At 42.7% G+C, this 288358-nt stretch overlaps 2 protein-coding genes across 2 annotated transcripts; one reads left to right on the top strand and one right to left on the bottom strand.

Moving 5' to 3' along the window:
• Window positions 1–10605: 10605 nt before the first annotated feature.
• On the top strand, window positions 10606–78945 carry abcc2 (ATP-binding cassette, sub-family C (CFTR/MRP), member 2). Its single transcript, XM_024424359.2, has 32 exons — window positions 10606–11301; window positions 14034–14207; window positions 16373–16519; window positions 16732–16872; window positions 18237–18359; window positions 18547–18602; window positions 18785–19040; window positions 19673–19863; window positions 34364–34541; window positions 35181–35435; window positions 35865–35930; window positions 36162–36299; window positions 36378–36524; window positions 36817–36901; window positions 37092–37158; window positions 37459–37585; window positions 39937–40113; window positions 40577–40744; window positions 40988–41162; window positions 41266–41401; window positions 46302–46410; window positions 47787–48006; window positions 48210–48364; window positions 48609–48764; window positions 53702–53901; window positions 56777–56903; window positions 58148–58249; window positions 62508–62651; window positions 72374–72532; window positions 72672–72838; window positions 77878–78072; window positions 78538–78945. The coding sequence occupies exons 1-32, from the start codon at window positions 11257–11259 to the stop codon at window positions 78695–78697; spliced, it is 4746 nt and encodes a 1581-aa protein (XP_024280127.2). The 5' UTR covers window positions 10606–11256; the 3' UTR covers window positions 78698–78945.
• Window positions 78946–97823: 18878 nt separating this feature from the next.
• LOC112252777 (Kv channel-interacting protein 2-like) lies at window positions 97824–207777 on the bottom strand. The gene is made up of 8 exons (XM_024424358.2): window positions 207479–207777; window positions 108620–108744; window positions 101800–101869; window positions 101318–101388; window positions 100658–100765; window positions 98710–98814; window positions 98512–98574; window positions 97824–98062 (listed from the first exon to the last, which is right to left on the bottom strand). Exons 1-8 carry the CDS (start codon window positions 207564–207566, stop codon window positions 98015–98017), a joined length of 678 nt encoding a protein of 225 aa, XP_024280126.2. The 5' UTR covers window positions 207567–207777; the 3' UTR covers window positions 97824–98014.
• Between the last annotated feature and the right edge of the window lie 80581 nt (window positions 207778–288358).

Genomic DNA, 288358 nt, shown 5'->3' with positions numbered 1-288358 from the left:
CTTTCAGAGCCTTGACAACCGCCAATAACTCCCGGTCCCGCACATCATAGTTTCGCTCCGCCGGGCTGAGCCTCTTCGAAAATAATGCACAGGGGCGGAGCTTTAGTGGCATACCCGAGCGCTGAGACAGCACAGCCCGTATCCCTGCCTCGGATGCGTCCACCTCAACTATGAATGCTAAGGAGGGATCAGGATGAGCCAGCACAGGAGCCGAGGTAAATAGAGCCTTCAGGTGACCAAAAGCCCTGTCCGCCCCAGCTGACCACTGCAGTCGCACCGGTCCCCCCTTCAGCAGTGAGGTAATGGGAGCCGCTACCTGACCAAAACCTTGGATAAACCTCCGGTAGTAGTTGGCAAACCCTAAAAACCGCTGCACCTCCTTTATTGTGATTGGAGTCGGCCAATTACGCACGGCTGAAATGCGGTCATTCTCCGCGGAAAAGCGGTACCCTAGGAAGGAGACGGACTGTTGGAAGAACAGACATTTTTCAGCCTTGACGTACAGGTCATGTTCCAACAGTCGACCAAGCACCCTGCGTATCAGGGACACATGCTCAGCGCGTGTATGGGAGTATATTAGAATGTCATCTACAGTATATACACCACTACATCCTGCCCATGCAGGTCCCTGAAAATCTCATCTACAAAGGATTGGAAGACTGATGGAGCATTCATTAACCCGTATGGCATGACGAGGTACTCATAATGCCCAGAAGTGGTGCTAAATGCTGTCTTCCACTCATCTCCCTCCGGGATACGCACCAGGTTGTAAGCGCTCCTGAGGTCCAATTTTGTGAAGAAGCGCTCTCCGTGTAATGACTCGGTCATACTGGCTATGAGCAGGTAACTGTATTTTACCATGATCTTATTTAAACTTCGATAATCAATACATGGGCGCAAACCTCCATCCTTCTTCACAAAAAAGAAACTTGAGGAGACAGGTGAGATGGAAGGCTGAATGTATCCCTGTCCCAGAGATTCGGTGACATGTCTCCATAGCCGTCGTCTCCTCCTGTGACAGAGGATACACGTGACTCCTGGGAAGTGTAGCTTCTACCAAAAGATCTATCGCACAATCCCCCTGTCGATGGGGTGGTAATTGAGTCGCCTTCTTTTTACAGAAGGCGAGTGACAAATCGCATATTCGGGGGGAATGTGCATGGTGGAGACCTGGTTTGGACTTTCCACCATAGTGGCACCTAAGGAAACACATACACACCTCCCTGAGCACTGACGGGACCATCCCTTGAGAGCCCTCTGTTGCCACGAAATAGTGGGATCATGCGAAGCCAACCAGGGAATCCCAACACAACAGGGAACGCAGGAGAGTCGATGAGGAAGAGACTAATTCGCTCCCTATGATTCGCCTGCGTTATTATAGTGAGCGGAGCTGTGACCTCCCTAATTAGCCCTGACCCCAAAGGATGACTGTCTAAGGTATGTATAGGGAAGGGAACATCAACAGACACAATAGGGATCCCTAATCTCATAGCCAAGGAACGGTAGATAAAGTTCGATAAAGGGAAAACACAGGAAATTCAATTGACAACCACATGTGTGCAACAGGGAGCTCTGGGTGAGTGGTGTGCCTACTCACCTGGGATGACCCAGCAGCACTCCGCCTGCTATCTCTACCTCCTGGGGAATCCCCCCAGCACTGACCAGCAGTGTGCCCTCTGCGGCCACAGTTGGTGCAGGGAATGATCCCCCCTCCTGTCCCCCTCATTGCAGCGCCTCCCAACTCCATAGGCGTTTGATCAGGAGCGCTGCAGGATGGAACTGACGGACCCCGATCAGGACGTCTGCGGGAGGCCAACAGGTTGTCTAACCGGATCGATAAGTCCACCAGCTGGTCCAGTGTAAGGGTGGTGTTCCTGCAGGCTTGCTCCCGACGAACATCCTCTCGTAAGCTACACCTGTAGTGATCGATCAGGGCCCGCTCATTCCATCCCGCGCCGGCGTTCTAAAGTCCAGCGCAAAATCTTGAGCGCTCCTCATCCCCTGACGTAGATGAAATAGGCGTTCCCCCGCCGCTCTCCCCTCCGGGGGATGATCGAATACCGCCCGGAAACGGTGGGCGAACTCCTCATAGTCCTCCAACGTCTGACCTGACCTGCCCCAGATGGTGTTGGCCCATTCCAGGGCTTTACCGGTCAGACAGGAGATAAGGGCGCTCACTCTCTCGCGTCCCGATGGAGCTGGCCGGACAGATGCCAGGTAGAGCTCCAGCTGGAGTAGGAACCCCTGAACACCCGGCAGCTGTCCCATCATACGCCCTCGGGAGCGAGAGCTGAATCCCACCGGATCCTGATGATGGAGGGGCGGACATCACGGTAGGTATTGGTGGAACCTGAGGAGACTGCACAGGGTTCACAGGAAAAATTCCTCTCTCCCATCCGTCCATGGTTTGCAGCATGCGATCCATGGCTGTACCCAGACTCTGCAGCATGGTCGGGTGCTGCTGAATGCGCTCCTCCAGTCAGAGTCTATCTAGAGGATAGCGAAGGAGTCAGGCGCAGGACACAGGTAAGAGTAAAACCACTGTATTTACTCCATCCGAGATCGGAACAAAAAATCCCGTTATAAAACAAATACAAAACAGGATACGAACTCCAACACACGAAAGACAATCACGCACAAAACAGAACGGGAAACCAGAGGGTTAAATAAGAAACATAATCATGAGATGGGAACCAGGTGTGTAAAACAGACAAAACAAAAGGAAAAATGAAACATGGATCGGTGGCAGCTAGAAACCCGTTGACGTAGACCGCCAAACACCGAACAAGGAGAGGGACCAACTTCGGTAGAAGTCGTGACAGATAACACATTTAGATGATAACTAAACCAAAAATCTGACATTGTTTTCCAATGGAATTTGTTGGGCTTTTAGATGGTTACAACCAGTGATAACACATCGGAAATTCAACAAACTTCTGGCTGTCTTTTTGAGTGGGTGAAGAAAGGTTGAAATCTCATTGATCAACGTCTCAACCAAATATTATCCACATTTCCACTTTGAAAGGACATGGTGTGCCCAGTTGGACAGTATGGTTATTATTTACAAGGATTCACCCCATCGTACTTCTGAAAAAGTAAGGACTTTTCGAGTGAGGTCTTTGTCATGTGTTCAGCCTTCAGTGGATTGCTGAGTCACCTCTCCTATGAGTCGTCTGTCAGAGGCTATGGATCTGACAGCGAGTAAGTAATGCGCGTAAAAGTTCCATAGCTTATTGCAGATCTTTTACTATCAGAATCCTCCTCTGATTTTCCTCCTCCAATCTGATGTGATAGTTTTTGTGTTTTCTAACTAGTTGTGTCTTCTTAATTGTACATCTTTTCAGTTACACAACTGCTAAATTTAGTGTGAGTGAGCGAGCATGAGTGTGTGTGTGTGTGTGAGCGAGCGAGAGATAGAGATAGAGAGAGCGAGATATATCCTGTCTTATACAAAGAGAAACAGAGAGAGTTTGTGTGTGTGTGTGTGGTGTGTGCGAGCGTGTGTGTGTGGGGGTGGGTGCGGTGTGTCCCTTGTACCCAGTTAGAGTGAGGTGGGTGGAGGGGAGTGGGTGGATGGGAGTATCTTATCCAAGAGAAGATGTCACTGATTTGTCTCTTCACTCCTAGCCACTCCCTCTGCCAGTCAGATAGGCCCAATTTTGTGGTGTGTGCATGCATACAAAATGTGTGTGTACTTGTGTATGTGTGACTGACTTACTGAGTCAGTGTGACTAGGGGTAATGTGATGTTGTTAAACACACTCTAATCATTAACCATTATGCACTGCTTCTGGGGAGAGGGTCATGTATGGGTAGATTGTCAGTCAGTCTCTATGAGTATGACTTCCAGTTGAAGTCGGAAGTTTACATACACCTTAGCCAAATACTTTTAAACTCAGTTTTTCACAATTCCTGGCATTTAATCCTAGTAAAAATTCCCTGTCTTAGGTCAGTTAGGATCACCACTTTATTTTAAGAATGTGAAATGTCAGAATAATAGTAGAGAATGATTTATTTCAGCTTTTATTTCTTTCATCACATTCCCAGTGAGTCAGAAGTTTACATCCACTCAATTAGTATTTGGTAGCATTGCCTTTAAATCGTTTAACTTGGGTCAAACATTTCTTATAGCCTTCCACAAACATCCCACAATAAGTTGAGTGAATTTTGGCCCATTCCTCCTGACAGAGCTGGTGTAACTGAGTCGCCCTCCTGTCCGGAGCTGCCAGAGTCGCCCTCCTGTCCGGAGCTGCCAGAGTCGCCCTCCTGTCCGGTGCTGCCAGAGTCGCCCTCCTGTCCGGTGCTGCCAGAGTTGCCCTCCTGTCCGGGGCCGCTGCCAGAGTCGCTCTCCTGTCCGGGGCCCGCTGCCAGAGTCGCTCTCCTGTCCGGGGCCCGCTGCCAGAGTCGCCCCCCTGTCCGGGGCCCGCTGCGAGGGTCCCCAGTCTGGGGTCGGCGGCGAGGGTCCCCGCTCCAGAGGCGCCACCTAAGTGGGCCAAGCCTGAGGGGGAGTGGAGTCCACGTCCCCGCACCAGAGCCGCCACCGCGGATAGACCCTCCCCTATAGGTTTTGCGGCCAGAGTCCGCACCTTTGGGGGGGGCAGCTGTCTATCGTTGTCTCTGATTGAGAACCATACTTAGGTAGCCTTTTCCCACCTGTGTCTTGGGGGTAGTTTTCTGTTTTGGGTCTTTCTGCACATGACAGAACTGTTTTGGTTTTCGTTCGTTCTCTTTGTTATTTCAGTGTTCAGTTCAAATAAAAGTATGAACACGTACGACGCTGCACCTTGGTCCTCTCCTTCCAACAGCCGTTACAGTAAGACCCAGGTGCAGACCGTGTCGAAGTAACAATGTTTATTACAGCAACAGAGGCAAAGGTACAGGACAGCAGGCAGGCTCAGGGTCAGGTCAGGCAGAGGTCGGAAATCCAGATAGGGGCAAAGGTACAAGATGGCAGGCAGGCCCAGGGTCAGGGGCAGGCAGAGTGGTCAGGCAGGTGGGTACAAGGTCAGGACAGGCAAGGGTCAAAAACCATAGGGTGAGAAAAAGAGAGGCTGGGAAAAGACAGCTCCTTGTACAGGAGCTGACAGGACAAACACTGGTAAGCTTGACAAACAGGCAACAGGCAAACAGAAAACACAGGTAGTACACAGGGGATAATGGGGAAGATGGGTGACACCTGGAGGGGGTGGAGACAAGCACAAAGACAGGTGAAACAGATCAGGGTGTGACAATTTTTGAAAATAATGTTCTTAATTCTAAGATAGTGAAACCCTTGTCTTAAACTCAGGGCAGTGAGAGAAAAAGCTCATGAAAGCAATTGAACATGTTTTATTCACTCACAAAGTTAATCTGAAAGTTTCTGTTTCGATTATTGTAAACCCAGGACATGTTTTAGAACCGTAATCTCAGTAAGAAATATACTAAAATCATTGCCATTGCTAGCTAGATAGCGAGCTAAAACGATTGCCTGGCAATAAACATCTTAAGAAGATATTTGAGAAGTTCGGAAGAAAATCATTCAATGTTAAGATATTGCTGAGGAATTGCACTTCCGAACTATCTTATGAACTTATTTTTTTGCGTAAGAAGTGTTTTGTGAATCTGGGCCCCGATGACAGAAGGCAATGGCACATAGTTTACTTTGTTTTCATGCTCATCAAACCATAGCGTGACCTCTTGTGTCCTGTGGATGGGGCATTATCATCCCATGGGGGCATAGCCATGGTAGCCAAAATATTGGCCTGCCCAGCATTTTTATACATGACTCAAAGAATGATGGGACGTTAATTGCTAAATTAACTCAGGAACCACACCTGTGTGGATGCAGCTGCTTTCACTATACTGTGTATCTCTTAGTGGTCTGTTTGTGTGTGTGTGTGTGTGTGTGTGTGTGTGGTGGTGGTGGTGGTGGTGGCCATTGTGTTTACTCTGTGCTGAAGGCCATGTAAGCATCGGGGGTTAGGCTGCACAGGGGTTGTCCCTGTGCAGCCTAAGAGAGTCAGATCAGATTTAATATGAACAGTTAGAGACATACTGTAGCAACTATACTAGACCTGGCTTAAATACATACTCAAATACTCTAATATACTTGAACATTTATCAGATGCTCTTGAATTAAGACTTTTCCATTGGTTCCATTGAACCGAATATAGTAAATGAAGCACAGCTCAAGTATTTGAAAATAATTGACATATTTAAACCAGGTCTGACACACACCTACTCTTACCTTACACACACATTTAAACACACACAGCCATGTTTACTATCCATCAAAGCTCACTGCTCACCAAATAAACCCTCACTGTTGACTATCCATCCATGTCAGATCAATGATTATTCACGAAGGAAGAAAGGAAAGGAAGGAAGGATTTTAGAATATTTGAACAGGCCACAGTGTAATATCATATGAGTGGAGTCCAACCCAGGAGAAGGCGGTCAGAATGGAAAACAGATGTAGCCTGTGCATGTCTGTGCATGTATTCATGTTTCAAATCAATTCAAATCAAATGTTATTGGTCACATACACATGGTTAGCAGATGTTAATGAGGGTGTCGTGAAATGCTTGTGTTTCTAGTTCTGATTGTGCAGTAATATCTAACAAGTAATCTAACAATTTCCGAACAACTACCTAATTAATACACACAAATCTAAAGGGGTGAATGAGAATATGTACATATAAATATATGGATGAGCGATGGCCGAGCGGCATAGGCAAGGTGCAATAGATGGTATAAAATAGAGTATATACATACAGTGGGGCAAAAAAAGTATTTAGTCAGCCACCAATTGTCCACTTAAAAAGATGAGAGAGGCCTGTAAATTTCATCATAGGTACACTTCAACTATGACAGACAAAATTATTTAAAAAAATCTAGAAAATCACATTGTAGGATTTTTTATGAATTTATTTGCAAATTCTGGTATACGCCGCTTGATGTCCAGAGGGGACGAAGGAACCTCCCTCACCTCAGACTGCTGGAGCGGACCAGCCACCACCGGCCTGAGGAGAGACACATGGAATGAGGGGTTAATACGATAATCAGGGGGAAGCTGTAACCTATAACATACCTGGTTCAGTCTACTCAGGACTTTAAATGGCCCCATAAACCGCGGACCCAGCTCCCGGCAGGGCAGGCGAAGGGGCAGGTTTCGGGTTGAGAGCCAGACTCGTTCTCCCGGTGCATACACCGGTGGCACTCGGTTCTCGCCTTCTGTCGCCTGATGGCCCGTTGCAGGCGCACATGGGCAGCGTCCCAGGTCTCCTCCGAGCGCCCGAAACCATTCATCCACCGCAGGTGCCTCGTTCTGGCTCTGATGCCACGGTGCCAGAACCGGCTGATAACCTAGTACACACTAAAATGGAGACAGGTTAGTGGAGGAGTGGCGGAGGGAGTTTTGGGCCATCTCTGCCCATGGGATGAAAGCCGACCACTCCCCCTGCCGGTCCTGGCAATAAGACCGCAGAAACCTACCCACATCTTGGTTAACTCTCTCCACCTGACCATTACTTTCGGGATGAAACCCTGAGTTCAGACTGACCGAGACCCCCAGACATTCCATGAACGCCCTCCAGACCCTTGACGTGAACTGGGGACCCCGATCAGACACTACATCCTCAGGCACCATGTAGTGCCGGAAGACGTGTGTAAACAGGGCCTCCGCAGTCTGTAGGGCCGTAGGGAGACCGGGCAAAGGAATGAAACGGCAGGACTTAGAAAATTGATCCACAACGACCAGAATCGTGGTGTTTCCTTGTAACGGAGGAAGATCTGTCACGGAATCCACTGAGAGGTGTGACCACGGCCGTTGTGGAACGGGTAGGGGTTGTAATTTCCCTCTGGGCAGGTGTCTAGGTGCCTTGCACTGGGCGCACACCGAGCAGGAGGAAACATACACCCTCACTTCCTTAGCTAAAGTGGGCCACCAGTACTTCCCACTAAGACAGCACACTGTCCGACCGATGCCAGGATGACCAGAGGAGGGTGATGTGTGAGCCCAACAGATCAATCGATAACGAACATCAGACGGAACGTACTTACGTCCAACTGGACACTGGGTGGGAGTGGGCTCCGCACGTAACGCCCGCTCTATGTCCGCGTCAACCTCCCATACCACCGGTGCCACCAGGCATTAAGCCGGAAGTATGGGAGTGGGATCCGTGGACCGCTCCTCTGTGTCATACATCCGTGACAGTGCGTCTGCCTTAGTGTTGTGGGAACCTGGTTAGTAGGATAGAGTGAGCACAAAATGGGTGAAAAATATGGCCCACCTTGCCTGGCGAGGATTTATTCTCCTCCAGATTGCGGTGGTCAGTTCAAATGAGAAAAGGGTGTTTAGCTCCCGCAAGCCAATGCCTCCACGTTTTTAGAGCCCCGACAACAGCCAACAGCTCCCGGTCCCCCACATCATAGTTTCGCTCCAACGGGCTGAGCTTCTTCGAAAAGAACGCACAGGGGCAGAGCTTTGGTGGCGTATCAGAGCGCTGAGACAGCACAGCTCCTATCCCAGCCTCGGATGCGTCCACCTCTACTATGAACGCTAAAGAGGGATCAGGATGAGCCAACACAGGAGCTGAGGTAAACAGAGCCTTCAGGTGACCAAAAGCCCTGTCTGCCCCAGCTGACCACTGCAGTCGCACCGGTCCCCCCTTCAGCAAAGAGGTAATGGGAGCCGCTACCTGACCAAAGCCCTGGATAAACCTCCGGTAGTAGTTGGAAAACCCTATGCACCTCCTTTACCTCCTTTACCGTGGTTGGAGTCGGCCAATTACGCACGGCTGAAATGCGGTCATTCTCCATCTCCACCCCTGACTCGGACAGGCGGTACCCTAGGAAGGAGATGGACTGTTGGAAGAACAGACATTTCTCAGCCTTAATGTGCAGGTCATGCTCCAACAGTCGACCAAGCACCTTGAGCAACAGAGACACATGCTTGGTGCGTGTAGCGGAGTATATTAGAATGTCATCTACATACAACACTACACCCTGCCCATGCAGGTCCCTGAAAATGTAATCTACAAAGGATTGGAAGACGCATGACGAGGAACTCATAGTGCCCAGAGGTGGTACCTAATGCCATCTTCCACTCATCCCCCTCCCGGATACGCACCAGGTTGTAAGCACTCCTGAGATCCAATTTGGTGAAGAAGCGTGCCCCATGCAATGACTCGGTCACACTCGCTTCACCATGATCTGATTTAAACCTCTATAGTCAATGCATGGGCGTACACCTCCATCCTTCTTCTTCACAAAAAAAGAAACTCGAGGAGGCAGGTGAAGTGGAAGGCCGAATGTATCCCTGTCCCAGAGATTCGGTGACATATGTTTCCATAGCCGCCGTCTCCTCCTGTGACAGAGGATACACTTGACTCCTGGGAAGTACTGCATCTACCAGGAGATTTATCGCACAATCCCCCCGTCGATGGTGTGGTAGTTGAGTTGCCTTCAAAAGAAGGCGAGAGCCAAATCGTCATATTCAGGGGGGATGTGCATGGTGGATAACTGGTTTGGACTCTCCACCGTAGTTGCACCTATGGAAACACCTATACACCTCCCTGAACACTGGCGGTACCATCCCTTAAGAGCCTTCTGTTGCCACGAAATAGTGGGGTCATGATAGGCCAACCAGGGAAGCCCCAACACCACAGGAAACGCAGGAGAATCGATCAGGAAGAGACTAATTCCCTCTTCATGACCCTCCTGCGTTATCATACATTGTGGAGCTGTGACCTCCCTAATCAGGCCCGACCCTAAAGGACGACTATCTAAGGAATGTACAGAGAAGGGCACATCAACAGGAACAATAGGATGTAATGTTGGCAAGTTGACGTCTCTCTAATATCCAATAGTTCTTCCTGGCTGTATGTAATAAGACTTAAGATTTCTTGGGGTAACAATGTAAGAAATAATACATAAAAAAAAGTTTCCTAAGGACTTGAAGCAGGGCGACCATCTCTGTCGGCGCCATCTTGTGTGTTCGTATGTGTGTATGTGTGTTCGTATGGGTGTATGTGTGTGTGATAGTATGCGTGTGTATGTTGTGTTTATGGGTGTGTGTCTCACTGGGTTTGACTGGGCACAATGGTACCCAGTTGGACAACACTCAAGCTCTTCACAGTTCTCCCCATCCCTCCCTCTCTTTGGCTTTCGTTCAGCCACAGACTATCAAAGCAAATTGTGTCTGACACATGTTTTTCAGGCTACACTCAGTTAGCTCCCCTCCCATCTAATGATGCAAATCACTTATCCTGTGACGTTTATCGGACATTACATAAACACGGAGGAATAGGTCTGAGCAGAAGGAAAGTAAGTAAAACAGGGGAGAAAAGAAGAGAGCGAGGGGCCATGTTTGGCAGAGGAGAAAAGAAGAGACTTAAAGAGGCCCATCCTCTCCTCTTACCCTCCCTCCCCACTTCCTCTTCTGAGGGAACATTTCTGGTGTATACAAAACTCAGCCCCAAACACTCACAATGGAATGAGAGAGGAAGGGTGGGAGGTCTTTATACAAGCTTGGGTCTTCTCTCTCTCTCTCTCCCTTTCTCTCTCTCTCTCTCTCTCTCCCTCTCTCTGTCTTTTACTCACAAACTCAAACTCTGGACTTTAGTCAGGCCTGTTATGAGTGAAGAGAAGCGGCAGCGGGCCTCGTAGCGGGCTGGATCTTCACAGGAATTTGGATTGGTTGTGTTTCGGACTGGGGTGCGCTCACACACCCCTCAGGAGACATTTGTTTATGTGTGCGTGTGTTCTGTGTGTGAATGTTCAGACACGTTGCCAATGACTTTATTACATTTGCAGTAGAGGGAGAAGCCCTAAAAAGGGAATTATCTCTTCAGTCAGGGTCGGAGTTAAGCATTAACCTCTCTTTACACTACCAATACAACCCTGGCCTGTGCCTGTGTGTGTGTGTGTGTGTGTGAGGAGACCGTAAGATCTCTTGTCCATTAAAGAGCTTCAAAGCTCAAAGGCCTGCTGAGTCACGTCCTGCGATTGTCTCGGTGTATGTGAGCAAATTGTATCTGCGGAGTGTGTTTGTGTGTTCTGCTGTTGACGGAGTGGAGCAATTCAGAAGACTCAACCAATAGTGTCCCATCTTCTGATTGGAGGGGAACCTCTGGAGCGTGTGCTTGTTTTCTACTGTTGTTGGAGCAGAAAGGCCAGAGAGACTAGCCTTGATCGGAGCTGAGCCTGTGGAGTGTGAGGAGTGTGTGTGTAATTGTCCTGTCGTGTCTTCCTGACCAGAGCTGACTCCGGGGACACAATGACGGCTGAAGCTCTGGAGAAGTACTGTGGATCCATCTTCTGGGTGAGTAGAACTACCAGAGAAAAATGCTCTCATAACCTTGCTTTCAAGCTAGTAGTGGTGCCAACCGAAGATGAAAAGACTCTTGGTAGCGCAGCGAAAGTTTGCTTCAAAAAAATCAATTTTCCTAAAAATATTGAATTATCTTTAAATCTTAAATAACTTCCAGTTAACCTTCAGAGAACCTACGGGGATGATTGTTTTGTCTGTATCAGGAGGACATTGGCCTCTGTTTGTTTAGTACTGTAGGTTACTAAAACATTTTCAAAGCCATTTGGTGGGTTACTGCATTTTTTTTGTTTTACCTAACCAAACATTTATGTAAAGACCACATTTAAAGTTATTCCAAGATGAATCTCAAGATGAATCGCAGAGTATTTTCAATACATTGATAAGTTCAATCGAGGCTTCTTGTATTTTTTCACTCTAAAAGCATGATCTATTTTTGATTATAAAGGATTCTAATGTGAGGTTAGCTGTTTAATGTGCTCTTTAGTGTATCCTTTAGTAATTGTGGCTTTTGTCGTCACATTTTTCTTTATTTAGATCACGCTAATGTTCTTATCTCACCATGGACATGGTCAGGGCAGGGAGAGAGCTCATTGAGTGAAAACGTGACTGGGTTGTTATGACACTGTTAAGTCATCTTGACTCAGCTTTTTAGACTTGGTGCATGCTATTGCTAATAAGTCAGAGTGCAGTCTCTTTCTCTCACCATAAATCATTTAGCGATGAATAGCGATGAATTATTTGAAGTAGTACCAGAAAGTACCCATTGATACCACACTTAAAAGTACTACCACTGAACACAAATATAAACACAACACGCAGCAATTTCAAAGGTTTTACTGAGTTACAGTTCATATAAGGCCATCAGTCAATTGAAATAAATAAATAAATATGCCCTAATCTATGGATTTCACATGACTGGGGATACAGATATGCATCTGTTGGTCACAGGTAAATAAAAAAAAGGGCGTGGATCAGAAAACCAGTCCGTATCTGGTTTCACCACCATTTGCCTCATGCGGCGCGACACACCTCCTTTGCATAGAGTTGATCAGGCTGTTGATTGTGGCCTATGGAATGTTGTCCCACTCTTCAATGGTTGTGCGAAGTTTCTGGACATTGGCGGGAACTGGAACACGCTGTCGTACACGTCGAATCAGAGCATCCCAAACATGCTCAATGGGTGACATGTCTGGTGAGTACGCAGGCCATGGAAGAACTGAGACATTTTCAGCTTCCAGCTATTGTGTACAGATCCTTGCGACATGGGGCCGTGCATTATCATGCTGAAACATGAGGTGATGGAGGTGGATGAATGTCACGACAATGGGCCTCAGGATCTCGTCACAGTATCTCTGTACATTCAAATTGGCATCAATAAAATCAAAATGTGTTCGTTATCCGTAGCTTATGCCTGCCCTTACCGTAACCCTACCGCTCTGTTCACAACGTTGACATCAGGAAACTGCTAGCCCAAACGATGCCATATACGCTGTCTTCCATCTGCCCGGTACAGTTGAAACCGGGATGAAGAGCACACTTCTCCAGCGTGCCAGTGGCCATCGAAGGTGAGCATTTGCCCACTGAAGTCGGTTATGACGCCGAACTGCAGTCAGGTCAAGACCTAGGTGAGGACGACGAGCACGCGGATGAGCTTTCCTGCAACTGTATCTGACAGTTTGTGGGGAAATTATTTGGTTGTGCAAACCCACAGTATCATCAGCTGTCTGGGTGGCTGGTTCCAGATGATCCCGCAGGTGTAGAAGCCAGATGTGAAAGTCCTGGGCTGGTGTGGTTACACGTGGTCTGCGTTTCTGAGGCCGGTTGGACGTACTGCCAAATTCTACAATTTACAATTACATTGTTTACAAACAGTGGGGTAAAATAAGCTTATATTTTGGGTTCTGATGGGGTTAGACAGTTGAACTAAGCTCATGAGGCCTTTATAAGTTACATTCTTTAAGAATCAATGGCTATATATAATTAATTTGAAAGTTAAAAAAATGTAATCAGTTTGTGTGTGTCAAGCTGTCTGACACTATGACCTGCTCTGGACCATATCCGGAGTTATTAAACCAGAGAGGCTTGTGGGAATCTCATAGCTCATCTTATCACGCGCGCTCGTTCTGCTTTTCCTCTTCCTCCGCCCTCCTCTGTTCCTCTGCCTTCATCTTCGACAGCATGAAGTCAGTGGCACTCAGATCCCAGTTCTGTAAAGTGGCAACCACAGCCTCTTCAGAAGCCACCTGGAACATGTCCACAAACACATAAGCCCAAACATGGCTTGTAAAAACACAATTACACAGCCACCCTCTGTTTCTGTCTCTCTCATTCACACACACACACACACACACACACACACACACACACACACACACACACACACACACACACACACACACACACACACACACACACACACACACACACACACACACACACACACACACACACACACACACACATACACACACACACACATTCCCTCCAGGTGGGGTTCATGCCTCTTTGGCCTTCATATTTAATGACCTATGAGTCATATTTGATTAAATTGATCATCAGGGAGTTGGAGGGAAGGCTTAGTGCTTCTGGGTCAGTACATAGGTGAGTTTGGACCTGTGTGTGTGTGTGTTTAAGTGTGTGCGTATTTGTGCGTGTGTGTGTCTGCATGCATACAAGCGTGTGTGTGTGAGACACTATGAAAAATTTGTGTTTCTCTCTGTTAGAACTCGTCGTTCCTGCAGCGTGAGGACCCAGACCTGCCAGTGTGTGTGGAGCAGACCGTGTTGGTATGGGCTCCGCTGGGCTTCCTGTGGCTCTGTGCCCCCTGGCACATAGCAGTGCTCTGCAGGAAAGCCACCCCCACTAAACACCTGTCCAAACTATACCTTTGTAAACAGGTAAACAAAGCCCCTGTCCACGATATGCCCCGGTGGGCAACATTTGGCACATTGTTATTTTCTGTTTGTAATCTCTACTTTTCTGGCCGTAAAGACATACAGTGGAGCAAAAAAGTATTTAGTCAGCCACCAATTATGCAAGTTCTCCCACTTAAAAAGATGAGAGAGGCCTGTAATTTTCATCATAGGTACACTTCAACTATGACAGAGAAAATGAGAAGAAAAAAATCCAGAAAATCACATTGTAGGATTTTTAATGAATTGATTTGCAAATTATGGTGGGAAATAAGTATTTGGTCAATAACAAAAGTTTATCTCAATACTTTGTTATATACCCTTTTTTGGCAATGACAGAGGTCAAATGTTTTCTGTAAGTCTTCACAAGGTTTTCACACACTGTTGCTGGTATTTTGGCCCATTCCTCCATGCAGATCTCCTCTAGAGCAGTGATGTTTTGGGGCTGTTGCTGGGCAACACGGACTTTCAACTCCCTCCAAAGATTTTCTATGGGGTTGAGATCTGGAGACTGGCTAGGCCACTCCAGGACCTTGAAATGCTTCTTACGAAGCCACTCCTTCGTTGCCCGGGCGGTGTGTTTGGGATCATTGTCATGCTGAAAAACCCAGCCACGTTTCATCTTCAATGCCCTTGCTGATGGAAGGAGGGTTTCACTCAAAATCTCACGATACATGGCCCCATTCATTCTTTCCTTTACACGGATCAGTCGTCCTGGTCCCTTTGCAGAAAAACAGCCCCAAAGCATGATGTTTCCACCCCCATGCTTCACAGTAGGTATTGTGTTCTTTGGATGCAACTCAGCATTCTTTGTCCTCCAAACACGACGAGTTGAGTTTTTACCAAAAAGTTATATTTTGGTTTCATCTGACCATATGACATTCTCCCAATCTTCTTCTGGATCATCCAAATGCTCTCTAGCAAACTTCAGACGGGCATGGACATGTACTGGCTTAAGCAGGGGGACACGTCTGGCACTGCAGGATTTGAGTCCCTGGCGGCGTAGTGTGTTACTGATGGTAGGCTTTGTTACTTTGGTCCCAGCTCTCTGCAGGTCATTCACTTGGTCCCCCTTGTGGTTCTGGGATTTTTGCTCACCGTTCTTGTGATCATTTTGACCCCACGGGGTGAGATCTTGCGTGGAGCCCCAGATCGAGGGAGATTATCAGTGGTCTTGTACGTCTTCCATTTCCTAATAATTGCTCCCACAGTTGATTTCTTCAAACCAAGCTGCTTAGCTATTGCAGATTCAGTCTTCCCAGCCTGGTGCAGGTCTACAATTTTGTTTCTGGTGTCCTTTGACAGCTCTTTGGTCTTGGCCATAGTGGAGTTTGGAGTGTGACTGTTTGAGGTTGTGGACATGTGTCTTTTATACCCATAACAAGTTCAAACAGGTGCCATTAATATAGGTAACGAGTGGAGGACAGAGGAGCCTCTTATAGAAGAAGTTACAGGTCTGTGAGAGCCAGAAATCTTGCTTGTTTGTAGGTGACCACATACTTATTTTCCACCACAATTTGCAAATAAATTCATTCAAAATCCTACAATGTGATTTTCTGGATTTTTTCCCTCATTTTGTCAGGCATAGTTGAAGTGTACCTATGATGAAAATTACAGGCCTCTCTCATCTTTTTAAGTGAGAGAACTTGCACAATTGGTGGCTGACTAAATACTTTTTTGCCCCACTGTACAACCAGAGTGCAACAAACTGGTTTCTGATTACAAACCGGTAAAGGCATACAGACATTGTAAATATTTCATATTTGGGTAGTTTTTTGGTCAGATACATAGATTACAACCTGACAAAGACATACTTTTTGGGTTGCTAAAAATATGTGAAGAAAACGTCCTTACTCAACCAGTATAAAACCTGACCATGATGTAATAAAAGTTGTAATGATGTCATTGCCATGACTTCATTACGACATTGCCCCCTCAGACCTCTGTAAACAGGTTAACTCTATTCACCGTTTACAAACTCAAATTAAGCCTACTCTGGGACTTATCAGCACTTTCAAGTGAGGTATTTTTTTTTTTTATCTCTGTGACATTGACCCTGAATCTTTCTTCAAGCATGTAACAGAGATTATTTCTGCATCGCTGTCACTGTCACTATCTCGCTCTCCTTCCCACCTCTCCCTCCTCCCCAGATTGTGGTTGGCCTGTTGTTCCTGACCGCCATAGCAGGTCTAGCTGTGACGTTAGGAGAGGACTATGGTCCAACCAGAGACGCCACTGCGACAGAGAAAAACCCTTGGGTTTTCTATGCCAACCCCATTCTGTTCGCTGTCTCATGGGTAAACCTTTTCATTGATCTATTTATGTATTAACTGAAGTTGAAAAAAATTGGGACAGATACAAACGTTTTGTGTTGTTCGTACCACAGTGTATAGATGTGACAGTGTATCTAGTTTCTATTCGGTTGTGATTCGTTGTGGTTTTCCTTGTGTCTTTTTTCCCCACTGTGGCTGTTTGCTAAATAAAATACTATTATTTTATTCCCCTTTAGATCCTGCTGGTACTCTGTCAGGAGGGAGTGAGGAGGAGAGAGGGAGCGGTGGACTCTACTACTCTGTTCCTCTTCTGGCTGATCCTGGTGGTCTGTGATGTCTTCCCCTTCCAGACCCTGCTACGAGAGGCCCTCAGAATGGTACAGAGGGAGGGCTGAAGGGAAGGAGGGAAAGGGGAAGCAATGACAGATGATTACATTTACATTTGAGTCATTTAGCAGACACTCTTATCCAGAGTGACTTACAGCATTCACCTTAAGACAGTCAGGTCAGACAACCACATATCATAGTCATATAGTCACATTTTTCATCAATAAATCAGCAAAGTCAGTGCTAGTCGGAAAAGACAAGTGGGAGTGTTTAAAATAAAATAAAAGATTATACTTATGTTTACTTTAGGTGGTACATACAGTCAGGATGATTCATGTTCTCTTTCGCTCTATTTGACTCCTTCTATATCAACCCTCTGAGCAAATTATAAACAAATGACTAACTTGTGTTCACTTAATATGATACAGAAAAAGATCACTTAAGTACCGCCAGGGTGTTTAATGCTCATGTTCTTTCTCTCTGGCAGTGGTCCAATCGCGTAATTTTTACCCCCTCAACCCTCGCGCTAGCCACTTTCCATCGGAGGAATCCACATCGAAACCAAATGCAGTTTGATTCCCATCTTAAGTGGTGGTCCAATTCACAAAAGTTACCCCCTCGGTCCTCGATTTAGCTTCAGGGAGCAATTGAACAACTTTGATCACTTATTGGGGTTGTTATGGCCCACAAGTCAATGAAACTGTAGTCACATGTCAAACTCCGGCGGCCGCGAAGTGTCAAATTGAATCAACCTGACTTCATTAGTCGGCATGTGAGAGAACATTATTACGCTTGCATGCTAGCTAGCAAATAAATATGTATAGATTACATTAATTTTAGTGGTGGCAAATGGGAATATGATGTTCAAAGTGGCTCAGACTCATAGCAAGGAGCCTATAAAACGTAGCTAGCTATCTACCTAAACATATTTTTGGAAATTGTAAAATGTATTGGAATAAATAACCAAATGATAAACCTGACAAGAGTGCTGCATTAGCTTGCTAGGTGCATACATTGCTTGAGGTTGGTTCTTATTAGGCACAACTTCCAAGCTTTCAACTAAGTACGTTGACTATCAGATCATCATTCTCCCTCACTTGGGCAAGGACATTTGAAGGTTCACTCAGATGTGAGGATGTAAAACATCATTCAAGGGCTGAGGGTTGAGGGCCGAGGGCTGTCTACTTCAAATAAAATGTTATTGGTCACATATACATTTTTTTAGCAGATGTTATTGTGGGTGTAGTGAAATGCTTGTGTTCCTAGCTCCAACAGTGCAGTAGTATCTAACAATTCAAAACAAAATTACAGCAAAGTTGCTCGGGAGCTAGAAGCAGAGCTGCCATGCCTGTCGGCGCGTTTGGACATCAGCCTCTGACTCCTTCTCTATATGCATCCCCCCCTCTCTCTCCAGGGAGAGATCCCAGACCTCCCTCATTTCTGTCTCTTCTACATCTCCTTCGGACTGGAGTTGATCGCCCTCATCCTGTCTGCCTTCGCAGATGTCCCCCGGGAAGCAGAGGATCTAGTCAAAAAGGTACCTACCTACATGCTGAATAGTTGCCAGATATTATTGTCAATTGTTTTACATTGTTCACCTATACTGACTAATCAGGTCGATATACTGGAAAAGAGCATCTCAACAACGTATATGAATAAAGTTATTCTAAAGATATTGTTTTGCCTAAGAATTGGCTCACTCTGTCTTGTTGTGTGTGTTTTAGAACCCAGAGGTTGGAGCCGCATTTCTCAGCAGAATCACTTTCAATTGGTTCAACAGGTATAGAATCGCGGATTTTCCTCACTGTCTTCAAAACATGTCTTTCAGTCTGTAAGTCTGGCTCACAAGAGATTGGGTCTGGATGTAGATCTGGATCTCAAGGGTTCTGGTCTTGGTCTGGGTCTTTAAGGATCTGGTTTTTACTCTCTTTTTCACTCTCTCTCCCTTCCTACCTCCTTCAGCATGGTGCTAAATGGTTTCAAGCGCCCTCTGGTCCAGAAGGACCTGTGGGAGCTAAGTGAGGCAGAGAGTACTCTCCAGATCAGTCAGCGTTTCCAGCAGAACATGCAGACAGAGCTGAAAGCAGCCAGAACCAGGCTTCAGACCAAAATGAGGAAGAGAGGGGAGGAGAAGGCAAGCAAAGGCCAGGGAGAGGGCCTCCAAAACGGGCATCAGAATAGGCTGGGGAAGGGGGTCAGCCAGGATGTGCTGATGATGGTGAGAGCAACCCACACTCGTAAAAATATTCAAACATGCACGTGCGCACACACACAAACATACACAAAATAAATAACACACAAAAAAACATGTTAAAAAACACACACAGAAAAGGGGATTTATTTAGTTTGGTCTCTCACACAGTCAATCACTTTCTATTTGACTCATATCGTGCAAGGTGAACAGTATCAGTACAAAACAAATGTTTTCCCCCCAAACACTCCTGACAAACACTCCAGCTTTGTGAACAATGATCAGCTTTTATACTTACTAAAAGGAGAACATTTCTAATGGCTCTATGGACTCAAGCTACCAAGGTAGAAAGATATTTATACAGAGATCTTACCTTAGACCTATTTCATTACATAAGATGGTGTGTATATGTTAATTTCAATAAATGTTCTTATATTAATATTTTATACCACAAACATTTATTTATTTTCACTACTTTCCAGCTCTGAATAGGGTTGGTACGTGCATTGTATAATCATGTAACTGACAATTATGGACAATGGCCGTGATTTTAATTTTATTTTTTAAAAAGTCTGCCATAACCGTTTAAATAGGCTGAGTTACCTGAATACCTCAACTTTCTCTGAAACAGTACTGATTGATCTATTTCACTGTACTAGGAGGAAAAGGGGGATAAAAAGGAGAAGAAGAAGGAGGAGAAGAAGAAGAAGAAGAAAGAAGAGAAGGAGGACTACCCCAAGTCGTGGCTCATCCCCACCATCGCTACCACATTTAAAGGGGTCCTGTGGGAATCAGCTATCTTCAAGCTCATAACGGACCTGCTATCCTTTGCCAGTCCACAGATCCTCAAGTGAGTCAACCAGTTCTAGGCCTATGGACTTTGGCCGTGTCTGAAAACCCGTACTTGTGTTCTAAATAGTAGGTATTTTGGGTGTGCGAAAATAGAATGTTTTATAGTAAATTTAGAAAATGTAGTATTAAAATAGAACACCACCAACTGGTAGTGGTCTCGAAAGAGGTGCCAGTATAGATATAGGTACAACTGTCCTGGCGCCTCAGTTATAAGGCTTGGTAATGACCAGTAGGTATACAGATATACAGAACACACATTTATTGCCACACTCAAGACAGGCACACACAGCAAACAGGAAGTAGGAGGGAACCCAGTGGAAGTGGTTTCCTGTCATAGGACAGAAAAAGAGAGTGTGTATTATTACACACATGAACCCCAACAAAGTCCATTTACATGGTAATTCATGCACTAACACACAGTTAGGAAGTCCAGAGCGGAGGACTGTCCACCTGGTGTGTTGGTGGGGAGCCCATGAGTTTAAAGAGCTGGGGTCAGCCTGGAGCTGTGGTCAGCCTGGTAGTTCTCTTACCCCAGGTGGGCCTCTGATTGGCTGACAAGGTCAGGTGAAAAAAAGCAGAAATATTGATAAAATGAATCACCAACCTTTGATGATCTTCATAGGACTTCAAGTCATAGGACTTCATGTTACACAATACATGTATGTTTTGTTCGATAAAGTACATATTTATATCCAAAAATATCAGTTTACATTGGCGCGTTATGTTCAGTAATGTTTTGCTTCCAAAACATCTGGTGATTTTGCAGAGAGCCACATCAATTTACAGAAATACTCATCATAAATGTTGATGAAAATACAAGTGTTATGCATGGAATTAAAGATATTCTTCTCCTTAATGCAACCACTATGTCAGATTTCAAAAAAGCTTTACGGAAAAAGCACACCATGCAATAATCTGAGTACAGCGCTCAGGCACCAAAACAAGCCATACAGATACCCACCATGTTGTGGAGTCAACAGAAGTCAGAAATAGCATTATAAATATTCACTTACCTTTGATGATCTTCATCGGACTGCACTTCCAGGAATCCCAGTTCCACAATAAATGTTTGTTTTGTTCGATAAAGTCCATAATTTACGTTCAAATACCTCATTTTTGTTCGCGTGTTTAGTTCACAAATCCAAATTCATGAGGCGCAGGCACAATTAGACCAGACGAAAAGTCAAAAAAGTTATATTACAGTTCGTAGAAACATGTCAAACGATGTAGAGAATCAATCTTTAGGATGTTTTTATCATAAATCTTCAATAATGTATCAACCGGACAATTCCTTTGTCTTTAGAAATGAAAAGGAACGCAGCTAGCTCTCACGGCTGCGCGCATGATTTAGCTCATGGCATTCTGCCAGACCCCTGACTCAAACAGCTCTTATTCGCTCCCCCTTTACAGTAGAAGCCTGAAACAAGGTTATAAAGACTGCTGACATCTAGTGTAAGCCCTAGGAAGTGCAATCGCACTAAATTTACACTGTACCTTGGATAGGCAAAGACTTGAAAACCTACAAACCTCAGATTTCCTACTTCCTGGTTGGATTTTGTCTCAGGTTTTTGCCTGCCAAATGAGTTCTGTTATACTCACAGACATCATTCAAACAGTTTTAGAAACTTCAGAGTGTTTTCTATACAAATCTACTAATTATATGCATATTCTAGCTTTTGGGCCTGAATAGCAGGCAGTTTACTCTGGGCACCTTTTTATCCAAGCTACTCAATACTGCCTCACAGTCCCAAAGAAGTTAACTCCTTAGTAACTTGGGGCACCACGGGAAAACTTATTTAACGAGTTACTATCTTCCGAATGAATCTCTTATAAGATATGTACATATCTATAGATAACAGTCAGTTATTCATTTATTATTACCTCATCAGTCTCATTCTGAACGTCGGTGACGTCATAAATCTTCACAAACCCTAAGCTAAGTGATGATTCAGCGATACACAAATTGGCTTACCTTTTTATTTACTAACTAACTAAATAATCACACAGAAATACATAAACACACACACAATATAGATTATTGATTACTATCATAATGCAATGAAATATAGTCCCTAGTGGACTAACCCAGTATGACGGCTTGTTACACAACGGAAAAGGGGGTAGGGACAGAAAGAGCGGGAAAGACAAAGAGAGTGGGCTTATCCTAACAACATTTAGAAACTATGCTCACCGTAAATATGAATATTTAGCACCCTAACAACCGCTCATTCGGATTTAGAAATGCAACATATATTTATGCTTGTCTTTCTCTCTCGTCTCTCTGTTGAAACCACTCGTCCGTCTATGGCGAGTAGTTCAAGGGATGCAAGACACAATGTCCTTTGTAGTTGTAGGCTTATTTTGTTTTGGAGTGTTCGTTAGAATGGATACATCAGATGTACCACACGGTGGTGAGAGGGAAATGTTCTTTCCCTCTCGTCTTCGGTCAAGTTTCCTAGACTACAGCACTTAAACAGCTGCAGACTGTGAATGTTCCGGTGTAGTCTTCATCTTCTTCACTCGTCGAGAGTTTCAGAGGGTCTTACCATTTTCTGGTCTTGTAGTTTTAAACCATTTGTCATGTATTCAGCTCGCGCTGCACGTAGACTGGTCTCAATGGTTGATTATTCAGTGTACAGCTAGGACCACTTTACACACGCAACAGCTTTAAAAACATTTTTTGAGAGGAATGGGAGTTTCAATATAGGCTGATCGTTTTTTACATTTCCCGGGTCAAGGTTTGGCTTTTTCAGGAGAGGGTTTATTACTGCCTCTCTTAGTGAGTTTGGTACACATCCGGTGGATAAGGAGCCATTTATTATGTTCAACATAGGAGGGCCAAGCACAGGAAGTAACTCTTTCAGTAGTTTAGTTGAAATAGGCTCCAGTATGCGTCTTGACGGTTTAGAAGCCATGCCTCTTTTCATGAATGTGTCAAGAGATACAGGATTTAAAAACTTGAGTGTCTCCAATGATCCTAGGTCCTGGAGCATCATTTCCATTCCAATTTTCTGGATGCTTGCTTCAGGGCTCTGGTATTTTCTGTATACCAGTGATAACATTTCTTGTGACTAATGTTTTTTATTTTTAGGGGTGTGACTGCATCTAGGGTATTATGCAAGGTTACATTTCGATCCTCAACTTAGGTGGTTAACGATTTAGATCCACAATATTTATTAGACGGGCAAAACTAGATCCACATTATGACTGTGGCTCTCATGCCCTGATCTGATTCACCTGTCTTGGTAACTGTCTCTACCCATCTCCAGGTGTCTCCTGTTTTCCCCATTAGTCCCCAGTGTATTTACACCTGTGTTTCCTGTCTCTCTGTGCCAGTTCGTCGTGTTTTGCCAAGTCAACCAGCGTTTCTCCTAGCTCCTATTCTTCCCAGTCTCTGTTTTTTTCTTAGTCCTCCTGGTTTTGACCCTTGCCTGTCCTGACGCCGAATCCACCCGACTGACCACTCTTCCTGTCCTGAGCTCGAGCCTGCCTGTCCCCTTGTCCTGTTTGGACTCTGACCTGGTTTATGAACTCCCGCCTGTCCCTGACCAGCCTTTTGCCTATCCTGTTGGTGTAATCGATATCGGAGCTCAACCATCTGCCTCCTGTGTCTGCATTTGGGTCTCGCCTTGTGCACTTATAGTGGCAACGAGTAGGTCCGGAGACATGTTAGACAAAACCTACTAAGTCGATGATGGCTCCGAAAGCCTTTTGGAGTGGGTCTGTGGACTTTTCCATGTGAATATTAAAGTCACCAAAAATGTTAATATTATCTGCGATGAATACAACGTCCAATAGCAATTCCGGGAACTCAGTGAGGAACACTGTATACAGCCCAGGAGGCCTGTAAACAGTAGCTATAAAAAGGGATTGAGTAGGCTGCATAGATTTCATGACTAGAAAATCAAAAGATGCATTCATTTTTTTTGTAAATTGAAATTTGCTGTCATAAATGTTAGCAACAACTGCGCCTTTGTGGGATGCGTGGGGGATATGGTCACTAGTGTAACCCGGAGGAGATGGCCTTATTTAACACAGTAAATTCATCAGGCTTGAGCCATGTTTCAGTCAGGCCAATCACATCAAGATTATGATCAGTGATTATGACTGCCTTGGAAGTGAGGGATCTAACATAAAATAACCCTATTTTTCAATAATGACAGGAATGGAGGAGGTCTTTATAACAGTGAGATTGCTAAGGCGAACACCGCCATGTTTTGTTTTGCTCAACCTAGATTGAGGCACAGACACGGTCTCAATGGGGATATCTGAGCTGACTACATTGACTGTGGCAGACTCCACTAAGCTGTCAGGCTGGCTAACATGTATTATGAAATATGTTGTCAAATGTATTTTAATGTTTAAAAACAGTGTTATAATGTATATTACTGCCTTAATTTTTGCTGAATCTCAGGAAGAGTAATGGGGATGCATAATAAATACAAATACAAATACCTTGCCTAAACTAGGCCAGTACAGGATGTCTGTAAATAGGGATCCTTTTTGCAAAACAGTTAACGCTCATTAAATTGCAAGTGTTTGCCAAATTAACACTTCTCTGTTGCAATTAAGCCAGGCGAACGATACACGTTTTAGCCCGATCTACCGGCTCCCAATAACCTTCCCATCGCATTTTTCCAAATCAGAGGAAATCAGAGCAAACCCTGAGTAAAACGTAATGCCGCAGACCGTAAAGTGTAAGCACATAGGTATTTACAGAGAGTCCCGATCGTTTTCAAACCTGTTGGATATATTCTGGTTCAAATCAGCCATTATTGACCAAATGTGAACAGTGCTCAGAGCAGATGCGAGGCATGTCCCACCGTCAGCCAAAACTATAGTTTGTTAATAAGACATTTGTGGAGTGGTTGAAAAAAGTTTTAATGACTCCAACCTAAGTGTATGTAAACTTTTGACTTCAATTGTATATATATACACAGTACATATACATACATAAACATTCATACATATACACATATATACATACATACACATACAGTGGGGCAAAAAAGTATTTAGTCAGCCACCAATTGTGCAAGTTCTCCCACTTAAAAAAATGAGAGAGGCCTGTAATTTTCATCATAGGTACACTTCAACTATGACAGACAAAATTAGGGAAAAAAATCCAGAAAATCACATTGTAGGATTTTTTATGAATTTATTTGCAAATTATGGTGGAAAATAAGTATCTGGTCACCTACAAACAAGCAAGATTTCTGGCTCACACAGACCTGTAACTTCTTCTTTAAGAGGCTCCTCTGTCCTCCACATGTTACCTGTATTAACGGCACCAGTTTGAACTTGTTATCAGTATAAAAGACACCTTTCCACAACCTCAAACAGTCACACTCCAAACTCCACTATGGCCAAGACCAAAGAGCTGTCAAAGGACACCAGAAACAAAATTGTAGACCTGCACCAGGCTGGGAAGACTGAATCTGCAATAGCTAAGCAGCTTGGTTTGAAGAAATCAACTGTGGGAGCAATTATTAGGAAATGAAGACATACAAGACCACTGATAATCTCTCTCGATCTGGGGCTCCACGCACGACCTGTGGGGTCAAAATGATCACAAGAACGGTGAGCAAAAATCCCAGAACCACACGGGGGGACCTAGTGAATGACCTGCAGAGAGCTGGAACCAAAGTAACAAAGCCTACCATCAGTAACACACTACGCCACCAGGGACTCAAATCCTGCAGTGCCAGACGTGTCCCCCTGCTTAAGCCAGTACATGTCCAGGCCTGTCTGAAGTTTGCTAGAGAGCATTTGGATGATCCAGAAGAAGATTGGGAGAATGTCATATGGTCAGATGAAACCAAAATATAACTTTTTGGTAAAAACTCAACTCGTCGTGTTTGGAGGACAAAGAATGCTGAGTTGCATCCAAAGAACACCATACCTACTGGGAAGCATGGGGGTGGAAACATAATGTTTTGGGGCTGTTTTTCTGCAAAGGGACCAGGACGACTGATCCGTGTAAAGGAAAGAATGAATGGGGCCATGTATCGTGAGATTTTGAGTGAAAACCTCCTTCCATCAGCAAGGGCATTGAAGATGAAACGTGGCTGGGTCTTTCAGCATGACAATGATCCCAAACACACCGCCCGGGCAACGAAGGAGTGGCTTCGTAAGAAGCATTTCAAGGTCCTGGAGTGGCCTAGCCAGTCTCCAGATCTCAACCCCATAGAAAATCTTTGGAGGGAGTTGAAAGTCTGTGTTGCCCAGCAACAGCCCCAAAACATCACTGCTCCAGAGGAGATCTGCATGGAGGAATGGGCCAAAATACCAGCAACAGTGTGTGAAAACCTTGTGAAGACTTACAGAAAACGTTTGACCTCTGTCATTGCCAACAAAAGGTATTTAACAAAGTATTGAGATAAACTTTTGTTATTGACCAAATACTTATTTTCCACCATAATTTGCAAATAAATTCATTAAAAATCCTACAAAGTGATTTTCTGGAGAAAAAAAGTCAAATTTTGTCTGTCATAGTTGAAGTGTACCTATGATGAAAATTACAGTCCTCTCTCATCTTTTTAAGTGGGAGAACTTGAACAATTGGTGGCTGACTAAATACTTTTTTGCCCCACTTTACATATACACATACATATACACATTTATTTTAGAATATACCTTTATTATTCCCTGCAAACCCTACCACACTTCCCCCAAATGGAGTAAACTAATAAACAGAAACACTTTAGCTTCTACCTTCAGTTTATACATATTATACACATTTTAGGGACACAATCTATTTTACAATAGTTATTTTTTGTTTGTTTTTAGTCCTTCCTCTATTTCTGATGTCCATCCAGTTTGATTTCCATTTGTAACTGTGCTATTACACAACATTTCTGAACCTATATACATTTTACAGACCCCGTATGTTTTACAATTGCTATCTTGTTGTTATTAGTCCCACCCTTCGGCTCCATTCAACCCCTCCCATCTATCTCTTAACATCATCCATTTTGGATTTCTATTGGCCATATATTTTTCAACTGTGCTGTGATGCTTCACAAAAGTACTCAACCCTTCTATTCTCATAGCTTCTACAGATTGTAAATTAAAGATAAACATTTTTGCTAAAATAATTATTATATTATTGATTGATTGACTATGGCTTTTCAAATCACCCAGTATTGCTACCTGCAGCGTTACTTCTAGGTAAATGTTGCAATTCTTCAGCCATTCCTGGACGTGTGACCAAAAACGAGCTACATATGGACAGTACCAAAATAAATGATCTAATGACTCTATCTCCTCAAAGCAAAATCTGCAGAGCTGGGAAGATTGTATCCCCCATATATATAACAGTGTTTTGGTTGCAAGAATTTTGTATAATCATTTAAATTGAACATTTTTAAGTTTTGAATCTGGCGTTGTTTTGCATGTCAATTCATAATCTATGTGCCATGGAATCGGTACATCGAAATCCCTTCCCAACTATTTAGCAATTTATATGGCACAGCTGTCAATTCTTTGGTCCTTAAATGAAATTGGTATATGTTTTTATTTATCACAATTTTCTTTAACCATCTTTAATGCAGGGCCGACATACAAGTTCCTTACTTTCTTTTCTCCCCTTCTTACTTGCCTCTTCCATTTTTGTGGTAATGCTGCAATTAGTTGCTTGTAATTTTGGGTAGAGCAGACATTTCCATATGATATATTATTATATATTTATGATATAATTTACAAAAATTAAACATGTTTTAAATTTTATAAAAAAATGTGTTTTTTAATCAATTCGTATGTTTGAGTTTAACCACAATATTTGTTGTATTACTTGTTCTGTCTTTTCAGGTGGATTAAATTGAAATTGCAACCAACTTTCTTAGGCTTGTTTAAATAATAACGATATTTTGGGGATTATTTTGTTTTCAAATAACCGAAAGTGAGCAGTTGTAATCTGAATAAAGGGAAAAATACCATTCTTGAACATGGGGTGAGACATTCTTACTAATTTGCTGGAGAGCCATTTCGGATTTAATAATCATTTTTGTATGACTGATGCCTTTAGTGAGAGGTCTAATGCCTCGCAAGGCTGCAGGCCCAGACGGCATCCCCAGCCGCGCCCTCAGAGCATGCGCAGACCAGCTGGCCGGTGTGTTTACGGACATATTCAATCAATCCCTATACCAGTCTGCTGTTCCCACATGCTTCAAGAGGGCCACCATTGTTCCTGTTCCCAAGAAAGCTAAGGTAACTGAGCTAAAGGACTACCGCCCCGTAGCACTCACTTCCGTCATCATGAAGTGCTTTGAGAGACTAGTCAAGGACCATATCACCTCCACCCTACCTGACACCCTAGACCCACTCCAATTTGCTTACCGCCCAAATAGGTCCACAGACGATGCAATCACAACCACACTGCACACTGCCCTAACCCATCTGGACAAGAGGAATACCTATGTGAGAATGCTGTTCATCGACTACAGCTCGGCATTCAACACCATAGTACCCTCCAAGCTCGTCATCAAGCTCGAGACCCTGGGTCTCGACCCCGCCCTGTGCAACTGGGTACTGGACTTCCTGACGGGCCGCCCCCAGGTGGTGAGGGTAGGCAACAACATCTCCTCCCCGCTGATCCTCAACACTGGGGCCCCACAAGGGTGCGTTCTGAGCCCTCTCCTGTACTCCCTGTTCACCCACGACTGCGTGGCCACGCACGCCTCCAACTCAATCATCAAGTTTGCGGACGACACAACAGTGGTAGGCTTGATTACCAACAACGACGAGACGGCCTACAGGGAGGAGGTGAGGGCCCTCGGAGTGTGGTGTCAGGAAAATAACCTCACACTCAACGTCAACAAAACTAAGGAGATGATTGTGGACTTCAGGAAACAGCAGAGGGAACACCCCCCATCCACATCGATGGAACAGTAGTGGAGAGGGTAGCAAGTTTTAAGTTCCTCGGCATACACATCACAGACAAACTGAATTGGTCCACTCACACAGACAGCATCGTGAGGAAGGCGCAGCAGCGCCTCTTCAACCTCAGGAGGCTGAAGAAATTTGGCTTGTCACCAAAAGCACTCACAAACTTCTACAGATGCACAATCGAGAGCATCCTGGCGGGCTGTATCACCGCCTGGTATGGCAACTGCACCGCCCTCAACCGTAAGGCTCTCCAGAGGGTAGTGAGGTCTGCACAACGCATCACCGGGGGCAAACTACCTGCCCTCCAGGACACCTACACCACCCGATGCTACAGGGAGGCCATAAAGATCATCAAGGACATCAACCACCCGAGCCACTGCCTGTTCACCCCGCTGTCATCCAGAAGGCGAGGTCAGTACAGGTGCATCAAAGCTGGGACCGAGAGACTGAAAAACAGCTTCTATCTCAAGGCCATCAGACTGTTAAACAGCCACCACTAACATTGAGTGGCTACTGCCAACACACTGTCAATGACACTGACTCTACTCCAGCCACTTTAATAATGGGAATTGATGGGAAATGATGTAAATATATCACTAGCCACTTTAAACAATGCTACCTTATATAATGTTACTTACCCTACATTATTCATCTCATATGCATACGTAGATACTGTACTCTATATCATCGACTGCATCCTTATGTAATACATGTATCACTAGCCACTTTAACTATGCCACTTGGTTTACATACTCATCTCATATGTATATACTGTACTCGATATCATCTACTGTATCTTGCCTATGCTGCTCTGTACCATCACTCATTCATATATCCTTATGTACATATTCTTTATCCCCTTACACTGTGTATAAGACAGTAGTTTTGGAATTGTTAGTTAGATTACTTGTTCGTTATTACTGCATTGTCGGAACTAGAAGCACAAGCATTTCGCTACACTCGTATTAACATCTGCTAACCATGTGTATGTGACAAATAAAATTTGATTTGATTTGATTTAATATTTCATAATTTCTGCCCTCCGAATTCATATTCGGTATATATATAGGCCCTTTTAATTTTGTATGACTTGCCATTCCAAATAATATTTTATATTTTTTGTTCATATAATTTAAAAAGCAGGTCACTAGGTGTAGGCAAAACCAAAAGCAAATAGGTCAAATGTGATATGACTAAAGAGTTAACCAGGGGTGATTTTTCCACAAATAGACAGGTATTTTCCTTTCCATGGTAGCAAGATCTTATCTATATGTTTGCTAACTTTCTATAAAAATGTATTGGAGTGAGATAATTTCTTTCTTTCGGGATTTGTATACCGAGTATGTCTTTAAAATATATATATATTTCACCTTTATTTAACCAGGTAAACTAGTTGAGAAGAAGTTCTCATTTACAACTGCGACCTGGCCAAGATAAAGCAAAGCAGTGCGACAGAAACAACAACACAGAGTTACACATGGAATAAACAAGCATACAGTCAATAACACAATAGAAAAAAAAGTATATATACAGTATGTGCAAATGGCATGAGGAGGTAAAGCAATACATAGGCCATAGTAGCAAAGTAATTGCAATTTAGCAGATTAACACTCGAGTGATAGATGAGCAGATGATGATGAGCAGATGATGGTGTGTAAGTAGTGATACTGGTGTGCAAAAGAGCAGCAAAGTAAATAAAAACAATATGGGGATGAGGTAGGTAGATTGGGTGGGCTATTTAAAGATGGACTATGTACAGCTGCAGCGATCGGTTAGCTGCTCAGACAGCTGATGTTTAAAGTTAGTGAGGGAAATGTAAGTCTCCAGCTTCAGCGATTTTTGCAATTCGTCCCAGTCACTGGCAGCAAAGAACTGGAAGGAAAGGTGGCCAAAGGGGGTGTTGGCTTTGGGGATGACCAGTGAGATATACCTGCAGGAGCGCGTGCTAGGATGGGTGTTGTTATCGTGACCAGTGAGCTGAGATAAGGCGGAGCTTTACCTAGCATAGACTTATAGATGACCTAGAGCCAGTGGGTCTGGCGACGAATATGTAGCGAGGGCCAGCCGACTAGAGCATACAGGTCACAGTGGTGGGTGGTATAAGGCGCTTTGGTAACAAAACGGATGGCACTGTGATAGACTACATCCAGTTTGCTGAGTAGAGTATTGGAAGCCATTTTGTAGATGACATCGTCGAAGTCGAGGATCGGTAGGATAGTCAGTTTTACTAGGGCAAGTTTGGCGGCGTGAGTGAAGGAGGCTTTGTTGCGAAATAGAAAGCCGATTCTAGATTTGATTTTGGATTGGAGATGTTTGATATGAGTCTGGAAGGAGAGTTTACAGTCTAGCCAGACACCTAGATATTTGTAGTTGTCCACGTATTTTAGGTCAGAAGAGTAGTGATGCTAGTCGGGCGGGCAGGTGCGGGCAGCGAATGGTTGAAAAGCATGCATTTGGTTTTGCTAGCATTTAAAAGCAGTTGGAGGCCACGGAAGGAGTTTTGTATGGCATTGAAGCTCGTTTGGAGGTTAGTTTACACAGTGTCCAAAGAAGGGCTAGATGTATACAGAATGGTGTCGTCTGCGTAGAGGTTGATCAGGGAATCACCCGCAGCAAGAGCGACATCGTTGATATTTACAGAGAAAAGAGTCGGCCCGAGAATTGAACCCTGTGGTACCCCCATAGAGACTGCCAGAGGTCTGGACAACAGGCTCTCCGATTTGACACACTGAACTCTGTCTGCGAATTAGTTGGTGAACCAGGCGAGGCAGTCATTTGAGAAACCAAGGCTATTTAATCTGCCAAAAAGAATACGATGATTGACAGAGTCGAAAGCCTTGGCCAGGTCGATGAAGATGGCTGCACAGTACTGTCTTTTATCGATGGCGGTTATAATAGCCCACAAAGATCTCCGGGCACGGCACAACCCAGGGGGGGGAGGGTAAACTGTAAGCTGTTTTCTAATATTATAATATATAATATATTTAGTACCTTGAGCGTGGCTGAGGTGCACCCATGACCAGCTCGGAAACCGGATTGCACAGCATAGAAGGTACTGTGGGATTCAAAATGGTTTATCAACTTGGCTTTCAAAGACTTTAGAAATGCAGGGCAGGATGGATATAGGTCTATAACAGTTTTGGTCTAGAGTGTCACCCCCTTTGAAGAGGGGGATGACTGCAGCAGCTTTCCAATCTTTAGGGTCTACATCCCCATCAGGCCATTTTATTGGTAAACTACATGGTAATGTAAAAGTAGCATTTTTTTGTGATCCAATACGTAATATAGTACACTAATCATCATTTGGTTTTAATCCAGAGAGGTTAGCTAAAGTTTCTAGATCCTCTATGAGGCTGTGGAGGAATTCTAATTGTGGTTTTATAAGAAAACATAAATCATCAGTTTACAATGATTGTTGGATCTAATTGTTTGATCTAATTTTAACAGCTAACATTTTGATGGAAATAATAAAAAGATATGCCATTAGTGGACAACCTTGTTTTACTCCTCTTGACAGTTTAAAACTTTAATTATTTACTATTTTACACTTGGGTTACTATACCCATACCCATTTTAAAAGAGATTCTCCAAAATTAAAATCAGCTCTGAAAACCAGGCCTGGTTTCCCCGATACTTCATAGTATTCTATTGTTTCCAGTACTTGTCTTGTATTTCTTCGACTTGTCTTGTATCTCCAATGTATCGTCCATGTAAAAACCTGTCTGATTAGGATGAATAATATCTGACAATACCTTTTTAATTCTATGCACCAAGCATTTAGCTAGAATTTTTGCATCACAACACTGAAGTGCCTCCAATTGTTGAAATGGACTGGATCTTTATATATAGCACTTTGATCCTGTTTCGGTAATAATAAAATCAGACCTTCTTGTTGCGTGTCCGATAATCTACCATTTATATAGGAGTGGTTAAAACATGCTTATAATAGTCCTCTGAGTATTTCAAAAAAAGTTTGGTATACTTCCACTGGTATGCCATCCAGCCCTGGAGTTTTCCCAGCCTTAAAGGCTTTAATTGCATCAAGAACTTCCTCCTTTGTAATTTGGCCTTCACATGTCTTTCTGTACAGATGTTCATTTTACATTATTAATTCGAAAAAATCCATAAAATTAGCTTCTGTTATTGGGTGGAGGAGACTGAAACTAAAAAATATTCTTAAAGTACTTTAATGCCTATTTCAAAATATAATTTGGTGAATAATGCGTGACTCCATCATTTGTAACAAGTTTCACCCAAAAATATTTGGTAGCATTTCTATATTGAAGATTGAAAAATTATTTTGTGCATTTTTCTCCATATTCCATCCAGTTCGCTTTATTTTTTATAATATATTTACACGGGATCTTTCTTGAATAAATTCCTCCATTTATTTTTGTTTTCCCTCTAACTTATTCTGTGCCTCTATTGCACAGTTTTTATGGCTCTCTAACTGTACTGTTAGTCCTTCAATTTCCTTTGTTAATATGGACTCTTTTGATCTAAATTGCTTTTGTTTTATAGATGTGTACTGAATTGCATGGCCTCTAAAGGCACATTTAAAAGTGTCCCATACAATAAGGGGATCTGCTGTACCTATGTCGGAAAACGTCAGTTATAAATGATTCTGTCCTAGTTATAAACAAGTTATCATCCAGTAGGCTTTGATAAAATGTCCAATATCCAATAAAATGTCCAATATCCACAAAGATCTCCGGGCACGGCACAACCCAGGGGGGGGAGGGTAAACTGTAAGCTGTTTTCTTGTTCTCTGGATTAGGATCAAATTAGGATCAAATACTAAAGTAGGTTGATACGTTTATGGAATTTCTAAGGTGGGGTTGTTTATGCGTGGTTAATTCCTTTTTTAATTAGACAACGTGAAAACGGACAGTGTGGTTATACATTGAGTGTATAAGACATTAATAACACCTGATCTTTCCATGTCAAAGACTGAACAGGTGAAATCTATGATTCATTATTGAAGTCACTTGTTAAATCCACCTCAATCAGTGTAGATGAAGGGGAGGAGAGGTTAAAGGGTGATTTTTAAGCTTTAAGACAATTGAGACATGGATTATGTCTACAGTATGTGCCATTCATAGGTTGTATGGGCAAGACAAAATATTGAAGTGCCTTTGAACAGGGTATTTCAGTAAAGAAAACATTTTTTTATAGAATAATATAAAATTACGTTTGACAACCCTGTTGGTAAGCTTTTAATTGATATCAAACTCAGTCGTTTACCTTTTCCGGTGATGAAGACATGGACGTCTCATGGTATGGTGGGGTATGTAAAATGGGTCAACATGTAGCCCCAATATCTCCTGAATGTCTTGGCATTCAGGTCGAAAAAGTCTCTTTCTGACCCCTTCTCCCATGGACAAACATGTATGGAAAGTTTTGCCTAAATCAATAGGGATGCTGTCAAAAAGGGATTGAATCAAATGTATTTACCTTAACTGTTCTTAACTGTCCAAATACTACATTGCAAGTTCAAAACTTTGTTGTACATTTGTAGTTAAAATAATGCTATGTTTTGTGCATATACCAGTATGCATAGTTTTTTCGCCCCAAAATGTAGTGGTTTAACTTGTGGTTTTGGTATATCCCAGGTTGATGATATCCTTCACTATGGACAAATCCATCTACACGTGGACAGGGTACATGTATGCAGTGCTGCTTATCCTGGTGGCCATCTTTCAGTCTCTGTTCCTGCAGCAGTACTTCCAACGCTGCTTCGTTCTGGGGATGAAAGTCAAAACAGCCATCATGGCTGCTGTGTACAAGAAGGTACATGTTACTGTCTTGCACTTGTGTTCCTTGAGGATCGGGGTTCAACCCCCCCTGGCTTCCTTGATCTAACAGTGACGGAGATTTGACAGAGATTTTGTATTTGTATTCATTACGGATCTCCATTAGCTGCTGCCAAGGCAAGTAGTAATGCAGTCAATCTCTTCTCTACTTTGAGAAGTATTGATGTTGGTTCTTATTGTTATTGATGTTAGCTCCCCGTGTATATTTAAGGGACAGAGATTGGAAAGATACAGAACAGAGATACAACTATTTTGTACCATCTCATATAGGAGCTTAACAATCTGCTGTTATCTATGCATTCCAATATACTGGCTTTCTCTCTAAAACAATCAATGAGTTGATGAGTGCTTATGGGTGCTTATGGGATAGGACGGGAGGGAGTGTGGGATTATGTGTGTGATCTAGCCTGCTCAAAGAAGTGTTATTACTCTTTAGTAACCTTTCGTTCAACTCTCCCCCTCCATCCTGCTCTCTATCCTCTTCCATTTCTATCTCCTTCCCCCCTCTCTCCTCTTTCGCTCTCTCCTCCCTCTCCTCCACTCTAACTTATTTCCCCTCATCCCTCTCTCTCCCCTCTTTCCACATCTTCCTTCCCTCCTCCCCTCTCTCCCCCAGGCTCTGGTCGTATCGAACGACGCCCGCAAGGAGTCGACGGTCGGGGAGACGGTGAACCTGATGTCAGCCGACGCTCATCGATTCAACGATGTCGTTAACTTCATCCACCTGCTGTGGTCGTGCCCACTGCAGATAGCGCTCGCTATCGCCTTCCTATGGATAGAGCTTGGTCCTGCTGTACTGGCTGGATTGGCTGTCATGGTCCTCATGGTGCCCATCAATGGTCTGCTGGCCAACATGTCCAAGAACGTTCAGGTTAGGAAGGGGGAGAGGGGGAAGAGAGGGTGGAAAAAGGGGAGGGAGAAGGTAGGGAAAAGGGAGGTAGATCCTCATAGTTCATAGTTCTCGTGCATGGTGGCCATCAATGTTCTGGAGGAGGAATAACAAGAGTGAGGGGAGGATGGGGGAGGGAGAGGCTGATGTGTTGGACTGGAAGTCTCAGGAGTCTCTGGAGTTTGAGTTCGGGACAGGCCAGCCCCTGGAATTTGCTACAATATTATCATACTTGAATTGCTCTCCACTGTGCTACATCTAAATGGCGAAGCTTCAAGAACATGTATTCTGCATCAACTTATCTGTTTCTGGGGTTATGGGTTGTATGCGTTAATGAACTATCATCAACAGCAGTTAGTGCAAAACCTTCTTCCCTCACGTTCCCATTTCTGTCTGTGTCTCTATTTTCAGATTGAGAACATGAGGTACAAAGACAAACGGATGAAAATCGTGAATGAGATGCTGAATGGCATCAAGGTATTAGCTTGAATAATAATAAGGTTCAATATACCTAATTAAAAGTATGCTAGCGCAATGGTGTGTGCTTGTCCTACTTCATATCTACAGTTTCCATCGTCCCAGCGCTAAACAGTGCATTTGACTATATATCTTAGAGATATTCTGTCAACAGTACATTATTAAGAGTACTTGAGGTAGAGGCCAATCTAAAGGTAGAGGCCAATCTAAATCTCCCCTCCCACTCTCCAGATCCTGAAGCTATATGCATGGGAACCATCATTCCAGAACCAGGTGATGGGGATCAGAGAACAAGAGCTGGTGGTCATGAGGAAGTTTGCCTACCTCTCCTCCGTCTCCACCTTCGTCTTCTCCTGCGCCCCCGCCCTGGTGAGTACTGAGATAAAGGGAGAGAGAGAGAGAGACATACACACACACACACTCTAACTAACCCGTGTATGTCTCCAGGTCTCCTTGGCAACCTTTGCAGTGTTTGTAGCAGTGGACTCAGAGAACGTTCTGGATGCAGGGAAAGCCTTCACCTCCATCTCTCTTTTCAACATCCTGCGCTTCCCTCTGGCCTTCCTGCCCATGCTTATAGCTGCAATGGTGCAGGTAGAACAGCACACACACACGCACGCACACACACACACACACACACACACACACACACATGCACACAAATCTTACATTTTTATTCAAGTCTAAATGGCTTGTTTTTAGTTAATTTTGCTTACCCCAAAAATGCATTTACTTCAAGATAAATTGTATTGTATGAAGATATTCTGACTTGTATCAAAACATTTTTTGGTTCAAATAAGCAAAATGATATACCAGTGCAGGAATATATATTAGCTTGGTAAAACACACACACTCCCTAAATACACCTGTGTGTTTGTCCCTCCAGACCAGTGTTTCTAAGAAGCGTCTGGAAAAGTTCCTGGGAGGAGACGACCTGGACACCAACATCGTGCGTCACGACCCCAGCTTCAGTAGGTCAAGGGTCAAATGTCACACACTTTGAGCGAATGGAATGGCATCAGACACATGGAAACCATGTTTGTTGACGTATTTGATCCCATCCCACCGACACCGCTCCAGCCGTTAACATGAGCCCGTCCTCCCCAATTAAGATACCACCAACCTCCTGTGCCTCAAACGTGTGTCTATGTCTGTTCCCAGACACAGCCGTGAGTGTCTGTAATGGAACCTTCGCTTGGGAGAAACACGCTGAACCTGTTCTCAAAAAGTGAGTTTGTCTCCTCTATGGGTGCGTGTCTGTTTTAACAGAGAAGTCATATCAAATCAAAGTTTATTGTCATATGCACTGGATACAGCGTAGTGTACACAGTACAATGAATTGCTCACTTTCAGTTGAACCTCTCCTGTCAGTAAAGCAGCAATTAAAAGTATAAAAAAAGCATCAAATAAATACTCAGATATGCATTGAGAGGTGTGGCTTTTGCAATCATCACCTCTGCTTTGTTAAACGTGTTGTGTGTGTCCGTGTTTGTGCGTGTGTGTTTGTGTGTGTGTGTGTGTGTGTCAGTGTGTCATTGGAAATTAAGCCCGGCAAGCTGGTAGCAGTGGTGGGAGTGGTGGGTTCTGGGAAATCGTCTCTGATATCAGCAATGCTGGGAGAGATGCACAGCTCAAAGGGCTTCATCAATGTACAGGTAACACACACACGCACGTTATGCAGGTAATAATAATCATAGTATTTACTGCTTTTATACTCACATTAAATACTCAAATTTCTCAGTATGACCTATTTTAGTATGACCTATGACCTATATCAATAATTATTGATATGACAATAAATGACCAGTGAAATGTATTGTTTTTAACATGGTCAGCCATAGTAGTATGGCTTCCCTGGTTCAAATTAGGGTTAAGCTCCTTGCTCAAGGGCAACAACGACAGATTTGTCACCTTGTCGGCTCAGTCATTTCAAACCCGCGACCCTTCGGTTACCGACTCATTGCTCTAACTGCTAGGCTACCTGCCTTTGGTTAGACACAGTGCTTGACGAAACTCACAACTCTGGTCCAAGTTGAAGATCTGCAGCCTCACAGTTAACCTTTCCAATGTAAGAACGCTGGAATAAAGCATGATTGCGCACGCTGCAGGTCGATGGAACCGTTTGCCAGTGATGTGAATTGAATTGGCTGCACCTCCTTGTTTGGATAGTGAAGCTTACATTTTAAACGTGTCTCTATACTCCAGCCCTTTGGAATTGAGATCAAAATGTTTTATATGAGTCCACAGTACAGAATGTCAACTTTTATTTAAGGGCACGTTCATACATATCTGTTGAACCATTTAGAAATGAAAGCTCTCTATGTATCTACTCCGCCATTGGAAGAAGTCATAAGTATTTGGACAAATTCACTTATAGTGTATTAAAGTAATCAAACGTTTATTATTTGGTCCCAAATTCCGGACACGCAATGACTATATCAGGCTTGTGACTCTGCAAAGTTGTTGGATGCATTTGTAGTTGGATTTAGTTGTTTGGGGTTAAGTTCTGCCCAATAGGAACTGAATGGTGAATGACGACTGCAGTCCTTTTCTTTCTAAGTGATTAGATGTTTCTGAATAATTCTAATGTTTATAATAATAATAATAATAATAATAATAATAATAATGTTTCTGAATAATAATAATGATTCCGATATGCCACGATTAAGAAAAATGCAAATGAATAACAGTGAGTGAGAAAGTTACAGAGGCTACAAAAACAAAACATGCTAACATCTCACCATTCCTAATAACAGGGGAGGTTAGCATTTTTGGGGGCATTCACACTGATATAGGTCTACTGTATAAGGCTTTATGTCTGAGCTATGGACGTGCCAAACATTGTCAATAAGCAAGATTAAATTCACTATTGATTAGACCTAAAAAAGTAATTAATTTCAATCAAATTCTAATAAAAAGAAACAACATTTTGTTTTAAATAGGCTATGTCTAATTACAGTTACAGGCACCATAATTGTTTCCCATGGGCATAGGACATTCAAATCACATTTATTAGGCCTAAGACAACGGTGACTGTGGAACTTTTCACAGTAGCTGGGAAACGATCCAATATAAAGAGAAAGGGGGAATGTCCACTCCCTGTTACGGCTCCCAAATATTGATATGGCCAGTAGTGAGCTTTGCCACGTGAAAAGTAAACAAACAGGCAAATATAGCCGACAAATAGATTCAGAACCACAGACAGTGATTGGAATACCCTCGATTTGACAGTTAGGTCCAACAGAGGGAAGTGGAAGATGTGTTGTTTGACAAAAGTAGTCTTTTTAAATAACTGGTTGTTCCTAAACAGGCTTCCTACAGTCACTGACACCTTTCATGCAATGGGCATTGCACATAATGAGTCCAAACACTTCACAGAAGCTGGACAAAAATGATGTCCAATTTAAATTAAAAAGGGGTATGTCTGACAGTTTTGCTCCTTGTGATATTTTAATAAAACATTGGTGATGTACGTATGGCTACTTACTGTGTGCGCCCCGCTGGCGAAGTCAATGCTATAACCAATTGTGTCACAGCTAACACCAGCTTGTGGTCAGTCTTAAATATCCCTAGTTGTGCTCACCGAATTTGGCCTATTGGTACACGTTTTTAAGGAAACACCTCAAATATTTCCACCCCTTAAATTAAATTGCAAAACTGATCTGCATTTGACATTCCGCCTCCTTACCGCCAGGCGAAAATAGAGCCCTATAAGTGAATTTGTCCAAAGACTTTACTGTTATATATTCTGTACTGTTGCCTGACATTTTATTTCAAATTCAAAATGCTGGAGTATAGAGCCAAATTGAAAAATGCAGCTTTACTGTCAAAATACATATGGAGGAGAAAGTAAATGTCATTGCTAAAACTCTCTCTCCTCTTGCATTCTCTACCCTCCCTCTCTTCCCACCCACTCTCTTTCTCTCCTCCTTCTGCACTCACTCCCCTCCCTCTTTTCCTACCCACTCCCTCTCTCTGTCTCCCCTTCCGTCTCTGCTCTCTCCAGGGGTCGGTAGCCTTCGTGCCCCAACAGGCCTGGATCCAGAATGCCACTCTCAGGGACAACATCCTGTTTGGCTACCCACTGGAGGACTCTCGTTTCCAGGCTACGCTGGAGGCCTGCGCCCTGGGGCCCGACCTGGAGCTGCTGCCTGGGGGAGACCAGACTGAGATCGGGGAGAAGGTGAGAGATGACTGGATGGTCTGGAGGTAGTTAGGGGAGAGGGGCTGGTGCTAAGGAGAATGCACTGAGATTGAGTCTGCATCCCAAATGAATAATAGTCCGTCAGTAGGTACACTAAAAACAACAAATCCACGTGCCAGTGATGATGGACCATGTTTTTGATGGACCCTGTTTTTCCATCAACACAGCTCATTTAAATGCAAAAACGATGTTCTATCTCTATCGATAACAGCGTCTCTCATGTCCAGCTAATGACCATGGTGGGATAAAACTCAAGAAGTAAAATGTACAGCTAATTTAAATGCCAATGCCATAGAGATTCAACTATGTTTTCTCGCTATATATTTCTCTCTCTAATGCCGTCTCTCGTGTCCAGGTAATGACCTACGTATGTCCCCGTTTCCCTTCCCTCTCCTCCGCTCTCTTCTCCTCCCTTCCCTTCCCCTCTCCTTTCCTCCCCCAGGGTATAAACCTGTCCGGGGGTCAGAAGCAGCGTGTGAGCCTGGCCAGGGCGGCCTACAGCCAGGCTGACGTTTACCTGCTGGATGACCCTCTCTCAGCTGTAGACTCTCATGTGGGCAAACATCTGTTTGAGGAGGTGGTGGGACCTAAAGGCATACTCAAAGATAAGGTGAGTAGAATGGCTAACCAAATAAATTGGCTAAATTAGATCAATAGACAGACAGATGAATGAATGGATGGACGGACAGATGTCCTACCTTTCTGATCCCTCCGTGGCTTGTGACCCATGGAGTACAGTTTTTCTCCTCTCCTCCCATTTCTCCTGCCCAACATCCTCTCATCTCTTCCCTCTTCTCCTCCTCCTCCTTCTCTTCCTTATCCTCCTCCTCTCTTACTCTTTCTCCCTCTGTAGACCCGTATCTTGGTGACCCATGGAGTGAGTTTCCTGCCCTACGTGGACGAGATCATTGTACTGAAAGAGGGATGTGTTTCTGAGGTCGGGTCATACCAAAGTCTCAAGGACAGCAAGGGGGCTTTCTCTGAGTTCCTGGACACCTATGCTAAAGACGAGGGCAAGAAACACACTGGTGAGTGTGTGTGTATAACTGGCTTTGTGTTTGTGTTTGTGTAACGGCAGTGTGTGTGTGTGTGTTTGTGTATAACTGGTTGTGTGTGTGTGTTTATCAACAGACCCAACCTCTGATGGTGAGGAGGTGGGGCTAGTCCCTGATTTACAGGATCCTCAGGCCGACACCCCTCCTGAAGACATCGTCTCAATGACCCTGAGGAGAGAGAGCAGCATCCGACGCAGCCAACGCAATGGAAGGTATGAGAGAGAGAGCGAAATAGAAAGAGGGAGAAAGCTTCTGAAATGACTCTTTAGTTCAGAGCCAGATCCCTGGGTGGTTAAAGGGTGGACAAAAAAGCAGCACTTCACAGCCATTTTTAATAAACGGGCTCTGGAGAGGCGAAGGTCAAGTCATGCGTCCTCCGAAACATGACACCCCAAAACTTGCTTCTTAACACCCATCCGCACCAACGTGTTGGAGGAAACGCAGTTCAACTGACAACCGAAGTCAGACTGCAGGTTCCCAGCCAGCCACAAGGAGTCGCTAGAGCACGATGAGACAAGTAAAGCTTCCCCAGCCAAGCTCTTCCCTAGCCCAGACGATTCTGGGCCAATTGTGCACCGCCCAATGGGACACCGCCTGGGATCGATCCCGGGTCTGTAGCGACGCCTAAAGCACTGCGATGCAGTGCCTTAGACCACTGTGCTACTCGGGCGGCCTGTTGGTTATTTTTTTAAAGAAAAAACATATGCCTCTCTGCATCTACCGTATGTAAAAATCTGGGTAAAAGATGGAAAGGAATATATGTCTTATTCAGTACATGTAGTAATTGCTTGCTTTCTAATGTCAAACAATTTAAAAGATGGTTAGACAAGTTACTATAACTTAATTGATAGCCTGAAATGGATTCAAGCAAGTTATTGCTATAGTTTTTTGTATGAATATTAGCATGTACAATACATACAACACAATCAAACTAACCAAACAACAAAACACACCTCATGCAAACATGACACATTGTTCTCTCTCATCCTGGTCCAAGTAATTTGACTCATAAAGGTACATTTCTATACTTTCCTTTATTTTCTTTGCATATAACGAGTTGGACACAAAGGATTTACTTCAGAGATATAGGTGTCAGAGATATAGGTGTCGTAGGTCGGGATTCCTTGTAAGAATCCGACGGCGGGTGGGTAACCTGCCTCTACCATCAGTCCTGTTTGCCAACGTGCAATCATTGGATAATAAACTGGATGAGCTCCGATCAAGACTATACTACCAACGGGACATTAAAAACTGTAATATCTTATGTTTCACCGAGTCGTGGCTGAACGACGACATGGATAACAAACAGCTGGCTGGATTTTCAGAGCATCTTCAAGATAGAATAGTTGCCTCCGGTAAGACAAGGGGTGGTGGTCTGTGTATATTTGTCAATAACAGCTGGTGCACAAAATGTAATATTAATGAAGTCTCAAGGTTTTTCTCGCCCGAGGTACAAGCAAAAACTAAAGCAGGAAGTACCAGTGACTCGCTCAATATGGAAATGGTCAGATAACACAGACACTAAGCTACAGGACTGTTTTGCTAGCACAGACTGGAATATGTTCTGGGATTCTTCCGATGGCATTGTGGAGTACACCACATCAGTCATTGGCTTCATCAATAAGTGCATCGATGACGTCGTCCCCACAGTGACCGTACGTACCCCAACCAGAAACCATGGATAACAAGGCAGCATCTGCACTAAGCTAAAGGGTAGAGCTGCCGCTTTCAAGGAGCGGGACTCTAACCCGGACGTTTATAAGAAATCAAGCTCTGCCCTCTGACGAACCATCAAACAGGCAGAGTGTCAATACAGGACTAATATTGAATCCTACTACACCGTCTCCGAAGCTTGTCGGATGTGGCAGGGCATGCAAACTATTACGGACCACAAAGGGAAGCACAACAGTGAGCCCAGTGACATGAGCCTATCAGATGAACTAAATTACTTCTATGTTGGCTTCGAGGCAAGCACCACTGAAGCATGCATGAGAGCACCAGCTGTTCTGGATGACTGTGTGATCACACTCTCCATAGCCGATGTGAGTAAGACCTTAAAACAGGTCAACATTCACAAGGCCGCAGGGCCAGATGGATTACCAGGACTTGTACTCCGAGCATGACCGAGTCTGTAATACTGACATGTTTCAAGCAGACCACCATAGTCCCTGTGCCCAAGAACACCAAGGTAACCTGCCTAAATTACTCCCGACCTGTAGCACTCATGTCTGTAGTCAAGTGATATGAAAGGCTGGTCATCGCTCACATCAACACCATTGTCCCAGAAACCCTAGACACACTCCAATTGGCATAACGCCCCAACAGATCCACAGACGATGCAATCTCTATTCCACAGTGTCCTTTCCCACCTTGACTAAAGGAACACCGTCGTGAGAATTTTATTAATTGACTACTGCTCAGCGTTCAACACCATAGTGCCCTCAGAGCTCATCACTAAGCTAAGGACCCTGGAACTAAACACCTCCCTCTGCATCTGGATCCTGGACTTCCTGACGGGCCGCCCCCAGGTGGTAAGGGTAGGTAACAATACATCTGCCACGCTGATCCTCAACACAGGGGCCCCTCAGGTGTGTGTGCTTAGTTCCCTCCTGTACTCCCTCCCTAATAATTTAGAAAGTATCTTAAAATCAACATTTAGTAAAGCGATTGGTCTATGGTTAAAGCATTGAGACAGGTATTTCCCCGCTTTATCAATGCGTGCTATAGTATGCCAAAAATAATTGTACACTCTAAGCAGTACTGGTGAAAGAAAGTATAGTTGCAAACTGCTTATGAAATTTTATATAAACATCACTTCCCGGGGCCTCTAATTTTGGTAGCTCTAAAATGGCATCTGGGATTTCTTGTATTGAAATTGGTTCATCCAATTGCGGCTTAAACTCATCATGCAACTTTGGTAACTTAATGCAATCCAAAAAATTCTAAAGATCTTTCTCACTACAATAGGTAGTAGGGAAAATACCTACAGGAAAAATACCTACAATAATAAGATATAAAAGTAACAAATAATTAAAGAGCAGCAGTAATATAACAATAGCGAGACTATATACAAATCAAATCAAATCAAATTTATTTATATAGCCCTTCGTACATCAGCTGATATCTCAAAGTGCTGTACAGAAACCCAGCCTAAAACCCCAAACAGCAAGCAATGCAGGTGTAGAAGCATATACAAATCAAATTTCAGATCAAATGTATTTATATAGCCCTTCTTACATCAGCTGATATATCAAAGTGCTGTACAGAAACCCAGCCAAAAAAAAACAAACAGCAGCAACAAACAGACTAAACCTAAACTCCGCAGAAAGGGCAAAACCTAGGAAGAAACCTAGAGAGGAACCAGGCTATGAGGGGTGGCCAGTCCTCTTCTGGCTGTGCCAGGTGGTACCGTTACAGAGTCAGTGTGCGGGTGCACCGGTTAGTCAAGGTAATTGAGGTAATATGTACATGTAGGTAGAGTTATTAAAGTGACTATGCATAGATAATAAACGGAGTAGCAGCAGCGTAAAATGTAAAGGGGGGGGGGATGAAAATTGTGTTGGCAGCCATTTGATTAGATGTTCAGGAGTCTTATGGCTTGGAGTTAGAAGCTGTTTAGAAGCCTCTTGGACCTAGACTTGGCGCTCTGGTACCACTTGTTGTGCGGTAGCAGAGAGAACAGTCTATGACTATGGTGGCTGGAGTCTTTGACAATTTTTAGGGCCTTCCTCTGATACCGCCATGTATAGAGGTCCTGGATGGCAGGAAGCTTAGCCCAGACCAGAGACTCTTGTTTCTCATGGTCTGAGAGTCTTTAGGTGCCTTTTGGCAAACTGCAAGCGGGCTGTCATTTGCCTTTTACTGAGGAGTGGTTTAAGTCTGGCCACTCTACCATAAAGGCCTGACTGGTGGAGTGCTGCAGAGATGGTTGTCCTTCTGGAAGGTTCTCCCATCTCCACAGAGGAACTCTAGGGCTCTGTCAGAGTGACCATCGGGTTCTTGGTCACCTACCTGACCAAGGCCCTTCTCCACCGATTGCTCAGTTTAGCCAGGCAGCCAGCTCTAGGAAGGGTTTTGTGGTTCCAAACTTCTTCCATTGTTCTTGGGGACCTTCAATGCTGCAGACATTTTTAGGTACCCTTCCCCAGATCTCTTCCTTGAAACAATCCTGTTTCGGAGCTCTATGGACAATTCCTTCGACATCATGGCTTGGTTTTTGCTCTGACATGCACTGTCAACTGTGGGACCTTATATAGACAGGTATGTGCATTTCCAAATCATGTCCAATCAGTTGAATTTACCACAAGTGGACTCCAATCAAGTTGTGATGGATGATCAATGGAAACAGGATGCACCTGAGCTCAATTTCGAGTCTCATAACAAAGAGTCTGAATACTTACTTAAATAATGTATTTCAGTTTTTATTTTTTTAATGTGCAAACATTTATTAAATCCTGTTTTTGCGTTGTCATTACGGGTTATTGTGTGTAGATTGATGAGGGACAAATTTTTTTCATCCATTTTAGAATAAGGCTGTAACGTAACAAAATGTGGAAAAAGTGAAGGGCCTGAATTCTCTCCGAATGCACTGTAATTACCTAATTCTAGCACTTTAATTTTCCTTTCCAACTCAGTTTCTTGTTCAAGTCGTTTCTTCTTTTTCCAGCCAGAATAACCTTGGATTGTAACCCTTGAAAACGACATCATAAAATTGCTAGGTGTTTCGTAGAATTACAGAGAAACAACAACAAAAATGGTTTATTTTTAACAACAGAATAAAGCTGAGGGCATGACCCCTCTGCAAACAGAGAGTGAAGGCTGGAGAGAGAGAGAGAGAGAGCGGGAGACAGAGACCTTATATAGGCCTAATGCCATTGTCACTTTATTGCATCATTTGTGAATGACTCCATCTTCTCTCTTTCCCATCCTTCCATCTTCTACAGTGAGAATCAATGTTAGTTCATTCCACCTTCATAACATTTTCTCCTCCAATGCCACTGACATTTAAGTGTTTGTGTTTATTATCAAATATACACTCACACTTTCCTCACATTTTCTCCATCAACACACCTCTTCTCACAATCTGTGTGTGTGTGTGTGTGTGTTTCCCAGTGTTAGGTTGAGAAAGAACAGTTCCCTAAAGAAACCGAAGCCACCTGCTGATGACGAGACCAAGAAAGGCCAGAGGCTGATCGAGAAGGAAACCATGGAGACGGGACAGGTATATTGTGGGCTGTGTATTATGGCCTGTATTGACTTAGAGCCTTGGTATGGAGGTGGGAAAAGTAAGACCACTTACTGTTTGTAGAACCCTGCAATAACCCAAAATCAAATGCACTAATCTACAAACTCAGTGGCAACTGGTCATTCAAGGAATGAGAAATCATATGCACTCCAAAGAGTCCTTCTAGTGGAAATAATAGTAGTAATAACCCCAATACATTCTGTTGAAATTATAATTTGTTTAATATTAAAAGATAAAAAGCATTCAGAGAAAAAAACCCATCTAACAGTAAATATTCTCTCTTTGAAGTGTATAATACAGTACCAGTCAATAGTTTGGACACACCTACTCATTCAAGGGTTTTTCTTTTTCTTTTATACTATTTTTTTTATTATTTTCTACATTGTAGAATAATAGGGAAGACATCTAAACTGTAATGTGTGCGCTAGGAGTCGGGAAGCAAGTACAGGGAGTGATTTAAAAAATAAATAAATAAACATGGAACAAAACAAGAACCACGAGCAGCGTACAAATATGAAACAGTCAATGAAGCCTGGGGAAAGAACCAAAGGGATTGACAGATATAGGGGAGGTAATCAGGAAGGTGATGGAGTCCAGTTGAGTCTCATTAGGTGCATATGCGCGTAACAATGATGGCAGGTCTGCGTAATAATGAATAAACTGGCAACGTCGAGTGCAGGAGAGGAGGAGTGGTAGTAGACGTGACACAAAACTATGAGATAACACATATGGAATCATGTAATAACCAAAAAAGTGTGAAACAAATCAAAATATATTTTATATTTGAGATTCTTCAAAGTAGCCTCGATGACAGGTTTGCCACTCTTGGCATTCTCTCAACCAGCTTTATGAGGTAGTCACCTGGGTTGTAATTTCAATTAACAGATGTGCCTTGTTAATTTGTGGATTTTCTTTCCTTCTTAACGCGTTTGAGCCAATCAGGTGTGTTGTGACAAGGTAGGGGTGGTATACAGAAGATGGCCCTATTTGGTAAAAGACCAAGTCCATATTATGGCAAGAACAGCTCAAATAAGCAAAGAGAAACGACAGTCCATCATTACTACAAGACATGAAGGTCAGTCAATTCGGAAAATGTCAAGGACAGTCGCAAAAATCATCAAGCGCTATGATGAAACTGGCTCTCATGAGGCCCGCCACAGGAAATCAATGGTGCCAGGGTTCTTCCAGATGTGACGCTTGGTGTCCAAACTTTTGACTGGTACTGTAGTTAAAATACATCCATCATTCTCTCTTTGTTGTCTCTCCCTCAATTCATTTAAATTCAAGGTGCTTTATTGGCATGAAATATTATATCTTTCTCCCTCTCTCTCTGTCTCTTTTTCTCTCTCCAGGTGAAGTTCTCGGTGTATCTCCAGTACCTACGTGCAATGGGCTGGGGCTACTCCACCATGTTCTTCCTAGTGTACTTCATCCAGAACGTTGCTTTCATTGGTCAGAACCTCTGGCTGAGTGACTGGACCAATGACGCGGAGGATTACTACAATAAGACCTACCCCAACTGGAAGAGGGACACTCGGATTGGTGTATTCGGTGCGCTAGGCGTGGTTCAAGGTAAGAGGAGAAGAAGCGAAAGAGCAAAGTTGCTTCATTGACCATGTTAAAGACACCTTATGAAGTAGGTGAGAGTGAGAGAAGAATAATACTGTGTTGTCCATTTGTAGAAATGGAAATGTGCTTTTTGGTAGATTTTTTTGCAACCGCCCCCAAGACACACACACCTGCTTTATTAAAATGGTCTCCTCTTCTCACAACAGGTGTATTTGTATTCATGGGCACCCTGCTCCTGGCTAACGGCTCCATCAATGCGTCTCGTATCCTCCACTCTCGGCTGCTCAACAACATTCTACGTGTTCCCATGATGTTCTTTGACACTACGCCATCCGGCAGGGTTGTCAACCGCTTTGCCAAGGTATAGGGGACAAACCTGCTCATTAGGCACCAAATGAGCAAAAAAACTGACTGAAACACAAAGTGACTATCTGGACTTCGGTCACAAATGTTTTCTTTTGCAAAATGTTTTCAAACGCTTTCTGTTGCTTGCCCTAATGAACGTAGCCCTGGCATATTTGAATATTACATTACCCCTGCATTTGCTTTATCCTGGTTGGGGATGCCAATTATCGTTTGATGTCGCATCCTGTTCCCTGTTGTAGGACATATTCACAGTGGACGAGGCCATCCCCCAATCGTTTCGTTCGTGGATCATGTGTTTCCTGGGTGTGCTTGGAACACTGTTTGTCATCTGCCTGGCCACACCCATTTTCACTGCCATCATCATCCCTCTGGCTGTGGTCTACTACTTCGTTCAGGTAGAAAGAGAGAAAGGAGTGTGTGGATGGGTGGGGTAGGAGGAGAGAGGGAGGGAAAGAGACTGAGCAATGATGTATATAAACCCTAGATGACAACAAGGGGGGCGCTGTTTTGAAGCCACTGCGCAGCCATTTTTGTACTGCTCCACCATCGTAAAACATTTGGGAAGCAAAATAAATGCATTTATTAATGGTAACATACATTTTTGCCAAGTATATAGGTATGTATATTCTAGTACAGACACCTTAATGCATACTTTTAAAAATGCCGCCTCACTCCTTGAGTTGTGTTTTCATTTTGAACTTAAACAAGGGGGTTGAGCCCTTTGCCGCCTTGTGCTGGCCTTCTGGGTAAGGTGTGTCTTTGTGCTAAATCCTACCCACTCTAACAACTCTGCTATCATGGCCCTGGAGCTGGAGAGGAAGTGAAAGTCACTTGCAAACTACAGCCACCAGAAACAAACACAGAGCAGATGATGCCAACAAGCTAACTTGTTTGCAGATAAACATTTTCAGAACATTTCGACAGAAATAGGCATAATTCTCAGTTCTTGGATCTGAATCAAGACCAATCCAGAAACCAGATGAACATTGCAATACATTTCGAAAGATGGACTGGTAGGTAAGTTCTGGGTTGTGTTTTTAGAATGCTAGCAAGCTAGGTATGTTAGCTGCTAACCTTAGTGTGTTCAATGTTCAAACTAGCTAACATGGTTACTCTGTATTAGGACTGTTTTGTACTCAAAGGAATCTAATGATAGATACATCTTGTCACTATACTTCATGAACCCCACAAGATACCCAATGCCTTTATTTAAACTAGCTAATGTTAGCTAGCTAGCTAAAGCTAGATATGCAGATTGTTGACTTAAAGTGTGTTTGGTTTGTAGATGATAATGTCATGCAGATGAGCCATTGTTTACTTGACTGGCCATGTTCAATATTCTTTCAGTCCTTTTTAAGCTGGGAGGTTCAAAGTAGGAATCAATGCCATGCGACATAGGCAATGTGCTGAACAGGCAAGCTTCATGTAGTTAACTATTTTGGTAAATTACCAACAAAACAATTATTGAATCACAAAGCATAACCTCTTTTGGTGTTGATTTTTCCACACCCACAACTTCTACAACCTCAGGTTCCCTTGAAGTCAGACTGTCTCCAGCAGTATCTCCCTGAAAAATACATGTTTGTTTGATATTACTGTACCGAAAGTTAAAAGAGAGAATTTTTTTGGCGGTGGTTCTGGGCCGGAAATGCTGTAGACCATCTAGCTAACTAGCATTATCATCTACAAACCAAACACACTCATGTCAACAATCTGCAAATCTAGGTCTAGCTAGCTAACGTTAACTATTTGAAATGAAGGCATTGGGCATCTTGTGGGGTTCATGCAGTGTAGCTACATGATGTGGCTATCGTTAGATTATTTTGAGTACAAAACAGTTTGAATACAGAAGATGTTAGCTAGCTAGCTAAATAGCTGTGTTAGCTAGCTTTAACACTGAACACACTAAGGTTAGCAGCTAACGTAGCTAGCTAGCTAGGATGCTAAAAACACAACCCATCACTTACCAACCAGTCCATGAGAACGGTGGCCATTTCGGTATCACTCTTCCATTTTTTCAAAATAAAATTTCATCCAGTTTCTGGATTGGTCATGATGAGCAGTCTTCTTGTTTCTTTTTCTATTTCAAGAACCGAGAATGATGCTTATTTGTATCGACATTTTCAGAAAACGTTGTCCCTGCTACCATGACAGTTTATCTGCAAACAAGCTAGCTAGCTAGTTTGTTGACTTTGGCTGCACGGTGTATGTTTCTGGAGACTGTAGCTTGTAAGTGACCTTCACTTCCTCCTCTGCTCCGGGTACCATGGCAGCAGGACCATTTGAGTATGCGGGATTTGGCGCAAAGACAAACACACCTTGCCCAGAAAGTCTTCCCAGAAGAGTGGAGGCTGTTTTTACATGCAAAGGGGGGACCAACTCCATATTAATGCCCATGCTTTTGGAATGAGATGTTCGATGAGCAGGTGTCCACATACTTTTGGTCATGTAGTGTAGCATCAGCAATCTAGGGTTTATATACAGTACATCATTTCGACACAGAGGAATGGGGGAGGGAGGGGATGGAAAAGAGAGGGGGGGCAGAAAAAGATGCACACGGTATTCCGGAAGGTTAGTCTTATTCAGTGTAAGATGTTTATATGCACCTTTGATATCCTGTTTACGAGTATCCCTATATCCACAAATAAACAGAATATTCCCAATTTGCCCAGGGACAGCGTAATGACTCTTTTGACATGGGTTTTTTAAGTCTCATTTAGATATAGTATTTGTCTGCTTATAATAGGCTATATGTTAGTCAACCTGTCTATAATTAGATACATGGAGCTTCTCTTCTGTCATTACTTGATGCTCTAGAATACTAATTATACAACGGGTGGTTTGGAATTCCCATTGTTAAAGCCTCACCTGCCCATTATACAGTATGAGACAACATGCACATGGCCACGTTCATATAAAGTGGCATAGTTTACGTCGTTAGCTAGCAATGCACTACCACTCATACTTCTACAGCTGCGAGCATTAGTACCTGTAACTCGTCGTGGATGATTTTAAAGTGAACTTACTTTTGACCTGTTTTATCCACTAACGTTTGAATAATGGTGCCAACAAGAAGAGGCTATGGAAAAAATAAAACAAGATGAACAGCAGGTGAACCAGCAACCTGAGCCTAGTGATACCGTTAGACATGCAGAAATCACGAATGTTAGCGCTGCTATAAACGACACATTATGTACCTACATAAAGACAAATCAACTGGTCAGTGTCGTGACATTGTATTAGTTAATGTGACGACTGTTGCTCATCGAATGATTAAAGGGTTCTAATTGCGTGATTAACTGAATCAAAGCAATTATTAATTCATTAACCTGGGGCACCATGGGAAAATTCGTTTTTATTGCGTTTCTATTTCCCAAATTAACTCAAAGAATATCAGAATATCGATTTTACAATAGCCGCTAATTAATCAGTTACCTCACACTCGTTCTGAACGTCGCATAATCCGGGAATCTGCACAGACCCGGGTCTCACCAATGAGTTCGTACCACACCAATCTTAGTTGAGTATTTATTTACTAGAAAGCTAAAATGATGATAAAAGATACACATACACAAAGCATATTCTAGGCTATTGATTAGAACTTAGTATAATGAGCCAACACACTGTTGAGCGTGTTACCCAAAATGGGGATTTAAAAGAGAGAGAAAAAGAGAAAGTACATGAGAGAAATATACATTTGGGTGAATGTGTTATTCTAACCCTAGCCTTGCCCCAAAATGCCGCTCTTATGAGTCAGAATATAATGATGTAATTACGTGGGGAAGGTCTCCGTGGATTCTCCGCGTGGACCGTTCAGGCTGCTCAATTACGCACTTCTCTGGCAAAACTCTTCGGTTGTCCTCACGATGTCAGTGTCCTTTTGGCTTAGGAGTCTGTTCCCTCGCCCTTGCTCTGGAAGGGCTCTTCTGAGGACAGACAGCTCTGTAGCTCAGAGCTCACAGCCTAGGAACGAAACAGTGTAGATACCACGATTCGATGGGGATTGGAGGCTAGGTGGTTCGACTTGAATTCACCCGCTTAGACACAGCTACTCATCCGTAGCTTGGGTAGAAAAAGATTTCTTTGTCTTCAAACTTGTGTTGAGTTTTGGGTTCGTTGACTTTTTAGACCTCGGCTGCAGCTTGGGTCACTTAGTCTGATCTGTTCATTCTTCACTCACAGGTTTTATACCCTTGGGTCAGAAGTGGGCGTAGCCGCCTTTAGGGCAATTCTCTGGGCGTACCAAGTTAAGGGCAAGGTCTAGATTTGACTCAAATCCAATTTTAGACAACTAACTTCACATTTCATCTTTACCAAAACATTCTCTTTGATTTGGACATTTTCCATACAACATACAATGTATAAACATCAAACATATACTAGGTAAACTGTTGACGTTACAATGTTTTCTTAATAACGTCATCTATTAACCTTTAATAACAAAACAAAAATGACATACATCTTATTGCTTAAATAAAGCCTTGCTCTAAAGAATGTCATGAATGATAGAATGAATGCATCATCAACAATCTAGTTAACATCGGTAAACCAGGGAGATTTCTGTGTATAATTTCGAAATTACATCAGTTTGTTGACCGGTTTTAAGGAAATGAAAAGCTTTGAAAACGATACAACATGTTTCTGATAGTATTTCAGTTCGTCTTGGATGCATTTTTATGTGGTTGAAAGTTAAATACGGTCCATTTTTATGTTGCTGAATTTTTGAGAACTTTTAGTCTACATAAGACGGAACCTACATGTGCATTCACTCACATTTTCTCAAGATGAAAGAAATTATATTCCTCCACTCCTGTTCCCGAGACAAAACTAACATTCGGTCTATAATTTTACTCCAAGAAACACTTAACTCTGTAGGAGTTAATACTGTAATAGGCTACATGTGAGGCCTACAGTCAGTGTTCAGACTTCAGTTACTATTCCAACTATGACTGTTCCCATCCGAACTTCAAAGATGATACTATGCAAAACTGAGCCTGCGCAAACCGCAAAAACTATGTTAAGCGGGATAAGATGTTCACATGCCACAGTGTCAGTCTAAGATCAGCATATCCCAGGCATCTTATTTGGGTTTCTCAAAACAGGGATAGGAGCTTATTTGGGTTTCTCAAAACAGGGATAGGAGCTTATTTGAGTTTTTGTAAACGGCATATGATGTTTCTATGCGTCAACACAAAAACGGAATACTTGAGTATCCCAAATAATAACGGGATATTGGTGTGCATCTAAACGTGGCCAGTGACACTTCAGTATATGATTTGTGAATCATTTATTCTCTCTCTCCTTCACTCCTCTATCCACTCTCTCCCCTCAGCGTTTCTACGTGGCAAGCTCACGTCAGCTGCGTCGTCTGGACTCTGTGTCTCGGTCTCCCATCTATTCTCACTTTGGAGAGACAGTGTCTGGTCTGTCGGTCATCCGGGCCTATGGACACCAGGACCGCTTCCTCAAACACAACGAGAAAATAATTGATGAAAACCTCAAGTCGGTCTACCTGTGGATAATCTCGAACAGGTCAGGAACACACTCAGTTTTGTTCATGTCAAAACAGCACGGGATAATGAGTTCCATTCTGTCTGAAATGTTACGGTGAATCTGTGATGTCTGATGTTTGACTAAATGTCTGTCTGTCTTGTCAGTCTTGTCTCTCTGTCTCACAGGATGTTGCTGAGGGGAAGACGGCTCATAATAATGGCTGGAATGGAGTGAATGGAATGGTATCAACCACATGGAAATCATTTGTTTGACGCGTTCAATACCATTCCATTTATTCTGTTCCAGCTATTACTATTTGTATTTGTATTAATTATGGATCCCCAGTAGCCACTGCCAAGGCAGTTATATATTTTTTATTTTATTTTTTTATTTCACCTTTATTTAACCAGGTAGGCCAGTTGAGAACAAGTTCTCATTTGCAACTGCGACCTGGCCAAGATAAAGCATAGCAGTGTGAGCAGACAACACAGAGTTACACATGGAATAAACAATTAACAAGTCAATAACACAGTAGAAAACAAAGGGGGAGTCTATATACAATGTGTGCAAAAGGCATGAGGAGGTAGGCGAATAATTACAATTTTGCAGATTAACACTGGAATGATAAATGATCAGATGGTCATGTACAGGTAGAGATATTGGTGTGCAAAAGAGCAAGTAAATAAATAAAAACAGTATGGGGATGAGGTAGGTGAAAATGGGTGGGCTATTTACCAATAGATATGTACAGCAGCAGCGATCGGTTAGCTGCTCAGATAGCTGATGTTTGAAGTTGGTGAGGGAGATAAAAGTCTCCAACTTCAGCGATTTTTGCAATTCCCAGTCACAGGCAGCAGAGTACTGGAACGAAAGGCGGCCAAATGAGGTGTTGGCTTTAGGATGATCAGTGAGATACACCTGCTGGAGCGCGTGCTACGGGTGGGTGTTGCCATCGTGACCAGTGAACTGAGATAAGGCGGAGCTTTACCTAGCATGGACTTGTAGATGACCTGGAGCCAGTGGGTCTGGCGACGAATATGTAACGAGGGCCAGCCGACCAGAGCATACAGGTCGCAGTGGTGGGTGGTATAAGGTGCTTTAGTGACAAAACGGATGGCACTGTGATAGACTGCATCCAGTTTGCTGAGTAGAGTGTTGGAAGCCATTTTGTAGATGACATCGCCGAAGTCGAGGATCGGAAGGATAGTCAGTTTTACTAGGGTAAGCTTGGCGGCGTCAATCTCCTCCAGTGAAGGAGGCTTTGTTGCGGAATAGAAAGCCGACTCTTGATTTGATTTTCGATTGGAGATGTTTGATATGAGTCTGGAAGGAGAGTTTGCAGTCTAGCCAGACACCTAGGTACTTATAGATGTCCACATATTCAAGGTCGGAACCATCCAGGGTGGTGATGCTAGTCGGGCATGCGGGTGCAGGCAGCGATCGGTTGAAAAGCATGCATTTGGTTTTACTAGCGTTTAAGAGCAGTTGGAGGCCACGGAAGGAGTGTTGTATGGCATTGAAGCTTGTTTGGAGGTTAGATAGCACATATTAAGGCAGTTATAGAATTTTAAAAACATTACAATACATTCACAACAGATTTCTCAACACATTAAGTGTGTGCCCTCGGGGCCTTACTCTACTACCACATATCTACCACACAAAAGCCATGTGTACATGTGTGTATAGTGCTTGCGTTATCGTGTGTTTGTATACGTGTCTGTGCCTATGTTTGTGTTGCTTCACAGTCCCCGCTGTTCCAAAAGGTGTATTTTTATCTGTTTTTTTTCCATCAAATTTCATCAAAGTTGTGGAATAGAGTCCCATGTAATCATGGCTCTTCTGTAGTATTGTGCGCCTCCCATAGTCTGTTCTGGACTTGGGGACTGTGAAGAGATCTCTGGTGGCATGTCTTGTGGGGTATGCATGGGTGTCTGAGCTGTGTGCCAGTAGTTCAAACAGACAGCTCAGTGAATTCAACATGTCAATACCTCTCACAAATACAATTAGTGATGATGTCAATCTCTCCTCCACTTTGAGCCAGGAGAGATTGACATGCATATTATTAATGTTAGCTCTGTACATCTAAGGGCCAGCCGTGCTGTCCTGTTCTGAGCCAATTGCAATTTTCCTAAGTCCTTCTGTGGCACCTGACCACATGACTGAACAGTAGTCCAGGTGCGACAAAACTAGGGTCTGTAGGACCTGCCTTGTTGTTAGTGCTGTTAAGAAGGAAGAGCAACACTTTATTATGGACAGACTTCTCCCAATGTTATTGACCATGACAGTTTACAATCCAGGGTTACTCCAACCAGTTTAGTCACCCCAACTTGCTCAAATTCCACATTATTCATTACATGATTTAGTTGAGATTTAGGGTTAGTGAATGATTTGTACCAAACACAATGCTTTTAGTTTTTGAAATATTTAGGACTAACTTATTCCTTTCCACCAATTCTGAAACTAACTGCAGCTCTTTGTTAAGTGTTGCAGTCATTTCAGTCGCTGTAGTAGCTGATGTGTATATTGTTGAGTCATCCGCATACATAGACACTCAAAGCCAGTGACATGTCGTTAGTAAAGATTGAGCCCATCCTCCCCAATTAAGGTGCCAGCAGCTGCCTGTGGTCTGTCTGTCTTGTTTGTCTGTCTGTCTGTCTGTCTGTCTGTCTGTCTGTCTGTCTGTCTGTCTGTCTGTCTGTCTGTCTGTCTGTCTGTCTGTCTGTCTGTAATGCCTGTCTGTATGTAATGCCTGCCTGTCTGTCTGTCTGTCTGTCTGTCTGTCTGTCTGTCTGTCTGTCTGTCTGTCTGTCTGTCTGTCTGTCTGTCTGTCTGTCTGTCTGTCTGTCTGTCTGTCTGTCTGTCTGTCCTGTCTGTCTGTCTGTCTGTATGTAATGCCTGTCTTTCTGTCCTGCAGGTGGCTGGCCATCCGTCTAGAGTTCCTTGGTAACCTGGTAGTGTTTTTCTCAGCTCTGCTTGCTGTCATTGCCCGGGACTCTCTGGACAGTGGCCTGGTCGGCCTCTCCATCTCCTATGCCCTCAACGTGAGTACATCACACGCGCGCGTGCACACACACACACACACACACAAACAAACAGTGTTCTTCTGTGTTGTGCCTACTGAATATGACCTTGGGGAACCGATTATTTATCTCCTAATTCACTGTACTATACCAGAGAGAGGAGTGCTTTGTTGAGGATGGTTGAGCTGTGCTTTCAATGGTCAAATCTCAGTAAAATGAAGGACTGTATGAGGTGTTTCAAAGGACTAACTGGTTTAGGGTTTGAGCTGCCACCATGGTATCGGTCAGAATGAGGAGATGGAGATAAGTAATCCAGGTTTAGAGTTGAACACGAACACAGAGGCACATGGGGGAGGGTTTTGGAATGGAGGTTTGGTAGGGCCGGTAGTGTGGTAGGTAGGTAGGTAGGTAGGTAGGTAGGTAGGTAGGTAGGTAGGTAGGTAGGTAGGTAGGTAGGTAGGGAGGTAGGTAGGTAGGTGGGTAGGGAGGTTGGATGAGATACAAAATGGAAACATTAAAAACAGAAACATAAACGGTGCATTCATGGCAATGTACTGCCAGGGGCTATGGGGGAAATATGGGCTTAACATGTACTGTATATTCTGAGAGGGGTGACAGCAGAGAAGAGGTGACTAGGGAATAGAAAACAGGTGTGGAGGCAAGGGGCGTGGCCTGGGGTAATTGGGAGCAATTAGGTGTCCTGTTACAGTGCTATGACACTTCACAACACTGTATTGTGGAGCTACGGGACATTCTTTATCTTTATTTAAAAGAAATATTGTGGAAAATATCTGAATTGGGCTGCCTGTGTAAACGCATCCAATGTAACTTGTGCATCTAGACCTGTCTTTTATATGCAATCATCATATTCTGACAGCAGAAGTCACATACAGTATACTGTAAATATCAAGAGTAGATGCTCTCAAATGTAAGTGCCATTGTGTTACCATCTAACCAATCTGAACTCTGATTCAGTTCTGTTAAACTGAAGGCCCCAGTGGTACTTTAATGGTCATACATACTGAATATATTATTATTATTATTATTACTTTATTTTGTTTGCACTTTGAGATGATCTTGTGATGAAAAATACTAATGTATTATTATTATGTAAGGAGATGAATCAGGGTTAAGTCCTGGGTTACTGTTGAGTACTCCCTGACACATGTGTATTTGCAAAAAGCACTTAATGGATTTTATGGATGATGGAATGATAATGAAGTGATGATGACTTGATGGTAATGACCCTAACCCCTGACATGTAGGTGACCCAGACACTGAACTGGCTGGTGAGGATGACATCAGAACTGGAGACCAACATCGTAGCTGTGGAGAGAGTCAGCGAGTACACGGAGATTGAGAATGAGGTCTGTGTGTGTTCAATGAGAATGACAGATACAGTTGAAGTCAGAAGTTTACACACACTTAGGTTGGAGTCATTCAAAATAATTTTTGTTAACAGAATGTCTTGTTAACAAACTATAGTTTTGGCAAGTCGGTTAGGACATCTACTTTGTGTATGACACAAGTCATTTTTCTAACAATTCTTTACAGACAGATTATTTCACTTATAATTCACTGTATCACACTTCCAGTGGGTCAGAAGTTTGCATACACTAAGTTGACTGTGCCTTTAAACAGCTTGGAAAATTCCTGAAAATTATGTAATGGCTTTAGAAGCTTCTGATAGGCTAATTTACATAATTTAAGTCAATTGGAGGTGTACCTGTGGATGTATTTCAAGTCCTACCTTCAAACTCAGTGCCTCTTTGCTTGACATCATGGGAAAATCAAAAGAAATCAGCCAAGACCTCAGGAAAAACCTGACCTCTCCAAGTCTGGTTCGTCCTTGGGAGCAATTTCCAAACACCTGAAGGTACCACGTTTATCTGTACAAACAATAGTACGCAAGTATAAACACCATGGGACCACGCAGCCGTCATACTGCTCAGGAAGGAGACGCGTTCTGTCTCCTAGAGATTAACGCACTTTAGTGCGAAAAGTGCAAATTATTCGCAGAACAACAGCAAAGGACCTTGTGAAGATGCTGGAGCAAACAGGTACAAAAGTATCTATATCTACAGTAAAATTAGTCCTATATCGACATAACCTGAAAGGCCGCTCAGCAAGGAAGAAGCCACTGCTCCAAAACCGCCATAAAAAAGCCAGACTACGGTTTGCAACTGCACATGGGGACAAAGATTGTACTTTTTGGAGAAATGTCCTCTGGTCTGATGAAACAAAAATAGAACTGTTTGGCCATAATAACCATCGTTACATTTGGAGGAAAAAGGGGGAGGCTTGCAAGCTGAAGGACACCATCCCAACCGTGAAGCACGGGAATGGCAGGATCATGTTGTGGGGGTGCTTTGCTGCTGGAGGGACTGGTGAACTTCACAAAATAGATGACATCATGAGGTAGGAAAATTATGTGGATATATTGAAGCAACATCTCAAGACATCAGTCAGGAAGTTAAAGCTTGGTCGCAAATGGGTCTTCCAAATGGACAATGACCGCAAGCATACTTCCAAAGTTGTGGCAAAATGTCTTAAGGATAACAAAGTCAAGGTATTGGAGTGGCCATCACAAAGCCCTGACCTCCATCCTATAGAAAATGTGTGGGCAGAACTGAAAAAGTGTGTATGAGCCAGGAGGCCTACAAACCTGACTCAGTTACACCAGCTCTGTCAGGAGGAATGATGGCGCAGTCACAGGGCCGATGTGGATTAAGCGAGGTGGCACTGGCCTGCTGAAAATCTCCCGGAGGTCCTGGTACTCCGTGGGAATGGCAGAGAGGTCCGGGGCTTTTCCCAAGCCCACAGGAAGACGTCCTGGGGCAGGCAGCACCGACTTCCGGCAATGTGCATGGATAGAACCAGTAACCCAGTCGATCAGCGGATTATGCCTCTGGAGCCAGGAAAACCCCAAAACCACATGTGCACGAGGGGATCCGATGGGTAGGAACTGCATAGACTCGCTGTGATTACCCGACACTCTCAGGTTAATGGGACACGTAGTTTGGGTAACTCTGCCAATAGAGCACCCATCCAATGCTCTGACATCCATGGGAATGTAGAGGGGTTGTGTAGGGATTCCTAGCTCCGACAACAGGGTAGCGTCCATAAGGCTCTCGTCGGCCCCAGAGTCTATGAGCACCCGATGAGATTTTGACCGGTCACCCAACAACAGGGTAGCATGGAGAGGGGTGCGAGAAATGGAAGATGGGAAACTTCCCGTACTGCTCATCAGCGCACTAGTACCTAATAGATAAAGAATGTCCCGTAGCTCCACAATACAGACAGCTCTGGATGTTAAGTCTGCGTAAGCGCTCAGCAGGAGACCATCTAGCCCTGCCCAGACAGCCCTCGTGACCTCTGAGAGAACTCGGTGACATCAGATCCACTCGGAAATGTGGGCTTCTGGGATTTCTCGGAGGCAAGGTGTAAATTGAGGACAAGCGTCATCGAAAGAGAACAGACTCCCTCTTACGTTGCCGTTACCGCCCATCAATCCGGATGGTCAAGGCTATGAGGGAGTCAAGGTCCAGCGGCAGCTCACGGGTTACGAACTCGTCCGATAATCTGTGAAGGAATGCGTTAAACAGTGCTTCCGGGTTCCAGGCACTCTCAGCCGCCAACATGCGAAAATCTACCCCGCACTCTGCCACACTACAGGAACCCTTACGTAGTTGGAGAAGCTTACGAGCTGCCTCCCTCCTGGACAACGGAGAATCGAACACTTTACGTACCTCCGCCACAAACTCCTCCAGTCTGAGGCAAACGGTGGATTGTTTCTCCCACACCACCGTACCCCAGACAAGAGCCCTCCCGGACTTCAGCGTTATCACGTACGCTATCCTCCAGCGATCAGAGGGAAATGAAGAGGGTTGCAGCTCAAAGATGAGGGTACACTGGTAGAGAAATGCCCGGCAGGATCCGGGATCTCCAGCGTAGCTCTCCGGAGGAGGTAAGTGGGGTTCTTGGGACGCCGGGGTAGAAATACCGCTGGTAGCGGGGTATTTGACAGTCTAGGGGTGTTACTGTATTGGCGGGCTGCCTCACAGACAAACCGTGGAATTGCTTCAGCAACATGTTGAAAGCACGGTCCTGGCGTTCCGCCAAGGTCTGGAGTCCTCCCAGAAGACCTTGAAGTACCTTGTGTCTTCCAATGGTGGCTCCCTGGGAGGAGACGGCGTTGTGGAGCTGGTTCGAGTCTGCTGGGTCAGTCATGGCCAGTTCGTACTATCACAACTCAGGATATGACCCAGATGCAGACACAGGAGGCGGATAGTACAGTACTCAGATCATTTATAAACACGAGGCAGGCAAAGGGCAGGTAGAGGACAAGCAGAGGTTCGTGAGTCAGGCTGGTACAGGACGGTAGGCAGGCATGGGGTCAGGGCAGGCTGAATGGTCAGAACCGGGAAAAACTAGGAAACGAAACTTGAGGAACAGGAAGATGTGAAAGCTCGCTGGTAAGACAAGACAAGACGGAACTGGCAACAGAGAACACAGGTATAATGTGGCAGATGGGCGACACCTGGAGGGGGGTGGAGACAAGCATAAAGACAGGGGAAACAGATCAGGGTGTGACAGTGATAGACATTTGGGTGACAACTAAACCAAAAAGCAGACATAGATTCCATTGGAATTTGGTTGTGCTTTTAGATGGTTGAAGCATAGGTATAACACATTGAAAATTCAACTATCTTTTTGAGTTGAGACACTCATTGACCAGTATCTCAACCAAATATTACCCAGTTATCCATGTTGAAATTACATAGTGTTCCCAGTGGGAAGCATTTCCTGACAAGGCTTTGCAGGTGTAGAATGAGACCTTGTTTGAGCTGAGTGTAGAATATGTTGAATTTGAAAACGTACTGCTTGTGAACAGTCTGATGTTAAATAGACAGTGAAAACATGTCTGTTCTGTGACTTACAGTATAGAAACACTGTGTCATCAACTTGGACCATCAACTGTGTTTTAGGGATGGGAAGTTTGGCTCTTTTTACTGACTCTGATCTTTTTTAACTTGTTCAGTCAATAGAATGGCTAATTTCGTTCATTTAATTCAGTAATGCCCAGGGCACGTAGGATCACCTACCAGCGAACGATGGATTAAAAATCTGGGGAGAAAAAAAATCAGGATTCTACAAGCCTATTGTTCATCATAGGGGTCTTGTTATTCAAGCTGTCATTTGTGACTGAGACTTATAAAAGTGTGCTTCAAACAATGTACATTGCAAATTCACATTTTAGTCATTTAGCAGATGCTCTTATCCAGAGTGATTGACAGTAGTGAGTTCACACATTTTTATTTGTACTGGTCCCCGTGGGAATCGAACCCCAACCCTTGCATTGTAAGTATCATGCTCTATCAACTGAGCCACACAGGACCCCTGCTTACTGATGCCTTTGAAGCGAGGTCGAGTTACGAACTGCACATCACTTCTGGCGTTTGCCCAATGCTTCAGACACACTGTTTTAGAACACGCGTGTGCCGACGCATTTCCGTGTGACAGTTTTCTTAAGCTAGTTTTGGTAAACGTGTGTGTGTGTGTGCTACGTGTATGTGTATTTGTTAGGTGGAGTTGTATATGAAACGTGTATGTGTGTTTGAACAGGCGGACTGGGTGTCAGAGATACGACCGCCAGAGAAGTGGCCTGAGGCTGGGAGGCTGAGGTTCGAAAACTTCAAGGTCCGCTACCGACCTGAACTGGACTTGGTGCTGCACGGGATCACCTGCGACATCGACAGCACAGAGAAGGTGGGTGAGAGAGACAGAGAGACCAGCGTCAGACAATACACATACCGTGGGGTCCGAAATGATTTACACCCTTGATAAAGTTGAGCAATAATGACTGTATAAAATGAATCATTCAAATACAGAGCTATGCACATTTTCTGTAAATTATTATACTATTTTTATACTAATACAGAGAAAGAGATTTTGTTTAACAAATAATATTAATTTTCCTCAAAAAGGTAGGGTTCAAACAGTCATTATTGCTAATCTTTATCAAGGTTGTCAATCATTTTGACCCCACTGTCTGGTATCATATTTCACATACCATGTCGACAAAGAAACAATGTATATACTGTAACAGTCTACGTGCAAAGAAAACTAATGGGACCTATAATAAGTATTCACCCCCCAAGACTTTTTCACATTTTTGTTGTGTTACAAAGTGGTATTGAAATGGATTTAAATGTTGTTTTTGTCATTGATCTAAAAAAACAAATCTATAATATCAAAGTGAAAATAATAACGTTATAAATGTTTACAAATTAATACAAAATAAACAACTAAAATATATTATTCACCCCTTTGTTATGGCAAGCCTAAATTAGTTCAGGAGTAAAAAATTGGCTTTAAAAAATGACATGTTAAATTGTCTCACTCTGTATGACATCACGTCTCATAAAGAAGGGCAGCAATTGGTGTATTGGCCATACAGTATACCACAAACCTCTGAGGTGCTTTATTGCGATTATAAACTCGTTACCAAACTCGTTATAAACTCGTTCTAAACTTGTACTAACTAAACATATTAACATGTAACCAAATAATTGATTAAAACTGTTTTGCAATGAAGGTCTACAGTAGCCTCAATAGCACTCTTTAGGGTAGCACCATGGTGTAGCCGGAGGATAGTTAGTTTCTGTCCTCCTCTGGGTACATTGACTTCAATACAAAACCTAGGAGGCTCGTGATTCTCACCCCCTTCCATAGACTTGCACAGTAATTATGACAATTTCCAAACTATCAGAGCTCTTGCCATGCTGTCCACCCAATCAAAGGATCAGAGAATGAATCTAGTACTGAAAGCATAAGCTCCAGCTAGCTTGCATTGCAGTGCATAAAATGTGGTGAGTAGTTGACTCAAAGAGCGAGGAAGACAACAGTTGAACAGTTTGAACTAATTTTTTATGTTTTATTAAAAAGCAAGAGAGTGAGCTAGCTATATTTCGGAATTTTTCACTTGCTTATTTAGCGAATGCAGCTAACTAGTTTAGACTACTCAAACAGAGAGGGATGCTATGTTAGCTAGCTGGCTATGGCTATCCAACACTGGAACTCTTCCAAGTCAAGATACGCTTTTCGTTTTATTAATTTATTGCCACAGGGGCACGTGGGTGTAACTGCTAAACTCCTTGCTGACTGTACACTGTACTACATGATTGTAGCAGGTTTACTAACTTGTTAGTTTTAGTAGCCATGTTGAATATGATGTTATAATAGGGTGACAATAATGTAAACTGTGTGTAGCAGTTAGCGTTTATGATATGAAGTTTCGGCTTGGAAAGTTTTTTTTTACCTGGTCACAGACAGCTGATGTTTTGTGCACTGAAGTCCACAAAGGAGGGAAAAGGTGTGAGGAAGAGAAAGCGTAGATGCGAGAAGAAATTATACAACGATCAAAGGTCTAATGCCGTATGTATGCGGCTGCTATGAAAGTGAATCCTGTTTGCGTGTGAGGGGGTGTATTCCTTCCACCGATTCTGTTGAAAAACATTTTGTAAACAGAAGTAAATGTAACGAAACGAGGATAAACATACCTGTCCAATATAAACTATTGTTTGCAATTGTTGGAATAATGATCACTGTAACGGTTTTCTAGTGGTGATGAAGGAGAGTCGGACCAAACTGCAGCGTGTCGATTTCGATCCATGTTTATTTAAACAAACGTAAACACGACTAAACACGAACACTACAAACAATAAACGAAACGAAAACCGAAAACAGCCTATACTTGTGTCAACTAACATCAAACAAGGACATCAAGACACTCAGGACAATCACCCACGACAAACTCAAAGAATATGGCTGCCTAAATATGGTTCCCAATCAGAGACAACGATAAGCACCTGCCTCTGATTGAGAACCACTCCAGACAGCCATAGACCTTGCTAGACAACCCACTAAGCTACAATCCCAATACCACCACCAAAACCCCAAGACAAACACACCACAATTACAAAAACCCCATGCCACACCCTGGCCTGACCAAATACATAAAGATAAACACAAAATACTTTGACCAGGGCGTGACAGAACCCCCCTAAGGTGCGGACTCCCGAACGCACCTCAAAGCAATAGGGAGGGTCCGGGTGGGCGTCTGTCCATGGTGGCGGCTCCGGCGCGGGACGTGGACCCCACTCCTTTAATGTCTTAGTCCCCTCTCCCTTCGTCCCTGGATAGTCCACCCTCGCCGCCGACCATGGCCTAGTAGTCCCCACCCAGAACCCCACTGGACTGAGGAGCAGATCGGGACTGAAGGACAGCTCGGGACCGAGGCAGCTCGGGACTGAGGGGAAGCTCGGGAGTGAGAGAAAGCTCGGGAGTGAGAGAAAGCTCAGGAGTGAGAGAAAGCTCAGGAGTGAGAGAAAGCTCAGGAGTGAGAGGAAGCTCAGGAGTGAGAGGAAGCTCAGGAGTGAGAGGAAGCTCAGGAGTGAGAGGAAGCTCAGGAGTGAGAGGAAGCTCAGGAGTGAGAGGAAGCTCAGGAGTGAGAGGAAGCTCAGGAGTGAGAGGAAGCTCAGGAAGCTCAGGAGTGAGAGGAAGCTCAGGCAGGTAGATAGATCTACCAGCTCCTGGCTGGCTGGTGGTTTCAGCAGATCCTGGCTGACTGGCAGATCCTGGCTGACTGGCAGATCCTGGCTGACTGGCAGATCTGGAAGAGTCTGGTTGACTGGCAGATCTGGAAGAGTCTGGTTGACTGGCAGATCTGGAAGAGTCTGGTTGACTGGCAGATCTGGAAGAGTCTGGTTGACTGGCAGATCTGGAAGAGTCTGGCTGACTGGCAGATCTGGAAGAGTCTGGCTGACTGGCAGATCTGGAAGAGTCTGGCTGACTGGCAGATCTGGAAGAGTCTGGCTGACTGGCAGATCTGGAAGAGTCTGGCTGACTGGCAGATCTGGCGGCGCTGGGCAGACTGGCGGCGCTGGGCAGACTGGCGGCGCTGGGCAGACTGGCGGCGCTGGGCAGACTGGCGATGCTGGGCAGACTGGCGGTGCTGGGCAGACCGGCGGTGCTGGGCAGACTGGCGATGCTGGGCAGACTGGCGATGCTGGGCAGACTGACGGCGCTGGGCAGACTGGCGACGCTGGGCAGACTGGGGGCACTGGCGGCGCTGGGCAGACTGGCGGCACTAGCTGCTCCATATAGGCTGACAGCTCTGGCGGCTTCTTACAGACTGACCGCTCTGGCGGCTCCGTGCTGACTGGCAGCTCCTTGCAGACTGGCAGCTCCTTACAGACTGACAGCTCCGTGCAGACTGACAGCTCCGTGCAGACTGGCAGCTCCTTGCAGACTGGCAGCTCCATGCAGACTGGCAGCTCCATGCAGACTGGCTGCTCTATGCAGACTGACAGCTCTGGCTGCTTCATGCAGACTGACAGCTCTGGCTGCTCCATGTAGACTGGCTGCTTCATGCAGACTGGCAGCTCGGGCTGCTTCATGTAGACTGACAGCTCTGGCTGCTCCATGCGGACTGACAGCTCTGGCTGCTCCATGTAGACTGACTGCTTCATGCAGACTGGCAGCTCGGGCTGCTTCTTGTAGACTGACAGCTCTGGCTGCTCCATGCGGACTGACAGCTCTGGCTGCTCCATGCAGACTGACAGCTCTGGCTGCTCCATGCGGACTGACAGCTCTGGCTGCTCCATGTAGACTGGCTGCTTCATGCAGACTGGCAGCTCGGGCTGCTTCATGTAGACTGACAGCTCTGGCTGCTCCATGCAGACTGACAGCTCTGACTGCTCCATGCAGACTGACAGCTCTGGCTGCTTCATGCAGACTGGCAGCTCTGGCTGCGCTGAACAGGCGGGAGACTCCTGCAGCGCTGTGTCGGAGGAAGGCTCTGGCTGCGCTAAACAGGCGGGAGACTCCGGCAGCGCTGGAGATGAGGAAAGCTCTAACAGCGCTAGATAGGCGGGAGACTCCGGCAGTGCAGGAGAGGAGAAAGGCTCTGGCTGCGCTAAACAGGCGGGAGGCTCCGGCAGCGCTGTAGAGGAGGAAGGCTCTGGCTGCGCTGAACAGGCGGGAGGCTCCGGCAGCGCTGTAGAGGAGAAAGGCTCTGGCTGCGCTAAACAGGCGGGAGACTCCAGCAGCGCAGGAGAGGAGAAAAGCGCTGGCTGCGCTGAACAGGCGAGGCACACTGAAGGCCTGGGGCGTGGTGCTGGAATTGGTGGTACTGGATCGAGGACACGCACAGGCCTTGTGCGGGGAGCTGCTACCGGAGGGCTGGGGTGTGGAGGTGGTACTGGATAGACCGGACCGTGCAGGCGCACTGGAGCTCTTGAGCACTGAGCCTGCCCAACCTTACCTGGCTCGATGCCCACTCTAGCCCGGCCGATACGAGGAGCTGGAATATACCGAACCGGGCTGTGCACCCGCACTGGAGACACCGTGCGCTCCACAGCATAACACGGTGCCTGCCCGGTCTCTCCAGCCCCCGGTAAGCACAGGGAGTTTGCGCAGGTCTCCTACCTGGCATAGCCATACTCCCTGTGAGCCCCCAAGAAATTTTTGGGGCTGACTCTCGGGCTTCCATCCGCTCTGCCGTGCTAGCTCCTCATAATGCCGCCTCTCTGCTTTTGCTGCCTCCAGCTCGGCTTTGGGGCGACAATAATCTCAGGCTCATTCCAGGGTCCTTTACCGTCCAATTCCTCCTCCCATGTCCATATCTCCAGGTGGTGCAACCTCTCCCACTGTAGCTGCTGCTGCCTCTGTTGCCTCTTCTCCTGTTGTTCCTTTGGGCGGCTACACTCCCCTGGTTTAGCCCAGGGTCCTCTCCCGTCGAAGATCTCCTCCCATGACCAGAAATCCTTGTTGAGCATCTCCTTTTTCGGCTGCTCCTGCCTGTTGACACGCCGCTTGGTCCGTTGGTGGTGGGTGATTCTGTAACGGTTTTCTAGTGGTGATGAAGGAGAGTCGGACCAAACTGCAGCGTGTCGATTTCGATCCATGTTTATTTAAACAAACGTAAACACGACTAAACACGAACACTACAAACAATAAACGAAACGAAAACCGAAAACAGCCTATACTTGTGTCAACTAACATCAAACAAGGACATCAAGACACTCAGGACAATCACCCACGACAAACTCAAAGAATATGGCTGCCTAAATATGGTTCCCAATCAGAGACAACGATAAGCACCTGCCTCTGATTGAGAACCACTCCAGACAGCCATAGACCTTGCTAGACAACCCACTAAGCTACAATCCCAATACCACCACCAAAACCCCAAGACAAACACACCACAATTACAAAAACCCCATGCCACACCCTGGCCTGACCAAATACATAAAGATAAACACAAAATACTTTGACCAGGGCGTGACAATCACACCCTAGATCAGCTACATGCCGGCAAGAGTGTGCAAGGTGGTATTGAATGTGTCCGTCTGTCACATTGATTACTCAAATTCCTCTCCACTTGCGCACCTAGCGTACGTTGTAAACTTTCATTCATAACCTAGGTTGTAGCATCCTCATGATGGGTATAGGGAGAATTTGAGTATCATGTAGTAGCCTAAACCTATCGATGTTACATTGAGCTGGGTGAATGGAATATGAATGACAGTCATCCAAAATGCTTTAATGAAGAATAAGGCTAAAAACAATCGGGGACGTCGGTCAAGGTGCCTTGCAAGGATTCGACGGTGAGTGAGTAATCCTGCTTTACCATCAGTGCTATTAGCCAATGTGCAATCATTGGATAATAACATGACTGAGCTCCGATCAAGACTAACCTACCAACGGGACATTAAAAACTGTAATATATTTTGTTTCGTCGAGTTGTTTCACACAATCTAATATTAAGGAAGTCTCTAGGTTTTGCTCACCTGAGGTAGAACATCTGCACTGAGCTAAAGGGTAGAGCTGCCGCTTACAAGGAGCGGGACTCTAACCCAGACGCTTATATGAAATCCTGCTATGCCCTCTATGACGATCCATCAAACGTGCAAAGCGTCAAAACAGGACTAAGATTGAATTGTACTACACCAGCTCCAACGCTAATCAGATGTGGCATTGCTTGCAAACTTTTACGGACTACAGAGGGAAGCTACCCAATGACACGAGCCTAGCAGACAAACTAAATAACCAGCTTTGAAGCAAGCAACTCTGAAGCATGCATGAGAGCATCAGCTGTTCCGGACATCTGTGTGATCACGCTTTCCGTAACCGATGTGAGTAAAGACCTTTAAACAGGTCAACATTCACAAGGCCGCAGGGCAAGATGGATTACCTGCCTAAATGTACTACTGACCCATAGCACTCACATCTGTAGCCATGAGGTGCTTTGAAAGGCTGGTCATGGCTCAAATCAACACAATTATACCAGAAACCCTAGACCCACTCCAATTTGCATACCGCCCCAACAGATCCACAGATGATGCAATCTCTATTGCACTCCACACTGCCCTCTCCCACATGGACAAAAGGAACACCTACGTGAGAATGCTATTCTTTGACTACAGCTCTGCGTTCAACACCATAGTGCCCTCAAAGCTCATCACTAAGCTAAGGACCCTGGAACTAAACACCTCCCTCTGCATCTGGATCCGGGACTTCCTGACGGGCCGCCCCCAGGTGGTAAGGGTAGGTAACAACACATCTGTCACGCTGATCCTCAATACAGGGAGGATCTGAGACTGAAAAGATTTGACATGGGTCCTTAGATCCTCAAAAAGTTTTACAGCTGCACTATCGAGAGCATCCTGACTAGTTGCATCAACGCCTGGTTTTGCAATTGCTCGGCCTCCGACCTCAAGGCACTACAGATGATAGTGCATACGGCCCAGTACGTCACTGGGGCCAAGCTTCCTGCCATCCAGGTCCTCTATACCAGGCGGTGTCAGAGGAAGGCCCTAAAAACTGTCAACGACTCCAGCCACCCTAGTCATAGACTGTTCTCTCTGCTACTGCATGGCAAGCGGTATAGGAGGGCCAAGTCTAGGTCCAAAAGATTTCTTAACAGCTTCTACCCCAAAGCCATAAGACTCCTGAACAGCTAATCAAATGGCTACCCAGACTACTTGCATTGCCCCCCCCCCAACCCACATTTTAATTCTGCTTCTACACTCTGTTTATTATCTATGCATAGTCACTTTACCTCTACCTACATGTACATATTACCTCGACTAATCTGTGCCCCCGCACATTGGCTCTGTACCGGTACCCCCTGTGTACAGGGGGTACCGGTTCAGGGCTTGTAAGTAAGCATTTCACTGTTAGTCTACACCTGTTGTTTATGAAGCATGTGAGAGATAACATTTAATTTGATTTGGACTACACTGTTCTTCCCTGCAACTTGCTTTTAAATTGCGTCTCGAGGCAAAAGTCGTCTACTCTTTATTAGATTATTAAAATAAACCATAGTCTTATAGGCACATGGGATTCCGTTCCTTGTTGTGCTTGACTACAGAAAGCAATATCGAATTGATGTGGGTGTGTTTGCTGCTTATGTTGAAGACACCTGATCTTGCATGATTGATGTTATCTTGTTTATTGTCCGGCTATTTTAAATAACAAGGTGTAGCCTAGGCCTAGTTATTTCTCTGTGGTTCTGACTTGTCTGCTTGTTGCACTTTGCCTTGTCAATCTGTGCGCTCGATAATCTGGGTACAAGGTAATGATTGACAACCATTAATGCATTCATGAAACCAGCTACTTTTTGAAGTTTATTAGCCCTAACTGTAAAATTCCAAATAATATGAGGGGCCCCCTCAAATGGTTTTTGCACCACCCAACCCGTAGCAAAACCCTAGCTCTGTTTTGACATAAGCATGAATATTTCCATTAAATACAATGTAGTGACATAAGCTTCAATTGGTTTACACTCCGCTTTTCCCAATGACTGAAATGCAGTGACATAAGTGTCAACTGGTTGACACTCATCTTTTCCCATTGACTGAAAATGTACTGATATAAGCGTGAATTGGTTGACACTCATCTTTTCCCATTGAATGCAATGTATTGACATAAGCATCACTTCATTGATGTTCATCTTTTCGCATTGACTGCAATGTATTGATATAAGCATCATTTGGTTGACACTCATCTATTCCCATTCGCACAGCAAAGCCTGCAGTTGACTTAAGCACCAATTGGTTGATCCATAGATGACATTTTGAGGCTGATAATGGGTTGTAAATAATAATGGACTGCAGAGCAAGCGACACTGCTGTCCTCATAACTGGATAATTATTAAATGATTTGAATGTTTGCCTCATCCTCCTTTCTTATTAGGTCTAGGCTACTACGGCCTAGAATAATCATATTTTCCATCTTGGTATTGTTAGCTCAATTTCAATATCTTGTGGCCTGAAATATTTGTCATTCAAATTTAAACTGTGATTGAGAAACCATAGACTTTTTTTTCTCACAATTATTCAAATTTGAAAGCTGCAATATGATATTACACACTTAATTACAACATTTGGCAAATATTCTTTATAAATAACTTTTCTTAATGCTTTTATGATATTTCAATTAGAACTAGCCAAGGTTTTTGGCCGTTTGGGTCACAATGGCAAGGAGGGATTTCTCTCCATTTCTTAAAATAGCCTAAGTTTTGCTCAATTGTAAGGCTTGTTCAAACTCCTAATTCTATGTTTTCTATTTTCCTATTGTTTGTTCTCTTGTTCTTCTCTTGTTCTCTAAGCCATTATTACCTTAGGCCTACTATGTTTTCAGATGATCTCAAAAACAAAACTTAAAACTTTGTGAGATGGCTTAGAACTTTGTTAGATTAATTCATTTTTTAATAATGACATAGTGGGGCGGGAGAAATTCAGCATGCATAAAACGAATAGAGTAGCTTCATAGGTCAAGTTATATTCATATCAAATGGAGATTCAAATTAAAATTAAAATAGGCATTAATAATAATTAGACATTGGACAGTCCGGTATAAAAATAGGCCCAGATCATTGGAGAGAGAAAACAAAAACAGATTTTCTGACGGGACATTTTGCATTGTTGTACATTCTGTTTTTAGTTTATAACATATTTATGGAAATTGGCCATAGCAAAGGTATATGCCACTTGGCATCGGCACCCAGGGAGCAGTTGTTGTTGGTTAACTGCCTTGTTGTTGTTGTTGGTTAACTGTTAACTGCGCAGAAGGGCAAATATTACCACCTTGCCTGACTCGGCAATTCAAACCAGTGAACTTTCTGTTACTGGCCCAACCCTCTTATCTGCTAGGCTACTTGCCACCCTACACAGGGACACGATCAGTCACTGCTACAGAGTTGGACAGAGGGCACACTGGGTCCAAAGCCTGTTTTATCATGGCCAGCGCCATTAAGAACTGCCACTAATTTTTAAGCAAACATTACATAACTGCAGGTGGCAGTAAACCACCAACATTGGCTTAATACTTGTTCTTTAGTACATCTCTATGGTCATGACCCATCTGCAACAAGAATTAAAGCAATACTCAAAGTCTTACCGAACGTCCTCCATCTTGTCCAGATCGGTATAGTGGGTCGAACAGGTGCTGGGAAGTCCAGTCTGACCAACTGCCTGTTTAGAATCATCGAGGCAGCAGAGGGACGGATCTTGATCGATGGGACAGACATCGCTACTCTAGGCCTACATGACCTCAGGACCAGACTGACTATTATACCACAGGTAACGCACACACAGAAATGCATGTATGCACGCTTACACACACATGTACGCACCCACAGACACACACCCTTATAAATGGCACAAACTCTATAATATTTTGACATGATGACATTTGTTTCTCCATTCGGTGTGTGTGTAGGACCCAGTGCTGTTCTCAGGGACGCTGCGTATGAACCTAGACCCGTTTGAGACCTTCAGTGATGAGGAGATCTGGCGCGTCCTCGAGCTGTCCCATTTGAAGGAGTACGTGGGGGGGTTACAGGAAGGACTGACCCACGAGGTGTCAGAGGGGGGAGAGAACCTCAGGTGGGTTACACTCACATACCCGCACACTTCAGATACAAGGGCATCGTTGAAACTGAAACGCTGTCACCTTCGATTTGAAGAATCGATTTGAAGAAACTTTTATGTACTAGAAATATCTTGTTAGCTAGCTGCCCATTGCTAGTTGGTTGGATGGGCAGCCAGGCAGGTTGGAACTGCATAGCTAGCTAGTATTATTTAAGTGATAATGCCCTCGATGCCAGTGTTTAGAGGATATATTTGCACTGGTGTTGTTAGGCCCGTGTTGTTAGTGCCAATATATCCTCCAAACACCGACTTCGAGGGCATTATAACTTTTATACAACGTGTTACTCAAATAATGTGTAATATTCAAATAATTATTGACATATTTTCATTAAACCTTTTTTTTTTGATTAAGTTATTCATACTATTTCATCCTTTCACAAGATATAGTCCCGACACAAATCTAGGGTTGCTACCCAAGCCGGCTGGTCGTTCTATTGGTTCGGTTGCCAGAGACGGGACCCAGTCGTTCAGTCTTTCTGTTCTGTATCTATGGACGCGACCCTGTTGTTCAGTCTTTTTGTTCTCTATCTATGGACGCGACCCTTTCGTTCATTCTAAATGTTCCATTGCCATACTGCTTGCTAGCTAACCAACTACAGCTAAGTTACAGTCACGTCAAAAAGTGCAGCGAGAATAACAGCAAAGTAGACACATTTACATTGGTTTAAGCTGTTTTCTAGTGACATTTATTTGGATAACAATGAGCTAATGAGGCACAATTTGGCCTGGCATTGACAATGTGCTCACTCGTCAGGACACTGTTGTTCAGAGGAGCTAGCCAACGACACCGCTAACACAATCACTTCAAACTGAAGCTGGAAAACTAGCTGCACTTAGATTAATTTGACGTTTTTTTCAATTGACAATTCTTTGTATATATCCATAAAAATAATGCCAGCTCATTCATGATTTAGACTGGTTGAGAAACGCTGCCTGCCTGCCTGTCTGTCTGTCTCCTCCCGACACATTCATTACTATGGGGAAGCTGGCGATTGAATTTGAATATTGAAACAATGTTGCAAATGTCGGAGAGACAGACAGGTTTATGCAAATTTCTGCTGTTAAAAACTAAATGTTAGTCAAAATAAATGTGAGATAATGTCTAGATGCTTTTTATAGTGGAGATCAAGTTTATGAAGTGCCTGGCTAGGCTGATGAGACAGTGGATTGTGCAGTCAGATGGAAGAGCGTAAATTTGAACTTTAATTGAAAAATTTTTAAGTAATTTTAACATCATAGATTTAGAAGGTGGTACCTTGTGGAATAGACACTGGCTGGAATGCGGTTTAAACCAATCAGCATTCAGGATTAGAACCACCCATTGTATGAAGATCAACAAACAAGGCAATACCTGCTCTATTTTATCACCAATAAACCCATTCGTTTTAAAATGTGTTTAGAATGTCAATCTAGGAAGTCAGGCAAAAAAAATGTTTTGGTTTGTTGTTAGCTTGTTAGCTGGGTAGCCAGATCAAATGATGACCAGATATACAGTATCTGACAACATTTTGACTGTAGCCAACCTTTATTCATTATAATTTGAAAATGAACTCATTATGATAATCATTTTCAAGGTTTAATGGCAACCTAAAAAGAGCTAACTTACTGTTGTGAATCTGAGGAAATAAAAGCAGAGCATTCTGTCGGAGAAATCAAAAACTTCTTGATGCTGTCACTGTCAGGTTACCATGACAGCGACTAAAACAACAGGGTCAAAGTTGAAAAATGCTAACGTTTCTGCGACAAGGAAAATGACAGCCGCATCGACAATCTACAGACAGTCGGTCTGAGTAGAAATGTAATGTTATTTTGGCCAACGACACTTGTTGTATTCTAATGGTCTACTGACATATAAGACTATATAGCAGCCTTTTAGGTATTACTCAACTCTGCACAAAAGACATCCGCACAGGGATCGTATTATCATTCAGATGATAGCATATGGAGGGGGAAATCAGTGGTCCCCCCGCAAGGTCTGAGAAAAGGTCCCCTCCCCCCCAAGCTAACTTCCTACAATTATACACGTTTTGCCATGGGGCAAAGAGGGGAAAAAGTCAGTTCCAGGGTTAAATCTCATGCTATTTTACACATTTTGTCATGAGGCTGAGAGAATTTTGCATTTTTAAAGCTATTTTCCTACAATTCTACACATATTGGCCATGGGACAGAGAGAAGAAAATGCTGTTTTATAGCTAATCTAATGCTATTCTACACATTTTGCAAAGAGGCTGAGAGAATTTAGCATTTCTAAAGCTAGTTTCCTGCTATTCTAAACATTTTTGCCAAAGCTTATGACCTGTCCATATGCTAACTGTGGAGGGGCCGACCTGGGTTAGAGGCCCCCAGAGTCCGTGGGCGTATGGTACGCCAATGGGTGAGATGCATTCTGATAAGCGCACACATATGAAGGTTGCGCCACATTTCAAAATGCAATTGAGGGAATAACACAGCTTTTAACGTAATTACTGTTGCTATTGTGAAAGATGAGGGTCAGCTTTGTCTGAGTATAAAACATATTTCTCAACTCTCAATATTGAGCAAATGGCACCACTTTACAAATCAAATCCAATTTGATTTGTCACATACACATGGTTAGCAGATGTTAATGCGAGTGTAGCGAAATGCAGTGTGGGTTTCAGATGGTGCGCCCGCGGAGCAGAGTGCACCATTTGCTGTGAATACTGGAGGTGTACCGAGTACTTGGACAAAACTAGTATTGTAACAGATATAGAGAATTATTTTTTGCGATTATCCGTCATCCAAAAAAAGTTATTTTCAGCTGCCAGCATACGTCACTCTTTGACTCAAACAGTGTGAAGCGCTGTGTGCTGTAAACAACCATTGGCTAGTTCTTTTACCCTTGAAGAAAATGGCCGGGGTATCGGTTGAGCCTGCTGCAAAGATTGGATGAGAACAAGCCGCTCTGCTCTCATTGCTGTTCAATCAAGTTATTTCTTGTCATATGGTTGTTTACTGTTTGTCTACTTGGCACTGTTTAGTAGGACTACTTTGTCTGTCCGTATAATTATCCCATTGCTGACGTCTCTCATTATGTCATGATCCAAGCCCATGCTTGCTTGCTATTTATTTTTGCCCAGGCATGTTTACCGTGCGACAGATCATTCGGAAATAAAATGACAAAATGTGGCGTACGTTTTGTTGATAACTGAATAGGACCAAGTAAGTTAATCATATGCATTTTCATCTTTCGGGGGTCTTTTAGCAATGTGTGTGTGAATGAGTGAAGGAACGTTATGATGCACTCTGAGTGATAGAGCAGTGATGCGCACTTGAGGTACAGGCTTTACCGACATTTAAATCCGATTAGAGTATCAAGTGTGATAAAACCGATACGATTACAAATACGAGTATGACAAGATCGGGACACCCCTAGTACAACAAGTAGCCTAGCCCTACCTGTCACGCCCTGACCTTAGTTATCTTTGTTTTCTTTATTATTTTGGTTAGGTCAGGGTGTGACAAGGGGTGGTTTGTTGTGTTTTTTTGTCCTGTCTAGGGGTTTTTTATGTTTATGGGGTTGTTTACTCGTCTAGGTGTTTTGTATGTCTATGGTTGCCTAGATTGGTTCTCAATTAGGGGCAGCTGTTTATCGTCTCTGATTGGGAATCATATTTAGGGAGCCATATTCCTTGGGTAATTCGTGGGTGATTGTCTATGTATTAGTTGCCTGTGTCTGCACTTATTCTATATAGCGGCAAGTTTATTGAAGTGTTCTTCGTTTCATTAAAATAGAAGATGTATTCACATCACGCTGCGCCGTGGTCTCATCCATACAACGAACGTGACACTACCGCTGGAAAGTTTTTGTAGGACATTAAATATAATGTTAGATCAATCAATAACATGGCTATCTAGCATGTTGCTGACAGTTTTATAAAATCGAACACACAGCCATAGAAAAACATTGGCAGTAGAATGGCCTGTGTTGAAGAGCTCAGTGACTTTCAAAGTGGCACTGTCAGATTTCTGCCCTGCTAGACCTACCCGGGTCAACAATAAAAGCTGTTATTGTGAAGTGGAAATGTCTAGGAGCAATAACTGCTCAGCCGCAAAGTGGTAGGCCACACAAGCTCACAGAACGGCACCACTGAGTGCTTAAGCGCGTAGCGTGTAAAAATCCTCTGTCCTCAGTTGCAACACTCACTACCGAGTTCCAAACTGCCTCTGGAAGCAACATCAGCACAACTGTTCGTCGGGAGCTTCATGAAATGTGTTTCTATGGCTGAGCAGCCACGCAGAAGCCTAAGATCACCATGCCAATGCCAAGCGTCAGCTGGAGTAGTGTATAGCCCGCCGCCATTGGACTGTGGAGCAGTGGAAACGTGTTCTCTTGAGTGATGTGTCACGTTTCACCATCTGGCAATCAGATGCACGAATCTGCGTTTGGTGGATGCCAGGAGAAGGCTACCTGCCCAAATGCATAGTGCCAACTGTAGTTTGGTGGAGGAGGAATAATGGTCTTGGGCCATTTTTCATGGTGCGGGCTAGGCCCCTTAGTTCCAGTGAAGGAAAATATTAAAGCTACAGCATACAATGACATTTTAGATGATTCTGTGCTTCCAACTTTGTGGCAAAAGTTTGGGGAAGTCCCTTTCCTGTTTCAGCATGACAATGCGACCATGCACAAAGTGAGGTCTATACAGAAATGGTTTGTCAAGGTCGGTGTGGAAAAACTTGACTCCTGCATAGAGCCCCGACCTCAACCCCATCCAGCACCGTTTGGGATGAATTGGAATCCCGACTGCAAGCCAGGCCTAATCGCCCAACATCAGTTCCTGGCCTCACTAGTGCTCTTGTGGCTGAATGGAAGCAAGTCCCTGCAGCAATGTTCTAACATCTCACTAGATGAGTGGAGGCTTTTATAGCAGCAAAGGGGGGACCAACTCCATATTATTGCCATGACTTTGGAATGAGATATTTGACGTGCAGGTGTCCACATATATTTTGACAGGTTGTACATGTTTCCATTACAGTATTGGTCAGAGACAGTTGTTGTGTCTGGCCCGTGCCCTGCTGAGGAAGTCTCGTATTCTGATTCTGGACGAGGCTACAGCTGCTGTGGACCTAGAGACAGACAGCCTGATCCAGAAAACCATACGACGAGAGTTCTCCTATTGCACTGTACTCACCATCGCACACAGACTCCACAGCATCCTGGACAGTAGCAGGTAACACACATGCATATACACAGTATAGTCACTCCTATGGTGTCAAATGTAACACTATGTTGGGGTTTATATGGTCCCATCCCCATTTTGTGTTAAAACTACTCTGGTCATGGTGCTGATATTTTTGGAGTTAAAATGACACTAAATGGCTTTAAAAGGAATCTGTCTCAATCAACTCCAGTTATCAACACTAACTCCAGGGAGCGTATCACTCTCTTGAGGGCTAAGATAACTTCCAGTAGAGTCAATTTAACCTTCATTCTTTTAACCCTGTGATTTCAACTATCCTTGATTTACTGTGTACTTAGACACACACACACACACACATACACACAAACTTTATGACAAGAGTTTTCTCACAGATCTTGTTGCATGGCAACTGAAACTCTGAAACAGTTGACTCTCACTCATCCTTTCCTCCCTCGTCTCCCGCTCCCTTTATCCCTCTCTCTCTAACACGTTCAGGGTGATGGTGCTGGATGCTGGGAAGATCGTGGAGTTTGACTCTCCCAGCACTCTCTTCAACAAACAGGGTCACTTCTATTCCATGGCAAGGGATGCTGGTATCACTACAGTGGACAACACTGCTCTGGACAGCACTGCATTGGATAGCACTGCTCTCTGAGACTTGGGACTTGTTCTACAGTTGGTCTCAGAGAGGGCAGAATCATGCCTTAACTGCAGAAGGGATGCTAGCCCCTGGTGTTGATTGTAAAATAGAGAATGTGTTCTCAATAACTTACCGGAGGGGTATATTACAAAGCAGTATCAACAAGTTATCCGGGTAACTTTATGAGGCTTAAGTTGAATATGGGCTATTATACCATTTCAAAAAGACTACTTCTTTGTGATAAAGATGCATGCCAAATGTTATTTTTCTCATGTGTTTATTTCTGACTGATTTTATACACATTTTTGCAGCCTGTTATTGATATAAAGACTGTTTGATCTGTGAGGTGTATTTCAATGAAGGTTGGTTTGATTAAGAACGTTATATAAGCAGTGAAGGTGTCAAACTTGACCTAGCCTGTTAAGGAGGCTGCGAATTTTCGCAGCTTTTTGTTAAAAATCTCGCAACATTTCAGCGTCCTGCTACTCATGCCAGGAATATAGTATATGCATATGATAAGTGTGTGTGTATAGAAAACACTCTGAAGTCTCTAAAACTGGTTAAATCGTGTCTGTGGCTATAACATAACGTGTTTAGGAGTAAAAATCCTTCGAAAAACTGTTCACCAAAAACACAAAAATAATATTCATCCGCCAGTCAATGTATTGTCTAAGGCTAAAGAAAATACATGAGGATCCCCTGTAAACGCCTACAGCTTCCACACGATGTCACCAGTACTGGCATTTGTTGGCTGCTTTATACTTGGTTTGATGACGTATAGGCACTTCCTTTCTTGGGGCTCACCGCAGGATGTTATGAAAGTGAAAACATGGAGTATGATTTCAAGACTTGCTGCTATCGAATACAGATCGCCCGTGATCAATTTGATAGATTATTAACGTTTATTAATACCTAAAGTTGGTTTAGAAAAGTAGTTTGAAGTGATTTGTAAAAGTTTATAGGCAACTTTTGTAATTTTAAAAAGTGACGTTGCATCTTTTAAAGGGGCATTTTTCTGGATCAGACCGGTCTTCAGCAAATCACATTTTGGGTATACAATGACGGATTTAATCGGGAAAAAGACCCAATTGTGATGTTTATGTGACATATAGGAGTGCCAAGAAAGAAGCTCGTCAAAGGTAATGAATGTTTTATATTTTATTTCTGCGTTTTGGGTAGCGCTGGCTACCGCAAAATCTGTTGTTTTGTTGACGGTCTGGTATTCTGGGGGGTGCATGCTATCAGATAATAGCTTCTCATGCTTTCGCCGAAAACATTTTACAAATCTGACTTGGTGGCTAGATTCACAACGAGTGTAGCTTTAATTCAGTACCTTGCATGTGTGTTTTAATGAAAGTTTGAGTTTTATCGAAAACTATAGGTGGCGCTCTAAAATTTCCGCTGATTTGATCCCGCCACAGGGACCAAGTCCCAAACAAGTTTTAAGAAAAAAAAGATTGATTTACAAAAAGGATAATATAGTATGGATTTAGTTTTGAAGATCAATCAAAATAAATATCATACCTTAAGGAATTCACTCTTACATTGTAAAACGAGTTGTCCCCAAAACAATGGAACTACTCTTTAGTATAGAGATAGTTCAAAAAACAATTTATTGCTAAAACCATTTAACTTCACAATGTGACCGTATGAATCAAACCAACCTTCAAAAAAACAATTACTGAAAAAAAGATCAGAATGGGGCTGCTGTGTAAATGCAGCCATGTAAAACTGTGAGAAGTCCGAAAAAAGATTGGATATAGAAAAAAATCTGAATTGGTTTCTTAGGGTGGCTGTGTGAACAGCCATAAGGTCATGAAAAGGTGGGAAAAGGTGGGACATATGCTGGCCATTATTAACACTAACATGATCAACATGTAAAATGTCCTCATGGTTTTTGAAGGACACAGCTTAGAAATGTCTGAAACATTTTTGTGATGCTTTCTAACCTTATCATAATCTCAAAACTGCTGTCAATATTCTTTTATTGTGTATTTTAATATGCATCTGGAAATGCATGTGAAATGTATTCATATATTAGAAAAATATTTGATCTGCCCAATTTGAAATATTTCACATCCTGAAAATAAATCAAATTTGCCATACATTTAAATGTAACATCTGATTTCATATCTGCAATGAAAAAGGAAATGGTGAATCAACTGTGAAAGTGATGTAGATTGTGTGAGAGTTTATTGAGCATGTTCTAAGCTGACATATGGAATTTTTTTCAGGTCACACCATGGATCGTTTAGTTTTTTATTTTATTTAGAATTTTAGGACTTATTTAGTGATAAATTGTTTTTATTTTTTGGGGATGAAATATTGAATTTGGCCTTGACTACTATAGCCCTTAGGGATGCATTGAAAAACAGGAATAGTAAAACAGGAATAGGGGCCAGATGTGCGCAATGAAAGTTCCAGAGGGATCCGTGACACTGATAGTCAGCAGCAGCAGGTCACAGTGAAATACGGTAACAGTCAAAAGTTTGGACACACCTACTCAGGGTTTTTGTTTATTTTTTACTATTTTCTACATTGTAGAATAATAGTGAATACATCCAAACGATGAAATAACACATATGGAATCATGTAGTAACCAAACAAGTTTTAAACAAATTCTTCAAAGTAGCCACCCTGCGGTCCAACTCATCCCAAACCATCTCAATTGGGTTGAGGTCGGGTGATTGTGGAAGGCCAGGTCATCTGATGCAGCACTCCATCACTCTCCTTCTTGGTCAAATAGCCCTTACACAGCCTGGATGTGTGTTGGGTCATTGTCCTGTTGAAAAACAAATGATAGTCCCATAAGTGCAAACCAGATGGGATGACGTATCGCTGCAGAATTCCTTGAATTCTAAATAAATCACTTAGTGTCACCAGCAAAGCATCCCCACACCATCACACCTCCTCCTCCATGCTTCACGGTTTGAACCACACATGGGGACATCATCCATACACCTACTCTGCGTCTCACAAAGTCATGGCGGTTGGAACCAAAAATCTCAAATTTGGACTCAGACAAAAGGACAGATTTCCAGCGGTCTGCCCATTGTTCACGTTTCTTGTCCCAAACAAGTCTCTTCTTATTATTGGTGTCCTTAAGTAGTGGTCTCTTTACAGCAATTCGACCATGAAGGCCTGATTAATGCAGTCTCTTCTGAGCAGTTTATGTTGAGATGTGTCTGTTACTTGAACTCTGTGAAGCAATTTTTTGTGCTGGAATCTGAGGTGCAGTTAACTCTAATGAACTCATCCTAGGCAGCAGAGTCTTCCTTTCCTGTGGCGGTCCTCATGAGAGCCAGTTTCATCGTAGCGCTTATGGTTTCTGCGACTGCACTTGTTCTGGGTAAGTAATGATGGACTGTAATTTTTCTTTGCTTATTTGCTCTTTTACCAGATAGGGCTATCTTCTGTATACCAACCCTACCTTGTCACAACACAACTGATTGGCTCAAATGTATTAAGAAGGCAAGAAATTCCACAAATTAACTTTTAACAAGGCACACCTGTTAATTGAAATGCATTCCAGGTAACTACCTCATGAAGCTGGTTGCGAGAATGCGAAGAGTGTGCAAAGCTGTCATCAAGGCAAAGGATCTCAAATATAAAATATATTTGGATTTGTTTAACACTTTTTTGGTAACTACATGATTCCATATGTGTTATTTAATAGGTTTGATGTCTTCACAGTTATTCTACAATATAAAAGATTTCAATAAAGAACAACCCTTGAATGAGTAGGTGTGTCCAAACTTTTGACTGGTATTGTATATATATATATTTTTAAATGCCATGATGGCCGCGATGCAATTGAGAAATAGCACAAAAACCCACAACCCATGACCAATACATTTTCACCAGCAACATCGTTTTCAAAAGTAGCCCATTTTTTTGCCGGAAAACTGTGGACATGGCAACTCTGCTTCCAGAAGCTGTATTGTTTCAGAATGTGGGGGGACATGACCCCTCTCCCCATCCCCAGTGGAAGTTGCGCCCCTGTACATAGTCACCGTAGAGCACCACTGCAGTGTTAAAAAAGTCGTATTACACAACCTTGAGTGCACAATTACTTTTCTACAAGAGGATACGAATGAAAACAATGAGTGACACATTGTCATAAAAAATGTAATTTTGATAAATGTATTCATACTATTTCATCCCTCCATGAGAATATAGTACCAACACAAATCTAGGATTGCCAGCCAAGCCGACTGTTTGTCCGTTCGATTGGCAGGTTGCTATGCAGCGCAGGCGCTGCTGATGCTGATGGTGATAGCACTATCCACGGTGCTGACTGCCATTTAGCTGGAACTGGTGGGTGGTTCTCGGTAGCATTCTCAGTTCCAGGCGCAACCTGACAGGGCCCGATGGGATCTGTGTTTTAAAAATTGATTCGGACTGGGTTCGGACTAAAAAGTTATGTCACCAAAATCCCTCATTTAATGAGACCAGTGGCGATTTTAGTATGTAAATCTTGGTGGGGCAAACTAAAAAAATTTTTGGTGATGCATGCCAGCAGGTCACTACACAAAACAAAACAACACAACACTAAACAATACATTAATTGCACTATAACGGTGACAAACGGTGCCCACAAACTGTTAGGGCCAACATAAAGCTGTCCCAACAGCAGAGTCCCAACAGCAGTCCCAACACCTTACCACTGCTACTCCTGGCTATCAGTGGAGCCTTGCCTGGCAACGAAACAGTTCATTCAGTCTTATTTACTGACGTATTTACTGAAAAAACATACCTGATATGGCTGACTTGCTGAAACAAATGTGGTTTCTGCTGTCAATTGAGATGTACAAACTATGGCATAAGGGGACGACAAGCAGATTAGAGGCAATCCGTAATTTAGATTAAGACATTAACGAGCGAGCTAGGACGGACGTAGTCAATATAACTATTTGTTCAGCACTTTTCAAATGCACAGCGACACAATTCTTCTTCCCTATACACCAAGTCAGAATGGTAGGATAAATAAAGGGAGCGTATAAGCAGACAATGAAAGCTCTTACAATATTCGATGGTTACATTTCTCTAAAACAGGTTATAGGCTACATGTGCACCACCAAGTCAAAACCTAGCAAACAACTAAATAATACAAGCCCAGCCAGGCTGCCTGTTTTTACCCAGATTCAAAAGATTTGCAGCCGCCTTGATGCTGTATTGAACCTCCTCCGCAGTCTCTCGTTCCACTCCCTACGGAATTTGCTCGTAAGTTCCCTCTCAAATGTCAGTTGAATCAGCAGCCCTTTCCTCCTGTGCAACATGCTCCGTCTGTGCTCACGGAATACATTTTTCAATGTTGAAAAATAGTTATCGCAAATTGCTGTGGATGCTCCAAATGTTAATCCCAGCTCCAATGCCATCATCAAAGTAGGCATAGCTGTTAGAGGACTGGAGTATCTGTACAAAATGCTCTACATGACGTTAGTCCATTTTTCTTCTCCAGATCGGGCGACAGTAAACTCCATTTCCACGAAGTCTGGCAGTGGTTTCACCTTGTCCACATCCATAAAGGTTTCATTCTCTGGGTGCAAGGCACACAGGGCCTCAACAAGTTGGCTGTTTCGTTCGTTAAATCTTTCTGACATTTCTCCTAGTCCAGCATCCAGAGTGCTGAAAAAAGGTATTTCGCACTCCCTCTCATTATCATTATTTTATTTCATGCCGCCATTTTAGTTAACCATGGATTGAAATCCATGATTGGTTGTGTATAAAATCTCCAGAATTACCTATGTTTACCTTTGAAGATGTTAAATGACATTATGCTTATCCTTGTAATTCCCATCATAACGATTTTATTAACATTATTATTTTCTTGGCCAAATAGTATATGTACAAATGTAAATAGGGTGGGAAAATGTAATATTGTTTTGTTATTTTCATTGAACTGTTACAATTTTATAAATCCCTCAAACTTCTGAAACTTAAAAAGTTGGAAAAATTATTATAAGTCATGTCTCTGAATGTCTGTTAATGTCTCATTACCTTGTCAAATATTAATGATGTCCTGAATTATTATACATACACAACAAATCGGTGTGGCATGACGGAGTGGGCAGATTGTGGGACAGAATAGGGATACAAAACTGAGGGGCACAATATTCCAACTAAGGGGGCAATGCCCCCTTCTGCACCCTCGTTGCTACTAACAGTTTACTGCACAACATACACTTAGCATTACTTTCTTAGCTACAGTATACATATCTCCCTGGCATATTACATCAGTTGTGCACGAGTGTACAATACATTTTTGTACTCACCTTGTTTTGCTGTGCTCACTTGAACAGGAAGGTGGCATGGCAATCCTTCATGGGCAACTTTTGTCATCAAAGTCTGGCATGCTCTGGATTTATGGGTCTTTCAAGACAACTGGGAACTCGGGAGAAAACAAGGTTGAATCATGATGACGTCAGTGATCTTCAGGTCGTAGCTCTAGAAAGAGTTCCCGATTTACAATTCCGAGTTGGATTACCGTTCAAAACATATTTTTTCAGTCGGAGCTCATTTTTCCCAAGTTCCCAGTTGTCTTGAACTCACAGAAGTCAGATTTCCCAGTTAACAGTTGCTTTGAGCGCAACATAAATCATGCTGGATTGACAGCCTGACCAATGTTGAATGTTTATCATTTTAAGGCTTGAAAATAAACCCTTAAACCCAGAATTGGGACCACACACACACTGAATAGCAGGCTAGTGATTGATTTGCAATGCTTGCAGTTAGCCACTGATTCCTTCCAAACCACTCATTGTTGAATTTGCGATTTCTAACTAGTTGTGTAATGTTTATGTCCAATGGCCGATGAGCACGATAATCAAATCAAATCAAATTGTATTGGTCACATACACATGGTTAGCAGATGTTATTCCATGTGCCTCTAATTCCGACAGTGCAGCAATATCTAACATGTAATCTAACAGTTCCACAACAACTACCTAATACACACAAATCTAAGTAAAGGAATAAGAATATATACATATAAATATATTGATGTGCAATGAAAAAGCAGCATAGGCAAGATGCAATAGATGGTATAAAATACATATGAGATGAGTAATGCAAGATATGTAAACATTATTAAAGAGGCATTATTAAAGTGGCTAGTGATCCATTTATTAATGTGGCCAATGATTTCAAGTCGGGATGTAGGCAGCAGCCTCTCTGTGTTAGTGATGGCTGCTTAACAGTCTGATGGCCTTGAGATAGAACCTGTTTTTCAGTCTCTCAGTTCCAGCTTTGATGCACCTGTACTGACCTCACCTTCCTGATGGTAGCGGGGTTGAACAGGCAGTGGCTCGGGTGGTTGTTGTCCTTGACAAGGATTAAAAAGGACTTTCATGATCATTCATGATCATGACTGCTAGCTAAGAATTTGAAAGTATGATGTTTTTGTTTTTTGTTTTTTAGCTAAAAATGTGGGGCTAAAAAAAGGTGGGGCTCTGAATGATGGGTCGCCACTGGTTGAGACTGCAAAAAAGCTTTTTTCATGTGACACATGCATACACCTGTGACTGACCAATAGGGTAGGGTCTGAACGTACGATAGCCAATCATATATCACAGCAATACATTTGTTACAACAACTCCATTATACCATTATCACAGATGTGACAGCAAAATGGATGCGGAGGATATTAAAAAGAAACTTGCCTCATGGGAAAGTATACTGGGTGGTCGGGAAGAAAAGTCAGATGTGTGGAAGATATTTGACTTGGTTGTTGATACAACTAGAGAATCAACTGGCCACGTCAAGTGTAGAGGAAGCATGGCAGGCTGAACCATCGACCAGAGGAGAACAATGCTGAAACCCTCCACTGTGGATCCTGTTTCTATGCGATAATATGTAGAAGATCCTACTTTATGCAAGTAGACAATTCATTTGAAGTAAACTTAAACGCAGAGGTCTACATGTCCTAGTAGCCTACTTCTTCTGACAATTGTTACATTTTCAGTAAGTTGGTTAATGTAGTTTTAATATTCAATTATTTATATCAGTTATTCAATTTCAATTTGATTTCAGCTTGCTAGCGGCAAGAGATGACCACCAGGACTTCTCCTAAAATACAGTATGTGTTCTTCTGTTGTGTTTTGATGTATTAAAAAAAAGCTAATAATATCCAGAAGATTTATTTATTATTGAATTATTCAAGACTATTTATTTATGCGTTCTTCTACAGTGTTCTATTCGGTTGCCTTAATGCTTAGGCTATAGTAGCCTAATAATATCCAGAGCATGTATTTATTTATTCAAGACTTCGTCTGTTGTTTTATAGAGACGTGTTCTTCTGTTGTGTTCTCTTCTGTTGTTTTAATACTTAGGCCATGGCCTAATTAGCCAGAAAATTTCATTTGTTATTTTATTTTCAAAGTAAAAAGATTGATTGTATTTTAAGGCATGACTGGCAGTCTCTTACTTACATAGGCTACTATAGTACTTAGTAATAATAATAATAATATAGGAAGAACATTTTTTTATCTAACACCTGTTTGGCAGTGGCACACACGGCGAGACACCGGGATCATTGATTGCTTTTGAAATCTGTAGCCTATCTCTGCTGCACAGTATCAGCACAATGGACAGCAATGACGTTTAGATGGGCAATTACTCTATTAAATGCAGCCCTTACCAAATGAATGCAAAAAAACTGAAAGAAGTAGTCTACTATTGTGTCATACCTGGCTCCAGGATAAAGTGACTAAGGGGGCAGTTGAAATTGCTGATGGGGCTACATTTTTCAAATGTACTCAGATTATTATAATTTTTTAATGCATTTATTTCCCTGAAATTTCAGAAACATTTTATTTTTTACTTTGCATATATTTCAAATCAATACATAAATCTCACTTATAGTAGGGCAGATTTTTTTTCTAATTGATAAGATAATACTTGCCATCTCATTTGGAGATTAGATTGAGATGGTGTAGACTATTGCAGGTTTATCATTTCAGAAAAACAAGTTTTGAAAACGCACAGAAACCTACTGTATCTAAGTTTGAATGTTTATATTCAAACACTATAGTTGAGGCTGCCAAATAAGATTATGGAATCACATTATATTTATAAAACATGGTTTGGATATTGTTGTAATCAATGACTGTTTATGGTTGTAATCCACTATTATTTTGGTCTGAGTCCTCCAAGGATTTCAGTTGGGAATTATTTATGCCTGCTGCCATCTGCAGGCGGAGAGGGAGCACAGCGCTTTGTGTCTCCCCTCCCCTCAACAACACCCGAAGAAGACGCATGTGACAACTGTCTCTTTTTTCTTTGTTTTCTTAAACATGTATGTGGTGTACACAAGCACATGATCTATAGAAAAGGTTAGTCTAAATGGTTATCTGAGTCATACTTACCTTTTACAATGCATTTGGAAAGTATTCAGACCCCTTCCCTTTTCCCAATTTCTTTTTAACATTACAGCCTTTTCTAAAAATGTATTTAAAAAAGTATTGTCCTCATCAATCTACACACAATACCCCATAATGACAAAGCGAAAAACTGGTTTTTAGAAGGTTTTTTAAATGTATTAAAAATAAAATACAAAAATACCATATTTACATACGTTTTCAGACCCTTTGCAATGAGACTCAAATTGATCTCAGGCGCATCCTGTTCCCATTGATCATCCTTGAGATGTTTCAATAGCTTGATTGGAGTCCACCTGTGGTAAATTCAATTTATTTGACATGATTTGGAAAGGCACATTCCTGTCTATATAAGGTCCCACAGTTGACAGTGCATGTCAGAGCAAAAACCAAGCAATGAGGTCGAAGGAATTATCTGTAGAGCTCCGAGACAGGATTGTGTGGAGGCACAGATCTGGGGAAGGGTACCAAAACATTTCTGCAGCATTGAATGTCCCCAAGAACACAGTGGCCTCCATCATTCTTAAATGGAAGAAGTTTGGAACCACCAAGACTCTTCCTAGAGCTGGCCGCCCAGCCAAACTGAGCAATCGGGGGAGAAGGGCCTTGGTCAGGGAGGTGAACAAGAACCCAATGGTCACTCTGACAGAGCTCCAGAGTTCCTCTGTGGATATGGGAGAACCTTCCAGAAAGACAACCATCTCTGCAGCACTCCACCAATCAGGCCTTTATGGTAGAGCGGCCAGACGGAAGCCACTCCTCAGTAAAAGGCACATGACAGTCTGCTTGGAGTTTGCCAAAACGCACCTACAGGACTATCAAACCATGAAAAACAAGACTATCTGGTCTGATGAAACAAAGATTTAAGTCTTGGCCTGAATGCCAAGCGTCACGTCTGGAGGAAACCTGGCACCATCCCTACGGTGAAGCATGATGGCGGAAGCATCATGCTGTGGGGATGTTTTTCAGCGGCAGAGAGTGGAAAACTAGTCAGGATCGAGGGAAAGATAAACGGTGCAAAGTAAAGGGAGATCCTTGATGAAAACCTGCTCCAGAGCGCTCAGGACCTCAGACTGGGATGAAGGTTTACCTTCCAGCAGGACAACGACTCTAAGCACACAGCCAAAACAACGCAGGAATGCCTTCGGGACAAGTCTCTAAATGTCCTTGAGTGGCCCAGTCAGAGCTTCGACGTGAACATCTCTGGAGAGACTTGAAAATAGCTGTGCAGCGATGCTCCCCATCCAACCTGACAGAGTTTGCATAGAAGAATTGGAGAAACTCCCCAAATACAGGTGTGCCAAGCTTGTAGCGTGATATCAAAGAAGAATTGATGCTGTAATCGCTGCCAAAGCCGCTTCAACAAAGATTGAGTAATGGGTCTGAATACTTACAGTACAAGTCAAAGGTTTGGACACGCCTACTCATTCCAGGGTTTTTCTTTATTTTTACTATTTTCTACATTGTTGAATAATAGTGGACATCCAAACTATGAAAAAACACAAATCATTTAGTAACAAAAACAGTTCAACAAATCAAAAAATATCTTTAAAGTAGCCACCCTTTGCCTTTGATGACAGCTTTGCACACTCTTGGCATTCTCTTAACCAGCTTCATGAGGAATGCTTTTCCAACAGTCTTGGAGTTCAAATGAACAGAACAAATGATTTTTTTTACAATGACGGTGAGCAAAGTGTTGGGTACTGACTGTGCACTAGAGGGCTGCATTCCCGTTGGATGACTGCGCAACCTACAGGTCCTTAACGAGATCGTTGCTGCACGGTCTGTGGCACTGTCTGCTGGCGGGAGCGTGCTGTCAGACAGACGACTTTGGGATGAATATATTGTATTTTTGTTGTCCGACAGATTATTTGGAAATGGTCCGCTTTCTGCATTGTATTAGCCTACCTGTTGTATTAAAAACACATTTTTTTCCACATTATACACACATTCAGAATTCACTGCTTCTACTTCAGTAGCCTACCTCTTTTAGTTGGTCGTGAGAGTTCAAGTGTGCCTGTTACATTTGGTCTCTTTGAAATAGAGTAGGCTTCCTACATAGGCGGAGAATCATGTGGAAGTTAATTTAAATATTAAATTAACTTAATTATGATTAGACTGTAGTTTTCAATGTGAGTCGAAGTACAATCACAAAATGTAATCATCAATGAAAAGGAAAAGGCACAATGCGCAGATACAGTAAATTGCCCTTCGTGTACAAATACCACGTGGTGCCGTGATAACTAATGTCCATTGCTCGTGTGTCTTGGCCCATGCAAGTCTGTTCTTCTTATTGGTGTCCTTTAGTAGTGGTTTCTGTGCAGCAATTCAACCATGAAGCCTGGCACAAACACATTAAGAAGGAAATAAATACCAAAACACTTTTAACATGGCACACCTGTTAATTGAAATGCATAACAGGTGACTACCTCATGAAGCTGGTTGAGAGAATCCCAAGAGTGTGCATAGCTGTCATCAATGCAAAGGGTGGCTACTTTGATGAATCTAAAATCTAAAATACATGTTGATTTGTTTAACACTTTCTTGGTTACTACATGGTTCCATATGTGTTATTTCATCGTTTTGATGTCTTCACTATTATTCTACAATGTAGAAAATAGTACAAATAAAGAAAACCCTTGAATGAGTAGGTGTCCAAACTTTTGACTGGTGCGTACAAGTCAACATATATATGTGTGTATATATATGTGTGTATATACAGTTGAAGTTGGAAGTTTACATACACCTTAGACAAATACATTTAAACTCAGTTTAAATTTTATTCTTGACATTTAATCCGAGTAAACATTCCCTGTTTTAGGTCAGTTAGGATCACCACCTTATTTCAGGAATGTGAAATAATAGGAGAGAGAATGAGTTATTTCAGCTTTTGCTTCTTCCATCACATTCCCAGTGTGACAGACGTTCACATACACTCAATTAGTATTTGGTAGCATTGCCTTTGAATTGTTTAGCTTGGGTCAACATTTTTGGGTAGCCTTCCACAAGCTTCCCACAATAAGTTCGGTGAATTTTGTCCCATTCCTCTGACAGAGCTGGTGTAACTGAGACAGGTTTGTAGGCCTCCTTGCTCGGACACGCTTTTTCAGTTCTGCCCACACATTTTCTATAGGATTGTGATGGCCACTCCAATACCTTGACTTTGTTGTCATTAAGCCTTTTTGTCACAACTTTGGAAGTATGCTCATTGTCCATTTGGAAGACCCATTTGCGACCAAGCTTGAACTTCCTGACGGATGTTTTGAGATGTTGCTTCAATATATCCACATAATTTTCCTTTCCAGCCCCTCCTGCAGCAAAGCACCCCACAACATGATGCTGCCACCCCCCTGCTTCACAGTTGGGATGGTGTTCTTCGGGTTGCAAGCATCCCCCCTTTTCCTCCAAACATAACGATGGTCATTATGGCCAAACAGTTCTATTTTTGTTTCATCAGACCAGAGGACATTTCTCCAAAAAGTACGATCTTTGTCCCCATGTGCAGTTGCAAACCGTAGTCTGGATTTTTATGGCGGTTATGGAGCAGTGGCTTCTTCCTTGCTGAGACGCCTTTCAGGTTATGTCGATATACAGTAGGACTCGTTTTACTGTGGATATAGATAATTTTGTACCTGTTTCCTCCAGCATCTTCAAGGTCATTTGTTGCTGTTGTTCTGGGATTGATTTGCACTTTTCGCACCAAAGTACGTTCATCTCTAGGAGACAGAACGCGTCTCCTTCCTGAGTGGTATGATGGCTGCGTGGTCCCATGGTGTTTACACTTGCATACTATTGTTTGTACAGATGAACGTGGTACCTTCAGGCATTTGGAAATTACTCCCAAGGATTACATATTTTTTTCTGAGGTCTTGGTTGATTTCTTTTGATTTTCCCATGATGTCAAGCAAAGTGGCACTGAGTTTGAAAGTTGGCCTTGAAATACATCCACAGGTACACCTCCAATTGACTCAAATGATGTCAATTAGCCTATCAGAAGATTCTAAAGCCATGACATACTTTTCTGGAATTTTCCAAGCTGTTTAAAGGCACAGTCAACTTAGTTTATGTTAACTTCTGACCTACTGGAATTGTGAAGGCCAGTTTTATTGCTTCTTTAACTTTAACTTAAACTTATATGTAAGTTTACATACAGGTGAAGTCGGAAGTTTACATATATGCAGTTGAAGTCGGAAGTGTACATATACTTAGGTTGGAGTCATTAAAACTTGTTTAATGAACTTGATTAAAGAAGCAATAAAACTGGCCTTCTTTAGACTAGTTGAGTATCTGGAGCATCATCATTTGTGGGTTCGATTACAGGCTCAAAATGGCCAGGAACAAAGACCTTTCTTCTGAAACTCGTCAGCCTATTCTTGTTCTGAGAAATGAAGGCTATTCCATGTGATAAATTACCAAGAAACTGAAGATCTCATACAACGCTGTGTACTACTCCCTTTACAGAACAGCGCCGTTCATTTTTCACTTGATCCTGACTAGTTTCCCAGTCCCTGCCACTGAAAAACATCCCCACAGCATGATGCTGTTATGTTTCACTGTAGGGACAGTGCCAGGGTTCCTCCAGACGTGATGAGGCATTCAGACCAAAGAATTCAATCTTGTTTTCATCAGACCAGAGAATCTTGTTTCTCATGGTCTGGGAGTCCTTTAGGTACCTCTTGGCAAACTCCAAGCAGGCGGTCGTGTGCATTTTACTGAGGAGTGGCTTCTGTCTTGCCACTCTACCATAAAGGCCTGAGTGGTGCAATGCTGCAGGTGGTTCTTCTGGAAGGCTCTCCCATCTCCACAAAGGAACTCTGGAGCTCTGAAATAGTGACCTTTGGGTTCTTGGTCACCTCCCTCCATTGCCCAGTTTGGCCGGGCAGCCAGCTCTAGGATGGTGGTTCCAAACTTCTTCCATTTAAGAATGATGGAGGCCACTGTGTTCTTGGGGACCTTCAATGTTGCAGAATTGTTTTGGAACCCTTCCCCAGATCTGTGCCTCGACACAATCCTCTCTCGGAGCTCCTTCAACCTCATGGCTTGGTTTTTGCTCTGACATGCACTGTCAGCTATGGGACCTTATATATACAGGTGTGTGCCTTTCCAAACCATGACCAATCAATTTAATTTACCACAGGTGGACTCCAATGAAGTTGTAGAAACATCTCAAGGATGATCAATGGAAACAGGATGCGCTTGAGCTCAATTTCGAGTCTCATATCAAAGGGTTTGAATACTTATGTAAATATGGTATTTCTGTTTTTGCTTTTTAATACATTTGCAAAAATGTATAAAATCCTTTTTTGCTTTGTCATTATGGGGTATTGTGAAATTTTAATTTAGAAGTTTAGAAATTGTTTTATTTTATTTAGAATAAGGCTGTAACGTAACAAAATATGGAAAAAGTCAAGTGGTCTGAATACTTTCCGAAGGCACTGTATCTGACTCAGTGGTTGGAGGCAATTTATACCTATACAATTTGCAGAGTTGAGACTGGAGGGCAATCTTTGTACACTTAAAGGGATACTTCGGGATTCTGTCAATGAAGCTCTTTTTGTTTCCCCAGAGTCAGAAGAACTCATGCATACCATTCGTACGTCTCTGCATCTAGTTAGCCAACGCTAACTAGAATTTGCACAATGTCTGGAAGTCTATGGTATCTACTAGGATGCTAGCTGTTACCATAGACTTCCAGTCATTATGCTAATGCTAGTTAGCAATTGCGCTAACACTAGTTAGGAACTTCCTTCAAACTGCACGCAGAGACACAACATTCTTATCCACTCTTTTATCTGACTCTGGGGAACTAGATTGCCAAAAGTAATATTATATTTTGTATATTGCTTTGGACACTACTGTTGGTGTGTGTGTGTGTGTGTGTGTGTTACCAGATATGTACATAGCCCTCTCTTATTTTATATAGTGAATATATATTGAATATTGAACCATCTCAGTATTTTCAGCACTTCATAACCCACCACATGATTAGCTGTTTCATTCTCAATGGACAGTTTAGGAATAGGCTGTAGTCACATAGTTTGCCTGGCTTTCACTGTGAATTAAGCAAAATGATCACTAAAAACACTTCACACACAAAGATGCATAGCAATGTGATTTGTATTGTCTCTGTACAAAATATACACATTTTACATATGCAATGCAACCAGTTGAGGCTAGCTAACTAACTACACACAGTCAGTAACAACGGGTTAGTAGATATCATTGTTCTATGACACAGTACATGGAGTATAGATGGGTTTCAATGGTGCTCAGTGCATGAAATCACCTACGGCACCTGCAAGCAGACAATCAGAGCCAGACCCCCCCCAAAAAAAAGAGATTGTAAAAACACATTCAAGTGGATTAAATGTTATTACAGGTGTTAACCGATTAATAATACACTCCAGGTAGAAGTTGGCCCAGGGATAGTTTACCCAAATTACAAAATTACATATGAGTTTTCTTACCCTGTAAGCAGTCTATGGACAAGTTGTGGCAGCAATCCATGGTTTGGCTTTGTTTCCCTGGAACTGTTTTCAAATTCTAGCATTTTAGCATTTGTGGCACAAACCCAATGCAAGTCACTGGCACCTCTATTAGCATTTTTGCGATTCATGTCCAACTCATCTATAAGTGACTTAAGCCTTGTTTACACCTTGCGCTAACATGTGAGTTTTATGACCTGATCTATATGATCCAATCACGATGTGACCAAGGTTTGTCACATCTACACATTGTTTTAAAATATGTCTCTTATCTGTCCAATGTGTCTGCATTGTCACAATATTAGCTGCTGCCTCCCTCTATGCAAATGATTTGACAGATATTCTTTCAAAATATTATGATTTTGTTTATTTTAAGACATTTGATGATGTCATATGTTAACGGTGCAACCTGTCAAGGACTTTAGAGGCTGGTCAAATTATGATTTAAATTATTTGACCATCTGGGTCTGTTTACTCTTGATTTTTTTATTTTATTTTATTTCACCTTTATTTAACCAGGTAGGCCAGTTGAGAACAAGTTCTCATTTGCAACTGCGACCTGGCCAAGATAAAGCATAGCAGTGTGAGCAGACAACACAGAGTTACACATGGAATAAACAATTAACAAGTCAATAACACAGTAGAAAACAAAGGGGGGAGTCTATATACAATGTGTGCAAAAGGCATGAGGAGGTAGGCGAATAATTACAATTTTGCAGATTAACACTGGAGTGATAAATGATCAGATGGTCATGTACAGGTAGAGATATTGGTGTGCAAAAGAGCAAGTAAATAAATAAAAACAGTATGGGGATGAGGTAGGTGAAAATGGGTGGGCTATTTACCAATAGACTATGTACAGCAGCAGCGATCGGTTAGCTGCTCAGATTGATATCCAGACACGTCTGCCTGACTACCTCCGGAGGTGTTCGGGAAAATCTGATCACAATCCGATCATAATGTGTCTTTAAATCATCTACACCTGGCAAAAAATGTGGGCACAATCAGAATGTGGGCAGGATCAGGACAAAGATAGCATGTTAGCACCATATATAAGTAGGGCTTTAGTTGAGCTACAATATGAGTTACTTCAGGTTGATTTGGATTTGCTAATATAAGTACCATTGACTTGCATTGGATTTGTGCCACAAATGCTACAACGTCAGAAAAAATAGTTCAATGCCAGGTAAACATACCTTGACATACCTTGTCATACCTTGACCATAGACTGCTTACAGGGTAAGGAAATCCAAATTAAATGTTGTAATTTAACCAGAGTCTGAGGATCAGTTATCCTACTCAATCCTAACCTTAATGAGTATGCGACTGTAGGAATATCTGACCCTTGACCAGTTGGTTATCTACTCCCAGGAACAGGTAAAAGGGTGTAGAATATGGACGTTATTGCTTATGCCACTGTTGTAGGGCTGAAAGTGATGACGTAATTTAATGAGACACATAAGAAGTAGTTGATGGAGACAGGTAATGTTTACAAAAGATCAACATTCTCTTCAGAACCACAAAGGCATTTCAAACAGCCTTTTTTTAATCCCCAGTTCGAAACATGAAGTTGGCAAAGACTTGGGAAACTGTACTATTCAGTTGACAAATCACTCTCTTACGCAGTGACACACACACAACCCAACACCCCTACACACAAAAGCATTCACATTCTATCCCTTTCCACTCTAATCTCTCTTTATCTCGTTCTCCACTTCCTCCTCTCCTCCCACATTTCACACATGTGCCTATTTAAAGCCTGATATAACTGCAGGTGGCTTTAAATACTTCTTCAGTTTGTGTGTCTGACTCTTTGGTAGAAACATTACTGGTGTCCTCACACCCACCCACCCACCTACCCACCTGCCCACCTCACGCACACACAAACACGCACACACACACGACAATACCCACGCCTGACTTTGTGTACGTAGACATGAAACAAGAAGCCTAACTTGGATACTGTATCAGGTAGAATTGTCCTCGACATGTTGCTGCTCTTTCATGGTTGATCTAAACAGAAATGCTTCCCGTTTCAGTTGCATGATCAGTATAATGAAAGATAGGCATAATATGACGCATTACAGTATTTGATAAGCCAGACATTTCCGTTTCAACTCCTATTCCCATGCTTCAATGCATCAGCTAGTCACCTGTAAATACGGTAAGGAGTCTACTGAAGCCTGGAGGGTCGAAGTAGCATGTTCATCAATTCAGCCCCACATTAGACTCTCTAGTAGTTCTTGACCGCAGGGTAATTGGAAGAGGTACAACAGTCAGCATACGTTAGTGTTAGTACAAAGGAGGCCTCGTATGGAGTTGAAATTTGAATGGTTTCCTACCAGAGACAGGAATGACAAGTACGCATACGGACGCGCACACACACACGGAGCGAGGCACCTGTGGATGACTCTAGCAACAGCAGACAGGCAGACAGGCTTTGGAGTATTTCTGTATATATGTACAAGTTATTATTAGTGACATCATTATTGCGATATTCAAATCAGTCCCTTATTAAAAACAACTCTGTCTCTGTCTTCTGTTCGCAAGAAGTCTCATCCTTCAGATCCTCAGTCCCTTCAGTTCCATTGTCCCTTTTCCAAGTGTCCTTTCCTCCTTTTGTCCACTAAGTGGCGGTAGTTACCTTAGTTTTAATGACAGAGGTGTCAGGGGTCCAGTTGCTCTGGTAGAAGTTGCCTCTAACCACAGATCTAGGATTAGCCACCCACGACCCTAACCTTAACCATTAGGCGGGGACATGCAAAACGGACAATTGGTCAGTGAGTATGGGGGACTTTATCCTACATTGAGGCCAGGCAGCATGCTACAGCAGCTGTGTCAGAAACAGGAGTGTTAAAATAATACAATAGTTAACGAGCCAGGGGTGTTTTCAACCAGACAAAGCACTCCAAAAGTTGCATATAGACGTAACGAATAGAGCTGACACGATTGACTCCCTATTACACAGGACAGGCAATCATATTTGTTCTACACAACACATTTCTATCTGAATGTTCTGTAACGTTGCTCACTCCTGAACCGGTCCTTGATGTGGGTGTGGATCACCAGCCCCTCACTTCTCTATGTCTCTGGGAGAGATGAAGGGCTGGATAAGAGGAGGCACCCCCTTTTGGCTTGGAGTGAGGGCAGAGAGAAATACACACACACACACACATGCGCACACACACACACACACACACACATGTGCACACATACAAATACACGCGCATGCCAGTGGAGGCTGCTGAGGGGAGGACGGCTCATAATAATGGCCGCTAAGGAGCAAAAGTAATGGCATCAAACACATGGAAACCATGTGTTGGATGTATTTGATACCATTCCACTTATTCCTCTACAACCATCACCACAAGCCATTCCTGCCCAGTTAAGGTGCCACCAACCTCCTGTGGTGCACACTCACACACACACACCTCCCCTGTCCTCCAGCCACTTTCCTATGTCAGAGGCTCCTAGATGACGTTGTCGAACAGCTGCATGGACTGCATGATGTTCTCATCCTGAAGAGAGAGGGGGGGGTAGAGAGTGAAAAGGAGAGAGATAGAAATGTTAAGCATAGAGAGACAACAGGGGTAGCAAGTTTCTCGAGGCACAATTAATACCTCTTTGTTTCAGCTTTCTTTTTCAAGGGAGTCAGACTCCCTAAGATGGAGACGACAGTAAAGGTGAAGCTCAGAGGAGTCGGCTCAGACAGTTTCCTCTCTGCTCACTCTCTCTCTCTCTATCAGAATTTATTTAAAGTGCATTTTAAATGGCTCACAACCCAAAACAATGTTGGAAAATGGGTGAAAAGGGAATATAAAATGTGCAAGCAGTAACGGTCCTAAAACCAAACCTTGGGGAATGCCCTAATTAACCTTAGTGAGATCTGAGGACTCAGTGGTCAGTTACACAAATGGAACCTGTCTTACAAACAAGAACTTTCACACACTACACACACACAACCTACCTTTTGGCATGACTCGATGAACTCATCAATAGTGACCACACCATCATTATTACGATCCATTTTCTAGAAGGGAGAGAAAGGGCAGGGAAAAGGGGACAAACGTCGTTCAGTGCCCCTGGAGCAATTTGCGGTTTGAGTACCTTGCTCAAGGGCTCGCTCTAAAGTATTGGGTTTGACGAACAGAAATTGAATGTTGACCTGGAAAAAGCTCTCCACGTGTTCCCTTGGTGCCTCGTCCTGCATACAGGGGTATGTGTACTTCCCCATCATATCATAGATAGACTTCATTATATCCATCATCTCCTACAGAGAGACAGAAAGAGAGAGAGAGAGAGAGAGAGATAGAGAGAGAGAGAGATGACACAGGGTATACCCAACTAGCATTTGGTTCCTTGGAAGTTGGGGGAATGTATGCAAATCTATTTTCTTTGGCATTATTCATGAAATACCTTTATTTTGACATGGAATCAGTGGGATTTGAATCTATTATCTTCTGATTCTCTGTCCATGGAATTAGTCCACTGCACCACCCAGATGGAGCTGGCATGCCATGATTGTTTTACGCATACAAAGCTGTTTATTTTAGTCTATTCAAACAGACTCCATTTCAAAGGAAACACCTGAACACACTTAACAAGATAGGAGGCTACAGAGCGTTTTGTTGATGCTGAGATATATGTTTTTTAAAAACATTCTCTGAATGTTACTCAAGTTTTCTTGTGCTTTTTATGTTAAGTTTTCTTCATGTTCTGAGAACGTAATGTATGTTGGCTAGGTCACTCCAGGACCTTGAAATGCTTCTTACGAAGCCACTCCTTCATTGCCCGGGCGGTGTGTTTGGGATCATTGTCATGCTGAAAGACCCCAGCCACGTTTCATCTTCAATGCCCTTGCTGATGGAAAGAGGTTTTCACTCAAAATCTCACGATACATGGCCCCATTCATTCTTTCCTTTACTCGGATCAGTCGTCCTGGTCCCTTTGCAAAAAAACAGCTCCAAAGCATGATGTTTCCACCCCCATGCTTCACAGTAGGTATGGTGTTCTTTGGACGCAACTCAGCATTCTTTGTCCTCCAAACACGACGAGTTGAGTTTTTACCAAAACGTTCTATTTTGGTTTCATCTGACCCTATGACATTCTCCCAATCTTCTTCTGGATCATCCAAATGCTCTCTAGCAAACTTCAGACGGGCCTGGACATGTACTGGCTTAAGCAGGGGGACACGTCTGGCACTGCAGGATTTGAGTCCCTGGCGGCGTAGTGTGTTCCTGATGGTAGGCTTTGTTATTTTGGTCCCAGCTCTCTGCAGGTCATTCACTAGGTCCCCCCGTGTGGTTCTGGGATTTTTGCTCACTGTTCTTGTGATCATTTTGACCCCACGGGGTGAGATCTTGCGTGGAGCATCAGATCGAGGGAGATTATCAGTGGTCTTGTATGTCTTCCATTTCCTAATAATTGCTCCCACAGTTGATTTCTTCAAACCAAGTTGCTTACCTATTGCAGATTCAGTCTTCCCAGCCTGGTGCAGGTCTACAAATTTGTTTCTGGTGTCCTTTGACAGCTCTTTGGTCTTGGCCATAGTGGAGTTTGTAGTGTGACTGTTTGAGGTTGTGGACAGGTGTCTTTTATACTGATAACAAGTTCAAACAGACCACTCAGGAACACTCAGCACCTCTTGGAAAGCCATTCTAGTGTGTCTTTTTTAAAAACGTTTTTTAATTGTCCTGCTGAAAAATACAATTCTATCCCAGGGTTAGCTTTCCCGAAGACTGAGAGGTTTTTTCCTCTAACTTTGTAGCTGGGCTTTGCTCCATTCATTTTTTAATTTTGATCCTGACAAACTCCCCAGTCCCTGCCAGTGACAAGCATACCCATAATATGATGCTGCCACCACAAAACTTGAAAATGCCGAGGATTTGACTTAAACCATTTAGGCCAAAAAGTGTATTTCTTTGCCGTGTTGTCTTGCAGTAATACTTAATGGCCTTGTTGCAAACAGAATGGATGATTTGGTGCAGATTTTTTGAAACAAAAGCTCTTTTCAAGCGGTCATACAGGCCAGTAATGTTGTTGATACTCTGTATTTTCAAGTATGGTATATGTGTGTGTGTGCATCTGTGTTTGTGTGCAGCCGTGTGTGTTACCTCTTTGGTGATGCAGCCGTCTTTGTTCAGGTCGTACAGGTTGAAGGCCCAGTTTAGCCGGTCGTTTATCGTTCCTCTCAGAATGATAGACAGACCAAACACAAAGTCCTGAGAGAAAAAGAGTGAAAGCCAAAGATATTGAGAGGAGAGAAAGAGAGAGAGAAAGAGAGAGAGATTTAACATTTTTGTAAACATTCTTCACCACCCATCATACTCACCAGCATTCGACACTTACACACCTTTTTTCCCACCACTACAAGCACATTTGGTTCCTTGGAAGTTGCGGGAACATATGTTTTCGGTTTCACATCGGTTGTGGGAACGAAGCCATGCGCTTCCTGACCGGTAAAACTGAACATTTTTAATCGGTTCTGAGAACAGAAGTAACATGTGTCGCCCATCCCCTGGGCTATAGCATCAGCAAAGAAGATGGTGTGGCTCACTGCAATACACTATTTTCCCCCAGTGTGTCCATCAACAATGTTTCGACCCTTAGGTCGCATGTGTATGTGTGTGTGTGTCTGTATGTGTTGAGAGGAGCAGAAAGGCATTTATTCTATTTGTATACATATTCAGCTGCAGCTGCATATACAGTATGCAGACAGAGAGAGTTTTTCCTCACTCCCTTAGGAAGTAGACAATAGTAAAAAATAATCTTACCTCGAAACTAACCGATCCATTCTTGTTAGTGTCAAAGGCCTCAAACAAGAAATGTGCATACGCACCCGAATCTGAACAGATAGAGACATACAGAATATGTCATTGAAATGTATCTGAGACAACAATATACAAAAAATTCCAAGTGGGTAGATATATTTGGAACAAAACCTGGTCAAATAAGTTGTTAGCACATAAATGTAATTTCAGACAACACACTTTTATTCTGTAACAAGTAGTTAGATACATCTTCAACCTAAATATCATTTCAAACAAGGCCTTGTACTGTAAGTGCCCTACAGTAAGTAGTACAGACATAATGGTTAAAAAATGGGACATCACATCAATACAAATATCACTGGTTTTAAATGTTGTTACTCTTGTTAAATGTCTCAGTTACTTTGGGGAGTAACAGATCTTAAAATACTTAGTTTGGGTTTAGGCTTATTGGTCAGGGGTCAAAGGTTTAACGGTCATTGACTCACCTCCCTGGGGGAAGAATGTGGAGTAGATGGTTTTAAAGGACTCCTCATTCACCACTCCACTCGGACACTCCTACCAACAACAGCACAGAAAGAACAGGATCAGTCAGAAGGCAAGTCTTCTGCCATCCATATACTTTTACTATTGTACGTTCTTGAAAGAGGGAATAATATTTGCAGTTTTAAAGCAAATTTCATGTAATTCTACACATTTTGTCATGACTTATGACAGGTTAATATGATATCTGAGTGAGAGTGACAAGAAATCAATGGGGGCCCCCTGGAGGTCAAATCAAAGCAAATTTTATTGGTCGCAATTCACATATTTAGCAGATGTTAGTGTGGGTGTAACGAAATGCTTGTGTTCCTAGTTCCAACAGTGCAATAATATCAAACAATACACAACAATACACACAAATCTAAGGGTAAAAGAATGGAATTAATACAAATAGAAACATTACGTCAAGCAATGTAGGAGTCCAGAGTATATATATAGTGCCTTCAGAAAGTATTCAGACCCCTTTACTTTTCCCACATTTTGTTAGGTTACAGCCTTATTCAATTAGTATATTTTCTCATCAATCTACACACAATACCCCATAATGACAAAGTGTAAACAAGTTTTAAGAAATGTTTGCTAATTTATAATAAACAAAAACATAAATTTATTTACTAATTTATAATAAACAAAAACATATATATGTGTGTACAGCAATAGTTGAATAGGATGCCTTGACTAGAATACAGTATTATACATCTTAAATAAGAAAAACAGTATGTAAACATTATTAAACTGACCAGTGAGTTCATGTGTATGTACATAGGGCAGCAGCCTCTAAGGTACAGGGTTGAGTAACCAGGTGATAGCCGGCTAGCGACAGTGACTAAGTTCATGGCAGGGTGCTGGGTGGAGGCTGGCTAGTTATGGCTATTTAACAGTATGATGGCCTTGAGATAAAAGCTGTTTTTCAGTCTCTCGATCACAGCTTTGATGCACCTGTACTGACATCGCCTTCTGGATGATAGCTGGGTGAACAGGCCATGGCTCGGGTGGCTGAGTTCCTTGATTATCTTTTTTGGCCTTCCTGTGACATCTGAAGATGTAGATACAATGGAGGGCAGGCAGTGTGCCCCCGGTGATGCGTTGGACAGACCGCACCACCCTCTGGAGAGCCCTGCGGTTGCGGACGGTGCAGTTGCCGTACCAGGCGGTGTTACAGCCAGACAGGGTGCTCTCAATGGTGCATCTGAAAAAGTTTGTTAGGGTCTTTGGGGCAAACCAACATTCTTCAGCCTCCTAAGGTTGAACAAGGTGCTATAGCACCTTCTTCACCACACTCTCTGTGTGGGTGAACAATTCCAGTTTGTCAGTGATGTGTACGTCGAGGAACTTGAATCTTTATACCTTCTCAACTGCGGCCCCGTCAATGTGTATGGGGGCGTGCTTCCTCTGCTGTCTCCTGAAGTCTACGATCAGCTTCATCGTTTTGTTGAAGTTGAGAGAGAGTTTATTTTTACTGGCACCACTCTGCCAGGGCCCTCAGCTCCTCCCTGTAGGCTGTCTAGTCATTGTTGGTAATTAGGCCTACCACTGTCGTGTCATCTGCAAACTTGATGATTGAGTTGGAGGAGTGCATGGCCTCGCAGTCATAGGTGAACAGGCAGTACAGGAGGGGGCTGAGCACTCACCCTTGTGGACCAGCCTAGTGGAAGTGTTATTTCCAACCTTCACCACTTGGGGGTGGACCATCAGGAAGTCCAGGACCCAGTTGCACAGGTCTGGGTTCAGACCCAGGGAACCAAGCTCAATGATGAGCCTGGAGGGTACTATGGTGTTGAGGTCTGAGATGTATGAACAGTGTTCTTACGTAGGTATTCCTCTTGTCCAGATGAGATAGGGCAGTGTGCAATGCAATGGCGATTGCATCATCCGTGGATCTATAGAGGCGGTATGCAAATTGCAGTGGGTCTAGGGTGCCAGGTAAGATGGAGGTAAAATGATCGGTAGCTAGCCTCTCAAAGCACTTCATGATGACAGAAGTGAGTGATCCAGGGTGATAGTAATTTAGTTCAGTTACCTTTGCTTTCTTGGGTAGGAACAACGGTGTACATCTTGAAGCAAGTGTGGACAGAAGACTGGGATAGGGAGAGATTGAATATGTCTGTAAATACTCCAGTAAGCTGTTCTGCGCATGCTCTGAGGACAAGTCTAGGGAGCCATCTGGGCTGGCAGCCTAGCGAGGTTTAACACGTTTAAATGTCTTACTCACGAGAACGAGAGCCCACAGGCCCTTGTTGGTGGTGCTGTGTTATCCTCAAAGTGGGCAAAGAAGGTGTTTAGCTTGTCCGGGAGCAAGACGTCGGTGTTTGCGATGTTTTGTCTTTTGTCTGGATTGTCTGAAGTCCCTGCCACAAAGGTCCTGCTTGTTAGCCGTTGAATTGCGACTCCACTTTGTCTCTGTACTGACATTTTGCCTGTTTGATTTCCTTATGGGGGGCATAACTGTACTGTTTGTATTAAACCATATTCCAAGTCACCTTGCCGTGGTTAAATGCAATGATTCACACTTTCAGTTTGACGCGAATGCTACCATCTGTCTACGGTTTTTGCTTTGGATAGGTTTTATTCGGCCATGATTACTACAAGGTTAGATAGCTGGCTAGACTAATTTACCAATCTAAACCATTTTAATTGACATGGGCTAAATGAGTGACTGTCAGCAAGTGGCATATGTGTCTCGATTCAGGAAACTAGGCGTATGTCACACGTCACTCCTTCACAGGCGAGGCATTTGAACATAGGGATTTATTCTTTATCAAAATGCATTTTTTGGCAGAAATGCTTTCTAGAACATGTGAACTTTCATGTGCCTTAATAACAAATGTGTATTACATCTGTAAATACGAATAACATTGTTCAATTACGAGCCTAGTTGGTTAAAAGTCAGGAACCTTCCCACTTGCCATGATTGGCTGAGATATTGGATGGGATGGACATGCCGAGAGATGAGTTCGGATTGATTTGCCATGTAGCATGCTTCTGTCTGTAACATGAGCTGCTCTGTATGTGTAGGTAATCCGTTCCAATGCAGCCTTTTTAAAGACATCATAAAGGTCTCAGTGGAATCTCCAGTGGAAGCAGAGTATGATAGCTAAGGAGATGGAGAAAATGCTGGCGTTTGATTGCAAATATGCAGAGGGAGTCAGAAAGAGAACACTGAAGGCTGTTGTTTTTTAAAATTGATTTTTTATTTTTTTATTTCAGCTTTATTTAACCAGGTAGGCTAGTTGAGAACAAGTTCTCATTTGCAACTGCGACCTGGTCAAGATAAAGCATAGCAGTGTGAACAGACAACACAGAGTTACACATGGAGTAAACAATTAAAAAGTCAATAACACAGTAGAAAAAAAGAGAGTCTATATACATTGTGTGCAAAAGGCATGAGGAGGTAGGCGAATAATTACAATTTTGCAGATTAACACTGGAGTGATAAATGATCAGATGGTCATGTACAGGTAGAGATTTTGGTGTGCAAAAGAGCAGAAAAGTAAATAAATAAAAACAGTATGGGGATGAGGTAGGTAAAAATGGGTGGGCTATTTACCGATAGACTATGTACAGCTGCAGCGATCGGTTAGCTGCTCAGATAGCAGATGTTTGAAGTTGGTGAGGGAGATAAAAGTCTCCAATTTCAGCAATTTTTGCAATTCGTTCCAGTCACAGGCAGCAGAGAACTGGAACGAAAGGCGGCCAAAGGAGGTGTTGGCTTTAGGGATGGCAAGTGAGATACACCTGCTGGAGCGCGTGCTACGGGTGGGTGTTGCCATTGTGACCAGTGAACTGAGATAAGGTGGAGCTTTACCTAGCATTGTAGATGACCTGGAGCCAGTGGGTCTGGTGACGAATATGTAGCGAGGGCCAGCCGACTAGAGCATACAGGTCGCAGTGGTGGGTGGTATAAGGTGCTTTAGTGACAAAACGCATGGCACTGTGATAAACTGCATCCAGTTTGCTGAGTAGAGTGTTGGAAGCTATTTTGTAGATGACATCGCCGAAGTCGAAGATCGGTAGGATAGTCAGTTTTACTAGGGTAAGTTTGGCGGCGTGAGTGAAGGAGGCTTTGTTGCGGAATAGAAAGCCGACTCTAGATTTGATATAAAACACCTGCCTCCGGACTACATTTTCAAACTAAGGGCAACCATGGCATCCGTGACAGAAAAGGATAATCGTTCATCCATGTATATGTGTAAGAGAATCTAGCTAGCTACATACAGATATTATACATTTCTAATTCAATCATGAAGTCATTTTCATTGCAAGTTACAGCCTAATGTTAGCTAGCAAGCTAACATTGAAACTAGTTGGTTAGTTACTTACAGATTTATGCAGGGTAGTAACGTTATGAGTTGGGATAATGGTTCATTGTTTAGCTACATGCTTAACAAAAAAAACATGTTATGTAGGTAACCATTTCACTGTACTGTTTACACCTTCTGTATCCTGTGCATGTGACAAATAAAGATTGTATTTGATATAGTGTATGTTTACGAGAGACAGTAATGTGAAGAACAACATAACCTGCACCAAAGTTAAATTAGGAGATAATGTTAGGCCAGCGAGATAGTGTCCAAGTTATAAAATTATCCAGTAGAATGCCCTGCTTCTTTTCATCACACTCACAACTGTAAGCTATTTTCTGTAACTAGCATGCCATTAACTTGTAATTCATTTTCATATAATAATGAACACAAATTAGCTAAAGTTAAGACGTTGTCAGCTATATGGTATGGTCATTTGAACTGGCTAGCCAGCTAACTTAATGTTAGAACCAAAAAGTTGATTTTAGTTGCTGGTTTGCTAGATTGACGTGTGCTAATTTCATTTGGGTTAATTGGTGTTAAATTACACCAGTTAGGCTATTTTGTACCACCAGTTTGCTGATGTCATGCAACCTGTAGGTTTTGCATTTGTACTTTTCATAATGACAACGAAAAGGTTGACTTGAGACGACAATAGAACGCTCATGATGTCACTGCCACAACTGTCTACAGACATGTCGATAGACGTAGTATAAACCAACCATCGTCGGTTGTTTAGTACACTACTGTACTCACTCTATTTTGAACATGGTCTCACGTGAATCCTTAAAGAGATGGGTGGGGCTAAAGGCTTAAGAGGGTGTGATCGATGCTGAATGGGTGTAGACAAAAAAAAGAGCTCTCCAGTAGGTGTACCAAAACATTCAAGGGCCATTTTCTCTAAAGTGGAGTTCCAAGTTGATCAACTTTCAAAGCAGAATTACTTTCCCATTGTTCTGCAACTGTAGTGTATGATATACACTTTTCTAACTCTGAGTTTCTACTTTTATCCAATGTAAAAAACATAATTTTGAATTTTGCTACATAAGACCGAATTGAGCCGGTCAGTCACATATACTGTAACAATAAGATAACTGATATAACCAAGTTCAAAATTGCACCTTCTGTATTCTACTAATCTAAAGCTGAACAGTAAGTTGAGATCCCGACTGAATTAAAAATATACACTGCTCAAAAAAATAAAGGGAACACTTAAACAACACAATGTAACTCCAAGTCAATCACACTTCTGTGAAATCAAACTGTCCACTTAGGAAGCAACACTGATTGACAATAAATTTCACATGCTGTTGTGCAAATGGAATAGACAACAGGTGGAAATTATAGGCATTTAGCAAGACACCCCCAATAAAGGTGGGGACCACAGACCACTGTTCCTATGTTCTGGCTGAGACCACATGAGACGGAGTCTACAACCCACACAAGTTTCAGGTAGTGCAGTTCCTGGCACATCAATGCGAGATGTGGCTTCCTGGCTGATGTTTTGGTCACTTTTGAATGCTGCAAAATTACCTCCAGGGCCACAAATGCATTCTGCTCAAACTCTCCATGTGGTAGAGGGCATGGTGGGGTTGTGCTTAGCCCAACACCGTGCATGTCTTTGGAGAACACCAAGATTGGCAGTCTGGACAGATGAAAGCAGTTTCACACTGAGCACATGTGACAGACGTGACGTCTCTGCTGCCTGCAACATCCTCCAGCATGACCGGTTTGGCGGTGGGTCAGTCATGGTGTGGGGTGGCATTTCTTTCAGACCCCTTGGAGACCATATGCTGGTGCGGTTGGCCCTGTGTGCTAGATCTCATATGGCTGGAGTGTGTGAGCAGTTCTTGCAGAGGAAGGCGTATTCCCCAGACCTGAATCCAATTGAGCACATCTGGGACATCATGTCTCGCTCCATCCACCAACGCCACATTGCACCACAGACTGTCCAGGAGTTGGCGGATGCTTTAGTCCAGGTCTGGGAGGAGATCCCTCAGGAGACCATCCGCCACCTCATCAGGAGCATGCCCAGGCATTGTAGGGAGGTCATACAGGCACGTGGAGGCCACACACACTACTGAGCCTCATTTGGACTTGTTTTAAGGACATTACATCAAAGCTGGATCAGCCTGTAGTGTGGTTTTCCACTTTATTTTTGAGTGTGACTCCAAATCCAGACCTCCATGGGTTGATAAATTTGATTTCCATTGATAATTTTTGTGTGATTCTGTTATCAGCACATTCAACTATGTAAAGAAAAAAGTATTTAATAAGAATATTTCATTCATTCAGATCTAGAATGTGTTATTTTAGTGTTCCCTTTATTTTTTTGAGCAGTGTATATATATTTTACAGCGTGACTCGACTGATTGACGGAGGTGCAATTTTCCCAACCCTCAGCCCCAGGTCTCTAGCCTTCCCAGATCCCCATCCCCTCTCTTCCCCGCACCCCCAAACTCACGTTCTTGAAGCCCCTGTAGAGAACTTGTAGTTCCTTCTTGTTGAACTTGGTCTGCTCCTGTAGTTTGTCCAGCCCCTCTGGTCGATGGCACACAGTGGACAACTCAAAGTCATCCTCTACGCTGTCTGTGGGACAGAGAGGACTGTTAGATATACCTAGGTCAGTGGAGGCTGGTGGGAGGAGCTATAAGAGGGCAGGTTTATTGTATTGGCTGGAGTGGAATCAGTGGAACAGAGTCAAATGTGGTTTCCATACGTTTCATATCGTTCCATTAATTCCATTCCAGCCATTACAATGAGCCGTACAGTTATTGCTCCTCCCACCAGCATCCACTGCTATAGGCTACTCCTACAGGCGCCAGCCTGGCACACCTTTTAATTGGTACTAGTAAATATAATGGTAAAAACACAGCCAACTAAATCAATGTTAATTATGAACTGTTGAAATATCATTACATTCCTGTTAGCAGATATTAGCTTTACTAAACAATACCGTTAGATGATAAATCGCTACATTTACATTGTATTGCAATTCCCCAAAACTGAAGTGCACAAAGAAAGACAGGTAGTCGTCAAGTCGTCAATAGAAAACAAAAACATATCAACATCACACTGTGAGATTTCTGAATGTCTATGGAGAAGTTCATTTAGTAACCCAATGTGCTCATTGATGAGAACTTTCAGTGAAAGTAGTGGTAAACCATCGAAACATCAGTGAAATGACAAAAGCCCTCAGATCTTCAGGCAATATGATAATATGGTCCTCACACTCCATCTCTCCCTCCCCATCCATCTCTCTCCACTCATCCCTCTCTTCCAACCTTATTACACACACAGTCAGCTGAAGACAATCATGCCTCACTCCTCCTCTCCTCTTATCCCAAGATGCAAAGCAGGGCTGACTGTCTGTCTGCATCTCACTTCTCACCTCTAGACATACATCAGTCACTCACCATACCAGACAAAAATACTGTAAAATACCTCCAGAACACACAGTTCAATAATACTGAGATATATCCAGATATATTGTATACAGTGTGTGTGTGTGTAAGAGAGAAAGAGAGAGAGAGAGAAGGTGTGTGTGTATGTGTCTGTGTCTGTGTGGAAGCATGCACATGTGTGTGTGCCATGTGTGTGTATGTGTGTGCCATGTGTGTGTGTGTGTGTGTGTGTGTGTGTATGTGTGTGCCATGTGTGTGTGTTTGTGTGTGTGTGTGTGTGTGCCATGTGTATGTGTGCCATGTGTGTGTGTTTGTGTGTGTGTGTGTGTGTGTGTGTGTATGTGTGTGTGTGTGTGTGTGTTTGTGTGTGTGTGTGTGTGCGTGCGTGCGTGTGTGTGTGTGTGTAAGAGTAAGATTGCGTGTGTGTGCATTTGCGGGACCATGTGTGTATGTGTGTGTAGGGAGAGTGAAGACTGAAGAGTCACTTGCATTGACTGACTGAGGCGGCAACAGAAGGTGTGCAGCAGGGTAGCAGCTTGAGGAATCTCTGCTTTATAGTCTTTTTACTTTTGATGGTGGGAGTGTTACCTGTAATCACCAACCATAGCAGAGGTTAGACATAGAGCACACATAGACACACAAAGAAAGAAAAACTCACAGACGCAGGCCTGACATGCACACCCACAACCATGCACACACACACACACACGCACGCACGCACGCATGAGCACACACACGTGCGCACACACGCGCACATGCATGCACGCACACGCACACACACATGCGCACACACACACACAGCATAAGCAACATGCAACTCATTAAAGCATGCACAGCAGTCTCCCATAGTAAGGGCAACGGTTCGGTTTGCTGACCTGGCTTTTCTAGGACGGGCGTGTGCGTCCATTTCAGCTGATAGCTTACATCACCATACACAGACCTCTACGGGTGAGTCATTGGCAAACACAAAGAAATAATTAACACTCAGTATGAAGCCATAATTATCTTCAGTCTGAATGGACTACAGGAAACTGAAGGAAGCCAATGGCAAACAGAGAAAGGGCAAAAGGGTTCTTATGAGTTAAAAATCCACATTTACGTGACCTTTTCAAAGATTTATAGGAATCAATGCAACGCAATTTCTAGGCAATTCCTAGACTACCAGTACAATAGTTTTTGATAGACATAATGCCTCCTAGAGAAAAGCCATATGGTTAGCCTGTTGAGCTCAAGCCCAACTCTCTACTCCAGGCGTTTTCAAAGTCTGAGACAGTGGCCTCCCTTCAGGGAACATCAAGACAATAATTTCCATTATATACATGTATATATATTACATTTTGTTTTAAAATATATAGTTGCAATGAAACTGTTAGAAAACAACTTTTATGAACATGCAACATACTTTAAATCAATAAAAGTGCTTTCAAAATATACAGTTAATTCAGTCTAAAAATGTTTTGTTGTTGTTTATTTCACAAAGTATGTCATTGCCCTTTTTAAAACGCTGTTGCCCCTTTAAGAGCAATTCTGGTTGTATGCATTTTTTAAACGATGCCATGCAAGCAATTTTTGGAATTGGGAAATAAATGTGGTAGCACTGGAAAGCTGGAATACCCCTCATTTTAAATGGAGCCACCAAACTGCTTTAAAAGGTGTGTTTTCCCCGCGAATGTAACTAGAAACAGGTCTAATATTTATTAATTATTAGAGAACCGAATGCAGTTATGCTGAATCCAGAACCAGTCCCTTCCCCTCGGCCCTACATTTGCACGTTCACGCGCACCCCCGCCATATGTGCGTGTCCAAAAGCTGAGGGCGTAAAAATGATCAAGGGTGTAGGGGCTAATTAGAACTTCCAATAGCCTATTCGACCAAGCCAGCAAGGCTGCAGGGTCCAGAGAAAAGTGGTGTCCCAACATGCACAGCAAAATGTTTGGAGTTTGTGCAATTTCATACAGAAGAATGGAGAGGTGGGCGTAATTCTATGACGTGTGTTTGTTTGTGTCTGATTTTGAGGTTTGACACATAAAACAAATTAAATAACCCCCAAAATAAAGGTTTAACTGTTAATGAGGTTAATATCTTGTGTAATTTAAATGTGGAACATCAATTACAACATTCACAGGTTGGGTAGGTTACTTTCTAAATGTAATCCATTACAGTAACTAGTAACTCCCTGGTGAGGCGCGCCTCACACTTTGAAAACATCTGTGTTAGATCAACATTCAGCAGGGCCTTGATCAAACGACTCAAACCCAACCAGTCCTCACATTTGAACAGATCAGAATTCAACCACTAGAACTCATCCATCAGAACTCGTCCACCAGAACTCCAAAGTCATCCATCAGAACTCCAGGACTCATCCTTCAGAAGTCATCCAACAGAATTCATTCATCAGAACTCATTCATCAGAACTCATCCACCAGAAATCAGCTCATGTTACTCACTACTCACCCTCAACCCACTGACCACACAAACAGCACAAGTACAACCCAAGTTGGAACCAAGAATAATCACAGTGCAATTCGAAGACACACTCAGTAAGAATCAGACCTGGTACTGTCAGAGCGAAGTCGTACTGTATCCCTGTGTGTTCTAAAGGTTAAGGCAGAGAGAAGAAGAGAGCACCTGCATCTCCGAAGTAACAGCAACTTCACTACTTCTAGAAGATCTCCAGAAGTCGGAGGGATGAAGGCCATGATACAGACCAGTATTGTATGACCTGTAACTATATACCAATACACCTCTGAATGAACACACGCATGCGCACACACACACACACAGGTTGACACAATCCCTATTATGTACTAAGGACAAGCTGTTGATCTGCTGACCGTGTCACTCCCTTTCTTCCCCATAAGCTTTCTGTCCCACCCCCTACAGGTATGCTGCCAAAATAGGCAGTACGAGGTTAGAGATTGGAGCAAAATGTACTGACACACACCCACCCACACACACACACAGAGAGAGTAGCCTTGGGAGACGGGATGGAGTGTGTGTGTGTTTGATCTGGCCCAAGCAGGGACATCAAAGCCATTATGGCCACCAGGGCTGAGTCAATCACACACTGCTCTATCCCTAGCCAAAATGCATGCATGCACTCACACACACGCACGCACACACACACAGACAGGGTGACATTATTCCCTACATAAGTTTTTTTTAATCAAAACTTTTTTTGAGGGGAGATCAGCTTTAACATTGCAGATAGATTGAAGCTTCCATCAACGTAATTGTCTGCATCATTTCCAATCCCCCATATATAAAAATATATATATATATATATATATACACTGTACATACGGTACCAGTCAAACGTTTGGACACACCTAATACTCATTTAATGTTTTATCTTTATTTTAACATGTTGTTTTTTTACATTGTAGAATAATAGTAAAGACATCAAAACTATAACACATATGGAATCATTTAGTAACCAAACGTTTTTATTTTATATTTGAGATTCTTTAAATTCGCCTCCCTTTTCCTTGATGACAGCTTTGCACACGCTTGGCATTCTCTCAACCAGCTTCATGAGGTAGTCACCTGGAATGCATTTCAATTAACAGGTGTGCCATGTTAAAAGTGAATTTGTGGAATTTACAGTATACAGAAGATGGTCTTTTACCAAATAGAACTAAGCCCATATTATGGCAAGAACAGCCCAAATAAGCAAAGAGAACCGACAGTCCATCATTACTTTAAGACACAAAGGTCAGTCAATCTGAAAAATGTCAAGAACTTTGAAAGTTTCTTCAAGTGCACTAGCAAAACCATCAAGCGTTATGATGAAACTGGCTCTCATGAGGACCGCCACAGGAAAGGAAGACACTGAGTTACCTCTGCTGCAGAGGATAAGTTCATTAGAGTTAACTACATCTCAGATTGCAGCCCAAAGAAATGCTTCACAGAGCTCAAGTAACAGACACATTTCAACATCAATTGTTCAGAGGAGACTGTGTGAATCGGGCCCTCATGGTCCAATTGCTTTGATCTCTGTAAGGCAGGGTTTCCACCTACAAACAACACACCACCAGTCCAAGTGAAGGGCTAAGCTGGTTTGTTATTATCAGATTTTGGCAATGTTCCTGATATACCAAACTCAAAACACTTCGTCACCAGTGGAACGTCCTCCAATCTTGGTCTTTGGGGGTAAAATCCTTGTTGAAAATCATTAGTTCCTTTCTTCCGGTAAACCTTCACCATACGCTCTGTCTCCCCAATAACCTATTACTCCTTCACCTGCCGGGGTCAAAGAAAAGACAAAGAAAGGAAATGTAGGGCGCGGTTAAGCAGGAGTCGGGCAGGTAAGTACCAATTTGTTAACTTTCCTTTCATAGGTCAGATAGTTCTTTGGTAGCGGTTTTCTTTTCTTTTCACTGGAAAATGTAAATATCGCCTGGCATGCCCTATTATCTGGCACCGCGCACTTCGTCCTGTAGTCCTTTCCACAATTCTTGAAAATATGGACAGTCGTGACCTAGTAGCACGGGATATGGTAGGTTCTCAATCAATCCTAGGTTAACTCTGAACTGCACTCTGGTGGTGTTAATCTCTACATCTGAGTTTGGGTAGGTTTTGGTGTCCCCGTGAACACAGGTGATGTCCCTGGTTGGAGAGGCAGTCCTCTGCGGCTGGGATAATAGTGATGGTCTGATGAGGGAGACCATGCTCCCGGAGTCTAGAAGAGCATCTACTTCTTTCCCTTGGACCTGTACCCAACTGAGGTGTGGTGGGTGGCGGTGGGCTTGGACATGGGCTGAAATGACATGGCAGTGGTGTAGATTGGAAATGTCGAACAGCATAGGTTCCTCCTTCTTGGGACAGTGCCATGTGATCTGTCCTATTTTGCCACAGCGGTAGCACTCCCAGGTGTCGGTACCAACCCCTATATTCCTCACCTTTGCTTCAGGTTGGAAACCCTTGTCCTGGCACCCACATTCCCCATCCGCTCTTTGGATTCTTCCTTTCCAAACCCGGGGAGTCTGCAGTTGAGATTTCTTGCTTCCTCCTTTGAGGCCTCCCTTTTCCTGGGTGGTTCGGTCCAGACGACTGGGTTTGAGCAGTTTGTCAGTTGCTCGACACCTCTCAATGAGGTTCACCACTCTGTCCGCTGTGGTGGGACTGCCCTGGCTGACAACCTTCTTTAGCTCCTAAGGTAAGGCCATGTAGTGGTCAATCACTATTCTTTCCACAATGCCCCCAGTACTGAGGGTTGCGGGCTCCAGCCATTTTTTTGCTAGGTGAACCAGGTCAAATATCTGTGACCTGGGTGCCTTCTCGGGTTGATACGTCCAAGTATGTAAGCGCTGGGCCCTTAAAGAAACGGTGACTCCCAACTGTGCTAATATTTCCTTCTTCAGTGTGTCATAGTCATTGGCTTCCGTTGCTTCCAGATCAGACCACGCCTGATGTGCATCCCCACAAAGGAATAGAGCCATTATTCCTGAAATTGTATCTGTGGCCATGCCTCTCGTTCTGCCGTGCGCTCAAATATCTTTAGGAAAGCCTCAACATCAACATTTGGTGTCATTTTCTGCAGATATCGACCAGCCACAATGGTCTGTTGAGCAATGTTCACCGCAGTGAATTCAGCAGTTAACTTTTGTATGTCCATATTAACCTGCAGTTGACACTTAATTTGTTCCTCCAATAAGAGGCGTTTCGTTTCCGCTTGGCAGCGTTCCTGATATACCAAACTCAAAACAAACAGAGTAAACACTTCGTCATCAGTGGAAGGTCCTCCAATCTTGGTCTTTGGGGGTAAGATCCTCGTTTTAAAATCATCAGTCCCTATCTTCCGGTAAACCTTCTTCTCCACTGTACGCTCTGTCTCTCCAATAACATATTACTCCTTCACCTACCGGGGTCAAAGAAAAGACAAAGGAAGGAAATCCAGGGCGCGGTTAAGTAGAGGCCCTGATTGGTTTCCCCTGTCTGCAGTTTGCCTCTGATTACAACTGGAGACAGGTGTGGTTGTTCTGCTGCAGTCTAGAAGGTTCCCCATGAGCTGTCCATGGTCCTACCTCTGGGGAATACTTCTCATTGCTTTCCGTGGTCCTGGCAGCCAGAAAACAAATAAACCTTTCAGGCACATACCGTCCTTCCACCCACCACACAACCCCTGAAACCGCTACAATACGTACACATACATATGAAATAACTATACAGAAACTCAGCAAAAAAAGTAACGTCCTCTTACTGTCAACTGCGTTTATTTTCAGCAAACTTAACATGTGTAAATATTTGTATGAACATAACAAGATTCAACAACTGAGACATAAACTAAACAAGTTCCACAGACATATGACTAACAGAAATGGAATAATGTGTCTCTGAACAAAGGGGGGGGGGACCTGCAAGTTCCCAAACATTTCTGGGGGGAATGGCCCAAGCCTCACCCTCCGAACCAACAGGTCCCAGACCTGCTCAATGGGATTGAGATCTGGGCTCTTCGCTGGCCATGGCAGAACCCTGACATTCCTGTCTTGCAGGAAATCACACACAGAAAAAACAGTATGGCTGGTGGCATTGTCATGCTGGAGGGTCATGTCAGGATGAGCCTGCAGGAAGGGTACCACATAAGGGAGGAGGGTGTCTTCCCTGTAACGCACAGTGTTGAGATTGCCTGCAATGACAACAAGCTCAGTCCGATGATGCTGTGACACACTGCCCCAGACCATGATGGACCCTCCACCTCCAAATCGATCGCGCTCCAGAGTACAGGCCTCGATGTAACGCTCATCCTTCGACTATAAATGCGAATCTGACCATCACCCCTGGTGAGACACAATTGTGATTCGTCAGTGAAGAGCACTTTTTTGCCAGTCCTGTCTGGTCCAGCGACGGTGGGTTTGCATCCATAGGCGACGTTGTTGCCAATGATGACCTGCCTTACAACAGGCTTACAAGCCCTCAGTCCAGCCTCTCTCAGCCTAATGCATATATTCTGAGCATTGATGGAGGGATTTTGCAATCCTGTTGTAACTCGGGCAGTTGTTGTTGCCATCCTGTACCTGTCCCGCAGGTGTGATATTCGATGTACCGATCCTGTGCAGGTGTTGTTACACGTGGTCTGCCACTGCGAGGACGATCAGCTGTCCGTCCTGTCTCCCTGCGCTGTCTTAGGCATCTCACAGTACGGACATTGCAATTTATTGCCCTGTCCACATCTGCAGTCCTCATGCCTCCTTGCAGTATGCCTAAGGCACGTTCACGCAGATGAGCAGGGACCCTGGGCATCTTTCTTTTGGTGTCAGTAGAAAGAGAGTCAGTAGTCAGTAGAAAGGCCTCTTTAGTGTCCTAAGTTTTCATAACGGTGACCTTAAACACACACACATTTTGAAAATATATTTTCCTTTATTATTTTCCACTGACCCTACCACCCCTCCCCTAATTGGAGTAAACGAATGAACAACAACACTTAGGCTTCTTCTTCCAGCTTATACATACTATCTACATGTTTTGGACACAATCTACTTAACTATGGTTATCTTTTGTTTGTTTTTACTCCTATCCTACTCCCATCTATTTCTGAAGACCATCCAGTTAGATTTCTATTTACCATATATTTTTAAGTGTACTGGGATGGTTGTATCACCCATATATATATATATATATATATATATATATATATATATATATATATATATACAGTGGGGAGAACACAATTTTATGATTTTAAGTAATAATTCCTTTTTAAGGAATTAATTTTCCACCTCTTCCATTTTTGAAGTAATGCTGCAATTAGTTGGTTGTCATTTTTGGGAGAGCAGACACTTCCTTATATTGTTAGCTGCATGTGTGGCATAACTCCACCAGTCCTATTTATGATATCATTTACAAAGACTATAACTTTATTTTTATAATGTTCTTTTTTTAATCAAATAGTATATTTGAGTTTGACCACATTATTTGTTGTATTATTCTTCTGTCTTTTCTGGTGGATTAAACTAAAATTGCACCCAACTTTTAAAACAGCTTGTTTTAAAAATAGCAATATTTTGGAGATTATTTCATTTTCAATTAACCAAAAGTCACAAGTTTTAATCTGAATAAAGGGAAGATGGCCATTCTTAAACATGGGGATGAGACATTCTTAGTAATCTGCTAAAGAACCAGTTCGGATTTAAGTATAACATTTGTTTGACTGAGTCCTTAAGTTTTTGCCTAACGAATTCATATTCCTTGCATAAAAAGGACCATTTAATTTTGTCTGGCTTGCCATTCCAAATAAAACTGAATATTTGGGTGATGGTTGCTGATAATGGGCCTCTGCACCCCTGTGTAGATATTCCATAAAAAAATCAGCCGTTTCCGGCTACAATAGTCATTTACAACATTAACAATGTCTACACTGGATTTCTGATCAATTTGATGTTATTTTAGTAGACAAAACAAATGTGCTTTTCTTTCAAAAACAAGGAGATGGGTTAGTTATCCCAAACTTTTGAACGGTAGTGTACATTCCAATTACAAGTACAAGCAATTGATGAAATTAACCTTAACATCTCAAATTAACGAATGTCCGGAAAGCAATTGTTTTGTGTCGTTTCGGCTAGCTCTGCCTTGTGTTCCCTCGAGGGCACCTATACACAAACCATGTTTTGGAAAAACGTGTCTACTATTACCCTCAAACGGCTGTAATCCATGGCCAACTAACCATCTAGGAATCTGTCCATTAGTAATATAAATTATAGACAGCTCATTAGGCACAGAGAAGAGTGAGAGAGGAAAAATAGATGTAGACACAAGCTAGGTCATCCAATTGGTGACATGCAAAATGTTCTAAAATCTGCATAAAAAACACATTTTCCCACCAGAGATGTGTTTCTATCAAACTGACTCGTGGCAGATAAAAGGCTGTGCGTGACGACGTAGTGCACATAAAAATACTTTTTGCGAAAAGTTAAATGGGGTTTCATCGCGGTTTCAACTCTACTGATTGTTTTCTCATAAAAAAAATGTGGGTTGTATAGTGAGTGTGCCCACTCTGAAATTGGAAAGTGCGCTGTAGCCAACAGCGCTATCTTCTCACTGTTGGCTAAGAGCACACGTATAGTTTATATATGAAGAGATTATTATTATTGACAAAAGAGCTAAATTATTTTTAGTTGTCAAACTTCAGCCATTCATCGATTATCATGTCTTATGACATAAGACCAACAATAGTTATTGGAAAGGAGCGTCAAACTCATCACCTTGCACTTTCACCACCCTGTGAAGTTCCTCATAATTGATTCCATCTGTAGCCTAATAAACTGCATGCTTTCCTGACGAGTCATAGTGGGAGGACCACACAACATGTCGTTTACGTCAATATGATGATTAATATATCAATATTTGCACATAAAAGCATTTCCATCAATATTTCTCACATAATTAATTTTCCAGATACAAAAAGATCCCACCCTGTCTAGCGTATTTTGTTAGGTCGACATTTGGAAAGTGTACCCGAAAAATGTACGCACGCTCGATTTGACACCCAATAACCTGAATTACAGCCATTAAAGTCCACCATTTATCAGACAGATTAAGGATTGAGTCTTCTTGTCATACATAGACATCTCTCCCACACCCTAACCCTCTCCCTAACCTCAAGCCCCTCTGCCCCCCTATCCCTGTCCCTAACCCCCCCCACCCTTCCTGTCCTTTAACTATATCTGTCCCATGTTTCATACCTAGCCCTCAGCCCCCTGTATCTTACCTCCGGAGGAGAAATCGATGAGCCCCAGGAAGTGCATCAGTTTGAGGGAGCTACAGACCACCAGGAGTATCCCTACTGTCTGCAACCCCTCCATCTCCCACACTTCACGGAAAAACATCAACTGCATCTTGACACACTGTCCAAGAGATGGAGAGATCTCTCCTTTCCCTCTATCTTTCTCTCGTTCTTTCTGTCTATCCGTGTCAATCCAAGAGAGCCCCCCTTAGCTCAGTACCCCTCCGGTCCCCCAGTCGCATTTATATCACTCTGTCCACCTGTTCTCTCTCTCTTGTTCAGTCTCCCACTATCTGCCAGTAAAAAGTCATGGCACGTCCACTAAGGTCAGAAGTGATGACGATGTTGAGACAAACTCCCTCTATCCCCTCTCTCCTGTCTGTGGTAGGTAGTATTGACAGTATAGAGTTGACTGTCCGTAGTAGCTGCCCTGTCAAGAACAGCTCACAGGTGGTTGTTAGTCAAAGCCTTGATGCCTCAGAGGGCACAGAGAAGGTTCTCCGTAACTCAGCCGCCCTCCGATTGGACCTGTCAGCCAGCCTCGTCAACTATCATCAATCGTCCGTAAGTCCAGATAACAATTGTTAAAAGTTAGACGAACACTCCAACGCCATTAACCAGAGTCGAGAGGTGATTATAGTCCACTGTAGTTCTAAGGTATATCTAAGGTTTATTATTTTACTCTCACTCCTATTCGTCTACCTATAACCGTTTCTTTCTGTCATTCTGTTTGTTTCCCTTCCTTCCCTCCCTCTCTCCATCCCCTCCTGCTCAGTCCCTCCTAGTGTGTAATTGGGTAAGTGGCATGAGTTTGGATAGAGGTAAGAAAGAGCTAGGAGAGAAGGATGAAAGAAGGAGGAGAGCTGGGAGAAGGGGAGAGAGGGAGGACAGAAGATGGAGGAGAGGGGAAGAGGGAGGAGAGAAGAGACAGGATTAGCGGACTCGGGAGAGGAGAGGAGGGAAGGAAAGCAGAGAGATCACTTCAGAAATGCCGTGAGTCTGTGAGGAAAGGGGTGGAATGGGGGAGTGAGGAGAGAGACCGACATGCATTTGGGACTGGCGCGCCCACGCTGGCAGCAGTGGGCAAACTCACGGATGTGGCTCTCTTTACTATGGGTGCTTCCCTTTCACCTACACAAACACACATACACACTTGCAGGCCTGTATGTCCCAGTGAGCTGTAGTGTGTGTCATTGAGTGAAATCTGACTCCAGGTGTATCATGTCTTTGCGCCAGTAAGATGCCAGGCCTCAGGTTGTTTAGCTCGGCACCTGATACACGGATGCAGTAATAACACCACAACACCCAACTAACCAAAAACTGTCACCAAACCAACAGTTAACCAGAATGACATACCAACCACAGTGTACCTTACCCAGCCAAACCAAGCAGAGACTGACAAACTAACCACAGTTAAACTAAACAGTCAAGAAAGAGTAAGTGGCCAAAACTAAACCAAACCAAACCAAACCAAATCCAACCAACACCAAATGACTCAACTAACCAGGAAATCTATTGCTGTACGCTGAATCCTAATAAAAAGGTGTCTGACTTTACAGCAGAAAGAGAAAGACATTATGTCACAACCGTTTAGATACACGATATGGGACACTATCAACAAGTGGAAATACAATCTCAATGAGAGCGATGGAAATGGGGAGGAAGAGTAAAAATCTACAAGGGATAAGATGGAAAGTGGTTTGCGGGACAGGGGTGTGTGTGCGTGGGTGTGTGCATGCGCATTTGTGTGCGTGTGTGAGTGTTCTCAATGCATTTACAATAATAATAAGGGACCAGATGAAAAAAGGGGGAAATAGAGGGGGGAAACAGAGAGTTGAGAAAGGGGGTAGAAGAGTAAGGAGGACTGGTCTGCCAGCTCAGTGATTAATGCTCCACAGGCTGTATTGGGACTAAGCTCCTCAGCAACAGCACCTAGTGACCACGTAACACTCAGCCACACCACCGAGCAACTGAGGGCTCCAAGATTCAGTCCTTGCTAAATCTGATAACCTTGGCCAACACACACACACACACACACACACACACACACACACACACACACACACACACACACACACACACACACACACACACACACACACACACACACACACACACACACACACACACCTGTCTGTTTTCCCTTTGCATAGCAGTTGAATGAAATGGCACTAATGTGCTGCTGATATTTTACAGTTGTTTGTTTGTGATGTTTATCATGTCACTGTCAAGCCAAAAGCAATTTTCTACATTGATTTTATTTAGATCTTTTGAAACTGAATTGTCTTCATGTTGCAAACGTCTATGCTCAGACCGATAAAAGATCATGTCTGATAATTCAGAGAATGATTTTCTATGTCTTGATTGCGTGCGTGTGCTTATGTGTTTATGTGTTTGTGTGTGTGTGTGTGTGTGTGTGTGTGTGTGTGTGTCCTGATATGCTCGTGGAAGGATCTCCTCGATCTCACTGCAATTACAGAAAACCTCAAATAAAATTAGCTGGCTGACTGTCGGTTAGTACACAGCCTTAGAGACATGCTTGAAATAGCTCCCATCCAATGTTATGCTGACACACGCACGCACTCCAACACACACACACAGAGACAGACAGCCCTATTGGAGAGCAAACAGTGTGATGTCTTAAGCTAATCAGCCAGACTATGTATTAGTTATGATGAGGGATACTTCGCCTGGAGCCAGCCAGACAGAATAATTGAAACACCTCCAGATTTAGACTTCTATCTGTGCAATTATCCCTCTCAAAGATAATAAGCTAATTAAAATGTCTAGGTGTGTGTGTGTGTGTGTGTTTGTGCACACGTGCGTGCGTGTGTGTATAGGTGAGGAGACAGAGAGGGACATTGACGAACGGTGCTCAAAATACAGTAATGAGTTCCAAATTACTGTAAATGAAAGGCGAGATCAATTTCCATAGATCATTAGCTTTAGGAAGGTATTTTTAAATATGGATCTAGGACAAAATAAATGAATTACATTAACTCGACCCGTTTGGCATGAACTACATAAACTGACAAAATCTGATTACAAAGTAGGAAAAATCTTCACTGTATTCATAACAGAAACATGCACCACACGCGCGCACACACACACACACACACACACACACACACACACACACACACACACACACACACACACACACACACACACACACACACACACACACACACACACACAGGCACAGAGGCACTCGGCTGGCAGCGTTGAAAAATCTGCTTTGAGGATGTTCTGCCTTTTTAGAGTCACGTAATCAAAGTTGTGTCAAAGTCTTCTTTCTTGGGCAAAATTCAACATTGACTGGGGAATTCTTCTGATCAAATTATGTTCTTTGTTGCTCAGGCAATTTTAATTGTGCATAATACATTTGCCATGACAATCAATAATGAATTCATGATTGAAATCCACTAATGGTCCACAAGAGGGCAGCGTTGTGTAAATCAAATGGAGCATTGTCATTAACATTTGTATGCAACAGTGATTTGTCAGTCTAACTTCTACCTCGTTTGCCTGCCTGCCTGCCTGCATCTCTGGCTGCCTGCCTGTCTGTCTCTTCTCTCCCTTTCTGGAACTGTCCTTCATTCAGATTATGACTGCACAGACAAACAGTGGGAAGACAATGAAGGATCAGAGGCTATAAAAAACCATGTGCACGCACGCAGGCACACAGGCACGCTCGTACAGCACAGTACAGCACAGTATGGTGCCCGGCTTATACTGAAAAATGTCTTTGTGTTAGGCTGGTGTTAACGGTTACGATGATGATTATCATCGACATCATAACCGTTATCTATAGCAGTGTTGTATAAAAATCAGCAGTAACTATGTTACAGTCTGAAGCGGTGAAGTCAATTGAGGTCAACAGATCATGTCTGTAAAGCACTCCTCCCTTTCATCGCTCTCCTCACTTCCAAGTGTGTATGTGTGTGTGTGTGTTTATATATGTTTGTGTGTTTGCATATGCGTGTGTGTGCATTTATATATATGTGTGTGTGTGTGTGTGTGTGTGTGTGTGTGTGTGTGTGTGTGTGTGTGTGTGTGTGTGTGTGTGTGTGTGTGTGTGTGTGTGCGCGTGTGTGTGTCATGCTGCCGGTAACTCCTTCTAAATTGTGTTTGTATAGCTTTCCACACTTCCTTAATGTGGTTACCATCTCTGACCAATCAGAATCTCCCAGCTGGCCAGCTGTGCCTGCCCCCTGACCCAAGGCCAGGAAGACCACATGGAATCCAACAATCATAAAGCAATCAGTTACTCAGATACCATCATAATCATGAATATAAATCATGTCATATTAAAATGTATCAGCAAAATAGAGTTGGGTGGAAAAAACTGTCCTCAAAACAGTTGCTGGAAATGACATATGGCGAGTGAGACCCCAAGCAATACAACATCATAAAACAATAAGCTAATTAGATAACATAAACACTGCAAATGCCAACTGCCAGAATCCTCCAACCCATTTCAAGTCAGCAAATTGAAGTCTTGCTCTAAATTTAATTAAGTAACACAACCTTGGTCTCAGAGAGAACACAATACAACACTTTATTAGAATCAATTATTCATAAAAAAAGTGTGTAGTTAAATCATATACAGAAGCTCTGACAACTAAGACCTTAAGCTATTAAAAAAAATATATATACTATATATACAGTTGAAGTCGGAAGTTTACATACACCTTAGCCAAATACATTTAAACTCAGTTTTTCATAATTCCTGACATGTAATAATTTAATAAAAATTCCCGGTCAGTTAGGATCACCAATTTATTTTAAGAATGTGAAATGTCAGATTAATAGTAGAGAGAATGATTTGTTTCAGCATTTATTTCATCACATTCCCAGTGGGTCAGAAGTTTACATACACTGAATTAGTTTTTGGTAGCATTGCCTTTAAATTGTTATATATACACACATACACTGCTCAAAAAAATAAAGGGAACACTTAAACAACACAATGTAACTCCAAGTCAATCACACTTCTGTGAAATTAAATTGTCCACTTAGGAAGCAACACTGATTGACAATAAATTTCACATGCTGTTGTGCAAATGGAATAGACAACAGGTGGAAATTATAGGCAATTATCAAGACACCCCCAATAAAGGAGTGGTTCTGCAGGTGGTGACCACAGACCACTTCTCAGTTACTATGCTTCCTGGCTGATGTTTTGGTCACTTTTGAATGCTGGCGGTGCTTTCACTCTAGTGGTAGCATGAGACGGAGTCTACAACCCACACAAGTGGCTCAGGTAGTGCAGCTCATCCAGGATGGCACATCAATGCGAGCTGTGGCAAGAAGGTTTGCTGTGTCTATCAGTGTAGTGTCCAGAGCATGGATGCGCTACTAGGAGACAGGCCAGTACATCAGGAGATGTGGAGGAGGCCGTAGGAGGGCAACAACCCAGCAGCAGGACCACTACCTCCGCCTTTGTGCAAGGAGGAGCAGGAGGAGCACCGCCAGAGCCCTGCAAAATGACCTCCAGCAGGCCACAAATGTGCATGTGTCTGCTCAAACGGTCAGAAACAGACTCCATGAGGGTGGTATGAGGGCACGACGTCCACATGTGGGGGTTGTGCTTACAGCCCAACACCGTGCAGGACGTTCGGCATTTGCCAGAGAACACCAAGATTGGCAAATTTGCCACTGGCGCCCTGTGCTCTTCACAGATGAAAGCAGGTTCACACTGAGCACGTGACAGACGTGACAGAGTCTGGCGACGCCGTGGAGAACGTTCTGCTGCCTGCAACATCCTCCAGCATGACCGGTTTGGCGGTGGGTCAGTCATGGTGTGGGGTGGCATTTCTTTGGGGGGCCGCACAGCCCTCCATGTGCTCGCCAGAGGTAGCCTGACTGCCATTAGGTACCGAGATGAGACCCTCAGACCCCTTGTGAGACCATATGCTGGTGCGGTTGGCCCTGGGTTCCTCCTAATGCAAGACAATGCTAGACCTCATGTGGCTGCAGTGTGTCAGCAGTTCCTGCAAAAGGAAGGCATTGATGCTATGGACTGGCCTGCCCGTTCCCCAGACTTGAATCCAATTGATCGCATCTGGGACATCATGTCTCGCTCTATCCACCAACGCCACGTTATACCACAGACTGTCCAGGAGTTGGCGAATGCTTTAGTCCAGGTCTGGGAGGAGATCCCTCAGGAGACCATCCGCCACCTCATCAGGAGCATGCCCAGGCATTGTAGGGAGGTCATACAGGCACGTGGAGGCCACACACACTACTGAGCCTCATTTTGACTTGTTTTAAGGACATTACATCAAAGTTGGATCAGCCTGTAGTGTGGTTTTCCACTTAAATTTTTTTTTTTTGGAGTGTGACTCCAAATCCAGACCTCCATGGGTTATAAATTTGATTTCCATTGATAATTTTTGTGTGATTTTGTTGTCAGCACATTCAACTATATAAAGAAAAAAGTATTTAATAAGAATATTTCATTCATTCAGATCTAGGATGTGTTATTTTAGTGTTCCCTTTATTTTTTTGAGCAGTGTATATACTGTACCAGTGAAAAGTTTGGACACACCTACTCATTCAAGGGTTTTTCTTTATTTTTTCTATTTTCTACATTGTAGAATAATAGTTAAGACATTAAAACTATGAAATAACACATATGGAATCATGTAGTAACCAAAAAAGGGTTTAACAAATCAAGAACTTTCTCCAAGTGCAGTCGCAAAAATCATCAAGCGCTATGATGAAACTGGCTCTCATGAGGACCGCCACAGGAAAGGAAGACCCAGAGTTACCTCTGCTGCAAAGCATAGGTTCATTAGAGATACCAGCCTCAAAAATTGGAGCCCAAATAAATGCTTGACAGAGTTCAAGTAACAGACACATCTCAACATCAACTGTTTAGAGGAGACTGCGTGAATCAGGCCTTAATGGTCGAATTTCTGCACCGAAGCCACCACTAAAGGACACCAATGAGAAGAAGAGACTTGAGCAATGGACATGAGGCTGGTGGAAATCTGTCCTTAGGTCTGATGAGTCCAAATTTGAGAGTTTTGGTTTTAACCACTGTCTTTGTGAGACGGCGAGTAGCTGAACGGATGATCTGAGTGGTTCCCACTGTGAAGCATGGATGTGGAGGTGTGATGGTGTGGGGGTGCTTTGCTGGTGGCACTGTCTCTGATTTATATATAATTCATGGCACACTTAACCAGCATGGCTACCACAGCATTCTGCAGCGATGTGCCATCCCATCTGGTTTGCTCTTAGTGGGACTATGATTTGTTTTAAAACAGAACAATGACCCAACACACCTCCCAACACGCCTCCAGGCTGTGAGGGCTGTAAGGGCTCTTTGACCTAGAAGGAGAGTGATGGAGTGTGGCATCAGATGACCTGACCTCAACAATCACCCGACCACAACCCAATTGAGATGGTTTGGAATGAGTTGGAAAAGACACAGCAGGGGTTCAAACTGTAGAACCCAGTTCCTACATTTGAATATAAACATGGATTTTATCAAAAAACGATGCTATGTTTTTTCTCTGGGACCCTCAGGATGACAAATCAGAGCAATATTACTGAATGTAAGTACATTATTTACCTTCAGAGGTGAATGTATCAAACCAGTTGCTGTGATAAAAGGCAACTGGTTTGATACATTCATACATACATTTTTGTTATGTACTCTCCTCAATTAGCATGGTATTTTTTTCACTGTAACAGCTACAGTGAAAGTTAGATTAACAAGAATGTAAGCAGTCTCCAGGACATGTCTATGTCAGTTGGCTGTCACTTACGTCATTCTAGTCACATTAGCGCACGTTAGCAACAACCATCCCGGTATTGGGACACTGATCCTGTAGATATCAGAGAACACATTAAAAACATAAAGCAAGTACTTTGTACTTTGAGGCGCTATGCCCTTTTAGGGCTTTTAAGTTCCTCCTAATCCCCTAATGTAGCAAAAATGTGTGGATTAAGTCATTATAAATGCATTGGAGAAAGACTGCCACTTCAATACTGTGGTCAGTGGTCAGTCTGATGTCCTCCCAGCTTCCCCGTCCCTATCCCTTGCATAGAGCCCATCTTCACTCACAAAAAAATTGGATCTTAACTATAATGGCAAACAAGGAAAAGTAATAACTCTCCTAATTTGTCCAAAACTCTTGTTCATAAATAAAATTACATTGTAGTATAAATAAATCCTTCTTTCCCAAGACAAGCTCCCAGTTTTCCTCACCCCTTTACCCCCCCCCCCCCTCTCAAGGCAAGCTTGTCCCACCCTCCCACCCTTGCCCACCCAAGTCAAACCCCCCATGTTTTGCCTCCCTCCCCTCTTCTCAGACACACACACTCGTCCATTCTCCTTTATCCACATACAACATAAACCATAAACCAACATAAACCATATACAGTATATCACAAAAGTGAGTACACCCCTCACATTTTTGTAAATATTTTAGTATATCTTCATGTGACAACACTGAAGAAATGACACTTTGCTACAATGTAAAAGTAGTAAGTGTACAGTTTGTATATAAGTGTAAATTTGCTGTCCCCTCAAAGGCAGTGAGGGGACAGTGGTCGTCTTGGAGGTGTGTTTGGGGTCGTTATCATGTTGGAATACTGCCCTGCGGCCCAGTCTCTGAAGGGAGGGGATCATGCTCTGCTTCAGTATGTCACAGTACATGTTGGCATTCATGGTTCCCTCAATGAACTGTAGCTTCCCAGTGACGGCAGCACTCATGCAGCCCCAGACCATGACCCTCCCACCACCATGCTTGACTGTAGGCAAGACACACTTGTCTTTGTACTCCTCACCTGGTTGACGCCACACACGCTTGACACCATCTGAACCAAATAAGTTTATCTTGGTCTCATCAGACCACAGGACATGGTTCCAGTAATCCATGTCCTTAGTCTGCTTGTCTTCAGCAAACTGTTTGCGGGCTTTCTTGTGCATCATCTTTAGAAGAGGCTTCCTTCTGGGAACACAGCCATGCAGACCAATTTGATGCAGTGTACGGCGTACGGTCTGAGCACTGACAGGCTGACCCCCCACCCCTTCAACCTCTGCAGCAATGATGGCAGCACTCATATGTCTATTTTCCAAAGACAACCTCTGGATATGACGCTGAGTATTCGGCCCCCTTGAACTTTGCGACCTTTTGCCACATTTCAGGCTTCAAACATAAAGATATAAAACTGTATTTTTCTGTGAAGAATCAACAACAAGTGGGACACAATCATGAAGTGGAACGACATTTATTGGATATTTCAAACTTTTTTAACAAATCAAAAACTGAAAAATTGGGCGTGCAAAATTATTCAGCCCCTTTACTTTCAGTGCAGCAAACTCTCTCCAGAAGTTCAGTGAGGATCTCTGAATGATCCAATGTTGACCTAAATGACTAATGATGATAAATACAATCCACCTGTGTGTAATCAAGTCTCCGTATAAATGCACCTGCACTGTGATAGTCTCAGAGGTCCGTTAAAAGCTCAGAGAGCATCATGAAGAACAAGGAACACACCAGGCAGGTCCGAGATACTGTTGTGAAGAAGTTTAAAGCCGGATTTGGATACAAAAAGATTTCCCAAGCTTTAAACATCCCAAGGAGCACTGTGCAAGCGATAATATTGAAATGGAAGGAGTATCAGACCACTGCAAATCTACCAAGACCTGGCCATCCCTCTAAACTTTCAGCTCATACAAGGAGAAGACTGATCAGAGATGCAGCCAAGAGGCCCATGATCACTCTGGATGAACTGCAGAGATCTACAGCTGAGGTGGGAGACTGTCCATAGGACAACAATCAGTCGTATATTGCACAAATCTGGCCTTTATGGAAGAGTGGCAAGAAGAAAGCCATTTCTTAAAGATATCCATAAAAAGTGTTGTTTAAAGTTTGCCACAAGCCACCTGGGAGACACACCAAACATGTGGTAGAAGGTGCTCTGGTCAGATGAAACCAAAATTGAACTTTTTGGCAACAATGCAAAACATTATGTTTGGCGTAAAAGCAACACAGCTCATCACCCTGTCAAACATGGTGGTGGCAGCATCATGGTTTGGGCCTGCTTTCCTTCAGCAGGGACAGGGAAGATGGTTAAAATTGATGGGAAAATGGATGGAGCCAAATACAAGACCATTCTGGAAGAAGAGACCTGAGACTGGGACGGAGATTTGTCTTCCAACAAGACAATGATCCAAAACATAAAGCAAAATCTACAATGGAATGGTTCAAAAATAAACACATCCAGGTGTTAGAATGGCCAAGTCAAAGTCCAGACCTGAATCCAATCGAGAATCTGTGGAAAGAACTGAAAACTGCTGTTCACAAATGCTCTCCATCCAACCTCACTGAGCTCGAGCTGTTTTGCAAGGAGGAATGGGAAAAAATTTCAGTCTCTCGATGTGCAAAACTGATAGAGACATACCCCAAGAGACTTACAGCTGTAATCACAGCAAAAGGTGGCGCTACAAAGTATTAACTTAAGGGGGCTGAATAATTTTGCACGCCCAATTTTTCAGTTTTTGATTTGTTAAAAAAGTTTGAAATAGCCAATAAATGTTGTTCCACTTCATGATTGTGTCCCACTTGTTGTTGATTCTTCACAGAAAAATACAGTTTTATATCTTTATGTTTGAAGCCTGAAATGTGGCAAAAGGTCGCAAAGTTCAAGGGGGCCGAATACTTTCGCAAGGCACTGTATGTGGGGTGTTTTCATGGCTTCAATCTCCATGACTCTCTATAATAAATCCACAATGCAGCATTACAGTTAGGCTATTACAGTAGATTAAATTATACCTAACAACATGCCATTTTGTGCCTCTGCCCTGTTTGGATTTTGTTCAAAACCAGTTCTGTATTTTATGGTCATATTACCTGGACATATTGGTTTCTGAGTTGCTTGACTCGTTCAGAGTTCCCCTCAAAGGGAACAGGGTACAACTGCTTCATCCTGACTTGATGTTGTTTCAGGACTCTAGAAATAGTTGTTATGCTTACATTGTAAGTATTTCCAAATGTAATGTTGTCTACCAACACTCTGTCCCGAAAATCTGTGAGTTTTATACCATTGTTTCAGATGACCATATCAACGATTGCAGTTTCCTGCACAGCAATGAAAGTCCTACCTCTCCCACCTGTGAGAGGTAACCATTGGGTCCTAAGCAGAAATACAAAAACAATTACACACAAGTGAGTTTGAAGGCTGTGCTCAATTGACTTCTGTAATGTGCAGTTCTGTCAGATGCCCTTGCAGAATAATGCACATCTTACCTGTTGTTTTGCCGGAAATTTCTCACAATAGATGCCACTGTTGAGCGTTGCAGATTTGGCTGCACTCTCAGACCCGCCTCTCTCATTGATGGACCATGATTTACTATATGATCAATTATAGTAGCCCTTATCTCAGCTGAGACTACAGCTCTTGATCTTCCTCTCGGTCTTCTTCCACCACACATACGTACCCCTCTCCCTCTTCCTCTCCCAGCCACTCTTCTTCCTCTGTCAGCCACTTCTCTTATCTCTGGCTGGGTCCATGTTTACATTACAGTACAGCATTATTTATTCCTAAGATGTCCCCTTTTGTATAGATGAAATGTAAAGACTAACACCTGGGTAGGTGTTCAGCTACAATGGGAATCAGCTGTGGTTGGTCTAATTGTTGTGATAGTATTTCATTTTTTAGATTTGGAATATATTTCAATACGGTATTACTGTAGAAATGTAGCAAATTGTTGTCTTATTCAAGGTTTTGAACTTAAGTTTAACAGTTTTGAAAATAGTTGGCCTGTAGGTACATAGAGTTTTGGTGGTGGTTGTGTCTGAGTGAGAAAATAATTCAAGGAAATTTGAAAGACGTTGTCATTGAATGCATTTTGTGACAAAGAAATGAAAAATGATCATAGTTTAGCCCACATAGACTGCTGTTGTGCTCAACGTGTGAAGAGTGACCTAAGTATTGAGAAATGGGTCCTAGCGATTGTAAAAAGAAAAAGGAAACTGTAAATGAATGCCCGTGAAAGGCTTTCTCCTGCTGCATATTTGAACTGTATATGTGTGTTTGATATTTAAAGTCCCACTACTAGCCAGAGACGTCTTCTGTCTCTCTGTCTGTCCGCCCACATCGTAGAGTGGGAGGAAATGATACCAGTTTAAAAATCTACATCTAACATTAAACACTGGCAGAAGATAATGTAACAGCATTTTACCTGCAGAGTTGAAAGTCATGTTTAGGGAGATATTACTTGTAATTATAATGAATTATAGCTGAGTGCAAATATACACCCCCATGTTAACAGACAAAATAGTGAAACAGTCAGATATTAAGTTATGCATTTATGCCGTAGTGAGAGTCGTGAGAGAAATCCACGAGTTAAAATAACAGCAGTCACAATGCCCAAGTGATATGCAACTAAAGAGCACCATGCATGGTGTGGACCTAGCATGCACTTATGCTAGATTACGTGCACACACACACACACACACACACACACAACACAACACACACACACACACACACACCAAACCAGGTCGCTCAAGATTCTCTTCAAAATTGGATGTCCATCCACGTCCCGAGGATGTCAGGAGATCTCTTCTAAACCCACCACTAGGGGCAACGGTATACGCTATTACCATAGAGTAGGCTTGGGTTTTGCTAGGGTGTTGTGGACGGGGATGGTGGATGGGAGTAATAATTGAGCTCTAGCTACGAGGGGTTACATGTTCAATCACAGTGCTAGACACTCCATTTAAGTGTTTTGGTTTTAACCCTATCCCAAACCTAAACCCTTAAGGTAACCATTCGGAATTAATGCCTACATTTAACCAGGCGCGCGGTACTTTGCCAGGAGGCTCAACCAACTGACCGTGGCAACGCAGGGTGTCAAAAGCACCTTTGATATTTGGCAACTTCCTATACCCTCACAATTTTCCTCAGAGTACAAATAAGCAATGCATACACTTCTGCCCACTGACATTCAAGGAGTGGGAAGAGAAGGAGATTATGAGGGAGGGAGGGAGGGAGGGAGGGAGGGAGGGGAGGGAGGGAGGGAGGGAGGGAGGGAGGGAGGGAGGGAGGGAGGGAGGGATGCTGAGGAGGAAGGAATGAGAGGTCCAGTGGCTATGTGCCCGGGATTAGGTTAAAGGTGCAGAGAAATAAAATGAGACAGAGCGAGAGAGAGACAAGAGAGAGAACAGAGAAGGAGGGAGAGGGGGTAGAGAGAGATTAATAGAACATCCTCTCAGAGTAATGAGTTATCAGGAGAAGAGTTGAAGGTCAGCTCACTTTGTGTGTGTGTGTGTGTGTGTGTGTGTGTGTGTGTGTGTGTGTGTGTGTGTGTGTGTGTGTGTGTGTGTGTGTGTGTTATTGTGGACCTGCAGCTCCCTGACAGCAGAGCAACAGGGTGTCAATACCACATGTTCTCTAATTCACTGACAGAACCACAGTACAGGATGCCACACGCACACACGCACGTCCGTAGGATCGACATGGGGCTAAAGGTTGATTTGGGGCTAAAGGATGATTTGGAAAGGAACATCACACAACTTCATGTATTATACCTCTACTCGACCTGACGAAAATCCCTGGGATCAAAATGTTGTCTATAAAGGTAGTAATTGGGAGCATATATAGTGTGAAGGCCTTTTCTTTATTTTTGTATGTATACTTTATTAGCCCAGCAGGTTTTTGTATGACCACAAACCTTTTTTCTACAGTGCATTTAGAAAGTTTTCAGTCACTTTGACTTTTCCCACATTTTGTCATGTTACAGCCTTATTCTAAAATGGATGAAATCCTATACATTCCTCATCAATCTCAACACAATACCCCACAATGACAAAGTGAATATAGGTTTTAAGAATTCTGTCTGCAGCATCAAAGGTCCCCAAAAACACCTCCATCATTCTTAAATGGAAGAAGTTTGGAACTACCAAGACTCTTCCTAGAGCGGGCCGCCCAGCCAAACTAAGCAATCAAGGGAGAAGGGCCTTGGTCAGGGAGGTGACTAAGAACCCGATGGTGCCTCTGACAGAGCTCTAGAGTTCCTCTGTGGAGAAGGGAAAACCTTCCAGAAGGACAACAATCTCTGCAGCACTCCACCAATCAGGCCTTCATGGTAGAGGGACCAGACGGAAGTGACGACTACTCAGTTAAAGGCACATAAAAGCCTGCTTGGAGTTGGAACTATTTGGTTAGAATGCCAAGCGTCACGTCTGGAAGAAACCTGGCACTATCCCTACGGTGAAGCATGGTGTTGTTAGCATCCTGTTGTGGGGATGTTTTTCAGCGGCAGGTACTGGGAGACTGGTCAGGATCGAGGGAAAGATGAACGGAGCTATGTACAAAGAGATCCTTGATGCTAAGGACCTCAGACTGGGGTGAAGGTTTAACTTCCAACAGGACAACGACCCTAAGCACACAGCCAAGACAACGCAGGAGTGGCTTCGGAACAAGTCTCTGAATGTCCTTGAGTGGCCCAGCCAGAGCCCGGACTTGAACCTGATCGGACATCTCTGGAGAGACCTGAAAATAGCTGAGCAGTGACGCTCCCCATCCAACCTGACAGAGCTTGAGAGGATCTGCATAGAAGAATGGGAGAAACTCCCAAATACAGGTGTGCCAAGCTTGTAGTTTCATACCCAAGAAGACTCTGTAATCGCTGCCAAAGGTGCTTCAACAAAGTACTGGTTAAAGGGTCTGAATACTTATGTAAATGTGATATTTCAGTTTGGTCTTTTTTATACATTTGCTAGAATTTCTAAAAACCTATTTTTGATTTGTCATTATGAGGTATTGTATGTAGATTGATGAGGGAAAAAAAACAATTTAAGACATTTCAGAAAAAGTTTGTAATGTAACAAAATATGGAAAAATTAAAGGGGTCTGAATTCTTTCCAAATGCACTTTACCTCTACTCTCCAATTATACACTACCGTTCAAAAGTTTGGGGTCACTTTGAAATGTCCTTGATTTTTTAAATAAAAGCCATTTCTTTGCCCATTAAAATAATATCATATTGATCAGAAATACAGTGTAGACATTGTTAATGATGTAAATGACTATTGTAGCTGGAAACAATATTTGTAAGGGAATATCTACATAGGCGTACAGATGCCCATTATCAGCAACCATCACTCCAATGGCACGTTGTGTTAGCTAATCCAAGTTCATCATTTTAAAAGGCTAATTGATCATTAGAAAACCCTTTTGCAATTATGTTAGTAATTTTCTGTAAAAATACTGTAAAAACATAGCACGGTGTAGTATACCATTTCTGCCCCATGCACCATTGTACAAGATCACCTTCTCTATGTGACTTGTCAATGGATACAGTATTGCCTGTATCTCTGCTTGAAATGTATCAGTTTAAAGTGTATCAATGAGTGGAATATATTGTTATATTTAACTCAGGTATTTCAGCAGTGCATTGTACACTACACTATAATTCTAAATGGTATCACATCGAGTGACTCCTTCCACTTTGTCCTAATGAAGCACACTGGCTGATGGAGAATGATGTATTTAATGTTACATCCATTAATGATTTGGTTTTACCTTCCAACATACATTTCTGTCATTTTGATACATTTATGAGGTAAACTTATAGAATTTGACAGTTAGTCAGCATACATGAAAACAGAAAACATGAAAAACATTTCCATGACACAGACTGACCAGGTAAATCCAGGTGAAAGCTATGATCTCTTATTGATGCATCTTGTTTTAAATCCACTTCAATCAGTGTAGATGAAGGGGAGGAGACAGGTTAATAAGCCTTGAGACAATTACGACATGGTTTGTGTAAGTCTGCCATTCAGAAGGTGAATGGGCAAAATAAATGATTTAAGTGCCTTTGAATACTGCAACTTTCCACTTTCCACTGTGATTCTCTGCCTCTAACCCTATTACAGGGGCTGAGTCACTGGCTTACTGGTGCTCTTTCCTAGGAGGGGTGCGTCACTTGAGTGGGTTGAGTCACTGATGTGATCTTCCTGTCTGGGTTGGCGCCCCCCCTTGGGTTGTGCCGTGGCGGAGATCTTTGTGGGCTATACTCGGCCTTGTCTCAGGATGGTAAGTTGGTGGTTGAAGATATCCCACTAGTGGTGTGGGGGCTGTGCTTTGGCAAAGTGGGTGGGGTTATATCCTTCCTGTTTGGCCCTGTCCGGGGGTGTCATCGGATGGTGCCACAGTGTCTCCTGACCCCTGTCTCAGCCTCCAGTATTTATGCAGCAGTAGTTTATGTGTCAGGGGGCTAGGGTCAGTTTGTTATATCTGGAGTACTTCTCCTGTCTTATCCGGTGTCCTGTGTGAAATTAAGTATGCTCTCTATAATTCTCTCTTTCTTTCTCTCTCGGAGGACCTGAGCCCTAGGACCATGCCTCAGGACTACCTGGCATGATGACTCCTTGCTGTCCCCAGTCCACCTGGCTGTGCTGCTGCTCCAGTTTCATCTGTTCTGCCTGCAGCTATGGAATCCTGACCTGTTCACCAGACGTGCTACCTGTCCCAGACCTGCTGTTTTCTAATCTCTAGAGACAGCAGGAGTGGTAGAGATACTCTTAATGATCGGCTATGAAAAGCCAACTGACATTTACTCCTGAGGTGCTGACTTGCTGCACCCTCGACAACTACTGTGATTATTATTATTTGACCATGCTGGTCATTTATGAACATTTGAAGATCTTGGCCATGTTCCACCCGGCACAGCCAGAAGAGGACTGGCCACCCCTCATAGCCTGGTTCCTCTCTGGGTTTCTTCCTAGGTTTTGGCCTTTCTAGGGAGTTTTTCCCTAGCCACCGTGCTTCTACACCTGCATTGCTTGCTGTTTGGGGTTTTAGGCTGGGTTTCTGTACAGCACTCTGAGATATCAGCTGATGTACGAAGGGCTATATAAATACATTTGGTTTGATTTGATTTACGTGCCTAGTAGGTTTAGCCACAGATAAAGTCAGCAACCTTCCCGCTAGCCATGATTGGCTGAGATAATGAGTGGGCTGGACATGCCGAGAGATGAGTTTGGATTGGTCTGCCATATAGCATGATTCGGTCTATTTGACCTTGTCTGTATGTCTGGATAATCCTGTCAAATGCTGCTTTTTAAAAATGTATTGTGTATTAAAACTGCGTAAGTGCTCTCTACTTTCTGGAGGACCGAGTTTTGAAATCAGTGGAATTTGAGTATGATAGCTAAGGTGATGGAGCAAACACCTGTCTCCGGATTACATCTTCAAACTAAGGGCAATCATGGCATCCGACAGGTGACGCGTCCATCCATAAATTATATATGTGCGTAAGACAGTCTACCTAGCTACATTTTCAGATATTACATTTCTAATTTTTACAGAAAGAGACATTTTCTTGGCTAGCTATAGCCTAATGTTAGCTGGCTAACATTGAACCAGGTTCAAATCAAATCAAATCAAATTTTATTTGTCACATACACATGGTTAGCAGATGTTAATGCGAGTGTAGCGAAATGCTTGTGCTTCTAGTTCCGACAATGCAGTAATAGGTTGGTTAGCCACCTGCAGATTCATGCATGGTAGTAACATCATGAGATGTGATTATGGTTCATTGTTTACCTAGCTAGCTAGCTAACATTACCTGGCTGGCTCACTAGCTAACACTACGTGTATGACCTTATTATTCTTATCTCAGAGCCGTTTGCTTAGCTAGCTTTAGCCTAATTTTAGCTAGCTAACATTGAACCTGGTTGGTTAGCTACCTGCAGATTCATGCCGGGTAGTAACATCATGAGTTGGGATTATGCTTCATTGTTTACCTAGCTTGCTAGCTACATGTCTTAACAAAAGACTCCACTATGCAAGTAACCATTCCGGGTGCGTTTGTAAATTGAGTATGGCCTTCTACTCCGATTTCAGAGCACTCTTGTCTGAGTGTGCCAGAGCGCAGAATAACTGATCAATTTACGAACGCTCAACACCCGTTGAATATGGCCGGTGTCAGTAAACATCGGCAAAAAACTTTATGAAATTGTTGCCAGCAGCACAGTTAGTCACCAACACTCTGGATAACATGAAAATAGCCTAAGCAGCTCTGCTAGGGTGAGTAAAATGGTCAGAGTGCGGTGTTCTCTCATTATGTGTCAGGAAGTAGCTAGCAAGTAGCCAATGTTAGCCAGTTAGCTCGGGTGCTTGACTGCGGTTGTGAGGTCAGAACGTTCAGATCAACCCTACTCATCGGTCAGCACGTCTGGTGTGTGCTCTGAACGCTTCTAGAGCGACACGTTTAGAATTTACGAATGGACAATCTGACTGCACAGTTGCAGTCACCAACACTCTGGAGAACATAACAGCCTAACCAGCTCTGCTAGGGCGAGTAATGTTCAGTGAGCTGTTCTGTCACAAACATACTTTCCCATTGTTCCTCAACTGCAGTGTATGATATACCATTTTGTAGCGCTGCGTCTCAACTTTTATCCAATGTAAAAAACACAATTTCACATTTTGCTACATAAAGAGCGATTTGAGCCGGTCGGTCCCATACGTTCCCATACACACAATCCATTTCTTTAAATAAAACGATAAAGCCACGAGCTTCCTACCTCTTCTCTGACCTGCTGAATAATGAGTAAATATCATATCACCTTGATGAACTGCCAACAGGACACACACGTACAAACACAAACACACGTACACACACGTACACGTACACGTACACACGTACACGTACACGTAAACACACACACACGTACACACGTACACACGTACACGTACATGTAAACACACACACATGTACACACGTACACGTACACACGTACACGTACATGTAAACACACACACACGTACACACGTACACGTACATGTAAACACACACACACGTACACGTACACACACACACACAAACACACAACACACACACACACACATGTACACAAACACACACACACGTACACACACACACACACACACACACACATATTGAAGTACTTTTTGGAGATGCTCCTTTCCAAGGATTTTTCAAGGATCTGCTCAGATCTGCCAAAGCCTAATGCACTATAGAGAGAGGCTGCTTATTCAATCACTCTGAGTGGGCCAATCCTGGCACAGGGATTGGAGAGGGAGAGTTCTATAGAACTTAACTTTTTTTCACAGATGATGAACCAGCTGGCACACCTTGAACACCTGGTACTGTCCAACAAACATAGAGATTGTGTGTGTGTGTGTGTGTGTGTATGCGTGTCTGTGTGTGTTTGTGTGTGTCTGTGTGGGTCTGTGTGTGTCTGTGTGTGTACGTGTGTGTGTACGTGTACGTGTGTGTACGTGTGTGTGTGTTTGTGTTTGTACGTGTGTGTCTGTGTGTGTGTGTGTGTGCGTGTGTGAGTGTGTTTGTACGTGTGTGTCTGTGTGTGTGTGTGTGCGTGTGTGTGTGTGTGTCTGTGTGTGAATGCGTGTCTGTGTGTGTCTTTGTGTGTGTGTGTGTGTGTGTTTGTACGTGTGTGTCTGTGTGTGTGTGTGTGTTTGTCTGTGTGTGCATGCGTGTGTGCATGCGTGCGTGTGTGTGTGTGTGCGTGCGTGTCTGTGTGTGTGTGTGTGTGTGTGTGTGTGTGTGTGTGTGTGTGTGTGTGCGTGTCTGTGTGTGAGTGCGTGTGTGTATGTGTGTGTGTGCGTGTCTGTGTGTGAGTGCGTGTGTGCATACGTTTTCTATACTTGTGAGAAGTCCTCAAAAGAACAGTAAACCAACTAAAATCCAGAGAAGTGAGGACATTTTGCCGGTCCTCACTTGCAAAAGGTCTATTTTAGGGTTAGGGTTAAAATTAGGGTTAGGTTTAGCGGTTAAGGTTAGGGTAAAGGTTAGGGTTAGGGAAAATAGGATTAGCAATGTGAATCAATTGGCAGTCCCCAAAAAGTCCTCACAAGTATAATAAGACATAGTTGTGTGTTTGACAGTTGTCTATCTATACAGCTCTTTAACTACATCTTAAATGATTATGTCAGATATCCATTGCTAAATTAACGATCCAGTATTCTTCATAACAATTCAGCTGAGTACTAAGAGTGCTTGACAGACAGCCTTAAAATGAGAAGGCAACTTCAGTGAATTTAGTAGAAGTGCAAACTTTCATAGGAAGAGGTGACCCCTGGAATTACAACAGGCCAGAAACCCAGTCATTTTCTTATTGTCTGAGAGGAGGGCACCCTGGGCATCTGCGATAAGAGTGTGTATGTGTGTTGGTGAGATTAGAATATTTCACAGCGTCACTCCGAGTGAGAGCAGATTAAAGTACTAACAGGGTGCGAGAGAAAGGTAAGGGCCATTCAAACGTCTGATTAAAAACAACACACTGGGTAACCCTCACACTGTACATATCCTTGTCATAAGACTCGCCTTCGACACCATTTTAAGCCGGGACTCAAACAAACCGCATTGCCCCGACATCGCATAGCAGTTGACTGGAATAGTTGGTGCAGTGCGATTTACTTATTATTATCCACAGCCCAACAGTTATGGACGATCTACCATTTGGGAAACACAATCCTGCCCTTTCTCCCTTTAAAACACACCGAAGCTGAGTTTCCCTCAGTAAGACAAGAGCCAGAGCACTCAGCCACACTCTCCATAGTGCTATTGATTAAAGGGTAAAATCTCATATCAGCAGAGGAGGGGAGTGAGGGATGAGGGGAAAAGAGAATATCAGAGAGTCCCTCACACGAAGTTATAGTTACATATGGTATGGTTTGTGTGTGTGTGTGTGTATGTGTCTGTGTGTGTGACAGAGACAACAGTTCCGTCAGTAAGCCAACTCCTTAGCCATAGACAAAGAGGCCACCTCAGGACAGAAGCAATGCGGAGAACAGAGGCTCTCTCTCACACACACACACACACACACACACACACACACACACACACACACACACACACACACACACACACACACACACACACACACACACACACACACACCCCTCCGTCCGTTACCTTCCCATCTTACAACTTCAAAGAGTCCAAACTGCTCCAGAACTTTGACGAACAGTCCCATCAGCACCAGGACAGCTATCATCTCCAACCCATCCAAACTCAACATCCTGGCGACACGATCTCATCGAACTAGGCCCAGGCCCACCCGGACCCAGTCCTTATGCCGGAATAGACCTATATCTTGTGCCTCTTTCCCCAGACAGAGCAGTCCCTCAGAACCAAGCTGGGTCAACCAGATTCAAGATGGGTACTTCCAATGTAACCCAACCCAACCCCCCTCCCCCAGAGAGCGAGAGTGAGAGACAATACTGGATCAGTCCCGGACTACAATCCGGTAAAGACTCCCCCTGCCTCCTCCAACATTCCCTTCTTCCTTTCCTTTCTGCTCTCTTTCCTGTCCTCCAACACCTGTTCGAGTAAAGGAATCCAGGGGAAAGTGCTGTCTCCTAATCCTTTGGCTGTGGTTGTGTGTGTGTGTGTGTGTGAAGGAGAGTTAGAGTGACAGAGTGAGGGAGATGCAGGAGACAGAGGGAGAAAGAGGGAAGGAAGGGAGAGATAGAGTTGGTGGGAGGCAGGAGAGTATGTGAGAGAGAGAGAGAGAGAGAGAGAGAGAGAGAGAGAGAGGGGAAAGGGAGGTATGCCCATCACCTTCATTGATTTACCTTATGTGGTTTCCAAGGTAACTGGCTGAGAATGTTTGGGAGACCCGAACTCCAGAACAGGCGTGACAACAGAACTAAATCTGTCTTGCTTGTAAAAAAAAAAAAAATCTGTTTAACTGTTTTTATACATGTATAATTAACAAGTGAATGTATTTCATTTCTACGATAATTTGGGGGGAAAGAATTGCTGTATTTCAAATTCCAGCCCACAGAATACAGTACCGTACCGTATCTTTGGAGAGCCAAAAACCTTTGACCACTAGTGGGTGCATGGTGATTCTTATACTGTAAGTAATGCAAGATAGGCTACAGCCTGTCATTTCCAATGGGAGCAAATGAATGATAGTGGGCAGAACAAGCAAGGAGGTGTGCAGATCCGAGCATGCACTAGCGATTTCCTATTGGCGCGTTCTAGCATGTATTTGCATATTTCCGAACGCTTGCTCTGCGAAGTGCGTGTGTGCAATAACTCAATTCACCCTTGCAGTCCTAAACAACACTATTTTGAGAAACTTTGGCAAAGGGTTAAGTCTACCAAACACCCTGTTCAAAACAGATTGTAGTTTGGGGAACAGAAAACTGTATTAGATCAAATGTTTCATCAATGAAATAATGTGCAGAATGTCGGCCAAAATCCATCACTCATCATCTTCTCCCACTGCCGGCCACTGGCTTCCTCTCATCACATTATTTGGTGGTGAGTGGAAATGCCAACCAGATGCTTCAGAGTTATACATCAGGCGAAACATCTGGCTCATTGCTCTACCTGTGATATTGCTGTTCCTGGCTTATACTTTGAAGCGTGCCTTTGTAAGAGGCTATGTGTGTTGCACCCATGAGTGAAAATGCTGTACCAATTGAACTGCTCTGTGGTTAAGGTCGCCCCAACATGCACTATATACGAGGCAGCTTGGAGGGGCAGCAAGTCTTACACCTTAAATGGTTGAGCATTTTGCCATGCCCTTTTTGGTGTGTTTTACACTGTAGTCTCTGCCAGTTTGAAAGCCTTTGTTAAGGCCTCTAGAAGAGCAAGTGATATAAAAACACCAACAATTCATTAATATGCTGTAATGGGTAAACACTTTATTTACCTACAGCCAACCTTCCTGCACCAATTCCTTCTGATTACAGTAAAATACTGTGAAATACAAACCCCTACCCTCAATTTAATTGAATGAATTCATCTAATAATTCATTCATTCTGATTACAGTAACTATAACTGGATTTACTTCCTACAGTAATAATGCAGTCAATTTCACGGTAATGTATTTGTGTGTCATTACACAGTACTTGCTTTGATACCGTGTTTACAGTATATTACAATTTCACTTCAGAATGAGCTGCCTGTAAATAACAGTCAAATTCACAGAAGCCTATTTATTCACGGCGTCTTCAGTAAACCTCTACCCACATAATGAATGCAATATTTCATGAGGCTGCGTGAACACCAGCACAGAATCCCTTCAGTAGTAGCTTTAGGAGGAACAGAAAGAGATGGGATCTGAGCAGAGAGTGGGCAGAGGAAAAACAATTAGATGGAGGAACACTGGTAAAAAAAAACACCAACTAATGACTTAGACTCTGATGTTTAAACCCAAAACAATGGATCACAAAGATGGACCCAATCACAGGGAGGTAGAGAAAGACCAAAACCCAGTTCATTTAAAACCAGAGTACTAATTTCACTACGTGACAAGAGGGAGTGAGGGCTGAAGGGAGACACTGCAGGATAACACAGATTTGAAAGAAAGAAAAGAGGAAAAGAGAAACGAAAGGGCCAGTCCTCCCCACTTGTGAGTGTCACTCTAGTTTAATTATGTCTGTCGTCTCTCTCCTAGATAGACATGGCTGCCTTCTGTATTCACAAAGCATGGGGAAAGAGCTCTGTGTTCCACGGTGATCATTTGGTACCCATCCCTTTTCCCATGCTTTTCAACGCAAGGCTAACTGATGCAACCAGTTTCCACTAGCAATGCTACAGTGTCCAAAAAGCTATCCAGGAGATTCTGAACATTGTTAAATATGATGTGTTGATGTGTTTGATACCGTTCTATTTATTCCATTCCTACCATTACAATGAGCCCATCTTCCTATAGCTCCTCCCACCAGCCTACTCTGACACACACACATAGACACGCACATTAAGCTTGGCAACCTCGCTCGGGCAATGAACAGACACTTAACCATTAGTAGGAGTGATGACTGGTCAGGGTCAGACCGCAACGCCGTCATTACCCTGATGAGATGTGGATGTAGTAGACATTACCACTGCAGTACCATTAACCTAATCTCCATTTCGACTTTGAATGATATTAGAATAAGCCAGGATTTCCCTACTCTTTTGATCAGTGCCATGGGATCTTCAGTGACCACAGAGAGTCAGCGCCTCAGCTTCATTTTGCGACGAATGGTACCATCTACAGAGCAGTGTCCCCGTCACAGCCCTGGGGTGTTGAGGTGTACTTCAAAACAGAAGAGGATTTCCCCCTACTGGCCCCCCAACACCACTTCCAGCAGCATCTGGTCTCCCATCCAAGGATCGACCAGGCCCTGCTTAGCATGGAGTTGAGAGCCACCAGAGGGAGGCAGGGTGGAAAGGGTCACAACTTGCAGACTTGTTTACGAGTTGCTGTGCGTTTTGTTGCCAACCTATTTTGCTACCTGGCACTTTATCTGGACACGGTTCGTCAGGGCCTCCAACAGCCGAAGCTAAGTAGTAACATTAACATGATGCCTTCTAATTGCAGTCGCTGTACTCGCCTTACGGCGAGGATAGCTGTGCTACAAGCCCAGCTTCAGACGCAATCGTTAGGCAAGGGTAATTTCAGTGGAGGAAAGGATGAAACGGCGTCTGTGCCACCAGTAAGTACAGATAGTAGTATAAATCCCCTGGCACAGTCCCCGCAGCCGGACAACTTTCTCACGGTTTCTGGAAGGAAATGCTGTAGGAATGCTCAACCGGTGTCGCTCATTCAGCCGACAGAAACTTTCAACCGGTTTTCCCCATTAAGCAGCGAGTCAGAGGCCGAGTCTTCTCTGGTCTCTACTCCTCCCGTTACGGGGTCTGAGACGCCGAAGCTTCCCACCATTAGCTCTGACAAATTGAAAACTCTAGTCATTGGCGACTCCATTACCCGCAGTATTAAGACTTAAAACGAATCATCCAGCGATCATACACTGTTTACCAGGGGGCAGGGCTACCGACGTTAAGGCTAATCTGAAGATGGTGCTGGCTAAAGCTAAAACTGGCGAGTGTAGAGAGTATAGAGATATTTTTATCCACGTCGGCACCAACGATGTTAGGATGAAACAGTCAGAGATCACCAAGCGCAACATAGCTTCTGCGTGTAAATCAGCTAGAAAGATGTGTCGGCATCGAGTAATTGTCTCTGGCCCCCTCCCAGTTAGGGGGAGTGATGAGCTCTACAGCAGAGTCTCACAACTTAATCGCTGGTTGAAAACTGTTTTCTGCCCCTCCCAAAAGATAGAATTTGTAGATAATTGGCCCTCTTTCTGGGACTCACCCACAAACAGGACCAAGCCTGACCTGCTGAGGAGTGACGGACTCCATCCTAGCTGGAGGGGTGCTCTCATCTTATCTACCAACATAGACAGGGCTCTATCTCCTCTAGCTCTACAATGAAATAGGGTGCAGGCCAGGCAGCAGGCTGTTAGCCAGCCTGCCAGCAAAGTGGAGTCTGCCACTAGCACAGTCAGTGTCGTCAGCTCAGCTATCACCATTGAGACCGTGTCTGTGCCTCGACCTAGGTTGGGCAAAACTAAACATGGCGGTGTTCACCGTAGCAATCTCACTAGGATAAAGACCACCTCCATTCCTGTCATTATTGAAAGAGATCATGATACCTCCTATCTCAAAATAGGGCTACTTAATGTTAGATCCCTTACTTCAAAGGCAATTATAGTCAATGAACTAATCACTGATCATAATCTTGATGTGATTGGCCTGACTGAAACATGGCTTAAGCCTGATGAATTTACTGTGTTAAATGAGGCCTCACCTCCTGGCTACACTAGTGACCATATCCCCCTTGCATCCCGCAAAGGCGGAGGTGTTGCTAACATTTACGATAGCAAATTTCAATTTACCAAAAAAAAAAATGACGTTTTCGTCTTTTGAGCTTCTAGTCATGAAATCTATGCAGCCTACTCAATCACTTTTTATAGCTACTGTTTACAGGCCTCCTGGGCCATATACAGCGTTCCTCATTGAGTTCCCTGAATTCCTATCGGACCTTGTAGTCATAGCTGATAATATTCTAATCTTTGGTGACTTTAATATTCACATGGAAAAGTCCACAGACCCACTCCAAAAGGCGTTCGGAGCCATCATCGACTCAGTGGGTTTTGTCCAACATGTCTCTGGACCCACTCACTGTCACAGTCATACTCTGGACCTAGTTTTGTCCCATGGAATAAATGTTGTGGATCTTAATGTTTTTCCTCATAATCCTGGACTATCGGACCACCATTTTATTACGTTTGCAATTGCAACAAATAATCTGCTCAGACCCCAACCAAGGAACATCAAAAGTCGTGCTATAAATTCACAGACAACACAAAGATTCCTTGATGTCCTTCCAGATTCCCTCTGTCTACCCAAGGACGCCAGAGGACAAAAATCAGTTAATCACCTAACTGAGGAACTCAATTTAACCTTGTGCAATACCCTAGATGCAGTTGCACCCCTAAAAACTAAAAACATTTCTCATAAGAAACTAGCTCCCTGGTACACAGAAAATACCCGAGCTCTGAAGCAAGCTTCCAGAAAATTGGAACGGAAATGGCGCCACACCAAACTGGAAGTCTTCCGACTAGCTTGGAAAGACAGTACCGTGCAGTACCGAAGAGCCCTTACTGCTGCTCGATCATCCTATTTTTCTAACTTAATTGAGGAAAATAAGAACAATCCGAAATTCCTTTTTGATACTGTCGCAAAGCTAACTAAAAAGCAGCATTCCCCAAGAGAGGATGGCTTTCACTTTAGCAGTGATAAATTCATGAACTTCTTTGAGGAAAAGATTATGATTATTAGAAAGCAAATTACGGACTCCTCTTTAAATCTGCGTATTCCTTCAAAGCTCAGTTGTCCTGAGTCTGCACAACTCTGCCAGGACCTAGGATCAAGAGAGACGCTCAAGTGTTTTAGTACTATATCTCTTGACACAATGATGAAAATAATCATGGCCTCTAAACCTTCAAGCTGCATACTGGACCCTATTCCAACTAAACTACTGAAAGAGCTGCCTCCTGTGCTTGGCCCTCCTATGTTGAACATAATAAACGTCTCTCTATCCACCGGATGTGTACCAAACTCACTAAAAGTGGCAGTAATAAAGCCTCTCTTGAAAAAGCCAAACCTTGACCCAGAAAATATAAACAACTATCGGCCTATATCAATTCTTCCATTCCTCTCAACATTTTTAGAAAAGGCTGTTGCGCAGCAACTCACTGCCTTCCTGAAGACAAACAATGTATACGAAATGCTTCAGGCTGGTTTTAGACCCCATCATAGCACTGAGACTGCACTTGTGAAGGTGGTAAATTACATTTTAATGGCATCGGACCGAGGCCACTGTCCTCGTGTTCCTAGACCTTAGTGCTGCTTTTGATACCATCGATCACCACATTCTTTTGGAGAGATTGGAAACCCAAATTGGTCTACACTGACAAGTTCTGGCCTGGTTTAGATCTTATCTGTCGGAAAGATATCAGTTTGTCTCTGTGAATGGTTTGTCCTCTGACAAATCAACTGTAAATTTCGGTGTTCCTCAAGGTTCCGTTTTAGGACCACTATTGTTTTCACTATATATTTTACCTCTTGGGGATGTCATTCGAAAACATAATGTTAACTTTCACTGCTATGCGGATGACACAGCTGTACATTTCAATGAAACATGGTGAAGCCCCAAAATTGCCCTTGCTAGAACCATGTGTTTCAGACATAAGGAAGTGGATGGCTGCAAACGTTCTACTTTTAAACTCGGACAAAAGAGAGATGCTTGTTCTAGGTCCCAAGAAACAAAGAGATATTCTGTTGAATCTGACAAATAATATTGATGGTTGTACAGTCATCTCAGAAACTTTCTGTCCAAAAATGATGCAGAAAAATTAATCCATGCTTTTGTCACTTCTAGGTTAGACTACTGCAATGCTCTACTTTCCGGCTACCCGGATAAAGCACTAAATAAACTTCAGTTAGTGCTAAATACGGCTGCTAGAATCCTGACTAGAACCAAAAAATGTGATCATATTACTACAGTGCTAGCCTCCCTACACTGGCTTCCTGTCAAAGCAAGGGCTGATTTCAAGGTTTTACTGCTAACCTACAAAGCATTACATGGGCTTGCTCCTACCTATCTCTCTGATTTGGTCCTGCCGTACATACCTACACGTACGCTACGGTCACAAGACGCAGGCCTGCTAATTGTCCCTAGAATTTCTAAGCAAGGAGTGGGAGGGTGAATGGAAAAGCTTCTGGAACAACGAACCGCAATTGCTGTCTCTGCCTGGCCGGTTCCCCTCTTTCCACTGTGTTTCTCTGCCTCTAACCCTATTACAGGGGCTGAGTCACTGGCTTACTGGGGCTCTCTCATGCCGTCCCTGGAAGGGGTGCGTCACCTGAGTGGGTTGATTCACTGATGTGGTCATCCTGTCTGGGTTGGCGCCCTCCTTGGGTTGTGCCATGGCGGTGATCTTTGTGGGCTATACTTGCCTCAGGATGGTAAGTTGGTGGTTGAAGATGTCCCTCTAGTGGTGTGGGGGCTGTGCTTTGGCAAAGTGGGTGGGGTTATATCCTTTCTGTTTGGCCCTGTCCGGGGGTGTCCTCGGATTGGGCCACAGTGTCTCCTGACCCCTCCTGTCTCAGCCTCCAATATTTATGCTGCAGTAGTTTATGTGTCGGGGGGCTAGGATCAGTTTGTTATATCTGGAGTACTTCTCCTTTCCTATTCGGTGTCCTGTGTGAATTTAAGTGTGCTTTCTCTAATTCTCTCTTTCTCTCTTTCTCTCTCTCGGAGGACCTGAGCCCTAGGACCATGCCCCAGGTCTACCTGACATGATGACTCCTTGCTGTCCCCAGTCCACCTGGCCGTGCTGCTGCTCCAGTTTCAACTGTTCTGCCTTATTATTATTCAACCAGGCTGGTCATTTATGAACATTTGAACATCTTGGCCATGTTCTGTTATAATCTCCACCCGGCACAGCCAGAAGAGGACTGGACACCCCACATAGCCTGGTTCCTCTCTAGGTTTCTTCCTAGGTTTTGACCTTTCTAGGGAGTTTTTCCTAGCCACCGTGCTTCTACACCAGCATTGCTTGCTGTTTGGGGTTTTAGACTGTGTTTCTGTATAGCACTTTGAGATATCAGCTGATGTACGAAGGGCTATATAAATACATTTGATTTGATTTGAGATATTCAGAACTTTCTTTCGGTTTTCTATTTCTTGGTGGCATTTTTTGATTTTCTTCTGTGCATGATTAAGGTTCTTATTTTTGTTGTGGTTGAATTAAGTATTTTGTTTTTCGTATCGAAATTACCCTGATTTTGGCGGGGATGGCAGCCCGAATGGGGATGCCGTCCCTGTCACTTCGGCATGGCTTTAGGTGTGTTACTGAAGCTACTGTCACGGTGGAGGAGTTTCTGGTCGCCATAGGAGAGAAGGTAGGATACGAGAATGTTGCTTATGCATCCCGGATGAATAAAGCGGTGGTGGTATTTCTTAAAGAAGAGCGCCTTGTTGATCTTATGGTTGAGCATGGCGTACTTCTTAAAGGAATGTTTATTCAAGTTACGCCGCTTTTTTCTCCGTCAACAAGGGTAACGATTTCAAATGCACCGCCGTTTATTCCAAATTAGCTATTGGAGCACGAGTTATTGCGCTTTGGGAAGTTTGCCAGTTCAATTAAGTTTGTCCTGTTGGGTTGCAAACCCCCGGCATTGAAACAGGTTATGTCATTTCGGCGACAGGTGTTTATGTTTTTGGACTCACCGGAGCAGACTTTAGAGTTATCGTTTAAAATCAAGTATGACAATAGACTGTATATGGCTTATGCTAGTACGGGTAGTCAACGGTGTTTTGGGTGTGGGGATGTTGGTCATAAGTGACATGCTTGCCCGAAAAGGGAGAAGGCAGAGGGAGGGGCGCAGGTGGTCATTGTAATGCCTGGGCCCACTGATGTAGGGAGAGGTGGACCGACAGCGGTAGAGCAGCCAAAAGCGCCTGTTGATGAGGAACAAGTTATTTGTGTTGAGGGCACAGAGTTGCAACTTGTATTAGGGGGAAATGTTATGCAACAGAAAAGTATTGTTGTAGAAGGTAAGGATGTATCTGAAGAGCCAGTTCCTCAGACTGGTGAGCAGGTGCCCAGTACGAGTGCTGGGGTAAAGGAGGGGGTTCATGTGGAGCTAGTCTCCCAGGTAGTGGAGGAGATGCCCACTACAAGTGCGGTGGGGTTAGACCAATTGAATGAGAAGAAGCGGTTTTGCTTGAGGAAATGTATTACTGCTGTTGCAGCAGCAAAAGGTGGTGGGAAACGTGGTCAGGTTAATAAGAGAAGATTAAAACAATGATGATGATCATGCTTCATAGGGTGTCTTTTTTTCTCTTTGGTTTCTCTGTGGTTTCTTCTGCTTTTTTTCTCTTTTCTATATGGAGGTACTAAGGGTAGGTTCTCTCAATATTAATGGGGGAAGGGACAGAAATAAGAGGGCTTGGGTATTAGAAGTAATAAAACAGAAAAGGCTTAATGTAGTTTTCCTACAGGAGACACATAGTGATGAGGAAAATGAGGTCTACTTGTGTATGTGGTGGGAGAGTCAGCATATACTCAGTCATGGTACTAATTTCAGTGCTTGGGTGGCAATCTAGTTTTCCTCAGGTTTAGGGGTGACTGTGGTTTCTACAACAGAGTTTGTCAAGGGTCGGGTTTTATTGGTCAAGGTGGATGTTATGTTTTTTTATGTTTATGCTCCTAATGAGGGTACAGAGCCTATTGCTGTATTTGATCAAATAAAGGAAACCTTAAAACAGTGTGACCAAGTGACCAAGAGGGGTGTAAGGTTTTAGGGGGTGACTGGAACTGTACAGTGGATTTTTCTGTTGATCGCACCGCTGAAGAACCTCACCTGCGGTCAGCCACTTGCCTGTCTGGCCTATTAACTGAGTTTGAGCTTTCTGATGTGTGGAGAGTAAGAAATGCAAAAGTTAGGCAGTACACATGGCTAAAAGTTCATGAAGGTCGTGTCAGTGCAGCAAGGTTAGACAGGTTGTATGTATCTAAGCAATACTGTAGTAGGGTTGGAAAGTATGCCATTACTCCTGTGGGTTTCTCTGATCATCATATTGTTACTGTTGATATTCACTTGTCCTGTCCACGAAGGTCATCACCTTACTGGTATTTTAATGTTAAATTGTTACACGATGTCATGTTTTGGGAAAGGTTTTTGTTGTTTTGGGAAAAATGGGGGGTTACAAAAGGGAATTTTGGGTCCTTGAGACAATGGTGGGAGGTTGGGAAGGCCCAAATACGATTATTTTGTCAATAGTGTACTGCTCTGTCTCAAGTTGAAGTTAAAGAGACTATCAAGGCCCTTGAACAGGACATCAAGTCTATTGAATTGAAGCTGCTCACTCAGAACGACCCTGGACTAGTCATGAACTTACAGGACAAGAGACATGAACTGAGGTTGTTTCTGCATGAAAGAGTGAAGGGTGCCTTGATTAGGTCTCGTTTCGCTTCCCTCAAGGATATGGATGCTCCTAGCGTAAAAAACAAAACCTAGGACAGTCGACATTGCAATGTAAACAGATGGTCTGCCTTCGTCTCCCTGATGGGAAGGTGACCACGGATGACAGTGAAATGCGTCAACATGCCGTGGATTTCTACTCGGCCCTCTATAAGGCGGAGGATTGTGACTCTCTGTGCACTGAACTGTTGTTACACGGTCTTCCTCAATTGGGACCTGAGCAGAGAGTCGCATTGGACTCTGACATTACACTGCAAGAGCTGTCCACAGCAGTTATGCAGCTCTTAACAGGCCGAGCCCCTGGCATTGATGGTTTACCATCTGAGTTTTATAAGCACTTTTGGGGGTCTATTGGGGAATATTTTTATGAAGTGGTGTGTGAATCCTTTCATGAGGGTTCTCTTCCTGTAACCTGTCAACGTGCGGTGTTTTCACTGTTGCCAAAAAAGGGGGATTTGGCTCTCATAAAAAATTGGAGACCTGTTGCTTTGCTGTGCGCAGAATACAAAATTGTTTCTAAATGTCTCTCGAACAGGTTGAAAGAGTATCTGGGATTGTTGGTCCACAAGGACCAGTCCTACTGTGTACCTGATCGCTCTATCGTTGATAACTTGTTTCTGATAAGAGATGTTTTAGACATTTGTAAACTGTAAATGTGACGTAAATGTGGGTTTACTTTCTTTGGATCAGGAGAAGGCTTTTGATCGTGTGGACCACCAGTACTTGTTTAAAACAATGAAAGCCTTTGGGTTTGGGGATGTTTTTTTGTCTTGGATGAATTTACTGTATGCTGGGGCCTCGTGTATGGTGAAGGTGGGGGGTGGTTTGCCCCATCCCTGTCCAATGACGCATCAGGCAGGGATGCTCAATTTCATTTCAATTTCAGAGCAGTTATATAGTCTGGCGATTGAACCAATGCTTTGTTTTTTAAGAGCGAAGCTTACTGGTTTCTCTGTGCCAGGTGTAATGAAGGGTCCCACGATAGCACTGTCTGTGTATGCAGATGACGTGACAGTTTTTATTACAGGGGGTGAAGATGTTAAGGTTCTCTTAAACGCTTTAAAGGTTTATGAGGGGGCCTCCTCAGCTAGAGTCAATTGGGGAAAGAGTGAAGCGCTGTGGGCAGGTCAGCTTCAGATGGGGTCCGCTCCATGGTTACCAGGGGGGCTTCAGTGGGGCAGAGATGGGATGAAGACATTGGGGTTTTTTCTAGGCTCTGATGTCTTTCAGAAAAAGAACTGGGAGGGTGTAGTGGAGAAGGTGTGTGCCAGACTGTCAAGATGGAAATGGTTGCTGCCCCAGCTGTCTTATAGGGGAAGGGTACTGGTAGCTAGTAATCTTGCTGCCTCTACCCAGTGGCACAGATTTTGCAGCCAGTAAAGGGTCTGACACAAGAGCTTCAGAGGACCCTTGTCAATTTCTTCTGGTCTGGTCAACACTGGATTAAAGCTGCAGCCCTGTACCTGCCACTGTACGAGGGTGGGCAAGGCCTGGTGGACATTTCCTCTAGAATCATGGCTTTCCGGCTTCAAGCAGCCCAGTGATTGTTGTACAGAGACAGTTCTAGTTGGGTCGAAACAACCTACACATTGATGAGGAGAGCGGGCTGTTTGGGCTTAGACAAGCACCTTTTCCTCTTAAAGCTCAAGGAGGGTGATTTGCCTGGCCTGACTCCATTTTATGAGTCTGTTAGGCAGGCTTGGAGAGTCCTTGTCAAGTCCCATAAGGCCTGCACGCCACCAGGCTTTTTGAAGAGCCTCTTTTTCACAACATTGCCATCCAGTCCTGTGTTCTGGTTTCAGCTAGCCTACGCTCATGCCTGTTAGGCGTGGGGTGTACCAAGCTGGGTCATCTGATGCGGAGCAGGAGCAGATCGGTGGAAGAGCTGGGAGAAAGAGCGGGGATGCGATCATCTCGCCTACTGAGGAAGGTCATCGCTGAGGTCTGCGACTCCATGCCAGTGCTTCATCTGCAGTATGTGACTGATACTTCCAATTCTGATCGGTGGAAGGAGGGTCTGGATTATGTGTTCCCTGTACTGATTGTTAGTGCTGCGATGGGGGCATTCGAGGAGGACGTGGGGATGCTGTTTTCCTTCGATACCCCGGAGCTGGGGGAATTCAAGGAGGTGGGAAAGAAGGCCATGTACAGAATATGTGTAAAGGTGTCCCATGCCTCTTCCCTGGAAAGGGTAAAATCGATGAGGTGGGCGGGTGTGCTTGGTCCAGGTGCCTCTCCAAAAGGCTGTTGGCGATCATTATACAAACTGCCTATTGAGAAGAGGACAGCTGACCTCCAATGGAGGATAATACATGGAGCTATAGCCACCAACATGCATCTGATACACCTGGACCCTACTGTTGTGGAGGGGTGTCCATTCTGTGCTGAGTCTGAATCTCTGTTTTTACTGTGTCCCAGGTTGGTCGGGATGATTGACCTGATCACTAATTGGTTCTCAACGTTGGGAGAGGTTTTCTCTTCCCAACTGTATATATTTGGGCCAAAGTACAGGTTCAGTCAAAAGGGTGTAGTTGTGTTGCTTAATTTTGTGTTAGGGGCAGCAAAATTAGCGATATGGAAGACCCGAAAGAACAGTATTCGGGGACAGGGGTCTGTGGATGTGGTGGGAATGCTGGAGGGAATGTTGGCAGCGAGACTAAGGGTTGAGTTTGCCAATTATAAACTTGTCAACAATATTGATCTGTTTTTGAGTATATGGGGTATTCAGAGGCTGTTGTGTTTAGTTACTGTGGAGGAGGAATTGGAGTTGTGTTTTTAATTGATGTGTAACTGTGGTTTTGTATGAGTAATTATTGTGTGGTGGGCCCCCAGACCCAGTAAAGATAATTTAAAACTCTCTCTCTCTCTCTCTCTCTCTCTCGCTCTCTCTCTCGCTCTCTCTCAATGCCTTTCAATCTGTTTATTAGTCATGTCTGTGCTGTTTGTTTACTAGAGTCTCTGCACTAGACATCTCATTACTGTTGCTGTCTCAGCAGCACACAACACCAGGGAACACCCTGGCATGGCATGTCCTTATTCTCATAACCCCAATTTAGCCTGTCCCTGGTTTACCCTACAGGGAGACACACAATATGACAGGGAACACAATCTGACATACTGTAACTGCTGATATCTGTGGGGTTTGACGACAAAACAAACACCATGTTGTAACCGGTTCCTCCAACGGATGTTGACAGTAATGCATATGTCTGTATTGAGCACAGGCTATTTTCAGAAACATAGTACCCTTCCTGTCAACACACACGCACAAACGCTAGAATTGTCATCGGCCTGAAAATTCGAGCGCTGTCCAACCTAGCCCAACCATAACTTGAGTCCGACAAATCAGACATTTGATCAGCCTGAAAAATAAGAAATGAAATGCGCATAACAGCACATTTCACCAGTGAGATACATTGACCGGTGAGAACAATGTGACGGAGGCATCAGCGTAGTGAGGAGATGAGCCTCCATAGCTTCAGAAGTTAGACAGATCTAGCTCCTCTTGCCTGTTTTAGAGTTTTTGTTCAAAGGGATACTTTGTGATTTTGGCAATGAAGCCCTTTATCTAATTCCAGATGAACTCACAGATAACATTTTTATGTCTCTGAATCCAGTTTGAAGGAACTTAGAGGTAGTTTCCGGATCTAATGCTAACTAGCGTTATCGCAATGACTGGAAGTCTATGGTATCTACTAGCATGCTAGCAGTTTACCATAGACTTCCTTTCATTGCGCTAACGGCAGTTAGCAATTGCACTAACGCTAGTTAGCAACTTCCTTCAAATTGCACGCAGAGACATAAAAATGGTATCCACGAGATCATTGAAAGTAAGTAAATGGCTTCATTGCCAAAATCCTGAAGTATCCCTTTAAAACAGATTCCACAATCCAATCCGATATCAATTGCGCTCCAAGCCTCACGCAACTGCAACATGTTGGACAAAGCTATTTCATTTCATGAATGCTTTTAGTTTTTTTTGTCTTTGCTGTAATTTCTTCAAATGTGTTTACTTTTGTTTACATGGTTCCAAACGGTCAAAGAAATCAACGTTAGCCGTGTATAATTAGCCGTGTATAATCTATCTATCCAACATCGAGCTGTGAGTGTGACCTCTCATAGCTGTCATTAACGTCACTTGGGCCTACCTCAATGTATCGCAATCAATCACAAATTCATACAGCATAGGAGTCATTCATGGCTTTAAAACAATAAAGCTTTTCATTTTGAAAATGAAACAACAAAGGGAGCCTGAATAATTAAACAATAGACTATTTAATGCATTTGGATAATCACTCAAAAGCCCTGTGTTTCGAATGCATTTTTCATTCCGAAATAACTGCATCCAGTTTACACCTGATTAGGAGAACATTTGGATCAGTTACATGTCTACTTTCCATATTAGCAGGGCAGTCATAGGGAAGATCCCGAGAAAGCACTAGTAAAAGGTGCACAGACACACACACACACACGCACGTACACACATTATTCTCTGTTGAAAATGCACAGAGCACATGTTTGTTAAAGATTCTTCTTCTCGTGGATATATTGATGAGGTGTCATACTGTATATAGGGAAGGATGAGAGGAGAAAAAAGAAAACAAGGGAAGGAACAACAGAGAATGAGAGAGAAATAGAGACAGATAAAGAGAAATGACCCATTTGGAGTGACTAAGGCCTGATGACATTGTGTCAGCGAGAGAACGACAACGAATGGAGAGGAAAAACAATCCCTACTGTATTACCTCCAGCATCACTTTTCTCCTGCAGTATTCTTCACCTCATTCTAGCTGTCAGCAGGTAGATTGGCCTCGTCGATGTGTTATATAGTTGTATTATCACCTCTCCTCCCTCCTCCTCCTCCTCCCTATCTCCTTTGCTCCTCTCCTCTCTCTCCTCTCCTCTCCTCTCCTCTCCTCTCCTCTCCTCTCCTCTCCTCTCCTCTCCTCTCCTCTCCTCTCCTCTCCTCCTCTCCTCTCCTCTCCTCTCCTCTCCTCTCTCCTCTCTCCTCCCTCCTCCCTCCCCTCTTCTCCTCTCCACCCCTCCTCTTTAGCTCTCAATATATCTCCTCCCTAAACCCCCATGCACGCACGCAGGCGCACACAAACACCTTTATCTTAGAGAGGTCATCTAACTAGTGCTAAACAACACACAGCTTTCATTTAGCCCTATCACGTACCCTCCATACAGTAATGCTGCTATCCAATACACTCACTAATCTGTCAGGGCGAGGGTGGACGGCAGAGTGGAGTGGGAGGCAGAGAGAAGAGGACACACAGGCACAACTAACACACACACAAAGACCATTAGAAACACATGCACAAACACCCACACCCACACACACACACACACACACACACACACACACACACACACAAGCCTATCAAAAGCACAGTCCAATATAAGTGAAGAAACTTTTCTGTGTGTTTAAAAAAATATATATATATTCTAGAGCGCTCTGAAGTGTTAGTAGTAAATGTGAGAGAGACAGGCAGGGCTGGTGGTGTTCCTATTGTTATACCCGAGGCGTGTGGATGGCTGCTGTACGCACACACTGAGCTGTGGTGGGATATCTTAAACGAATGAGCTCCATTCCATACTCACTCCACTCCATTTCCTTTTAGACATATTGCCAACCTCTTTCTCTCTTTCTCGCTCTCTCTGTGTCTCTCTCACACACACGCGGACGCACTCAATGCCCTTCCTCCCTATCCATTCATTCTCAATGCCCTTCCTCCCCTATCCATTCCTTCTCAATGCCCTTCCTCCCCTATCCATTCATTCTCAATGCCCTTCCTCCCCTATCCATTCATTCTCAATGCCCTTCCTCCCCTATCCATTCATTCTCAATGCCCTTCCTCCCTATCCATTCATTCTCAATGCCCTTCCTCCCCTATCCATTCATTCTCAATGCCCTTCCTCCCCTATCCATTCATTCTCAATGCCCTTCCTCCCCTATCCATTCATTCTCAATGCCCTTCCTCCCCTATCCATTCCTTCTCAATGCCCTTCCTCCCCTATCCATTCATTCTCAATGCCCTTCCTCCCCTATCCATTCATTCTCAATGCCCTTCCTCCCTATCTATTCATTCTCAATGCCCTTCCTCCCCTATCCATTCATTCTCAATGCCCTTCCTCCCCTATCCATTCATTCTCAATGCCCTTCCTCCCTATCCATTCATTCTCAATGCCCTTCCTCCCCTATCCATTCATTCTCAATGCCCTTCCTCCCCTATCCATTCATTCTCAATGCCCTTCCTCCCCTATCCATTCATTCTCGCCGAGGCCATACATCTACATCATACATCTGCTAAGTTATTCATCGAGCAGGTTGTTTATCATTTATCACGTGAAACAGGCCTCATTTCTGCTGTAGAGACATAGACAGTCTCTATAGTCTTCATTATCTGTGCTACAGATTTTTAAAAAATCTTTCAGCTAAAATAGGCCACCTAGTGGGTGGAGAGAGTAAAAACAACACCCAAAAGACAATTGTTGAATATGGAATAGGACTATTCTTCAAGATAAGATTTAGGGCATACTCGTGCGCACACACACACAGACACACGTGGTGGAGCTAGACTCACCCTTTCCAAACAGCAGATAAGATAGAGGGAATAGAAACATGATGATTACAGCATAGAGACCTCCCATCGCCTCCTCTGGGAGGCTTGGAAACTTTAATGACCTGACAAGCATAGCCAACACGGTATGTGTGTGAGCGAACAAGTGTGTGTTTGAATGTGTGTGTGTGAGGAGGTTATATTCTGACCTACTGCCACACCCAAGTGTCCACTCCCTTCTAAACAAGAACACACAAACACAAACACACCCATCCCTGTACCATCACCTGTGTTCATTATGTGTGACCTAGTTTCAGTTCTAGAAATGGTTTACCAGAACCTAGCCAGTGTTTACTGCTATACTGTAGGTGCGTTGTATGCTATTGTCATGTACTGTATGTGTGTAAGCTATTGAGAGTTTTTTGTGCTTTTGTGCCTGCTAGTCATTGAACGTTCGTTATTGTGAAGTTACAATGTTGTTTGCCGCCGTCATTCCCTGTGGCAAGGGACAACAGGTGTGGACAAAAAACAGACTCACTCTCTCTCTTATTCCCTATGCATTTTTTTCTCTCTCTCTCTTTCTCTCTCTCTCTCTCCCGTGTGTGTGTGTGTGTGTGTGTGTGTATGTTAATGACCCTAGTAGATATGATCAAACACCCTTGCATACAGTGTGACAGGATCACGGTCTGACAATTTTCATTCCCAAATTTCCTAACCCCCCACCTCCCAGAAATGGGAGCTCTCTATAAAACTCTGGGTGAATGCATACGCCTGGGAACCTGGAGTGAGACAGAATAAACAGAACAGGGAATAATGAAAAGAAAAGAAAGACAGAAAGACACAGACAGTGAAAGAGAAATAAAAGACCAGAGAGAAGAGATTGAAAGAGAAAGAGAGAGATAGAGGGTGAGAGAGAGAGAGAGAGAGAGATAGAGGGTGAGAGAGAGAGAGAGAGAGAGAGATAGAGGGTGAGAGAGAGAGAGAGAGAGAGAGATAGAGGGTGAGAGAGAGAGAGAGAGAGAGATAGAGAGGGTGAGAGAGAGAGAGAGAGAGAGAGATAGAGGGTGAGAGAGAGAGAGAGAGAGAGAGAGAGAGAGAGAGAGAGAGATAGAGGGTGAGAGAGAGAGAGAGAAAGAGACCTTTAATCTGGGCTCTGACCGTTAATCTAAAAAAAGAAAAACGGAATATAATGATATTCCAAAAAACATCCAGAAATCAGGATGACAAATATAAATTATATTTGGACACAGTTCTATTACAGTTTTTTCCAACTGCTTACACACAAAATCTTTTCATGTCACACGATTTTTGAAACCTCTCACTCAAAGTGCAAAACTACACACCAAATATCTAAAACCATAAGCTATTTCTCAGCCTTTGACTCAGTTGTCAATTGCATAAAACACTTTTTTCAAAACAATACACACAATTCTCTACCTAAAACACAAAAAATCTAACAGGAAGTGACTTGCTTTCCTTTTCCAAACACAACCAATCAAAATGCTACACGTATTCAGCAGGTCACACACACACTCCTCACATATGCAAACACTAATAGAGAGGAAGTGGAAGAAGAGGACGAGGGCAAAGAAGAGAAGGAAGGAGAGCCATCTCTGATGAGATTAGGGCAACACTTGTTGATCATATGATCAACCACGGTTTGACCATGAGAGAGGCTGGACTGAGAGTCCAGCCCAACTTGAGTCGATTTACAGTGGCGTCCATAATTCGAACCTTCAGACATGAGAACAGGTATGCAACTATCTAATGACTATTTTAGCATTACAGTAATGTAGTGTAAAATACTTATGACTCCATAGTATTGCATAAACATTTGTAACTCTAAGCCATCCATTTACTGTGCTGCATTGAATGAATGAGGTTGGTTATCATGCTGTACTACATTTCTTTGTACATTGTTGCTGAACACATACTGTGTTTGAATTCTGTACAGAGTGGAAAGGCAAAGACATCATGGAGGACGAGGACACTTGTTTACAGATGTACAAGAGACTGCAATTATCAATATGGTTTTGGCCAACAATATAATAAGGATTCGAGAGATAAGAGAGCATATCTTGAATAATGACACCAAATGTAACAACATCAATGCTGTAAGCATGTCGACCATACAACGCATCCTGCAACGGCACCGAGTGACGATGAAACAACTTTACAAGGTGCCATTTGAGAGATACTCTGACAGAGTCAAGAATATGCGACATGACTTTGTAGAGGTATGTATGCAACACTACTTCCAGTACTTCAGACATACCATATTTACTCATCTGTATATCCTTTTGTCTGTTACAGAGAGTATTGGAGCTGGATGCCCATGTAATTCGCCATGAATTTATTGATGTGGATGAGGTTGGCTTCAACCTCACCAAAACTAGGTGCTGCGGAAGAAATGTAATAGGACAGAGGGCAATTACCAATGTCCCTAGACAGCGTGGGGGTAATATAACTGTGTGCTGCCATCACTCAAAACGGGGTCCTCCATCACAATGCCACACTGGGTCCGTACAACACCGGACATATGCTCACTTTTCTGGATGCAATTTACACAATGCTTGTCCCTGATCCAGATCAGGAGCCTGCTAGATTTGTGGTTTTATGGGACAATGTTAGTTTTCACCGGGCTGTTCTGGTCCAAAACTGGTTTGCCACCCATCCACAATTTGTAGTTTTGTACCTACCCCCATATTCACCTTTTCAAAATCCCATAAAGGAATTAATCTCAGCCTGGCGCTGGAAAGTGTATGATCGCCAACCCTATGCCTGCATGCCGCTTCTCCAGGCAATGAAGGATGCATGTGGGGACATGTGGGGACATAGACATTGCCTCTGTCCAAGGTTGGATACGCCATGCTAGGAGATACTTCCCTCCATGACATGTTTGTCCAAGGTTGGATACATGCTAGAGAAAACGTGATGTGATGTGATGTGGACGTGATGTGATGTGTGGCCAGACCCTGGCCGGAGAAGAGAAGATGCCCTACCAATTCCTAGACTGCTCCCCCGGGACCCCATTTACACACAATTGTGTTCTTTACCCTATTCTAAAGAATATACTTTTGGTTTACATATGTTTATGGTTTTGTTGTATGCTACTGTATACAACAGTAATGTTTGGCCTAATAAATATTTTCTGTTTCTACATTACATTGGTGTTTACAGTGTACTTGTTACCCCTCTCAGCAGATTACTTTCACTGTAGGACATTGTCTTGAAATGTAGATATAAGCCTATGAAAGACCAAAGAGCTTTAGATTTAGAACAACAGTGTTTACATGATATATCCAAAAATGTACTATTATGAAAGCAGTGTTTGCCATTTGATGCAAATGCTTCATTCTGACATGTGTTTATGGCATTTTGAATGCAGTGTTACATTTTGAAGGAGATGTGAGGCATTTTGCATTTTGTGTGTGCAGTTTTGGGAATTGTGTGTAGAGTTTTGAAAAAAAGGAGACAGTTTTGAAAACGTGTGTAAGCAGTTAGTAAAAACTGTAAAACACATCAACAACTACACGTATCTAGGACTAAATATCAGCAATGAGCTGAAAGACAAAGCAAGAAGAGCATTCTATGCCATTAAAAGGAACATTAAAATCGAAATTACAATTACAATCTGGCACAGAATTTTTTTCAACCAATTGCTCTATAGGGCTGCAAAGTATGGGGTTCACTGTATAATAATGAGTACTGCATGCAGAGTATGTCTAATCGAAATACTGCATGCAGAGTTTTGCTAGACTGCCTCAAGACATCACTCAGACAATCTGGCCCTACCAAATCATCACAAAGCAAAAAGAAAAATATATCACCTATTGGAAAGACACCATAAAAATCTAAGTAAACTTCAATGCTATTTGGCAGACAGTACATGGTGGCAGACTATCTGACCACTGTGACTGACATAAAACTGATGAAAACAATGACTAGGTACAAACTCAGTGAGCACAGTCTGGCAAAAGAGAACGGTCGTCACAGGCAAGCCTGGCTGCCCAGAGAGGACAGGTTGTTCTCACTCTGCTCCAAGGGAGAGGTAGAGACAGAGCTGCATTTCCTATTATATTGTGACAAATACTCAGACCTAAGAGAATATTTATTTCCCCAAATTATCATTCAGTACAACGAATTTGAAACTATAAAAGATGAATAAAAAATATAATATTTATTGGGTGAAAAGCCTAAATGTGCAGTTTTTGGCAGCCAAATATGTGTCCTCCTGCCACAACCTGAGGGACAGCCAGTGAAAAGTGCAATGTAATGTCAATAATATTTCACATTTAGTTTTGTTTTGGCTTTCATACCATGTCATGTGGCTTCTCAGTCATGTTGAGACTGGTCTACTACTATTGCTTTAATGTATTGTTTTTCTCATTACAGTTTTTCTCAATTGCTAAAACACAATTACTGAAACCTTGCTCCATTTCCTGAAAACATTAAACACAAAACCTCATCTTCATGCACTATTTACATAACCTCTGACTCCTCTTGCAAAATGAAACATTCGCCTCAAAACAGTTTTACCTGTGTTCAAAATCAAACTCTCAAAATCATAAACAAAGTGATCAAAATGATATACACTCTCAAGCAGTCAGTAAACAATACACAGAAAAATAGAAAACACATTGTTCAAAACATACAATTCTCAGGGAGAAGTACATTTTTAATCAAGAAAAATATTCATATTTTGCCATCATTGTCCTTTGATGAACGAAAACATGTTCTATCATTGTAGCTCAAAATTGATCAGAAAATACTACTCTGCTTTGCTCTTTGCAATTTTGTTATTTGTTATTCCTCCTCCTTGTACCCCTATTTTTACAGTACTGTACCCCATCAAAAACATGTCCTTTGTCTCTGTGATACTGTAATTCTTGTTCTTTGTTGATATGAACCTGCAACCAGTCAAAATCTATTGAGCAGTCAGTACTGTTAATAAATGGAAAGCACAATGTTCAGGGCCATACAATTCATCCATTGTACAGTATACAGCCTACAATGCACTGTACTACAGTATCCATTCTCAGACTTTCTCCTTCCCACCTTCAACAACCTGTTTGCTCTCTGACCTGGCTTATATTGGTTGTGTCGCATCATTTGAAACAGGTTAAATCAGTTTTGAGTGGTTGTGTTCAATCAATGACATATGTTCTCTATTTGTATTTGATTGTTGCCACTTGTGTTTACCAGCATGGATGACATGTGCATTAGAGTGCAGGATGTGTTTAGAGAATGAGAATGTGTTTAGAGTTTTGCTGAAAAGTCTAAGTGAGATCTGCAAATTGTGTTTTATCATGTGAAATAGTTTAAGGTATTGACAACAGACTGCATAATTAGCTAAATCAGTCCAGGCAACTGAGAACTTTGATCAGCCAATGGGTTTTAGTGTTTTAGCAATTGAGAAAAACTGTAATATTGTTGATGTAGTTGCTGTTAATGGTAATCCCATTTCCACTACTACTATTATTGTTGTTGCTGTTGGTCCCACCCTTCTTGCTATATGTATACTTTGACAATGTAAGTAATTTAACTTGCCATGTCAATAAAGTCTATTTAATTCAATTTAATTTAATTGAGAGAGAGAGAGAGAGAGAGAGAGAGTGAGAGAGAGAGAGAGAGAACGAGAGAAAGAGACAGAGAGAATACTAGGGAATGTACAAAGATAGAGAGGGAAAGAGGAAAGTGAAATATAAACTGAAAGAAAGACAGAAGGAGAGAGCAGTAAATGAAAGCAATAGTCAGGGAATAGAACAGAGACACCTCATATATTAGTGATGTTGGTACTCTCCTCAGAGAGAGGAAGACCTAGGTCACACACACACACAGACCACTCAAAACTGACTTCGTGAGCTGTTCCCTACAGGCTTGCAACTCTCTCACTATCTCACTGATCACTCTGTCTTTCTCATTGACAGGTACTCATTAATATATGTACAAAAAAGGTTTATTTAATTTAAAACGTGCAAACTCACAGACTCCTTACCAGGACATCCTGGATGCATGTACGTTCATTATACAGACACTAGCGGGCAGTGTAGTCGGTAGTAGAATAATATGCAGACACTCTGGGCGGGGGGGGCGTGCATGTGTGCGTGCCTACGTTCCTGAGTGCGTGCATGCGTGTGTATGTGTGCGTAGACGGCAGTGCTGCATTTATATGTGTGATTGATGATACAGAGTTTTGTCTAAAAACAATCCTGTAACATCAACCAGAGGACAAAACAACCTATCCACAAACACCTGAATACACAATAGGGCTCTCAGTCTTTACAGATATGATTGGATTAAATCAGAAAGTCAGAAAATTCAGAAAGGATGGAACAGTTTACACACACAGGCACACATACAAACACACACGCACACACACAAACACACACACACGCACACACACACGTTAGTATTCCATAGGAGTGTTTCAAACAGCTCTTAGAAGACGTCAAGTGTAAAATCACCAGAAAACTGTTCCTGCTCCCTCATCCTGCCCCTCCATCACCACTGAGGTACTCTGGGACTGGGTAAATGTAAATGTGTCAGTTTCTCAGTTTAGGAAGAGAACAGATAAATAAGAACCCATAAGAACAAAATAAGTATTTCAATCATTTCATTTTTGTTGTTTTTCACGCACCCACAAACATTGCGTAAAAAGGCCTGTTTCCAAGTGATTCTGTTTTCTGTGCAACTAGAACCAAAAACTCGAGATCGCCTTTACTTCACGCATACAAAGCGCTCACTCGCCCTCCATTTGTCAAATCTGACCATAACTCTATCCTCCTGATTCCTTCTTACGCGTAAAAACTCAAACAGGAAGTACCAGTGGCACGCTCAACACGGAAGTGGTACAATGAAGCAGATGCTAAGCTACAGGACTGTTTGGCTAGCACTGACTGGAATATGTTCATCCGATGGCATTGAGGAGTTTAGCACATCAGTCACCGGCTTCATTAATAAGTGCATCAACGACGTCGTCCCCACAGTGACCGTACGTACATATCCCAACCAGAAGCCATGGATTACAGGCAACATCCGCACTGAGCTAAAGGCTAGAGCTGCCCCTTTCAAGGAGCGGGACTCTAATCCGGACATTTAGAAGAAATCCCGCTACGCCCTCCAACGAACCATCAAACAGGCAAAGTGTCAATACACCAGCTCTGATGCTCGTCAGATGTGGCAGGGCTTGCAAACTATTATGGATTACCAAGGGAATCCCAGCTGCGAGCTGCCCAGTGACACGAGCCTACCAGATGAACTAAATGCCTTTTATGCTTGCTTTGAGACTAGCAACACTGACCCATGCATGAGAGCACCAGCTGTTCCAAACAACTTTGTGATCACGCTCTCCGTAGCCGATGTGAGTAAACAGGTTAACATTCACAAGGCCGCATACCTACATGTTTCAAGCAAACCTCCATAGTCCCTATGCTCAAGAACGCCAAGGTAACCTGTCTAAATGACCGTAGCCATGAAATGTTTTGAGAGGCTGGTCATGGCTCAAATCAACACCATCATCCCAGATTCCCTGGACTCACTCCAATTAGCATACCGCCCCATTAGATCCACAAATGACGCAATCTCTATTACACTCCACATTGCCCTTTCCCACCTGGACAAAAGGAACACCTACATGAGCATGCTGTGCATTGACTACCACTATGCAACTTATTATGTGACTTGTTAAGCAAATTTGTGACCCGATTCAGGAAACTAGGTGTATGTCATTGGTCACTACTTCACAGGAGAGCCGTTTGAAGGTAACAAAAAAAAGTGGGATCAAAATGCATTTTTTTGCAGAAATGCCTTTTCAAACAAGTGAACTTTCAATGCGCCTTAATAACAAACGTGTATGCCGTCTGTAAATATGAATAAAGCTGTTAAATTACCAGCCTAGTTGGTTTAGCCACAGAACAAGCGGGCAACCTTCCCGCTAGCCATTATTGGCTGAGATAATGAGTGGGCTGGACATGCTGAGAGATGCACTGGGATTTGTCTGCCATATTGCACACTTCTGTCTATTGAAGCTGGTCAGTCTGTGTAGATAATCCTGTCTAGAGCGGCTTAAAATAAAATGTATTGTGTATTAAAACTGCTTAAGAGTTGCTCTCCACTTTCTGAAGGACTGAGTTTCGAAATCACTGGAATTCGAGTATGATAGCTAAGGAGATTGAGGAAACACATGTCCCTGGATTACATATTCAAACTAAGGGCAACCATGGCATCCGACAGGAGACGCGTAAGACGGGAAAGATAGTCTAGCTAGCTACATTTTCAGATATTACACATTTCTAATTTTGACAGAAAAAAACATTTGCTTGGCTAGCTATAGCCTAATGTTAGCTAGCTAACATTGAACCTGGTTGGTTAGTCCACCTGCAGATTCATGCAGGGTAGTAACGTAATGAGTTGTGATTATGTTTCATTGTTTACCTAGCTAGCTAGCTACATGTCTTAACAAAATACTCCGCTATGCAAGTAACCATTTCGGGTGTGTTCGTAAATTCAGTCTGGCCATCTACTCCAGAGCACTCTGGTCTGAGTGTGCCAGAGATCGCAGAATAACTGATGAATTTACGAACGCTAAACACCCGTTGAAAATAGCTGGTGTCAGCAATTGTCGGCAAAAAAGTGGAATTAAATTGTTGCCAGCAGCACAGTTAGTCACCGACGCTCTGGATAACATAACAGCCTAACCAGCTCTGCTAGGGTGAGTAAATTTGTCAGAGTGAGGTGTTCTCTCATTATGTGTCTGGAAGTCGCTATCAAGCTAGCCAATATTAAACAGTTAGCTCGGGTGCTTGACTGCTGTTGTTAGGGCAGAATGTTCGGATCAACCCTATTAATCGGCTAGAGCATCAGGTGTGCGCTCTGAACGCGAAACGCTCTGAATTTACGAACGGACAATCTGGCAACACTGTTGCAGTCACCAACGCTCTGGATAACATAACTGCCTAACCAGTTCTGCTAGGGTGAATAATGTTCCGTGAGTTGTTTGTTCTCTCTCACTTAGATGTCTGGAGTAGCTAGCAAGTTAGCTTGGGTGCTTGACTGCTGTTGTTAGTACATTCGGATCAACCCTTAAAGAGACGGGTGGGGCTAAAACTTAAGAGGGTGTGAACAATGCTGACCGGGTAAAGACAAAGAAGGCCTCTCCAATAGTAGTACCAAAACATTCAAAGGCTATTTTACAAGTTTATCAACTGCCAAAGCAAAATTACATGATCATTGTTCCTCAACTGTACTGTATGATATACGACATTGTAGCTCTGAGTCTCTACTTTTATCCAATGTAAAAAACACAATTCAAATTTTGCTAAATAAGACCGATTTGAGCCGGTTGGTCACATTTGTACTCCTGAACATATTTAGGCTTGCCGTAAAAAAATTCGTTGAATACTTGTTGACACAAGTGCCGCTTTTCATTTTTTTATACATAAATACAACATAATTCCACATTAACATTAATGGGGTGTTGTGTGTAGGCCAGTGAAAAAAATCTCAATTTAATCCATTTTAAATTCAGGATGTAACACAACAAAATGTGGAATACGTCAAGGGGTGTGAAAACTTTCTGAAGGCACCGTAGTTGTGGAGGGTCACACAGGCCTTCACAATGGTCTCATCTTTCTCTGGGGCAACCCCAAGGACCCAGGATCCTCCATCTCGCAGCAAGGATGCCAAAGCAGTTCTCTAAAATTATTCTGCCTCTTGAGTGACGGTAATTGCAGATCTTCTTGGCATCATCAAGGCCAGAAGAACCTATGAATAAAAGAAGAATGTCAGTGTTGAAAAGTAACATGAAGGCCATTAAATATGTACAGTAACTAGTGCTTGACTTGGGCAGGAGCTCACCGGAGCTGAATACCGACACTTCACATTTTCTACTGCTTAAGCTCCAGTTCCTCTTATTGAATATTAGCTCAAAAGCATTGTGGATTTCTTGCACCTAAATATAAACAGTACCCACACCCAAAATGAGTACCAGTACCTATTTTAAGTCAAGCACTGACTGTAACAACTGTCTATAGTTTGGACTGCACTTTTATGTGAGGCATATCATTACAACATTATAAATTGTTTTCACATAATTTACAATATCTTACCTGGTTATGGTCACATCATGTTGACCTTCAGAGGGAATGCCTCATCTCCATGAAGACATATGGGCTTTGTGTTTGGGTCCCCGGCAAAGCCTCTGCCCTTGGAAGTGGCAGCTGGCCTGCAATGAGTTTCGGACCCGAACTTGCTTCGCGAGAAGATTCCCTCATCTCCCTCCTGACCAAATGTGCCCACGTCGACCATGGCGAAGTGGTACTTTGCATCGCAGACTGCCATCAGGGCCATTGAGAAATAACCCTTGAGTTGTAGTAGTTGTAGTACTTGCTGCCCGAGTTTGCCAAAACTCAGATCCGAATACACCGAATGGTGACAGTCAAACTTTCATCAGCACTTATGGGCAAGATGTAATTTCTCTCGTGTGAGATGTGAGGGGCAAGCCACTGAAGCAAGTTGTCAAATCTTGCAGCCGACATCTGTAAGTATTGAAAATGTCTTTCACCGTCAATGCTTCGCATAGGTCGGACAAATGACATATTGTCCATCATGCCGTCTTGAAGTGTTCAGTGGACGAACATGCCATTTTCTTCCTCGTTTGTTTTTATTTCCCACAAGTAGTAAGAGCTCTTCCAATTTGGTGGCAGACATGTTTGCTTCTGCTTCTGAAGCTAGTTAAATACTTAAAGTAGAGTTGAAAGCATAGAACAGCAGACGTGTAGCTAGTTAGATAGTATTTTTAAACAGGCATATAACACTGGATCTGGAAGTTCAAATGACATTGCTAGCTAGTCAAAAAGAGTGCCTTGGTCCCTCTTGCTTGGAAATCTACTCTGGCACCCCAAGACCCCTAGTGGACACACACTAAACAACGCGGACTTCCTCTAGCTAAGTTAGCTAGTTAAATTGCTAATGTCACAGCCAACGACAATATAGCCAATAACAACTAGCTACTTAGCAGACGTGTTATGTGGATTTCACATAAGATGCAGGGGTAAGAAATTGCACAGTGCTGTTTTGACTAAAGTAAGCTAATACAAGCTGGTAATCAAAGGAGGACAAATTTAAGCCGCACGAAAGGTGAGGACAAACTTCTATCAGACTTTATATTTGACAACATTGTTTACTTTGAAAAAAAGTAAGGTTTGATTGATTTAATTGATTGAATTCTAATTGTTACACATTCCCAAATATGTTGCATGACAGTTGTGTGAATATCATGCAAAAATGTAATAATTGAATAATTGAATGTCTCAGTAAGACCAGTCTGCAACACCCGTATACTGGAGAGTGGAGTAAAGCAGACTTTGAATGTGAGTTAGTCCCAAAAAGACATGGACTGACAAACATAGTTCCAACATCTTACTATTTTATCAAGGATTTTTGTATAGAACCTTAGCTAATACACCACCCTAACTCCTCCGGCTCCACTGACTCATTCCTCCGAAATGCAGCTGCAAACCGATATTGGACTGAACGAGAGAAGCATCGATTGTCAGACAGGCCAGACAGAGCATCAGAGAGGGACGCAAAGAAAAGTGAATGCGGTGTTGTCGGAGATGGGCTAGTTCATAAGCGTGTACCAATTTGTTCACCCAACTTACAAAATAACACATTGGTTTCCTTACCCTGTAAGCAGTCTAGCGACATGGTATGACAATTCATCCTTTGGTTTAGTTTTGCTGGCGCTGTTTCAACAACATCAACAAAAATCCCTTTTAAGTCAGGGGACCGTTATTAGCATTTTTTTGCGCATCATGACGTGTTTATTAGGATAACCTATGGTCTATTGTATTTCACAGGCCATAGTCGAATTAATGAACTCTCTGCTGGAGAAAGGCAGTGCTTTGAGGGGGCTACAGAAAACATGATGTCTGATGTGGAGACATACCCAGAAGACTCCAACTTGTTTTTCGTGAGATCCCCACCCTGGTGCCCACTTGAGTTCGAGGACTTAATCGCATCAGTAGACCAGAGAAGGGCCAAGCGAGGGGTACACTCTTAAAAATAAAGGTGCTATTTGAACCTTGAAGAGAAACCCTTTGAAGGACCCTTTTTGGTTGAAGGTAGAACTGATGTCGGGACATTGACAAGCTTTACGTGAGTTGACTGATGACCATGAAAACACACAAGACTGATGGCTGTAACAATGGTGAGGTGTGAGTGTCAAGAGAGAAACCCTTATCCCTGTCTTTAGTGTCTGCACTTCTCAGCAAGTAGAGGGGATGTCACAGACAGGACACAGAAGTACTCAGGATCTATAGTGCCCATTGAGTGGTTTTCACACTTTCTGTCACGTCAGAAAGCGTATTTTGAGTGAGCACAGATACCAGTCTTTAGAGTAACTGTTAAACTTTTGGACACCACTCTCACTAAGGGCAAACCAGATGGGATGGCGTATCGCTGCAGAATGCTGTGGTAGCCATGCTGGTTAAGTGGGCCTTGAATTCTAAATAAATCACAGACAGTGTCACCAGCAAAGCATCCCCACACCATCACACCTCCTCCTCCTCCATCTGTTCACATACTCTGCGTCTTACAAAGACATGGCAGTTGGAACCAAAAATCTCAAATTTGGACTCATCATTCCAAAGATCAGATTTCCACCACTACCTTGTCACAACACAACTGATAAGCTCAAACACATTAAGAAGGAAAGAAATTACACAAATGAACTTTTATTGAGGCACACCTGTTAATTGAAATGCACCTCATGAAGCTGGTGAAAAGCTGTCATCAAGACAAAAGGTGGCTACTTCGAAGAATCTCAAATATAAAATATATTTTGAGTTGTTTAACACTTTTTTGGTTACTACATGACACTATACAGTATGTGGTATTTCATAGTTTGATGTCTTCACTATCATTCTACAATGTAGAAAATAGTAAAATAATTAAAAACCCTTGAATGAGTAGGTGTGTCCAAACCATTGACTGGTACTGTACATCTTCAGAGAGGTCAGGAAGTGACAAGACCCGCCAGCCCGCCCTAATAAACCATTGGCAACCTGCCTGACCTTAACCCGCAGATACAGACAATGCATTTTGGTAAGCTATTCATGAGTCAACTTATCTATAATTAGATACATGCAGCTTCTCTTCTGTCATTACTTGTTGCCCTAGAAGTCTAAATAAACCATTGCTCACCAGACTACTACTAATAAATTCTAGAATGAATGCTTCAATCTCTACTCCGTCGTATCTGCTTCTCTTGCGGAGCAAGGACTTTAAGAGACCGGGCAGAAACCGCAAGAGCAAAGAAGAAAAAATACAGGAAAGACTCTGTTTGAAAAGGAAATTTAAAGCTGTGAAAATGACCCAATATGTTTCTGATAAGATTTCAGTTCAGCTTGGATGCATATTTCAGCTAATTGGTTGAAATACTATCAGCTTATATGTTGCAAATAAAGACGGTCCCTACACAGACTGTCCCTATTACACATTCACAATTCCTTTAAGATGCTGAAAGAAAGAAATCCTATTTCTCCACTCCTGTCCCCGAGTCAAAATCTAAGTTCGGTGTATCATTTTACTGCACGAAATGTGGAATTCTGCAGGAGTTAACAGCCTGTTATATTACGCAATGTGAGAGGTTATGGACCTACAGTCAGTGTCCAGATTTTGGTTCCTATTCCATTTAACCCATCTGAACAGTACAATTCCCTTGACGTGCCATATGTAAAGTCCCCGTCCTCTGAAGGTCATCACACATCACACACACAATCATCACACATAACATTCTGCGATCATCCTCTTTTACCACTTCACCAAATCCGTCCCCCAAAAAATAGATGACTGTTCTGGCCCTATTTTGAATTCTCCATTTCCCAGCTTTTTTCTTATTGAATTAAACTCCAACATTGTCCTTTTTTTGCCAAAATGGCTCGACATGAACTTTTTCTGCCCAAGTTCCCAAAAGCATTTGGCGATTGGCATGTATTTGGCACGCATACAGTTAGACCCCTAAAGCTTAGGTTAATCAAATCAAATGTTATTTGTCACATACGCCGAATACAACAGGTTTACTTACAAGCCCTTATGCACTAATTCCAGATAAAAACAATGAAAGTAAAAACTCAATGTCGCCTATAGATATGAAGTGCACAAGAATTACAGGTTACAAGCCAACTAAATCACCCATCCCCCATCATCACAGGCTACGGAGAGCCCAAGGAAAACATCAGAGCCGGCAAGACAACTGCATCACCACTATCTGGCGTCAACTGCATCATCATCTGGCAACACTTGGCATCACCATCATCACCCATCAACTAACTCAGTTTAGGAGCCTGAGATTGCTGATCTACTGAGGGAGTCCTGCTCTAGCCTATGTAAATGTCATCCTATCCTTTGTTTTGAGAAAGAGAGGAAGAGAGAAAGAGAGGGGTGTGCTGCCTGTGAGAGAGACATGACTCCTGAGAAACTTTAAGTGACAGAACCAGAGTCTGAAGATAGTGGCAGAACTCGTCATGTTCATTAGCACATGCAACAGAAGTTTTAACCAAAATTAGCTCTTCTTATTTGTGACTGACCACCTGGATTTGGTCTTATGTAGCAACATTTACATATCTGTTTATTACATTGGATAAAAGTAGAGACTCAGGGCTACAAAATGGTATATCATACACTGCATTTGACAAAACAATGGGAAAGCAATTCTGATTTGAAAGTTGATGAACTTGAAAACGCACTTTCGAAAAAAAATGTCTTTCAATGTTTTGGTACTACTATTGGAGAGCCGCTCTTTGTCTACACCCATTCAGCATTGTTCACACCCTCTTAAGCCTTAGCCCCACCCAAGGGTTGATCTGTGCGTTCTGTACTAACTTGCCAGCTACTTCCAGACCTGTAAGAGAGAGAGAACAGCTCACTGAACATTACTCGCCATAGCAGAGATGGTTAGGCTGGTATGTTATCCAGTGCGTTGGTGACTGCAACCGTGCTGGCAGATTGTCCGTTCGTAACCTCTGAGCATTTCGAATTCAGAGCGCACACTGGACGCTACGGTCAATAAGTGGGGTTGTTTCAAAAGCTCTGACCTCACAACGACAGTCAAGCACCCAAGCTAACTGGCTAACATTGGCTAGCTACTTCCAGACACATAATGAGAGAACACCCCACTCTGACCATTTTATTCTCCCTAGCAGAGATAGTTAGGCTGTTTTCATGTTATCCAGAGCATTGGAGACTGTAACTGTGTTGCTAGCAACAACTGAATTACATTTTGTTGCCGACGTCAACGGGTTTGGATTGTTCAATATTCCATCAGATATTCTGCACTCTGGCGAAGACGAGAGTCTTTTGTTAAGAAATGTAGCTAGATAGCTAGCTAGGTAAACAATGAATCCCAACGCATGATGTAACGTTAGTTAGCGAGCCAGCCAGCTAACATTAGCTTGTTAGCTAACAGTACACTAACTCTAACAAAATTAGAGTGGAGTCTTTTGTTACAACATGTAGCTTTCTAGCTAGCTAAACAATGGACCTTAATCACAACTCATAACGTTACTACAATGCATGAATCTGCAGGTAGCTAACCAACCAGGTTCTATGGCTATAACTAGTCAAGCAAATGTGTCTGAGATACGAATAATAAGATCATACACATAACGTTAGCTAGCGACCCAGCCAGCTAATGTTAGCTAGCTAACAGTACACTTGAAATGAAACCACTTTCTGTCTAAATTAGAAACGTGTAATATCTGAAAATGTAGCTAGCTAGACTATCTTACGCGTGGCCTGAAATTGGAGTAGGTAGCCAGAGCGAATTTACCAGCTAGTACATCTATCAACAGTTGCTGTGACATTCAATTGAAATGGATACTTGCGTGGAGTCTTTTGTTATGTCTGAGATACGAAGAATAAGATCATACACAATGTTAGCTAGCAACCCAGCCAGCAAATGTTAGCTAGCTAACAGTACACATTTACTTGACATTAGGTTTATGTATTTTTACTAAGCGATATTTTTTTTGTTTTAAGGAGCGTTTGACACCATTACCTAGACATACTGACCATCTCCAATAGACAGAAGCGTGCTATATGGCAGATCAATCCAAACTCATCTTTCGGCATGTCCAGCTGACGCATTATGTCAGCCAATCATGGCTAGTGGGAAGGTTGCTGACTTTTTCTATGGTTAAACCAACTAGGCTCGTAATTAACAATTTTATTCGTATTTACAGATGGCATACAAGTTTGAAATTAAGGCACATGAAAGTTCACTGCCAAAAAACACAATTTTATAAAAATAAAAAAATGTTAAAGTTCAAACAGCTCTCCTAGGAAGTGGTGACTTGCGACATACGCCTAGTTTCCTGAATCGTGTCACATTTGAGAAGTTCAGGTTGTTCCTTGTGGTTTCAGTATGTTTTCTTCCGTTTGGTGCCTAATGCACACAGCCCTGTTTATCTTAAAGACCATCAGTGTCATATGAGTTTGAGACTAAGTGAAAACCTCTTTACAAACAATAAGTCTGGTTGAGCTGTGTTAGTATTAAACTGACAACCCAACCTCTGAATGCAACCCCCAACCTCTGAATGCAATCACTAGCATTTAAACAACGTGAACGTTTTGAGACAGATTTCAAATCTATTGAGTATTCAGATGGTTGGATGAGAGTGAAATGAAAAAGGCTTGACTTGATGTAGAAGGAGATAAATGATAAGGAGCTCAATTAAGTGTCTTAATTGAGAAACATCCTTCCCTCTTCCATACACATTCTGTCCATTTCTCTCTCTCTCTCTCAATTTCAATTAAATTACATTCAATTTGCTTTATTACATATTGCCAAAGCTTTCTTTGGAGATTTACAATATTAACATAATTAACATAATAATAATCATTATTGTCAGTAACAACAATAATCAAGGATCAAAATAACCATACATTGAACATTAACAAGGACTTGTGCAGGTTGATTGGTCTGTCAGACACGGTTACTCATCTTATGCCAGGGAGCAATGTAGTGCTCTAGCTCTCTCTCCACAGCTCCCTCTCTCACCTCACTTTGTTTGTTTACATCTATCTTTTTCCATTTCTCTATTCCCACCTTTCACATGGTCTTCTCTTCCCTTGTCTCTTGCCCTCGCCAATACCTCTCCCTAACTTCAACTCCCCCTCCTGCTTTCTCTCTGCAGTACTCAGTAGGAGTCATAGTGAGAGTGTTTCAAGGTCATCTCTCTCCAAGATCTCGTCTCGCTAGCTGACTGGAGTAGACAAGCAATTCCCACAAGCTAGTCACACACTTTTACCGGTCTAGAAACACTCGCATACACACAGGCGCACACATGCACACACACACAAACAAGGGACGCAGGCAGGCACACACACAACAACTGTGTGTGTGTGTGTTTGAGTGTGTCTGTGTTCGGAAGATCCTGCTTCTAGAGGTCAAATTTGGGCCACACGCACGGACAAACATGCACGCATATAGGTTGATCTTGGCTACGAACCCAAAGTTAATCCAAATTTAATGGAAGAGAGAGACAGGGAACGAGGTGTGTGTGTGTGTGTGTGTGTGTGTGTGTGTGTGTGTGTGTGTGTGTGTGTGTGTGTGTGTGTGTGTGATGTGTGTGTGTGTGTGTGTGTGTGTGTGTGTGAATGGAGGATCCCTCAGGCGTTTAATAGCTATAGTTAGACTAGATTTATTCACCGCTGTGATAGCTATAGTTAGATTACATTTATCCACCTGCCATAGATGGACGTCACACACACACACAGACACAGATACAGACACAGACACAGACACACACACACACACACACACACACACACACACACACACACACACACACACACACACACACACACACACACACACACACAGAAGAACACGTCATAGGTTTAGCTGTTACTTTAAGCTTTCTAAGCTTATAATGACTAAAGATCTGTGTGAAAAGACACTGATTAGAAAATGTATTATTTACCAAAATACTACTAACAATGTCCATGAAATCATGAGCTAGTCATTATGTTGAGAAGTGTATTTTCTGACTGTCGATTTCGGATGATGTGCAGGTATGTGTTTGCGTTCGCGTTGGTGTGTGCACATACATGCGTACTTGTGTGTTTGGACAGAAGGAAAGGAGGAGATGAAGGGAGGAGAGGAAGTGAATGTAGAAGTGAGAAGCGTTTCATAGTATGAGAAAGAGATTGAAGATTGAGAGGAGCGAAAGAGGAGATGATAAGGAGGACAGGAGTAGAAGAAGAGGAAAAACATGGCGAAGAAGAGTACAGAGGTGAAGGGCGATGAACGGAATGTGATTGCTACGTACAGCCCCTGTCATTCTCTAGGTGTAGTACACTGTATATACAGTAGAGACACAGTCTAATAGCTCCCAGAAAAGCCTGGTGATATATGCCTGTAATGATATAGCGGTAATCGGTCTCGATAAGAGATATAGGCTTCCGTTTCAACACCCAGAATGAGACTATGGACAGAGAGGGAAAGAGGGGAGAGCGCAAGGTATATTTTTATACACACAACCAATGTGGGGTTGAGCAGAAAGGTCAGGAGAGAGGAGACAGCTACTTCACACATACTGATGACGGGCAAATGTGCAAAAGAGAGATAGAAATGGAGAGCTCTGCATATTTCAGCACCACAGACCTGGATAGAGCTCTTTAGAGAGCACCAGGGACAGGGATAGGGATAGAGCTGTTTTAAGAGTAAAGCCTCTTATTTCAGCACCACGGACAGGGCTAAAGCTGTTTAGGGCTAGAGCACTCCTTGTTTCAGCATCACAGACAGGGCTAGAGCTGTTTAAGGATAGAGCTCTCCTTGCTTCAGCACCAAAGACAGGGATAGAGAGAGTAAACGAAACATACAAACTGAAAGCACACACACACAGAGACACACAGTGTGCTGCACCTCCCATTCACACAGGGCCAACAGCTGGTGGTACTTGAAGAGGCGGGCATCTACTCTTTCTCCTAAATGCCTCGAGAATTTCAGTCACACAACCACGTGTGTGTGTGTGTTTCCAAGCTCATAAATTCTCAAAGGGGAAGTAGAGGGGGAGGGAAAGGAAGGAGAGAGGGGGAGAAAGAGAGAGATGCCTACGACAGCCATGGGAGAGACAGGAAAAGGTAGGGACAGATCATTAAGTATCTTGAAATTATCACTCTCTCTCTTACCATTTCTCTGCTCTCACGCACGCATGCACGCACACACACACACACACACACACACACACACACACACACACACACACACACACACACACACACACACACACACACACACACACACACACACACACACACACACACACACGTGCACACAGATAATGATCAATGAGGCAAGGGTTCTATCCCCCTATTCCCCCTGGAAACCATTAGTACATCAACATCGGAATTTTGGAAACATTTAGAGAGAGGGAGGGATAGAGATAGCTCTACAGTGTGTGCAGACTTTTGGTTCAGCCTTGGTCCTAAAGCAACACCTGATTCACCAATATAATCATAAAGACTGTGATTAGTGTAATAAGGTAGTTAGTGAAGGGCTGGCAATAAAGCCTGAACACCCTATAGCTCACCAGTACCATGAATGAAAGAATACACTCCTCCATTCTCTTCTCTCCTCATCTTTCTCTTTTGTAATTTCCTCTCCTCCTCACCCTGTCCTCCCGTATCCATTCATCTCCTTCTGTGCCAGAGAGATCCCTTCATATTCTAAATGGGATGTAATGTTTTGCAAGTCCCCAGGACATTGGGAGAAGCAGTCAAACCATACTAAAAAATACAATAAAAAAATCTAAACAAATGCCTAGACCTGGGATTGAACTCACCGTCTATGGAGTAGGGGCTCACTGCTTTCGACCACTGTGCAATCCATCCGAAATGTGTTAGGCCAGGCATAATTCATGGCTAAACTTAACCATGGAGTTGTTTTTCTGTTTTATTCCTATCCCAAAGCTAAATCCTTCATTTAACCAATCAGAATTAATGGCTGAACTTAATTAACCATATCCCAAACCTTAATCCTTAACCAATCAGAATTAAACCCTGAACTGTTAATCCAATCGGAAATGATGTTTGAATTTAACTCAAGTTGTTTTTTGTTTGAACCCTATCCAAAACCTTAACGCTTAACCCAGTAGAATGAATCCATTAACTAAACCGTAGGGTTGTTTCTGTGAGCCTAAACTGTCTAGACCTCATGTGGGAGCTGTGTGCCTAAATGGGTCTTTCTATAAATAATGGGGCAAATGTGTGACATTGGGGTAAACATTTCTAAATGGTTTGAAACTCAAATAAAAAGGATGCTCATGCAGTTCCACATGTGTACTTAAGAGGAATAGAAGGTAGCTGCCTACCGTGGACTCACTCGGCTCGGGCAGAGCAGTAATTATTAACATGATGATGATGAGCCACCACTACCAGCTATGGCTAGCTAATTAGCTATTATTTAGATATTATAACCGTATTCCCTAATATTTGCATGATATTTGTTAGCTAGCTAGACTAAAATTGAAACCTAACATGTAGCCTACCCATCCATACTGTAGATGCTACTACTACTACTACTGCTATAGACAAAAATCCCGACGTGTGTCTATTACCTGAAGTTGAAACAGCGGACCTTGGAGGTGAGGCAGTTGTTTTGTAGCAGCAGCAGCATAACACACTTAAACACGTATTCTATTTGATATGTATACTATTAAACAGTATTAGTATAGAGCAGCAGAAGCTTATAGTTAGTACATTTAATAACACATATTGTTCAGTACGTTATTTAATCTGAAACATTCTGATTTCTATGTTAGGGGCCCGGTTATTTTTTTTCATGGGGCCCCAAAATTCTGGCAACGCCACTGCCTAGGACTACACATCCTTTGCTTCATACAGACATTGGCAAGTCAAATTCAAGGACTTTAAGGGACTCTTTCAAACACTTAATTGTAAATTAAGGACATCAGTGTTAAACAATTGCATAATTTATATCATTGTACATATAGGGCATAATATAGAACCGCCCTCGCCAAAAAGCATGCAAAATTTAAAAATTGTTTTAAAGTAGGCCTTTACCACTTTAAGTATGGTTTATTTTGGCCTTGCCAATGCATTGATATTCAAATTATTCTTACATTCTAAAATATGTGAGAATAATGCGGACATTGCCTGACTAAATAGATTGGATGCATGAATGGCGATTTTTCTGTAGCCTACAGTATGTGGCCTACACAGGCACACATAATAAAGCCATGAATAGCATTAGCAATCTCATAATTTGAATCTCAACGTCGCTGTATTTATTATGAGAATTAACCAAAAACCAGGTTCCTTTTTTAAAGGAAGGATTTCTACGGAAAACCAAGTTTTGAAGTCTAATAACCACATGTGGTTTTACCGCAAGAGAGTAGCACAACACCCTACAATTGAAGTGGCGGGAAACAAACAACAGTTGCCACATCTCTCACAAAAAAAAAATGATACAAAAATGTAATCACAGATAATTATGAGGGAGCAGGAGAACTTTTCAAGCACCAAATTGAGGAAATGTCTGATTTTCAAGGTAGGCCTATTCCAGTACTTTCATTTCTGAGCTCCAAACTCATGTTCAAGAAGGCTACTTCAAGCCCCTTGTTTCCCTCTAGAGTTGATGTCCGCGCCTCACGGAAATCCAATTAGCATAATAAAACAAATCTTCATCAAAATCTGTCTCTTTAAAGCTACCGATCTGTTTGTTTTTGCATGGGCTGCATATCAATCCACCGTATCCGCCAATGGTGGCCTTCCGCATTTGCGGTGGAAGGTGGCCGAGCTACAGCTGTTTGTCAGACCATGAGACATCCCAAACATTGGTCTTGTCACAAAAAAACAGCCTACTCACTAATATGATCGCTCTATGGAAAGATGAGACTCTCACAAACACGATGGTGTTCTTCGTTTTGCTCTGCGACCCCCAAAAGGGGGTGGAACCATTTGATATTTGATTATATTTGATTAGGATCTATTTTAGTCCTCATTTGGACTAATTGTCCAAGAGTCCTTAAACATTAAAATACAATATATAATACAATAATTTTCAAATATAACACACATACAACACACAAACAAACATAATACACTGACATATTGACCAGATAAATACTCTAACAGTCTGAACAGATAGATTGATTCCTTCATCTACCATAGTCCCGCACAACCTCCCAATTTATAATATTTAAATGGTTCTAAAGTATTGTTTGAATTTATATATTGAAAGGTTTCTGATTTTCTGTCTCTTCTCTGTCTAGATAACACATAGATGGTGGATAATCTATTCCTAGTATTTACTGAATGTCTGTCTCTTACCAGCTGAATACTGTTGTGAATAGAGTTTGGCCGTTTTAAATGGTGTACATTGTGAAATAAAATAAGCATGTCTTTTTTCAATTATCTTGTTGATTTAATGACCAACCAAGAGCATTGAGCATGACTACAACAGAAGAACCATATCTCCACCTTAAAACAATCCTTGCTGTCCAATCTGCAGCCTCCTAATTTAACTTGCTGATGCATTTCCCCAGAACACAGAACAGTAGTTCACCTGACTCCCAATTAATGCTTGGGCTGTTTGTTTAAGAATCTTTCCCGGTAAATAATTAGTTATCCTTCTGATCATGCATGTATCATTTTTTATACATAGATTAGTTATTTGAGACGACAATGATAGGCAGTTGTCTAGCTGCACCCCTAGTAGTGTGGTTTCTGCCAGTTCCTCAATTTGTACTTCTCCCCATACTTAATTGTATCCCATGCTGTGTTGGCCTTTTCCTGGTGGAACATACCAACATAACCTTGGTTTTCTTGGTGTTCAAAACAAGTTTGTTCCAGGAAAACCTGCTCCCTGATATTTCCCAGATCTACTTGTAGAGCTTGCTGTACCTGTGGAACAGATTGTCTTGCTGTATAAACTGTAATATCATCTACAAATATAGTAGCTTGAGTTTCAGATAAGGCACAAGGAAGATTGTTGGTATATATTAAGTAAAGAAGTGGCCCAAGGCAGCTGCCCTGTGGTATTCCGCAGTTTAAAGCAAGAGAGGAAGAAAACGACCCATTGATCTAGGTGGACTGTTTCCTGTAAGTTATATATGACTGTACCCAATTCAATGCTGCCTTCTTAAATCCATAATGCAATCATTTTTTTTCATTTTTTTCATGATCCACTAAATCAAATGCACTAAAATCTGAAAATAGTACACCCACAAACCTGCCATTATCCATAGCATTGAGCCACTGGTCAGTCATGTCAACCAATGCAGTAGTAGTGGAATGTTTTTTTGTTGTGATAAGCATGCTGATTGGCTGTAATCAGATCATTCTTTTCCATGTACTCCCATACTTATCTACTCATAATACCGTCCAATATCTTACTAAGTGAAGAGAGTTCACTAATTGGTTGACTAATGGGAGTAATGGGTTCTTTGCTGTCTTTCTGGATTGGACATAGTTTCGCATGCTTCCATACATTTGCAAATGTCCCCTTTTCCAGTGACCAATTAAATATGTACAGTGCCTTGCGAAAGTATTCGGCCCCCTTGAACTTTGCGACCTTTTGCCACATTTCAGGCTTCAAACATAAAGATATAAAACTGTATTTTTTTGTGAAGAATCAACAACAAGTGGGACACAATCATGAAGTGGAACGACATTTATTGGATATTTCAAACTTTTTTAACAAATCAAAAACTGAAAAATTGTGCGTGCAGAATTATTCAGCCCCCTTAAGTTAATACTTTGTAGCGCCACCTTTTGCTGCGATTACAGCTGTAAGTCGCTTGGGGTATGTCTCTATCAGTTTTGCACATCGAGAGACTGAAATTTTTTCCCATTCCTCCTTGCAAAACAGCTCGAGCTCAGTGAGGTTGGATGGAGAGCATTTGTGAACAGCAGTTTTCAGTTCTTTCCACAGGTTCTCGATTGGATTCAGGTCTGGACTTTGACTTGGCCATTCTAACACCTGGATATGTTTATTTTTGAACCATTCCATTGTAGATTTTGCTTTATGTTTTGGATCATTGTCTTGTTGGAAGACAAATCTCCGTCTCAGTCTCAGGTCTTTTGCAGACTCCATCAGGTTTTCTTCCAGAATGGTCCTGTATTTGGCTCCATCCATCTTCCCATCAATTTTAACCATCTTCCCTGTCCCTGCTGAAGAAAAGCAGGCCCAAACCATGATGCTGCCACCACCATGTTTGACAGTGGGGATGGTGTGTTCAGGGTGTTGCTTTTACGCCAAACATAACGTTTTGCATTGTTGCCAAAAAGTTCGATTTTGGTTTCATCTGACCAGAGCACCTTCTTCCACATGTTTGGTGTGTCTCCCAGGTGGCTTGTGGCAAACTTTAAACGACACTTTTTATGGATATCTTTAAGAAATGGCTTTCTTCTTGCCAATCTTCCATAAAGGCCAGATTTGTGCAATATACAACTGATTGTTGTCCTATGGACAGAGTCTCCCACCTCAGCTGTAGATCTCTGCAGTTCATCCAGAGTGATCATGGGCCTCTTGGCTGCATCTCTGATCAGTCTTCTCCTTGTATGAGCTGAAAGTTTAGAGGGATGGCCAGGTCTTGGTAGATTTGCAGTGGTCTGATACTCCTTCCATTTCAATATTATCGCTTGCACAGTGCTCCTTGGGATGTTTAAAGCTTGGGAAATCTTTTTGTATCCAAATCCAAATTTAAACTTCTTCACAACAGTTTCTCGGACCTGCCTGGTGTGTTCCTTGTTCTTCATGATGCTCTCTGCGCTTTTAACGGACCTCTGAGACTATCACAGTGCAGGTGCATTTATACGGAGACTTGATTACACACAGGTGGATTGTATTTATCATCATTAGTCATTTAGGTCAACATTGGATCATTCAGAGATCCTCACTGAACTTCTGGAGAGAGTTTGCTGCACTGAAAGTAAAGGGGCTGAATAATTTTGCACGCCCAATTTTTCAGTTTTTGATTTGTTAAAAAAGTTTGAAATATCCCAAAAATGTCGTTCCACTTCATGATTGTGTCCCACTTGTTGTTGATTCTTAACAAAAAAATACAGTTTTATATCTTTTTGAAGCCTGAAATGTGGCAAAAGGTCGCAAAGTTCAAGGGGGCCGAATACTTTCGCAAGGCACTGTATTTCAGTGAAGCTGCAATCTGGGGAGCAGCATAGCGAAGTTAAATCCTTTCCATAAAATTATAACCTGTATATTTACCATCGGGTAATAACTTCAATAGGTTTAATAGCTCATATACTGACACCGTTTGTAGACTAAAAGTTGTTTTTTGGCTCATAATATGATTGTCATTCCATTGGACAATAGCTTGTTTGGAAGAATGGGTGTTTACATTATTGCTCAGTAAGTAAAAGTTATTTGTAAAAAAAAAAAATCTGCAAAATGATTGCCAAAATCAGCTGGTTTTGTTATTGTTCTCCCGTCAACATCCACACTAGATGGGCATGATGAAATAGATGAACCAAGTAAGCCCTTAACTGTATCCTATACCTTTTTAAAAAGCATTATTGTAAAATCACGTTTTTTTTCCCTTTGTTTTAATTTAACTGCATAATTACGTCGTGTTCTATAATCCTGTTAATCAATTTCTAGTTTAGATTTGGCTGCTAAGACTTTTTCAATATTTTTTGGGGGGACAATGCCTCACCCAGTTCAACATCAGTCCATGGAGATGCCGCGCCCAGCCGCGCCCTCAGAGCATGCGCAGACCAGCTGGCCGGTGTGTTTACGGACATATTCAATCAATCCCTATACCAGTCTGCTGTTCCCACATGCTTCAAGAGGGCCACCATTGTTCCTGTTCCCAAGAAAGCTAAGGTAACTGAGCTAAACGACTACCGCCCCGTAGCACTCACATCCGTCATCATGAAGTGCTTTGAGAGACTAGTCAAGGACCATATCACCTCCACCCTACCTGACACCCTTGACCCAAATTTGCTTACCGCCCAAATAGGTCCACAGACGATGCAATCTCAACCACACTGCACACTGCCCTAACCCATCTGGACAAGAGGAATACCTATGTGAGAATGCTGTTCATCGACTACAGCTCGGCATTCAACACCATAGTACCCTCCAAGCTCGTCATCAAGCTCGAGACCCTGGGTCTCGACCCCGCCCTGTGCAACTGGGTACTGGACTTCCTGACGGGCCGCCCCCAGGTGGTGAGGGTAGGCAACAACATCTCCTCCCCGCTGATCCTCAACACTGGGGCCCCACAAATTCTGAGCCCTCTCCTGTACTCCCTGTTCACCCGACTGCGTGGCCATGCACGCCTCAACTCAATCATCAAGTTTGCGGACGACACAACAGTGGTAGGCTTGATCACCAACAACGACGAGACGGCCTACAGGGAGGAGGTGAGGGCCCTCGGAGTGTGGTGTCAGGAAAATAACCTCACACTCAACGTCAACAAAACTAAGGAGATGATTGTGGACTTCAGGAAACAGCAGAGGGAACACCCCCATCCACATCGATGGAACAGTAGTGGAGAGGGTAGCAAGTTTTAAGTTCCTCGGCATACACATCACAGACAAACTGAATTGGTCCACTCACACAGACAGCATCGTGAGGAAGGCGCAGCAGCGCCTCTTCAACCTCAGGAGGCTGAAGAAATTCGGCTTGTCACCAAAAGCACTCACAAACTTCTACAGATGCACAATCGAGAGCATCCTGGCGGGCTGTATCACCGCCTGGTATGGCAACTGCACCGCCCTCAACCGTAAGGCTCTCAGAGGGTAGTGAGGTCTGCACAACGCATCACCGGGGGCAAACTACCTGCCCTCCAGGACACCTACACCACCCGATGCTACAGGAAGGCCATAAAGATCATCAAGGACATCAACCACCCGAGCCACTGCCTGTTCACCCCGCTGCCATCCAGAAGGCGAGGTCAGTACAGGTGCATCAAAGCTGGGACCGAGAGACTGAAAAACAGCTTCTATCTCAAGGCCATCAGACTGTTAAACAGCCACCACTAACATTGAGTGGCTACTGCCAACACACTGTCAATGACACTGACTCTACTCCAGCCACTTTAATAATGGGAATTGATGGGAAATGATGTAAATATATCACTAGCCACTTTAAACAATGCTACCTTATATAATGTTACTTACCCTACATTGTTCATCTCATATGCATACGTTGATACTGTACTCTATATCATCGACTGCATCCTTATGTAATACATGTATCACTAGCCACTTTAACTATGCCACTTGGTTTACATACTTATCTCATATGTATATACTGTACTCGATATCATCTACTGTATCTTGCCTATGCTGCTCTGTACCATCACTCATTCATATATCCTTATGTACATATTCTTTATCCCCTTACACTGTGTATGACAGTAGTTTTTTTTGGAATTGTTAGTTAGATTACTTGCTCGTTATTACTGCATTGTCGGAACTAGAAGCACAAGCATTTCGCTACACTCGCATTAACATCTGCTAACCATGTGTATGTGACAAATAAAATTTGATTTGATTTGATTTGAGATGGACGAGCCCCGACTGTACTCTTTCTTACTGGGGCATGATGGTCCATTACCTCAGTGAGCAAATCAATAAAACATTCTGTAGCGTGATTTAAATCATCCTCTAGATAAATCACCTCCCAGGGTATAGCAGCCAATTCATTTTGAAATAGCTCATGATTAAACATTTTACAATTTCTCTTGACCACAATCCTTTGGGAGTTTCTTTGGAACCTTGGTGTTCATGGTTATGTTCATAATATTATGGTCTGTCCAGCCCACTGGCATTGATCTGGCTTTTAAGCATTGCAATGGTATATTACAGAAGATCAGATCAATGCATGTGTCCGAACGGTGGCCTAACTTAGTTGATGATCTAGTAGTATCATTAACCATTTGTTTCAAACCACAGCTCTCGGCATATCTCATTAATTGAGTTCTATTTCAATTATCGTGATCCTTCCAATTTATATTAAAATTTCCCAAGATAAATACATCTCTGTTACTATCTGTGGCCTGGTCAAACCCAGTGCATAAGTCATCCAGATAGGACACCTTAGAGCTAGGAGGTCTATATACACACATCCTACCAATATGGGTGCCTGGTGAGGCAGATGTACTTGAGCCCATAGTGCCTCTATTTGACATACATTAAGGTCATCCCTCCTCTTAAAAGGTATGTGATTCTGAATGTACAGTGCTACACCCCCACCATTCCTATTCCTGTCCCTTCTCAGTAGACTATATCCATGAATGTTCATTTGCCCATCATTTACAGATGCATCCAAATGTGTCTGGGTCAAAGCTAAAAATATGAATATTATTTATGTTGACCAAGTTAAAAACCCTCATGTATTTTGTTAGGAAGGCTACATACATTAACCTGAGCTATATGCAGCCCTTTCCTTGTCAAGTGAAGATCAAAAGAGCATGTATTCATTATAGTTGAAGTTGTCAACATACACTACAACACACAAACTCAGATTTGAACATTGGATTAAAATAGACCCTTACAGTTACAAGTTACCTGTCCAAAATTGAAAATCAGTAATGTAACTTTTGGATTACCCAAGCTCAGTAACATTATCTGATTACATTCCGTTACTTTTAGATTACTTTCCACTTAAGAGGCATTAAAAGAAGACAACAATGTATGTTACCAATTGAACGACATCTATTGCAGGGTAAATCCATGTTAAAGTTTACATAGCCAGGCATATATGGATGTTACATTTTACTTTATGGGTTGGTTATGTAGGCTTCTTCTAACCCATCGCTTTCTACTACATATAATTTTATACGATAACATTTTATCTTTACATTAAAAACCAAAGTATATCAGAATTCCAGTCATTCCAATAAATGTTATACCCCTTGATCTTCAAGAATAGGACTTGGAAATATGGAAGTATACTGTCAATTAGTCAAATTGTTTTACCTGAGCATGATCCCAAAACTAAGGACTTATTAGCCACCTCTACTCTGTTGTTTGCGATTTTATTGTCACGGAGGACTAATTGGGCTCATTGACTCGAGTTGAAAAATAAATGCGACACTCATGGAATGGCATGCTTTGCCAAGACTGTGAAAAGTTGTCATCAAGGCAAAGGGTGGTTACTTTGAAGAAAATAAAATATATTTTGATTTGTTTAACATTTTTTTGTTTACTAAATGATTTGAGTTCATAGTTTTGATGTCTTCACTATTATTCTACAATGTAGGAAATGGTAAAAAATAAAGAAAACCCCTTTAATGAGTAGGTGTGTCCAATCCTTTGACTGGTACTGTATATATAATTTGTAAGTCCAAAAATAGATGTAGCAACTACAGATTGTCCCTTTAAGTCTATCAAACGAGTTTGAGCACGTGTCCTTTAGGCCTATGGATTTTTTTTTATCAGAATGAATTCAATTGAGCAACAAAAGCCCCACTTTTATTCCACAGGCTGGGATCCACACTATGCAGCTGTTACAAGAGCGCATTCTTCACTGACTGTCCACTGGATTCAAAAACAATGATTGATAGGCAGCTGAAACTTCTTGAATTCAACCGTTATTGGATTCAATACAGATTTAGATTTGTGAACAGCCATCCACAACAACCAAGGCGCAAGTTGCTAAATGAGAGAGCAGCAGTGTGATTCACATCAATAACAAGTTATGGCCGTATCGCTGTAAACTACACCCCTACTATCATCCTTACCTCCAAGCGTTTATTCCAAGCGTTTATTTAATCTTTGGATGCCGACAGCAGTCGCACCATTGGAAGGCATAGCTTGGACTGTAGCCAACAAAATGATATTCCTGCTCTTTTCCCATGATCCATCAAAAACATTTTGTGTGTGATCATAATGGTCTCTGACTTGTGGTCAGACTCGCTCAGGTGGAACAAACTTAAACTTGAGCCTTTTAAATGCTGATTTGAATGTCATTGAGAAAACGGAGAAGTGTCAAAGATTTTTTTTTCCGGCAACATCCGCTCTGAATTTCAAGTCATCCTCGAAGTAATCATCTAGTTTTTCAAAAGTATCGGTAATCTGATTACAATATTTCTGCTGGTAACGTAACGGATTACAGTTACCGTTTTTTTTTGTAATCCCTTACATGTAATCCGTTCCTCCCCAACCCTAATCACCAAGGAGACTAGTTGATTCAACGCTTTTCCTTCATGATGAGATACAGTTTTTTCTCCTTTCACTGATCTCCGTGGGGGAAGTGATCATTCATTCCAAATTCAGTGTTTCTGAGTTCTCTGCCCCTGCTCTTCGCCATTTCCTTTTGCTTAAAATGTTCAAAACATGGAATAACAGCCCCGTGTCCTATTCCCAGAGGCCTTACCCACTCTATGGACTCTGGAGGAAGTGACATTATGCACGACATCCTGCTAACAACTAACCGAGACCCCAAAAAGGGGGGTGGAACCGTCTGAATTCAGTATCACTGATCTGCCAACCTCTGTCTGTAGCGTCCAAACAGTTTGGGCTACACACTAATACAATTTTCTCTAGGAAGCCCACAATCCTCACAAGACTCACCTGAAGGTAGCCCGGTACCAGTTGAAAAAATTAATGAAAGTAGTTTAGTGCCTAAAAAAAGGGTTAAATATGTCCATTTTTTATATGAGGTTTCCTGATCTTTCTCATATCTCTCAGATATAGGACAGACACTTCAAAACAGACTAGTCTATCCTACACAATTGGGCACTGTAGACTCGGTGTCCAATCTGAGGCACAGAAACATGAAAATGTAGGCGTGGCCCTAATTTATGTGCTCTCTGACACCTGGAGTTGGAAGGCCGAGAACAATGCCAAAGGACAAGTCACCCTTTCCCACTTCCGAGGGTCAAAATGTTTCTACAGTATTCAGAGGACTGACTGTTGAATGTGATAGAATAGTCCTATAGTTTCAATGTTTGGTATCTACACTTATCTGAAACTTGTTCAATGAGGATAATTCTGATGCTATCTACAGTATATGGATGTATTATCACTGTGGTAACTTGTGTCTGTACAGGGTGAACTCTAAATGACTCGCAAACTGATTCTATCGTCCTCTCATTTACATTGGCCTCATCCCCCACATATGCATTTAGATGCTGTGACACCCTGTGGAGATTGGGCCTTGGTGGTCAGGTTATACTGTAAACTTGGTATCGCTTGATTGGTCAATGGTGGTTGGTCTTGGGTTGAAAGGTTACACCTTCAGATGTTATAACTGGAATGAAATGCCTTTGTTCTCTCTCTCTTATCATGTATCCAGTCCATGGAGGAAGGTTGCATGATCAGTTCTGATGTCCTAGTGTCACGCCCTGGCCTTAGTTATCTTTGTTTTCTTTATTATTTTGGTTAGGTCAAATCAAATCAAATCAAATCAAATCAAATTTTATTTGTCACATACACATGGTTAGCAGATGTTAATGCGAGTGTAGCGAAATGCTTGTAAGGGTCAGGGTGTGACAGGGGGATTTATGTGTTTTGTCTGGTCTAGGGGTTTTGTATGTTTATGGGGTGTTTTCTAGTCTAGATGTTTATTTAAGTCTATGGTTGCCTAGATTGGTTCTCAATCAGAGGCAGGTGTTTATCGTTGTCTCTGATTGGGAATCATATTTAGGCAGCCATGTTCTTTGGGTATTTTGTGGGTGGTTGTTTCCTGTCTTCTGTCTTTGTGTCTATGCACCAGATAGGACTGTTTCCGTTTTTCACATTTGTTGTTTTGGTATTTTGTAGTGTTCACATTTATTGTCTTTATTAAACATGTTGAACTCTAACCACGCTTCATTTTGGTCCTCTCCTTCAACGGAAGAAAACCGTTACACCTAGGCTTCTAGGCCTCGGGCCTAGTAAGAATATCTTTGTTCATGCTTTGTCCTGTAAGTTAACCTTAGGGTCTGTGTGCTAGGAATAATGTCTTGTAATGCTTGTTAATGCCTTGTACCTTCAGCTTTGTGCCTGGTATTTTAATCCATTCATTGTACAATGTTAATTATTATATATGCCTTTGATATAGACCATTCTCAGACCAATTACTGCTGGTCTACGTCAACGTATTGCCTAATGCTTGAGTGTATATTTTAATTATCTTTGAAGTCAGATTTTTACAAGGCTAACTGCTTAATCTTATTACGAGTCATACGTGAGGATTTTATCATATCATTAATACTGTATATACACATGTCAAATATTACTGCCCATTACAAAAACATGAACTCATTACCTTGATGCTTTCTCTGTTAAATCTAACAAGACCCTGCTGGACATAAAGCAGACAACCGATTATCAACATCAAGTTGCTAGGGTATTAGATCCAACGTGGATCCAGGCACAACTGTCTTCACCAGCGTAACGAATGAGACAACACAAATATTCTGGACATTCCTTGCGAACACCTTTTTTCCAGCACTTGGGCTGTTGTTGCCTCGCATGTTCGATCACAACAGCTGTTTGTCTCTTGACTGTCACTCAGAAAATTCCTTTTGGATCAGATGATGATGTGTGAAAATATCACAGCATAACTAATCATCTGGACACCAAATGTGCATCCAACAAGTATTATTGAAGAACCGCATTAATTACAGTATCGATTTAGGTTAATTATCAAAGTAAGGTTACTCTTTCGGTTAGAAGCATTCGATTTCGCAATGCATACATTATTTGGGATTTGTTTGCCCATGAAAACGAAACTGTTTTCCCCCCGTAACATAAGGAGACTTGAAATGTTACACTGCATTTCTGAGATCTTTACACAAAAAAATGTCCGACAGCTAGATCCAGGATTCTTACAGGGATGAAGTTCAATGTCTAACTTAATTGATTAATGCTTACTTAATATATAATATGGCAAATTACACTGCCATAAATGCAAGGACAGAAAATGTATCAACTCTTGAATTATATTGAACATATGTTTGATCCCCCTTATATGTGACTCGTTTCAGGAAACTAGTTGTATGTCGCACGTCACTACTTCACAGGAGTAGCATTTTAACATACATTTTTTATCAAAATGTGTTTTTGGGCAGAAATGCCTTCTGGAACATGTGAACTTTCATGTGCCTTAATAACAAACTTATATTCCATCCATAAATACGAATTAAATTGTTAAATTACGGGCTTAGTTGGTTTAGCCACGGAAAAAGAAAGGAACCTTTCCACTAGCCAAGATTGGCTGAGATAATGGTTGGGCTGGACATGCTGGGAGATGAGTTTGGATTGTAGCATGCTTCTGTCTACAACGTGAGCTGTTCAGTATGTGTTGACAGTCCTTTCTACTGCACCATTTATGAAAGATATAACATTAGCCATTGAGTACTACAAAGGTTTTACTACTTTACTACTTTACTACTTTACTTTACTACTTTACTACTTTACTACTTTACTACTACTACTTATCAAAAACATTGATGCCTTGAATTTAGCAGGCGGTATCGACAGATCCGTTGGAAAAAGTGACAGGCTACTTTCTGCACACGCCACAGTCAGTGTGAACCAGAGTGTGTTGACAAAAAAGGACAAACAAGATGTATCTTTAAACAAAACTGAGTTAAGTGGTTACAGTCTGCCGTGAAGCGTTAATCAATGTTTAAGGGTAAGAGTCTAGCTACATTTTCTAACTTTGTCAGAAAGTAGTTTATTTTATTATTATTATTATTGTATTTTACCCCCTTATTCCTCCCCAATTTCTATGATGTCTCATCGCTGCAACTCCCCAACGGGCTCGGGAGGTGAAGTTCGAGTCATGCGTCCTCCGAAACATGACCCGCCAAACGACGCTTCTTAACACCCACCTACTTAACCCGGAAGCCAGCCACACCAATGTGTCGGCAGAAAAAAAACGTTAAACTGACGACCAAGGTCAGCCTGCAGTCACCGGCCTGCCACAAGGGGTCTCTAGAGCGCTATGAGCCAAGTAAAGCCCCGCTGGCCAAACCCTCCCCTAACCCAGACGAGTGCCTTAGTCCGCTGTGCCACTCGGGAGGCCCAGAAAGTTGTTTTTACTGCAAGATAAAGTGTACTGTTAGTTAGCTAGCAAACATTAGCTTGCTGGCTTGGTGGCTAACGTTATGTGTCTGATCTGTGTAGTAATATTACTTGAATCAGAAACCCATTTGTATTGCTAGTTATAGCCTAATGTTAGCTAGCTTACATTGAACTTAGTTTGTTAGCTTTAGCTACCTGCAGATTCATACTACAGTTAAGACAATGTTTGTATTGGTAGTAGTATGAGTTGGGATTTTGCCGGTTCATTATTTACCTAGTTAGCTAAATAAGATACCAAAAGCTACCAAAAGACTCCATCTCGGCCGGTTTATTACATGACCCATCAAATTAGCCAGGTGTGTCTGGGGTTGATTACGGCCATCTATTGTATTTCATGAAATGTGAACATGTCTAGACAATAGTGACCCATCCACTTCGCTAGATATGGCAGGGGGGGTGGTTATATCATTTCCTTCACATGACCCATCAATTTAGACAAGTGTCGGGTAAGCGTCAACTAACAATGATAAAATATTTATAAAATATTTTTAGCTGGACACTTTCTGTTTTTGACATTGCTACTATGCAAGTAACCACTTCACTGTACCATTTACACCTTCTGTATCCTGTGCATGTGACAAATAAACATAGATTTTATTTGACATAGCGTGTGTTTACCACATGGCCTCAGATATGAATCCTTAAAGAGATGGGCGGGGCTAAGGCTTAAAAGGGTGTGAACGATGCTGAATGGGTGTAGACAAAGAAGAGCTCTCCAGTAGATGTACCAAAATATTCAATAGCCATTTTCTAAAAGTGGAGTTACAAGTTTACACATTTTCAAATCAGAATTACTTTCCTATTGTTCAAATGCTGGAGTGTTCCTCAACTTTTATCCAATGTAAAAAACACAATTCCAAATTTTGCTACATAAGACTGAATCGAGGCGGTCGGTCACATATCTTAATGTAACGGGATTATTATTTTTTTGCCATATTATTATCAATGACTTATCAACAGCTGTAATAACTCGTCCAGTGTAGGAAATCCTCACTGGTACCCTAGTTTATAAAAAACAAACAATACAGGACCTTGGGACATGAAGTCAGTTTACTATTCAAAAATAGACGTTTACTATAGGACGTCAGTAAATGACATGAGACTGTGATATATTGTTGTCTGTACATGCTTCATCTCAGCTCTCTCTTCTTTCTCTCTGTACTTTTCATCATGTCATCTCTTTCTCTCTTATCCTATCCTCCCTTCTCAGCTCACTGCTTATTTCTCCTCTCCTTCCCTAACCTTTCTCCTCTTCTTTCGGACATGTACACGCTGTCTCTTTCATCTGTTCTCCTCTCTTCCCCCTCCTCCCAGGCAGACTGCTGTTAATTGGAATTCATTTTTAGTGTGTGTGAGGTGTGCGTATTTTCGGTGGGTGTGTGAGAGGTGTGTGTGTGTCGATGATGGATGAAGGTGATGTTTCACAGCTTTCTCGTAAGGGAGGAGGGTAACGAGGGAGGGGAAGGGGGGGAGGTGGGAAGGGAGACGAAGGGATGGAGGGTGGTAGACAAGGACACATGCTGTGAGACCTTCTGATGGCCCAAAAGAACAGAGTGGAGAGTCAGTGTGTGTGATAGAGAATACACATTTGCAATGTAACCTCAAAGACAAATGGAGACATTTGTCGTAACTGTAGGCAACAGAGATCACCGAATGTGCTGGCCTTTTAATTATGTTTTGCCATCTGTTAGCTGTAAGCCAAACTGCCCAAAAGTGAAATCGAAACTAACCTTGATGTTAAGTTTAGGCATTCATTCCGAGCTCTTTGTTAAGTTTAGGCATTGGATTAAATTTATGTCATAATTCTGATTGGTTAGGGTTAAATGGGAACTGCACCCACTGATTTAGCCTCGTTTTTTGGCTTGCTCCTCAGGAAATGCTGGCGGCCCTGACAGAAGCCATACGTGAGTTGGCTTGGGGGTGTGGTTTGATGTGGGTGCTTCTTGGGTGTGCCATTGTCACCACCAAGACACGCCCATCTGTCAGAACCTTGCCCGCAGATATTTCCCACCACTCAATCACAACAAACAAACCTCACAAAGGTTGAATTCAACACCTACAGGCAGATGTATTTTGTGTGATACCGGAGGAAGCCTTGAATAGGTCAGTAGCCAACAGAGTAATATGAGAATGCAATTGTTGAATTCATGTAGATATTCTAAACTAAGTGTTTTGATAACTTTCAATTGTAGTAACAGGTCCAACTATTTACATAATTACCATAGAAGCAGTGTTCTGCTAATACAACAATGTATATACAGATACTTTGCCTATCAACATTTTGCCTGGTGGTAATGGGGCTATCTTGGCAAACATGTCAGGGTGGTCATAACTTCCTGTGTGGTCTGTTATCAACAGGAGTATCCTAATCCTGAATGAATAATACACCGGGTTTCTCCCTCCCCAAATTGACTGATACCATTCAATTCAATAATTTAAAAAAGACAATACAAGTCAAAGTTATGTCTAGTAAAATTGTAATGCAGAGTGCCAGGTCTCTCTCCATTCAGAGACAACATTATCAAGCCCGTCTCTCAGTCTGGACTTCATCGCATCTTGCAAGTCTCCATGTGCTGGCTCAATACATGTTTCTGTGAACACATAAACACATAGTCATTGTTCCATTACCAATGGCAGTTAGGATATGTAATATCTGAAACACAAACAGGTAGTATGATAATGTTTGAACAGGTCAGATAATAGTTACTCAATTATAGACTCCCCATCAAATGACCGAGGCTGTCGTCTGGCAAAAGCATCTGCAGATCTCTCTCCATCTGTATAAATAGGCAGAGTTACTCATGGAATGAAAGGGTGTTGCAAATACTGGACACTTCTGCTGTACAGTATCATTACTAGTCACCTTCAGTCCCACATTGTGGATGTGTTGAGTGCCAGGTCTCTCTCCATTCAGAGACGTCAGTATCAAGCCTCTCTGTCGGTCAGAACTACATCACATCATCTTGCAAGTCTCCAAGTGCTGGTTCCATAGATGCATCTGTGAACACATACACACAGTCACTGTTCTATTACCAATGGCAGGATAAGTGATATTGGACAAACAAACATATACTATGTTGAAGTTTGAACAGGTCAAACTAAGCCTATCTAATCCCGGTCTCCCCATTGACGACCATTGGTGAGCAGGCAAGGGGTGAAGCTGGAGGTGAGGTCTGGAGGTGAGGTCTTTGCCAGCGCCACATTGATGGGCATGGCAGCGTAGATCAGCTTCTGGCCCCTCATCAAACATAGTGGTCGGTCACACACAAACACACACACAAACACAGCACTGATTACATTATCAATGGTGGTTATGATTAGCATGGTGGAACCAACCTGATTGCTGCATTCACCTTTCTATTTCACTTCAGATATCAAGACGTGAAGTGCAAAAGAATGGAAAACGCAGCGATCAGGCTGATTGCACCAGGCAAAGTTATAAAGGTGAATTGGGACAGGAACTAGAAACTGTTTTGACCTTTAACCAGGTCAAATGTCACCAACCTGATTCAAGTGTCCTCCCTGCTCCATTTACAGCTCACAGTGAGGGCATGCCTGCGTGATGTTGAGGGTCCCCTTGCTGGTCTTCTCTATGTTACATGTGCGGCTGCCAACTGGAGAATGGAGCTGGAGAACGAAGGGGGGAGACCCCGACTCATTCCCTGGAGCACGGAGCTGTTCTCGACCCAACCAGCCGTGGAGATACGTCACTCGCCGCGGAAGTCGAAGAAAGCGTCCTCTGATAACGAGGATCTGTTTGGAGATGTTGAGCCCGGACCTGACACAGAGCAGAAACGTCTTTGACGTCCCGGATCCAGATGTTCCTGCGTATTCGTCCTCTGTTCTGTCTCCCTCTCTGGTGGCTTCTACCTCGGGTTCAGATCCTCGGAGCTCCCACCCTCACCAGACCGTGAGGCTGCCTGAGAGACCGGCCCATTTAACATCGCCAGCTGTCATCATAGGCAGCTCTATGGTGAGAAACATCTCGGTCCCCAAGGCAAAAACCCTATGCTACCCAGGAGCGCGAGTACAGGACATAACAAGGCTGTTTCCGACTGTTCTACGATAGATGCCGGGAGCTGACACTGTCGTAAACCTATGTGGGGTCAAACGACATCAGGAGGCCGAGCTCGGAACATCTGAAAATGTATTTTAAAGAACTGCTTTTAGCATTAAAAGACGAAAAACGGGCAATCATTTCAGGTCCAGTACCATCGTTGGGCCGCGGGTGTGAAAGATTCTGCAGGCTACTGGCATTACACATCTGGCTAAAACATTATTTTAGCTCTGCTGGAGTCACATTTATAGATAACTTTGACACCTTCTGGAAACAGATGATACTCTACAGGAATGACTCCATCCAAATCATCTTGGCTCCTGGACTCTGTCCACGCATTTCAAGGCTGCATTGAAACAATTACTTATCAATGACCCAAGACCAGCTCAGTTAACCCCTACCATTGTGACAGTGAGTCTTCATAATGCTGCATCAAATGTACATTATGCTAGGGGCGTTGGCAGACACAATGTAAGTAACTTAATTTATGTCCCCCTAATTCCCCCGAATACCTCTGTTGATCCTACAGCTATTGTATGCAGTAATCATGAGCCTTTGAACCAGAGTTACACTGTTACACTGAGGCGGTGTGCCCTAGTAGGAAGACCACTTTGCGCAGCTCACCCTGCACCCAGCTCCAATATAAATAACATGAGCAAGTCTACTTCTGATAAGCTTCCCAGTAAAGCATTAAAAACCATCAAAGTAGCGGAGTATGGGCCTGAGGGCACCTGTAGCTAGCTAGCTAGCTAGCCTGCCTTTCTAGCATTATCAAATGATATGGTTCATAACCAGCAGCATCTCGACAATACACAAACCTGTATGAGCTTCGACCTAACTAAGTTGTATTGAGGTAGTTAACTAGCTAGTTATCGAGCTTGTTATCTAGCTAGTTACACTAACATTAACTAAAATGTTAGCTAGCCTGCCTTGCGTTATCAAAGATAGCTAACTATACAACCAGCAATAACGTTATTTAACGTCGTTAGCTAAGATATCAATTTATTCAAGTAAGGTAGTGTTACTGGTACAGACTTGGGGACCAATGATCTCCAACCACATATTCTGCATGATAGGGTCCTTCAGCATGGCATGCAAACCATAGTTGGCTGTGCATCCTGCTGGAAGCAAGCGTTGTCGAACTGGAGCCGGCTTGATCAATCCATATAGGGCTTACCAGTCTCAAACGGTCGTGATCCTTTGAACGTGTTTAGGTGCATGAAACAACGGAGCCCCATTCAATGAAGGGAAGCTAAGTGGGTGGAGGGGCGATTTGCACTTGGAGTTTGGCAAAAGGGGGCATGAATTGTTAAAATGATTGAAATCCAAACCCGACCTCCATTTACTTGTTGTGACGTACTCAGGTTCCAAACTACATTTTAGACGAGACTGACTTTATGACCAAAATTGTCCTATTTACACTTTGTAGTCAATTTTGACACCGGAATAAATGTTTCTGACTTTTATTATACCACAGGACACCTCCAGGACACCTACAGCACAAATTTAGACCGTCCCCTCGCCCCTACCCGGGCGCAAACCAGGGACCATCTGCACACATCAACAACAGTCACCCACGAAGCATCGTTACCCATCGCTCCACAAAAGCCTTGGCCCTTGCAGAGCAAGGGGAACCACTACTTCAAGGTCTCAAAGCGAGTGATGTCACCGATTGAAATGATATTAGCGCGCACCACCGCTAACTAGCTAGCCATTTCACATCCATTACAATAGGAAGACCAAAAAGATAATCAAGGACTTCAACCACCAGAGCCACGGCCTGTTCACCCGGTTATCATCCAGAAGGAAATGTCAGTATAGGTGCATAGGTGCATCAAAGCTGTGACCGAGAGACGGAAAAACAGCTTCTATCTTAAGCCAATAGACTGTTAAATAGCCATCACTAGCCGGCTTCCACCCAGTTATGCAACCCAGCACCTGAGGCTGCTGCCCTATATACATAGACTTGGAACCACTGGCCACTTTAATAATGGAACACTAGTCACATTAATAATGTTTAAATAATGTTTACATACTTCTTTACTCATTTGATATGCATATACTGTATTCTATTCTATTTTAGTCAACGCCACTCCGACATTGCTCGATATAATATGTATACGTTTCTTAATCCTACTATTTTACTTTTAGATTTGTTTGTATTGTTGTGAATCATAGGAACACGAGCATTTCGCTACACCCACAATAACATCTGCTAAATATGTGCATGGGACCAATACAATTTGATTTTGATTAGATTTTTCCGGGGCAATCACTGTTTAAGGTTTGGGTTAGGGTTAAAAGAGAGACACAACAATTTAAAAAGAAGTGCTTAGCACCGGGATTGGATCCGAGATGTTTGTAGCTATAGCCCACAGTTTAAGCCGGTCCACAACCCCAACCAAAATGCCCTCGCTTGAGCCTACAAGATGGTAACAGGCACTCGTGATGCCCCTAGAAGATGGTTGAAATTTGTCATGGAATTAATATGTCAAACCATGCCGTAACGTCACCATCCTAAAAATGCCTGGACAGTACACGTAATCCACTGGAGTTTGGGCTTGAAGTTCCCTATAGCATTACTAGAGACTTGTGAGTGTTGCTCTGTCAACACAGAAACGAGGGAAAGGAGTGAATCAACAGAAACCCTGGAGTATTTGAGGTCTGGATTTAGAGCATAAAATGAGGCAAGGCGAGACGAGGAGAGCAGATTATGGCAGTCATGCTGTTGTGGAATACTTCAGCTATAAACGAGACAAGAGCGAGATGAGAGCTTGACACAAGTGAAGCATGCAGCAGGTGGGCAGATAGTCAGTAGGCCAGAGGTGAGGGAGAAGAGATGACACGCAGAAAAGTTTTTCTGAGATCAGATTACATTACAAGTATTCCCAGTATTGTCGTTCTTTCCAACAATAACTGAAGTGAATTACAAACTATGGCCTTTTATGCTCTAAGAATCTCTGCAAATAGTTTTATATTTATCACTATCAATCTGTCACTTCTCTGGTAAAATTTCAAGCAGAAATTTGTATCCTGTAGCACAAACTCAAAAAAGTTCTGGGACACTGTAAAGTCCATGGAGAATAAGAGCACCTCCTCCCAGCTGCCCACTGCACTGAGGCTAGGAAACACTGTCACCACCGATAAATCCACTATAATTGAGAATTTCAATCAGCATTTTTCTACGGCTGGCCATGCTTTCCACCTGGCTACCCCTACCCTGATGAACAGCCCTCCACCCCCCACAGCAACTCGCCCAAGCCTTCCCATTTCTCCTTCACTCAAATCCAGATAGCTGATGTTCTGAAAGAGCTGCAAAATCTGGACCCCCACAAATCAGCCGGGCTAGATAATCTGGACCATCTCGTTCTAAAATTATCTGACGAAATTGTTGCAACCCCTATTACTAGCCTGTTCAACCTCTCTTTGGTATCGTCTGAGATTCCCAAGTATTGGAAAGCTGCCGTGGTCATCTCCCTCATCAAAGGTGGAGACACTATAGACCCAAACGGCTCCAGACCTATACCTATCCTACCCTGCCTTTCTAAGGTCTTCGAATGCCAAGTTAACAAACAGATTACTGACAATTTCGAATCCTACCAAACCTTCTCCGCTATGCAATCTGGTTTCAGAGCTGGTCATGGGTGCACCTCAGCCACACTCAAGGTCCTAAAAGATATCATAATTGCCATCGATAAGAGACGTTACTGTGCAGCCGTATTCATCAACCTGGCCATGGCTTTCGACACTGTCAATCACCAGAAGGCCTGTTGTCCGGACCTCCGGCAGTCTCTATGGGGGTGCCACAGGGTTCAATTCTCGAGCCGACTCTCTTCTCTGTATACATCAATGATGTCGCTCTTGCTGCTGGTGATTTTCTAATCCACCTCTACACAGACAACATCATTCTGTATACCTCTGGCCCTTCTTTGGACACTGTCTTAACTAACCTCCAGACGAGCCTCAATGCCATACAACTTTCCTTCTGTAGCCTCCAACTGCTCTTAAATGCAAGTAAACTAAATGCATGCTCTTCAACCGATCGCTGCCCGCACCTGCCCGCCCGTCTAGGATCACTACTCTGGACGGTTCTGACTTAGAATATGTGGACAACTACAAATACCTCGGTGTCTGGTTAGACTGTAAACTCTCCTTCCAGACTCACATTAAGCATCTCCAATCCAAAATTAAATCTAGAATCAGCTTCCTTTTTCGCAAACAAAGCATCCTTCACACATGCTGCCAAACATACCCTCGTAAAACTGACCATACTACCGATCCTCAACTTCGGCGATGTCATTTACAAAATAGCCTTACAAAATAACACTCTACTCAACAAATTGTATGCAGTCTATCACAGTGCCATTCGTTTTGTCACCAAAGCCCCATATTCTACCCACCACTGCAACCTGTTTCTCGTTGGCTGGCCCTCGCTTCATACTCGTCGCCAAACCCACTGGCTCCAGGTCATCAACAAGTCTCTGCTAGGTCGAGCCCCGCCTTATCTCAGCTCACTGGTCACCATAACAGCACCCACCCGTAGCACGCGCTCCAGCAGGTATATCTCACTGGTCACCCCCAAAGCCAATTCCTCATTTGGCCGCCTTTCTTTCCAGTTCTCTGCTGCCAATGACTGGAACGAACTACAAAAATCACTCACTAGCTTTAAGCACCAGCTGCCAGAGCAGCTCACAGATCACTGCACCTGTACATAGCCCATCTGTAAATAGCCCATCCAACTACCTCATCCCCATACTGTATTTATTTATTTATCTTGCTCCTTTGCACCCCAGTATCTCTACTTGCACATTCATCTTCTGCACATCTACCATTCCAGTGTTTAATTGCTATATTGTAATTACTTTGCCACCATGGCCTATTTATTGTCTTACCCCCCTTATCCTACCTCATTTGCACATACTGTATATAGACTTTTTCTACTGTATTATTGACTGTATGTTTGTTTATTCCATGTGTAACTCTGTGTTGTTGAATGTGTCGAACTGCTTTGCTTTATCTTGGCCAGGTCGCAGTTGTAAATGAGAACTTGTTCTCAACTAGCCTACCTGGTTAAATAAAGGGGAAATAATATTTAAAAAAAAAAATATTCTTATGTGCAAGTGTGCGTGTGAGGTGAGAGCGGGAGGTGTCAGTGAGCGACAGAGGGGCTACAGATTTAGAAAGGGAATAAATTAAATTATGGGTGAGAAAATGAGTGAGAATCTTCACAAATCTACGTCTGGAGGGAGAAAAAGTGTGTCCTTAAAATTGGATGTGATCTTTCAGTGGTGTCCAATGCAGCCATTTTGATCTCAATTTCAAATTATTCCTGGGTAGCAATTAAAGCCAGCACTCAGTAAGTGCAAATAAAATAATACATTTTACATTTTGGTTTACATCTTTACATTTTGCAGCTGATTTCTCAGCCAGGCGACGTGATGACCTAGGGTTCGAGTGTAGCCATGATGAAATCTCCAGGCCCACATTCTACTTGAGTGACATGTGCAGTCCCCAGACCTCAACCCAAAAGAGAATGTTTTGGATGAGATAGAACGGGCTGTTCGCAGCATGAATGTACCGCCTTCCAATCTGCAGAAACTGCGTGATCCCAACGCGTCAGACCAGCATCCCTGTGGAATGTTTCCGAACACCTTGTAGAATGCCCTGAAGAATTCTGGCTGTTCTGGAGGCAAAGGGTAGTCCGACCCGGTACTAGATCGGTGTACCTAATAAACTATCTAGTGAGTGTAAACCATTGACTTGCTACTATAACTTTAGGTGTACTTAAATTATCAACTGTAAATAAAACACTAGTCCTCATTGAACAATATCCTATTTTTAAAAAACACTATACAACAATGATAAAATTATATAAGACTTATTGTAAAGTAATAAGCAAAGTAGTAGTAACCATCGCTGATAAGCAATGTTGGAATCCAATCCAATCCTCTTGGATCTATACAAGCGGAAAGAGGGAAGAGGGGTTTGTTTTTGGACCGGGCCCTAGATCCATCTCTATCCAACCCCCAAGCCACACTCTGGCCATCACAAACCTGTCACCATGGCTGGGATCCATCTCGAACCAACCCACAGTCCTCACTCTGGCCTCCATCCTCGTCTCTATCCAACCCCCAGGCTTTGTTCCGGCCGCCTGCTGGGTCCTGATATTGCCTATTATACAGTCATATCAGAGCTTTACACACATGCACACACACACACACAGCGACACAACACACAGCTGAGTGTCTCCTCTATTCTCTCTGAAGAAATAGATAGATGCACAGGGAGTCCCACTATGAAGATATGAGGTTTGTTTTGAGTGATTTCTCCTTATGGAAGTAAACATTTCCTCTCCTGTGGAGACTATTAATAACACATGCTGGGATAAAATGCTACAGTCCGTTAGTCGTTTCACACAAACAGCTCTTCAGTGCTTTTCATGTAACCCAGCGTATGGTTTATTCATGGTCTATTATATGTTGACAGTTTGTATCCATTCAGTAAAGAAGAGAAACTTGACGGGTAGACCGAAGCGGGAGAGATGGGCAGGAAGAGAGAGAGCTTCGCAGAAGGTGACATCATCAATATTATACTATGATAATATAGGCTTATTGCTGCATTAAAAGTCAGATAAGGATATCTTTAACACCATCCGGGATATAAACCCTTATCAAAGTGCATCCAGGTTGAAAAAGGAATGACTGAAATAGGTCTAACACAGGTCTCTTTTTGTTTCCATTCACATCTCTGTGGAGTCTTCAGTAATTGGATCATGTATTCACAATGCACCTAAACTAGGTACAGTTAGAACTGGCAGACAGAGAGAAGTGCTGTGCTGTGCTGTGCTGTGTGTTTGTGTGTGTGTGTGTGTGTGTGTGTGTGTGTGTGTGTGTGTGTGTGTGTGTGTGTGTGTGTGTGTGGATAAGTATAGCACCATATGGGCTGTGTAATCAGAGGTCATTAATAAGGGGTGTGTGTATTATCATTCCCAGGAGACTGAGGAATGAACCCTCGGGTTTCCTTTAGCACCGTGTCACTCTCTGACTGATAGCTGCTACTGGTCGACTCCCTGTGTTGCTGTGTGTTGCTGTGTGTTGCTGTGTTGCCTACATCTCTACCACGGTTTGTGCTTCTTCTCCTCCTCTCTTCCTCCTCTCCCTATCCTATATCCCTTCCATCACCACAGTGAGGGGCTTTGTGTGTGTGTGTGTGTGTGTGTGTGTCTGTGTGTGTGTCTGTACAGCATGTGTATGTGTGTCTGCGTATGATGTGTGTGTGTCTGTGTATGTTGTGTGTGTGTGTGTGTGTGTGCGCCCGTGCGTGCTTTTCCGTGCATGTGTACAAGACTTTGTCTCCAGTAAATTAGTTTGCTATCAGTCAGCCCTGTTCTCTATGGTTCTGATTCCGACCCGAGTTAAGCGTGCGTAAATTGAACATTACTCCCTTTTTATTAACTTTTCTCTCTATGCGTTATTCTGACCTGGAATTTAAGCATGAGAATAGTGTGCTATTCACCTGGTATTTGTTTTGGATTGAATACATTAAGGTGTGTCTACAGATATGTCATAATCTGATCTTGACTTAATTCACTAATAATTCCACAAATTTGAAAACCATTAATAAGGTGTAGCTGTAACGGGATTCGTCCTCCTCTGACGAGGAGTATGAGAGATCGGACCAATATGCAGCGTGGTACGTGTTCGTCATGTTTTAATGAACAAAATCACTGAACACGAAAATACAAAATAACAAATTGAAAGACAGAAACTAAAAGCGAAACAGTTACGTGTGGAATACACAGACACAGAAAACAATCACCCATGAAACACAATAGAAAACAGGCTCCCTAAATATGGTTCTCAATCAGGGACGATTGACAGCTGCCTCTGATTGAGAACCATACCAGGCCAAACACAGAAATAGCAAATCATAGAAAAACTAACATAGGCAACCCACCCAACTCACGCCCTGACCATACTAAAACAAAGACATAACAAAAGAACTAAGGTCAGAACGTGACAGTAGCGAACCTATCGTTTCAGAACCTACCCGTTTCCAAGTGGACATTTGTTCCTTTAGAAATAGCACCATTCTCCATGCACTGTAATTTACAACTTGATAGGAGCTATTGATAAGGTCTCGGTAAATGAGTCATCAATTCGGAGAAGGGAATTGTACATGTAAATTACACTTGTTTTTAGATCTATTTGACCTCATAATTGCTGGTGACAACTGTGAAACCTGTCATATGGCAGAAATCTGAAGCATATCAACATATCAACTTTCCCACAGTAAAGTTTAAGAAATGCTATGCCATTGTGCAGAATTTAAATGACATGTACAACCTTTTAACTTGAAGGGATGGGCACTCTCGAATGTCTTCATTGTAGGCTCCTCTGACTTTCTCTGTTTCCTATTTCTATCGTGTTAAATACCACTATCAGTATCGACCGTCAGTAGGCCTAATAACCACACATATTACACTGCCAATTTACTGTTCGTTCCCTTCAGTTGGTAAAGCCTACATTATCATTCCACTTAATTACATTGTTTCGTTTAACTTCATTTGTTTCTTCTGTATATGCCGTCATGGCCATGTGGTTTTTGAGGATCATTAGGAACAGTTGATAATGTAGATATTTTTTAAACGTGTAGGCTACTTAAATCATTATGGAGCAGAGCGGAGACCAAGCCGTAACAGTTTAAACCCGACACACGGCACAACACTTGGCTCTGTCATCGCACAGTTCCATGGTTAGCACAGGCAATAGACAATTGCCTACTATTGTACACTATTCTCCTGTCATAATTCTATATACTTCCTAAATTGCCATCAGTGGGGGCTACTGAGGGGAGGACGGCTCATAATAATGGCTCGGATGGAGTTCATGGAATGACATCAAACACATGGAAACCATGGAAACCAGGTGTTTGATGTCGTTGATGCCATTCCACCAGTTCTGCTCCAGCCGTTGCCACAAGCCCGTTGTCCTCAATTAAGGTGCCACCAAAAACGCTTGTGATTATTGAACAGCTGAATGTGGCAATTTTCATAATAAATCAAACCACTGTATTTCTTTCATAAACATATTTTGTGTGTCAAGGAGATGGTGTTGAAATGGCGACGAATAGGCCCATACTTAGATGGCACATGACACGTGCTTAACTCAGGTCGGAATCGGCCCCTACCTGAAGCTAATGAGAGACAACACACAACAAAAAGACAAAGCTCATACCCTTCCATCGGAGAATAGCAGATTAGCCGTCTGGCAAAACAAGAAGGCAATAGAATATGTGCTCCTATTACTTACTCTGCTGGCATCGATTATAGCTATATCAGAGGGGATTCATTGAACTGGTAGTGAGTAACCTCGCTTGAGACCTGAAAAACTTGTGTCAGCTCTCTGAGCTAATGCCTAGGCTTTAGCTCAGCTGGTTACCATGTAATGATCAGATATAGGCCGAGGATTGCCTGAATATTTGGTATCTTTACCATTCAGAGAATGACACAACCTAATGAATATCTTGTCAGACAGACAACACAAAACGAGAGAGAGAGAGAGAGATTCGCCGAATAGTGTTTCATGCCTGTTAGTCAAAGTAGAGATAGTTACACAACAATATAACGGAGCCCTAGGGCAGAGAGGAGAACACACACACCTGAGAAATCAGGTCTATGCTGCGCAAGCCAGTTTAATTATAGCTTTACCAGACAGAGTTAATTATCACAGTTAGAGTTCTCTCCCTCCCTTCATCCTTCTCTCTCTCCCTCAGACATGGTGGAAGGCAGAAAAACCACATTTGGTTCACTCTCCTAATCATTTCATGTGGGATCCCTATGGCTTGATCAAACGGTGTGGCATTAAAAGTGGTCCCCTACAACGAACGTTCACAAAAGGCATTGTTTTGAACTCATTTGTAGTGAACTGTGGGCCTACAGATTTTTATCCTTCCCTTCTAATCAGGGACTGGAGGTCTACAAATGGTGTATCCAGTATCTAGTAAACAGTATATACTGTAACATTTTATAGACTGTGTTAGCTGGGCACTTTGACATTAGCATTTCCTGAAATTCCACGATAACGAAATACAAACGACGATGGACTTTGATGAAATCATGGCAAAGGCCTACTATTAGCTAGTTCCTATACACAGAGGACCACATTCACCTCTCTCTCTCTATTTTCTACATCCCCATCTCCATCTCCACACCCTTCTCTCTTTGTCACCCTCCTCTTCCTGGAACAGACGCGCAGGAACCGGTTGTCATGGAAACCTCACTCTCTGGGTAAACTTACGGAAATACACATGAACACACATACGCACGCACGCACGCACACACACACACACACAGTATTTAATAAATACTTAATGGATCTGATGATTATAAGACCACTGACTTACTGGACACTATAGTATTTCTTTATGCATAGTGTTTCTGATAGCAGCTCTGCTGCGTTTGAGTGTGTGTGTGTGTGTGTGTGTACGCACTTGCTTTCTGAATATGAACATGTTCCTCTTTAGATGTCAAAGTCTAATGAGAGAAAGAAAGAAAGAGGGATGACAGAGAATGCAATAAGTACCTTGTCAAGTAGATCAATAAAATAAGCGTATCACAGTAAACCCACTGAACAGGTCAACTATACTGGTATCATATCATTGCTCAACAGTTTGTAGGGGATGATTGTATTTTAATTCTGCTGAGGAAAGAGAGTGATTCAGATAGTAAAAAGCTTAAATATCGAGAGAGGGAGTGAAAACAAGAGGGGAGCGAGAGAGTGATTCATGAAACAAACAAAAAAAGTTGACTCAGTCTTCCTTTCATTCTATACTGAACAAATTTATAAACGTAACATGTAAAAATGTCTAATATTTAACTGAGTTCCAATTCATATGAAGAAATCAGTCAATTGAAATAAACAAATTAGGCCCTAATCTATGGATTTCACAAAACCCTTCAAAAAGAAATGGGCCTCACAATGGGCCTCACAATGGGCCTCTAATCGCGGTATTTCTGTGCATTCAAATTGCCATCAATAAAATGCAATTGTGTTCATTAGCTGCACCGTACCATAACGCCACCGCCACCATTCTGTCCACAAATTTGACATCAGCAAACCGCTCGCCCGCATGATGCCCTTAACATGGTCTGCGGTTGTGTGGCCGGTTGGACATAATTCTTTAAAACGACGTTGGAGCTGGCTTATGGTAGAGAAATTAACACAAAATCATCTGCATGCCAATTGCACGCTCCCTCAGAACTTGAGACATCTGTGGCATTGTATTGTGTGACAAAAGTGCACATTTTAGGAGTGGCCTTTCATTGTCCGCAGCACAATGTGCAGCTGTGTAATGATCTTGCTGTTTAATCAGCTTCTTCTGATATGCCACATCTGTCAGGTGGGTGGATTATTTTGGAAAAGGGGAAACGCTCACTAACAGGGATGTAAACAAATGTGTGTGTGCATATGTAAAACATGTGGGATCTTTTATTTCAGCTCATGAAACATGGGACCAACACTTTACATGTTGTGTTTAGATTTTTGTTCAGTGTAGAGTACATCCACAGCTCAATTAATTTAATAATCACCATGTAATCTCCATGTACAGAGAGTCTCTCTCTCTCTCTCTCTCTCTCTCACACACACAAACACACACACACACCAGTGGCCGTGACCCTATCATCCAGAGGGTGTCTCAGATTATTAAAAAAGTAACATTTCCAATTCAGACATTCATATAATACACACTCGTACGTATGCATGAAATAGGACAAAAATAAGCACCCACACACGTACATTTACCGTATCCACACACACACCTACCTACACACACTATAAGGCGTACATAGAAAACCACACAGAACCAATAGAGATATAATATCAGATACCAACAATACCACACAGCTAGAACACTTCAGCTCTTAGACATAGAATGACAAAGCTGGAACAGCAGAGGTAAAACCATAGATCTACAACACCCCGGCCCCTAGTCCCAAGCACTCCTGTATTGAAGCAAGAACCGGGAGCAGACCCAGACCTCTGCTCTCACCTTACCTGTGGAGGTGAGCCAGCTGTGGGGGTCTGGGTTAGGAGTAGGGGGTTAGGACCAGGAGGGGGTAGAGTGGAGAGACTGCCTACCTTTCTCGAGTGTCCCTGTGAGGAAGCGGTAGAAAAAGCGAAACACTTTGGTCAGCTGTCTCTTGCATCTCTTCCTGCAATGGCTCATCTTGACTCTGTAGTGGCTAGTGATAGTCACAAGGTGGGGGTAATGGCGAGTGTTGGGGGATTCGACAAGGCAGAAAAACAGTGAAAAGAGAGAAAGAAGGAAGAAAAAGGAAAGGGCGTGTAAAGTGTAGCTGCTTGCTGCTCTTCTCTCTCTCTCTCTCCACCTTCTCTATCTCCTTTCGTCCGTGGCTCCACCTCTAGGCCTCCTGCTGTCAATCAACAACAGTGCTCTGTCTCCTCCCCCTTACCCTGTGAGAATCCCCTCACTCGATCTGATTGGCTGGGAGAGTGGCGGAAAATTCCGGTCCAAGTGATGTCTACTATACAACTACTGTACTCTGAGGGGCAGGTTTTTCTCCTCTCTTATCTTCTCCTCTTTTTTATTTTCTTCTCTTCTTCCTCCAGCGACTATTTATTTTCTCCTTCTCGTCTGTCTCCTGTTGTTTTTCTCTACTTGCTACTTTCAAAGAAACAAACACTGCCTGGGAGGTTTGTTTTGGCGTGAACCAGCGGGAGAGTAAGTGTGAATGTTTGTGTGTGTGTTCCAGCGGGAGAGTGAGTGTACATGTTTGTGTGTGTGTGTGTGTTTGTGTGTTCCAGCGGGAGAGTAAGTAATAAGACGGGGAGAAACAAAGCCAACACAGCAATTAGCGTCATTCGCTGCCCCCCTCTCCTCCCTCACTCTCTCTTTTTTCTCTCTCTCTCCCTCGCTATCTTTTCCGTCTCCTCTCTTCTCTTCTCCCATTCTATGCTCAGCTCTCGTGTGGACCAGAGGGAAGAGAGAGGGAGAGAGGGAGTGTGGAGTAGGAGAATCTGGTCAATTAATCTGGTCTTAATTGTTTTTTCTCTCCTAAGATATAGTTGCATGAAATGTCCAAAGCCCAGTAGAGCTAGAGGAGGAAAGACGTGAGCTCTCCCTCTGTGTGTAGTACAGAAACCCCAGTAGGAGAGGGGAATCAGTTGTTTTTCCAATTGTAGTAGAAATCCCAGCTGATGGAGTGAAAGAATGAGAGGTATGGGAATGAGGGTGGTATCAGTCTGTCAAAGGAGAGGATGAGGGTTCTAATTCTCTAAAGAAGAGAGTAGGAGAAGAATCTCTCTCTCTCTCTCGCTCTCTCTCCTCTCGTCCTCTCTCTCTGTCCTCTCTCTCTGTCCTCTCTCTCGTCCTCTCTCAGTCCCTGACCTGTCACAGCCAGTAGAGTGGAAAAAACACTACACACACTTGCAGCAGTGGAGCCTGCTGAGGGGAGAACGACTCATAGTAATGGCTGGAACCGAGCGTGTGTTTGATGTAAAGTATTTGATACCATTCCACTAATTCCACTCCAGTCATTACCATGTGCCTGTCCTCCCCAATTAAAGTGCCACCAACCTCCTGTGACTTTCTGTCACATTCACTTTCTTGCAAGTCAATATTCAGAGTACTTCTGAGAGTGGCCCCAGCACAAATGTGTGTTCTGAAGAACAGCTAAGCATTCTGCCAGACTAAGATTAGAACCTATACATACAGAACTACAGTACAACACACACAGACCCCCCCCCCACTCCCTTGCCAACATTAGCTGGAAGATGCACTCACTCTTTCCAGCCAACTTTGTTCAACTATAATACAAACAAACATGCAAACACATGTACGCAAGCAAACACACACACAGCGTCAGTGTGATCTGATGATACTGTACAGTACGTAGTTTTGATGAAGGCAAATTCAGGAGAGAGAGAGGACTACCCGTCATTCATCTCTCTCTCAGAACGAGTGACAGCGACAGAAAGTGTTGAAGTAACCATGTTTATTACAGAAATAGAAACAGGCAAACAACAGGTCAAGGCAGGCAGGGGTCGATAATTCAGGGTAGTGGGGCAAAGGTACAGGACGGCAGGCAAGCTCATGGTCAGGACGGACAGAGGTCGGTAATCCAGAGTAGTGGGGAAAAGGTACAGGACGTCAGGCAGGCTCAGGGTCAGGACGGACAGAAAAGGTCAAAACCTGGAAAAACAGAAACAATTAGGAACAGATGGAAAACCACTGGTAGGCTTGACGAAACAACACGAACTGGCAATAGACAAACAGAGAACACAGGTATAAGTACCCAGGGGATAATGGGGAAGATGGGTGACACCTGAAGGGGGGGTGGAGACAAGCACATGAACAGGTGAAACAAATCAGGGTGTGACAGGGAGAGTGGTTGTTCCAAGTGAAGCTGTAACTGATGCTAGACTGTCCAGCCATATTGATTTCAACATAGCCTAAACCTTTAGATACATCATATTTTTAATGAATCAATTAGCACCAGTACAGACACCTAACCACAGAGACACAAACACCGATAAAGGTCTGACAGAAGGTAGGTAGGAGTGAGAACCAACATGGGACGTGTGTGGGGGCCGAGAGGTGTGTGTGTGGGGGCCCGGAGGTGTTGTTCCTCTAACTGTGTGAGACATGTACAGGAGATGAGCCAAAACACAGCGATCAGCTGTTAAAATTCAATTTGATCTCTGAGAAATGAAACAAATTGATTACCCACTTTATATGTACATACTGTATTCTCGGCGGGGAGGCTGGAAATATAATTGAACTGCAACTTCTTTAACATCTGCTAATCTCTGTATGCGACAACTAAACGTTGATACGATTTGGATTTACAAACCAACCTGTATCATTGTGACGTCATCCTTCCCTTGAGTCCCATTCTTAATCTGGCCTGCAGAAGTTTTCCCTAACCACAGTTCTAGGATCAGATTATGCAAATCCATAAATCCTCACCTTCGGGTAGGTGAGACCTGTGAGTGAGTGATGATATCGTCTTTTCCTCAAGTTCCAGCCATGGCATACAGACAGTCACAAACGTAAACAAACAATCTGCCCTTCTGATGCCCTTTTGTGCTGCTTTGAACAGCTTATTAATTCCTTTACTCATCACAGGGATTGATTACTCACTGACGGCAGAGGAGGGGGTGAGAGGGTAAGTGTCAGAGAGTAAGAAACAGAGCGACAGACATAGAAGGAAACCTAGCGGGAGAGAACTGAATTGAATGTAGAGAAAGGTGGAGGGGGGCACCAAGAGGAAGCAGAAAATAGAGTGACAAAGATAGATTTAGAGAGTGAGATTTACAACCTTGTGCATGAGATACGGAGCCAGTGATCATATGTGATACGACACACACTCACACCCAACCTCTTCCTGTGGCAGGCAAAAGCAACAGCTGGTATGACGGACTCAACACTCGATTCAATGTGAACATGATGGCGGGAGAGAGAGAGATAGAGAGAACGAAAGAGGGAGCCACCAGGTGGAAGTGCTTGTGTCAAAAGACTGCTGACTAACGTTGGACAATACTATGAGGTCACCAGTGCACACGCGCATATGTGCATGCACACACACACACACACACACACACACACACACACACACACACACACACGCACGCATGCACACGAACACACACACACGCCCACAAATATATATGTCTTACTTCCATCCCCTCTCCCCTCCACTCTACGCGTCTACCCATGTAGAAAAAAGGGAAACTGATAAACAGAAGGAAAAGTTTCTCCTTAGAGAGGTAGAAAGACAAAGAGAGAGAGAGAGAGATAACGGAGATGTTGTAATGGAGTCTAAAGGAGCCCATTAGACTAAACTAATGATGCATGTCTCCTCCACAGAGAGAGAAATAGATCCAGCGTTGATTTGTAATGAATATTCATTAGCAACTCTTTGGCCCCGTTTGTAGAAGAGGAGTGTGTGTGTGTGTGTGTGTGTGTTTACGTGTGCATGTGTTTGTCCTTGCTCCTGTCAGGTCTGTGGTAGCTTCTGCTGAGTGAGTGATCTCATCTGTTGGCAGTTGAGCGCAGAACTACTCATAGAATACTATGGAGGAAGACAAGGTCAAACGTTCGGACGTGTTAAGGCCTTGAGTCCCTGGCAACAGCTTCGGTCCCGCCCATTAAGGGTATAGAAAAGGGAATTGAAATCTCATTGAAATCCATTTCCTTTTGGTGCTGCATTAAATGGTTTAGAATAATATTTTCATAACCATGTGATCTGTCTATATAACCAAGTTGATGCCTAACATGTGACGTGCAAGTTACCAAGTCAAATGTCAAAATAAAAATCACTTTTGCCACTTATTTCAATCGATGACGCCAAGGTGGTGAAATGCTGATTCAATACAGCATCTGCATGCTTACGGGGGTCCCGTGCCTCTGTAAAAACATACAAGTCTGGTGGGTTTGTATCTAATATGAGTGGGAACATGACCACAGGTATTTTTGCTTTGGTTCTTCTCCACTGCAGTTAAGGCTAGGACTGAAAATAACTTGTGCACATTAGCTGGTAAAATAGCCAGCCAGGCATGAAATTGGCTGCTAATTACTACTTGTAAAGTAGCTAATATCGACGAGGCAAAAATCATTTGCGTCACTGTAATTGATTTGAGATAAACTAAAAAAGAGGAACTTTTGTGAAGTGTTGTACATGTCATGTAGACCAAGCAATAGCTATACTGAGGCAAGGATGAAGCAGTGGCACTCATCATCATCAGAAATCAGACATATTGTTGAGAAAACAACATCATCACGTTGTGTTCAAGTCAAAGACCTGAGTCAGCTAGCTGTCATCGATAGCAGATCAGATTTACGGCCAAAAGTGAGTGACTCAAGCTACATGACAACATTCAAGCAACCTATAGCCAGCCATCTAGCTAGCTAACCATTTTTGAATCAAGATATTCATTTGATAGCCTTTCCAAGGTTGCTAGCTAGACATAATATAGCCTGCATAATACTTTTAGCTATTTCTAGTACAGAAGAGGCATTTTTCAAGTTGAAGTTAGATGTAATGGTGCTGAAGCAAAAGATCAACTATACACCCACCCCGGTCAGATTGCATGAATACGTTTTAAACCCCAAAAATATAGCACCTTCATTTGAATCAAAATGCATGTAAATGAATGGGTTTTACCGAAGCCATGTATTTAGAGAGTTGGGACTTTGAAGTTTCTGCATTATTATGCATTTACATGACAATACAAAATGATAATGATATTGCAGCCATGTTAGCACCCCATAACCATTACATGGAAAATATTTAAACAATGCAAGTATTATAAAATAATTTAGCTTGAATGTGGAACCCTTACGCAGACGGGCGGCAGGTGGTCTCGTGGTTAAGAGCTCTGGGCCAGTAACCGAAAGGTCCAGAGTTTGAATCCCTGAACCGGCAAGGTGGGGAAAAAAATCGTCCCTTGAGCAAGGCAGTTAACTCCCAACAACAATTGCTCCCTGGGAGCTGATGACATGGACGTTGATTAAGGAAGCGCCCCCCCGCACCTCTCTGATTCAGAGGGGTTGGGTTTAAACGCAGAAGACACATCCCTGTACATCACTGAAGCGTAAACTGTGACCATGAGCAGCAGCGTGAACCAAAGATATTACGTGAGGCTGCGCTTGTACACAGGAGGTTGCATCACTTTCCTGCAATGTGGTTGCTGCATAACAACTGCTGAGGAAATGAGCCTGTTTGTTTCTCTCTGCTAATGCTAATGTATACGCTAACTGCTAAATAGACTCTAGGGTAGGGGTGGGAAACTTTGATGGGGGGTGGGGGCCACTTGTGACAGCGACAGAGAAACAATTTACATGAATTTCCTGCAATTCTGCAAGTTTTGATGTAGAAGTAGAGAAAATAATGCACATTTTCTAACTCATTTTAAGCAATTCTACACATTTTGCCATGGGGCAGAGAGAAAAATGTGCAGGTATACAGCTAATTTCCTGCAATTCTACACATTTTGCAATAGGAGAGAGGCAAGTGTTTGCAGTTTTATTATGATAACTGATAATCAATGGGCCCCACCCCGGTCGGTAATTCGACCATGCTTACTACGAGTTTAGATAGCTGGCCGCTAGACTAATTTACCAATCTATTTTTTTTTTGCTGACATGAGCTAATTAAGTGACTGCTGATGCACAACCAAAAACATCTAAATGGCACCTTGTGTATTCTATTATTCTAACTCTCAACAGTAACTTGAGACCCTGACTGAGTTCCATTTGAATTTTGAAAGTTTGAAAGTTGCCCATCCTAGCTCTAGGGGGTCACCGAACACATACAGTGCCTTGCGAAAGTATTCGGCCCCCTTGAACTTTGCGACCTTTTGCCACATTTCAGGCTTCAAACATAAAGATATAAAACTGTATTTTTTGTGAAGAATCAACAACAAGTGGGACACAATCATGAAGTGGAACGACATTTATTGGATATTTCAAACTTTTTTAACAAATCAAAAACTGAAAAATTGGGCGTGCAAAATTATTCAGCCCCTTTACTTTCAGTGCAGCAAACTCTCTCCAGAAGTTCAGTGAGGATCTCTGAATGATCCAATGTTGACCTAAATGACTAATGATGATAAATACAATCCACCTGTGTGTAATCAAGTCTCCATATAAATGCACCTGCACTGTGATAGTCTCAGAGGTCCGTTAAAAGCACAGAGAGCATCATGAAGAACAAGGAACACACCAGGCAGGTCCGAGATACTGCTGTGAAGATGTTTAAAGCCAGATTTGGATACAAAAAGATTTCCCAAGCTTTAAACATCCCAAGGAGCACTGTGCAAGCGATAATATTGAAATGGAAGGAGTATCAGACCACTGCAAATCTACCAAGACCTGGCCGTCCCTCTAAACTTTCAGCTCATACAAGGAGAAGACTGATCAGAGATGCAGCCAAGAGGCCCATGATCACTCTGGATGAACTGCAGAGATCTACAGCTGAGGTGGGAGACTCTGTCCATAGGACAACAATCAGTCGTATATTGCACAAATCTGGCCTTTATGGAAGAGTGGCAAGAAGAAAGCCATTTCTTAAAGATATCCATAAAAAGTGTTGTTTAAAGTTTGCCACAAGCCACCTGGGAGACACACCAAACATGTGGAAGAAGGTGCTCTGGTCAGATGAAACCAAAATTGAACTTTTTGGCAACAATGCAAAACGTTATGTTTGGCGTAAAAGCAACACAGCTCATCACCCTGAACACACCATCCCCACTGTCAAACATGGTGGTGGCAGCATCATGGTTTGGGTCTGCTTTTCTTCAGCAGGGACAGGGAAGATGGTTAAAATTGATGGGAAGATGGATGGAGCCAAATACAGGACCATTCTGGAAGAAAACCTGATGGAGTCTGCAAAAGACCTGGGATGGAGATTTGTCTTCCAACAAGACAATGATCCAAAACTTAAAGCAAAATCTACAATGGAATGGTTCAAAAATAAACATATCCAGGTGTTAGAATGGCCAAGTCAAAGTCCAGACCTGAATCCATTCGAGAATCTGTGGAAAGAACTGAAAACTGCTGTTCACAAATGCTCTCCATCCAACCTCACTGAGCTCGAGCTGTTTTGCAAGGAGGAATGGGAAAAAATTTCAGTCTCTCGATGTGCAAAACTGATAGAGACATAGCGACTTACAGCTGTACAGCGACGTACAGCCCCAAGCGACTTACAGCTGTAATCGCAGCAAAAGGTGGCGCTACAAAGTATTAACTTAATTAAGGGGGCTGAATAATTTTGCACGCCCAATTTTTCAGTTTTTGATTTGTTAAAAAAGTTTGAAATATCCAATAAATGTTGTTCCACTTCATGATTGTGTCCCACTTGTTGTTGTTTCTTCACAAAAAAATACAGTTTCATATCTTTATGTTTGAAGCCTGAAATGTGGCAAAAGGTCGCAAAGTTCAAGGGGGCCGAATACTTTCGCAAGGCACTGTAGCCCCTAGATGCTCTCAATTTCCCAATTTATAGGCATGCCCAATTTAGGGATCTTTTTAAACAACAAGATATTGCGCTCTAAAGAGATTACTTGAATTTATGACTCATATCGCTGGTCTTTTAAGGCCTGACACAGACAAGAAAACAGGTTGAAATCTGTAGATTATAATCCAGACTACAGCAGGATTAGGAAAGTCATCTGCTCCTCTGCATAAAGCAGGAGCACAGGACAATGACAGTATGTCAGAAGTTAGCGAAAGAGGAAGGAAAACAGGGGAGCGAGAGGAAGTGAGAGGAGCGGAGACAGGGGTAGTGAAAGGAACTATTTGGAAAAAAAAGATGATGCTGCCAAAAATAACAATGCACTAACACAGAGGTGGCAACCCTGGTCCCAGATAGCTACAGGGTGTGCTGGCTCCTGTTCCAGCTCGACACTAACCCACTTGATGCAACTCATCACAGTCCTGATGAGCAGCTGGTTGGTGTAATCCGGTGTGTTAATACAGGACTGGAACAACATGTCGTTGGCGTGTAGGACTCTGATCACACTAAACTAAGTCTCTGGTCACATCTACTGGTTCAGATGTTGTATTACAGCCGAGACACACCAACATATCCTCAGTTAACGTCTACCATTCAGTTGGTTCCATCTGAATAAAGTAAGTCAGATTTTAAGGCAGATGTTTCCCAAATTATGTGTATGGCTCAGTTGTTAAATGCATGGGGCAAGGAATGCCAAGGTAATGGGTTCAATTTTCGCAGGGATCACGCACACATGCAAAATGTACATGCACTTGCTCCTGTACTGTAAATTGCTTAGCTTTTGTTACGTGTCTGCCAAGTGGGCATTCGTGTAGATCTGATGATTAGATAGAAATAAACGATATGGTAATCTCATGATATTGCCTTCTGATTGGCAGGGGAAAAAAGTTGCCATGTTGTACCCACCTATCCAATCCATCTACAAGAATGGCTGGGAACAAGAGTCTGCTTCAATCACCAGTTGCACAACAATCAGTATCCATCGTGATATTTTAAACAGTCCATAAAGCAACTGGTGATTGAATCAGAGCGGTGCGATGGGGCTGCCTTAATCAATATCCATGTCATCAGAGCCTGGGAAGACACATTTTGGTTGAATGCATTCGGTTGTGCATTTGACAAGGTATCGCCCCTTTCCTTTTTAAGCCAGGGTTTGATCTGGAATTCAGCACTGGGGGCGTATTCATTACGCTGATTCTGTTGCAAAACATTTCTTAAACGGAAGAAAACAGGGAGGGACCTACCTGAATTTATCCAATAGAAACTGCTTTTTTTGTTGTTGCAAAACACAACTGTTTGGACCAATTTGTTCAACCCTGGTGAATTTCATGTACTGACCCATTGGTACCAACAGAGGGCAGCCTAACCAAGGTAGAGCCAGGTGGCTTTACCTCTAATACCCACTAAAAGGTAGTGTTGGACCACAAAGAAAAAGTGTTGTAAAGTATTTAAGTAAAGAAAATGTAAAGTTCAACTTAAGTCGTTTTTTTTGGTATCTGTACTTTACTATTTCTATTTTTGACAACTTTTACTTTTACTCCACTCCATTCCTAAAGAAAATAATGTACTTTTTACTCCTTACATTTTCCCCGACACCCAATTTTGAATGCTTAGCAGGACAGGAAAATTGTATAATTCACACACTTATCAAGAGAACATACCTGGTCATCCCTACTGCCTCTGATCTGGCAGACTCACCTAAACACAAATGCGTCGTTTGTAAATTAGTCTGACTGGCATTGTGTAAATTAAAAAACAAGAACATTGTGCCGTCTGGTAGGCTTAATATAAGGAATTTGAAATTATTTATACTTTTACTTTTACTTGTATACTTTACTTGTTTACTTGTAATTACTTAAGTATATTTTTGCAATTACATTTACTTTTGATACTTAAGTATATTTAATACCAAATACCTTGACTTTTACTCAAGTAGTATTTTACTGGGTGACTTTCAATTTTACTTGAGTCATTTTCTTTTAAGGTATATTTACATTTACTCAAGTATGACAATTGGATACTTTTTCCACCACTGCTCAACTCATCACATGGCCCGTGTTCACAAAGCATCTCAGAAAAGGTCCTGGGAATACTGATAAAAAGACAAAAAAATGTTTGTTTTAGGATGACGTTAAAATACTGCTTAGACACTCTGAGCCATGAGTAAAATCAAGTCATAAAAGTTTCTCAGCTGTTAATCACAACAATTTGAAGTATCGCAAAGGAAACAGAGTGGGGTTAGATTAAGTGCAGAAGACACATTATTACCCACCATTGACATTGTTGCAAATGATGGGTAATAACCAATTGCGATGAGGCATCACTAGCCGTGAACTCTATAGCACGCTTCAGACAACCACTGTGAATGTGACTGTACATGAAATGTTGCAATGGTAAAAAGTTTGATACAATTTTTGCTTGGCAAGATCACTTTGCTTAATTAAAATTTTTGCCTAGTATGTATTTTGGCATGCATAAGCCTTTATATTATTGATTTATTTTTACAATTTTTGATATTTTGAATAATGTTTTATTATATTACTGTTTTATCAACACACTCGTCACTCCCGTTCAACAACTCTAAATTGCTTTTGGCAGAGTAGGCACCAAGTGACTTGCCGATAATGTTGCATAAAAAGTTTGAAAGATCACTCATTGAGGGCCCAGCGCTGGGTTTTAACTAAGATAACATATGGAACTGTTTGTAAATAGTCATACCAAGGATAATTGTTCTGTTATTTGATTTAGAATTTTAGGACGCCTGTAGGGATCAAAAATATATCCCAAAAATATATCCCAAAATTATTTTATGAAATATTGAATTTGGCCTTACGGCTATTGGCCCATAGAAAAGCATTGAATAACAACCCACTTGGCAGAAACTCACTTGGCAGAAACAGATGTCATTTTAACGCCAAAAATTCAATATGATGACATTGAATCAACGTGGAAAACTGCTTGGATAAAAAAAACTTTTTACAAAAATCCAAAGACATGGGGAATTTTGGGGGAGATTTCATGTTGAAATCACATTAGTTGACACCTCAGTGCCCAGCGGTAAATTCATACATGGCAAAACAGATAGTAAAAACAGTTATGAAAAGGAAGAAAGAGATAGAGGACAGACACATGTAAGGCCAGGGTAGTGGGTTTTATTCACGGCACCACCCATATGTTACATTTATGCACGCTTGACTAAGTCGCTATGGATAAAGGCGTCTGCTAAATGGCATATATTATACTCTGGACTCTGGAGCAGTGGAAACGCGTTCCCTGGAGTGATGAATCACGCTTCATCACCTGGCAGTCTGACGAACGACTCTGGGTTTAGCGGATGCCAGGAGAACGCTTCCTGCCCCAATGCATAGTGCCAACTGTAAAGTTTGGTGGAGGAGGAATAATGGTCTGGGGCTGTTTTCATGGTTCGGGCTAAGCCCTTTAGTTCCAGTGAAGGGAAATCTTAATGCTACAGCATACAGTACAATGACATTCCAGATGATTCTGTGCTTCCAACGTTGTGGCAACAGTTTGGAGAAGGCCCTTTCATGTTTCAGCATGACAATGCCCCCCGTGCACAAAGCAAGGTCACTACAGATGATCTTATGCCTGAATGGAAGCAAGTCCCTGCAGCAATGTTCCAACATCTAGCGGAAAGCCTTCCCAGAAGATTGGAGGCTGTTATAGCAAAGCAGGGGTGACCAACTCTATATTAATGCCCATGATTTTGAAATGAGATGTTCGACGAGCAGGTGTCCACATACCTTTGGTCATGTAGTGTATCTGTCTTTTAGCTGGTACTCTTTTGACTAAAGAGGATTCATGTATAGCTTTTACGGGCTCTGGGCCAGTATCCACAAAGCATCTCAGAAAAGGTCCTATGAAAGCCTTTGACAATGATTTCATGAGGCTTATTTCACATTATATGCCTAAATACTTAGAACCACTAGGCTAATAAATAAACCAATTTTTCTTTAGATTATTTAACCTTTTGACACAAATAAAAAATATTAATAATGGCCCTTACAGCGTGAGTTCCTTTTGCATGCGGCACCAGAATTCTATGCCGCTGTTCTAGAATTTGATTGTTGCATTTTGCCACTATTCTCTGCACCCTTCACTGCATCAAGACCGCATTTTTTGCTTTATATTAGTGGAGACAAGCATATTTTTTAACCACTCAATCTCTTATCCTTTCTGTCATACCCTGATCTGTTTGACCTGTCTTTGTGCTTGTCTCCACCCCCCTCCAGGTGTCGCCCATCATCCCCAGTGTATTTATACCTGTGTTCTCTGTTTGTCTGTTGTCAGTTCGTTTTGTTCGTCAAGTCTACCAGTGGTTTCCCCTTGAGCCTGTCTTTTTCTAGTTCCTGTGTTCTAGTTTTCCCGTTTTTTATCATTCTGCCTGCCCTGTGCCTGCCTGCTGTTCTGTAACTTGTCACACCACCCTGAATTATTGACCTCTGCCTGCCCTGACCTCGAGACTGCCTGGCATTCTGTACCTTATAGACTCTGATCTGGATTACTGACCTTTGCCTGCTCTTGACCTGTTCTAGTAATACACTTTTGATACTTCGACACTGTCTGCATCTGGGTCTTCTCCTGAAACCTTCTGCCTATAGTAGTAGCAGCGAGTATCTATAGTATTATTGATAATGATGTAAATATTATTATTATCATCATCTATATTACATGTATTATTATCACAACGAAGCTTTGGTAATATTCAGTCTGAGGTGCTGCGAGTGTGAGACAGGGTGGGAAACCTGAGGTGCAATAGTGGCTAACAGACAAAGTGAGAGAGGGTTATGAGCATATATTACATATGTCGACCATGGTTAAGAAAAATGCTGGCGTCCAAAATACTTTTAGTTAATTTTTTTATTCATTTAATTTATTCTGCCCTGAAAAACTAGGCTACAGCACTGCCTACATTTTATCATCATGTAAACGTATTATCACCATTGGAGATGTACAGTGCCTTGCAAAAGTATTCAACCCTGTTATGGTTTTCTTCTGGTGAAAGAGAGGCGGACCAAAATGCAGCGTGGTAATTTTGATACATGTTTAATAAACGAATAAACACGAACAATACAAAACAACAAACGTAACGCGAAAACCTAAACAGCCTATCTGGTGCAAACAAACACAGAGACAGGAACAATCACCCACGAAACACTCAAAGAATATGGCTGCCTAAATATGGTTCCCAATCAGAGACAACGATAAACACCTGCCTCTGATTCAGAACCACTCCAGACAGCCATAGACTATTCTAGATAACCCTACTATATCACAATCCCAATACCTACAAAAAAACAAGACAAAACACACCACATAATAAACCCATGTCACACCCTGGCCTGACCAAAATAATAAAGAAAACACAAAATACTAAGACCCGGGCGTGACAAACCCCCTTGGCTTTTTTCCTATTTTTTTTGCATTACAACCTGTAATATAAAGGGATTTTTATTTGGATTTCATGTAATGGACATACACAAAATAGTCCTTATTGGTGAAGTGAAATGAAATAAATAACTTGTTTAAAAAAATTCTAAAAAATATTTTGCATCTTCAAAGTGGTAGGCATGTTGTGTAAATCAAATGATACAAGGGGGTGAATACTTTCGCATGGTACTGCAGCCTACAGATGCCTGCCTTGTCGTCAAGCGAGGAAGATATTTTGAACTCATCAAAGGCGGTGAGTATTATGGCTTGGATAGGTTTTATCCTGGTCGGGGCAGAGGAGAGTGAGAACAGGGTGGATCAATTCATCTACGCGCTGAATGTTACGTGGGTGGCCCAGTGTTTGATCTCCTTTCAAAATGTGGTTACATTTGTATAAACTTCAAGTATTACTGACTTCAAACCCCCCTAAAATAGTTTCACCCAAATCTGTCAACCCAGTTTAGCTTTCACGCTATGGCTAGGCTAGACATTAAGCTTGTATTTTGAGGTGATAATCTGTGAGGTTAACATTTGATTTCTTCTGTGACTCGTTAAAACTGTAAATGACTTGTCAAGTTATGTGCTCCGGTTCTTGCATACACTGTAACAAGCACATCGAAGATTTTTAATAATCTGAAAAGTTGCCAAACTAAGTTGACCTTATTACCATCGTTGACTTTGCTTTTGTGCGTTTTATAGTGAATGGCATTCTGGGTTTAGGGTGTTTTGTCAAACATCAACAAATATGGCTGCCATAATTAATCATTTTTTCCTACGTGAGTTTAGCTGACACATATCTCTTTTCTAAACAATATTACATTTCTCCCTTTTGATCACCAAAGATGTGGTACATTGCAGGGACCACTCAACAAAGATTTTTTTTTAAACAATTTTTAGTTCACCTTTATTTAACCAGGTAGGCCCGTTGAGAACAATCATTTACAACTGCGACCTGGCCAAGATAAAGCAAAGCAGTGCGACACAAACAACACAGAGTTACACATGGAATAAACAAAAGTACAGTCAATAACACAATAGAAAAATATATGTACAGTGTGTGCAAATGGAGTAAGTAGGTAGTAGGTAAGGCAATAAATAGGCCATAGTAGTAATTACAATTTAGCAAATTAACACTGGGGTGATAGATGTGCAGATCATGATCACAAAAATTTGATCGTACAAGTCAAAGGGTTAACTAACTACATTATGTTATTGCAATTTATCCCTTTGGAGCACAATATCAAGTTCTTTAAAAATATTCCTAAATTGGGCATGCCTATAAATTGGGTTGATTTTACTCATTGCCTTAGCAGTGTCTTATAATCATCCTAAAACCTACTCTGACCGGAGAGTTATTTTTTTTCTTAAAACAGGGTATAAAAGGATTCCTAGGACCTTTCTGAGAGGCTTTTTGGATATGGGCCCGGGTGTCCTTTTCACAAAACAAGAGTAAAAACATACTTTTTTGTTTGACCTTTTGTTAAATTCCCTTCTGACTATGAAGTGAGACACAAGTGTCACAGTGGAGGCTCCTCAGAGGAGGAAGTGGAGGACCATCCTCAGTGAATTTCATAAAAACAAAAATGGTGAAACATAAATCTACTATTCTAAATATATTCACTTCACCAAATAATTCAAACACACCGTTTTGCAATGAAGACCTATAGTAGCCTCAACAGCACTCTATAGAGTTGCAGTAAGGACGTCCGCCAACCTATCAGAGCTCTTGCAGCATGAACTGACATGTTGTCTACACAATAAAAGGATCTGAGAATGAATCTAGTACTGAAGGCATAAACTGCAAATAGCTAGCACTGCAGTGCATAAAATGTGGTGAGTAGTTGAGTCTTTTAAAAGAGAAAAACAGTAATAAACATGAATTTAATTAAAAAATGAAGCAGAAGCGAGAGTGAAAGAGAACTATATTTAGTTTGTATTTTATTTCTCACTTATTTAGCTAGCGAATGCAGCTAGCTACTCAAACACCCGGCTCAAACAGAGAGGGATGCTATGTTAGCTAGCTGACTATGGCTATCCAACACTGGAACTCTTCCAAGTTTTATTAATTTATTGCCACAGGGCCCACCGGTGTAACTACGAAACTGCTTGCTGACTGTACACTGTACTGCATGATTGTAGCGGGTTTACTAACATGTTAATTCTAGTAGCTATGTTGATTATGACGCTAGCTAATATGGTGACAACGATGTAGGCTGTGTGTAACGGTTACCGGTTATGATATGAAGGTTTGGCTTGGAAAGTTTTTTTTTCCGCCTGGTCACAGACAGCTGATGTGTTGTATACTGAAGTCCACAAGTGAAGGGAAAAGGTAAGAGGAGGAGAGTGTGTAGATGCCAGAAGGAATTATACAATGATCAAAGGGATCATGCTGTTTGTATGTGGCTGCTATGAAAGTGAACTGTGTTTGTGTTTATTCATTCAGCCTATTCTGTACCTTAAGCCGCCTCCAACGTCATTGATGAGAATTTGGCAGGTCGTCCAACTGGCCTCACAACCGCAGACCATGTGTATGGCGTTATGTGGGCGAGCGGTTTTCTGATTTCAAAGTTATGAACAGAGTGCTCCATGGTGGCAGTGGTTTTATGGTATGGGCAGGCATAAGTTACGGAAAATGAACACACTTGCATTTTATTGATGGCAATTTGAATGCAGAGATACTGTGTTGAGATCCTGAGGCCCAATGTCGTGCCATTCATCATCACCTCATGTTTCAGCATGATAATGCACAGCTCCATGTCGCAAGGATCTGTACACAATTCCTGGAAGCTGAACATTTCCCAGTTCTTCCATGGCCTGCTCTGGGGTCAATGTGTATGACAGCATGTTCCAGTTCCCGGCAATGTCCAGGAACTTCACACAGCCACTGAAGAAGTGTGGGACAACATTCTAGAGGCCACAATCAACAGCCTGATAAACTCTATGCGAAGGAGATGTGTTGCTGAATGAGGCAAATGGTGGTCATGCCAGATAGTGGTGATAATCAGAAAACCACTACCTTTTTTAAGGTATCTGTGACCAACAGATGCATATCTGTATGTGTAATCCATAGATTATGGCCTTAATGAATTTACTTAAATTGACTGATATCCTTATATGAACTGTAACTCAGTAAAATCTTGTTTATATTTTTGTTCAGTATAGATGCAGGCAAGAGTGTGCAAGGCGGTATTGAATGTGTCAATGTCGGTCACCTTCATTACTCAAATTTTCTCTCGAACTGTGCACATACAGTACGTTGTAAACTTTCATTCATAGGCTAGGTTGTAGCAACCTCAGGATGGTTATTGGTACAAATTTACTATCATGTAGTAGCCTAAATGTATCGATGCTACATTGAGCTGGGTGAATGGAATATGAATGACAGTCATCCAAAATGTTTCAATAGAAATAAGGCCATGATCATAGGAAATACAGCCGTCCTCCCTCATCTTAAACGGCACCGACCACCACTGAAGTGTTATGTTATAATGTATATCAAGCAAATGTTACAGGGTAGGGGTCATAGCAGGACAGTGTTTAAAAGGGAAACAGTAAATGCTCCACACACACATGTGCACGACGGCAGCAGCAACCAGTGGTAATACCAGAGCAGGATAGAACTGCTTCTCTCTCTCTCTCTCTCTCTCTCTCTCTCTCTCTCTCTCTCTCTCTCTCTCTCTCTCTCTCTCTCTCTCTCTCTCTCTCTCTCTCTCTCTCTCTCTCTCTCTCTCTCTCTCTCTCTCTCTCTCTCTCTCTCTCTCTCTCTCTCTCTCTCTCTCTCTCTCTCTCTCTCTCTCTCTCTCTCTCTCTCTCTCTCTCTCTCTCTCTCTCTCTCTCTCTCTCTCTCTCTCTCTCTCTCTCTCTCTCTCTCTCTCTCTCTCTCTCTCTCTCTCTCTCTCTCTCTCTCTCTCTCTCTCTTTTGCTTTCTTTCCATCTCCCCACTCTCCCCTTCTACTTCCCTCTCTTCCGCACATGCTGTCTATTCACGAGAGAATGTCATTCTGGTCTAGGTTCTAACTAAGTTCTGGGTCTATACGTGTTAAGAGAAGAGATGCTAGAGTGATGACTGGGACCAGAACGAGGAGTTCCACCCTCTCTCTTTGCAAGTGACGGGCTGAATGTCCCCTCTCCTTCCGAAAATCGAAAGACTAACACCAGATAACCACTGACGAAAAAGCCAAACACCAGAACTACTGATGCTGGCTATCCTACACATCCCATTAGTTCCCGATAGATTCTACGGTACCAGTTATGTTTACGTAGGTCCGTCCACGAGAGATTATTCTGGTCCAAAATACGAGCAAGTGACCTAATTCATGTGGTGTGTGTGTGTGAACGTGCACGTGAACCCACACCAGGGCTTACACAAACCAGATACAGCTAGTGTGCAGGTAAGTAGAAGGGGTTTGGGGCATTAGGGCTCCAGAGAAGAGAGGGATGAGAGGAACAGAGAGAGTGGTTGGGGGGTTATCAGGGTACAGATTGAGTTGGCTCAGAGGGCTTTGATGTCTTGGGACTGACTCTGATTACCTCACTGGGGAACCAGTGGTATTCACACCGCTCTGAAATATTGATGACACACAGACACACACATTTTACAATACTCTCTCTCCATCTCTCCCGCATTTAAATCCAGACAGATTTTTTTTTTAAAGGTTTTCTGTTGCGCGATGCTCTTCCACAGATGAGCCATTGACCACAGTACCTCTCACTCTGTGGACCTCCGTGCATAGCTTACCACACTCGTCTTCTACTTCCTACTTTCCACATATGAGAGACGTGTGTGTGTGTGTATGAGTGAGTGCGTGTGAATGTCAGAGACTGAACTTTCACAGTGTGTGTGTGTACCGCCCCGTGGTCACATAGTTTGAACATTTGTGTGTGTGTGTGTGTGTGTGTGTGTATGCCTGCATGTGTGTGTGTTTTTGTGAGTATTTACGTTAGTAATGTGCGGGTTGACTCCAGTGTCGGTCGTTTGGCATGCTGCCTGCAGAAATGTCCACCAGAGCTGTTGCCAGATAATTTATTGTTCATTTCTCCATCATAAGCTGCCTCCAACATAATTTTAGAGAATTTGCCAGTATGTCCAACCGGTCCCAGACAGCTGATGAAACTGTGGGTTTCTGCAAAAACTGTCAGAAACCATCTCAGGGAAGCTCATCTGCGTGTTCGTCGTCCTCACCAGGGTCTTGACCTGACTGCATTTTTTGCGTCGTAACCGACTTCAGTTGGCCAATGCTCACCTTCGATGGCCACTGGCACACTGGAGAAGTGTGCTCTTCACGGGTGAATCCCGGTTTGTACCAGCAGTTTTGTACCAGCAGATGGCAGACAGCATGTACAGTATGTGCGAGCGGTCTGATGTCAACGTTGTGAACAGAGTGCGCCATGACATCATTGGGCTTATGGTATGGGCAGGCATAAGCTACGATCAATGAACACAATTGCATTTTATCAACTGCAATTTGAATGCACATACATACCGTGACGAGATCTTGAGGCCCATTGTTGCGCCATTCATCCACCGCCATCACCTCATGTTTCAGCATGATAATGCACAGCCCCATGTCACAAGGATCTGTACACAATTCCTGGAAGCTGAAAATGTCTCAGTTCTTCCATGGCCTGCATACTCAGCAGACATGTCACCTATTGAGCATGTTTGGGATGCTCTGGATCGATGTGTTCCAGTTCCCGTCAATATCCAGCAACTTCCAACAGCCATTGAAGAGGAGTGGGATAATATTCCACAGGCCACAATCAACAGCCTGATCAACTCTATGCGAAGGAGATGTGTATCGCTTCATGAGGCAAACGGTGGTCAATAGCGATGCGCGACTTGACTCATAACCAGCAGTCCCCGCGGTTATATCTGCAGGGCAGACGGTTTAGGGTCATTAAATATTGTGTGGCTGAAGGGCCGGTGGGTGGCAGGCTGGTAGAATAAAGAAAAACAAATACCTTGAAAAATCAACAGATGTGTAATTCTTGTGCAATGTATAGGCTACATTGAGGTTTTTCTTTCATTGTGTTAGGCTATCTGGTATTAGTGCATCAACCTAATCTTTAGGGATTAAGTGTATGCCCTCCTAATAGCCTACACAGCCTATCACCAAGTTTTGGGAACTGGCAGAAAAAGTTCACGTCAATCCACGGAGGCAAAAGGGACATTGTTGAAGTTTAATTCAACAAGACAAAACGCTGCGAAAGGAGAGTTGAAAAGAAAGAGAAGGGAGGTCCAGAAAAGTAATGTTTGGAAAATATTTGGTGAAGTGGTAAAAGAGGATGATAGCAGTGCCGGCTACGCTGTGTGTGATGCAAATTTGACAGTCACAAGAAGGGACTTCATATAGGCCTATGGCATGTCAAGGGGACTGTAGCCTACTGTTAAGATGGGTTGAATGGAAACTAAATCCTGGACAATGACTGTAGATCTACAGTGCATTCGGAAAGTATTCAGACCCCTTGACATTCTCCACATTTTGTTACGTTACAGCCTTATTCTAAAATGGATTCAATTGTTTTCTTCCCCCGCGCATCAATCTACACACAATACCCCATAATGACGAAGCAAGAACATGTTTTTAGAAATGTTTGCAAGGAAATGTCCTTGTTTTTTAAATAACCTTTTTTTTGTGCATTAAAATAACATCAAATTGATCAGAAATACAGCGTAGACATTGTTAATGTTGTAAATGACTATTGTAGCTGGAAACGGCTGATTTTTTAAATGGAATATCTACATAGGCGTACAGAGGCCCATTATCAGCAACCATCACTCCTGTGTTCCAATGGCAGTTTGTGTTACTTAATCCAACTTTATCATTTTAAAAAGGCTAATTGATCATTAGAAAACTGTTAGCACAGCTGAAAACTGTTGTGCTGATTTAAGAAGCAATACAACTGTCCTTTAGACGAGTTGAGTATCTGGAGCATCAGCATTTGTGGGTTTGATTACAGGCTCAAAATGGTCAGAAACAAATAACTTTCTTCTGAAACACGTCAGTCTATTCTTGTTCTGAGAAATGAAGGCTATTCCATGTGAGAAATTGCCAAGAAACTGAAGATCTCATACAATGCTGTGTACTACTCCTTTCACAGAACAGTGCAAACTGAATAGAAAGAGGAGTGGGAGGCCCCGGTGCACAACTGAGCAAGAGGACAAGTATATTAGAGTGTCTAGCTTGAGAAACAGACGCCTCACAAGTTCTCAACTGGAAGCTTCATTGAATAGTACCCTCAAAACACTCATCTCAACGTCAACAGTGAAGAGGCAACTCCGGGATGCTGGTCTTCTAGGCAGAGTTCCTCTGTCCAGTGTCTGTGTTATCTTGCCCATCTTAATCTTTTCTTTTTATTGGCCAGTCTGAGATATGGCTTTTTCTTTGCAACTCTGCCTAGATGGCCAGCATCCCGGAGTCACTGTTGACGTTGAGACTGGAGTTTTGCGGATACTATTTAATAAAGCTGCCAGTACTTGCAGGACGGGAAAGTTGTCTAATTCACACACTTATGAAGAGAACATTCCTGGTCATCCCTACTGCCTCTGATCTGGTGGACTCACTAAACACATGCTTCGTTTGTAAATTATGTCAGAGTTGGAGCATGCCCCTGGCTATCCATAAATAAAATAAAAATAGAAAATATGTCCATCTGGTTGCTTAATATAAGGAATTTGAAATGATTTATACTTGTACTTTTACTTTTGATACTTTTGATACTAACAAAATCAATGCGCCCCCCGATCTGTATTTTGACCTTGATTACTACAAGTTTAGATAGCTGGCCAGACTAATTTATCAATCTTAATAATGTTGGCAAATTGAGCGACAGTCAGTGGCTGGCATAACAAGAGATAAACTGCTGATGCACAACCAAATTTCGAAATTGCACCTTGTGAATTCCACTTTTCGCAGCATTAAGTTGAGACCCCGACTGACAACCTAAAAAATTAAAAAATAATACATGAAAGGGAGACTTCCTTGGAGTGCATTTACTTTCTGTATTTTAAGTATGTCTCTTTTTCTTGAATTTGTAGTTCAGCAATTCAGCAGACGTGCAATTTATAAAAACGAAAGTGTTTTCCATGAAGGGAAAGCCACCTCTCATGTTACTACCTCTTCTTCAATCAATCCCTGAGAAGAACCTCAATCTTTGCAGCCTCTCTTCCTCTCTCTTACCCCCCTTGCCTGTGAGCCCCAGCTGCTGAACAAAATAATAACATTTGAAAGTGGCAGCCCCCTTAAACTATTGACAAATAATCTACTGGTGGGATTCTAATCTACCTCTCTCTACATCCTTCTAATGACATAGATCAGTAGCATGGCTGGTTGATGGTTTGATAAAGACAGATGTAGAGGGTAAATAGCCCATCTGGGTCTTAATAGCATCATAATAACTACATAATCACCCTCTGTCACACACACATAAGTACGTGAACACATGCACACACACACACACAAGTTCTGATAGGAGAAAGAGGCATCATATCCCACAGGTGAGACTGACTGGGACAGGAGGTGACCTTGACAGTAACAGGGTTGTGTTAGGTACAGTTATTGTAGGGTGTCCAATCAAACATGCATATTTTGACCAATTAATTGTGCAAATAATCCTTTAAGAAGCCCGATGGTCCAAACCATATATCTCTATCATAATCCGTTTAAAGGTTATTGGAGTGCTTATCGTTATATGATGGCCAAAATGAAGGTGACTAAATCAAATGGAGGCCAGAGGAAAAAAACTGAAGGCTACCTGATAGGCTTACTTTCTCATCATCTCATTTCTCGTCATCTTTCTTCTCGAATCGCAGGACATAAAACAATATAGAGGTAAGATAGATATCGATTTTGAGACACGACGTAGCATTTACATTGTTAGGTATACACTTCATGTCAATGCGAAATTCCTTTCCCACAAAAACAAGCGTCTCTCTGTGAACTGTCAAAAGAGCACAGAGCGTACCACAAGCATTTTGTAGTAATTCAGCTCGCTCAACTCCACAGCTTTTTTTTTTGCTTTCTCATTCTTTCGCTCTGTCTCGCTCACCTTGATCACTCCCTCTCCTGATGAAGTGTCTGTACTCCTGGCTGTCTCTGGTTTGTGTAACCCGACACACACGTCTCTCTTTCTCTCTCACCCTCTTTTGCCCTCAGAATAGCCTCAGTTCATTGGGGCATGGACTCCACAAGGTGTTGAAAGCATTTCACAGGGATGGCCCATTGTTGACTCCAATGCTTCCCACAGTTGTGTCAAGTTGGCTGGATGTCCTTCTGGTGATGGACCATTCTTGATACACATGGGAAACTGTTGAGTGTGTAAAAACACGCAGCATTGCAGTTCTTGACACACTCAAATTGGTGAGCTTTGCACCTACTACCGTACACCGTTCAAAGGCACTGACATTGTCTTGCCCATTCACCCTTTCAATGGCACACATACACAATCCTTGTCTCAATTGTCTCAAGGCTTAAAAATCCTTCTTTAACCTGTCTCCTCACCTTTATCTACACTAATTGGCGTGAATTTAACAGGTGACATCAATAAGGGATCATAGCTTTCACCTGGATTCACCTGGTCACTCTTGGAAGAAAAAGCAGGCGTTCCTAATGTTTTGTACACTCAGCGTATATATTGGTATCATTGTGGGTACAAAAATGTCTCACCATGAGAAGACCACAGAAACAACTAAAGAGAATCGCAACAAAAAACAGGTGTGAAGTTTGAGTTAGAAATAGATCTGAGAAAAGACACAAAAGAACAACTCAATATTAATAGACAATATATACACTACCTGTAAAAAGTTTTAGAACACCTACTCATTCCAGGGTTTTCCTTTATTTTTTACTATTATCTACATTGTAGAATCAAAACTATGAAATAACACATATGGAATCATGCAGTAACCAAAAGTGTTAAACAAATATAAAAATATTTGAGATTTGAGATTCTTTAAATAGCCACCCTATGCCTTGATTACAGCTTTGCCCACTCTTTGCATTCTCTCAGCCAGCTTCATTCAGGTAGTCGCCTGGAATGTATTTCAATTAACAGGTGTGCCTTATTAAAAGTACATTTGTGGAATTTCTTTCCTTGCATTTGAGACAATCAGTTGTGTTGTGACAAGGTAGGGGTGGTATACAGAAGACAGCCCAAGTCCACATTATGGCAAAAACAGCTCAAATAAGCAAAGAGAAATGACAGTCCATCATTACTTTAAGACATGGAGGGCAGTCAATCCTGAAAATGTCTAGAACTATGAACGTTTCTTCAATTGCAGTCGCAAAAACCATCAAGCGGTGATGATGAAACTGGCTCTCATGAGGACCGCCACAGGAAAGGAAGACCCCGAGTTACCTCTGCTGCAGAGGATAAGTTCATTCGAGTTACCAGCCTCAGAAATTGCAGTCCAAATTAATGCTTCACAGAGTTCAGGTAATCAACTCCTCTGAACATCAACTATTCAGAGGAGACTGCGTTAATCAGGCCTTCATGGTCGAATTGCTGCAAACAAAAGAGACTTGCTTGGGACAAGAAACACGAGCAATGGACATTAGACCGGTGGAAATCTGTCCTTTGGTTTGATGAGTGCAAATTTGAGATTTTTGGTTTTGAACGCCGTGTCTTTGTGAGACGCAGAGTAGGTGAACGGGTGATCTCCACATGTGTGGTTCCCACCGTGAAGCATGGAGGAGGTGTGATGGCATGGGGGTGCTCTGCTGGTGACACTGTCTGTGATTTATTTAGAATTCAAGGCACACTTAAACAGCATGTCTACCACAGCATTCTGCAGTGATACGCCATCCCATCTGGTTTGTGCTTAGTGCGACCATCATTTGTTTATCAACAGGACAATGACCCAACACACCTCCAGGCTGTGTAAGGGCTATTTGACCAAGAACGAGAGTGGCGGAATGCTCCATCAACAATCTACAGACCTCGACCCAATTGAGATGGTTTGGGATGAGTTGGACCACAGAGTGAAGGAAAAACAGCAAATAAGTGCTCAGCATATGTGGGAACTCCTTCAAGACTGTTGGAAAAGCATTCTAGGTGAAGCTGGTTGAGAGAATGACAAGAGTGTGCAAAACTGTCAAGGCAAAGGTTGGCTACTTTGAAGATTCCAAAATCTAAAATATAATTTGATTTGGTTAACAATTTTTGCTTCCATATGTGTTATTTCATAGTTTTGATGTATTCCCTATTATTCTACAATGTAGAAAATAGTACAAATAAAGAAAAACCCTTGAATGAGTAGGTCTGTCCAAACTTTTGACTGGTACTGTATAAAAGTTGGGACTGATCTTAAATGCTTCTATACCCTCCTGTTCCCCAGTCTAACACACACAAACACGAGTTGTTAGTTTCACTTTCATATGGAGATGTGCAAAGGCTCATTTCATTTTTAAAACCTCCTCGTCTGAGTTCACAGGAAACAAATAATAGTTGCTAGTCTGTCTTGAGTTCTAAAAAGATGGTATGGGGATTCTACCTTCTCATCCATCACTGGCTATTACTCCTCTATTACCTATCGCTCTTTTCTTCATCCTCCTCCATCTCACTCAATTTACAACTCTTATCTGTTACAAAATTGATCTCCCCTCTCTCTCTCTCTCTCTCGCTCTCTCTTTTCCCCCCTCAATCATCCTCTGTTCCTCTGTCCCCCCCCCTAATGGTGAGTGTCAAACTCCAGCCTTTCTCTCTCCAGGGCACCACATCTAATCACATTTACACCTGTAGGGGAAGGAGGAGAGAGAGGAAGAGAGGGAGGGGTAAAGACATCTATTGCCATCAAGCTGGGATTAAATCTACAGTTTGTCCCTCTCTGCTTATACTTGCACAAAGATGGCAGAGAATGAAAGTGGAATGAAATGTATGCACAAACACATACTTACACACACACACCCTCTTAGCATTAGGGACAACCATCATAACCAACAGTAAAGGAGAGCTTAACAAGAGAAATGGGTCATGGAAACAACAAACAGATAGAGGGATGGAGAGAACAATAGAGAAAGGGATGGGGTTTGGGGTCTCAGTTGACCTTTTCACATTCATTGTTTTTCAGTCTCTCTCTCCTTTCTCTATCCCACTCCCCTTCCTTCCTCTCCTCAGCACCTCTATTCCTCCATATCCTCTGACTAATTGAGTTGACTGGCCAAATCTCATAAAACGTTATTATACAAAATAATTCATCCATTTTATGAAATATACTGGCATTGACTTTACGATAATCTTCTCATTGTAGAACTTATTGCAGCTTAATTTAAATGGATATAGACTTCAATAAAAAAAATATTTGATAAAATATTGAATTTGGTGTTTACTACTATAGCCCATAGAAACACATTGAATAACACATTAATAAATGGCAAAAAAAGACAGTCAAATGGAATAAGGTTTTGAAGTGTCTGTCCTATATGCTAGAGATATAAGAAAGCTCAGGAAATATTTTTGGTTATTTTTACATTAAATGAAGGGTAAAAGTTTAACTCCCTATTTTTGTTGCCACAAAACTACCTCGATACTTCTATTCATTTGTATGGGATACAAGTCCCGTGACACTTGTGGGGGTTTGTAGAGCAAAACGAAGAACACCATCGTGTTTGTGAGTCTCCCCTTTCTATAGAGTGATATGAATTTTTGTAGGCCAAACCATTCAGATGCTACCGACGTTTTCGTGAGAAGACAGATTTTCTGATGTCTCCTGTTCTGACAAACGGCGCTACAGCTCTGCCACTTTCCACCGCAGATGCGGAGCATTGGCGGATGTGGTGGATTGGGAAGCAGCCCACGCAAAAAAAAAAAAACACATCTCAAGTTTAAACTGACAGATCTTGATGATTATGTTTTTTAGACTCTTGGGGGTTAACTACTCAGGTGTTCGATCTTCGGTATCGGCTGCATCTCTATTAGTCTCTCAAGGACAACCGTAGAACAGCATTAGCAGTGTATCCTGACAGAGTGGCTGCTGTCCTCTTGGGTTACATTTAAAATGGAAGAGGTCTCCTCTTCAGTTGCATTAAGAAAGACAAGCCAATGCACTTAGAGAGAGAGAGAGAGGGAAGAGGGATGCCATGGCGACAGAGCCATGTATTTAGAGGGTTGGGCCAACGTTTAGAACTTTGAATATTGTTCTAATTCTAGACATTCAGGTACATAGCATTATTTAAATATATGGCTCTAAATATATGGCTCTGGATGGACACGAAATGAGAGGGAAGGCAGAGTAGAGTATAATCAGTATAATCAGGGCCCTATAACATTTGCGTTGTGGAAAACACGGACAGAATCATGGAATCCAGACATTAAAACGAAATTCAACAATATTCCAAATGTATTAAATTTAGTAGAAAATCAACTAAATGCATTGAATTAAATAGAACATTTATTAATTTGTCCAAGTTTATCATAACGCATGAACAAAATCAGGGCACGACATGGAGGTAAATTTGTCAGTGGCACACCAGGCCAGTGCCAACAGAAAGCTACTAGCAGGTGATTTTATCTTCCATTGGGGCTGAGCAAGTATCTTATGAACGCAAAAATAAACGCAAAAAAAGTATGCATTAACATAATGCATTTTTTTATTGGCCTTCCCAATGTCATTATGATTTGACATTCACATTATTTTTACATTCCAAAATATATCAGAATAATGTGGGTATTGTCTGACTAAATAGATGCACTGATACAGTGGCTTGCGAAAGTATTCACCCCCCTCTGCATTTTTCCTATTTTGTTGCCTTACAACCTGGTAATTAAAATAGATTTTGGGGGGTTTGTATCATTTGATTTACTCAACATGCCTACCACTTTGAAGATGCAAAATATTTTTTCTTGTGAAACAAACAAGAAATAAGACACAAAAAAATTACTTGAGCGTGCATAACTACTCACCCTCCAAAGTCAATACTTTGTAGAGCCACCTTTTGCAACAATAACAGCTGCAAGACTCTTGGGGTATGTATATAAGCTTGGCACATTTAGCCACTGGGATTTTTGCCCATTCTTCAAGGCATCCCCACAGCATGATGCTGCCACCCACATGCTTCATTGTGGGGATGGTATTCTCGGGTGATGAGAGGTGTTGGGTTTGCGCAAGACATAGCGTTTTCCTTGATGGACAAAAAGCTACATTTTAGTCTCATCTGACCAGAGTACCTTCTTCCATATGTTTGGGGAGTCTCTACATGCCTTTCGGCAAACACCAAACGTGTTGGCTTATTTTTTTCTTAAAGCAATAACTTTTTTTTCTGGCCACTCTTCCGTAAAGCCCAGCTCTGTGGAGTGTTCGGCTTAAAGTGGTCCTATGGACAGATTCTCCAATCTCCGCTTCGCAGCTCCTTCAGGGTTATCTTTGGTCTCTTTCAGGGTTATCTTTGGTCTCTCTCTGATTAATACCCTCCTTGCCTAGTCCGTGAGTTTTGGTTGGCGGTCCTTTCTTGGCAGGTTTGTTGTGGTGCCATATTCTTAAAAATTTTTAATAATGGATTTAATGGTGCTCCGTGGGATGTTCAACATTTCAGATATTATTTTATAACCCAACTCTGATCTGTACAACAACTTTGTTCCTGACCTGTTTGGAGAGCTCCTTGGTCTTCATGGTGCCAAGCAAGTGGCGCCCCTTGCTTAGTGGCGTTGCAGACTCTGGGGCATTTTGGAACAGGTGTATATGCTGAGATCATGTGACACTTAAATAAAGTCCACCTGTGTGCAATCTAACTAATTATGATGGTAATTGGTTGCACCAGATCATATTTAGGGGCATCATAGCAAAGGGGTGAATACATACTTATGCACGCACCACTTTTCAGTTTTTTAGGAAATAGGAAAAACCTTAAGGGGGATGAATACTTTTGCAAGGCACCGTAGATGCTCCCGACACAGACACACTAATGAAGTATGTCCATGTGGTAGCTAGTCAGTCTCGCCATTTCAGATGTTGAAGAGTTATTGTGGGATTATTGTATCATATTTTAAAATGTGAAATCAATAAAAAAACATTGGGTTCAAATCACATGTTATTTCTCACATGCTGTGTGTGTGAACAACAGGTGCAGACTAACAGTGAAATGCTTACTTACAGGCTATTCCCAACATTGCAGAAAGAGAGATATTAGAAAAATAATAACACAAGGAATAGATATGATAACTATATACATTGGGTACCAGTACCGAGTCGATGTGCAGGGAAACAAAGTAATTGAGGTACAGTAGACATGTACAAATACATTGAAGAAAAATACAAATGAAAAAAAAATCTGTTATACATCTATGTTATGTGAGCATTTCTTCTTTGCCAAGATAATCCATCCACCTGACAGGTGTGGCATATCAAGAAGCTGATTAAACAGCATGACCATTACGTAGGTGCACCTTGTGCTGGGGACAATAAAAGGCCACTCAAAAATGTGCACTTTTTTTCACACAACACAATGCCACAGATGTCAAGTTGTGGGAGGGTGCAATTGGCATGCTGACTGCAGAAATGTCCACCAGAGCTGTTGCCAGAGTATTGAATGTTCATTTATCTACCTATAAGCTGCGTCAAACATTGTTTTAGAGAATTTGGCAGTACGTCCAAATGGCCTCACAACCGCAGACCACGTGTCACCAAGGCAGCCCAGGACCTCCACATCCAGCTTCTTCACCTGCTGGATCATCTGAGACCAGCCACCTGATGAAACTGTAGGTTTGCACAACTGAAGAATATCTGCACAAACTGTCAGAAGCCATCTCAGGGAAGCTCATCTGTGTGCTCATCGTCCTCCTCAGTGTCTTAACCAGACTGCCGTTTGGCGTCGTAACCAACTTCAGTGGGCAAACGCTCACCTTCGTTGGCCACTGCCATGCTGGAGAAGTGTGCTCTTCACTGATTAATTCCAGTTTCAGTTGAACAGGGCAGATGGCAGACAGCATGTACAGCATTGTGTGGGCGAGCGGTTTGCTGACGTTGTAAACAGAGTGCCCCATGGTGGCAGTGGAGTTATGGTATGGACAGGCATAAGCTAAGGACAACAAACACAATTGCATTTTATCAATGTCAATTTGAATGTACAGAGATACAGTGACGAGATCTTGAGGCCCATTGTCGTGCCATTCATCAGCCGCCATCACCTCATGTTTCAGCATGATAATGCATGGCCCCATTCGCAACAATTTGTACACAATTCCTGGATGCTGAAAATGTTCCAGTTCTTCCGTGGCCTGCATACTCACCAGACACCAATGTGTTTGACAATGTGTTCCAATTCCCACCAATATCCAGCAACGTCACACAGCCATTGAAAAGGAGTGGGACAACATTCCACAGGCCACAATCAACAGCCTGATCAACTCTATGCAAATGGTGGTCACACCAGATACTGACCAGTTTTCTAATTCACACCCTTACACTTTTTTTAAAGATATCTGTGACCAACATATGCATATCTGTATTCCCAGTCATGTGAAATCCATAGATTAGGGCCTAATTTATTTAGTTCAATTGACTGATTTCCTTATATTTAAACAAAAAAATGAATATATTTAACCTTGATTTAACCAGGTAGGCCAGTTGAGAACAAGTTCTCATTTACAACTGCGCCCTGGCCAAGATAAAGCATAGCAGTGCGACAAAAAACAGTTATGCATAGGATAAACAAAAGTACAGTCAATAACAATAGAAAAGTCTATATACAGTGTGTGTGCAAGTAGAAATACTGGTGTGCAAAAGAGCAAAAAAGTTAAGAAATCAATATGGGGATGAGGTAGATGGTTGGGTGGGTGGGCTATTAACAGATGTGCTATGTACAGCTGCAGCAATCTGTAAACTGCTCAGATAGCTGATGCTTAAAGTTAGTGAGGGAGATATAAGTCTCCAACTTCAGCGATATTTGCAATTCATTCCAGTCATTGGCAGCAGAGAACTGGAAGGAAAGGCGGCCATAGTGGGTGTTAGCTTTGGGGATGACCAGTGAGATATACCTGCTGGAGTACGTGATAGGGTGGGTGTTGCTATGGTGACCAGTGAGTTGAGATAAGGCGGGGGCTTTATGAACTGTAACTCAGTAAAATCTTGGAAATTGTTGCATGTAGCATTTAGATTTTGATACAGTGTAGGTAGGGATAGACAACAGGATAGATAATAAACAGTAGCAACAGAGTATCTGATAAGTTAAAAAGAGTTACTGCAAAAAGGGTAAATGCTGATAGTCCGGGAAGCTATTGGTTAACTATTTAACAAACTATTTAGCAGTCTTATGGTTTGGGGGTAGAAGCTGTTCAGGATCCTGTTGGTTCCAGAATTGTTGCATTGGTACCGCTTGCCGTGCAGTAGCAGAGAGAACAGTCTATGACTTGGGTGGCTGGAATCTTTGCAAATGTTTAGGGGTTCCCTTGACACCGCTTGTTGTAGTAGAGGTCCTGGATGACAGGGACCTCAAAAATTGGAGCCAAAATAAATTGTATATTTTAGATTCTTCAAAGTAGCCACCCTTTGCCTTGATGACAGCTTTGCACACTCTTGGCATTCTCTCAACCAGCTTCACCTGGAATGCTTTTCCAACAGTCTTGAAGGAGTTCTCACATATGCTGTTTTTCCTTCACTCTGCTGTCCAACTCATCCCAAACCATAGCAATTGGGTTGATGTCGGGTGATTGTGGAGGCTAGGTCATCTGATGCAGCACCCCATCACTCTCCTTCTTGGTCAAATAGCCCTTACACAGCCTGGAGGAGTGTTGGGTCATTGTCCTGTTGAAAAACAAATGATAGTCCCACTAAGCGCAAACCAGATGGGATGGTGTTTCACTGCAGAATGCTGTGGTAGCCATGCTGGTTAAGTGTGTCTTGACCTCTAAATAAATTACAGACAGTGTCACCAGCAAAGCACCCCCACACCATCACACCTCCTCCTCCATGCTTCACAGTGGGAACCACACATCCGTTCACCTACTCTGTGTCCCACAAAGACACGTCAGTTGGAACCAAAAATCTCACATTTGGACTCATCAGACCAAAAGACAGATTCCCACCAGTCTAATGTCCATTGCTCGTGTTTCGTGGCCCAAGCAAGTCTCTTCTTATTATTTGTGTCCTTTAGCAGTGGTTTCTTTGCAGCAAGTTAACCATGAAGGCCTGATTCACGCAGTCTCCTCTGAACAGTTTATGTTGAGATGTGTCTGTTACTTGAACTCTGTGAAGCATTTATTTGGGCGGCAATTTCTGAGGCTGGTAACTCTAATGAACTTATCCTCTGCAGCAGAGGTAACTCTGGGTCTTCCTTTCCTGTGGCGGTCTTCATGAGAACCAGTTTCATCATTGTGCTTGATGGTTTTTGTGACAGCACTTAAATTTTACACATTGACTGACCTTCATGTCTTAAAACAATGATAGACTGTCGTTGCTCTTTGCTTATTCTAGCTGTTCTTGCCATAATATGGACTTTTTGTTGTTGTTGGTATTTTACCAAATAGGGCTATCTTCTGTATACCACCCCTAACTTGTCACAACACAACTAATTGTCTCAAACGCATTAAGTAGGAAAGCAATTCACAAATGAATTTTTAACAAGGCAATTGAAATGCATTCCAGGTGACTACCTCATGCAACCGGTTGAGAGAATGCCAAGTGTCATCGAGGTGAAGGGTGGCTACATTGAAGAAACTCAAATATAAAATATATTTTGATTTGTTTAACACTTTTTTCGGTTACTTCATGATTCCATATGTTATTTCATAGTTTTAATGTCTTCACTATTATTCTACAATGTAGATAATAGTAAAAATAAAGAAAAACCCTGGAATGAGTAGGTGTGCCCAAACTTTTGATTGGTACTGTATATCTGACATACTTGGGCCACCATTTGGTTTTGTCCTCATTGTAACACATCAGGAGGGATCAGCCAATCGTGAAGAATAAAAATGACTACTTTAAAATGGATATAGCCTCAATAATAGTAATAATAATTGGTGGGGTGCTTAAAGTTTGACTATTTCACACCTTTGAATTAGAATTAGTTTTTTTTTTGCATATTCCATTCCCCCTGAGACACCCTCGGAGAGTGGGGTCAGAGCCAGGGTTCAAGGGCACTGCTCATGTTCTCACAGACAGTATAATGGCACTGATACAAAGATGAGTCCTCGATCTATCTCTATGGCTGGGACAAATTTTGAAAACAATGTCTATGATGACTCTTATTGTTTTGTGTGACATTTGGTGTGGTTATCATACCATGAATGCATACATGTATGACCTTTGATCCCTGGAGGTGGAGCCATCGAGATGTCATTAACATTCCAATTGTTTCATACCTTAATATGTGTTGTATTATGGAGTTAATAACATAACATACAGAATAATGCAGTGACACATTTAGCTACCTCCGATGCGGGGCTATCATACCAAAATATAACCCACAGACATGGAACAATGAAAATCATCATTAGACTTTGCCACCCTAAAGTGGGAGAAATATGTGAATCTCAATCTCACTGCTGCCTACAGTTTGAATGGTAATAAGCCTAAAATAGAGGTGAAGAGTTGACTCTTGTCAAATCGACTGAACTTCATTCCGACTGTCACTGTAAGCTTGGGATTGACTGGAGAGAGGACTGGATGAGATGGAATAGTCACACACACGCCCACCCACTCGCGCACATGAATGGACCTACACACGCAGCACTTGCACGCACACTCCACTCAATCCCCAGACAGATCTACCTAGCTGCCTCCAATGGCCCATTTCACCCCACCAGTCAGTATCAGTGTTCATACAGCAGGTGAGCTTTAGTGAGATCAGAAACCTTCCTTTCACTCCCTGACAGTTAGCTGTCTGGATCTCACAGAATGGTCTTTGTACTGGGGGGAGAGAAAGAGAGAGGTGTAAAGATTACTGTCACAGCTATCATGAAAATGTCAGTGTGCCAGGTCTCCCAGCACAGCGGCGAACAAGAGATAGGGCGGGAGAGGGGGTAATAGGGAGAGAGGGATAATGCAATCAGTTGAAGTTACTAGTTACCTGTCCAAAAATGTAATCAGTAACGTAATATTTGGATTACCCAAACTCTGTAACAATCTGATCACTTTCAGTTACTTTTAGATTACTTTCCCCTTTAAGAGGCATTGGAATAAGACAAAAATGAATATCATGAATTGAATGACATCTATTGCAAGATAAAGTGTGAACATTTTAGAGTTAACATAGCTGGCCATAAATGGATGTTGCATTTTACATTATGGGTTAAAAAGATGTCTAACCCATTGCGTTCTACTTCAATACAGATAATAAAACCATTAGGCTATATATTTACATTTCAAACCAAAGTCTGTCACATTTCCCGTCATTCCAATTAATTGAATCCCCCTTGATCTTCAAGAATGGGACTTGGAAATATGGAAATATAGGTTTGTCTAATTATTGTATTATTTTACCAAAAAGAAAGACTTATTAGGCTACTCTGTTGTTTATGTTTTTGTTATGGAGGAATGATTGGGCTCATTGCTTCAAAACATGCCCTACCCCATCTGGACAAGAGAAATACCTATGTAAGAATGCTGTTCATTGACTATAGCCGAGCATTCAAGACCATAGTACCCTCCAAGCTCATCAATAAGCTTTGAGGCCCTGGGTCTCAACCCCATCCTGTGCAAATGGGTGCTGGACTTCCTGACGGGCCGCCCCCCAGGTGGTGAAGGTAGGGAACAACACCTCCACTTCGCTGATCCTCAACACTGCTGCCCCACAAGGGTGCGTGCTCAGCCCCGTCCTGTACTCCCTGTTCAACCATGACTGCGTGGCCATGCACGCCTCCAACTCAATCATCAAGTTTGCAGATGTCACAACAGTAGTAGTCCTGATTACCAATAACGACGAGACAGCCTACAGGGAGGAGGTGAGAGCTCGGAGTGTTGTGTCAGGAAAACAACCTCTCACTCAACGTCAACAAAACAAAGGAGATTAGGGATGTACAGATATGACATTTTTGGCCAATACAGATATCCAATATTTTCCTTGACAAAAACAAAACAATACCGATATTTCAAATTTGTGTCTGCCTTTTAAGCATTCTAGTACAGTTAAATAGTTGAAACAACGTGTCATATGTTCATTTGTTCAGTTAGGGACAGATTGTTTAATAACTTGTAAATGACAAAAATGACAAATCCATTAATGTATTTTATCGTACAAGAGATATTTATGACAAATATTTTAGCTGCCCCGCATTAAAGATTGTTAAGTTGTTGGTGGATCTTCTTTACTATCCAATCTTGACAGTAAGGAGAAACTTAAAAATGCTTTGAAAGAATATTGGTTTAAAGTAAAATGCAGTTAATCATTTTACCTTTAACTGCATGAAAAAACTGCAATAAATGACACAACTTAAACTTTTCAAATGTGCTCAATTGACGTGACTAGTAAAATGTGAGAAAATGTACAACACATCATCTCAAAATAACAAAACTGCTTTGTTTTAAATTAAATGCAAATCTTGTCTTATTCCAGCCATGAATAAACAACAGAAAAGCCATTTGGCTAGGTCAATTTTTTTTCTAGTGACTCTAGATGGCTGGGTTACAATATGACTGTCCATTTACAATTTTAATGTTTGGGGGAGGTTTTTCTTCACAACGAGGACCTGTTCTGCTTTGTGACATGTGTGAAGCTGCTCTGAAAATGTGTTCACTGTCCACACAAGTACAGGGAGCACCAAGATACTTGCGCACAGCTTTAGCTAGGATGTGGAAACGGTGCTTGTTACCTCTCCAGTATCCAAGTGTATCTTCATTCCTGTGAATAGTAGGTTCTGTCAGGTATGCTGGTGTCTGCATATAATTGGAAAGGGGGGGGGTTAGTACATTTAATACAACATACTGCATTATTCTTGCATTCTATTAGGCATAGATCAACATTGGCAAATGTTGGCCGATGTAGTAGCATAAAATGAAAATACAATGTCTCTCTCTCACACACAAACACACACACACAGACAATGACCAAAAAGTTATTTTGGTGGCATGTACGTATGTCCCCATTACCAGTAAAACATAATCAAAAGCTATTTCTTTCACTTACTTGCGGTGCTGTTTCATTGTTCATTTGTTCCGTCGTTTCATTCTCAACCAGGATTTCATCATACATGTCAAGCAGTGAAGTTTCAGCTCTGTCTGTCCGTGGCCTCTTCTGTTGTGGGTGCTCTTCGTGGGAGCGGACTGTCACTGTGACCGTTTCCATCTTGTCCAGCTGTGTCTGTAACATTTCACGCAAACCCTGTTTCTTGTCTGCATCGAAGTAGCGGCCCTTGTACCTAGCATCGAGCATGGTGGCAACACAGTCAAGAGGCTTAGTGAGAATGCCACCAAATCGCTTGTTCTACTAGAGTTCATTTGCGAGTTTTAACCCCACGGTCTGTGTCGGCAGTTTTGTTGAGCAGGTGTTTCAATGCCATGACAGAGGGTATCACATCTGCTGCAGACGCAGTTGATGGGCTTATTTCTCGAGGCAGTTGTTCGAATGGAGCTTGGAGTGTGTTCATGTTTTCAGTGAGAGTCCCCTGGTTTGTGCTGATTGTTGCAGGTAACATAGTCGGCTGCACCCATTTTTGTTCCAGCAGGCTCTCCATCATGTAAAAAGTATGGTTCCATCTGGTGGAAACATCTTGCTTAAGCCTTTTCATTTTCACTCCCAGCTTCACTCCTGTATTTCTTGCAGCCGGCTGTATGCTAGCTGTGAGTGTTTTAAAATGACCCACTATCTTCCTACCTGTTGCCACTTTGTCAGATATGCTGCGTTGGTCCAAAACGCTTCGTTCACAGCCAGTTCCAGCTCCGCATTCTTCCGAAGCCTTTGTCATGTTACGTGCACAAGTCGTACAGTGTATACTTTTGTTCCTGGGGATTTTCCAAGTTTCAAACATGCTCTCAAATGCCATTGAAATGGCAGCAGCGGTATGTGAACCGGCACATTCTTGAGCATGAAATACAGCTTTCCTCAGTACGAAATTCTCATCGACCCACTGTGCTGTCAGACTCCGCATGCTCATGGGGCTGACATCGCTGGTCAAAATGTCAGTCGTGAAGCTACTAGCAGTGACGCCCGTAGCAAGTAGCTCACGGATGTGCGTTTCAACAATACTTTGTAACTCCGGTAGAGCAACATTGGAAAAATAGCGCCTACTTGGTAGTGTGTACCGGGGCTCGAGGTGCTCGACCAGTCGGCGAAAGCCAACATCATCCACGACAGAGAACGGTTGCTTGTCAAGGTTAATGAATCCCATTATCTTGGCGTTAATGGATTTCACCTTTTGAGTTGTTTACTTGAAATGTTCTTTCTCTTTCAAATGGCTGCTCAACTTGAACTTGTTTAGTTGTTGGAGGTTAGTTTTTTTTCCTGCTTTTTTCCTAAGTAGTCGCTGAATGTCTGGGGGCGAAGCACTTTCAAAATGAGTCATTAGGTTTGTGGTATTGAAAGATTTCACTTTCTCCCCTCCTCGGGACGTAATAGCAGCACAAACGTTGCATACGGCGTTTTTGTTTTCTTGCTATGAAACCTCAAAATAGATCCATACAGCAGACGTTGAGATAAATCTGTTCACAGAATGTTTATACGGTACAGAAAATAGTTCGATAGTCCCCAGGATGAAATACATAGCCTGTAAAAGATCTAAACATGCTTTGGGTAAAATACACACATTCCATTCCATACACACAATATCCTTTTTAATGACATAGGATAATCAGAAGAGAAATATTACAGTATGCTTCAAGTTATCTGAACATGTCATGAGTCCGTACAGTTTAAATGCTGTACATTGTTCAGAAACGTGTATTAAAATGTCCTTGCACTATTTTCATTTTTTTTTTACAAAGGAAAAAAAACGTCCCTGACTTCTCATCCCCTGAAATACATACGCAGGTCATAAGATGGTCTGCTGATTTGCAGAAGGTGTCCGTTTCCAGCCTCGCAACCCCCCTCAGGGCCACTCAGAGTCGTAAAAAAGAGAAAGGGAGAGACGTTTGTTTGTTCTTGTGGTGGCTTGAAAGGGGGTGCTGTCAATAACAGAACTGTACATCTCGGTCTGGAATGTGGTACTTAGGGGATATCTGTTTTCCACCATCCACAACTGGGGTGCGTGGCTACACTCTTGGGCTCTTGTTACAACAACCATGAGAGAAGAGAAGACAGAGGGGAAAGGAAGGAGAGAAAGAGAGAGAGAGATGTGGGGAGGGAGAAAGCCAGAGAGGAAGAGAGCGAGAGGGAGGGCGAGAAAGAACGTGGATGTCAGTGTTTGAGGAGAAGAGAGAAAGAATCATGCAACAGCAGAGGATATCAGTTCATTTCAAACGCAGACACACATACACACTCTTCGGCAGAATAGCTTCTGTTGGCTCTAGCTTACATCTTTCGATTGTTGAGCAAACCCTGAATATACTTATATCCTTTTAGTCTCTTGCAATATGCTGCAGACAAGATCTTGGTTACAAGATGATCTATTCTCTGAGGTCCCATAAGAAATGCTTAAAAAGCTACATTTAATCATAACAATGGATTGGATGTACACTGCACTTTTCCATTGTTCCACTGAACACATCCGGACACCTCTTAATTTGATTGTATTTATGGCAGTTCCCTCGATTTAGCTGCTAGCTGGGGTATTATCAGCTGGCTGGCAGATTACAGTGCCTGTGCGTGTGTGTGTAGCTCTTTGAGTGATGAACAGAGAGAAGATCAGAGAGTGAGATGAGAGGCCATCAGACTACAAAGTCAAAGTTTACATTTCATGATCACAGAGTGGGGTGAATGGGTGGGGGTCCAAACAACTTGACAAACACACGCACACTCTATCTCTTGCTCTCTGGGCTGGACATGCAGAGAGATGAGTTTGGATTGGTCTGCCATGTCGGACTCTATAACAGGAGCAGCTCAGTACATGTAGATAATCCTCTCAACAACATTGCTGCCCAGAATTTAGCCGGCGCTATCGACAAAAATCAGTGAGGAAAAAGTTGAGATGGACCATTTTCTGCACACGGTCGTAGTCAACCAGAGTGACTTGACAATGGGTCATACAAACAGTAGCTAGCTACAAACCAAATGGAAAAGACACACTGCTGTGAAGAGTTCAAAAGTGGGGTTGCAATTTTATCAATTTTCAAGGCCGAATTACTTTATCCCATTGTTCCTCAAATGCAGCGTATGATATACCATTTTGTAGCTCTGAGTCTCTAGTTTTATCCAATGTAAAAAATACCATTCCAAATGTTGCTACATAAGACCGAATTGAGGCGATGGGTCACATACTGTATGTCAAATTGCAAACTGAAAACAGGCTTCTAGTCTTACATCTCCTCTCCTTGGAAAGGGGAAAGTGAGGAAGCAACAGTTTCCTTGTTTCCCTTTTATGGTCTAACTTTAAAAAGGAAAAATAGCATGTCTTAGTTTGTCCTAGTTTGCCCCCCCAACTCTTCAGACTCATCCAGATGCTGTACTTCTGTTAAATCAGAGTTGACAAGAAAACAGCAGGACGCCACAGATTCTCCAAACTCTGCCTGTAGAGACCACCCGCATGGAAGACTGCATAAATGATTTTAGATCCTCATCTCTCTCTCTCTCTCACACACACACACACACACACACACGCACACACACACACACACTGCATAATTGACTGTAAAGTAAGTAAATAGCCTTGCACAAGCCTTGGATTGTGCGAGCCCGAACGGCTCATAGGAGCAGGAACCTATCTCCTGTTTCTGTAGCGTGAGGCAGCTTGATGTACAAGTACACCCCCTGGACAGGACGCTATAGTCTATCGCAGGGCCTTACCCCCACTTTATGTCCTTAATAAGTCATTGAGGGGGTCTACTAAGCTAACATATGGATCATTTAGCTATTTGATTTAGATTTTAAGACCCCTTTAGGTATATCTAAAAAAATATATACATCAAGAAAATATTGAATTTGGCCTTTACTACTGTAGCCCATGAAAACGCAATGAATAACACATTCATAAATGGCAAAAAAGACAGTAAATCATAAGGTATAAGGTTTTGAAGTGTCTGTCTTATATCTAGGGTAAATATTTTTGGACACATATTTAACCCCTTATTTTTGTTGGCACAAAACTACCTCCATACTTCCATTCATTTGTTTGGATTATCTTCAGACGAGTCCGTTGGCACCTTTGGGGGTCATAGAGCCCAGACGGTTCGCATCAGCGTTAACGACTTCAGACGAGTCCCGTGGGGGTTGTACGAGTGGTTGTAATTAGTTTTGTAGGCCAAACCAAACCATTCGGATGCTACATTTTTACAGTCTTTGGTATGACACGGCCAGGGATCGAATTCCCAACCTTCCAATCTCAGGGCGGACAATCTAACCCCAAGGTCACTAATTCACTGTAGATCCTAGATAAAGTTTGACAATAAACTTTTGTCCTCCAACAATTTCACTCTTCCGACTAACAGAAAGGGGAACGGAATCAAATATAAAAAGGGAAGCAAAATGTTATCCATATTCTTGTTGTTGTGATTGACTTTATTAGTCAAGTGCAGCAGGGAAAAGGTGCAGAGATACAGCAATGACGCCGGAGGAGATGGCTGCATTGTTACGGGCTCCATGACTAATTGTGCTATTTTGTGTGTTTTTTCACCTTGTTTGTAACATAATTTGTTCATTTTGTTCATAATGTTTCTGTAACGGGTGTCGTCGTCGGATGAGGAATAATCGTACCAAAGCGCAGCGTGGTAAGTGTTCATGCATTTTATTTAAACTGAACAAAATAACAAAGAGAATAAACGAAACGGAAACAGTCCTGTCAGGTGCAGAAAACACTAAACAGAAAATAACTACCCACAAAGCATAGGTGGGGAAAAGCTACCTAAGTATGGTTCCCAATCAGAGACAATGATAGACAGCTGTCCCTGATTGAGAACCATACCCGCCCAAAACAAAGAAATACAAAGCATAGAAAAAGGAACATAGAATGCCCACCCAAATCACACCCTGACCAAACCAAAATAGAGACATAAAAAGCTCTCTAAGGTCAGGGGGTGACCAGTTTCTGGCACTGTCTCTTATGACCGAAAAGAGTTTCTTGATGTCAGAACAGCGATTACTCACCTGGAACTGGACAAAGCTTTTCCTTTACCTAGTCGGATGCAAAGTATTTACTGTGGACACCGGACCAGGCCCAAATCCCTGTCATTTGCATGAAGAAGAGACACCGATACAGGGGATGCAGGTCCGGGTGCCTTGTGAGAATTCGTTGCCGAGTGGGAAACCCGCCTCTACCATCCGTCCTATTGGCCAACGTGCAATCATTGGAGAATAAACTGGATGAGCTCCGTTCAAGACTATCCTACCAACGGGACAATAAAAAGTGTAATATCTATTGTTTCACCCAGTTGTGGCTGAGCGACGACATGGATAGTATACAGCTGGCTGGGTTTTCCGTGCATTGGCAAGACAGAACAGCTGCCTCCGCTAAGACAAGGGGTCTATTTGTCTATAACAGCTGGTGCGCAAAATCTAATTTTAAGTAGTATCTCATGATAAGCTGTAGACCACACAATTTACCAATAGAGTTTATATTTTTTTTCCCGTAGGTTTCTATTTACCACCAAACTGATGCTGGCACTAAGACTGCACTCAACGACCTGTATAAGACCATAAACAAACAAGAAAATGCTCAACCAAACTTAAATCTGTTTTACCTCATTTCTACCAGCATGTTACATGTGCAACCAGAGGGGGAAAAAACTCTAGACCACCTTTACTCCACACACAGGGACATGTACAGAGCTCTCCCTTGCACTCCATTTGGTTAATCTGACCATAATCATATCCTCCCGATTCCTTCTAACAAGCAAAAACTAAAGCTGGACGTGCTAGTGACTCGCTCAATACGGAAATGGTCAGATGATACAGATGCTAAGCAACAGGACTGTTTTGCTAGCTCAGACTGGAAAATGTTCTGGGATTCATCCGATGGCATTGAGGAGTATACCACATCAGTCACGGCATCATCAAAAAGTACGCACATACCCCAACCAGAAGCCATGGATTACAGGCAACATCCGCACTAGCTAAAGGGTAGAGCTAGAATTTCTAAGCAAACAGCTGGAGGCAGGGCTTTCTCCTATAGAGCTCCATTTTTATGGAATGGTCTGCCTACCCATGTGAGAGACGCAGACTCGGTCTCAACCTTTAAGTCTTTATTGAAGACGCATCTCTTCATTAGGTCCTATGATTGAGTGTAGTCTGGCCCAGGAGTGTGAAGGTGAACGGAAAGGCACTGGAGCAATGAACCACCCTTCCTGTCTCTGCCTGGCCGGTTCCCCTCTCTCCACCGGGATTCTCTGCCTCTAACGCTATTACAGGGGCTGAGTCACTGGCTTACTGGTGCTCTTCCATGCCGTCCCTAGGATGGGTGCATCACTTGAGTGGGTTGAGTCACTGACATGGTCTTCATGTCTGGGTTGGCATCCCCCCTTGGGTTGTGCCGTGGCGGAGATCTTCGTGGGCCATACTCGGCCTTGTCTTAGGATGGTAAGTTGTTGGTTGAAGATATCCTTCTAGTGGTGTGGGGGCTGTGCTTTGGCAAAGTGGGTGGGGTTATATCCTGCCTGTTAGACCCTGTCCGGGGGTATCATCAGATGGGGTCACAGTGTCTACCGACCCCTCCTGTCTCAGCCTCCAGTATTTATGCTGCAGTAGTTTGTGTCGGGGGGCTAGGGTCAGTCTGTTATATCTGGAGTATTTCTCCTGTCTTATCCGGTGTCCTGCGTGAATGCTCTCCGTGCTGCTGCTTCAGTTTCAACTGTTCTGCCTGCGGCTAAAGAACCCTGAACTGTTCACCGGGCGTGCTACCTGTCCCAGACCAGCTGTTTTCAACTCTCTAGAGACAGCAGGAGCGGTAGAGATACTCTGAATGTGATCAGCTATGAAAAGCCTACTGACATTTACTCCTGAGGTGCACAACTCATCACCGGGGGCAAACTACCTGCCCTCCAGGACACCAACACCACCTGATGTCACAGGAATGCCACAAAGCTCATCAAGGACAACAACCACCCGAGCCACTGCCTGTTCACCCCGCTATCATCCAGAAGGTGAGGTCAGTACAGGTGCATCAAGCAGGGACAGAGAGACTGAAAAACAGCTTCTATCTCAAGGCCATCAGACTGTTAAACAGAAACCACTACCATTGAGTGGCTGCTGCCAACATACTGACTCAACTCCAGCCACTTTAATAATGTAAAAATTGATGTTAAAAATGTATCACTAGCCACTTTAAACAATGCCACTTTTATATGTTTACATAGCCTACATTACTCATCTCATATGTATATACTGTACTCGATACCATCTACTGCATCTTGCCTATGTCGTTCTGTACCATCACTCATTCATATATTTTTATGTACATATTCATCATTCCTTTACACTGTGTGTATAAGCTAGTTGTTGTGGAATTGTTAGGTAAGATTACTCGTTGGTTATTACTGCATTGTCAGAACTAGAAGCACAAGCATTTCTCCACAATCGCATTAACATCTGCAAAATATGATTTGATTTGTTGCACCCTCGACAAACACTGTGATTATTATTATTTGACCCTGTTGGTCATCTATGAACATTTGAACATCTTGGCCATGTTCTGTTATAATCTCCACCCGGCACAGCCAGAAGAGGACTGGCCACCCCTCATAGCCTGGTTCCTCTCTAGGTTTCTTCCTAGGTTCTGGCCATTCTAGGAATGTTTCCTAGCCACCGTGCTTCTACACCTGCATTGCTTGCTGTTTGGGGTTTTAGGCTGGGTTTCTGTACACCACTTTGAGATATCAGCTGATGTAAGAAGGGCTATATAAATACATTTGATTTGATCTGCCACTTTCAAGGAGCGGGACTCAGACGCTTAAAAGAAATCCCGCTATGCCCAGCGCCAAACAATCAAACAGGCAAAGCCTCAATACAGGACTAAGATTGAATCGTACTACACCGGCTTTGACGCTTTTTGGATGTGGCAGGGCTTGCAAACTATTACAGATTACAAAGGGAAGCCTAGCTGCGAGCTGCCCAGCGATATGAGCCTACCAGACGAGCTAAATGATTTCTATGCACGCTTTGAGACATGCAACACTGAAGCATGCATGAGAGCACCAGCTGTTCCGGACTACTGTGTGATCACGTTTTCCATAGCAGATGTGAGTAAGACCTTTAAACAGTTCAACATTCACAAGCCACATGGCCAGACGGATTACCATGACGTGTACTCCGACCACGTGCTGACCAACTGGCAAGTGTCTACACTGACATTTTCAACCTGTCCCTGACCGAGTCTGTAATACCAACATGTTTCAAGTAGACCACCATAGTCCCTGTGCCCAAGAACACCAAGGTAACCTGCCTAAATAACTACTGACCCATAGCACTCAAGTCTGTAGCCATGAAATGCTTTGAAAAGCTGGTCATGGCTCACATCAACACCATCATCCCAGAAACCCTAGACCCATTCCAATGTGCATACCGCCCCAACAGATCCACAGATGACGCAATCTCTATTGCACTCCACACTGCCACTTCCCACTTGGACAAAAGGAACACTTACAGTGGGCAGAACAAGTATTTGATACACTGCCAATTTTGCAGGCTTTCCTACTTACAAAGCATGTAGAGGTCTGTAATTTTTATCATAGGTACACTTCAACTGTGAGAGACCGAATCTTAAACAGAAATCCAGAAAATCACATTGTATGATTTTTAAGTAATTCATTTGCATTTTATTGCATGACATAAGTATTTGATAAGATAATTTAAACAGTTTTAAAGCACATTTTCATATAATTCTTTACATTTTGCTATGTCTAATGTATATTCATGTGATATTTGAGTGACAAAAAAATGTAAACAAAATCTATGGGCTAAAAACCTAGGTAAGAAAACATTAGCTGGGATGGGCTTGTTGAACTGGACATTTCTGACAAGTTATAAATAGCTCTCTAAGGTATGCAATGACTAACATGACAAGAGGAACTGATGATGCACTACCCAATTTCAAATTGCACCTTGTGCATTCTACTATTATAGCTTTCAAGAGAAAGTTTAATGACGGACCTTTAAAAATATATATACAGTTGAAGTCGGAAGTTTACATACACTTAGGTTGGAGTCATTAAAACTCGTTTTTCAACCACTCCACACATTTCTTGTTAACAAACTATAGTTTTGACAAGTCAGTTAGGACATCTACTTTGTGCATGACAAAAGTCATTTTTCCAACAATTGTTTACAGACAGATTATTTCACTTATATGTCACTGTATCACAATTCCAGTGGGTCAGAAGTTTACATACACCAAGTTGACTGTGCCTTTAAACAGCTTGGAAAATTCCAGAAAATTATGTCATGGCTTTAGAAGCTTCTGATAGGCTAATTGACATAATTTGAGTCAATTGCAGGTGTAACTTTGGATGTATTTCAAGGCCTACCTTCAAACTCAGTGCCTCTTTGCTTGACATCATGGGAAAATCAAAAGAAATCAGCCAAGACCTCAGAAATAAATGGAAGACTTCCACAAGTCTGGTTCATCCTTGGGAGCAATTTCAAAATGTCTGAAGGTACCACGTTCATCTGTACAAACAATAGTACACAAGTATAAACACCATGGGACCACGCAGCCGTCATACAACTCAGGAAGGAGACGCGTTCTGTCTCCTAGAGATGAACGTACTTTGTGGCGAAAAGTGCAAATCAATCCCAGAACAACAGCAAAGGACCTTGTGAAGGTGCTGAAGGAATCAGGTACAAAAGTATCTATATCCACAGTAAAACGAGTCATATATCGACATAACCTGAAAGGCCGCTCAGCAAGGAAGAAGCCACTGCTCCAAAACCTTAATAAAAAAATCCAGACTACGGTTTGCAACTGCACATGGGGACAAAGATTGTACTTTTTGGGGTAATGTCCTCTGGTCTGATGAAAAAAATATAGAACTGTTTGGCCATAACGACCATCGTTATGTTTGGAGGAAAAAGGGGGAGGCTTGCAAGCCAAAGAACACCATCCCAACCGTGAAGCACTGGGGTGGCAGCATCATGTGGTGGGGGTGCTTTGCTGCAGGAGGGACTGGTGCACTTCACAAAATAGATGGCATCATGAGAAAAGAAAATTATGTGGATATATTGAAGCAACGTCTCAAGACATCAGTCAGGAAGTTAAAACTTGGTCGCAAATGGGTCTTCCAAATGGACAATGACCCCAAGCATACTTCCAAAGTTGTGGCAAAATGGCTTAAGGACAACAAAGTCAAGGTATTGGAGTGGCCATCACAAAGCCCTGACCTCAATCCCATAGCAAATGTGTGGGCAGAACTGAAAAAGCGTGTACGAGCAAGGAGGCCTACAAACCTGACTCAGTTACACCAGCTCTGTCTGGAGGAATGGACCAAAATTCACCCAACTTATTGTGGGAAGTTTGTGGAAGGCTACCCGAAAGGTTTGACCCAAGTTAAACAATTTAAAGGCAATGCTACCAAATACTAATTTAGTGTATGTAAACTTCTGACCCACTGGGAAGGTGATGAAGGAAATAAAAGCTGAAATAAAAGCTGAAGTAAATCATTCTCACTACTATTATTCTGACATTTCACAATCTTAAAATAAAGTTGTGATCCTATCTGACCTAAGACAAGGATTTTTTACAAATTCCCTAACGTTACATCATGCGTTGGGATTCATTGTTTACCTAGCTAGCTATCTAACTACAATTCTTATCAAAAGACTATCGTCTTAGTGTGCCAGAGCGCAGAATAACTGATGCATTTTTGAACGATCAACACCCGTTGAATATGTCCAGTGTTAGTAAACGTTGGAAACAAAGCGTAATTAAATTGTTGCCAGCAGCACAGTTAGTCACCAACTCCCTGGACAACATGAAAACAGCCTAACCAGCTCTACTAGGGCGAATAAAATGGTCAAAGTGGGGTGTTCTCTCATTATGTGTCTGGAAGTAGCTAGCCAATGTTAGCAAGTTAGCTTGGGTCCTTTACTGCAGTTGTGAGGTCAGAGGTTTCTGAACAATCTTAAGATGGTGTGAACAATGCTGAATGGGTGTAGACAAAGAAGGGCTCTCCAATAGTAGTACAAAAACATTGAAAGACGGTTTTCTCAAAAGTGAGTTTACAAGTTGATCAACTTTCAAATCAGAATTGCTTTCTCATTGTTACCTCAAATGCAATGTATGATATACCATTTTGAAGCTCTGAGTCTCTACTTTTATCCAATGTAAAAAACTGAAATTCAAATGTTGCTACATAAGACTGAATCCAGGTTGTGAGTCACAAATTATTATTAATCGATTGACTATGACTTTTCAAATCACCCAGTATTGCTATCTGCAGCATTAGCTCTAAGTAAATGTTGCAATTCTTCAGCCATTCCTGGATCTGTGACCAAAATTGAGCTACATATAGACAATACCAAAATAAATGATCTAATGACTCTGCCTCCTCACAGCAGAGTCTGCAGAGCTGGGAAGGTTGTATAACTTATATAGCATTCTATTGGCTGCAAAAAGGTTGTATATTCATTGAAATTGAAAAATTCAAAGTTTCAAATCCGGTGTCATTTTGCGTGTCAATTCATAAACCATGTGCCATGGAATCGGTACAAAGAAAATCTCTTCCCAACTGTTTTGCAATGTATATAGCACAGCTGTCAATATTTTGGTCTTTAAATGAAACGGGTATATATTTTTAATAATCACAATTTTCTTTAACCAATTATGGTCTTTAGTGCAGGGCCGACAGACAAGTTCCTTACTTTTCCCCCCTTCCACTTGCCTCTTCCATTTTGGCTGTAATGCTGCAATCAGTTGGTTATAACTTTGGGTAGAGCAGACATTTCCACATTTGTGTTAGTTGCATGTGTGACATAACTCCACCAGTCCTATTTATGATATAATTTTAAAATGAACAATTAGTTTGAGTTTAACCACAATAATTTTTTGTATTACTTGTTATGTCTTTTCAGGTGGATTAAACTGAAATTGCAACCAACTTTCCATGGCTTGTTAAAAAAAAGACATTTTAGAGATGATTACATTTTCAAATAACCGAAAGTGAGCGGTTGTAATCTGAATACAGGGAAAAAGACCATTCTTGAACATGGGCTGAGACATTGTTACTAATTTGGTTGAGAACCAGTTCGGATTTAAGTATAACTTTGCTTAAATATGTATAATTTCTGCCCTTATTCATTGTAAACTCAGCAAAAAAATAAATGTCCCTTTTCAGGACCCTGTCATTCAAAGATAATTCGTAAAAATCCAAATAACTTCACAGATCTTCATGGTAAATGGTTTAAACACTGTTTCCCATGCTTGTTCAATGAACTATAAACTCTTTATCAACATGCACCTGTCGAACGGTCGTTAAGACTAACAGCTTATGAAAACCTTTCCACTGAAGGCCTTTCTACTGACTCTGTAAAACACCAAAAGAAAGAGGCCCAGGGTCCCTGCTCAACTGCGTGAACGTGCCTTAGGCATGCTGCAAGGAGGCATGAGGACTGTAGATGTGGCCAGGGCAATAAATTGCAATGTCCGTACTGTGAGACGCCTAAGACAGCGCTACAGGGAGACAGGACGGACAGCTGATCATACTCGCAGTGGCAGACCATGTGTAACACCTGCACAGGATTGATACATCCAAACATCACACCTGTGGGACAGGTACAGGGTCTCAACAACAATTGCCCGAGTTACACCAGGAATGCACAATCCCTCCATCAGTGCTCAGACAGTTCGCAATAGACTGGGAGAGGCTGGACTGACGGCTTGTAGGTCTGTTGTAAGGCAGGGCCTCACCAGACATCGTCAACAACGTTGCCTATGGGCACAAACCCATCGTCGCTGGACCAGACAGGACTGGCGAAAAGTGCTCTTCACTGACGAGTCGCGGTTGTGTCTCACCAGGGGTGATGGTCAGATTTGCGTTTATCATCGAAGGAATGAGCGTTACACCGAGGCCTGTACTCTGGAGCAGGATCGATTTGGAGGTGGAGGGTCCATCATGGTCTGGGGCAGTGTGTCACAGCATCATCGGACTGAGCTTGTTGTCATTGCAGGCAATCTCAACACTGCGCATTACAGAGAATACATCCTTCTCCCTCATGTGGTACCCTTCCTGCAGGCTCATCCTGACATGACCCTCCAGCATGACACTGCCACCAGCCATACTGCTCATTTTTGCATGATTTCCTGCAAGACAAGAATGTCAGCGTTCTGCCATGGCCAGCGAAGAGCCTGGATCGCAATCCCATTGAGCATGTCTGGGACCTGTTGGATCGGAGGGTGAGGGCTAGGGCTATTCCCCCCAGAAATGTCCGGGAACTTGCAGGTGCCTTGGTGGAAGAGGGGTAACATCTCACAGCAAGAATGGGCAAATCTGGTGCAGTCCATGAGGAGGAGATGCACTGCAGTACTTAATGCAGCTGGTGGCCACACCAGATACTGACTATTACTTTCGATTTTGACACCACCTTTGTTCAGGGACACTTTATTCCATTTCTGTTAGTCACATGTCTGTGGAATTTGTTCAGTTTGTCTCAGTTGTTGAATCTCGTTATGTTCATACAAATATTTACAAAAGAATAAACGGAATTGACAGTGATTTTATAAATAGACCTAAATAGCTGAGTTTATAAATACACCTTTTGATTTACTTTACTCAGTACTTTGTTGAAGCACCTTTGACAGCGATTACAGCCTCGAGTCTTCTTGGGTATGACACTGCAAGCTTAGCACACCTGTATTAAGGGAGTTTCTCCCATTCTTCTTTGCAAATCCTCTCAAGCTCTGTCAGGTTGGGTGGGGAGAGTTACTGCACAGTTATTCAGGTCTCTCCAGAGATGTTCGGTCGGGTTCAAGTCCGGGCTCTGGCTGGGCCAGTCAAGGACATTCAGAGAATTGTCCTGAAGCCACTCTTGCATTGTCTTGGCTGTGTGTTTAGGGTCATTGTCCTGTTGGAAGGTGAACCTTCACCCCAGTCTGAGGTCCTGAATGCTCTGGAACAGGTTTTCATCAAGGATCTCTCTGTACTTTGTTCCATTCATCTTTGACTCGATCCTGACTAGTCTCTCAGGCCCTGCCCCTAAAAAAACCATCCCAACAGCATGATGCTGCCCCCACCACCATGCTTCACTGTAGGGACATTTCCAGGTTTCCTCCAGACGTGATGCTTGGTATTCAGGCCAAATAATTATACCTTGGCTTCATCAGATTAGAGAATCTTGTCTTTTGGTGCCTTTTGGCAAACTCGAGCTGTCATGTGACTTTTACTGACGAGTGGCTTCAGAATGCCCACTCTAACATAAAGTCAGTGGTGGAGTGGTGGAGTGCTGCAGAGATGGTTGTCCTTCTGGAACTCCAAAGCTCTGTCAGAGTGACCACTGTGTTCTTGGTCACCTCCCTGACCAAGGCATGTCTCCCCCGATTGCTCAGTTTGGCCGGGCGGCCAGCACTAGGAAAAGTCTTGGTGGTTCAAAACTTCTTAAGAATTTAAGAATGATGGAGTCCACTGTGTTCTTGGGGACCATAACAGCTGCAGAAATGTTGTTACCCTTCCCCAGATCTGTGCCTCCACACAATCCTGTCTCGGAGCTCTACGGACAATTCCTTCAACCTCATGGCTTGGTTTTTGGTCTGATGTGCACTATCAACTGTGGAACCTTATATAGACAGGTGTGTGCCTTTCCAAATCACGTCCAATCAAATTAATTTAGCACAGGTGGACTCCAATCAAGTTGTAGAAACATTTCAAGGATTAGCAATGCAAACAAGATGCACCTGAGCTCTATTATGAGTCTCATATCAAAGGGTGTGGATACTATTGTAAATAAGGTATCTGTTTTTTATTTAGAATACATTTGCAAAAATGTATACAAACCTGTTTTTCGCTTTGTCATTATGGGGTATTGTGTGTAGATTGCTGATTAAATTGTTTTACTTAATCCATTTTGAATAAGGCTGTAACGTAACAACATTTGAAAAAAGTTAAGGGGTCTGAATATTTCCGAATGCACTGTCCGTCTGCAGTTTGGGAACCACTGCTCTAGCCTGGACCCTGAGTCCTTGTATGTCTTCCCTTTAGGTCTTCTGTTAACGGGTTTCACCTGTGAATGCATCATAAACCACACACACACACACTCTGATGGAATGCTCGAACCATTCCTCTCCATCAGCTGCCCCTTCGGTCCCCTAACGTCAGCAGACCGTACAGGCATAACAGCCCCCCTGACACTATAAACTGCAGAGTGTTTAGCCTAATCACCTTACAGAGATCATCTGAAGAGGGAGGAGGTTGACGGGTGAGGAGAGGAGCGAGGAGCTGACTCTTTAGACAGAGTTTAATCACCAAACAGACCTCTCATCTTAGGGAGGAGAGGAAAAGAGAGGTTGGAAGAGGAGAGAATGGAGTCATCACAACTGTATTTTCTTCAAACCATTATACAGTATAGACAGAAGAGGAGGGGTGAGAAGGAAAGAGGTAGGGGTGAGAAGGGTGATGAGGGTGGAGCGAAGGGTGAGGGGTGGCGCACACACATTCACACAAACACACACACACCACTGAAGGCCTTGATTTTTCAATAATTACATCAAAAGTGAGTTGCAAGTGACTGACATTATGAACTAGAAATACTCACTCTTCATGAGAGGCATATTCAGGCAAATAGATCACATAAATATACCATTTTGATGCACAGTTCTATGAAACTACTGTATAATGTGGCAAAGGGTTATGTAGAATGTTGAACTTCGGTGAAGCAATGCAAGTGGGAGACTGATTTTCTCTCTGGCTGTGTTTACACAGGCACTCCAACTCTGACCTTTTCCCCAATTCTTGGCAAAATAGCTGACATGATTGGTCAATTGACCAATTAGTGGAAACGTATCAGTATTGGACTGCCTGTGTAAACGCAGTCTCCGTGTCTAGGTTATCTTGTGAGCTCAGAGATGTGTGAAATTGTGCACTAAAATCAGATAGCAGATATCTTTTTTTCCTCTTTTTAAAAATTTAACCTTTAACTAGGCATGCTAGTTAAGAACAATTACTTATTGACAGATGTTCTTGCCTTACTTAGTGTTATATCAAGCACACAAAATCTACTCTGACCAAAATATTATTGCTGATTATTTTGTGATGTATTTATCTCTTTGCCTGTCACCTTTAACACTATGTGATAGTGGACATTATTCACGGCTCCTAGGTGAAGTTTCCCGTACGCACAGTTCTAGGATCATCTTTCCCAGCCGCAATCCTAACCTTAACCATTAGGATGGGAAATATTAAACTGACTGAAGACCAGCATCTAGAAGCAGCAGCCATGAACAAGTGCTCTATTGAAGTCAATGGAAAAATGTGCTGAAACTTTCCCCAAGTTTGATAATTTAAAGGTCCTAAACAGTCAAAATAATGTTTTCCATCAAATTCGAGGATATTCGGATGAATCTAGATTAAAATTAGGATGACCAAAGTATAAACCATAACTGGTACATGGATAAAGTTTTATAACAAAATGACTGGCTTCCTCTGCGTCAAAAACCTGAATTCAAGAAGCCAGCTTATTGGAGACATGACATTAAGCCGCTCATTTTAATACCCCAATGGTAACGTCTTACTCTCTTGTTCAATAAGTACCGCCTTGTAACCACCATTGCATATGGCGTGTTAACAGAGGGGTGTGGTTTACATAGCTAGCTTGCTAGTCCACTGGTGCTAAAATTTTAGCAACTATCATTATATGTTTTCCCTTTTCATCTGTTGCAAAGATACTTCAAGATCTCCCCTTTCATTTGTGTCTGGTGTAAGCTAGCAGGGTCTTCAGCCTGCATGGAAAAAGGGAGGGGGGTGTACATGACTCTGTTTGGAACTCCAATACAGTTATCATGTCAACATAAACTACATGATCAAAAGTACGTGGACAACTGCAGGTAGAACATCTCATTTCAAAACCATGGGCATTAATATGGAGTTGGTCCCCCCTTTGCTGCTATAACATCCTCTAATCTTCTGGGAAGGCTTTTGACTAGATGTTGGAACATTGCTGAGGGGACTTGCATCCATTCAGCCACAAGAGCATTAGTGAGGTCATACACTGATGTTGGGCGGTTAGGCCTGGCTCGCAGTCGGTGTTCAAATGCATCCTAAAGGTGTTAGATGTGGTTGAGGTCAGGGCTCTGTGCAGGCCAGTCAAGTTCTTCCACACCAATCTCAACAAACCATTTCTGTATGGACCTAGCTTTGTGCACGGGGGCATTGTCATGCTGAAACAGGAAAGGACCTTCCCCAAACTGTTGCTACTGCCATGACTGTCCTGTGAGGAACCAAATAGGTCAGATCAGCTTGGCAATGGATGAATTCAACCAGACCCTCTCTCCACAACAGGAATGTGCCTTTGTTTCGCAGACGTTTTCCCGCCGAAACTCTATCACATTCTAAAGTGAATACTGGAACAATATTTCTAACATAGAACATGTGGAATGGTCAGCGGTGATCTAAAGAATAATATTGTCATTTTGGTTGTTATTTTGTGATGTCATGAAAAATGTTATAAAGGAAATACTGTAACTTGAAAAGTATATACACTACATATACAAAGTCTCCATCCTCTATGTTGTGTATGAAATATGTGTGTTTTTGTTTTTGTTAAGAGAGGGATGTGATCTTATAAACTATAAGAGGAAATTGTTTCTATAACTTTGTACAAGTGAGTAGTCACTGTCCATTGAGTGAGGTCAGAGAGCGTGTCAGCCTCATGAATGAACTGTATTAAACAGTGGGTTAAGAATGAACATATCAGACCAGAGAGGCGTTGAGCTGCAGGACACTTCCAAAGTGGTTCAAACTCTCAACACGTGCGAGAGACAATAACATCACCTCCTGGGCAAACACTGGTACGGCTGATTAGCTGTCCTAAGTAAAGTATCTAGAAAAGTGAACTTAAGTGGGACCATTCTACTACTCTTCTCAAATCCCCGTAGCACCCTCATCACCCCAATGGGAACCATCGACACGGCTGGCTAGTCTTTAACGAGGTAGCTTCAGGAGCGAATAGAAGGGAAATCAACTCTGTAGTTCTGATCAAAACTATGCGACAAACCAAAACATTTACAAGTAAATACATTCATGATTTCTTACTCCAAATGGGAGGCGGTTCGTGTGCAAAGTATATGATTACTGTGAGAATAGTTTATATATGTCTCTGTCCCTCTAGGCCTCCCCCATCTATTTTGCAACAAGCCGCCATATTGGGACAGTCAGCTAGGAACCTTTTACTGATGTATTAAGTGTGTATGTTTAAATAATTAAACCAATTTGTGCAGTACTGAATCATAACTAAGGCTGGGGGTTTTGCAGATGCACGTTACAGCTGTTTAGAATGATGATATGATACGAGGTTATGATTAATGAGTTGTATGTTTATTGATAATAGGTAAATAGGTAATAGGTAAAGACCTTTAGAGTTTAATTCGGGAGATGGTACCTCTTTAAAGAACTGCTCGTGGTGCCCTAAATTCCTAATGAGTTAATTGTTACATGATAAATTTAATTTAACAATTAAACATAGTTAGTTGATTAGATAACCAACAGTAATCAGATTAATGAAAGTAAAGTCACGACACTACAAAGTTGGACACTCCAACGCCCGCCCAGTCAGCAGAGAATTAACCATGGCAACCTTGGATGTCTCAGTGGTAAAGGCTCCCATCTGATGCGTAAAATAGAGGGAGCAATGGAGTAGGAAACCACAGCACTTAGATGGGATTCTGTCATATTTATACAGAAAGGACAAACGGGCATCTCTGACCTGGGTGGACTGCTAAATAGACTGACGTGCTGGCTCGCTGGGTCGACTGGTGGCAGAGTATCATCCGCTAGTGGAAGGCAACGCCTCTCAGGCATGTTCGAGACGTTGAAGACTGCGAAGAACCTCCTCCATAGCCATCTCCAGTTGTGCCAGCTGGTCGTAGTGCTTACGAAGTAAGCATTCCTGTTCATTGACCGTCTGCTTCCATTTGTTGAGGCAGTATTCTGTAGCGACGACGCTGGGAGATGGGAAGCAAGTGCATGAAGCAAGTTTTTTTTTAAAGGTATCAGAGAACAATGCAAGACACAAGTGTAGCGTACGGACATGGTACAACATTAATACTGCCTGGGGAATATACCTAAGGGAGTTCTGGATATAAGAGAGGTAATGAGAGAGGAACTGGAATCCAGGTGAGCCTAATCATGAGAAGCAGGTGCGAGTAATGATTGATGCCAGGTGCGAGTAAAGATGGTTGCCAGGACCGGTAGTTAGAAAACCAGAGATGTGGAATACCGGCGGGGAGGAGCGGGAGTAGACATGACAGGAAGTGTCTCTTAAAAATGGAGGTACAAAAATATGCAAGGCCTTATTAAAAGTCTCTCCTCAAAAATGTAAATTCCTCTTTTTTAAAGGCCTTTTTGCATAAAATCCATCAATCAACTTTTATCTTAATTTCCAACAGTCAATACTTATCCGAATGTAGCCTCTGTATTCGAGTCCACCCGTAGTGTCAGTACCTCCCCTTTTAGTTAAGCCTTTTCTCCTTAGCTCTTAGCTCTCAATTGAATCTCTTTCTCTCCACAGGTTTCGGTCTCCATGAAGGGAGGGTTCAGGTCTGGCCCCGGGAGGAAGAAGGCAGTGTAAGTATGTAAGTCAGGTAGGTATCACAGTTTCCCCATATGAATTCCTTTTAACTTCTATATTTTCAGCACAATGTCAGCAGGCAGCCACCGGAGAGCTGTGTGTTCGCACAACGCTCCACCAACTTTTCGTGTGATCTCCTGTGGAAACAACAAACAAGCACACGCTCTGCGGGCAGTAGAGGTGGGGCCAGTGGCCTGGAGTTTTGTCGTTGTCGGGCCGCCTTCCCCATCTTCTCATAGGCCCCAGGAGGACCCCATGATGATGCTACACTCACTGATCTACCTGTCTGGATAAATTTGACTCCAAAGGTACATTCAATGGGCAACAGTGAATGTCTACCAAACATTAGGAAGTGTGTAGTGTACCCAGTCCCAAATTGTTGACCACTGTAGAACTGAAGGTTTGTAAGAGGTGCTTCCATAGCACCCGGGCTGTGGTGTGGACCTTCTGGTCCTTTGTGGGCACCTCCCAAGCGTACCTGGAAAGCACATCAAACATCACCAGTGGTGGGACACAGGGGAAGGTAGTCTGGCCACCATTTGTATTGGAGCACTAGTTGACACTCAAAGCATTGGCACATGGGTAGAGAGCCTAGGTTTACTAACCACACATTGTGGACATCGAGAATTTGAATATCTGCTCTAATGTTTGGCCAAAAGAAACCTCTTTGTAGTGCAGATCGGGTCTTCTCTGCCCCCATGTGTTGTAGTGCTTCCATACGTCTTGCCTTTTCCCCCTGTCCATTCATCTGGCACCTGCCTGACTATCCCCCCCTCTTGATGTTTTTAGCAGGTTCCACTTCTGCAGTAAGATTTTGATGGGCTGGGGCACTGCTTGCCATGCTGGGTTGTCGAAGGGTTGGCCCTGGTTTAACAGTGCTCCCACTGTTTGAAGGGCATCGTTGGTATGTTGCCAAACACTCCAGGGTCATGTGTTTGGGGGGGTCCCCCTCTACTGAAGTCCCTCCAATGAACTGGGTCTGGGGAATCTCTTCAACTCCTTCTTCTGGAATCAAGAGGACATCAGCATTGATGTTGCGGGCTCCTGGACGGTACTCAATGCCGAACTGGTAGTTTGCCAATTGTGTGGCACAGCACTGTTCAACTTCCCTGAGACGGATGTATGCAGTGTACACAGTGAAATTGGAGCCCCACGGGTAAGGTTTAAACGTTTTTGTTACGACTCATTTCAGTCCCCGCAGTTCCAGCTTGAAGGAGCTATAGTTTTGGTAATTTCACTTAGTTGGGCTCAGGCTCTGGCTGCCGTAGGCAATGACCCTTTTCCAGTCCATCCTGCACTTGAGACAACACAGCCCACAGCTTGCATCTACTGAGATCCGGAAGGGGAGAGAAAAATCCGCATATGTCAAAACAGGGTGTTGCAAAAGGTTACTTTTCAAAACCAGTGCCCTAGAGAATTTAGGGATAAATGGCAGACAATACCCCACAAAGCCCAGGAACGATTTTACCTTACACACTGTGGTAGAGGTAGCCCCTTCTTTACTGGTTCAACATTACCATGGTCTGGCGTGACCCCCTGGGCGTCCACCACATGCCCAAGGTAAGTGACCTGCCTCCGTGACACTTTAGATGTTGTAGTTTCAATCCATGGCTCCAGAGCTGCTCAAGCACTTCCTCCAAGTGGGCCGGGTGCGTTTCAGTCCGAGGAATAGACAATTACATCACCAAGGTAGAACAGCAATGGTTATCCTTCCTGGTTCCCCCGATACCTTTGCATCAGTTGCAGGAATGTGGCTGGTGCGTTACACAACCCAAATGGCATCCGCTCAAACTCGAACAACCCAAAGCAGGGTGGTGAAAACAGTCTACTCCCGGTCACGGATGTCCACCTCCATTTGTCAGTAGCCACTGGGGAGGTCAAGAGTGGAGTATCAGGCCTCCTTTTTCAGGGTGGTTAAGGAATCCTCGATCCGGGGGAGGGGATAGGCATCTTTTTTTGGGTCACTGCGTTGAGCTTTCTGTAGTCAACACAGAAACGGCATGCACCGTACTTCTTCTTGACCAGGACAATAGGTGCAGCCCAAGGGCTAGCACTCTCACGTACCGCTCCTCCAGCCAACATCTCTTTCAGAAGGCTGCGCAGTTCCTGATAGAGTGCCGGGGGGGATGGGGCGGAACGTTCTCATATGGGTGGGGTGGTGTCTGTGCGGATGTCGTGGAGCACTGTATCTATGTGGTTGAAGTCTTCCACGTGTCCACCTGTGCACAATCAAGAGTGGAAAGAGAGGCAGGAATGTTGCCTCTCAATTTGGGTTAGAGCATATCATTGGTGAACATGCATATTGGTAGCACGTGTGCGATTTCACACTTCAGTTATCAAACACACAGCACTTGGGAATAGGTGAGCACAGCAAACGCACTTCAAAAACATGCGAACACAGCAAACGTGAGAGGTTAAAACGAAACTCTGCGTTACCAGGTGATATACATTTATGAAGTGAACGCAGACCATTCCCTGTCCAGTTTTAATTAAAATTGTCCAACATTGACAATGATAAAAGGTGGTGGCAATTTCATTTTGGCTAGCCAGCTAAACTGAACAGCTAGCATTTTGTCTATATCGATGCTGTTACGATAACCAAACAGTTGGATAGACAAATAATTTGATAAACTACAGGATTGGATGTTGCATGACATTTCCATTATGTTTGAGTTGCTTCGTGTATCAGAGAATTAGCTTGAGATGATCTCACTGCAATATTGCATCCAAGTTGCTTGACACATGGGTTTCAAAGAACTGTCAGTCAACGGTCAGTCGTAGTAAAAATAGTATTGAATGTCAGCTCAGCATGTATAAATGGCATTTGATTACACCACGTGCAGCTCAGTTGGTAGAGCATGGCACCAGACTTGTGGGTTCAATTCCCACGGGGACAGGTGTGGGGGGGAGTATAAACATGTATGCACTCATTACTGCAAGTCGCTCTGTATAAAAGCATCTGACAAATGACTGAAATGTACATTTGAATGAGATGAAAAGCCAGCCATTCCTACTTACATTCCTTTGTGTCTCTGGCTAATATGATGAGTCATGATTCCCCAATACACTTGTCACGCTTCATCCCATACTAATCAAAACGTTGATGTGTAGCCTAGCGCAGAATTATATAAATGACCTATAATGTATCGATAAAGAGAGAAAATGAGTGAGTCAGTGAGATAAAGGTAGAGAGAGATCCGACGATGCCAAACCAGACTGATAAAACCATTCACTCTCACATGTTTAATCTGTCTGTCATCGCAGCTCACTGCGTGCACTCACACACGCACATACGCACACACCCAGGCAGTAGGAAATTATGACCACGGGAGAATATAAAAAAAAATATGGGTCTTCAATCAAGAAACCGTGTCTAGCGGCAAAAACAACTATTCCCCTATGTCACACCCTTCTTTCCTACCACTCTCTCGCTCAGTTAATCATTTTTCGTACGATGCCATGTTGATGTTAATGTTGTTGCTTGCTGCTCTAATACAGGTCTGGGCCAATTGCATTGCTGTCATGTCAGCTGCCTTACCAATCAATCATGCTTCTGTGTGTGTGTGTGTGTGTGTGTGTGTGTGTGTGTGCGTGTACATGTTTGTATTTATTTGTGTGTCTGTGTTTGGGGACTCCATTATTAAAGCTTATGAAAGACATTTGAGCGTGGTGAACTCTGTGCCTTGGGATACCAACTCTTGGAATGGTGGAATGTGATGTGTGTAATCCGTTTAACGGGGTTGTGGGAAAATAGGATTCCCAGTGCCATACCCTGAACCCGGAGTGCCGCGCCTTGCTGTTGGCTGTATACATGATTCAGTAAAATAATCGAAACGTTTACAACTTCTTTCTCTGGGGTTTTCTTGTCTCTTTTGTCTGTGAAACGTATTGATTGGTTTGAGGGTTGACTGACTGTGTTGTAGTAGAGATGGGAGTACTTTAGTATGGTATCACACTCAAGTCAAGATTCACACATAGGCAGGTGTGTACAGATTACATTTCCTTGTAAAGGGTCTGGAGAAGTGTCTAACTTGTCAAGAGCCATGTCAATTTTATACGATATGTGTGTGTGTGTGTGTGTGTGTTTGTGTGTGTGTGTGTGTGTGGATTTGTGTGGTAACAAGCTGTCAGTCAGGACCTATCTCTTATGGCAACCTGACCTGAGGGTGTGACAAGGGTGATGGAAGCCATTTTGGAAGCAGATACACTGTTCTACCCCTGGCAGTACCGGCAAGGCAGACTAAAACACAACAGAGATGGGAATTGTTGGTTGTGCCAAAAACACAGCTGTTTTGCAGTTATTTTTTCAACTTTTTCTCAACATTGGGGTTGCTTATTTGGAGGGTCACAGTTGCAGGATGTCAAGTCCACAAACTAATACAACTGAAATGGAGATTGTTGCTCTCAGCATGCCGCCACAGAACAGTGAGTGTTGACACATTTGTGACATTCTGAGATTGTTGTGGCGATTCTATGAATTGCATAAAACAGCTGATTCAAAATTCCATTAGCAGCAGCAGGTGTTCCTATATTTCCCACTGTCACTGACACCTCTGATCATGAATGAAACGAGTGTGTGAATCTGTGTGTGTACGCATCTGTTAGTGTGTGCAAATGATGTGCGTACCATCTGGGTCACATTAATCTATGAATGTTTTCATTGTTTAAATTTGGTGTTTGTGTATGGATGAATGTCATCATCATACTGTTTCCTGTAAAATGGGACCCATGGTGATTTTTCCTTATCTTAAACTGGCACCTATTTCAGAGTCAACCAACTACAGGCTGTCACTATTTTTCAACTAAATAAAAATTATATAGGATTCAAACCATAAACACTCATAATATACATGATCACTGAGGCTATTGAGGGTGAATGATCAGAGTGTGGCTTGGACCAGCAATCCTGTGGTTTGAGGGCAAGGTCACAACAACCTAGTCACATGACACATGGGCTGCAAGCTACTCAGGGAAATAGTTGGTTTGTTCTGTTTATACCGACAAAATGACTGACAGGCTGACAGATATCGACTAGGACCTGTCCACTTTGGTGTTGTCCAAATATTGACTACAGCTCTTCTCCTGTCTAAACTAACTGACTGATTGACTACCAGTCCACCCACAGTGTTTCCCTGTGGTGCTATCTTTCAGCTCACAACAGGACATGTGTGTGTAGGTATACGTGTCACTCTGTGTGTCTGTATGTGCATGTGTACACGTCTGTGTGTGTGCCCCTATTTGCATGTGGGTTTTTGAGTCATGTATGTGTTTGTGTGTGTGTGTGTGCTCGCAGTGTATAAGAGTATAAAGCTACAGTTGGGTATGAGTCCAAGGCAGGGGTTAGGGTATTGACAATATTGACTATATTCACTATATGGCAGGCGGTAAAATACTCTAAGGTACATAGCGCAGCTAGCGCTTTGGGCACCTTATTCTATAACTGCCAACTTCCTCCGCTTTCCCTCTCCATTCTTTCCATCTCCTCTCTCTCCTCCTACCATCCTCTTGTTCTTTGTCGATCTCACACTGTTTGAGGGGTTTGAGAGAGAGAGAGAGAGAGAGGACTAGAGAAAGGACGAGAGACTACATCTGATCAGTGATTATAACCCTGATGATGAGACGAGACAATACTCACTACGACTTTCAACACACACATACACACTGCATGAGTCATGAATATCGAGGAGGGGTAAAAGAAGAGAGAGTGAAGGACAGTGGGGACACTAGTTCACTGACAAGCCAGGATTTGTATTGAATTCTATTATCCCTCCCAAAAACCCACTGGTAATTACGTAGATACAGACAGGGGTTTTGTTTGGGGAGAGGGCTCATCAGCTTGTAAACAATGTCAAAATCCAGTGTGAATGCAGTTACTATTGAATCATATGCTCCTGTCTTCTTCACTTACATACACTGTTATGGTTGCTGTTAGTATAATACAATCCGACTGAGCTAATGGTGGAATGCCATCCACTAATGCATGTTCTCTCTCTGACTGACTGACGAGGAGCGAAAGAGAGACAGAGAACAAGTGCTAAAAAAGGAGAGAGAGAGCGAGAAAGAGAGAGAGACTGAGACACTAACGACTCAGGAGTGGTGCTTTGTGGCACCTTCTGTATTAATACTTCATCATAAAAAGCTGATACTTTTTTGAAATATGGTATTTCAACAGCGTGACACTGCAGGGAAAGAAATGTGTCCACAACCCCAAATCTCTCCTCTGCTCTCCTCCTCCCCTCTCTTCTCTGCACAGTAAGCATATATAGATGAGTATGCATTTACAGGGGAGGAGGAGAGCCGTGCTTATTTTAATTAACGATCCCAGTCCTCCCTCCCAAGATACACGCCCAGATTAAAACTCATTAGCATTGATTCTGGCTGCCTCTACTATTACCCCACAGACCACTAGTGACCTAAGAGAGCAGTAGTGGTCAGTGCCGTTAAAGATGAAGGAGGATGCTTTTTTTTAATGAGCATGGCCATATGTAGTTGAAGTCGGAAGTTTACATACACTTAGGTTGGAGTCATTAAAACTTGTTTTTCAACCACTCCACAAACTTCTTGTTAACAAACTATAGTTTTGGCAAGTCGGTTAGGACATCTACTTTGTGCATGACAAAAGTAATTTTTCCAAAAATTGTTTACAGACAGATTATTTCACTTGTAATTCACTGTATCACAATTCCAGTGGGACAGATGTTTACATACTTTACAGAACACCATCCCAACTGTGAAGCACATTGTGGGGGGTGCTTTGCTGCAGGAGGGACTGGTGCACTTCGCAAAATAGATGGCATCATGAGGGTGGAAAATAATGTGGATATATTGAAGCCTCATCTCAAGACATGTCAGGAAGTTAAAATTTGGTCGCAAATGGGTCATCCAAATGGACAATGACCCCAAGCATACTTCCAAAATTGTGGCAAAATGGCTTAATTAAGGACAACAAAGTCAAGGTATTGGAGTGGCCATCACAAAGCCCTGACCTCAATCCTATAGACAATTTGTGGGCAGAACTGTAAAAGTGTGTGCGAGCAAGGAAATCTACAAACCTGACTCAGTTACACCAGCTCTGTCAAAGAGGAATGGGCCAAAAGCTTGTGGAAGGCAACCCGAAACGTTTGACCCATGTTAAACAATTTAAAGGCAATGCTACCAAATACTAATTGAGTGTATGTAAGCTTCTGACCCACTGGGAATGTGATGAAAGAAATTCAAGCTGGGAAAAAATCATTCTCTCTACTATTATGCTGATATTTCACATTCTTAAAATAATGTGGTGATCCTAACTGACCTAAGACAGGGAATTATTACTAGGATTAAATGTCAGGAATTGTGAAAAACTGAGTTTAAATGTATTTGGCTAAGGTGTATGTAAACGTCTGACTTCAATTATATATATATTACAGCATATTGGATGGTTGTCATTCATATTTAATTCACCCAGTTAAATGTAACAGCGCTAGGTTTAGGCTATCACATGATACTCAAATGTTCCCTAAACCCATCATGAGGTTGCTACAACCTAGCCTATGAATGAAAGTTTACAACGTAGGTTCACACAGATCATGAGAAAAATGTGAGGTGACATCACAGTGAGACATGGACAGACAGTGACACATTCAATACCACCTTGCACACTCTTGTCTGCATATAGCTGATGTAGGGTGTAATCATTAGTCCAACAGTTGCAAACAAGTGTATCTATTAGACAAATTCAAGTATGTTTATTAATGTTTTGTTCGGTTTTAGGAAACATTTTTCAACAGTATCGATGGAATGAATACACCCCTGATCACCTGTAAACACAGATCACTTTCATAACAGCCGTAACTCCTAAACACAGCTAAAGTAATGTCATAGTCAACATAGCTAATAGAACTAACACGTTAGTAAACCTGCTACAATCATGCTGTCACAACTCCTACCGAAGGTGGCTCCCCTTCCTGTTCGGGTGGCGCTCGGCGGTCGTCGTCACCGGCCTACTAGCTGCCACTGATCCTTTTTCCCCTTTCTGTTTATTGGTTTCACCTGTTTGTGTATTTTCTGATTAGTTGGGCTTTATTTACCAGTAGGCCCGCCTGCTCTTTTTTGTAACTTGTGTGCACGTCTGTGGGTTACGTGTTTCCCATTTAGTGGGTTTTGCTGGACAGTTTAAGTCCCCGTGTTTGGGGCATTTGTTTTGTTGTACGCCCTGTGTTTTCGTGGGTTTGGCTTATGTTCGCTGTTTTGTGCATTAAATATAGCACTACCCTGAACTCTCTGCTTCCTGCGCCTGACTTCTCACCCCCTACACCCAGTACGTTACACATGCAGTAAAGTTACAGTGTACAGTCAGTAAGCAGTTTAGCGATAAATTCATCAAACCAAAAGCTTACCTTGACTTGGAAGAGTTACAGTATTGTGTTGGATAGTCATAACCAGCTAGCTAACATACCGTCCCTCTGTTTTTAAGCAGGTTGTTTGAGTAGGCTAAACTAGCTAGCTGCATTTGCTAGCTACATAAGTGAAACTGAAAAAATGACAATCTCCCGCTCTCTTTCTTGCTTCTTTATTTTGTAAAAACTGTTCAACTATTGTCTTTCTCTCTCTTTGAGTCAACTACTCACCACATTTTACGCACTGCAGTACAAGCTAGCTGTATCTTATGCTTTCAGTACTCGATTCATTCTCTGATCCTTCGACTAAGTGGACAACATGTCAGTTCATGCTGCAAGAGCTCTGATAGGTTGGAGGACATCTCCGGAGGTTGTCATAATTACTGTGTAATTCTATGGAAGGTTGAGAACCATGAGCCTGCTAGGTTTTGTATTGAATTCAATGTACCCAGAGGAGGACGGAAGCTGTCCGGCTACACCATGGTGCTACCCTACAGAATGCTGTTGAGGCTACTGTAGACCTTCATTGCAAAATAGTATGTTTCAATCAATTATCTGGTAAAGTGATTATATTTAGTATAGTTTTATCAAAAGTCAAAACTTATTTCGGCATTCATTATTATTGAAGGAGAATTAGTTTTTTATCGAGTTATACAAATCAACCAGGAGTCAGTAGAAACCATATGTATTTAATAAAGTCAGACATATCAGTAAATGAGACTGAGTTAACTTTTTTGCTGTCAGACAAGGCTCTGCTGATAGCCAGGTATAGCAGTAGTAAGGATTCACCTCATGATGCTGAAAGGAATGTTTTCCGCTGTCGGGGCAGCTTTATGTAAGTCCTAACAGTTTCTGGGCACCGTTTGTCACTCTTAAAGTGTAATAAATGTATTGTTTAGTGTTGTGTAGTGGCTTTGCCGGCATGCATCAATTTATTTTGCTGATAATGCCCAATTTTGCCTGGCATAGCTAGAACAGTTTGCCTTTTCGTCAGGACACTCGACACTGTTCATTACAACGAGATCGCATTGCATATCAAACACTAGGCTAGAAGCTAGTTAATAGTTTGATGCTAGCATACCAGCCAATATGACAACCGAATTCAAAAATATTAGTTGCTGAAAACAGCTGGTCAAACTAGAAATGTGGGGGGATTTAGTAGCCGGGACCAGCTGTTTTTTTATCCCATGTATGATGCTGTTTTTCAATGTGTTTCTATGGGCTAATAGCAGTAAAGTCAAATTCAATAGTGCATTGTGGGTAGGTCAGAAGATATCCCCAAATACATTTATAAATATGTAAAAATGCTAAAACATAAGTATGGTTGTAGTTATAGGTAACCAGATTGTGACTGCAACCAAGTTACTAAATCTTTGACCACACTGTGTTGTTACTTTAGCGAGTAAAAACGCATGCTTCCTACGCTTCAACTAGCCCAGACTAGAGAGCGCTGGACAGGGAAATGTGTCAAACTCATCATGCCAAATTAGGTGACACATTGAATCAAACCAATTAGCGCCAGTAGGAATTTTGCATTTCAACAACACACATAGCTAGAAGGTGACAATGGAGCAAAGTGTCTATGACAGTTATCGCTATACTGTAGGACCGTCTCTACTATGTAGAGACAACACTCCTGTCTTGTTATCATCAAAGATGATTTTAACTACCTTGGGTCAATTCAACTGTCATACAGCCAAATGAATGCCAATTCACATAACTACTCAATGACTACACGTCAATAATAAAAAATATAATATGCTTTTATCCAAAAACCCTTACAGTAGTGGCAGAGCGTGAATATATTTTCTTATGGATTGACCCTAGTGGTAATCAAACCAAAGATCCTGAAGTTATTAAGTGCCATGCTCTACCAACTTTAAAACTTAAAAACAGGACCCCTTCATCATCTATCATACAGAGATCCCCATCACACCCCAGATCAAACCTGCACCAGAAAGAAATCTATGTCGGTTGGTGTGGGAAAGATGTGCCCCTTGGCCTCAACCTTCTAAATCAACAAGCAACAAATTACTGTATTTTGTAAGACTGTTGTGCGTATTGTACATTTTGTGCACTGTGTCCACTGAAGTCTTCACATTTGGAGTGGAAGATCCTAACCCTATTGATTCAGTGGTAGGGAGAGAACAAGAAGGAGGAGGACAAGGGGGAGGGGGAGGAGTAGAAGGGATGATAAAGAGGAGGGAGTAGAGGGCTTGGAAGGGATGAGGAAGAAAAAGGAGGCTAGACACCTGTGGTGCAGCACGGCAGCCCTCTAAATTAGGGGGTTCGATTAAACTGGCCCGGGTTGCACCGGGTTCTGGCCTGTCACGTGACCATGTGAAGCTGGCGAGGGAGGCGTGCCTTGCTCAAATAATCCAATACTAATCTACGCAGGTCTGTCATATTGTCAACAACTCTTTTCCATACTCTTTTCTTTTGCACGTGAAAACACAGAATCCTACTCATTACGCCATGTGCTTAAAATACGGCACTTTTCTTTTGAGGTGACTCTGCCGTCGGCCAGAGCGGGGCACCAGGATCACGGCCGGGAGGCAGCCCGGTTCCAAAACGAATGCAATCACTTTTCATCGATGGCAAACTCCGCCCACCCGGGCCAGCTTAATCGAATGACCTCATTGACTCCCTTCAAGGTGTGATGCTCTCACTCTGTTAGGGAGAGCACTCTTGAGAGTACACGTGAGCGGTATGGCTGGGACATTTGTGTTTTGCTGTGTTTAAGCTTTAGCTTAATTCTGTAAAGGTCAGAACCTTGTAAAGCTGAAGAGCCAGGACTGCATTTTCCTTTTTCTAAATAACAGCCTCTCTGTTTGCACTGAGCTCCTGTCTAATGTGCCTTTACCTTTGAGTCAATGTCTATGCCCGACCCCCAGACAGTGTAAAACCCCTTGCACTGTCACAATAACAAATGTCAAATTAGATTTGAAATGTCTTACCCCCCTCTGAGTGTCTGTGTGTCTGTGTGTGTGTGTGTGTGTGTGTGGGTGGGTGGGTTGGAGGATCATGTCCAGCTCTTAAATTAATTGGATATTCGTGTCTGGCAGAAAAAGCAGACTGCCCACCATCCAGTGTAGTCAGCAACATCCTACTTATGCTCTCACACACAACTAATGTGCTTAAAGAACACTCACTTAACTTGCACACACCCACTCACTCACTCACGCACGCACGCAAACCTGGACACACACACAAACACAATACATACACACTACACGACTCACAAGTTCCCACACACACTAGTCTCTTTCCCCCCCAAAGCATCATTCTTTTTTCTTTTTTTCATATAAAGGTATGTACACACTTTCCCTCAAACAATGCATAAACACATACTATACAAAAACACACTATTACCTTGCATATGTTTCGGTCTTTCCACAGGGCATTTCTCTTTGTTAGCCTGTAGGGGTGTGAAATGTGTTATAGTGTGTAATGGATTAGAAAAACACGACGATGGGAGAGCATGGGGTTGGGGAGCGTGGGTTTAAGCTCTAATCCACCATGGAGAGGAGAAAGAAAGAGGCCAAATCAGAGAGGGCCATGGAGGGGCATGTGACATTTACAGGTCATCCAGTCACTTGAATACCAGAGGTAGATGGACACAAGGAGATGAGGTGAGGAGTGGAACCCCCTTCCCAGAAAAATGTGGCACAAGGTTGTGAACTCGTTGTTGTCATGGTCTCTAACAACCAGGTAAAGGAATCATGGGAAAGTCATATGCTGGGTGTTATCTGGTCAGATTACAAACAAATACATACGTATTTTCTGGTTAACACAATTTCATTCTACAACCAGTGTTCAACACCATGATGTCCTCTGGGTTGACTGTTGACATGGCATAACGCACACACACCATTGCGTGCTTGTGTGCATGCATGTAGGCGTGCAAGCGAGCGTGTGTGCGTGCATGTGGTATCATTCCCCATTGTGTTTGAGAGCGCTAGCTGAAAGATGAGGTAATTATAGGAGTGTTGTATGGTAATCTGCTCTTCCGCCTCAGATACGATACTCAAGAGACATCACATCACACAGACACACACACACACACACAGACAGACCGATATACGCGCACACATCTCATACACACAGAGAAATATACATGCATATGTGCAAAAACACACACAGAGAACAGTATGCTACAACGGGCTGCGAGGGAGTTACAGTATTTCTAGAGGGCTACATTTCTCTTCTATCAAAAGCTGATGGTTAGAGACCACCCACACTACCTTAAAGTTACACAGGTCAGTCTCATAACAAGCACACATCTCATACACACACGAAGGCACACACACACAGCATGCAAGCAGAGTTCCAGAGTTAAGAGAAGGAGTTCTGAGTCACCAGTCCTTCTTCGCACACATACCATTTTCTCTCTCTCTCTCTCTCTCTCTCTCTCTCGGACTATGTAATGTAGCAGGCAGGTATAATGATCGACAGATGGACAGCTTTCACATCAGCAGCTAGGATATGAACCCTCTAATTATCCACTATCAACTCGATGAACAGCTCTGACTGACAACTCTGAGATAGCTGTGTGTGTGTGATTAGACCACCATTAGCTTTGCCTCTGCTTGTACTTTCCTCCTCCCATGCTACCGGCAAGTCATATGCACTTACAGACAGCAGTACTGTCAAATCCTATCTCATGTGTTTGTTTCCACAATAGACCCAGGGATGGAGACCACTAGCTAATCTGCATCTGTTGTTTCACCACAGGGGAGCTGATCTACATAAAACATGTCTTGACACATACCATTAAAACGCACCACATTACTATCTACCAGAGCTCTCCTCATAGGCTTTAGCTTATTAGGCTAGCACAGTCGTGTGGAATACGGACCACCCATTCTTCAGTTCCTAATTTCTAAAAACCCATCTAGGGATGGGTGTTAAAAATATGCATCGGGCATGTGGTGCAATGCATCATGATACACTGTAACAGAAAACTGTAATTTATGCAGCCATTTGGGGTATTATGAACAATAAAACACTGTGAAACGTTTTACTGCACCATACTGTAAATGATGGTGCATTATGGGAAAATGTTGTGGGTGGTGGAAAAATTGCTGTATTTCAAACTGTACTGTATTTCGATCCCACAGAAAACAGTAACATACAGTATCTTTGGAACGCCAAAAACCTTTTGACCAGGTGCATGGTACTGTTGTTTCTGGCTCATTTACATATTTTGAAACGTGGCTACATTTGTTGCACAAGAGAGACAGAGATGAAGCAAGAGGGTCCATTCCACTCCCGTCAAAATCTGTCCAAGCGGGAAATACAGCAATATTGAATGCGTTTATAATGGGCTTATTCTGCGACTCCCATTGTTAGGGCAAGACAAGACCACCTCGTCATTATATACAGTATCCCTGGTTGCATCCGTTAGTGAGAGTGATGTACCAATTTAACTGGCATGTGGTAGTTGTGCACCATCAATTTAAACTGTATAGGAGACAGATTGGAGTGGCAGCAAGTCTTAAAACTTTAAATGGGGTGGCAGGTAGCCTAGTGGTTAGTGTTGGACTAGTAACCGAAAGGTTGCAAGGTCGAATCCCCGAGCTGGCAAGGTAAAATTCAGTTATTCTGCTCCTGAACAGGGCAGTTAACCCACTGTTCCTAGGCCATCATTGAAAATAAGAAATTGTTCATAACTGACTTGCCTAGTTAAATAAAGGTAAAATACTGTGAAATACAAACCAATCTCCCCTCAATGAATTTAATTAATCCATCTATTCATTCATTACATTTACAGTAACATTATAGCCTTTTTTACAGTAAATTATACAGTATTGTACTAAAGCAATTGCACACAAGACAACTTTTTTTTAGCATGGATGCGCTGCGTCATAGTTATGAGTCAGAGCCGAGTACCATAGATCAGCACAGTCATGCTAAAAAAGTTGGTTTGCACAACCTCATGTGTACAATTGCTTTTCTACAACGGGTTACCAATTATAAAAAAAAATGTAAATGTTATTTTGATAAATGTATTCATAGGCTACTATTTCATCCCTCAACAAAAATATAGGCACATCTATGGTTACTGGCCAAGCCGGCTGGCCGTTCATTCTATCGGTTGGGTTGCCAGAAACGTGACCAAGTCATTCAGTCTTTTTGTTCTATATCTCTTGATGCAACCCAGTTGTTCATTCTACATGTTCGGTTGCCATGCTGGCTGGCAGCGCTCTTATCCCTTGTGTGATAGCTAGCCAACTACGGCTAACACACTCATGTCAAACAGTGCAGCTGCAATAACAGCAAAATAGCTGCATTTGCTTTTGTTTAAGCTGTTTTGGATACATCCATAAAACAATGAGCTAATGATGTGCGATTTTGCCTGGCATAGACGACGTGCTCGCTCGTCAGGACACTGCTCAGAGGAGCTAGACAACTACACAGCTAGCGCAATCACTTCAAACTGAAGCTGGTAATACAACAAACTAGCTGCGTTTCATGTTGTTTGACCTGTTTTTCTATTGACATTTCTTTGTTTACATCCATCGAAATGATTCATGATTTAAACTGGTTGAGAAAAGATGTACGTTCATTCGATCGTTTGCCAGACAGTCGTCGTGAAGTCTTTTTGTTCTTTATCTATGGACACGACCCAGTCACGAGTTCTAAATGTGCCGTTGCCATACTGGCTAGCAACGTTCATAAAACCTTGCTTGCAAACCGTGCAGCTAGAATAACAGCAAAGTAATGGAGTCATTGGCGACTCCATTACCCGCAGTATTAGACTTAAAACGAATCATCCAATGATCATACACTGTTTACCAGGGGGCAGGGCTACCGACGTTAAGGCTAATCTGAAGATGGTGCTGGCTAAAGCTAAAACTGGCGAGAGTAGAGAGTATAGAGATATTGTTATCCACGTCGGCACCAGTGATGTTAGGATGAAACAGTCAGAGGTCACCAATTGCAACATAGCTTCAGCGTGTAAATCAGCTAGAAAGATGTGTCGGCATCAAGTAATTGTCTCTGGCCCCCTCCCAGTTAGGGGGAGTGATGACCTCTAAAGCAGAGTCTCACAACTCAATCGCTGGTTGAAAACTGTTTTTTTGCCCCTCCCAAAAGATAGAATTTGTAGATAATTAGCCCTCTTTCTGGGAATCACCCACAAACAGGACCAAGCCTGGACTGCTGAGGAGTGATGGACTCCATCCTAGCTGGAGGGGTGCTCTCATCTTATCTACCAACATAGACAGGGCTCTAACTCCTCTAGCTCCACAATGAAATAGGGTGCAGGCCAGGCAGCAGGCTGTTAGCTAACAGTTTAGTGGAGTCTGCCACTAGCATAGTCAGTGTAGTTAGCTCAGCTATCCCCATTGAGACCGTGTCTGTTCCTCGACCTAGGTTGGGCAAAACTAAATGGCGGTGGCGGTGTTCGCCTTAGCAATCTCACTAGAATAAAAAACCTCCTCCATTCCTGCCATTATTGAAAGAGATCATGATACCTCACATCTCAAAATAGGGCTACTTAATGTTAGATCCCTCACTTCAAAGGCAGTTATAGTCAATGAACTAATCACTGATCATAATCTTGATGTGATTGGCCTGACTGAAACATGGCTTAAGCTTGATGAATTTACTGTGTTAAATTAAATGAGGCCTCACCTCCTGGTTACACTAGTGACCATATCCCCCATGCATCTCGCAAAGGCGGGGGTGTTGCTAACATTTACAATAGCAAAATTCAATTTACAAAAAAATAAGATATTTCATATTTTGAGCTTCTAGTCATGAAATCTATGCAGCCTACTCAATCACTTTTTATAGCTACTGTTTACAGGCCTCCTGAGCCATATACAGTGTTCCTCACTGAGTTCCCTGAATTCCTATTGGACCTTGTAGTCATAGCAGATAATATTCTAATTTTTGGTGAATTTAATATTCACATGGTAAAGTCCACAGACCCACTCCAAAAGACTTTCGGAGCCATCATCGACTCAGTGGGTTTTGTCCAACATGTCTCTGGACCTACTCACTGTCACAGTCATACTCTGGACCTAGTTTTGTCCCATGGAATAAATGTTTTTCCTCATAATCCTGGACTATCGGACCACCATTTTATTACGTTTGCAATCGCAACAAATAATCTGCTCAGACCCCAAACAAGGAGCATCAAAAGCCGTGCTATAAATTCTCAGACAACCCAAAGATTCCTTGATGCCCTTCAAGACTCCCTCTGCCTACCCAAGGACGTCAGAGGACAAAAATCAGTTAACCACCTAACTGAGGAACTCAATTTAACCTTGCGTAATACCCTAGATGCAGTTGCACCCCTAAAAACTAAACTAAACATTTGTCATAAGATCCCTGGTATACAGAAAATACCTGAGCCCTGAAGCAAGCTTCCAGAAAATCAGAACGGAAATGGTGCCACACCAACCTGGAAGTCTTCCGATTAGCTTGGAAAGACAGTACCGTGCAGTATCAAAGAGCCCTCACTGCTGATCGATCATCCAATTTTTCCAACTTAATTGAGGAAAATAAGAACAATCCAAAAAATGTTTTTGATACTTTCGCAAAGCTAACTAAAAATCAGCATTCCCCAAGAGAGGATAGCTTTCACTTGAGCAGTAATACATTCATGAACTTCTTTAAGGAACAGTTCATGATCATTAGAAAGCAAATGACGGACTCCTCTTTAAATCTGCGTATTCCTCCAAAGCTCAGTTGTCCTGAGTCTGCACAACTCTGCCAGGACCTAGGATCAAGAGAGACACTCAAGTGTTTTAGTACTATATCTTTTGACACAATGATGAAAATAATCATGGCCTCTAAACCTTCAAGCTGCATACTGGACCCTATTCCAACTAAACTACTGAAAGAGCTGCCTCCTGTGCTTGGCCCTCTTATGTTGAACATAATAAACGTCTCTCTATCCACCGGATATGTACCAAACTCACTAAAAGCGGCAGTAATAAAGCCTCTCTTGAAAAAGCTCAATCTTGACCCAGAAAATATAAAAAACTATCGGCCTATATCGAATCTTCCATTCCTCTCAAAGATTTTAGAAAAAGCTGTTCCACAGAAACTCACTACCTTCCTGAAGACAAACAATGTATACGAAATGCTTCAGTCTGGTTTTAGACCCCATCACAGCACTGAGACTGCACTTCTGAAGGTGGTAAATGACCTTTTAATGGCGTCAGACCGAGGCTCTGCATCTGTCCTCGTGCTGCTAGACCTTAGTGCTGCTTTTGATACCATCGATCACCACATTCTTTTTGAGAGATTGGAAACCCAAATTGGTCTACACGGACAAGTTCACGCCTGGTTTAGATCTTATCTGTCGGAAAGATATCGGTTTGTCTCTGTGAATGGTTTGTCCTCTGACAAATCAACTGTACATTTCGGTGTTCCTCAAGGTTCCGTTTTAGGACCACTATTGTTTTCACTATATATTTTACCTCTTGGGGATGTCATTCGAAAACATAATGTTAACTTTCACTGCTATGTGGATGACACACAGCTGTTCATTTCAATGAAACATGGTGAAGCCCCAAAATTGCCCTCGCTAGAAGCCTGTGTTTCAGACATACGGAAGTGGATGGCTGCAAACTTTCTACTTTTAAACTCGGACAAAACAGAGATGCTTGTTCTAGGTCCCAAGAAACAAAGAGATATTCTGTTGAATCTGACAATTAATATTGATGGTTGTACAGTCATCTCAAATAACCTTGGCGTTACTCTGGACCCTGATCTCTCTTTTGTCGAACATATCAAGACTGTTTCAAAGACAGCTTTTTTCCATCTGTGTAACATTGCAAAAATCAGAAACTTTCTGTCCAAAAATTATGCAGAAAAATTAACCAAGCTTTTTTTTTGTTACTTCCAGGTTAGACTACTGCAGTGCTCTACTTTCCGGCTACCCGTATAAAGCACTAAATAAACTTCAGTTAGTGCTAAATACGGCTGCTAGAATCCTGACGAGAAAACAAAAAATGTGATCATATTACTCCAGTGCTAGCCTCCCTACACTGGCTTCCTGTTAAGGCAAGGGCTGATTTCAAGGTTCTACTGCTAACCGAACAAAGCATTACATGGGCTTGCTCCTACCTATCTTTCCGATTTGGTCCTGCCGTACATACCTACATGTACGCTACGGTCACAAGACGCATGCCTCCTAATTGTCCCTAGAATTGCTAAACAAACAGCTGGAGACAGGGCTTTCTCCTATAGAGCTTCATTTGTATGGAATGGTCTGCAAGGTCTGCAGGAGTGTGAAGGTGAATGGAAAGGCTCTGGAGCAACGAACCGCCCTTGCTGTCTCTGCCTGGCCGGTTCCCCTCTCTCCACTGGGATTCTCTGCCTCTAACCCTATTACAGGGGCTGAGTCACAGGCTTACTGGTGCTCTTCCTCCATACCGTCCCTAGGAGGGGTGCATCACTTAAGTGGGTTGAGTCAATGACGTGATCTTCCTGTCTGGGTTGGCGCCCCCCTTGGGTTGTGCCGTGGCGGAGATCTTTGTGGGCTATACTCGGCCTTGTCTCGGGATGGTAAGTTGGTGGTTGAAGATATCCCTCTAGTGGTGTGGGTGCTGTGCTATGGCAAAGTGGGTGGGGTTATATCCTGCCTGTTTGGCCCTGTCCGGGGGTATCATCTGATGGGTCCACAGTGTCTCCTGACCCCTCCTGTCTCAGCCTCCAGTATTTATGCTGCAGTAGTTTATGTGTCGGGGGGCTAGGATCAGTCTGTTATATCTGGAGTACTTCTCCTGTCTTATCCGGTGTCCTGTGTGAATTTACGTATGCTCTCTCTAATTCTCTCTTTCTTTCTCTCTCTCGGAGGACCTGAGCCCTAGGACTATGCCTCAGGACTACCTGGCATGATGACGCCTTGCTGTCCCCAGTCCACCTGGCTGTGCTGCTGCTCCAGTTTCAACTGTTCTGCCTGCGGCTATGGAACCCTGACCTGTTCACCGGACGTGCTACCTGTCCCAGACCTGCTGTTTTCAATTCTCTAGTCTCTACCGCAGGAGTGGTAGTAACCCCTCATAGCCTGGTTACTCTCTAGGTTTCTTCCTAGGTTTTTGCCTTTCTAGGGAGTTTTTCCTAGCTACTGTGCTTCTACACCTGCATTGCTTGCTGTTTTGGGTTTTAGGCTGGGTTTCTGTACAGCACTTTGAGATTTCAGCTGATGTCAGAAGGGCTATATAAACACATTTGATTTGATTTAATTCATTTGTAAATATCTATAAAAGTATGCTTACTCATGATTTTGACTGGCTGAGAAAATATGTCCATCTAGTCCTGACACATTAATTCTCAATAGGACATTGGTTATCGAATTTCAATATTGAAACAATGCTGCAAATGTCAAGAGATAGACAAAGTTTGTAAAAAAAAACATTTTGCTGTTGCAAACCACAGGTTAGGCTAGAAGAATGGGGAAATGATGTCTAGATGTTTTTTTACAGGGGAGATCAAATGATTTGGCTGGCTGGGCTGATGGGACACTGGATGCGTAGGGATATCTCAGATGGAACAGAAAACGAGATGCCCATTTTTGAGTCATAGGCTTACCCACGCTAAACTGGTTTATTAGTATGGCTTAGAATGCGTCTCAACCTATCACAATGCTTGTTTTGACCAACCTGTTGTAGAATGTGTTTCATTACACAGTACTTGCTTTGATACTCTAGATTACAGTAGGTAGGTGTACTGCAATATGAAATACTGTCACGAACATCGTCAGAGAAATGACAGGACCAAGGTGCGGCGTGGTAAACATACATTTCTCCTTTATTTAGAATGTCACCAACAAAAACAAGAGACAAAAAAAAAAACTTACGTGAAGCTGATTAGGGCTATACAGACCACTAACAAAGACAAGTACCCACAGAAAAACAGGCTGCCTAAGTATGAGTCCCAATCAGAGACAACGATAGACAGCTGTCCCTGATTGAGAACCATACCCGGCAAAAACATAGAAACAGAAAACATAGAAATAAAGAAACTAGAATGCCTGGCCTAACCAAAATAGAGAATAAAAGCCTCTCTATGGCCAGGGCGTGACACATACAGTAAATTATTTGCAACTTTGCTGCCTTTAAGATACTGTCAAATTCACGGCAATCCCTTTAGCCATACAAACCACGTTTCCATCCACAGTTTTTATTAAAGTTATACCGTAGAAAAAAATTCACAACAGCTGTAATGGGAACAGGTAGTTTTGGTACAATAAATGCCAATAGATAATTTGTTCGTTCGACATCCAGTCCATCTTTTTGTGTCTGTAAAATGAATGATGCGAGAAATGGTGGTGGAAATACTTTTACGTGAAAATATTGATAGAATAACCATCATATCAAAGTAAACTTGGAGTCATGTGATGATATGGTGTGTGGTCCTGCCACTATGACTCAGGAAACCATGCAGTTTATTAGGTTACAGATGGAATGAGGAAATTCACAGGGTGGTGAAAGTGCACGGTGATCTTGATGCTCCTTTCAAATAAATATTTAGGGTCTAATTCTAGTGACATGATTGATGCTTGACTGCTGTTTGACAGATACAAATATTATCCATAATAATATCATCATATACAATAGACTAGCCTGCCCACACTGTATCTGCGAGCTGTTGGATAGAGCGCAGATGCCAAGATCAGAGTAGGCACATTTGCTATTTAATGTAATAGTTTTTGTGACAAATCTATCGGTAGAGTTGAAAATACGATGGAAACACATTGAACTTTAGATTTTTATTTGGTACATGAAAAAGTACATTTTGTGTGCACTACCTCATCACGCACAGACTTTTATCTGCAACAAGTTATTTTGGTGGAAACAACACTAGTGGGAAAATACGGATATTTTTTTAATGTAGATCTTAGAATATTTGCATATAAATGTGTCACCAATTGCATGGAAACTTAGCTACTGACAGCTTTCTAAAATCCATTAAACAAAGTCAGGATTGGAATTGCTCGCCTGCACTAGTTCACTTATTCACACCTTCACTTTAGAAAGTCATCTGACTTCCCTCCACACGGACAAGGGAAGAAGGGACCTTCAGAAAAACTTGGTCAGTGATCAAGACAAAGGAGAAGTAGAGAAAATTAGAAGAAAGCATATTATGGCTAGTCCAGGGTCATGTTCAAGAGATGACAGGAAAAATATCCTTCATCTATTTGCCGCAGAAAACGTTTGGAGAGCATAGGCCATTGTCAGGTTATTGCAGGAACAAAAGCATCAACTTCTAAAGAACATCTCTAAATTCTTATTTTAGAGATTACTATTAAACGTTAAACCATTCTGTTTGTCCAATGGAATGTCTTTTTTGGTACAGTCTTGGCTTAAAGTAACAGAGACAGCACACAGAGCCTTCCCAATAATCCCTCTAGTGGATTCTGGAGCCTGCCTTTCAGCTGTTCATACAGAACCGAGGGACAGACTGATTCTAAATGATCTTTCCGGGAAGAACTTTCCCATGTGCAGCCTCACAACCTCACCTCCCAAAACAAGTCAAAGCTTACAGACTAGACAGGCGTTGACCCTCAAATACACACACGCGCGCATGCATGCACGCACAAACAGACACACGCCCGTCAGAGCAAAATCCATAGAATTAGACTTACTAATTCTAAGAACAACTCATTCTAATTCTATGTGAGCCCGCACAGACAGACCTCCTGGCTAGGACCCAGGAATGGAATCATAGCTTTATTTGTTATGCATTAAATTGGCTACAAATGGTTGTGTAGCTCCTAATGCAGCAGCAGTAGAGTAGTGATTAGATTGGCCCAGCACAGTCTCTGGGCAAACAAAGTGTGTGTGTGTGTGTGTGTGTGTGTGTGTGTGTGTGTGTGTGTGTGTGTGTGTGTGTGTGTGTCCGGCAGCCAGTGCATGCCCTGCCTCTTGTAGAGTAACAATATATTTGGCCACAAATGCTATCATTTCAATCCAGCAGCTGGCACTAAACAGACAAATGGTGTTTCATGGTACATCACCGAGCTAATGTAATTAAGGAATGGCAGTGTTTGGAAAGCTTGCAAAGCACACACACACACACACACACACACATTACATACACATGGGCACACACACACACACACACACACACACACACACACACACACACACACACACACACACACACCACACCTATACAGTCCATTAATTATATAACAATAATAGTATTGTCTGCAGTTCCTCTTCTAAACTCTGCTTATATTATGTGAGGGTTTGGTATTGATGACAGTCTGTACTCACACACACACAGTTTTTGTTTTTAATTAAAATTGTCTTGACATTCTGGCAACACACATCTAGGTGACATTCTAAAGTCCTGATGGACACACACACACACACACACACACACACACACACACACACACACACACACACAAGCAAAGAAACATAATGTGTGGCAAAAACCAGTAGCACTACACACTCAAATGGTTTAGCATGGCAAAGCTCATTAAATATAGACCCCAAGATAATTAAGTCAACAACTATTTTGCAAAACAGTCCTAAAAATTAGAAAGCAGAATTTGGTTTGTGTGATTAGAAAAGGCACACTTTCACTAACATGACAAACTTTATTTTCTATCGCCATGACTTCAAGGCCAGCACCAATGTCTCCAATCCAGATGCGCTTTGGGCATCTCAACCTGACAGCCAATGGACTCCCGTAGAAAAGCCAGGTCAGCAAAATTGAGCGCCACGCACAGATTCCATCGCCATGCACTAACAATTCACGCAACAACATGCATGCGAACACAACAAAAGATACAATATGACATATATATATACAATTATATATCATAATCAATATATACATTGTGTAATTAGATGAGGTTATTAAAGGCTGCTCGCTTTTTTTAAAGACTACGATATAGCCTTCATTATCTGCTTCAACACTTTATTCACAACAGGTCGCGCACTAAATGACAATTGAGAAGCATCGAAAGTAGACTAGCACAAGCTTAAAACAATTTTATAAGCAACCGTTTTAGGATATATTGGCTACACAACTATTCCAGTTTTTCGAGAGTCATATGGCATCTTTCACTGGTCTAATAAAGCCGGGGCTGGGAAAGCCCATCACTCACCAGTCAGCTGGTCATACGATCCATCCAATTCTCTGGAATCAGACAAGCTTTGCTCCCGGTTTTTAGTCTTCATATTTCCCGGTGCTGGAACGGAAACTATGGAGGATAAATCTCAGTTGTGTTTTATGTTTTTTTGTTTGTTTTATGTCTCCTTTAATCATGTGTAGTTAATGGTTGATAAAATGTTATTAAATGACAAGCCCGTTGGTAGGCTGTTAATTCGTTATTTCAGTTTCAGTCCGGACTGCTCTGGTGATGTGCGTTCTCCTCTACCCAAACTGGCTTCTGTCTCTCTCCACCAGTGAGCGACACGCGCTTGTTGCCTGCGAACACACATTTACAGACACACACACACTAGGATTATCCGGCTTTTGGTCACCGGACTGATTCGAGCAAGCGCACAAAAGCGATACTCCTCTCCATAGACGCGGGAAATGGGGTGCTGAGGGTGGTGCAACAAACCCTGAAAATCGGAATAAAAAAATAAAAACAAATCACAAAAGTAGTGCACTGGGCCTTTACTAGTCCTATATTAGTGCGCCTATATAGAAATCTCTAGCATAGTTGGGGAAGAAAAAAAAATCACCTGGATTCGGTCTTATGTAGCAACATTTGAATTTCAGTTTTTTTGCAATAGATAAAAGTAGAGACTCAGTGCTACAAAATGGTATATCATACATTGCATTTGAGGAAACAATGGGAAAGTAATTCTGCTTTGAAAGTTGATCAACTTGTAAATTCACAGAAAACAGTCTTTCAATGTTTTGTTACTATTATTGGAGAGCCCTTCTTTATCTACACCCATTCAGCATCTTAAGCTTTAGGCCCACCATCTCTTAAAGGGTTGATCCGTGCATTCTGTACTAACTTGCCAGCTACTTCCAGACATATAAGTGAGAGAGAACAGCTCACTGAACAATACTCTCCCTAGCAGAGCTGGTTAGGCTGTTACAGTATGTTATCCAGTGCATTGGTGACTGCAACTGTGCTGTCAGATTGTCCATTCGTAAATTCAGAGCGTTTCGTGTTGAGAGCACACACTGGACGCTTTGGCCAATAAGTAGGGTTGTTCGAAAGCTCTGACCTCACAACAACAGTCAAGCACCCAAGCTAACATTGGCTAGCTACTTCCAGACACATAATGAGAGAACACCCCACATTGACCATTTTACTCTCCCTAGCAGAGATGGATTCCTCATGAAGCTGGTTGAGAGACTGCCAAGAGTGTGCAAATCTGTCATCAAGGCAAAGGGTGGCTACTTTGAAGAATCTAAAATCTATTTTGATTTGTTTAACACATCTTTGGTTACTACATGATTCCATATATGCTATTTCATAGTGTTGATGTGTTCACTATTATTCTACAAGGTACTGAGAAAATAGGAAAAATGAAGGAAAACTGTTGAATGACTGGGTGTGTTGTAAACGTTTGACTGGTATTGTATGTAAATGTGATATATTTCAGGTATAAAAAAAAAAACTTGCAAACATTTATAAAAACCTGTTTTTGCTTTGTCATTATGGGGTATTGTGTGTAGATTGATGGGGGGGAAACAATTTAAACCATTTCAGAATAAGGCTGTGACGTAACAAAATGTGGAAAAAGTTAATGGGTCTGAATACTTTCCGAATGCACTGTATAAATTTAGATCTTTAATTACTGTTTCATTAGCGAATTAGAGCAGGTGATGTTAAGAAACTATTAGCCTTTTCTGCGTTTTGTTTCAATCAAAGCACATACAGTGGTTCCTCCTTTAAATTCTGCGTCATACTGCAGCACACCTTGTGGGCTGCTGCAGAATTCTATGTCACGTTATTTAATTGTCAGCCATTTTTCCATTAATGCTAGTTTGACCAACAGAGGGCATTTTTGAGAAGCATCTTCAATATTGGCATTACTAGAGAATTTCAAATATTTTTTTGTAAGAACATTGTATATGGGATTGATTTTAAGAAATGTCAGAAGAGGAAGGGAAATGTCAGGGTGAACTGACGACCTAACGAACCTGCCACGTATGTTGACTGCCTGTCGGAGGTGGAGTTCCAGAGCTCACAGGTGTGCTTGACATGGATTGTGACTCCATCTCGTTTCTTGCCCTCTTCAACGTGTCATTCTCCACCTGATTCTCTGCCAATACCGCCTGCCTCTAGACCAATGCATCAGCTGTCGCCCGTATCTCTGCCCTCAGATGTTTCTCTTCTGCTGGTCTGCCTTCAGTGACTCGATCTCGTTCTTCAAAGTTTGAATCTGATCCATGTGCACTTTCATCAGATGAGCAGAATGGTCCTGCCCTGAGCCCCCATCGATTACAGTGACCTATGATAGAAATGATAGATCAATTAAGAATTAAAAGTGA

Source organism: Oncorhynchus tshawytscha, linkage group LG06, assembly GCF_018296145.1.
Source record: "Oncorhynchus tshawytscha isolate Ot180627B linkage group LG06, Otsh_v2.0, whole genome shotgun sequence".
Taxonomy (NCBI): domain Eukaryota; kingdom Metazoa; phylum Chordata; class Actinopteri; order Salmoniformes; family Salmonidae; genus Oncorhynchus; species Oncorhynchus tshawytscha.
Note: the sequence above shows the minus strand (reverse complement) of the source record. Positions and strands in the feature narration are given on the sequence as shown.

Coding starts and splice junctions, on each gene's coding strand:
- LOC112252777 (XM_024424358.2), bottom strand. CDS start 207,566: ATGAGCCATTGCAGGAAGAGATGCAAGAGACAGCTGACCAAAGTGTTT. Junction 100,766..101,317: donor ATGGATCGGTTAGTTTCGAG/GTAAGATTATTT, acceptor TTTTTCTCTCAG/GACTTTGTGTTTGGTCTGTC. Junction 98,063..98,511: donor TCATCGAGTCATGCCAAAAG/GTAGGTTGTGTG, acceptor CTCTCTCTTCAG/GATGAGAACATCATGCAGTC.
- abcc2 (XM_024424359.2), top strand. CDS start 11,257: ATGACGGCTGAAGCTCTGGAGAAGTACTGTGGATCCATCTTCTGG. Junction 36,300..36,377: donor TCTCCTGCGCCCCCGCCCTG/GTGAGTACTGAG, acceptor GTATGTCTCCAG/GTCTCCTTGGCAACCTTTGC. Junction 62,652..72,373: donor ACATCGACAGCACAGAGAAG/GTGGGTGAGAGA, acceptor CATCTTGTCCAG/ATCGGTATAGTGGGTCGAAC.